The 276277-nt window shown below is 38.0% G+C and overlaps 3 protein-coding genes across 3 annotated transcripts; 1 reads left to right on the forward strand and 2 right to left on the reverse strand.

The window, feature by feature from the left end:
* Nucleotides 1-4298: 4298 nt before the first annotated feature.
* PYGO1 (pygopus family PHD finger 1) lies at nt 4299-37632 on the reverse strand. The gene is made up of 3 exons (XM_079128424.1): nt 37442-37632; nt 7327-7412; nt 4299-6114 (listed from the first exon to the last, which is right to left on the reverse strand). Exons 1-3 carry the CDS (start codon nt 37488-37490, stop codon nt 4990-4992), a joined length of 1260 nt encoding a protein of 419 aa, XP_078984550.1. The 5' UTR covers nt 37491-37632; the 3' UTR covers nt 4299-4989.
* Nucleotides 37633-76974: 39342 nt separating this feature from the next.
* On the reverse strand, nt 76975-213131 carry PRTG (protogenin). Its single transcript, XM_079129883.1, has 20 exons — nt 212906-213131; nt 210448-210750; nt 146673-146817; nt 145282-145415; nt 139327-139464; nt 138911-139069; nt 138111-138270; nt 136988-137235; nt 134518-134682; nt 131039-131344; nt 129914-130102; nt 95009-95104; nt 94215-94401; nt 93207-93334; nt 92007-92177; nt 85393-85575; nt 83838-83958; nt 82002-82167; nt 80226-80330; nt 76975-79637 (listed from the first exon to the last, which is right to left on the reverse strand). The coding sequence occupies exons 1-20, from the start codon at nt 212997-212999 to the stop codon at nt 79233-79235; spliced, it is 3603 nt and encodes a 1200-aa protein (XP_078986009.1). The 5' UTR covers nt 213000-213131; the 3' UTR covers nt 76975-79232.
* Nucleotides 95397-100154, forward strand: LOC306653696 (nibrin-like; the record flags this gene model as incomplete). Its single annotated transcript, XM_079126686.1, is given in 3 exon segments — nt 95397-95409; nt 98318-99358; nt 99360-100154. Coding segments are annotated over 3 exon segments (1623 nt in total). The 3' UTR covers nt 99929-100154.
* Nucleotides 213132-276277: the final 63146 nt, after the last annotated feature.

The following is a 276277-nucleotide window of genomic DNA, read 5'->3' on the forward strand; positions in this document are numbered from 1 at the left end:
TCACATACATCATGGTAAGAAGCAGGACTTTCTTTTATAAAAGATAACATTTTAACTAACAAGCAACATCATCTACATATCTACAGAATAGGAAAGATACCAATATTTAGAGTAAGTTTTAATATAATTGCAAATGGATGTATTATTGATAAAACACCACAAAGATGAAGCTTATCCATTGGATTTCAATTAAAGTTTTTAATAAGCACAGGCAATTTCTGATGTGTTAATGCCTGGCACACACATGGTCATTTTCTTCCCTTCATTTCCCCTTGATCACTTATCTTGGAAGATTTTAGTGTTATCCCTAGCTTCCTCACTTCAGGGATGCCTCCAAACCTCACTCTACCAAGAGTTGGAAAATGCAGTTGTGACTTTTATACTGCTCTACTGGATAAATGAAAAATAAAGTTACTCAAATTTGAAAATGAGTTCAGAATTAGAGGACAGGAAGTTGTGAAAAGTCAAACAATCTAAAGGAAATTAGAAATACTCTTAAGACAATACAGGTTAATTTGCTAAAATAACTTTTAATTTAACTGTTAACTTTTCCTTGATGCCTAAAATATGGTCATACTGATAATATTAAAGATTATTTTGAATTTTTTTTTTTTTCTGAGGTGCTGGGGATCGAACCCAGGGCCTTGTGCTTGCAAGCACTCTACCGACTGAACTACCTCCCTAGCCCAAAGATTTGTGTTTTAAAAAAGTCACTTTCTCCATTATCTTCACTCATCTCTCAGCAGAAAATGCTTTTCTCTTAAATCTACCCAACAGATACCACCAAACAATTTCTGATTAGAGGAAGGACAGGAAAATTTGAGAGACAGAGCATCCAGGAGGGGGAAAGACAAGCCTGTTTATGCAGTGCTATACCAGAGAGTTTAAGATGGTAAAAGAGCCACTGGGAAACAACCCACAGGACAGAATTTAACCTTCCTCAGCACATCAGGAAAAAGGAGAGACCTCTGCTTCTTTCTCTTACATTGACTGGTTTCCTTAAGAAAACAGAGAGCCTGGTATGATAACAGCAGTTAACTACATTATGGTTTAAATAAGTCTTTATGAGCTTCCCTAGGAATCTAATCATTTTATATAGAGTTCCAAGCCACTATTTACAAATGAACTTTGGGAGCCTGGATGTTCTTCAATTTTTTTTAATTAAAAAAAAAAGTCTAAAATAGCACAAATGCTCATGCATATGAAACCTCTGTACATTGCAAAAGAAATCCAAAATACTTTATAACTCCCTTTTAAAAAAATCACTGCTTATATATTTTCTTACTATTAAATACAGTTAGTATGTTGGATAATAAATACTAGCATTCTAATTTGTTCAAGACACAAAAGTTTGAAAGCATGTTAGATGAAGACTCTTGGTACTTATTTTATGTGGATGATTAAAGTCAGCAGATTTCATGGTGACCCATACTAGAGTTTTTTCCTGCCACTAAGCAGAATTGGGAGTCTGGATAGAAGGTTACCAAAAAAACTGAATTTACTTATATTGTGCTTATCTATGAAGACTAAGCACTAGTACAAGAAAATCTTTCATTTCATGTTTATAACCTCCTAGCTTGGGTAATAAGAATCTTAATATTAGTATTCTAAAGCATTTTACTCAAAAGGAAATCACTGATCACAAATCTAATTCTAAGCACTCTATCTGAAGAATAATTAATTTTCTATTATAAATTAAGCTGTTTCAGTATTAGTGTGTCCAGTAATATCTAGAAGCATGTGGACCAGGAATCATTAATGAGTAAACCAAGTCCTAAGAAAGGAACTAATACTTGACAACTTTTCATCAGTAACCTGACCTTGGTGAGGGAGCCTAGATGCTAAGTATTTTTAGCCAATTTGAACTTCAGTAACACTTGAGAATGTAGGAGAAACTCTAATTTCTTACTTGGTTGTGTGTCCCTGTATATATACATGTGCATGTGAGATGAGGTGAAGGAAAGGGATAATACCCCAAAAGGTACAATTCCACCACCTGTATCTATCACTGCATATTTTTAAAGTTGAGAACGGCTCATCACTTTTCCTAAGAAACTATCCATTTGTTTAAGTCTTCTTTGTCATAAGTTGGACACATTTTCGGGTCATTCTCAGAATTCATCATTTTTCCTACCCCACAGTATCTAGCATCTATATGATTTTTGACTTAAGAGTTTTGTAGAGACAAATGTAGAATTAGTAAGAAAATTAATTCGAACACATGAAAATGTTTGTCAGCAATGACTACAGTTTGGCTGATTTGTGCCAGAATATGTCATGGGTTTTCCTTTAGAACCACTGGATTCTTACTTAAGTAAGGTATTTTGAAAACCTTGAATATTTAAATACTTGAATAAAAATTGATTTGTTTAGACGATTTTTAAAAAACCACTTGGAAATAGAAAATGAAAGAAACACCTCATAAATATCTTTAGATTAGCTTGGCAGAGGTTATTTCATTTTCACAAAAACAAGTAACTACGGAAACTGTAAGCAATGAAGGTTCTAAGAAACTGCATACAATTTTAGCAATGAGCATAACTCAAGTACCCTACCACATCAAGTGTTAACTCGTGAGGGCACTGGAAGTTTCCACTAACAATATCTAACTAGTTCTATTCAGTCAAAAAAGTCATGATCTGATGCTAAAGAGTAGTGATATAGCATGCACTGTATCATTTCTTAAAAATTGTTACTCAAGAATATTTCAGAAAAAACAAAACTAGGTCCTTCAACATTTAGAAAATTATATATCTCTAACAAAACTACAAAGTCAGCAAAATGGGATCTTCAAGTATGTACTGAACATAATCAAATGCCAAAGTCAGCCCAAAACAATGCATTTTGACCTGCTTCAACTGGTAAAGTTTTCACACAAAAGAACAGCTAGTATTAGATTTTATATCATTTCATTTCCTAAAATTGTGAAGATATACATTATACAACTATTGAAAATATTTTGTACTCACCTCTAACTAGTTGAGGGTAAAAGGAACAAGCCATCTATTACCTTGTACCATATGAAATTGCTGTTTTGTTGGTCAAAATTAGAACACTATTTTTAAAATAAGTTTTTCTCCATCAAAATATGTATCAGAAGCATTAGCAGTTTTCTCCATTTTTATAGAATTCATCCTTTTCTTAGAATATATAAATTGTTCAAATACTCCAGTTACTGATTCTCAGTTGAGGAATATGTTGTTTCTTAGAAAAAGCTCCAAATGATCAAAAAGATGGTAGTTCATTAAAGGTCCAGGGACTAGGGCTGGGGATATAGCTCAGTTGGTAGCAAGCTTGCCTCGTAAGCACAAGGCCTTGGGTTCAATCCCCAGCATCACAAAAAAAAAAAAAAAAAAAAAAAAGTCCAAGGACTGTGATTGATATGACAAAATTTCATAGCCCAAGTCAATTAACTTTGCTTTAGTGACTTGCAACATGTAAAGTACTGTCATGTAAAAATGAGGGTTCATGTTTGTTAACCAAGGATGTTGGTTAACAAACAAAATTTTCATAAAGAATTCAGATTTCTTGACAACATGCTGCTGCTATCATTGTTTCCCCAGGTTCAAATTGTAGGAAGTATCTCCTTCGCAGATCACCATCGTCTTCCAAACTTTTTTGATTGCAATGATAATTGTGGTGCATTATTATATAGGGAGTTTCATCAATATTCAATCACTGTATAAATTATTATTAATTGTCATACTATATTGTCTAATTTATTTGGGTTGTTTTTTTGTTTTCTGTTTTTTTTTTTGTTTGTTTTTTTTTTGGTCACCAGTTATGATCTGCTCTCAACATGTTTTGCTTTTTTTTTTTTTTTCTTTGTTTTGAATCTTAGTGAGCATACCTGTTCTTTCTCTCTCTCTAGAGTATACTCTCAGATCCATTTTTACACATTTCCCAGTCACAGCAAAAACTCCTTAGCCTACAGCAAGGCCTCAAATTACTGGTTGTTTATAAGTTAGCTTTCACCTAGGTTCTTAATTGGTCTTTGTTTAAATGGATTTTGATCTTCCCTGAGGTACGTTTTGGAAATTCAGATCCCCATAACAAGATTTTTCAAATCACCATTGAGTAGTTATTTCTTTTACCAGCAGAGTCCTCTAAAGTCAAACTGGTGTTTATACCTTCCTATTTGCACTATGTTCCAGTTTAAAGTCATATAAAAGAAAATGTTCACAATTCTTCAGAGGACACTATTATTTATTTCTCTGACAACAATAACAAAACAACTCAATATTCAAAGAAAAATAAGACCAAAATATTATCGTAATTCTAAATAGTACAACTGGAAACACACTTTATGCCAACTTTATTAAGTGCAGTCAATTTTCAATTGATCTAATATTAGCAATTTCATGTGATACAATCCACAAGTTAATAAGCAAATGCTGAGAATCTATATGCTAAAATCTCTCTGTCTCATATCTGTACAGATATACTGGAAAGTCTAATTTTAAAGTATGAAATTCACTAATTTCAAAGACCCTAGAGGAGGAGGAATCTGGTGTCATACTCTGCTTATTTTTTAAAAATCCATTAAAATGTATGCTTTCCCCCATGTTATACCTACACATATTATGTTTGGGAACATTTTAAATGGATCCTCCAAAAACTTTTTAACTAAATGTTTAACAGCCAAAGTCAGCACTGAAATACACATTTTCAATGCTTCTATCTTTTAAAAGTTAAAACTTGCCTACATTTGTTATATTATTTTGAAGCTTCAAGAGGCTTTTATGTTTATGATAAATAACTACTAACATTTGTTTCTAAAGAACCCCACATACATTATTCTCATTTAAGAGAGCAAACAATGACAATACAAAGTTATACTAGTAATGAAGTGAAATATTAATAAAAACTAAAAGGTAAATAATGTTTTTTGTGTGCATTTAAAAAAAATAATGTAAAACATTAAAATCCTGTGTCACCGAACCTCTGTAATACACAGAGGAAAAACTCCACTTTAGTTAATGCCTGTGATTAAGCATCACTGCCCACTGCAGGTGGACCAAAAGTCTCTCTAGTGCGCATTAACTGGACATCTTTATCAGCCATACAGGTATCACAGCCCCATACTGCTGATGCTTCTGCTGTTAGGAGGCCATAAGCTGTTTCAGTCATTCCAGTACAGATCCGATGAAACCATTTCTGACAAGAGGCCTCACACAAGATGGCATCCTGATCATCATTTACTTCATTTGTACAAATTCCACAAGGATACACTGGGTCGGAAGACGAATGGCCATGACGGCTTGGGTGGAGAGAGGATTTATTGCTTTTTTCAGTGGTGCAGGCATCTGTTGCACCTCTAGGTTGTCGTGGCTTGTTCTGTGTCCCATTTGCATGGCTGTTGTTTGTAGCTTCAGTGCTACTTGAACGACTGTTCTCTTGATTTACTGCATTGTTTCGATTAACATTTTTTAATTCAATATTGCTCTGATTCACTGTATCCTCCATATTTAAGTGAGGTGGATGAGCAGATGAATTTTGATTAGTGTTTTTGGTTGCTCCTTGACTAAAGTCTTGTTTTGGAGGTGGTGCTTTTGCTTGACCAAAAGTGTTTGGAGGTGGAATAAAAGAATGATTAGATTCTAATGGAGAAGTAAAACTTGAATTATTTCCAGGGACAAAATTAGTTGCCAAATCAGGATTAGATACTTGGCTAGTATTCTGTGGAGGAATCTGACTGAAGTTTTCAGCAGGATTTTGTCTAAAATGTTGATTAGGCATGTTAATGTTCTGGTTTAGTACATTATTATAAGATGGATTTCCAAAACTTGAATTATCATGTGGCCCAAAGTTAAAAGCATGAGGTCGATTAAAACCCATGCCCAAAGGATTCTGAGGAAATGGGTGTGGCTGATTCCTGAGTGAGTAAGGACCACAATATGGCGAAGACATTCTTGGGGGAACGTGAGGTGGCATTCTGAATGTGCTATAGCCTCCAAAGCCAGGATAACCAGGGCCAATATATGGATTTGATGAAGGTAGTGGTTTATAGGATATAGTATTATAGTTGTCATCAAATGGATTAGCAGCCACTAGATGGTCAGAGTTTGGATTTGGTGGTGGAGCATACTCAGATAATGGAGGAAAAGAAGGTCCCTGAAAAGAAAATGTAAAGTAAAATACATGTTCTTAACTAAAGAAGTCATTACAATGGTCCTGTTATCTTAACACCTATGAATTTAGTTTTGGTCAACTATCTCTTACCCTGTTATAAAAATTTAATTTCTTCACTTGACCTTTCCATTATAATTACTGTTAATATTTAATTATACTTAATGATAAAAATATGCATGTTTCATTGGAAAGGAAATAAGGTATGCTCTTCTTAGCATAAATCCATTGTTATTTCAAATCTCTCATGTATTTTACCTTCAAAAGAAGTTTCATTATCATAATTTTCATTTACTATGTTTTCCTGTAAACTCTTTCACTTGAAACACTAAAGTATTCTAACCCAAAGTACCATTTAGATTCCCCCCAAAATCATAAAATTAAATAACAATAAACAAGATCTATTTTTTTTCCTCTCAGTTTAACTTCAGGCAGATGCAATTAAAGTAATGCCAAAACACTAAGCTCTAGGCTTCACACTGGAAAAATAAACTGCCAGATTTAATCACATTGCAAGTTTAACAGATAGTGGCCAAAATGGAAAGGCAAAATTATTTGTACAGATATCATACTTATTTGTAGTCTTTATTATCAAGAGTGCTTCAAGGGCTGGGGATATAGCTCATTTGGTAGAGTGCTTGCCTTAAAAGCACAAGGCCCTGGATTCAATCCCCAGCATCACCAAAAAAAAAAAAAAAAAAAAAATGCTTCCAACTAGAGAATAAAGCCATAAAAGCCTATATGTATAATCACTGATTACAACTACAAGTTATAACAAAGGATGCCTCCATCATGATTGCTCTGTGATATGCACAAAACACTGAATTACTACAATAACTGAACATAACCTCAGGTTAAATTTGTTTCTACATATTTTTAAATCTTATAATTTGTTTCTACATATTTTTAAATCTTATAATAGAACTGCAGGCACTTATGCCTTTTAAAAATCTTTGAATTAGATTTAAGAATAAGTATTTTAATTTGTCTGCCTATACTTACTTCTTGCACTATTTACAATCAAAGTCTAATCAAAGCCACCGATTGCAGAATAAAAAACAAAACAATCACTGCAGAATTCATTATTAGGTTCTGAATAAAGATAGGAAAAAATACCCATTACCAAATTTGAATTTCCCTTATTAGCCTGAACATACCAACAAGAAAAAACTATTACTAAAGAAAATGTCAATTTACCTGTGTATTTGCCTTGCGCTTTTTCTTGTCTGGGCTTCCTAGTTGCACACCTGGTCCTCCTAACCCATCCAGTCCACTATCACCACCTAAAAAAAAAAAAGAAAATCCTAATAATATTTCTACTTACATGTGAAATAATTTTATCTCTCATAGCAATACCAATTTTATTAACCTGTTAATGTATCTTCTATTTTAATTAGATGATAGCAATATTCAGCCTTTAGTATCTTTGTTCCTTAGAAAGTCTTTTCTATAGTTTCACACAGAGACAATCATCCTTCTCTGCTTCCATATTTGTTATTGGGGTTTATATTTTGTCCTTAGCACCTCATTCTCTCTGTTTCCTGGCTGTCATGAACTAATCAGCTTTTCCTCTGCCATCCTTCTACCATGATGTTCTACCCCACCTCAGGTCCAAAGCAACGGACTGGCTGACCATGGACTGAACTTCTTAAATTGTAAGCCAAAGTAAACTCTTACTTCTCTAAGATAATATACAATAAGTTGTTCTTATCATATGTTAGTTACAGCAATGCAATTAAAACATTGGTTTGTTTCCAAAGATAACTGGTATTTAGATCTAGACTTCAAGGCTTGATCAGATTCAGAGTTCTAGTTTTTGCAAGATTGTTTCACGGATAATGGTTTGTTCTTCCATCAAGGGGCACGATATTTCTGGTTGCTTTTCTTTAGCACCTGTTTTAATTTTCTGTTGCATAAATTATCACACATTTGGGTACTGAAAGGGTACTTAAAACAATGTCCATTTGGGGGTAGGGGTGTAGTTCAGTGGTAGAGTGTATTCTTAGCATGTGAGGCCCTGGATTCAATACCCAAAACAAAGTCCATTTAAACCAAAGTGGAGGGAATACTTCCTATCTCATTCATTCTTTTAGGCCAGTATTACCTTAATACCAAAGACAGTTAAGAAGAGGGTTTTCAAGATGGTGGATTCACTGTTTATCCACAAGCTGGAATCAAAACAACTAGAAAACTACTACTCTTCCAGGTGGGTGACTGGGAAAAAGTTAAAGTTCAATAGTGAACAGAGACTTGGAGAAGTCCATATACTCTGGATAGTGAAGAGTGGATGAGAAAGAGTGCCCCAATACTAATTATTTTGCAGAGGGTGAAGACAGGGGAGAAAAAAGGGAGACCCTCTCTCTATACACAGGCACATAAATTGGCACAATCAGAAGGGTACTGTGAACCCTGAGCAACAGCTGATCTGAGATCTGCATAGCAGGCTGGAGCTGGAGTAGTTCTGTGCATCTAACAACCACAATGTTGGTTTTTATCTTGGGAAGGCTAGCTTACTATTTTGGGAAGCAAAAGTTCTAATTTTTCCTATTACTTAGAACCTGCTGCAAACATTATTACACTGTCTCAGTAAGCATTTTTTTTGGTAGGGCATTTGATTTTTATTAGCATAAGATCTCTGACATTACATTCATAATTGGTGGGGTAGGAAAGAACAAGAAGAACCCAAAAGTCAGGAGGAAAATGAAGAAGAAACAGCCAGAGAAATAAGGGATAAAGAACAATTTGGTGGTTTTATCTTGGAAGTCAAAGTCAGAGAGAATGCTAAACTTTTTTTTTTTTAGTATTAAAATTTATTCTTTTTTTTTTTTTAAGCAAAAGGCTTTTTTTTGTTCTTTTAAGTTATACATGACAGTAGAATGTATTTTGACATATCATACATACATGGAGTATAGCTTTCCATTCTTGCAGTTGTACATGTTGTGGAGTTACACTGGTCATATATTCAGGAATGTTATGTCTGATTCATTCTATCTTTCCCATTCCCATCCCCCATCCCTTTCCCCCATCCCCTGGCCCCCATCCAATTCAGTGAACCTTCACTCCTCCCTCCCCACCAACTATTGTGTTAGTATCTGCATATCAGAAAGAACATTTGGTCTTTGAATTTTTGGGTTTGGCTTATTTCACTTAGCATGATAGCCTCCAGTTCCATCCATTACTGGCAAATGCCATACTTTCATTCTTCTTTATGGCTGAGTAATATTGCATTGTGTATATATACTACTCAGTGGGAATTTAACTTGAGACCAAGTCTGGCCTCAGGGGAAGACTACTGAAATAAACCCTCTGAAAACTCTGCAATGGCAAACAGATCAGTGACATAGAAAGGAGAACACACTTCCCATTTAAGACTAGCAGCTTGGATGGCCAATTGAGGAAGTTCTGGGGACCAAGTGGTATGCATGATTATGTCAGCAAGGTAGATCTTGGAAGATCAGAGTCATGGGTAGTGGACTACATAGAACCCACCATGCCACTATGCCCAATGAAGATAGTTACATTTTCTTCCAAATGGGTTTCACAAAGGGTTTTGGGGACCCATATGTGCTGCCTGACCTTTGCAGTATGATAAGCTAATCTCTCTGAAGAAAATGCCTTTCAAGCTAGCTTATACTGGTGAGCAGGACAGCTGAAAACTCTTTCAACTGGTTCAGGTACCAAACCATTCCTGCTGGTTACCTGGCAAGCAAAGCCAAAGTAAGAAGGAAGGGGTGAATAGCCTTCAGTCTTTTCTCTTTCCAAGGGGCACATAGCCTAAGAAGAATCAGAAAAAAGAGTTCTGATTGGAATAGGTAGCAAACATCCATTACTCTTGCCTGCATGATTGATGACTTCCACAAACGTTTTTTGAAATTTTGATACTGGGGATTGAACCCAGAGCCTCATGCATGCTAAAGAAGTGCTCTATCACTGAGCTACATCTCAGTCCCTTTCATTTTCTTCTGAGACAGAATCTCACTAAGTTATCAAGGCTGACCTCAAACTTGTGATCCTCCTGTCTCAGCTTCCCAAGTAGTTGAAATTATTGGGAGTACCACCTTGCTAGGCTAACACTTTCATTTTTTCGCTATTTGGTTCATGTGCCTGTGTAAAAATATTTTTCATTTCTCTCTCCTTCTCCTTGTTAAGTTGCTGAGGCTGGCTTCAAACTTGTCATCTTCCTGCCTCAGTCTCCCCAGTCACTGGAATTATAGGCATCTGTTACCATGCCTGGCTAAAATTTTTTTCTTCTCTTTTTGGTTTTCTTTCTTTTTTAAGTTATTGCTTTAATTTTATACTTTACTCCTAGTTTTATTTGTATTTTCTAATTTTTCTTTTACTTTTCCCTTTTATCTGCCTTAATTTATCTCTTTTTAACTTTTCAGTTTATTGTATATTATTTTTACTTCCATGATTCCTGTTGTTTACAATATGCATATGGTAATCTTCACTTGGTTTTTACTCTATTTCTGTATTTGCTTTGCTCCTATTTGTTGTTGTTATTGTTGTTTTCTTCTTTCTACATGGTGCCAAGGATCAAGTCTGACACTCTGAGCATGTTGGATAGATTCTCTACTGCTGAGTGATACTTCCAGGCCAGCTAAGAGAAATTGCATTTTACTCCATTCCAAACCCAGCTCCTCTCAAACACTGGTGAATACTTCAGCTTAAAAAATAAGAGAGGCAAAAGCCCCCACTTGATGACCTGGCCCCAGATGGGCATGGCTAGGGGAAACCTTAAGACCCATTCTTGGAATTCAACATCATAGCAACAGAAACAACGCAAAGATTGTAGAATACTGCGCCTATCAAGGACCTTAGCATAGGCTGCTCCCATACCCTTTTAGAACACACGTTGCTAAAAACTGGAGAAGTAACCACAGAATGCATACCCAATATACTCCAGAGCGGCCCCATTTTTTTGAGGCCTATAGAAAAAGCAAAACCCCAAGGCTCTTACACTACGTGTGTCAAACTCCACTAATCACAGACATATTATAAAGTCTGGTCGGAATTAAACTCAACACTTCACAACACTCTGATATCCCAGGACACATTATGAAGAGAAGACTGTTCTCAAAGAAGACCCTCACAGATATCAACATGGGAATAGAAGAAGTGAAAAAACAAAGAAGCATGACTTCTCCAAAAGTTCACAATATTCTAGTAAATGATTCTTGATATTGAAGTGGATGAAATGTCAAAGAATTCAAATAAATGATGTTAAAAATGACCCATGAATTCAAAGAGGATACAAATAAACAGCTGACTGAACGACAACATAGTATATGAAAGCAATTCAATAAAGAGTCTGAAAAATAACCAAACATAAATTTTGTATATAAAAAGCTCAAAAAGCCAAATACAAAACTCAGTTGAAAGCCTCACTAATTGACTAGATCAGACAGAAAAAAGACTATTACAACTTGAAGACAAGGCTGATGAATTATCACATTCAGAAAGCAATAAAAACAAAAATGATCAGAATATTCAATATTTATGGGAATGACATTAAAAGACCAAACATATGCAGGGCACAGTGAAGCATGCCTGTGATCACAGTGATTTGAGAGGCTGAGGCAGGAGAATCACAAATTTGAGGCTAGCCTCAGCAACTTAATAAGACTCTGTCCCACAATAAAAAATAAAAAGGGCTGGGGGCTGTAGCTCAAAGGTTGAGTGCCCCTGAGTTCAATCCCAGTAGTAAACAAACAATAACAACAACAACAACAAAAACCCCATCAAACTTAAAGAATAGTATGAATAGATGAGGGAGTTAAGGTTCAGACTTAAAGGCACTGAAAACCCATTCAGTGAAATAATGGCAGAAATTTCACCAAATATAGGGAAAGATATGGACACTCAAGTACAGGATGCATTTATAACCTTAAGTAGATATAACCAAAACCAACCTCTACGTGACATAGTTAAACCACCCAAAGTACAGACCAAAGATAGATTATTAGAAACTTCAAGAGAGAAGTTCCAAATCATACATTGAAAACAAACCCATTACAATAACAGATTTAACTCTAAAGGTCATGAGGGCACAGAATGATGTAATTCTAAATTACTGTACCCAGCAAAATTATCCTTCAGAATTAAGGAATAAAACCCTTCCAAAATAAGTATAAACTAAAAGAATTCATGACCAATAAACCAGCATTACAGAGGATACTTAAAGGAATTCTACACATATAAAGGGAAGCAAGATAAATAAAATCACAAGAGTACAGGAAAAAATTAATTGCTCTAGAAAAGTGGATATGCAAATGAGAATTAGGAAAAAATCAAACACTAACAAAGTAGGCCATCAAATCTCTAAGATGAATAAGGAAAAAAGAAACAAACATAGGTTATTCAATGTTAGGGCAATACAGTTAGCAGCTGTATCGGGGTGGGGCATCAGGCAGCTCCAGCAAGCCAAAGCACAACCAATCAGATGCAGGCAGATAAACCCTAGTGGTGTCTTGCATCCCCCACCAATTCCAGACTACAAAGCCCCTGGAAGGCCCAGCCCTCCATCCTGGCCTTTCACTCCAGAGGACTGGTGAATCTTACCCGAGGGTCAAACCCCAATAAAACCTTGTTCAGCCACCTGACTCCTTTCTGGTCACCCTCATCTGACCTTACACTCCAAACAACCTGAAGAAAAAATTAACAAAATAGCAGTTGTACATATCTTCCAAAAGCTCAGGAAATAAAAGCAAGATTTGACGAACTGGATTATATCAAATTAAGAAGTTTCTGCACAGCAAAGGATATAATCAACCAGATGAAGAGAAAATCTTTTCCAGATATTCATCTGACAAAGAACTCATATCTAGAATACAAAAGAACTCAAACTTAACAAAAAAGTAAATTAATAAATGGGCAAATGATCTGAACTGAAACTTCTTAAAAGAAGAAATACAAATGGACTGTAAATATATGAAAAAAACTCAATATCTTTAGCTATGAGAGAAATGCAAATCAAAACTTGATTGAGTTTCCATCTCATCATAGTCAGAATGGCCACTATCAAGAAAACAAAAAATAACAAATGCTGGTAAGGATGTGGAGAAAAAAGAACCTTTATACACTACAGGTAGAAATGTAAATTAGTAAGTTACTTTGTTTATTTTTGTTGTTGTTGTAGATGGACACGAAACCTTTATTTATTTATTTTTATGTGGTACTGAGGATCAAACCCAGGGCCTCCACATGCTAGGCAAGCACTCCACCACTAAGCCACAACCCCAGCCCTAGTAAGGCACTTTGGATAACAGTATGAAGCTTCCTCTAAAAACAGATCCACCATACAATCTAGTCATATCATTTATGAGTATATGCCCTAAGGAAATGAAGTAAGCATACAAAGAGATACCTGCAAAACAATTTTTATTTCAACACTATTCACAGTATCCAAGATAAGGAAACAGCCTAGATGCTGTCAACAGATGGATTAAAAAATATGTGTGCATACACATCCCCCACACACAACCAAAGAAGTTTTATTCAACCATAAAGAAGAATGGAATCACATCATTTGTAGGAAAATGGATGGAAATGAAGGCTATCATGTTAGGCAAAATTAGCCAGACACACAAAAGTGTATCATGTTTTCTCTCATTTGTGGAAACTAAAAAAGTAAAATAACAAAGAAAGTAGACAACCTATTAGGGAAAGGTAGAGAGAAGAATAAGAAAAAGGAATAGGGAAGTTGTATATGATCACAGCACAATATATGCATGTATGGAAATGTCACAATGAAATCCAATAATTTGTACAATTAATATAATTTATTTCTTAAAAATCCAAAGACATCAAAGAAAAAAATAACTAAAGAACAACAGCTCTTAGGAATACAGATGTAAAAATTCTCAACAAAATACTAACAAGGGACTGGAGGTGTGGCTCAGTGGTAGAGCACTTGCCTGGCATGTGTGAGGCACTGGGTTCAATTCTCAGTACCACATATAAATAAAATAAAAGATCTACTGACAATTAAAAATTATTTTTTAAAAATATTAACAAACTGAATTCAGCAGCATATCTAAAGAAGAACACACTGAGACTGAATTTTTCCTAGACATGTAAGGTTGATTCAACAAATAAAAAATTAACCATGTATTATTCTATAGTAATAGAACAAAGGGATAAAAACCCACACATAATCATCTCAATAGAAACAGAAAACCATTTCACAAAACTCAACATCTCTACATGACAAAAAAAAAAAATCAACAAATTATGAAGAGAAGGGGACTTCCTCATACTAATAAGGGGTACCCACAAAAAACTCACAGCTAACATCACCCTTGAGGGTAAAAGACTGAAAGCTGTCCCTCTAAGGTTAGGAACAAGACAAGATGCCTGGTATTCAACATTATAATAGAAGTTCTAGCTGGAACAATTAGGTAAGAAAAAGAAATAAAGGTCTTCCAGATTGGAAAGAAAGAAATAAAATTATTCTGTTTGAAATAACATGAGCTTACCTATTTCTATTTCTATAAACAAGCAATGAATAATTCAAAAATGAAATTAAGAAAACAATTCCCTTTATAGTAACATATAAACTAATAAAATGGGAATAAATTTAACCAAGTTGGTCAAAGATTTCTATACTGCAATATAAAACATTGTTGAAAGAAATTAAATACAACCTAACTTCAGAGAAAGATATTCTGTGTTCACAGATTAACTATGTTAAAATGGCAATACTCTTCAAACTCTCTTGATTCATTGCTATATCTATCAAAATTCTGCCTTTTTTTTTGTAGAAATGGGTAAGCTGTTCTGAAAATTCAGAGGGAAAAAGTAAGATACACAGAATAATTAAAACAATCTTGAGGGGGAAAAAAAGGAACAAATGTGAAAGAATAACTTTCCTAATTTGAAATCTTATTATGAAGGTAGAGTAATCAAAACAGCAAGATACTGGCATAAAGAACATCATAGAGATTAATGTATGGATCTGAGCATCAGAAATAAAATTATGGGCAATTGATTTTTACAAAGGAGTCAAGATAATTTCAGGGGAGAGCACAGTCTCTAAAAGAAACACCTGAATATCTGTCACATGCAGAAATTATTTTCTGGCCAACTGCAGTGGTGTGTGCCTGTAGTCACAAATACTAGGGAGGGTGACTTGAGTCAGCAAGTTAAGATCAGTTTGGGCAACATGGCAAGATTCTATCTCAAACACACAAATAAACAATAAGACCCCAAAACAATTCATTTTAAATGGATCAAAGACTTAAACATAAGAGATAAAACTATAAAACAGAGGAATCAAGTTATAAATTTTCATGACCTTAAATCAGGCAACAATTTTTAGTCATGATACCCAAAGCACAGAAACAAAAGAAAAAGTAGATAAAATGAACTTCATCAAAATTAAAAAACTTTTGGTACCAAGAACAGTATCAAGAAAATGAAAAGACAATCCACACAATGGGAGAAAATATTTGTAAATTATATATCTGTTAAGAGTCTAGTATATACATAAAGAATTCTTACAACTCAACGAAACCAAATAACTCAACTAAAATTGGCCAAAGTGTATGTACAGCCATTTTTCCAAAGAATATAAATGAAAAGCAAATAAGCACATGAAAAGATGCTCAGCATCGTGGAAATGCAAATCATACACACTCTACACTTTTGAAATGGCACTTCGAACCCAAGAGGATGGCTGTAATCAAAAAGATAAAAGTGTTAGCAGGGATGTGAAAAAATTTATACTTAAATGTAAAGCTACCATATGATCCAGCAATTCCTCTCCTAGGTATACAACCAAGAGAATTGAAAACCTGTTTGAACAAAACTTTTTTTTATAGAAGTGTTCACAATATTACTCATAATAGCCAAAAATAAAAAAGGAAACAACCCAAATGTCTATCAACGAGTGAATGGATAAACAAAATATGGTGTATCCATACAACAGATTATTCAGTCATAAAAGGGAATGAAAATATTGATATCAAATATCATGCTATAACATGATAAACCTAGAAACTACTACCCTAAATGAAAGAAACCAGACACAAAAGACCACATACTTTATGATTCCATTCATAAGAAATGCTCAGAATAGGAAAATCTACTGAGACAGAAATAGATTAATGGTTGCCAGGCCTTTGGGGAAAAGGCCATTGGGGAAAGGGGGAAATCAGGAGGCACAGCGTTTCTTTTTGAAGCAATAAAATAGTCTGGAATTAGAAAGTAATGAGAGTTGTACAATATTGCAAATATACTAAAAACTACTGAAATGTATACTATAAAATAGTTTGGAAAATTTTACATTATGTGAATTTTATTTCAATTAAAATTTAATCAGTAGAGGAAAGGGGTAGGAGCGGGGAGGGAGGGGGAAATGCTGGGCAGTGATATTGATCAAATTATATTGTTATACTGTGGGTATGGATAAATAAGCAACAACAAATCCCATCAATATGTACCAATAAAAAATGTGTGAAAAAAGAAAAATTTAAAACAATCATTATTATCTCTCAGTCTATAATTCAGAGATCAAAAATCAGGATGGGTTTTCTGGTCAGAATATCAAACCAAAATCAAGATGTCAGTATTGTTGAGTTTTTATCTGGAGGCCCTGAGGGAAAGCTGTTCCCAAGCTCATTCCTGCTTATGATCAAATTCAGTTCTTCTTGGTTATAGGACTAAGATTCTATTCTGCTTGTCTGTCCACTTTTAGTTCCTAGAGACTAGATTTCTTGACTTAAAGTTCTCTCCACTTTCCGGTCAGAAATGGTGTTATCAAAATCTTCATGTGTTTCATGAAGTAGTCTCTGAATACCTCTTCTCCAAACAGCTGTGGGTAATTCTCTACTTACTGAGCTCATGGGAATAGGTCATATCTGCCCAGATAACCAATCTACCTTAAGGTAAACTGTGTCATATGATGTAACCTAATCAAAGGATTAAAATCCATGGAATTTACAGTCCTGGAGCCTCTATACACACTAGCAGGATAGGATAATTTAGCAGACATCTTAACCACTGATAATCAAAGTTCGGCTTTACTGATTCATTAGGGAATGCAAAATGGTGATATTTGCATTCATTCATTCATTCATTCATTCTTCTGGTACTGGGAATTCAACCCAGGGTCACTCTACCATTGCATTAAACCCCCTTTTTATTTTGAGATAGGATGTCTCTAAGTTGCTTGGTTGGACTCAAACTTGCAATTCTGTCTCAGTCTTCCAAGCAGCTGAGATTACAGGCGTGCCACCCCTGCATCCAAATGATATTTGCATGTATTTTAAACTTTCATTTCCCTTATGTGTGTTTAAAAGACATCTGTATTTCCTTTTCTATTTATTATTCTTTTACTGTTTGATTCTTTTTTTAGTAATTTGTAAGAGTTCTTTATACACTAAAAAAGCCTCCATAATGTAAACTATAGTTTTATCAAATTATATCTTGATTTATCATATAGTTTTTAATACATTTAAATTTTTTAGGATAATTTTAGATTCACAGGAGTTTTGAAAATATTGTCCATAAACCCCATACCCAGTTTCTCCTGTTACACTATTCAAAATTTTTAAAAAATAATTTAATGTAATAAAATACATCAATATTTTATTTTTTTAATCCTGGGCTTTGTCTTATATTTAGAAGAACTATTATTTTGAAAGAAAAAATAGTTCTCATGTTTTCTCCTAATGTTTTTATAGCTTCACTTTTTTTTTGTTCTAATTAGTTATACATGACAGTAGAATGCATTTGACCCATCATACATAAATGGAGTATAACTTCTTGTTCTGGTTATTCATTCATGAATAACTTCACTTTTTAATCTTAATTTTTAATTGTGACAAAGCACATTACATAAAATTAGTCTCTTAACCATTTTAACCAGTTCAATAACATTAGCCATTATTCACATTATTGTGCAACAAATCTTGAGAACTTTCATTTTGCAAAAGTGAAATTCTATACCCATTAAGCAACAACTCCCCATATTCCTCCTTCATCCACTGGTAACCACTGTTCTACTTTCAACTTTTACAAATTTGACTATTACAGATATCTCTTAAAATGGAAAAATAACTATTTGTCTTTTGTTACTGGCTTATATCACCTATTTCATTTAGAATAATGTCCCTCTTGGACATGTGGGTCGCCTCCACATTTTGGCTATTATGAATCATGCTGCTATGAATATGAGGGTACAAACATCTCTTCAAGACTCTGCTTTCAATTCTTCTGGCTACATACATAGCAGTGGAATTGCTATATCTTATGGTAATTCTATTTTTAATTTTCCTATTTAATTTTTAATTTTCCATAGTATGGTTTCATTTTTGTTATATCTTTGCTCCACATGGAATTTATTTTGGAGGAAATAAGGTAAAAACAATATTATTTTAAAAAATTTTATACCTTTATTTCTTCAGCTCACCTTTATTTATTTTTATGTGGTGCTGAGGATCAAACCCAGTGCCTCACACATGCTAGGCAAGTGCTCTGCCACTGAGTCACAACTGCAGCCCCAAAACAATATTACTTTGTTCTGGATGGCAAGCTGAATAGAGACTACCTTTTCATTTGTTAAAAGTCTTCCTCTGTGTTCCTCAATAGGGTGTTTTAAAAGATTATATATATATATATATTCAACATGACCACTATCAAAACTCAATGGCATTTCTCTCAGGAAAAAAAATCCCCAAATTCATATGGAACCACAGAAGACCATAAATAGTCAAAACGATCTTGAGAAAGAATAAAGCTGGAGGCATTACATTTCCTGATTTCAAAATATATTACAAAATGAAAGTAATCAAAACAGTATGGTACTAGCATAAAAACAGATATATGGACCAATAAACAGAATTGAGAGGCCAGAAATAAACAAACATATACACATTCAACAAATATTTGACAAGAGCACCAAGAATACATCACAGGGAGAGAACACTATCTTCAACAAATGGTGCTAGAAAAATTGGATATCAATGTGCAAGAGTGAAATCTTATACCATGCACAAAAATTAATTCAAAATGAACTAAGGACTTAAATATAAAATCTGAAACTTTAAAACTCCTAGAAGAAAACACGGAAAAAATTCCCTGTCATTGGTCTTGGAAATAATCTTTTGTATATGACACCCAAAGCATAAAGCAACAAAAGCAAAACTAAACGAGTGGGATTACATCAAACCAAAAAGCTTCTGCACAGCAAAGAAAACAACAAAATGAAAAAGAAATCTATGAAATGGAAGAAAATGTTTGCAAATTATATACCTTACCAGGTAAGGGGTTATTATCCAAAATACATAAGGTACTCATACAACTCCATAGCGAAAAAAAAAATCTTATTATGGGAAATTAAAAATAGAACTATCATAAGATGTATAAGCCAATTTCTGCATAAATATCTGAAAGAAATGAAATCAGTATCTTAAAGAGCTATTTGCATTCCCATGTTTATTTCAGCATTATTTATAAAAACCTAGACATGGAAAAAAACCTATGTGTTCACTGATGGATGAATGGATAAAAAAATTTATATATATATAAATATATATGTAAATATATGTATTTATATGTGTATATACATATATATGAAACAATCATATGTGTATATATAAAATAAAGGTGTATGTATGTGTGTATGTAGCAAATATGTCTCATTTTGTATCTGCCCATGGTATATGACCTTTTCCATAAGTCCTCAATAAATGATGGTTGAGTCCAAGCTATAAGACTGGTACAAAACTGAAGGAGAGAAAATTATATAGGATAATATTAACAATGAATGTTTACTGTGTGTCAGATATTGCAATAAGTATTTTATATACACAAGCTTACTTGATTCCCAAAAAATCCTTAGTTCCTTTCATTTTGTAGATAAGGAAACAGGCTCAGATTTAATTAACTAACTAGCTCAAGATCACATAGTTGTATCTTTCTGACTAAAAAACCTACTCCTGAAATTTTTAATTATGCATGAGTGATTCTCAAATGTTAATGTGCATAAAATTACCAGGAAGTTTGTCAAAACACAATACTAAGCCTCATTCCCTATAATTCTGACTCAGTAATTCTGGGATAAAGTCCATGAATTTGTATTTCTAATAATCCCTCAGGTAATAGAGATGTTGATCCATCAACCACATATTGAATAGCAATGCACAACTTTATTCCTTTTAGACTCCACTACCTTTCTCTTTTAAGTTATATGACAAACACTTTGGTAGGTACTCCTTTAAAAATTACTTTTTTGATTTAGTTTCGTGCATGGTGAGAGATATGGGTTTAGTTTCATTCTGTTGCATATGGATTTCCAATTCTCCCAGCACCATTTGTTGAAGAGGCTATCTTTTCTCCATTGCATATTTTTGGAACCTTTGTCTAGTATGAGAAAATTGTATTTATTTGGGTTTGTGTCCGTGTCCTCTATTCTGTACCATTGATCTACCTTTCTATTTTGGTACCAATACCATGCCGTTTTTGTTACTATTGCTTTGTAGTAGAGTTGAAGACCTGGTATTGCAATACCCCCTGTTTCACTCTTCCTGCTAAGGATTGCTTTAGCTATTCTGGGTTTCTTATTCTTCCAGATGAATTTCATAATTGCTTGCTCTATTTCTGTAAGGTACATCATTGGGATTTTAATTGGAATTGCATTGAATTTGTATAGCACTTTAGGTAGTATGGCCATTTTGACAATATTAATTCTTCCTATCCAAGAACATGGAAGATCTTTCCATCTTCTAAGGTGTTCTTTAATTTCTTTCTTTAGTGTTGTATAGTTCTCATTGTAGAGGTCTTTCACCTCTTTTGTGAGATTGATTCCCAAGTATTTTATTTTTTTCGAGGCTATTGTGAATGGGGTAAAATGGATTAAGGACCTTGGAATCAGACCAGAGACCCTGCAGATTACAGAAGAAAAAGTAGGTCCAAATCTTCACCTTGTTGGTCTAGGATCAGACTTCCTTAACAGGACTCCCATAGCACAAGAAATAAAAGCTAGAATCAACCACTGGGATAGATTCAAACTAAAAAGCTTTCTCTCAGCAAAGGAAACTATCAGCAATGCAAAGAAAGAGCCTACAGAGTGGGAGAATATCTTTGCCAATCATACTTCAGATAGAGCAATAATCTCCAGAATCTATAAAGAACTCAAAAAACTCTACTCCAAGAATTCAAATAATCCAGTCGACAAATGGGCTAAGGAAATGAATAGACACTTCACAGAAGAAGATCTACAAGCAATCAACAAACATATGGAAAAATGTTCAACATCTCTAGTAATAAGAGAAATGCAAATCAAAACCACCCTAAGATTACATCTCACCCCAATTAGAATGGCAATTATCAAGAATACGAGCAACAACAGGTGTTGGCGAGGATGTGGGGAGAAAGGTACACTCATACATTGCTGGTGGGGCTGCAAATTAGTGCAGCCACTCTGGAAAGCAGTGTGGAGATTCCTTAGAAAACTTGGAATGGACCTACCATTTGACCCAGCTATCCCACTCCTTGGCCTATACCCAAAGGACTTAAAATCAGCATACTACAGAGATACAGCCACATCAATGTTCATAGCTGCTCAATTCACCATAGCCAGACTGTGGAACCAACCTAGATGTCCTTCAATTGATGAATGGATAAAGAAACTGTGGTATATATATACAATGGAATATTACTCAGCCATAAAGAATGATAAAATTATGGCATTTGCAGGCAAATGGATGAAATTGGAGAATATCATGCTAAGTGAGATAAGCCAATCTCAAAAAGCCAGAGGACGAATGATATCGCTAATAAGTGGAGGATGACACATAATGGGGGGGAGGGAAGGGTTAGTGTTAGGGTTAGAGTTAGGGTTAGGGAGGGGGGCAAGTATGGAGGAAGGAAGTACTGTATAGAGGGAAAAGAGGGGTGGGAAGGGTGGGGGGAAGGGAAAAAATAACAGAATGAATCAAACAACATTGTTCTATGTAAATTTATGATTACACAAATGGTATGCCTTTACGCCATGTACAGAGAAACAACATGTATCCCATTTGTTTACAATAAAAAAATAAATAAATAATAAATAAAAATTTTAAAAAATGAATTGTAAAAAAAAAAAATTACTTTTTTGTTGGAAATAAACATACTCATTATGAAGAAGTCATAAGCAATGGATGTGAAGAAAAAAATCACCCTGTGCCAATTCAAACATACCATTCTATATAATGCTGGATCCCTGTTAGGTTGTGCCAACAGGGATTGCTAGGAGGAGACAGGAAGACTGAGGGAGAAAAATGAATATGCTCTTTCTGTTCCTCTCAGTGGTACCTGGCCTCATTTCTACTCACCTGCAGTGGTAGTTTGTTCCCAGCACATCAATTTCAGTAGTTAAATACTGTTTGCAGTATTTCCAACACTTGCAGAAAACAGCCTTGCATGCTCCTCAAGAGACACCTCAGTAGGTATCTGGGTCCTAAGCTGGCAGGGTCTCTCCTCCAAGACCAAGACACTAAACTCAGAAATCTGAGTTTAAACTCCATGATGCCCTGCCTCTTGGTTTATGTATTTAAATAATTTCAATATCTTTTCCTTTGTCTCACAGCCTTGGGGATGATAACTGCTTCCCACAATTGCTTCTTCCATGAAAACTTTAGTATTCTATTTTTGCTACTTCAGTTCAATATTTGTTAACAATAATTCATATTCTTTGTTAAAGAATGGTGTGGGGTTTTCCTCCTGACCAGATTCTGACATACATCTCAAGTTCCACCATACATGATCATCATTATTAAGATCATTCCAGACATCTAGCTTGCTATCTACCTATTTTCCCTTTTGTATAGATAGACACACATACAATTTTACAAAAATAGGATACTATTTTTAAATAAAAGCATTAAAATTTTAACTTTATTAGAATTTAATAAAACTAAAATAAACTGAAAAATATGTTAAATGCTTCTTCACCCAGAGAAAATAATCCTCTAAGGTGAAGAAAAGACATCATGAAAAACATTAAGTTGTAAAAATTATATATTTTTTTCATTTTTATTTATGTTTTTAGTGGTGCTGGGGATTGAACTTAGGGCCTCATGCGTGCTAGGCAGTGTACCAATGAGTTATATATGCCAAGCCCTTTTTTCATTTCAGATAGCATTTACTGACTCACTGCTTCAAAAGTTAAAGATAATATAATCTCACATATAATCCTACTCTTTGTCCCTATTTAGAAGGGTATTTTCCATTTCTAGATCCAATTCTTTATTTCAGATATTCTTTTTTCATCTCTTTGATTACTTTTTCTGCTGTATTTGTTGAGAGCTCTACTTCAGGGGGCACTACTTTTCATTATGCTACAAATTTTTGGCTCCATATCTGTTAGCTAGCTATTCTGACTTTACTATGTCTTTTTCATCTGCACTTAGTATGTTTATCTGAATCTTTTCTACCTTGTAACCCTCTCTATTCTGATCCTTATTTCTAATTTATGTATTTACATATTTTATTTGGAGAAATGTCTATCCAAATCCTTTGGCCATTTTCTAGCTGAAAGATTGTTTATTTGGTTTTGTTAAGCTCTAAGAATTCTTTATTCATTCTGAATACAAGACTTTTTTATCTTTTAATTTTTTACAGACTGCATTTGGATTCACTGTATACAAATAGGGTACATCATTTGTACATATGGTTGTACATGATGTAGATTCATACCATTCGTGTAATCGTTTATGTACATAGGGTAATGATGCCTGTCTCAGTCCACCATTTCTTTTTTTTTTGGTACCAGTTAATAAAGGAACCTAAATAACTCACATTAAAACTTAGAGTTAATGCTGGACACAGTGCCACACACACTCCTCCCTCTCATCTCCTTCTACATAATCTAAAGCTCCCCCATTCTTCTCTCCCTCCCCACCCCCAATACTAGACTTTGAACAGAGAAATAATTTGCAAACATGCCTAGCATGCAAGGGGCCCTGGGTTCAATTCCCAGAAATGCAAATAAATAAATAAATAAGTTGTGAATATTTTCTCCCATTTTGTGGGTTGTCTTTTGCACTTTGGTAGTATTCTTTGACACATAATTTTTAAAATTTTGATGAAATCCAATTTACCTATTTCTTCTTTGGCTATTTGAGTAAAACAATATTTATCTACTTCTAAGATAATAGCCTGCCTCCCTAAAATTTTATGCATATACTAAGTCTTCCTTTGCAGACCACAGAAGGCAAAAATGGACACTCATGGTTCAAACTAAAAGAACTCCTATGATTTAATTCTAATTCGATATGGCAATGCCATCTGGGTAGATGGTAAATAAAGGACAGTGAGATCCAATTCATTCCTTGAGGTCATTCATTCAAATCAGAGTTAACCAAATCTAATTCAAGTGTATATACTCAGTAGCCCACATAAAATGAATTGATAATTGCAGGCTAATAATTTGTATGCAGTTCTACATAAAGGACTTATTAAACAGAAATCTGTGTTGTTCTTTAATGTGAATACCTAGATATTCTGATGGGTGTGGTATGGAAGGAGTATTAACAAGTCTTAAGAGGTCAAAGAATAAAGCAGTTATATAAATAAATGTGCCAAACTTCAAAGAACTATCTTGCCTAACATCTGTCATGGGTATTCCATTTTAACAAGTAGAAAAAGGTAATTCTTAAAGATAAAAACAACTATTAATAAATTAGTCTCCAGGATATCTGAATTATCATTCACAGTATTCTTAAGGCTAGTGAATAACTATAATTTTATAATTAAAACACTGTAATTTAATAATGGGCAAAGGTACTTTTGTATATGTGTGCGCTATGGGATTGAATCCAGGGCCTCATGCATTCTGAGCAAACACTATACCACTGAACTACTTCCCCAGCCCAAAATGTACTCTCAATTGAATCTACCATCTGTGCTTAATTTCCAAAAATCAAAGAATTGCTTGTAAATACTGGGTGCAAAACTCTAACATTTGAAATCATTTAAATAAACTCATTATTTTCAAGTAAGCTATAAATAAAACCACCTAAAATTCTCTTTTAAAAATGGAATTTTGACCTGGTGCCATGGTGCATGCCTGTAATCCCAGCAGTTCAGGAGGTTGAGGCAAGAGGACAGCAGCAAGTTCAAAGCCAGCCTCAGCAAAAGCTAGGCACTAAGCAACTCAGTGAGATCTTGTCTCTAAATAAAACACAAAAATTAGGGCTGGTGGTGTGGCTCAGTGCTCGAGTGTCCCTGAGTTCAATCCCCAATAACCCACACCTCAAAAAAATGGAGTTTTGGCTGGCGGTGTGGGTTGGTAGTAGAACACATACTTAGTATGCAGAAGGCCCTTGGTTTGATCCTTAGCATGCAAACACACTGACATACATACACATATACACAACCCACAAAAATTGCATTTTTACCTGGGCAACACAAGACTCCATCTCAACAAATAAATATGTAATTAAAAAAAAAACTGAGTGTTATAGTATTCATTTTTTATATAAGTCTAACATCTTCACCCTCATCCCATAAAGCAAATCTTCAAGGTCCCACTGATCCCTATTCCCCATTTATAGTTCATCTAAAGAGTTAACTGTATAACACTTTCAATGCCTCTGACTCTTGGTCTTACATATGTACTTTCTCCTGCTATCTATAATGCTGATGGCTCTTCTACATGATATAATCAGTAATATTGGATTAGATGCATGGTCATCAGGGTTAATTAAGAATACAAGCTATTAAGAATTTCTATGATCTTCTTTCTTATAAAATGAAGAGAAAGATCAGATTTCAAGGGAAGGGAATGTTATTAACTTGCAGTTTTGTGGGGCTTTTTTGGAGGGGGAGTTACTGGGGATTGAACTCAGGCCCTGGCACTCAACCACTGAGCCACATCCCTAGTTCTAGCTTGTATTTTATTTAGAGACAGGGTCTCACTGAGTTGCTTAGCACCTCACCATTACTGAGGCTGGCTTTGAGCACTTGATCCTCCTGACTCAGCCTCTTGAGCGGCTGGGATTATAGGTGTGTGGCACGGTGCCCAGCATTAACTTGGAAGTTTTAATGTGAGTTATTTAGGTTCCTTTAATAACTTTGGTACCAGAGTTTCTATCTACCTGCTCTATATACCCATTTGCTGCTACTTCTGTAAGAGCTTGGGGCGCACAGCCAAAAGGGACTGCCACATTTCTTATGACACTCTAAACCTTTTGTTAATATTTGAATTTCTTCATTTCATCTCTTTACTCCTAAGTGCTGAGCACCCTCTGAAAGTACAAGAGGAATATAAGAGGGAAAGGATGAAGTCAAAAGTGGAACAAGAAGTCTAAGAAAGAGAAGGAATTTTATCTATCAATTTGATTACACCACATTATGCCTGTCAACCCTAATTAAGCAAAAAATCCTCTTACCTCTTTTCGCCTTTATAAGCTAGAAGTTGAAGTTGCATCTTTCCCTATAGAATTATATGAGATTCCAATCTAGTAAATGAAGAATTTTTTTCCCATCCAAAGATGTTGTAAGTTAAGAATTTCTTTGATATAAATTAAATCTCTTTTTCCTATCTGTAATTTTTACTTATATAAATGAGGAATATTTACTTTAGGTTTTTTATGTATTTTCAATATTCATCTTTTAATCTCACTTATCATACTAACTACTCCGGTAGAATGTTTTTCTAAAAAATTAATATGTTGAAGCTTAATCTCAATGTAATGCTATTAATAGGTGGGACCTTCTGAGAGGTAGTTAGGAGGAGATACACGATGGCAGACTAGAGGGAGGCTGCGTTCCTAGTCATTCCGTAACTCGGGTTCAGGCAGAAGATATCTGTTTCTCTATGAAGCAGTCTTTGCTGCTTATTGATCCCCTGTTGTTTACCCGATTTGTCCACTACGATCACCTGCAATCTGCCAGCATATTGACTACCTTTTGAGTACAGATTGCTCACTGATTGTTGCCTATCATCTGCCATTTGCCCTTTTGCCTGCCTCCTGCCTGCCCATCACCTGCCCTTCACCTTCTCATACCCTGAGGTCCACCTGCCAATAGTCCACTTGTAGCCTGCAGACCTGCAGACAACCACATAATGCCAATGGATTGCCAGTTGCCTGCTGTTGCCTGAAAGTCCACTGTCACAGCAGGTTTGCCTGTTACACCTGTCTGCCACAATTTTGAGACAACAGCCAGAACCTGCAGGACCCCTGTCCGCACTGACCAAGGACTGCCTCCAGGACCCCTCAATCAGACGAACCACACCCCCTTCCACCCCCTGCCCCAACCACACCTCGCTTCCAGGACCCCAGCTGACCACGCCCACACCCCAAGCTGCAGCTTCCCATTTGCCAACACATTTGGAGGCTAGTGAGACCATCTTGGATTATCCTGGAAGCGAAAGCTCCCATCTTTAGGTGGGGCAAATCCCATCCTGAGATGCCTACTGAAGACTGGAAGCTCATTGTCAGGTACCTCTCATGCATCAGGCTACTGAAGACTGTGAGGTTTGAATACTATATGACTGTTACAGTGTAGATTTTTTTTTCTCCTTTTTGAAATTTTTAAAGTTTTTATTTCTTTATTTTTCTTGCTCTATTTTCCTTTTACCTGTTTCCTCAGTCTCTTTCTCCCTTTTCTCATGTTAACAACCAACTTCTTTTGATTATATTTTCACTTTCTATGATCTAGAACTTCTATATACTCTTTTCTTATCATCCCATTAACCGTTACATCCTACACCCCTCCCCATCCTTTGTCCTCCATTAGAAACTGCAGACCTTATTGCATATCTTTTTGTTATCCTGTAGATAATAATTGAACTCATCCTGTTTATTATGACAATATTGTTAACGGCTTCATAGAGGTTATTTGGTTTAGGGCTGCATATTGTCTGTACTGGGTGCTGCTAATATTGATCTCCCCCCTTAAAGAGGAGGTTCTGGAAACCTGTAGGGTCACTATAAGCCTATGGGGGGAAAGTACAAAATCCCAGATCTGCACTGCTAGAGGGGAGGATACAGGAACAATATGAAAAAACAAGGGAATAAAATGTTCCATACAAACCTAGATTCTATATTAATAGAATCTAGTGACAGCATGGTAGAAGAAATGTCAGAAAAGGAGTTCAGAATATACATAATTAAAATGATTAGTGAAGTAAAGGATGAGATAAGACAGCAAATGCAGGCAATGAATGATCACTCCAATAAGCAGTTGAAAGAGCAATTGCAAGAAGCAAAAGATCATTTCAACAAAGACATAGAGATTCTTAAAAAACAACAACAACAAAAAAAAAAAAACCAGAAATCCTTGAAATGAAGGAAACAATAAACCTAATAAAAAAAACTCAATGGCGAGCATCACCAATAGAGTAGATCACTTGGAAGACAGAACCTCAGACAATGAAGACGAAATATTTAATCTTGAAAATAAAGTTAACCAAATGGAGAAGATGGTAAGAAATCATGAATGAAACCTCCAAGAACTATGGAACACCATGAAAAGATTAAATTTAAGAATTATTGGGATTGAGGAAGGTACAGAGATACAAACCAAAGGAATGAACAACCTATTCAATGAAATAATATCAGAAAATTTCCCAAACCTGAAGAATAAAATGGAAAATCAAATACAAGAGACTTACAGAACACCAAATGCACAAAATTACAACAGATCTACACCAACGCACATTATAATAAAAATGCCTAACATACAAAATAAAGAGAGGCAGTTAGGTTTACATTATGCCATTTGGGCTGGGCTCTGATGCTGGAATTAGTGGCCCTATAAGAAGATGAGAGCTTTCTCTCTCTCTCTCTATATATATATAGATATAGATATAGATATAGATATAGATATAGATATACACACACAAGTGTCCCCCTAACCTCCATACACATACAGAGGAAAGGCTATGTGAGAAAACAGCAGTCTATAAATCAAAAAGAGGTCCTTAGGAACTCAATATAATGTCACTTCCCAGGTACCAAAAATAAATATCCATTGTTTTAAGTCACTCAGTCTATGGTAGTTTGTTATAGTAGCTCAAGTTAAGACACTGGCTCATAAGTAATGTAACTACATTATTTTAGAAATACTTAATAAATAATATTTTCTTTTAAGTGGAAAAAAGTCAGCTAAGCTTAGTTATGCACTTTATGTTGATTAAATGACACTAACCATGTAAAGTGCATGGCACACAGTGGACACGCAAACATTGGCCAACATTTTGCTTTCCTTGAGACCAAACTGTACCAGAAGCTCACTCACTATAGTTGCATAGCATTTAAAGTCCTACCAAAATATCTAATATCCAGAAATATAAACATACTTGTTGGATACTCAAATACCAGTTTTTCATTATAGCATACAAGTCTGAAATCTAATGTCAATTTATTCTATCATTTACTATGGGTATGAACATCTTACCTAACAGTTTTATCTTCATCTGAAACATGGACTTTTCTAATATTGATCTCTACTATGGAATGTAAATATCATGAATCAACCTGGGAATACAGTATTATATAAACTTCATTAAGCATTTGGCAAAATGGCCTTATGTAACTGAAATGAAAGTGCCACTATTTTCTTTTAAAATGCATGGTAGTAAAATAAAATAAAATAAAATAGAATGCATGTAGTATCCACTACATGATACCCAGAACCTAGATCAATCTGGGCACGTAATGTTAAATTCAGACTCAACATTAGTGATTAAAGGTTTCAAATACAACTCCTCAACATCAGTGATTAAAGGTTTCAAATACTTACGGTTCCTGTGCTGTTATCCCCAAAGTAATGATCTTTGTATTGCTGAGTAAAATGGAGTTTAAGGTTGCTTACACAGGTAAAGTTTAGAAGGGCAGGTATGTGGTATTCATCTATGAAGCTGACTATGCAATAATACCTTTGATAATAAACTTAAAATCTCATTATATTACAAGATCAGTCAACTTTTTAGACAAAAAGATCTTCATAAATCATGGGGACAAAGCTGTAGTATTCACAAGTATTCAATATTTGTCTTTTCCAGCAAAACTGTGAAATCTAAGGCTATTAAATTTTTTTATTCACTGCTTTCTTCCGGGGGGGGGGGACTTTAATTTCTATTCTCTTCATGCCCACCCTAATCAAAATAAGAATCTATTATAGGTTACTTATACTTATTGACTGATTGATTAAATATATCTGAAAGTATATGTTGATTACATTACTAAAGGTATCTTTTAGACCTTGATTTATAATTTTAATAAAAAACCGAAAACTTACAACGGGCCAGACAATATTCAAAGTACTTGATATATATGAACTCATTCAATCCTTCAAACAGCTCTATGAAATAAGTACAATTGTTCTCATTTTGTAGCTGAGGAAACTGACACAGAGAAGTTAAATAACTTGCCAAGGACCATACATCTAAAAAAGAAAAATTGCAATAACTTTGGTAGTCAGGTTCAGAGTCAAAATACTGCACTATTCCTTGTTATTGCAACTAGCACATCAATAGAGACTGGAACCAAGAAAAAAGACCTGAAATCATTTTTGACCATGCTTTAAGACCAACCTTGATGGTAAAGGTAGTTTAGATCCCTTGTTGCCTGGGATAAGAATGGTAGAAGAGTAAATTTTATCATCATCCCAAGAGGGTAAGTTCTCTCTAGCACTGGAAAAAGTAAAGTTTTTTGTTAACGTCCATCAAATTAGATTTCAGAAATACTTGTTGATCTTCTAAATGTACAAAAGAAATCCTCCCTGTAAGGATCTCATATTCTATAGGAAACAATTTTCCTTTCTCTCCTTGCGTTTTGAAACTCTTAACTTTACTGTGATAAATATTATAAGATGAGCATAGGATATTGAGGGAACACAGGCCTGCCCACCCTGATCTTGAGGAAGAGTTTGGAGAAGACATTTTGGGAGGACTCACCTGAGCTGAAGCTTTGAAAATGAATATCTTATCAAAAGTATGGGAAAAAAAAGAAGGCACACCTAGCAGAAGGAATGCAGAGTTTTAAAGGCAAGACAAACCATGACAACATCTAGAAAGGAAGTATGAATATTCTGGGACTGAAGCACAGGAGCCAAGGGACAGCATTTCATGGAATGTGAAGAATGAAGAACTAAATAGTAGGCCTGGGCCAAATAAAAAAGGGCCAATATGAGAGGTGGATTTTTATCCTCAAATAATGAAGAACCACTGAATAATTTTATAAAAGAGTAAGATGATTGAATTGTGGTTTTTAGAGCACTATGGCAATTGAACACAATAGTTAGGATCTCAGGCCCTAGAGTCAAAGTTCTTTGCCACTTACTAGCTGGGCAAACTTGAATGTTACCAAAGCACATGTTATTTAACCTCTTTGAGGATCAGTTCCTTTAATGTAAAGCTAGAATGATAACAACATCTAATTCATATGGTTACTAAGAGAATTAAGGCAGGTAATCTACTTAAACCACTTAGAAAAGTACTTGGTAAGTACTCAGCAGATGGTAGTTATTTATCATTAGAAGTGACAATGTGGATGGATTAAGATGGACAAAAGGGGAGATCAGGAATCTAAGCTCCTATAAGAATCAAAGAGATAAAAGACACTAAAGATTGTGGAAAGATCAAGAAGGCAGTAGGCTCAAAAAATTAAGGAGACAGATATTATAGGACTTAGGGACAGTGTTGGGGAATGAGTTTAGGCCACTGGACAAATGATGGTCAGGGATACTCGAGAAAGAGTATATTGGTCATCTCAGAGATAGACACCTTTTGTTCAACATGTTAAAAGCAAAATTCAATTATGAAACCCTCATAAATACACTCCCATCTACTTTTCCTTGTATCTGTGACACTATTTTCCTGCAACTTTGCTCCTACCTCTCTGACAACTCCTTCACATTCTGCTTTTCAGGGTCTTCATTTCCCTTCTGTTGGATAGGTGTTTCCAGAGTTTGTGGTTTTGATGCTTTTCTCACTTTTTACTGTCTCTTGGGTGAGCTCATGTGCTCCCAAGACATTAATTAGTATTCACCTGTTTACTGATACTTCCAGATCTCTATTTCTGGCCTCAGTTCCAAACCATGTCAGTATATCCATTGCGTACATTGGAATATCCCAGAGGGATATCAATGCAATGTGTTAAAACCAAATTCATTTTCCTGATAATCTTACCCTTCCCATGGAACAACTTTAAAAGCAAAAACTAAACCTTTCCTTCAGACTTTCTCTCATTAACTTTTCCTCCCTGGATTCTGTGACTACATAGATTATGTTCCATTAAGCTTAATCCAAATCCTCCATAGACTCATCCCATTAAGATAGTCTGTATTTTATAAAGTCTAATTTTAGTACTTTTATAACATTTCTATTAAAATCTCATTCTAAACTACATCCCTATATCTCCTATGTTATTCTAACTCTGATTAAAAGCATTCCCTGTTGGAATGAACCCAACTACTATATAACAATAATGCTCTAATTTAAAAAAAAATAAAAAAATAAAAGCATTCCATATGAGATGAATGCCCTCAAACTTCTTCTGCATCTCTAAATTTCCGTGTTTCTCTATTCTTTTTCTTTAAGACCAATCCTCCATGAGTATCCTTGTTGTCAATTGAACCCTTCTCTAAGCTACAGAGACCCAATTTTTGAAAACAGGACCCCTGTCTGTCTCATCCCAAACTACTAGAATAGTGAGTGCCTAGCACATGATTGACAGGTATTAGAAAACATGTACTGAATGCTTCACTAATTAACGAGTAATCCTGTTACCTTTTCAGTTTTTCCCTCTCCTATATTGGATTCTTCTGTAAATCTACAAACAGTTTTAAAGTTTTTTTTTTTTTTTCCAATGGAGGAAAAAAGGCACTCAAAGAAACTTTCTCTTGATTCTTTTCAAACTATTTGTTACATCTTTCTACTACCACACTTCTTTTTAGCCACATCTTCACCATTTAACTTTTAGCATATTAATCATCAATGCTTTGAAATATGGTTCCCTCCCAAAACTGCCATCTCAAAATCCCCAGGGACCTCCTAGACCCTCTTCTCATTCCTTTTCCTCCTTAATGTTCCTGCTACATCACTTAACACAAAAGAACACAAACCATATCTTAAAAGTTTTCTGTAGGTCTTTCTTGATTGCCTTAAAGATAGGTTATATGTTCCTTTATTTCCTTTAAATAATTACTAACACTCAAAGTTTCTGTTTTTGTCTTTTAACTTTGCTTCAGTGAAAAAAAACCTTAAAACCATTTGTAGATTTACAGAAGAATAAAATGTAGGAGTGCAGAAAACTGAAAAGGTAACAGAAAGGATAACTCATTAATGAAGAATTCAGTATGTTTCCTAATGCAACCATGTGTTGGGCACTTGTTCCACAGTGTCAAGTGTCCGGTACTAAGCTGATAATTTCTTGAGGATAGGTGTCAAGTCTTCTTTTTTATTTTGGTACTGGGGATTGAACCCAGGGGTGCTTTACCACTGAGCTATATCACAACCCCTTTTAAGTTTTTATTTGAAATAGGGTCTTGATAAGTTGCTAAGATTGGCCTTGAACATGTGATCCTTCTGCCTCAGCCTCCCAAGTCACCAGGATTACAGGAATGTGCCATCACACCTGGCTGTGTCATGTCTTAATCAATGTATTCCCACAATCTGGCACTGTGACTGCTTAATAAATATGTGTTGAATAAAGAAAGGAATGTTGCCTACAGATCAACATTTAAGAGTTCCAAGAATACTAGAGAATGGAAATGTTTATTAAAATAAGGATTACAGGTGACATTCTAAGGGAAAAGGGTAAGCTTTGGCAGTATGAGGTGCTATGGACAATTAGAATGCAGCATAAAGATATTATTGAGGGGTTGGGGATATAGCTCAGTTGGTAGAGTGCTTGCCTCGCAAGCACAAGGTCCTGGGTTCAATCCTCAGCACTGCAAAAAAACAACAAAAAAAAATATTACTGAATTAATTAATATATTTATGCCTTTATGAATTTGACATTTTAATGCCAAGGCAACTAAAAAGATAACTAATATATAGTATGTCTTTATGGATTTGTCTTATAATTAAGAGCTGAGAGTTAAAGAGTGGTAAGTACTCAGGAAAAATATGAGTAAAATATTGTGCCACTAAATAGTAATTCTGACTGTAATGCTATAACATCAGGAAAAGTTTGAAAAACCACAAATCAGCTTTTTCTGGCCCACTCTCCTTTGCAATTAAGTCTACAAGCCATAATTTTCAAATTTTTGTATATATAAGGAACAGCTGGGGATCTCATTGAAGATGCAAGAAAATTTTCCTGAAATCTTGATTCTGTGGATCCAGGATTCTATAGTTAAGAAGTACAACAGGTGATTATGATGCTTTTAGTCCATATTATGATAAAGTATATGCATATGTATAAGCAAGAGGTTTCAAGGGTTTTTTTTTTTTTTCTTTTTGGTAATACACATGAAATAAAGAACCATTTAAAAATATCTGTCTGTATACATCTGTGGGTAAAAAACAATTTGAGAAATACTGCTCAAGAGTGTATGCCCTATAAACAACTTGAATGTAGTTGATGATGCAAATAAAAAGTTCCAGGGTAGTGAAGTTCAACAGAACTGTATTTCAGGATATTCTGGTACATTTTGTGGATTATGAAATAACTTTAAAAATGTCTTTTAAAGTGTTAATTATTAGAAAATGACTTATTAAAACCGTCTCCATAAAATAAAAATATTGACTTTTATTAAAAAAGTGTTTTGTCTTTTATTCTGGTACTTAACTCTCAGAAAATTCTTGATCTGACACCTGAGTCAAATCCCAATAGGTAAGGCATCAGACTTAAATGCAGCAGTTGGTATAAAATGAAGATATATGTGTTCTTGACCTACAATAAAATATTCATCCATTTTATTTAGAATTACATTTGGTTAAGACCAATAATTGAATTCAAAGGTATAAACTTGATAGCTCTTTTCCTTAGACTTCAAAGCAATTTATAATAATAGGTAAAATAATACAGCAAAATCTCAGGGGAAAAAATTGTTTATCAGAAAAAGCCCACTTCTTAAGGGCTTTGGCAACTTTTTTCTTATTTTTTTGGTATTGGGGATTGAATCCAAGGGCTCTTAACCACCAAGACCTATCCCCAGCCGTGTTTATTTTGAGAAAGGGTCTCACTAAGTTGCTGAGGCTGGCTTTGAACTTGTGATCCTTCTGCCTCAGCTTCCCCAAGCTGCTGGAGTGACAGGTATGCGACACTGCGCCAGGCTTTGGCAACTCAACCACAAACAGAAGGTTAAAATATTTCACCAAATGAAAGGTTGTGATGTTAAGTGTTCAAAAACAATACTCTAAATTATGCGGGGGGGGGGGGGACTGTTCAATGGCTGAGAAAATCAATTTCAACCTAAAGACTCTTGAGAGGAGATCTTGGAGATCACATTGTCAGTGTGTCACAAACTAGTTCTGTCACCCCTGGCAGAGACTGCAAACGGTACCCCCATAAAAGTAAGCTGGATTAAATCTGCAGTCACACTGTATAAAAACATCAATCAATGACTACAGTTCTTGATCTCTATATTACCAAGTCAAATTAAAATTTACCTTGTTACTTACTTTACTTACCTTATTACTTAAAGATAAATACCCTTTTTTGGATGAAAGGGTTATTTCAGTAGCCTCCTAACTAGTGCTTTAGCACTTGTCCTCTACAATCTAGTCTCTCTATACAGTAGCTAGAGAAGTCCTATTAAAAATGTCAGATCAATCACTCTTCTGCACAAAACTGTCCTGTCCCTATCTCAGAGTAAAAGCCTGTTTTAAATGGCTCACAAGGCCTTCTAATACACAATCATCCCACCGCTTTGCCCATCTTATACTACTCTTCCTTCCCTTGCTAACTCTGTTCCAGTTACAAGAGCTTCTTTGCTCTTTGCTTGAATACACCTACGTGTATTTCAAACCCAGGGTCTTTGCATTTGCTGTTCCTTTTGCTGACAGTGCTTTTCCCACAGGTATCACAAGGGTATATTCTAAAGCTTCCTTAGGTCTTGGATCAAACATCACCTCCCCATATAAACCCTTCCACCCCACGCATACTTTTTTTTAATTTTTATTTCTTGGAGGGGTCAGTATCTGGGATTGAACTCAGGGGTACTCGACCACTGAACCACATCCCCAGCCCTATTTTGTATTTTGTTTAGAGACAGGCTCTCACTGAGGTGCTTAGCATCTCGTTTTTTGCTGAGGCTGGCTTTGAACTTGCCATTCTCCTGCCCCAGCCTTCTGAGCTGCTGGGATTACAGGCTTGTGCCACAGCGACTGGCCCCACCCATACTTTCTATCCCTTTTCCCTGCCCCCCTCCCCCCTTTTCTTGTATGTTTGTTGTTCTGGTTCTGTTTTTGTTTTTTGCCACAGCACTTACCATTTGACATTCTATCCTTTTTGTTTATAAAGTGTTTAACCTACAAGTGTGTGAACACCTTCTGTGTAAAGATCGTCTATTTTCTTTATTCACTGCTGTACCCAGAGCCAAGAAGTGTCTAGCACATAGTAGATGTTCAATAAATATTTGCTTAACGAACAAACATTACTCAGATTTGGAGATTTTCAGTCTGAACTCCATTGAGAGCTGGGCATGAGCTGGAAAGTATCCACAAATTTCCAGATGGTATGTGGCGTTTGTAAACTTGCATGCAGTATCTTTTGTCTAGTACCTGGTTCGGATTTTTCTTAGTAAGAAGGCAGTACAACTCTTAACTAGTTTGCAAGAAAGAGGACAACCTATCATGCATAAAACTGATTAGACAATTTTTCATAAAGCAATGAAGAAAATGCCTTGTGAATTTATATAGTTTCTTCTCTAAATCTTAAGGGAAAAAACTGAATATCTGTTGCCTCGGGAGGGGCGCGGGGGGTTCGTGAAGGGCTGGGAGAGACGCAGAAGCCTGCAGACCTTCAAGAGCGTCAACTCTCCTGCAATCCAACTTACTTTTATGGGGGGGCACCGTTCGAGGTCTCTGCAACGGGTGTCTCTTTCTCACCCTCTGAGGTGCCTATTGTGCTGAGTGTTGGGGATGAGGTGAGGCGGGAGCGGAGAGGGGTATGAAGGGATGCTGAGTGCGGCTCCAACTGCCTCCCAACACAAAGTCGCTAGGGGAGGGCTCCGTGCGGGTGTCTACGGGCGAGCGGGCGCCGGGGCCGCGCGTCCGGGACCGCAGCTCGGCCCCGGGGCGCGGGCGGGACGCGGGCTGCGCGGAGTTAGGCCCGGACCGAGCCCCGTGGCCTCCCGGCGGCCGGGCACGCGGCCCCGCGCACCGCACTCACCCGGGTCCCCCCAGTCCCGCGCCCTTCTCGGTTACCTCGAACTCTCTTCAGCGAAATGGGATCCTTCTCCTGTTCTGCTGACATTACAGACCGCCAAGCATGACTCCCCCCCAGGCCGCGGGAATTCGGTCTCTTTGATGCGGCGGAGGCGGCTCCTCCTCCTCGCGGGGCCGCTGCGGCTGTGAGGCGAGCCTCCGCGCCCAGGCGCAGCCGAGGGCGGCGGGGACGCGGGCCGACTTTGCAAAGTTTGGGAGGAGGACGAGGCCTCGGGGCGGCGGGGCAGCGTGCGGGGGCTCGCCTGGCTCAGCAGCGGCGGCCCGGAGCGCGGCCTGGGGGCGGCCCCCAGCCCAGGGCCGGCATGTGCGAGGACGAAGCCGCCGCCGCCGCCACCACCGCCACCTCCCACTCCTTCTTCTTCGCCGCCGCCGCCGCCTCGGGAGCCGCTGACAGGGGAGGCAGGAGGCGGGCGGCGCGGCCCTGGCGGCGCACTCACAGCGCCCTCTGAGGAGGAGGTCTGCGCTCTCGCCGCTCCCGAGTCGCAGACACAAAAGCCCCCAGCCTGGAGCCGCCTGCAAAACCCGCTCCGGGGCGGGCGAGGGACGTGGCGCGGCCCCGCGGCTTCCCCGCCCTGCGCTCCCAGCCCCGCGCGGGGACGGGCTTCGGGGGGCGGGGGCCGCTGCCTCGTCCCGCGGCGCCTCCCGCCGCCGCCGCCTCGCGCTCCGCCTCGGCCCAGCCCCCACGGCCCGCGCGCGCCTCACTCCGCGCCGGGGCTCGCGGGCCCGCGGCCCTGGCAGCCGGGGCGGGCAGCGCGCGCCAAGGGGCCGCCCCGCCCCGCGCCCGGCGCTCCCTCGCCGGTCGCGGGGCTGGAGGACGCCGGGCGCCGCGGCCCGCGCGCCCGGCCGAGCCTCGGGGAGGAAGTGGCATCTCCCAACTTCATCGGAAGCCACAGCAGGCATCTTGGCCTCGCCGCCACGGATCTGAGAGAGCAACGTACGAGGCGAGAAAACTTTGTAAGCGGGAGCTGGAGAGTTCTCGGCGGGCATGTAGAACCTCATGTTCCCCGACTCCGTGTCCGTGGTCTGGACACCTGTTTCTGCAGTGCCCCAACCTGATGTTTTAAACGACTCGCCTCAAGAAAGAGCGACGTGGGGTGAATACAAAGACGGACCCCGGGGTAGAAGCGGTGCGACGGCTGGACCTCAACGTAGACCTTACATTTTAGGAGAATTCCCGGTGAAAGTGTAGGTTAGATTTGACCACCAGTCCACATTCATCGTTTGGGCTGTGTGACCTGAGATAATTCAGGTAACATCTCTGGATCTCCGTTTTCTGATCTGTGAAAGGCAATGAGGCTTCATCTCGCAGGTCCCTTTTAGCTCTGATATTCTTGATGTACTTTCATGAAACACTTCCCTGTTTCTTTGTTAAGTTGTCTAGTTATCCTACTAAAGAGGATTTGTAGGTGCAGATTCTAGTCTTGACTCTGGTAAAACAAGGCTTATTTTGATTTCAAAATTATTGAAAAGGACTCATTAAGCTTGTGAGGACCTAGAACTAACCAAAGCAGGAGACAGGAGTTTCATCCTTCCGGAGACAAGACTCAACTTATTCAGCTGCCCAAAGTCAAAAAGAATGGATGTAAATGTAGAGCCAGTGTATAGTCCTATAGACTTACCAGCTAGACGACAGACTAGCAGCACAGCATAGGAATCTGCTTTTTAAAACAATACGGTTTGGCCAGGAGGCAAACATTACTGATATCTAATGGAGGGGAGTGGGATTGGAATTTCTAATTAGATAATCACTAGGACAGACAGGATGGGGAAAATATTGGTACAGGAGATACATCCAAGGAGAAGGGTTTCCCCAACTAAAATGTAAGCTCCACGCAGGCAGAAATTTTGTACCTAACTGGTACATGTAAGTGTTCAAAAAGATACTTGTTGAATGAATGAGTGTATGAATAAATAGACTAAAACTGGCCCTATGACAAATGGAATTGTCAGAGCCATGATGTGATAAAGCCAAAGCAAATGGTAAATATGATAAAGCAAATTGGATCTAACTCCCTACCTCAAAGGATTGTTGAAGGCAGATGTGAAAGCTCTTTGGAATAGTCAATATGAAAACATTAATAACCCATAGTGCAAAGAGAACAATTGAGAAAAAAATCATTGCTAAGAGATTTTAAGTTCTTTGTTATAATTTCCTAAGGCTAGAGACTATAAAGTAAGGAAAATAAACTGGCCTCTTTTTAATGGTTGATCAAGAATAAGAAGACTATCTTATTTGGACATCATTTTTTAGATCAATTTAATTTCCAAAACCTGACTTCTGGTTTGCACATATCAGAATTATCTGGAGAGCATTCTAAAACTTCAGATTCCCAAATTCCCCTCCAGATTTACTGAATCAGGATCTCTGGGAATGAGGTCTGGAAATGTGTCTTTAAATGCTCTCTAGGTTGTTCAAAAGCAATAAACAGATTTGGTGACTTGCATTTATGAGTGGTATGAAATGCAGCATTGTTACTCAAAGGTGTATAAAGATTAATGAGACAATAGTTCTCTTTGAAGAGTTCACAGTGCAGGGGAGAAAATTGAGGTTTGAACTAACATTGACAATGCAGAGTGTCTAGTCTATACTAGACTACCATATCAGCACAGGAGAGAAACCCTCTACCCAGTTTGAGAGGCAGAGGACTGGTGACCTTAAAAAGAATGTGTATGAATAGTTACTAGGAGCTGGGGCAAGGATAAATAATGGGGAATTATTGTTTAATGGGTAAGGAGTTTCAGTTTGGAATGATAGATATTTTCTGGAGATGGATAGTGGAGATGGTTGCACAATATCCTAATTAATGCCATTCAATAGTACATTGAAAATAGCTTAAGTAACAAATTTTATATTCATGTATTTTAACCACAAAAAAAGGGGAGGGGGAACTTGTAGAAATTAGCTAAACAGATTTCAAGAGCAAATTAGGGGTCTTATAATTAGTGGGAATCAAATTTCCAAAGGGAAAGAGGGGTGAAAAAGTATGAATCTTTTGGAGATCTTAAGTAGTTAGGAGTGGCTGAAACATAAGATACCTTTTGAGAAGTGGCAGGAGCTGATTTCCAGAAAGTAGACAGGGGCCAGATCTCTGAAAGGCATTGCAAATCATACTAAGAATTTTTTTTTTTTTTTCACGAAAGCGATAGGGAAATACTGAAGAGTTTAACTACGTGAGTGACATATTTAATTCTGCAATTGAGATCATTCTCCCTACAAGGTAAAAGACAGACTGGATCAGCATAAAACATTCCTGTCTGCCAGGCATCGTGGTACACACCTATAGTCCCAGCTATTCAGAACACTGGCAGAAGGATCACTTAAGCCCATAAATTCTGGGCAACATAGCAAAATTCCTGTCTCAAAAATGTGTTTAGCCAGGCACAGTGACGCATGCCTGTAATCCCAGGGGTTCAGGAGGCTGAGGCAGGAGGATCAAGAGTTCAAAGCCAACCTCAACAAAAGTGAGACACTAAGCAACTCAGTGAGACCCCGTCTCTAAATAAAATACAAAATAAGAGTTGGGAATGCGGTTCAGTGGTCGAGTGCCCCTGAATTTAATCCCCAGTACCCAGAAAAACAACAACAACAAAAAAATGAGTTTATATGTGCTGCTATAGCATATAACAAAATACCACAAGCTGGTTTATTTATTAAGAAATTTGTTTTTCTCACAGTTCTGAGAAATAAATTTTCTTGGATAGGTAGCCCAACATCTGGTGCCAGAATCTGGCCAGGGCTGCTCTCCACTTTGAAGATAGCATCTTGAATACTGTATCTAGGGGAGCAGCAGTGCATTCTCATATGGCAGAAAGTGAAAAGGCAAAAAGGGTCTGAACACCCTCCATCAAACCCTTTTATAATGTCACCTAATCCCATTCATGAGGGAGGAGTCCTCATGGTCTAATGACCTCTTAAAGGTCCCACTCCCCAATACTATCACATTGATAGTACCTAAATTGTGAAGGGGATACATTCAAACCATAGCAATTAGGAAATAATACATAAAATGAGGCAAGAGATCAATGAGGGTCTTATACACTAAACTGGAGTAGTGGAGAGGGATTACAGAGAATGGTGGCAAAAACTGACAGCATGGTAATTGTTTGGATGTGGAGGATGAGGGACAAATCAGGAATTTACTCCCAGACTTGTTTTAGCAGACACTGAATACAGGAAGAGAAATGAGGTCAACTCAAGGTCAGACACCTTGAGTCTGAAGTGGGGAAGTCTTGCAGACAGATAAACTAATGCATAATTCCCCAGGCCATGCATATAGCAGTACATGAAATTACATTAGCAGTTATGAGTTAATTCATATCAGTTTCACTTAAACAGTTATAATGCACTTATGCTGTGTAACAAATAACCCCCAAACTTGATGTCTTAAAAAAAACATTTATTTGCTCATAATCCTATGGATAGGCAATTTGTGCTGAGGTAGAGTGTTTTTTCTCAACACCACATAGTAATTGAGGGCGGACTCAGGAATTTGTGGCCAGCTGGTGGCCTTACTTTCATGTCTGGTGGTTGGCTGGTTGTCAGCAGGAGCAATAAAGGTAACTGAACTGTTAGAATCCAGCCAGATAGTCTGGGCTCTTACAAATGGTAGTGGTTATGGGACTTCCAAAGTACCAAGAGGGCAAATCCTAACTTGTGAGTACTTTTCAAGATTTTGCTTATGTCTCATTGGCTAAAGCAATTCATTTGGCCAAACCTAAAGTCATTGTGGAAGTGGATTACCCAAGGATTTGGATACAAGGGAAGCAGAACAAATTGGGATCATTACTGCAACAATCTATCACATATGTCCTTATTCCTGAGGCTCCTGGGGATGAGGATGAGTGGGGTGGAAGAGGGAGACAAGAACACATGGTGCTCTTACACAAATACTTTTACTCCCTCACAACATCTGTCATGTTCTTACACTCTTGTTCATCTTGGAAATGACAGATTCCCATGAAGACCCATCAATGTGCCTCACCACTGATATTGATATCTAATATCCTGGATACAACATGACATGGCCAGATACCAACCTTTAAGCATCAAAGTAAAGCTGAAGTCTCATTGTGTTGAAGTGTGACTCCATTTCATGCAGAAGTGAGACAAAAAACCTCTCTGCCTGACCTAAATAGTCTCCTTATGTCCCCAGTATGACAGAATTCCTACTGAAAATATCCTTCTGCCTTGCTGTTGTCTTATCCATGGGACTTGGTTATGAATTCCAGAGTTTTTCTTTATGGCTTTTATCAAAAAGATGCAGGTAAGTATTCTTGGTGGGCCTACTCAAATGTTTAGAAACCATGTTTGATCATGCATAAAGCTCAATAGAATGTAAAAATGAGGTTAGAGCAAGGGTCAGCAAACTTCTGTGAAGGGCCAAATAATGAAGATCATAGGAATTTTGGGTTATATGTCCTTTATCACAGCTACTCAGCAGTGTAAAAACCAACCATAGATAATATGTAAACAAGTAGGTGTTCCAATAAAACTTTATCAAAACCAGCAATGAGATTGTCTCCTACTTGGCCACTTTCCTGGGCAACACTCACTGCATGATAATCTGGTGCCCCCTTTACAGCTTTCATTGACTTCTACTGTCTCATGACAAACCTGCCCAGCAGCCACAGCACCCATTGCCCTGCTTCTATCAAAACTGACTCAGGACCTGCTATATGATTAGGTCATAATCTTCAATGAGTAAACATATTTCTCAGTTCTGTGGTCACACATTCAGTGGAATTTCTGAAGGGCAGTGGAGATTACTGCCAGACACAGCACGACCTCTGTGCAGACAAGTGAACTACAGAAATTCATAACTACTCCACCAAGAAGCCCCCATAAGAGTGGTTAACCTGGACACAGAAGTGTTGAATTGAAGTCTGCAGAGCATTTTACAGGAGTTCTGACCTGGATGGGGTAAACCTCTGTGCACTTCCGTTCTATTGTCTCATTATGGGTCAAAGAATTGCTACTTCTCGTTAGCAGGTTCATTTCATTTCCCATTCCTCTCAACTTCATACTCAAAGCTTTGAGAATATCAAATGGAATATATTGACATTGATGTCAGTTACTTTGCATCATTTCTGTAATCAATTTAAAAATTCTTTCATAACCCTATTGAGTGTTTGTTTTTTAACTAAATTAACATGGCTCAAATGAACTGTCCTGCTCCTGGTGGAAGTCACATGGAAAAACATGAGATTCCTTGTTATACACAATCCAACCAATGCAATCAAACAAACTTACATAGGAACTAAGAAGTCTGGTGTTGCCATGATAGTAAGTGAAAGTGAAGCAAACTATGATGCTACTCATGTTCTTTTTTTTTTTTTTTTTTTTTTTTTTTAGTTGTAAATGGACACAATATCTTATTTATCTTTATGTGGTGCTGAGGATCAAACTCAGTGCCTCACATGTGCTAGGGACACGCTCTGTCTCTGAGCCTCAATCCCAGCCCTACTCATGTTCTTGATTGGTCTTTTGATGATGAGAGGAATTATTAAATATTTTAAGTAAAATATTGCCTGTGTCTCTTGCAGAACCTGTAGAATATGCTCTTTAATTTAGTGATTACTTTTAAAAAGTAGAGATACTTTGTTATTGTAGCTAAAACAATTCTTTTTTCTTATACCTTTATTTTATTTATTCATATTTAGGTGGTGCTGAGAATTGAACCCAGTGCCTCGCACATGCTAGGCATGCACTCTATCCCTGAGCCACTGCCACATTCCCAGCCCCTAAAACAATTCTTTTTTTAAAAATTTTTTTCTTTTTTGGTTGTAGGTGGCCACAATACCTTTATTTTATACTTATGTGGTGCTGAGGATCGAACCCTGGGCCTCATGCATGCTAGGTGAGCGCTCTACCACTAAGCCACAACCCCAACCCCCTAAAACAATTCTTTAATACCATTTCTGAAATTCTTTTTTTGTGGGGGAGGTACCAGGGATTTAACTCAGGGGCACTCGACCACTGAGTCACATCCCCAGCCCTAACCTTTTTTTTTTTTTTAATAATATTTTTAGTTTTGATGATGGACCTTTATTTTATTTTTATTTGGTGCTGAGAATCGAACTCAGTGTCTCACACATGCCAGGCAAGCACTCTACAACTGAGCCACATCCCCAGTTTCCCCAGCCCTATTCTGTATTTTATTTAGAGACAGGGTCTCACTGAGTTGCTTAGCACCTCACTTTTTGCTGGGGCTGACTTTGAACTCGAGATCCTCCTGCCTCAGCCTCATGAGCTGCTGCACTACCACCACACGCAGCCCACGTTTCTGAAATTCTTGTAAATTTTCCATAATTATCAGAAGTTGTTTACCAACTTATTTTTTGTTGGAAGTGTAATTTTTTTTCCTTTTCTTCTCAACCTCTTGCAAAAAAAAAAAAGTGGATTTCTGCTAATGAATTGAGTAGACATGTAATATTTCATATGCCTTTTAAACTGTGTAACAATATTTGGATACTTGATAAATTTGTTTTATTATGTAATTGATAAAATGGTGATGTGTATTAAAAGCAAAGTTCAACCATGTATTTATACTGTCTGGGAATGTGTGGTTATATTCCTGTGTGAGAAATAATTTGTCAGTGTTTACCAGTTTGTAAAAACAGTGCAAGAGCTTCAATATCTAAATAAACAATGAAATGCATTTATTAAAAAAAAAAAAAAAAACAGGCAATGAGCTGGATTTAGCCAATAGTCTATATAGTTTGCTTACTCCCAGATTAGAGCTTGGGCCACTTAAAGGACCCTGGAGCTCAGGGGACAGACCTAGGCTCTGGACAAATAAAAGATATATTACCTAAGAATGGATAAACTCATCCAGGACCAAGGAAAAATAAGAACCAAGTACAGAATGCAGGGAAACACATTTTAAAGGTTAGACAGAGATAAAACAGCTTGTAAAAAAAATTAAAGATAAAAAAATCAGAAAACAGGAATGTTAGGGCAAGTAAGAAAAGGAAGAAATGATCAACAGTATCATATGCAGCAGAATGAAGTACGCATTTCTACCATCGGTCATCCTTGGCCTGGAATCTACGTCTTTATTTTCCTATACCTATTTTGAAGTGTTGATTTTGTAGTATTTGCTTTAAATACTTTCAAGTCGGAAACATTTTATTGTGTTTGTGTATGGTGACGAGGATCAAACCCAGGGTTTCGAACATGCCAGGCAAATGTTTTACCACTGAGCTATATCCCCAGCCCTACTTTTAATATTTTGCATTTTAAATTTTGCCAATTTGAATTATGGAAGGCAGTATAGTGGAGTGTTTAAACCTCTAAGTAAATTGGTTTAGAGTAACTTGTAGACTTGTTTGGGAGGGACAGGAAAATATTTCTATGAGTCATTTTAAAACACTCAAAATCATAGATTTGTTTAAAATTCAGTAGAAATAAAAGCCAAGCCCAATCTAAGCATTTGGAATTGTGAAACTTTGGTTTGAAATCTTTCATAATATAATAAAAATTGTGGCCAGTTTAGCAATCTTTATACATGGATCAATCATATCTAGGAGCACTTTGTTAGCAAGTATTATAGGCTATCAGCATCTCAAAGATGAGGGGAATCACAACAGGAAACTTTGGGAGATGGTTTGTATGAGTCGGGATTCAACCAGGACACAGAGACCAAACAGCAATTTGAATGGGGATTAACAATAGCAGGCGATCACAGTAAGAGGGAAAATAACTATGGAATAAGACTACGGAATAAGAGGGAAATGTAAATGGTAGGAGAGACAGGTGATTAGACAGTAAGATGTAAAGAGAATGCTAAAGTACATGAAAAAAGCATATGTAAGGAGCGGCCAACACCCTGAAAGCTGAGACAGACCACCCAGAGGAGGGACTCCCTTCTTCCCCAGGCTGAGAGAAAGTATCGCTGTGGCTCACTGAATGTCACAGAGGTTTTTGTGGTGCTAATCTCTGAGGGACATGCCAGAGGAAGATGCCCCTGGTGCTACTGGCATTGCAGGAGTCTGCTGGTAACTGGTAAGTTACCAGCACTGCAAGAGCTGGATGCTTAGAAAACCCAGGTATGCTGCAGGAGCCTACTCAGAGGAGCAACAGGAACAGGAAAGAAAACCCCTTCCTTCTACAGTGTCTCTCCTGACAAAGTGTAACATCACACCAGCTGGCAAAGGCAAAATATTTAGAGTACAACTCCATTTTTACAAAGCAGGCAATGAAAACCTAATTTGGAGTTGAGAGTTAATAAATTGATTATCAATATAATGATAGTGTCTTTTAGACTAGCAAAACTCCCTAAATGACCTCCCATCAATAGCATTTTTGGTTCTAGAATATGCTGTCATAAAATGGTGCTTTCCAATTTTTGCTGTCTTTTCCTATTTACTTTCTATAATATGAAATATTGGGGGAAAAAATCTTGTCAACCTCTTATATCACATTCATCACCATATTCCATGAATTTCACCTCCTAAATATTTCTCATATGTGTCCATTCTTTTCTGCCCTACTGCCACCATCCGAGTCCAGCTATGATCGTTTATTTCTTTTCTGGGCTTATGTAATAGTCACCCAACAGTTTTCCTCACACTGCCTTATTCCGTTCATTTTCCACTTGGTAACTAAGGGCTTTTTTAAAAAAAAAAAAAAAAAAAAAAAAAACTTTTTATTTTGAAATAATTGTAACTTCACAGAAAGTTCCAAAGTATATAAGTCCCATGCATCCGTTCCCTAGGTTTCCCCAATTTTAACATAATATCTACAACTGTAGAACAATATCAAAATCAAGAAACTCACAGGTTGGGCAAGCTGGTGCATACCTGTAATCCCAGCAACTCGGTAAAATCACAAGTTCGAGGCCAGACCTGGAGACTTACCAAGACCCTGTCTCAAAAAAAAAAAAAAAAAAAAAAAAAATTAGAAAGGACTAGGGTGGGGATTGTGGCTCAGTGGCATAGTATCCCAGAGTTCAACTCCCTATACTGCAAAAAAAGAAAAAAAAACCTGACATTAGTACAATCCATAGAGCTTACTCAGATTTCACTGATTATAGATACATGCTTGCGTATGTGCATAATTATGTAGTTTTATCACAAGTTGCCTTGTTACCACCAACACAACTGAGATACTGCACCACCTCCGCATGAACTCTAATCACAAGACCATTACCCTCATCCACCCTCCTAATTCCTAACTCCTGGCAACCACTAATCCATCCTGCATTTTTAAATTTTTTTTAGTTGTAGATGGACTCAATATCTTTATTCAATTTATTTATTCATTATGTGGTGCTGAGGATAGAACCCAGTGCTTCATGCTTTCTAGGCAAGCACTCTCCCACTGAGCCACAACCCCAGCCCTCCTTCCTTCATTTTATAATTACATTATTTCATGAATTTAACACAAATGAAAACAGCAGTATGTATCAATTTGGGATTGATCTTTTTCCCCACACAACCTAATTTCCTTCAGTTTCATCCAAGCTGTTGCATGTGTCAATATTTTGTTCCTTTTACTGCTTAGTAGTATTCCATGCATTGAAATACCACAGTTTGTTTAAACATTTTATCATCGAGGGACATTTAGGTAATTTCTGTTTTTTGGCCATTAGGAATAAAATCGTTATGAACATTCTTGTACAAGTTTTCCCATGAAAATATGTCTTTATTTTTTTGGAGATAAAGACCCAAAACATGAGATTGCTGGTCATACGGTAAGCCCATTTTTATTTTGCAAGGAACTGCCAAGCTATTTTCCAGAGTGCTCTTTTAAATAAATCTTATCATGTCACCCTTTACATAAAACTTCTCAATAGCTTCCCACTGCTTTTATAATTAAGATTAGATTATTTAAAAACATGAACTGCAAGGCATAAATTCCAGGGATTTCTCCAGTCTCCGTCAATACCACTCCCCTTGCTCTCTATGCTCACTGACCTTTACATTTTTCCTCAATTCATCATCATTCTCTATCACAGGGTCTTTGCAAATGCTGTTTCCTCTTTCTGGCATGATCACCTCCTTTTTCTAGTCAAATTAACTCAAATTCTACCTTCATTCTTCATGTACCTCCAGTACATCCACCCTGTAGTCAGGATCCCTTTTTTTAATGATTTTTTTCATTACTTCCTTCAGTTTGAAACTACACATTAATTTCTGTAAATATCAGATTAAATTCTAGATCTACCTACAGATTAAAATCCATTTTCTGGAACATGGTAGGTACTTAATCAATATTTTTGAATGAATGAATGAATTGTATATTGGCAATAAATTCAGTGTCAAAGCCTTTACATTCTACAATTTTATTTATCCACTATTCTCTAAATACATACTAACTACTAATTATGTAAAAATTGGTCTGCAAGCAATAAATTCCTATGGCCAAACTTCAGATTCATACAAAGTTTACATTAAATACATCCTGAAGTATATATTATTTTGGAAAAAAAAAACCACTTTATAAATATTTCTAGTATGTAAATGTTATTGAAAATAAATTATTACTGGGGCATTTAAAATTCTTTAAAAAAATTAAAGCTGGGCGCTGTAGCACACACCTGTAATCCCAGCCACTTGGGAGGCTGAGAAAGGAAGATCATAAGTTCAAGGCCAGCCTCAGCAACTCAGCAAGACACTGTCTTAAAATAATAATAATAATAATAATAAAAGGACTGGGGATGGAGGACTGGGATGTAGCTCAACAGTTAAACACCTCCAGGTTCAATCCCCAGTGCCCACCTCTGCAAAAAATTAAGGAGATTTACAAGTCAATGTCTATGTAGCTCTCCATCTTAATCACTGTTCATCATAAGACTTGACATGACTCTTTAATCAATAACCAAAGACTTGAATTTAATATAACCATCACAAGAAAGGTCCCTGGTATTTCTCCTGGGCAACATGCTTTAAAACATTCATGAACACAGCATCATACTTTAAGTGACATAGCTCTAGGCATCTGTTTGATCTTTTATCCCCAAGGCAGAGTGAGCCACATATTTATGTGACAGATGATGAAACCAATATAGCAAAGTAGCAAAGTAGTGGGAGATTTTTGCCTTGTTTTACTTTTTTTTTTTTTTTTTTTTTTTTTTTTTTTAACAGCAATGGAAAAAGAGGCAGTTTCTCCCCCACCCTACCCCCAGGATATAAATACTGCTAACATAGGCAGACTGCAACACTGGGTGCCTGAGAAATATTTTAAGAACATGTGGGAATGAGCAAGATGTGTGCATATTTGTGAATGAAACACAGCAAGGAGGACTACCTGAGAAACATGGCAAATCTTGGTGTTAAAACAACACGCTGAATAAGGAACAACTGGCATTTACAAAATCTCTTTTAAGAGACAGTAAATGTGCCAATTTGAAATTTTCTGGGTTTGTGTGTTTGGAAGGTAAGAGTAGGAACAGGGAGGCAAGATAATGACAACTTTGTACCATAATATCCTTTGGGGATCTCGTTGCTTCTACATTTACTTTTATTATGGAGATGTAATTACATACCATACAAAATTCACCATTTTCATGATATAATTTAGAATATAGTACACTCAATTTTCAGTTTATTTTAGTTTATTTTAGGTATCGTGTAACTATCATACTAACTCGAAACATCTTCACCACCCCAAAGACAAACCCTACACTAGTCAGCAGTCACTCCTTCCCTAACCCCTGCCCAGTCCCACCAACACAAATCTGTTTTCTGCTTCTATGGACTTGCCTGTTCTGGGCAATTCCTTTCGTGTAAATGAAATCGTAGGGCATATGGCCTTTAGTAGTTGGCTTCTTCCGCTTAGTGTAATGTTCTCAAGATTCATCCATGTTGTATACATAATAATACTTCATTCGTTTCATTTATTTTTATTTATTTATTTTTTATTGTAAACAAATGGGATACATGTTGTTTCTGTTTGTACATGGAATAACAGCATACCATTTGCATATTCATACATTTACATAGAGTAATGATGTTTGATTCATTCCGTTATTTTTTTCCATCCCCCCCACCCCTCCCACCTCTCTTTTCCCTCTATACAGTCCCTCCTTCCTCCATTCTTGCCCCCCTCCCACTCCCCATTAAGTGTCATCATCTGCTTATCAGTGAGATCATTCCTCTTTTGGATTTTTGAGATTGGCTTATCTCACTTAACATGATATTCTCCAATTTCATCCATTTGCCTGCAAATGCCATAATTTTATTATTCTTTATAGCTGAGTAATATTCCATTGTATATATATATACCACAGTTTCTTTATCCATTCATCAATTGAAGGGCATCTAGGTTGGTTCCATAGTTTAGCTATTGTGAATTGAGCAGCTATGAACATTGATGTGGCTGTATCTCTGTAGTATGCTGATTTTAAGTCCTTTGGGTATAGGCCGAGGAGTGGGATCGCTGGGTCAAATGGTAGGTCCATTCCAAGTTTTCTAAGGAATCTCCACACTGCTTTCCAGAGTGGCTGCACTAATTTGCAGTCCCACCAGCAATGTATGAGTATACCTTTTTCCCCACATCCTCTCCAACACCTATTGTTGCTTGTGTTCTTGATAATCACCATTCTAATTGGGGTGAGATGGAATCTTAGTGTAGTTTTGATTTGCATTTCTCTTATTACTAAAGATGGTGAACATTTTTTCATATGTTTGTTGATTGCTTGTATATCTTCTTCTGTGAAGTGTCTGTTCATTTCCTTAGCCCATTTGTTGATTGGGTTATTTGTATTCTGGGTGTAGAGTTTTTTGAGTTCTTTATATATTCTGGAAATTAGCGCTCTATCTGAAGTATGAGTGGCAAAGATATTCTCCCACTCTGTAGGCTCTCTCTTCACATTGCTGATAGTTTTCTTTGCTGAGAGAAAGCTATTTAGTTTGAATCTATCCCAGTTATTGATTCTTGCTTTTATTTCTTGTGCTATGGGAGTCCTGTTAAGGAAGTCTGATCCTAAGCCAACAAGGTGAAGATGTGGACCTACTTTTTCTTCTATAAGATTCAGGGTCTCTGGTCTGATTTCAAGGTCCTTGATCCATTGTGAGTTGAGTTTTGTGCATGGTGAGAGATAGGGGTTTAGTTTCATACGGTTGCATATGGATTTCCAGTTTTCCCAGCACCATTTGTTGAAGAGGCTATCTTTTCTCCATTGCATATTTTTGGCACCTTTGTCTAGTATGAGAAAATTGTATTTATTTGGGTTTGTGTCTGTGTCCTCTATTCTGTACCATTGATCTACCTGTCTATTTTGGTGCCAATACCATGCTGTTTTTGTTACTGTTGCTTTGTAGTATAGTTGAAGTTCTGGTATTTCGATACCCCCCGTTTCATTTTTCCTGCTAAGGATTGCTTTAGCTATTCTGGGTTTCTTCTTCTTCCAGATGAATTTCATGACTGCTTGCTCTATTTCTGTAAGGTACATCATTGGGATTTTAATTGGAATTGCATTGAATCTGTATAGCACTTTTGGTAGTATGGCCATTTTGACAATATTAATTCTGCCTATCCAAGAACATGGGAGATCTTTCCATCTTCTAAGGTCTTCCTTAATTTCTTCTTCAATGTTTTGTAGTTTTCTTTTGTAGTTTTCATCGTAGAGATCTTTTACCTCTTTGGTTAGATGGATGCCCAAGTATTTTATTTTTTTTGAGGCTATTGCAAATGGAGTTGTTTTCCTCATTTCCCTTTCAGCTCTTTTGTCACTTACGTATAAAAATGCTTTAGATTTATGCATGTTGATTTTATAGCCTGCTATTTTGCTAGATTCATTGATGAGGTCTAGAAGTTTTCTGGAGGAGGTTTTTGGATCCCCTAAATATAGAATCATGTCATCTGCAAATAGTGACAGCTTAAGTTCCTCTTTTACTATTCATATCCCTTTAATTTCTTTAGTCTGCCTAATTGCTCTGGCTAGAGTTTTGAGGACAATGTTGAATAGAAGTGGTGAAAGAGGACATCCCTGCCTTGTTCTCGTTTTTAAAGGGAATGGTTTCAGTTTTTCTCCATTAAGAATGATGTTGGCCATGGGCTTAGCATAAATAGCCTTTACAATGATCAGGTATGTTCCTACTATCCCTATTTTTTCTAGTGTTTTGAGCATGAAAGGGTGTTGTATTTTGTAGAACGCTTTTTCTGCATCAATTGAAATAACCATATGATTCTTAATCTTAAGTCTATTGACATGATGGATCACGTTTATTGATTTACGAATGTTGAACCATCCTTGCATTCCAGGGATGAACCCCATTTGATCATGGTGCACAATTTTCTTAATATGTTTTTGGATACAGTTTGCCAATATTTTGTTAAGGATCTTTGCATCATTCATCAAGGATATTGGTCTAAAATTTTCTTTCCTTGATGTGTCTTTTCCTGGTTTGGGTATGAGGGTGATATTAGCTTCATAGAATGAGTTCGGTAGGGTACCCTCCTTTTCTATTTCCTGGAATACTTTGAGAAGTATTGGAATGAGTTCTTCTTTGAAGGTCTTGTAGAACTCGGCTGAGAATCCGTCTGGTCCTGGGCTTTTCTTGGATGGTAGATTTTTAATGGCCTCTTCTATTTCATTGCTTGATATTGATCTGTTTAAATCGTGTATGTCCTCCTGGTTCAGTTTCAGAGAAGCATATGTCTCTAGAAATTTGTCAATGTCTTCGGTACTTTCTATTTTGTTGGAATACAGATTTTCAAAGTAGCTTCTCATTATGTTCTGTATCTCAGTGGTGTCTGTCATGATATTTCCTTTTGCATTATGTATTTTAGTAATTTTTAGTCTCCTCTTTGTTAGTGTGACTAAGGGTTTGTCTATTTTGTTTACTTTCTCAAAGAACCAACTTTTTGTTATGTCAAATTTTTGAACAGTTTCTTTTGTTTCAATTTCATTGATTTCAGCTCTGATTTTAATGATTTCCTGTCTTCTACTACTTTTGCTGTTATTCTGTTCTTCTTTTTCTAGGGCTTTGAGCTGTAATGTTAGGTCATTTAATTGTTGACTTTTCATTCTTTTCGGGAATGCGCTCCATGCAATGAATTTTCCTCTTAGTACCACTTTCATAGTGTCCCAGAGATTTTGATATGTTGTATCATCATTCTCATTGACCTCTAAGAATTTTTTAATCTCCTCCCTGATGTTTTTTGTTATCCATGTTTCATTAAATAGCATATTATTTAGCCTCCAAGTGTTGGAGTAATTTCTGTTTTTTTATTTTGTCATTGATTTCTACTCTCAGTCCATTATGATCTGATAGAACACAAGGCAGTATCTCTATTATTTTGCATTTCCTAAGGGTTGCTTTGTGGCATAACATATGGTCTATTTTCGAGAAGGTTCCATGTGCTGCTGAGAAGAAAGTGAATCTGCTTGTTGATGGATGGAATATTCTACATATGTCTATTAAGTCTAGGTTTATTGATTGTGTTATTGAGTTCTATGGTTTCTTTGGTTGGATTTTGTTTGGAAGATCTATCTAGTGGTGACAGTGGTGCATTAAAGTCGCCCAGAATTATTGTGTTATGGTCTATGTGATTCTTGAAATTGAGAAGGATTTGTTTAATGTACAGGGATGCACCATTGTTTGGTGCATAAATATTTACTATCATTATGTCTTCCTAATTTATGGTTCCCTTAAGCAGTATGAAATATCCTTCTTTATCCCTTCTGACTAATTTTGGCTTGAAGTCCACTTTATCTGATATAAGGATGGAAACCCCCGCTCTTTTACTGGGTCCATGTGCGTGGTAGGTTTTTTCCCATCCTTTCACCTTTAGTCTGTGGATGTCTTTTTCTATGAGATGAGTCTCTTGCAGGCAGCATATTGTTGGGTCTTTCTTTTTAATCCATTCTGCCAGTCTATGTCTTCTGATTGATGAGTTTAAGCCATTAACAGTGTTATTATTGAGAAATGATTTGTATTCCCAGTCATTTGGCTTATTTTTGGTTTTTAAGTTCGCTTGGTTTCTCCTTTGAGTGGTTTTTCTCTAAGGTAGTTCCTCCCTTTGCTGACCTCCATTGTTGTTTTTCATTTTCTCCTCATGGAATATTTTGTTGAGAACATTCTGTAGTGCAGGCTTTCTATTTGTAAATTCTTTTAACTTTTGTTTATCATGGAAGGATTTTATTTCATCTTCAAATCTGAAGGTTAGCTTTGCTGGGTATAGGATTCTTGGTTGGCAACCATGTTCTTTCAGAGCTTGAAATATGTTGGTCCAGGACCTTCTAGCTTTTAAAGTCTGGGTTGAGAAGTAGGCTGCTATCCGTATTGGTCTCCCCCTATATGTAATCTCATGCTTTTCTCTCACGGCCTTCAAAATCCTATCTTTATTTTGAATGTTAGGCATTTTCATTATAATGTGTCTTGGTGTGGATCTGTTGTGATTCTGTGCATTTGGTGTTCTGTAAGCCTCTTGTATTTGATTTTCCATTTCATTCTTCAGGTTTAGGAAATTTTCTGATATTATTTCATTGAATAGGTTGTTCATTCCTTTGGTTTGTATCTCTGTGCCTTACTCAATCCCAATAATTCTTAAATTTGGTCTTTTCATGATGTCCCATAGTTCTTGGAGATTCTGTTCATGATTTCTTACCATCTTCTCTCTTTGGGCAACTTTATTTTCAAGATTAAATATTTTGTCCTCATTGTCTGAGGTTCTGTCTTCCAAGTGGTCTCGTCTGTTGGTGATGCTTTCCATTGAGTTTTTAATTTGGTTTATTGTCTCCTTCATTTCAAGGATTTCCGTTTGGTTTCTTTTGAGAATCTCTATCTCTTTGTTGAAATGATCTTTTGCTTCCTGCAGGTGCTCTTTCAGCTTATTGGTATTATCATTTATTGCCTGCATTTGCTCTCTTATCTCATCCTTTGCTTCGCGAATCATCTTTTTTTTTTTTTTTATTTTTTATTTTTTTTATTGTAAACAAATGGGATACATGTTGTTTCTCTGTTTGTACATGGCGTAAAGGCATACCATTTGTGTAATCATAAATTTACATAGAGCAATGTTGTTTGATTCATTCTGTTATTTTTTTCCCTTCCCCCCACCCCTCCCACCCCTCTTTACCCTCTATACAGTAGTTCCTTCCTCCATATTTGCCCCCCTCCCTAACCCTAACTCTAACCCTTCCCTCCCCCCCATTATGTGTCAACCTCCACTTATTAGCGATATCATTCGTCCTTTGGCTTTTTGAGATTGGCTTATCTCACTTAGCATGATATTCTCCAATTTCATCCATTTGCCTGCAAATGTCATAATTTTATCATTCTTTATGGCTGAGTAATATTCCATAGTATATATATACCACAGTTTCTTTATCCACTCATCAATTGAAGGGCATCTAGGTTGGTTCCACAGTCTGGCTATTGTGAATTGAGCAGCTGTGAACATTGATGTGGCTGTATTTCTGTAGTATGCAGATTTTAAGTCCTTTGGGTATAGGCCAAGGAGTGGGATAGCTGGGTCAAATGGTGGTTCCATTCCACGTTTTCTAAGGAATCTCCACACTGCTTTCCATAGCGGCTGCACTAATTTGCAGCCCCACCAGCAGTGTATGAGTGTACCTTTCTCCCCACATCCTCGCCAACACCTGTTGTTGCTCGTATTCTTGATAATCGCCATTCTAATTGGGGTGAGATGGAACCTTAGGGTGGTTTTGATTTGCATTTCTCTTATTACTAGAGATGTTGAACATTTTTCCATATGTTTGTTGATTGCTTGTAGATCTTCTTCTGTGAAGTGTCTATTCATTTCCTTAGCCCATTTGTTGACTGGACTGTTTGAATTCTTGGAGTAGAGTTTTTTGAGTTCTTTATAGATTCTGGAGATTAGTGCTCTATCTGAAGTATGATTGGCAAAGATATTCTCCCACTCTGTAGGCTCTTTCTTCGCATTGCTGATAGTTTCCTTTGCTGAGAGAAAGCTTTTTAGTTTGAATCTATCCCAGTGGTTGATTCTAGCTTTTATTTCTTGTGCTATGGGAGTCCTGTTAAGGAAGTCTGGTCCTAGACCAACAAGATGAAGATTTGGACCTACTTTTTCTTCTATAATCTGCAGGGTCTCTGGTCTGATTCCGAGGTCCTTAATCCATTTTGAGTTTAGTTTCGTGCATGGTGAGAGATATGGGTTTAGTTTCATTCTGTTGCATATGGATTTCCAATTCTCCCAGCACCATTTGTTGAAGAGGCTATCTTTTCTCCATTGCATATTTTTGGCCCCTTTGTCTAGTATGAGAAAATTGTATTTATTTGGGTTTGTGTCCGTGTCCTCTATTCTGTACCATTGATCTACCTTTCTATTTTGGTACCAATACCATGCCGTTTTTGTTACTATTGCTTTGTAGTAGAGTTGAAGATCTGGTATTGCAATACCCCCTGTTTCACTCTTCCTGCTAAGGATTGCTTTAGCTATTCTGGGTTTCTTATTCTTCCAGATGAATTTCATAATTGCCTGCTCTATTTCTGTAAGGTACGTCATTGGGATTTTAATTGGAATTGCATTGAATTTGTATAGCACTTTAGGTAGTATGGCCATTTTGACAATATTAATTCTTCCTATCCAAGAACATGGAAGATCTTTCCATCTTCTAAGGTGTTCTTTAATTTCTTTCTTTAGTGTTCTATAGTTCTCATTGTAGAGGTCTTTCACCTCTTTTGTGAGATTGATTCCCAAGTATTTTATTTTTTTCGAGGCTATTGTGAATGGGGTAGTTTTCCTAATTTCTCTTTCTGAAGATTCATCACTTATGTATAAAAATGCGTTGGATTTATGGGCATTGATCTTGTAACCTGCTACTTTACTGAAATCACTTATGAGTTCTAAGAGTTTTCTGGTGGAATTTCCAGGTTCCTCTAAATATATAATCATGTCATCAGCGAACAGGGATAGTTTGAGTTCTTCTTTTCCAATTCGTATCCCTTTAATTTCTTTGGTTTGTCTAATTGCTCTGGCCAGAGTCTCAAGAACGATGTTGAATAGAAGTGGTGAAAGAGGGCATCCCTGCCTTGTTCCAGTTTTTAGGGGGAATGCTTTCAGTTTTTCACCATTTAGAATGATATTAGCCATGGGCTTAGCATAAATGGCCTTTACAATATTAAGGAATGTTCCCACTATCCCTATTTTTTCTAGTGTTTTGAGCATGAAGGGGTGCTGTATTTTATCAAATGCTTTTTCTGCATCTATTGAAATAATCATGTGATTCTTGACTTTAAGTCTATTAATATGGTGAATTACGTTTATTGATTTCCTGATGTTGAACCAACCTTGCATCCCTGGGATGAAACCCACTTGATCATGGTGCACTATCTTTTTAATATGTTTTTGTATGCGATTTGCTAAAATTTTGTTGAGAATTTTTGCGTCGATGTTCATTAAGGATATTGGTCTGAAATTTTCTTTCCTTGATGAGTCTCTGTCTGGTTTAGGTATCAGTGTGATATTGGCTTCATAGAATGAGTTTGGGAGGGTTCCCTCCTCTTCTATTTTATGGAATACTTTGAGAAGTATTGGAATGAGCTCTTCCTTAAAGGTTTTGTAGAACTCGGCTGAGAACCCATCTGGTCCCGGACTTTTCTTTGTTGGTAGGCTTTTGATGACTTCTTCTATTTCAGTACTTGAAATTGGTCTATTTAAATTGTTGATGTCCTCCTCATTCAGTTTAGGCAATTCATATGTCTCTAGAAACCTGTTGATGTCTTCGAAATTTTCTATTTTGTTGGAGTATAGATTTTCAAAATAGCTTCTAATTATGTTTTGTATTTCCATCCTGTCTGTAGTGATATTTCCTTGTTCATTCCGAATTTTAGTGATTTGGGTTTTCTCTCGTCTTCTCTTTGTTAGTGTGGCTAAAGGTTTATCAATTTTGTTTATTTTTTCGAAGAACCAACTATTTATTTTGTCAATTTTTTGTATTGTTTCTTTTGTTTCAATTTCATTGATTTCAGCTCTGAGTTTAACAATTTCCTGTCTTCTACTACTTTTGGTGCTGTTCTGTTCTTCTTTTTCTAAGGCTTTGAGCTGTAGTGTTAGGTTGTTTATTTGTTGAGTTTTACTTCTTTTATTAAATGCGCTCCATGAAATAAATTTCCCTCTAAGTACTGCTTTCATAGTGTCCCAGAGATTTTGATATGATGTTTCTTTGTTCTCATTTACCTCTAAGAATTTTTTAATTTCCTTCCTAATATCTTCTGTTATCCATTCATCATATAATAGCATATTGTTTAATCTCCAGATGTTGGAATAGTTTCTGTGTTTTACTCTTTCATTTATTTCTAACTTCAATCCATTATGATCTGATAGAATACATGCTAGTGTCTCTATCTTCTTGTATTTGCTAACATTAGCTTTGTGGCATAATATATGGTCTATTTTAGAGAAGGATCCATGTGCTGCTGAGAAGAAAGTGTATTCGCTCTTGGTTGGATGGAATATTCTATAAATGTCCGTTAAGTCTAAATTATTGATTGTGTTGTTGAGATCTATGGTTTCTTTGCTCAATTTTTGTCTGGAAGATCTGTCCAGTGGTGAGAGCGGCGTGTTAAAATCACCTAGTATTATTGTGTTGTGGTCTATTTGGTTTCTGAAATTGAGAAGGATTTGTTTGACATACATAGATGAGCCACTGTTTGGGGCATAGATGTTTATGATTGTTATATCTTGCTGATTTATGCTTCCCTTAAGCAGTATGAAATGACCTTCTTTATCCCTTCTGACTAACTTTGGCTTGAAGTCCACATTATCGGAAATGAGGATGGATACTCCAGCTTTTTTGCTGAGTCCATGTGCATGGTATGTTTTTCCCCATCCTTTCACCTTTAATCTATGGGTATCTTTTTCTATGAGGTGAGTCTCTTGCAGGCAACATATTGTTGGATCTTTCTTTTTAATCCAGTCTGCCAGTCTATGTCTTTTGATTGATGAATTCAGGCCATTAACGTTCAGGGTTATTATAGAGAAATGATTTGGTTTCCCGGTCATTTGGTTCATTTTTAAAATTTTGTTTATTTATTTGTTTGACACAACTTGTTTCCTCCTTTATTTGACAATTCCTTTAGGATAATTCCTCCCTTTGCTGATTTGCTTCTTTGTTTTTCATCTCTTCCTCATGGAATATTTTGTTGAGAATGTTCTGTAATGCTGGCTTTCTTTTTGTAAATTCTTTTAGCTTTTGTTTATCATGGAAGGATTTTATTTCATCGTCTAATTTGAAGGTAAGTTTTGCTGGGTATAAGATTCTTGGTTGGCATCCATTTTCTTTCAGGGCTTGAAAAATGTTGTTCCAGGACCTTCTAGCTTTTAGGGTCTGGATTGAAAAATCTGCTGATATGCGTATTGGTTTCCCCCTGAATGTCATTTGGTTCTTTTCTCTCACAGCCTTTAAAATTCTGTCTTTATTTTGTATGTTAGGTATTTTCATTATAATGTGCCTTGGTGTGGGTCTGTTGTAATTTTGTGTATTTGGAGTCCTGTAAGCCTCTTGAACTTGATTTTCCATTTCATTCTTCAGATTTGGGAAATTTTCTGATATTATTTCATTGAATAGGTTGTTCATTCCTTTGGCTTGTTTCTCTAGGCCTTCCTCAATCCCAATAATTCTTAAATTTGGCCTTTTCATGATATCCCATAGTTCTTGTAGATTCTGTTCATGATTTCTTACCATCTTCTCTGTTTGTTCAGCTTTGTTTTCAAGGTTAAATATTTTGTCTTCAATGTCTGAGGTTCTGTCTTCCAGGTGTTCTATCCTATTGGATATGCTTTCTATGGAGTTCTTAATTTGGTTTATTGTTTCCTTCATGTCAAGGATTTCTGTTTGGTTTTTTTTCAATATCTCTAACTCTTTATTGAAATGATCTTTTGCTTCCTGTATTTGCTCTTTTAACTGTCGATTGGTGCGATCAATCAATGCTTGCATTTGCTCTTTCATCTCATCATTCAATGCTTGCATTTGCTCTTTCATCTCCTCGTTTGCTTCTCTGATCATTTTAATTATGTACATTCTGAACTCCTTTTCTGTCATTTCTTCTGCCATGCTGTCATTGGGTTTTATTGATGTAACATCTAGATTTGTTTGCAGCATTTTCTTTCCTTGTTTTCTCATGTTGTTCAGATATCAGTGGACCGCTGAGATATTGCAGATTTCCTCTGTTGATTTACAATGACCCTGAAGATTTCTATATATATCCCCTCTTAGCCTTCAGTAGGCTGAAGTCTTGGAGGAGGTTGATAATGCGGTGCTCCACAAGGAAGCTGCCTCTCTAGGAGTGGTGGCCTTCAGGTGGGGTATATTCCCTGCTAGTGGGCAGAGGTGCCTCCACTTGTTGACCAATGGTCATCCAAAGGGGACCTAGGCTGTGGGCTGAGGCAAGGCCTGTTTGGGCCTGAGCCTCTGGTTTTACCGTCCTTGTGGGAAACCTCACCCAGCAGGGAAGACTCACCCGGTGGGGAGGTCTCGCTGGTCAGTTTCCTCCTAGAGGTTCCCCTCAATTTACATCTACTGCCTGGGCTGGGCTGCCTTCCTCTGCAAAGTTTCCAGGGGCCCGGCCCTACCTCCTGGGCCTGGGAGCCTCACCCTTCGCAGATGAATCTCCTTAGGCTGCCCCTCCTCAGAGAATTTGCCCATAGGCCTGGAACCTTCGCTCCGCCCTAAGCCTGTCTCTGTGCGGCTCTTCCACCCAGAAGCCTCCTAGATCCTGGGACCCTGTTCTGCACCTAATCGCCTGGCTGCGTGGCCCCTCCTCTGAGCAGCCACCTGTGGCCCCGAACAATCGCTCTGAGTCCCAGAGACCCGCCACAGGCCTCTTCCTCCAGATAGCTGCCCAGTATGCCGGTGCGGTCACTAGGAGTCCAAGAAACTCACTTCGTGCCTCCCCCCCCACCAACCACCCGTAGCCCGGGGCAATCAATCACTCCGAGTCGAAGTGACCCTGCCCGTTCCTCCTCCTTCTCCAGATAACCCCCCGGGTGTTCAGGAGCAGTCCCTCTGAGTGGCTCTGAATCCACGTGACCCGCTGCACGGGTCCTCTGGGCCACCGCCCGGAGCTCTGGTGTGGTCCCTCAAGACCAAGCGTCCCACCACGCTTCTCCTCCAGGCAGCCCCCCTGTGTTCAGGAGCTGTCACTTTAAGACCAAATAACTCACCACTCGCCTTCTCCTCTGAGCAGCCGCCTGGAGCGCTAATGCAGTCACTGCGAGTCCAAAGGACCCGCCGCGCTCCTTCTCCTCCTTCTCCTACTCCTCCGGGCAGGCCCCGGGGTTCAGAAGTGGTCAGGGTCCAAACAGCTCGCCACGCAGCCCCTTCTCTGGCAACCGCCTGTAGTTCCCGTATAGTCACCCGAATCCAAGCGGCTGCTCCTCTTCCTCCTCGTCCTCAGGGCAGGCCCCGGGGTTCAGAAGCGTCGTTCTGATTCCAAACAGCTCGCCGCGCGGCTTCTCCTCTGGCAACCGCCTGCAGCTCTGGCGCAGTCTCTCTGAATCCAAGTGGCCACGCTCCTCTCCTCCTCCTCAGGGCAGGCCCCGGTGTCCTGAGTCCACACAGTTCTCCCCGCCTCTCCTCCCCCGGGCAGCCGCCGGAGCCCCAGTGGCTGCTCCGAGTCCCAGCGCTGTGCCGACCGGCCTCCTCTATGGCGCTCCAGCGGGGGGAGGGGCGTCTCGCCGGCAGTTCTACTTCACAAAGTTTCCTGCGTTCCGGGACCCCCGTCCCATCCGGGATGCCCCCCCAGGGGGTGAGAGTCACCCGGCTACTTTGAGTTGGTCCCAAGCGTCTCAATATCTCCTCTCTTGAATCCTGAGTTCTGGAGCAACACGTAATGCAGCCACCCTCTAGGCCGCCATCTTGAAAACCCCTTCCGCGAATCATCTTAATCATGTATAATCTGAAGTTCTTTTCTGACATTTCTTCTAACGTACTGTCATTGGATTCTATTACTATAGAATCTAGATTTGTTTTGATCATTTTCTTCCCTCATTTTTTCATGTTGTTCATGTATCTTCCCCTCTAGCACTGCAGATCTGGGGTATTGCAGATTTCCCCCTATAGGCTTATAGTGGCCCTATAGGTTTCCAAAACCCTTTCTTTAAGGGGAGATCAATATTAGCAGTGCCCAAATCAGACATTATGCAATCCTAGACCAAATAGCCCCTATGGGGACAATAACAAAATTGTCATAATAAACAAAGTGAGTTCAAATATTATCTTCGGTAAAACCAACAGGTTTGCAATAAGGTCTGCAGTTTCTAATGGAGTACAAAGAGGATGCCGAGGGATGTAGAATGTGGCTGTTAATGGGATAAGAAAAGAATATACAGAAGTTCTACAAAATAGAAAGGGTGAGAGTGTAATCAGAAGAAATCGGATGTTAGCATGAAAAAAGGGAGAAAGAGACTCTGAGGGAACAGGTAAACAAAAGGAAAAGAGAGCAAGAAAAGTAAAGAAATAAAAACTTAAATTTTTTTAAAAAGGAGAGAAAAGAAAATCTACTGTATAGTAGTCATATACTAATGAAACTTCCCAGTGTTCAGTAGCCTGATGCATGAGAAGTACCTGACAATGAGCTTCAAGCCTCCAGCTGGAGTCTCATGATGGGATTTGCCCCACCCAAAGATCGGAGCTAGGCTTCCAGGATTATCCAAGATGGCTGCTCTGGCTTCGAAATGTGTTGGCAAATGGGGAGCTGCAGCTCAGGGGTGGATGTGGTCACCTGGAGGTCCTGGAGACAGGATGCAATTGGTCTGGCAGGGGTCCTGGAGGTCCTGTGTGTTTGGTGTGGTTGTGGGATCCTGGAAGCCAGGTGCAATCAGTCCGTCTGGGGTCCCGGTGATAGGGCACAGTCAGTTGGTCTGGGGGTCCTGGCAGCAGGGAGCAGTCAGTTGATGTGACGGCCCCAGAGGCAGGGAGTGATCAGTCGGGCTGAGGGATCCTGGAGATGGGGCTCAGTCAGTCTGGCCAGGGGTCCTACGGGGCCTGGCTGTTGTCTCAAAATGGTGGCAGCCACGTGTAATCAAACCTGCAGGTACTATAACAGTGAACTTCCAGGCAGCAGCAGGCAGCTGATTCTCCACTGGCGGTTGGTGATCAGTTTGCTGACTGTTGTCGGACATTTGGGAGGTGAACCTTGAGTGTTGGGTGATGGATAGGAGTAAGGCAGGCAATGACAGGTGAGAGGCAGGCAAATGGAGGATGATAGACGCCTGACAGTGAGCAATCTACTCTCAAAAAAACCATCGATATGCTGGCAGACTGCATCACAGCAGATAAATGGGTAAACACCAGGGGATCGATAAGCAGCAAAAACTGCCTCACCGAGAAACACATATCCTCTGCTTAAATCCGGCATTATGGAGCGAGAAGGAACACAGCCTCCCTCTAGTCCACCATCTTGGATCTGCCCTTTCATTCCCTTTATAACTGAATAATATTCTGCCATATAGCTGTACCAGCACATTCACTATTTAATTTCTTTAAAATTTTGAACTATTTTCAAAATTACAGAAGAGGCACAAGAAAAATTAAAATTCTAATGTATCCTTCACCCACATAAGTTAATGCTTTGCCCCACTTTCTTATTGACTTCTCTTTCTCTGTCTACAGTTCACACATTATTACTATTGCTATTTTCTGAATCATCTTTCCTCTTTACCCTTAATTTCTCAGTGTTTTTTTTATTTTTTAATTTTTAGTTGTCAATGGACCTTTCTTTTATTTATTTCTATGTGGTGCTGAGAAATGAACCCAGTGCCTCATACATGCCAAGCAAGTGTTCTACCACTGAGCCACAACCTTCAGTGTGTATTTCTTAAGAACAACATAGCATTTTATAAAATCAGAGAATAATAATCAAATAAGGACATTCAATACTAGTAAAATAATCTCGTCTAACACAGTAATGTATTACTTAACAGTGGGCATATGATCTGAGAAATACCTCATTAGGAGGTTCCATCATTGTGAGAATCTCATGGAGAGGACTTACACTAAATTGGCTATAATCTCATGGATCACTGTCATATTTGTGGCCTGCCATTGAAAAATCATTATGTGGCCCATGACTATATGTTCACCATATTTAAATTCCACTAATAGTTCCAATAATGCCCTTTATGCCAATTTTGTGACCTTTATGCCTCAATCCCCTGATCAAGGATCCACGTTGTATTTAATTTCTGTGCAGTTCTTCAATCTGGAACAGTCCCTCAGTCTTCCCTTATCTTTCATGATTCTGATGTTTTTGGTATTTAAACAATATTTATTTAGAAAACCTGGTTCTTAATTTTTTTCTTGGATGAGTGCAAATAGATTCTATTATTGAATGGCCTCCTAAGAAGTCTAATATGTGAAGTTGAAAACTGTCGACAACTCCCACAAGTTTCTGCATATGACCATGGAGCAGAGTTCTCAAGTCTACAGCAGGGACTTCCAACCTTTTCATGTCACAGAGAACTTTGCATGTTTTTTTATTTGTTCTTTTTAGATATATAGTAGAATGTATCTTGACACCTCGTACATACATGGAGTATGACCTAATTAGAATCCCATTCTGTGGTTGTACTTCATGTGGAGTTACACTGGACATGTATTCATATATGAGCATAGGAAAGTTATGTCTGATTCATTTACTGTCTTTCCTATTCTCACCCGCCCTCCCTTCCCTTCATTACTCTTTGTCTAATCCGTTGAACTTCTGTTCTCCCTGCACATCCCATACCCCCACTTATTGTGAGATAACATATGCATATCAGAAAGAACATTTGGCCTTTAGCTTTTTAGGATTGGCTTATTTCACTTAGCATGATAGTCTCAAGTTCCATCCATTACTAGCAAATACCATAATTTCATTCTTCCTTATGACTGAGTGATATTCCATTGTGTATATATACCACAATTTCTTTATATATTCATCTTTTGAAGGACATCCAGGTTGGTTCCATAGCTTAGCAATTGTGAATTGAGCTGCTATAAACATTGATGTGGCTGTGTCACTATAATATGCTGATTTTAAGTCCTTTGGGCATACACCAAAGAGTGAGATAACTGGGTCAAATGGGGGTTCCATTCCAAGTCTTCTGAGGAATCTCCATACTGCTTTCCATAGTGGTTGCACAAATTTGTGTTCCACCAGAAGTGTATGAGTGTACCTTTTCCCACACATCCTTGACAACATTTATTGTTGTTCTTGAAAATTGCCATTCTGACTGGAGTGAGATGAAATTTCAATGTAGTTTTAATTTGCATTTTTTTAATTGCTAGAGATAGTGATCATTTTTTCATATATTTGTTGACTGTATTTCTTCTTCTGTGAAATGCCAATTCAGCTCCTTTGTGGGTTTATTTTATTGGTGTTAAGTTTTTTTGAGTTTTTTGTATATCCTGTAGATTAAAGCTCTATCTGAGGTGCAGGTGGCAAAGATATTCTCTCATTCTCTAGGCTCTTTCTCCGCGTTCTTGATGTTTCCTTTGTTGTGAAGAAGATTTTTAGTTTGATAACATTCCATTTATTGATTCTTTGTTTTACTTCTTGTGCTTTAGGAGTCTTGCTGAGGAAGTCAGTTCCTAAGCTGACATGGTGGAATGTTGGGCCTACATTTTCTTTAAGTAGGCACAGGGTCTCTGGTCTAATGCCTGGGTCCTTGAACCACTTCAAGTTTTGTGCAGGGTGAGATATAGGGGTTCAATTTCATTTTGCTACATATGGATTTCCAGTTTTCCCAGCACCATTTGTTGAAGAGCTGTCTTTTCTCTAATGTATGTTTATGACAACTTTGTCTAGTTATGAGACAATTGTATTTATGTGGGTTTGTCTCTGTGTCTTCTATTCTGTTCCATTGGTCTTCCTGTCTGTTTTGGTGCCAATACCATGCCATTTTTATTACTATAGCTCTGTAGTATAATTGATGGTCTGGTATTGTGATGCCTCCTTGCTTTACTTTTTTCCCTAAGGATGGCTTTGGCTATTCTGGGCCTCTTATTTTTCCAAATGAATTTCATGACTTTTTCTATTTCTATGAGAAACATCACTGGAATTTTAATAGGCATTGCATTAAATCTGTACAGTGCTCTTAGGTAGTATGGCCATTTTGACAATATTAATTCTGCTTATCCAAGAGCATGGGAGATCTTTCCATCTTCTAAGTCTTCTTCAATTTCTTTCTTTAGTGTTCTGTAGTTTTCATTGCAGAGGTCTTTCACCTGTTTTATGAGATTGATTCCCAAGTTTTGTTTTGTTTTGTTTTGCTGCTGAGGCTATTGTGAATGGGAATGTTTTCCTAATTTCTCCTTCATTGATTCATTATTGGTGTATAGGACCACAATGGATTTATGGGTGTTAATTTTATATCCTGTTACTTTGCTGAATTCGTTTATGAATTCTGGAAGTTTTTTGGGTCTTCTAAATATAGAATAATGTCATTGGCAAATAGGGATAGATTGAGCTCTTCTTTTCCTTTTCATATCCCTTTCATTTCTTTCTTTTACCTAATTGCTCTGGTTAGTTTCAAGGATTATTTGAACAGAAGTGATGAAAGAGGGCATCCTTGTCTTGTTCTAGTTTTTAGAGGAAATACTTTCAACTTTTTTTTCATTTGGAATGATGTTGGCCTTGGGTTTAGCATATATAGCTTTTACAATGTTGAGGTATGTTCCTACTACCCCTAGTTTTTCTCATATTTTGAAAATGAATGGATGCTGTATTTTGTCAAATGCTTTTTCTGCATCTATGGGATAATCATGTGATTCTTGTCTTTAAGTCTATTGATGTGATGAATTACATTTATTGATTTCTGTATGTTGAACCAACCTTGAATTCCAGGGATGAACCCCACTTTATCATGGTGCACTATCTTTTTAGTATGTTTTTGTTTGCAGTTTTCTAGAATTTTATTAAGAATTTTTGCATCTATGTTCATCAGGGATATTGGTGTGAAGTTTTCTTTCCATGATGTGTCTTTCTCTGGTTTTGGTATCAGAGTGATACTAGCGTCATAGAATGAGTTTGGAAAGGGTTTCCTCCTTTTCTATTTTATGGAATAATTTGAGGAGGATTGATGTTAGTTCTTCTTTGAAGGTCCGGTAGAACTTGGCTGAGAATCTGTCTGGTCCTAGGCTTTTTTCTTGGTTGGTAGGCTTTTTTCGAGCAATTTCATTGCTTGAAATTGAGCTGTTTAAATTTTCTATGTCCTCCTGATTCAATTTGAATAGATCATACATTGTCGCCGCCAGGGGCAACAATCTCGCGGTAATTTGTTGCCACCTGCGGCAACAATTGCGCGGGTAATTGCTGGAAACTGAGCTACTTCTATTATCTTTCTCTTTAGTGCGCTGCTGTCTTGCTTGTTTACTTGTTCCCTAGCTTATAGAGGAAGAAAGGCTTTGAGAGGAGAGAGAGAGGCTTTGCATAAGAGAGACTTTGCTTAAGAGAGAGAGACTACACTTTCAGAGATCTATATCTTCTTAAAGTCCTGCATCCTGCAAACTAAAGGTGCGTGCTATCAGAGGTGCTTCTTCTGTAATCTGCCATCTGCCTTCTGCGATCTATCAGAGGTACTGCTTATACAATGGTGCTTTCTATAGGTGTGTCTTATATACCTAAGGCAGCCAATCAGCTTAGGATTAAGTAGCATGGTTGGAGCATGCGCTATGGTACTAATTAAGAATGAGGAACATCTGTTGACCACTAGCACAAAGGAGACATTAACTAATTAGGCAAAAGTAGATCACGCCATGTTAACACCATGCGCCACCTCTTGGCTCAATGCCAGCCACCATCTTAGGGTTACCCAAACATGTCTTCTGCAATATGTCTGCAGAAATTTGTCAATATTTTCTATTTTATTAGAGTATAAATTTTCAAAAATAGTTTATCTGTATTTCAGTAGAATCCATCATGATATTTCCTTTTTCATCTCAAATTTTAGTAATTTGAGTTTTCTTTTTCTCTTTGTTAGCTTGGCTAAAGTTTTACTAATTTAATTTTTTCAAAGAACCAAATTTTTGTTTTGTTGATTTTTTGGATTTTTGTTTCAGTTTCATTGATTTCACTCTGATTTTAATTATTTCCTGTCTTGTAGTGCTTTTGCTGTTGGTTTCATTTGTCCTTCTTTTTCTAGGGCTTTGAGATGTAATGTTAGGTTTTTATTTGGTGACTTTCTATCCTTGTATTGAAAGAGCTCATTGCAATGAAATTTCCTCTTAACAACTGCCTTCATAGTGTCCCAGAAATATGTTGTGTTGCTATTCTCATATATCTCTAAGTATTTTTTTACTTCATCCCTGATTTCTTCTGCTATCCATTGGCCATTCGACGACATATTATTTAGTATTTAGGTGTTAGAGTAGCTTCTATTTTTAATTTTATCATTGATTTCATTCAATTCTGAACATTCTTGCATTAACTAACACACAAGTTTTTCAGGTGTAACCTCATATTTAAACCATATCCAATTCACGTTTATAGTAAAAAGGTACTTTGGAACTCAGAGGTGCTTAACCACTGAGCACATTAACAGCCCTTTTTAAAATTTTGTATTTTGCAACAGTCTTTTCAAGTGGCTTAGGGCTTTGCTAAGTTGCTGAGGCTGGCTTTGAACTTGTGATCCTCTTGCCTGTGCCTCCGTGCTTCATTCCTTTTTATTACTACATAATATTCCATTAAGGGATATACTACATTTCATTGTTTCATTCACCAGTCAGTGGACATTTGGGTTTCCACCTCTAAGGTATTATGAATAAGACTGCTATACACGTTTACAAGTTTTATGTGAATGTTTTCTCATTTTCATGGGCATATACATGAGAGTGTGACTGCTGGGTCAAATGGTAACTTTATGTTTCGTTTTGAGAAACTGCTTAACTTTCACAATAGCAGCACCATTTTACAAATCCCTCCATAATTTTGACAGTACTTATTACCATCTGTCTTTGTAATATAGCTTAAGTTGATATGGAGAAGAATCTTTTTTGTTTCTTGCTCATCTTTGCTTCTTGCTTCTCATACCTTCCGTGTAGATCCTGTTTTCTTTCCAATGAACATTTTATTCCTAATTATTGATTTTTACAGAGTATATGAGTAGTAAATTCAATCTTTGCCTAAGAATTGTATTTACTGAGCCCTGACATTTTTTTTTTGAACACTGACAATTAAACCATGGTTTATGTTGGTATATCTCTATGTCGTACTTGCCCTTGTTCTGATTATTCACCATCTTCTTTGTTCTTTTTATTGCCAATGAGAAAATTTCTTAGCACCATCTTTTTGGTTTTCTCTAGCTGTCTTTCAGTTCTTTTTTGTCATTCTGTGATTCCTCTAGAATGTGTCTTGCTGTGGGGATTTATTTTTGTATTTCCAGATTGAGGTTTGCGTTTCCCAAATCTGATGACTTATGGCTTTTATCTTTTATTTTTTCTCTTTGAATATTGCTTATCCTTCAACCTCTTTAGCCTTTCATTTTTAGAGTAGTGGTCAGATGTATATTAAATGTTCTCATTTACCTGTTTATATTCTCTGTTTATCTGTGCTATGCTCTGGCTAGTATCCTTATATATCTCCTTGTTTTAGCACATTCTTTCACTGTGTTTGATATATTATTTAACAGATTTAAAAAATTCAGTAACTTTCTGGGAATTATTATTCATTTCTATTTCTAATTTACTTGTATTTTTTTAAACATAGTTTGTTGTTATGCTTTAATTTCTTCTTTCATATTCTCCAGTCAGCACAATACCATTTCAAAAAGTTACTGCTGTTTTTTAGTTCCCATTCATTTCCAAACCTAGTGTTTGTATTTTCCCCTATATTTTTTATTGGGGCATTATAGTTATACATACTGAATGGGATTTGTAGTTACATATTTGTATGTGCACACAATACATAACAATATAATTTGGCCAATATCACTCCCCAGCACTTCCCCTTCCTTTCCCCCTCCTTCCTTTTCCTCTACTCATCTCCCTTTGATTTTCATGAGACCCACCACCACCTTAATTTCTTTTCCCTCTCTAGCTTCCACATATGAGAAAACATGACCTTTAACTTTTGCCATTTTGCTTAACATAATGGTCACTGGTTCCATCCATTTTCCTGCAAATGATATAATTTCATTTTTCTTTATGACTGAATACAACTCCACTGTGTATCCATTTTATCCACTCATCCATTGATGGACACCTAGGCTGGTTCCACAGTTTGGCTATTGTGAACTGTCCTGCTATAAACATGGGTATACAGGTATCACTGTCGTATGATAACTTTAGTTCTTCAGGATAAATACCCAGGAGAGGTATATAGCTGGGTCATATGTTGGTTCCATGCCTAGTCTTTTGAGGAACTTTCATAGTAGAGTTTTTTTTTAATAAGAATTTATGTCTTTACAACTTGTTTTAGTAATTATTTCATATTTTGTCAGTTACTTCCAGATATTTTTAGTGGAAGGGACTTTAGGGTTCTTTTTACCATCTTTATTTTTATTTTCATAGTAAAGAAATCCCTTTAACCTAAATTAGAACTGTGTCTATCCGTGTAAATCCACAGCCTTTCTGCTATCTACTACTATTAAGTTCCTGAGTAATCAGCCATCTATTGGAATGGGAAAATTATTATTTCCTTGCTGCTATTCAGCAAATGCCATATGAAAACAATTCTTAAATGCCTTAAGTAGGCTTGTTCCTAGTGCTTGGAGTACACTCTATAATCATCCCATCCCAGGGTATGAAAGTCACCATTTTATAAAATGAAAAGTTTTCATTCTCCATTCCCCAAAAGTAAACTGAAGAGTAAAAGAAAACAGGGACTTTTCTTTTTTAACTAAGGAAAACTTTTATTTAAACTGTGCAATCGGTCAGTATTTAGACAGCAGTTTCATAAACATTTTGGCATTTAAACTTTTATTAATTTTTGGCATGAACTGTAGGGTAGAATATAAACTACCCTGGGAGAGGGAAAAAAATACTAAGAAATATTTACTATGATGCTAGAAAAAGAAAACAAACCCACATTATCAAACAAAATGTTTTAAGAAGACATTTTAAAAGTACATTCAAAATCAAGGCAAACATTCGCTTTCTTCGTGCAATGGAGTTTACAGAGCTGATCCCCTGAGTCAAGTATAAAATTAATATAGCTCAGCTCCACAGTCCATTAGCAAGTCTACAAATGCTGCCCTTACAAGAAAATGATATACGGAGTAGTAGGATCCAGAACACCCATAATATAAAATAATTTAACTGGCTCCCACACTTTCATTAAATTCACATCTTTGAAGAAAATACAAAAAAAAATCCTACACATATAGACATAAAATTCTGTCAACAACAGCAACAAATTTCTTAACACATGTCCTCTACTCTGATAGGCTAAAGCAATGTGTGTGTGTGTTCAGGTTTTCTAATTTCCTAGAACAGGCTCAAGTTGCCAATCATTAGTAATAATTTTCATTTGCAAACAAAATAGATATCCAGAATATGGTAATGAAAAGCAGTATAATTTAAGGGAAATTTTGTCGATACGCTTGTTTTTAAAGATAGTTCTGTAGAAAAATAAATTTCTGTAACAAATTCCAAAATACAAAGTTTATAAGCCAAGACTTGTATCTATGTATCATATAAACTTGTGTAAATGTGTAAAACTTTTCAGAATATTATGTATTACACTAAGAGAGATACTGAATGGTACAATAAAAAGTGAAGAAAAATATTTCCTTTCTCTAAAAAAAAATCATAAATTTTTTCCAATGGGCCTTCAATATAGATATGAATACATCTGATTAAGGTATGTGTTACCCTATACAAAATTCATTCATTCTATATAGTATGCAAATATGCCAAAAAGGCTCCATAGTCTTGAAAAAGTAGATCTGTTAGAGAAGAATTCTAAATTTGCACTCTTCTCAACTTTCCTCTTTAACTCTTTAAAAGCCAAGGTATCAAAATGTATACCTCAATTGGGTAAGATGATTTCAAAATTAGTTCCCAGAAAAGTATAATCAATTCCTATCTGCTCTTGTGAATTTACTTACTTTACAGATGAGTGTTTAAATCCCAGGCTATAAATCTTACTAATCATTTTTTTCCCTACCATGTGTGCGTGTGTGTGTACACGTGTGGCAGGAGTGCTCCTGTACAAAATATGCAAATGTATTACTGGAAAGGTTGATCTGTAAAAAAAAAAAATCCAAAAGATATGTTTCATGGCCTCTTAAATGACATCCAGATTATAATTATTTACACTTGAATTTTCTTTAAAGTATCATTGTTTCATTCTGTATAACAAATCATCCTCATTTTATGATACAGAAGGAAGAGAAATAGAAGAGCTTTCTACTAAACGATTCCGGATCAGATTAGCACTTAAGGGCTAGGGTGTCGCTCAGAAGCAGAACACTCATCTAGCATGCACCAGGTCCTACAGTTTGATCCCCAGCATAGTAAAATGACAAAAACAATAAAAAATAACAAAAAAAACCTAGAACTAAGGTTTCAAACCTCAAGCTTATTCTATGATACAACTCTCTCTCAATTTTGTTCTCTCCTAAATTAATGTGAATAATTCATTACTTTGTATTCACATAAAAACTATTTTTGCCTCCTTAGATCTAGCAAAGAAAAAATAGATATGGGGCTATAGAAAATTTCAAAAGATAAAATCCAATTCTGAAAACCTAATCTAACAAGGAAATTTTTGATTAGAGGACTTGAGAAATTGTGTCTACTTTGTTTCCAAAGCAAATCTAGGCACAAGAGTCAGTCTTCAGGCACAAAGTGAAGGCTCTGAAAAAGGAGAGAGGGTAGGAGAGGACAAGGGATGTAGTTACAGTTCAGTACGTCCTCAATTCCTCCTCTGAATAAATAGACATAACCATGACTCCTCTCGGTTGGTTGGTTATTACTTTGTGGACAGCTTACATTGTCATAATCTGGTCTTCACAGACACAAAGATCAAAAGTTATATCTGATCCTACTGGGGAGAGCACTTTGAGTCTAGGTAATTAAATATCATTTTCTTAGATGAAACAGTGGAACTCCTATAAACTTTGGAGTTGGCCCAACTTGGGTTTGTTTCTTGGTTAATCCATTTACTGGCTGTGACCTTCAGCAAGATGAACCTCAGCTTTCTGATCCCTAAAATGCAGATAATACTTTCTTTGAGAGTGCAGCAGTTTGCAGAGATGAAGCGTGTGCCTGACACACTGCAGACTGCTCAGTAAAAGGAAGAATTCCATCGCAGAGAACCGAGGAAAGAGAAGCTGTTAAATGACCAGCTTGCTCATCTTTACTCGGAATATGATCCTGGTCTTCACTCCATGATGGAGACAGTTTTATCTCTTCAGTTGAAGAAATGCTAAAAATTAGGGCGGAATTAGAAATTGTCCTTCAAAAATAAAAGAGGGGTACACGTGAAATGATTTAGAAATTAGAATAAACTAGAGCTTTGGGATCTAAAGCTTCCCAGGGAAAGGATGACTGAAGTCAATGAGGAAGAATGATAAAAATGAGGAAATGTCCTAGGAGACATAGATGCTAGGAGGCAAGCAGGGGCTTCCCTCACTGAGGACTGGGAATGTGGGAGTTTCCAGAACTGGAAACCAAACACTCAGTGGCTGTCCACGCTGGAGAGAGAAACCAGGCTTCAAGTCAGAAAGGCTATATGTTAGGAATGCATTTTTAAAAGAAAGCCAAGAATGAACTTGAGCACGGTCCCATTCATCTACTCTGAGTCCCTATTTTTTGAGGACTTTCCCCAAAACTCTCCCTGCAACATTATCCTCAAGTAATGGGTAGAAAAGCTTTCAAAAAATTTCTGATGAAATTCATAAAGTTAGAGGCAAATATTTAGGAAACTTTCCCTTAAACCACAGACCTCAGGTATTATTTTAGGAAACACATGTTCAAAAAGTTTAAAGCTGAATTTTGCAAGTGTCTTAGAAAGTTTAAAGTATACTTTTGATAAGCTACAGGGTCACAAAGTTTTTATGTCTTTGAAATTTTAAAGACCTCCAAGAGGCACAAAACCTCAGATTTGTAATCTCTGGGATTTGTAATCTCTAGACTTGTTAAGGGACCAGAATTCCATAGACATGATGTACCTGTGTGGGAAGCAATGTAATAACCACTCATGGAAGTCCATGCTCAAATCCCTGGACCTGTGAATATGGTACCATACGTGGCAAAAGTAACTCTGCAAATGTGAATATACTGATGAACTTCAGTGGGGGCATTGTCAAGGTAGGCCCAATCTAATCCCATGAATCCTTAAAATTGGAGACTCTCTGTTGGAGTCAGAGAAAGAGATGATAATGGAAGCAGCATCAGAGAGATACTGCATTGCTAATTTTGAACATAGAGGAAGGAGTTCACAGCCTTTAAAACCTAGAAAAATAAATTCTCTGGTAAAAATGAAAGACTGTCATGTTAATCTTAAACCCCTTTCAAAGGCTTAAAAAGGAAAATTGAGAAGCCTGTAGCCTGAAAACACACACATTGTATTAGCCTGTGATCTTATGTCCTGAGTACAGATCAATTTAACAGGTAATTCTATGGTTATGCTTTTCTAAATATTAATAAAATTGACAATTAGACAACTGGTTGTGGATGGTAGTCTCCAGAACCCAATACTCTGTGCTCACAGATTACAAAAGTTATTTTGACTATTAAACCAAACTAGTTTTATCAGAGACCCAGGCAGCAAATTCTCAGGAACAGTCTGTAAAATATACACTTAGTCTTAGATCATGACTTTCAATATAGTTGAAAACTTTTTTTTACATTCACTTTTCAAAACTTACATTCAATGAAAAAAAAATGTATATTGGGGAATCACTATAGCCACTGCTGCAGCAGGACCATATCTAGGTATTCTTGCACTTAAAATAAAAATGATACTTTTAATTCCACATTCTTGTGACACACTGAATTATTTCCAAAGGTATCAATGTATGAACTTGAACAACGATCCTGAGTTGTCAACTATGCACAAGTTTCTGGCAGGTGTCCTTAACAAAACCAAAACAAACGTGCAAACCACTGTCATTGTTCCCATTGCTGGAATTGCTCCTGTTTGAAGCAAAGGCAAATAAAAGTATAGCATTTCACCAAGGATCTAATTTCCTTGGGATGGCAAAGCTGCTTTTCTGAAGTCACTTACTAGATAAATCTGTGTCTCTACTCTTAGGGTAATCCTATAAAACTCCAGATTTCATAATGTGTTATTTTCCTTTGCCTAAGGTTCCACTTGAGTTTGCAAATCAGGCTCCTTTGATGCAATGAAAACATCTCAATCTAATAAACAAAATTTCAAGTCAACAACTTTAAAGCACAGATCTATGGACACAGCCCACTTAAGCAGTGACATGACTTGTTTGCCAATGAGAATGTCCCCATTGTTCCCCAATGGCTGACTCAAATCATCTGAGTTAATCAGGTGATGCTTTAAGCAGGAAGAGGATTGTACAGGCTAATTCAGGAGTAATCATAATACTCTGCAATGGAAAAGCTTGCTGATATTTCTTTTGACACCTTACACTCAAGGTGCTTAAGAAAGTATCACATCATCTGGCACAAACATCCTGTGGCTGAATCAGCAAAGTCAATGGAAAGTCCCTGTGTATGCTATTTGTACACAGGCTGGGTTCTGTTCTGGAGAGACATGTTTGGTTAACATAAAAACTGGATATAACAGTTTAATGTACAACTAAATTTGCCTACATGTGGAGGTAACCTTAAATATCTTTGGTTTTTTCCTTTTTAATTTGCTGGTATAAAATACTTGAATAAAAACACTGATAAATACCAATATAACTGTATTGCTTTTAATTATGTAAACTTAGCCCTTTGATATCTTTTGCTACTAAAGCTAAATTCCCTATCCACCTCTAAATAAATTTTCAAATCTGCTCATCTTTACTTACTTACAGGATAAACTATATATTTTAATGGTCTTTGGTATGAAAATACTGATGAGCAGTATCTTGTAACATTTAGCATAAAAATGGCATGCATGTATCAGTACTTATAGCAAATAAATCTTTGGAAAGAAAATAGTTACCATTTGCATATTAGCCCCTTTGGAGTTGAAATACCATGAAGTAACACTATGCAACATTTTAGTTATAATTTCATACTTCAGACTTCAAAGAAGCTTGCTTTGGCCACATAAAAAGAAATCTTTGCTGCACACTAAATATTTTATTCAATGAGACCAAAATATTTATTTTTGGTAAAAAGATATCTTTTTCTCTCCAACAAGTAATTTCAACAATTTAAAAATACTTTAATACTGTATAGTTGATTCACTTGCTGAAGAAAAAAATTATACTTGAAGTTCTTTGGAACTATCTGCTGGTAAAGAAAGTATTACAACTTATTTTAAATGCTCTGGTAACAATAAGGTAGTTAACATCACTAGTCTATTTCACTAAACAATCCATATAAACCCTATTGTTCTGGGTTAGTAACTACTTGGATATGTTTCATATCTATAGATGTTTCTAGTTAATTCAATTTGGGGAGAGTTTAAATCAAAATTTCACTTTCTACTGAAAATTCTTTGGTAATAGGATTATTATGAAAGGTAAAAAAATGTACTGGTATATAATTAGCAAACAGTTATACCCTAAAGCTCTATGGTAACTAAGGGCCTATTTATCAGTAACCAAACAAACAGAATACTTTCCTCAAGGACAGCAGTTTCTCCAGTTCCTTCAGATCGTCTCTTTAGGCAATGAAAAGTCAAATTCATACAGTCTTAGACACACCTTCACAACTATGATGATACATTTCATCTTTAGATTTTGTTTGCCTTTTAAGTTTAAAAACAATATGATCTCATTGTACTCCTTGATTTTAGATACTGATAAAAACTGGCCCCACATACTTATACTTATGAATTTAAAAACACCATACCCTGTCAATTTGCCCATGCTTCCATGAGGCAGCTCAAAAGTAACAAAATGTTCCCTGAGTACAGGAAAAAAAAAAAAAATAACACTAGAATAACTTTAAAAGGAGGTAGTATAAAACAGGAGCTATAAAGGCAGGCGCAGCATCTTTCCTTGCCTCAGACTGTTCACCTAAAGCTCTGCATTTCTCATTTTGCCATGAAGCCCATACTTGGATGACTAAAGGGGACTTTGACTTTAGTTCAGAAATGGCTGCTGGCACTTCATGTGGGTCTGCTTTTGAACACATCCACCTTGGCACACAACTATGGATTAATAAAAAAACTCCAATGATGTTTATCATCAGTCATTAGGATGACGACACTGGGACTATTATCCAGCAAAATTCTTTTGATTTTAGACCACAATTTAACATGACCCTGCCCCATTTATAAACAAAAGATTCCAAGGGGAAACCCATTAAGATTCCTTTTAAAATGAGACTCAGAAGTCATTTCCAGAAAATCTGAGAGAGTATTTTTAAAAGGCTATGGATTCCCTCTCTATATCATGTTTAATTTTTATCCCTTCCCACTGCTGCACACCAAGGTAACTGTCTCCTGACTGAGAGAAGGCCTATTCCATGTTGCTAAGTAAACAATTTGCTGATTTCAAACCAGCAAGAGGATTAACTCACTCCAGGAGTTGGCATTCCTAATTCATAGTATTGACACTGAAGGAAGATTAAGAGCGTACCAAATTCTCATAAGAATTAAAGAAAACAAGTTAGGTGGGTAGAGTTCCGAATATTTATCCCTAAACAAAAATGGCACTTAAAAAAAAAAAAAAAAGCTTTGGTAAGATATTATATGTCATATGTCATATAGTTATTGATAAAATGCAAGAAACTCTTAAGGCAACCTTTTGTACTCCTGTCTAAACAACTTTGTGAATATTAAAAAGGTATAAGGCAAAAAGTTTCATAATATATACTGGAAGGCACAGTTACCATGTTAACATCAAGTCCACATTGTCAACTATTAATTTATCTTCATTCTTAATATTTTATGAAATTTCTTCATCCCTTTAAGACAAACTGGGATTTTTTTTTGTTGGGGCGGGGTAAGACTGTAAGAAAACCCATTCTCTTCTGCATGGGATTTTACAACTACTACTGGAAAAGTTGAGGATGCTTTGCAAACTAGACAGTACAGCCTTTGGCCAACTGTCAGGCAAATGGGAAGGTAGAGAAGGCACAGCTAGAGGTGGCTGAAGTGTGGAAGGTAGCTGATAAAGTACTCAGACTTTAATGCCCAAAACATAACAGCCTTTTAAGCAATATTGTCCCCTGTACATGCTGCTGGAACAGTTCTGTTCTCAAAAGAGATGCATTTGCTTTGGTTGTTCATTAAAATAAATAGTCCCACATTTTTAGTGGCTTAATAGTCCTCACAGGCAGAGGTGTTAAATTACCCCAAACATGAAGGTGTCATAATTATTAAAAAATCAGAGCTTCAGATAAACATTCTTACTCATCTACCTGTATGACTCCTTTGATCACATACATTACACATACAGCAAGGAAAACAAAATGCTACTAGGAAGTATCATTGGCTAAATAGCTGAGAGAAACTATAACAAGGGGGTGACAAAGTTGTCTTCAGAATTTGCCACCAGGCAAACTGAGGTAGATATTCAGCAAAGGGGCTTTCAAAAGTCTTCCCTTTGCTCCAGTGATATATTTTATAATCTAGTCAAATATCTTGACTGTCCTTTCACATTACCAACAATAAAACATTCAAAATACGTGAGTTAGAAAAAAAAAAAAAAAACACATTCAAAACAGGCTGAAATACCCAATAAGACATCAAGATTTTCACACAAGGCTTTGGCTCCCTGTTCATTGTCCTTCGAACAGACTTCTTTTAGGTGAGAATACCTGAGCATGGCTGTCTAGATTGGAAACTCGTTTTTATCCAAGTGTAGCACAGCAGATGGTGGCTGCGGAACTGAAGACAAAGTCTGCTCAGCAACTGGTCGCACTGCAGGGTCTTCACGCTTCCTCATGGTGGGAACCTCACCTGAATCACTGCCAGTGAGGGAATCAGAGGTTGGGGGTGTGGTGCTTATAACTGAGGACAGGTGTATTTCATCATTGGACTCGTGGGAGAACCTTCCAGAATCCCCAGTCTCATGGCTGCCCTCACTATTTGCTGAATGCTCAGTGTCAGTTGCAACACCAAAGGGTCTCGGGAAGCTGGCTGTCTGGCCTGGGGAGCTAGGGGAGTCTTCATCACTGATTAACACAGTTGTGCCTGGCTGGTAAAAGCAGACGGCTTGAGTGAATCTTCTTTGAGGCTGGGTGAAAACAGATAAGGTAGCAATGAGATAGCAAACTGTTGCAAAACACAAGCAAAGGTCAGCATCATGTTTAGATCAGTGGTTTCTGACAGAGGGGTGGGAACATATCAGGATTACCACAGCGAGTGAAGCGTTAAAAATTTCAGGGACGTTTTTTTTCTCCTGTACTACTGAACCCAGGGTTGCTTTACTACTGAGATATACCCTCAGTCCTTTGTGTTTTTTATTTTGAAACAGGTTTGCTAAAATTGATGAGGCTGGCCTTGAACTTGTGATCCTCCTGCTTCAGCCTCCCCAGTCACTGCCACCCCACTGGGCATCTTCAGTGATTTTTGATGCCTTCTCCTCCTGTCCCTATCTCTTTTTCCACTGCTCCCACTCCCCAGTGGAAACCACAGCTCTGATTACTATTTCAACTGTCCTTTTAGTTATCATTCACTATGGCTCTCCAAAAGATATGCCCCAGATGAACATAATCATATCCACAAAGAACATAAAAAATAAAATATCATTTATATTTTCCTTCATTTTAAATTATTTCATAGACCATGGATTACTAAAGATGTTTCTCATGTAGGTAGTTACCTGCTCAACTTTTATCTTCTTAGAGTTTTGGAAAAAAAGCCATTTTTTCTTAGAGTTGTTTTTAATTATGGGACCATAGCTATTAATTATCAGGTCAGTTCCTCCCTAAGGACAAAAAAAAAAAAAAAAAAAAAAAAAAGGAAATGTAAATATCTTAGTCTTAGAGATTTCAGTTTACCACAAATAGTACACAAAAATTTTAATTAAAAAAAAATCACAGATATCACTATTTCTTCAGGCAGAATACAACATATTTGGGGCATTTGTTAGTGATCAAAAAGATATATAACAAGTTTATTCTTAAAACATACATATTCTTAAAACATACTTTCTGCAAACACCTGACAAAAATTAGTATGTACACACACACACACACACACACACACACACACACACACAAAGCAGAAGTGTTTGGGGTGAAGTATAATGATTCCAAAACTTATTTTCAAATGACACAGCAAACAAAAAGCAGTTCGTTTTCTAAACTTGTTTCTCTCCTTCACTTCAGGTCTCCACTATTTTGCTTCTTTGATTTTTGATTCTTCCTTTCTCTCTCCATATCCTCCTCTCCACTTTCTTACTCTTTCATATCTACTTTCAAATTCACAACAGAAGAACAGTATGTTTTACCATTATTTATAGTTATTTTAAAATGTTCAATTCTAATGCTTTAGATTAATCTGAAATAAGCTGAATGACTTGATTTAATGTGTATTAGAATGTAAAAGCTAGGGGCTGTGGTTATATAGTTCAATGGTGGCGAAAGCTTCCCTACCAAGTATGAGACCCCGGGTTCCTTTCCCAGGACTGCAAAAAAAAGAAGTAGCAAAAATCAATTCAGTATTATTTCTTCATAACATATTATATATGGTTGCATTGTGCTAGACAGAAATAAAGTGAATCTGGTAAGTATAATTGTATAAAATTTAATATGAAAATTGGCTGAAATGTTAACATATTTTTGTTAGTTTCAACTTTAGGAAAGCGTTGGGGAAGAACTTCTTCTCTAGAGTCAAAGAGTAAATATTTTAGATTCCCCCCCAAAAAAATGACCCTTTAAAAATATTAAAAACGATCTTGGTTCAGGACATTTCTACACAAAAATATGCTGGCCTATTGTTTGCTGACACCTGATTTATAGCACATTGGTTATGGGAGCTGTTGTAGTGATGTACAATATCTAATGTTGCAATGTGGTGTCTACAATGCTGACCACTGTACTATTATTATATATACTGGCAAAGATATTAAGTAATGTCTTCCAACAACATTTCTTTACTGCATCCAACTATCTTGGGCCACGAAGGGAAGGTTCTTCAGGCTTCTATTTAGGTGCTCCATATTTTCAAAAATATTCTTCAGACCTGGGGTGTTCTGATGATCAATTCAGTTTAACAATCAACCAGACTAAGTGTAAAATGGATTAATAATAAACTGTCCACCCAGTAAATACAGGACACTTCAAATTATAGTAAATAGAGACTAATGACCAGAATACCTGTATTTAAGAGATCTCATCTCCATACGATCCCATCTAATTGGATCTGTGCTACCTTTGCACTTTTTTCTATATCATTCTTTATTCTTTTATCTAGTCCCATCTTCTTCTCCAAGACATTTTATGTAAGAAAGGATCTGGGTGAATTTTTAAATGTTTAATTAAGAAGAATATGCATATAATACATTCAACATGTAATTTTTTATAAGTTAATTTTACCACATAAAGGGAAGACTCAAGGGAAGCATATACAACAAATCATTCTCTCAGCTCAGTACCTTTGCATCAATGAAGTTGTTTGGCATGATCATTGGCATTAAAGATTCTTCATTTTCTACAGCTCTTTCCAGATTCTTTCCTACTTCATTTCCACTAGCTAAGGAGGCAGTGGTTCGAGATAACTGTTGAGTTCCATTCTGTGCTGTCTTGGAAGCAGATGATTTCCTAAAGTATTGGTAAGAAAAGAAAATCTTCTATCTTCACAGAAGATGGAGGCAAATGAATCAAATTTGGCCCATAATCACAATTTTACCAACAATGGAGTTCTTTAATACCCATTTCTCAAATATCTTTAGAAACCAAAGATTCTATTTATTGGTACTGAGGATTTAACCAAGGGGCACTTAACCACTGAGCTACATTCCCAGCCCTTTTATTTTTTATTTTGAGACAGAGCCTCAGTGAGTTGCTTAGGGTCTTGCTAAATTGCTAAGGCTGGCTTTGAACTTGTGATCCTCCTGTCTCAGACTTCTGGACCACCAGAATTACAGGTGTGCACCACAGCGCCCAGCCCAAAGATTTGATTTTACCTCCAAGTCATTGCTGCAAACTCCTTGCTGCAAACTTTTATGATTTGAAGAAACCTTTTTACTTCTTGTATTAGCATCTGCTTATATAAAATTATTTTCTACAAACAATAAAAATCTTAATATTTACAAAATGTCATTATTAATTATTGTGGTTTATCATTTATGCAGAATCATAATTTTATCACTTTATATTTTTCTCCTTCAAGTCTACGGACTATTACACTAACCTAGCAATTTTATTGCCAACTAATGATGGTAAATTTACAGCAGCACTTCTGCAAGACTTATACATCCCTGAAACAATATGCATAAAGATTTTACATAAAGTTCTGAAAGTAAGAAATTTGGACAAAAGAACTAAGCCAGTTTATTGTGCAAGCATCTCTACTATGTACAAGTACTGAAAAAACTATGCCAATTGAGGAAGATTAGTAATGGGGATCACTGAAAAAAAAAAAAAAGACTGATTTTTTGTTTGTTTAAGAAAGAACCTTGCTGGGTGCTCCCACCAACTTGGGGGGCTGAGGCAGAAGGTTTGCAAGTTCAAAGTTACCTTCAGCAATTTAGCCCTGTCTCTAAATAAAATATTAAAAGGGGGCTGAGGATGTGGCTCGGTGATTAAGTGTTCCTGGGTTCAATTCCTGGTACCAAAAACAAACAAACAAACAATAACAACAAAAACCTTAAGAAAATCAATGAAAGCAAATGTCAAAATTTTTATAAAAAGTTAAAAATAGTCAAAGTTCATGAAAGGCAAGTTACTAGTGAAAATTTAGCCATAGTCAAACCACAGATGGGATTGCCTACCAGAGTTAATAAACCCCAGTTCTTATTCCTTATGTATTTGTCTTAATCCTTGTCTGGATATTCCCAATCATATGTCCTCTGCTGTTCTTAGTGACTCAAGAGAATTCTGGTACTGTTATATAAATATGAAATATTCCAGACAGTAAGGAAATCTCTTCAAGAAGCAGATATACAAGATTAAGGTTCCATTAAAACAAAAAACAAAAAACAATCTCAAAGATTTACTTTGTGTTTCTTAAAATACTAAAGAAATGAGGAAACTGGATCCTCATTTAAGAATATTTTATTAGCACAGAAATTTTTTTTCAAATGGCAAGAAAATAATCACCCTACAAAATGAGCATATGCCAAGATATAAGAACTCAGTAACACTGCATTTATTTTAAAGTGGAAAAATCCCAATTATTCCACAGGGTACTTGATTTCAATTTGTTTCCTATGGGTACTGCAATTTAAATGTTTCTCACCACCGCAGAATCTCCGGCAAGGGAAACGTACCTGGCTTTACTTCGGTATATCAAGATGAGAACACAGATGAGGATGCAGGTCAAGGCTATGCCAACACCCACGGCAATGCCCGTCATTGATTTCTGGTCCAGATGGTAATAGCCTGAATAAACTAGAGGGGAGCACATTTACTCAGATCAGTTAGGAAAAAAGATTCCATTGATTCTAATTCTTTCTTTAAAAATATTTTTAAATTGTAGACGGACACAATGTCTTATTTTATTTACTTATTTTTATGTGGTGCTGAGGATTGAACCCAGTGCCTCACATGTGCTAGGTTAGTGCATTACCACTGAGCAACAAACTCAGCCCCTCGATTTATCCTAATTCTCAGGTAGATATTTGCTTTTCTATAATTTCTCTTCATCTCATAGGAAAAGTATTGATGTTATCCATATCTAAGCAGAAAAGTCACAGATTAATCTTCTATTGGGATTTCAGAAATCAGTCTGTTTCACAATACTGAAGATTCTGGGTTTTAGATATCATATTAGTACTTCTAACATGAACATCTATTCATAATTTCTAATCTAAAAGGCATAAAACAGATGGTCTTTGATGGACAAAGAACAGCTTTCATGTCATGGTTGCCTTAAAAGCAGGTTTGTATGTTAAGAATAGTTTTCATCTACACACATGAGAACAGGGCTTCTTGAACTTTATTGTGCACATGGGTCAGTAAGGGATAAGCTAAAATAAAGATTTTGGTTCACTAAGTCTGGGCTGGGGCCTGTGATTCTGCATGTCTAATGCTTATGTGATACCCATGATGTTGGTTCCTAGACAACTCTGAACAAGGTATCTGTAAAGCATATACGAGCCTTGTTTTCCCCTTCTTCTGATGAGATGGTAGCTATGGTGGCTACCTCCTTCCTCTTCCTAAATCCCACTGCCCTGCCCTCTCTTTCACAGCACTGAATGACTCTTCTGTGGAGCTAAGGGTCCTTAATCCTGTCCCAAGTTTAGTGGGCATTTTCTCCATTTAACGTTGCCCCTGCTTCTCCAAAGAGGAGGAAAGGGAGGGGTCTAGACTTGAGACACACTTCCTTCTGATGGACAGTTGTACTCAGTGGAGTGAGGGTGGCTCTTAAAGTAATTTTTCCAATAGCTTTTCTGGAGAGAACAACTTTCTTTTCACAAAGGCTGTGTTTCTGTGGTGAAAGCTCTTAATGAGAGTCATGTTCTTCTGAGCCTGAATACCACAACCACCTCTGCTGTTTACTTCTGTGGAACCTCCGAGGAAGCTCTGTCCCATCTGTTCACAGGTGGTGCAGCTCCTCTACCCTGGTGGTTGCTCAGCTAAGAAAAGAAATTATTGGGAGCACGTGGTCTGAAAACTGCAGTTAATTGTGAGGTGATTCTGCCCCTGGGAGTACAAAGAAGAGCCATGCAGTCCTGTAACATCAGAACCTCGCCAGCAGTAATGTAACAAACCGAGTGTGGAGTTAGGGATATGGCAATTGTACAAGCTGAAAGGAAGTAGAAGGAACCTAAAACTTCTTTTTTTCCTTAAGAATAATCTCAGTGACTGTGGCAGTATACAGACCTTTGGCATCAGCAGAGTCTAAACGCTTAGGCCTCTGATTTGATTCAGAAGTCTCCTTGGGAAGTACTGCCAGTTCTACAGAATTTGAAAAGGGTCCTTCTCCCACCTCATTGGATGCCGATATCTTGACAATGTAAACATTTCCTGCCACCAGGTTTTCTAGCAATGCCATGGTTATTGCCCCTGTAAATACATGAATTTAAAATTAAGTATACTTTTACAATCATGCAAACATGGTCCTTTATTTTTATAATACTTATATGATTATAAAAATGGAATATTTTCATTATAGTACATTTAGAAAATACAAATAAAAAGTTACAATTTTCCACTGTTAACATTTTAATATATTTCTATGTATGCAAAAACATGTATGTACATATATTTACTGCGTTTTTATATCTTAGAGTTTTCACTTTGTATTTATTTAAAATATAGGTTTACATTATTTATATTATGTGTGCACATCTATGTAAAGTTTTACTTTTTTATATAAATGGTATAAAGAACATTTAATTATGTAACATTTCAAGCACTACAAAGAGACAAAGGTACATGTAATGAACCCCAATCAATAATTACAATTAAAAATCCAGTGAGAATTTTTTTTTTTCTTTTTGGAAGTGTTTACTTTTGGTAATAGCTATGATAGATAATCTTGTTCTTCCTTTTTAAATTAGGAGCAAGGCAATTATTTCTGAAAGCATAAATATATCTTTCACTGGTCTATCATTATCTCAGATTTCTTCAAGGTAAAAAGGAAAGAAAGCGCAAAGTTCCAAAGGAAACTCAACATACTGAAGACCCAGATGTTAGATTATCTATCAAAATGACTGCGAGCAATCTGGCTAAAATCTTCTTTCCAAAAATAACCATCATTTGAATTTGCATATCATATGTGGTTTCTACAGGTATTTTCTCTATTGGCATGACTGCTATCGAGGATTCTTGTCTGGACCCTGATATTTCTTGAGGGATCTTTCTGTTCCTGTTTGGTCACTGCACTGAAGGATATTTCTTACGAGAGACTGCCACCCTAGGAACTACTCCTAATGTTAAGAAACTCAAGCACAAAGTTGCCCCTGCACTGCCTTTGTAGGTGGATGTGCCCAGGGAACTCCAGCTTTCCTGGGGGTTTCATCTCATTTTCTCCTAAGGCGAGGCATCCTGACAATAATTCCAAAGGGCTCACAATAGCTTGTTGCCATCACCCTCTAGGCCAGAGCTGACTGCTCCAGTACACTTGCTGGAGTGAAGTGTGGGGTGATCTTGGAGCTGAGGTCATAACACAGAGGCTACCTCTGCAGGTCACGCAGCAGTGTGGGGCAGCCAAACCCTCATTGGCAATGCCAGGAGCTCAACACCACTTGTTTTCATGTTCTCTGGTTGCAACTTGGCCTCAAAAGAGTGTGAGCTATTTGAGTACACAACTGTTAAATAAACAAACTAACCCATATTTAGAATCAGGAAGAATCTTTCCACTGTTACTATGTTCTTAGGCAGATGCATCAAAAAACAAAGATGTATTTGTGACATGTTACAATTAGCTAGAAGGAAGAACATTTCAATTTCTTCAAAATTGAGATATAAATAAAGTTTCCATTTTATCACAGCATAATTTAATTTTTACAAATGCCTGGCAAAAACCAATCGTACCAGGAACTAAAAGTCTTTTCATTTAATTTAAATTTTATAAATAGATCAGCAGTCACTTCCCTCCAGAAAAAGTGTCATTTAGAAAAAAGGAAAACTATTAACATTCTAGTTCCCCGATGACACACTCACAAAGTATTTCCAAAATATAAAACTGATCTGTCACCATAGTATTTCAGCAGATTATTTCAATCTTGGTGTGATTATTTGTCTACTGACATATGCTGGCAAGTCTTTAGCTAGACTAGGAGTTTCACAGGTAAGACAGTGTGACGGGCCCAGTGCTGGGCCAATGTGGACCAAATCTCGGCATGCTGCCAAGTCATCTGTACTTAACAACTGTACATTCTTCATGGGGAAATCGTTCCCATCTCACGATTATTATAAGGAATAAATGATCCATGGCAGGTGTCTGATATGAGTGTATGTACAATAAAAAAAAAAAAGCTTTCTTTCTCACATGTGATTCTTCCTCTTCCACTTCTGGTGGACAAACAAGTGTTTTTCATATTTGAACACCTAAAGGGGGCTACAGAATACTCTGTGATTTTTAGCCGAATTTACATTAAAGTATAAGCTATTTATGACCAAAGAACTGTTAACTTAAAATATGAAGGCAGGTGCTGTCCAAACTCTCTACTTGGATATCTAAGAGGCATCTCAAATTTAACATGTTTAAAACCAAACCCTTGATTTCCCTACTGATCTGCTTCTTTTTTTCTTGCCAGCAAGTCTGGTAGGCTTTTCTTTCAAATTGTGTTCCAAGAGCTTCTTGTTCACTTCACCATCACCACCCTGTCCATACCCACATCAACTGTCACATGGAGGCCTGCCTATTAAACGGTCCCCTAGCTTCTGCTCTTATCTCCTCATAATCAACTTTTCAGATAGCTTGCCAGAACAATCCTTTTTTAAAATTTAGATCTGATCAGTAGTCTCTAATATCTTCCCTCTTACAATAAAACCCATGTTTCACAAAATCTGGTCTATAAGATTACCTTGGTTACCTCCTCCTCTCACTTCGTATTGCTTGTTTTACCCCTCACTCTAACCTTCCTGGTCTTCTTGTTTTTCCTCAGGTCCTTCTGCCTGAGGCTCTATGCACTTCCCTCAGATACTAAAATGGCTATGCTAGATGTGATTTGTCCCAAGAGAACTTACCTTACTACCCCTACCACTTTGTCTCTTTCCCCTATTTAAACTTTCTTTATAGACTTTCTTTCTTTATAGTTTGTTACCTGGGATACAAGCTTCAATGGGGACAGGGATTTTTTTTCCCCACTGTAGTGGTATGGCAAGTTCTTAGAAGAGTCTGGCTCATGGTAATCATCCAATAAGACTTTAATAAATGAACATGTTCCTACTATGGGTAGTCAAATTCATTTGCAAACACTGAATTAAATGAAGTCCTTTATTACAGGATTTCAAATTTCTCATGTAAATCTAATAGGAAGAACAGTACATGGTGGTTCTCAAACTTATTTACAATTATGGAAGAAATTTTTCTGAAGAAGGAGCATCTTTCTAAACGTAGGAAACGCATAAAGAACAGAGTTAAGGAATTACTGAGATGGAACATAGTTTTCTTCCAATGTCTTTTAGATTTAAAAATAATTGAGTAGTTTGTGCTGATTTATTACATACCAGGAAGGTAAAGCCTATAATTTTTGATCCACTTTAAATTACATACAAGTATAATACTGCACCACATTTCTGCTCAACCATGCTTCCATGTACCATTTTAGCCATAAAGACCATGTACTCACCAGAAATATTTTTCAAATGTTTTGATTCATGAAAAAAGTCTTGTTTCATTTGGTATTAAATATATAAATTAAGTATATAAATATATATAAAGCTAATATGCATATTATTAGATATATGGTAGAAAAATACATTCTTATTTTTCTCCAATGTTTTTCATACTATTACCTTTCTAAAAGTTCCCATATTTAGAAAAAACAATTTTACATTTTATTTTTTCTTCAAATGTTGTGTTGTTTTCTTTTTCATTAAATGTGAGTCAATGCCTTTATATTTTTCTCTCTCAAAAAGGTACAACTGCTTTTTACTTATATTGTTTATTTGTTCTCTATGAAATCACTGGCATTAGCTATGAAAAGGGTTCTCTACATTTAACAAATGATAAAAGCTTTTCACAGAGTTTCTTAAAATTTCACCAAGCAGCACATGAGATTATTTTTTCTTGTCCACAATTATATAGTTAGAAAAGCTTACGTAGATGTGAAAACCCACAATTACAATCCATTTTGCTACTGAGACATCAAATAAAGTAAAATGTTGTTTTCTGATCTCTTTTCAAACATAAAAATGAATGCATTTGAAAAGAGAGAGAACAAAATATTGGGTTTTTTTTTTTTTTTTTTTTTTTTTGGCAAGTACAAAGAACTCAAAGATACCTCATTAAATCAGGTTTGTCGTTTAGTCAAGTACTACATCAATAAGCCATTTTGGACCTGAACAACTGAAACTGAATTATACATTTTTGGAAAATGGTAAGCTGTGGCATTTTAGTGAACTGCCTCAATGAATTATGCCTCCATCTGTTCACACCTTTGGGTAGCCCCATCCACAAAAACTCCGGCCTTGGCCTTGTGACTTGCTCTGTCCAATGGGACATCAGCAACTGATGCAAGCAGAAGTTTGTGAAGGTTTGAACTTGGGACTTCCTTCCTCTCATTCTGATTCTGAAACCCTCCCTTACTGTTTTTAGACTTCTCACACCCTATCCAAACTGGGATGGCTGCATCCTGTTGGGAGGTCAACAGAACTGCCCAGCTGATTCCAGTTAAAATTGCTGATTGAAGAAATTGTAAGAAAATAACACAGTTAAGTTTTAGAGTGGTTTATGAGGTAGCAATAGTAATGAACAAATGTAAAGTTGCACAGCTACCAAGTACTTACTGCTTTCAAATCTCTTCAGTGATCTGGAAACCAGGACTTAGTGAGGCTACTGATATTGAGAACTACAAATATACAATTATCAAAACTCCAGCTAAAGTTAACATTTGCTTGCTTTACATCTGCATGCAAATAAATGTCTTTAAAGTTCACTTTCCTATTTGGGAAAATATTTCCCTTCAAAGGTAAACTGTGTGTGGAAGTGCCTAGCACTGTATCATGTTTACAATATGTGGATGGCCAACAAAATTCCTTTTTGAAATCCTTCTTAAGCTTTTAATTGCTTGGTAATTCTTTCCCTAGCATGTCTGAATTAAAGAAGTGCCAACATAATGAAGTTTTATTATTTATATGATGGTCCATCTAAAAACTGGCTTATATGGAACTTGTCCAAATGAAAGATTAAAGATTTTAAAAAGAAGCCAGGCGCAGTTGTGCACGTCTGTAATCCCAGTGACTCAGAAGGCTGAGGTAGGAGGATTTAGAGTTCAAAGTCAGCCTCAGCAACTTAGGGAAGTGATAAGCAACTCAGTGAGACGCTGTCTCTAAATAAAATGCAAACAAGGGCTGGGGATGTGGATCAGTGGTTTAGTGCCCCTGAGTTCAATCCCTGGTACTAAAAAAAAAAAGGATACAGAGTTTGGAAATTTAGTTTTTCTCAAAAGGAGAGAGGGGAGGGGAGGGAGGTGGGGATGGGAAGGATGGTGGAACGAGATGGACAATATTACTCTACGTGTATGATTATACTACTGGTGTGTGACTCTGCACCATATTCAGCCAGAGGAAGGAAAAGTTGTGCTCCATTTGTGTACAATGTGTCTAAATGCATTCTACTGTCATGTATAGCTAATTAGAACAAATCAAAAAAATAAAAGGAATAAAAATAAACAGCAAGACAAAGATTAAATTTATTATGGAAATCACATTTTCAGATGCATATTTTATTCAAAAGCAGTATGTGAAGAGATAAAAGTGTCCTTGTTATTATTGTGATTATTGATATTATATGGTAAACAAACATGTATTTTCAAATAAACCATTATGGATAGAAGGTTGTTTTTTTAAATGAGCATTCTCTGTTCATAATTGTGGTTAAAATCAAGTATTCCTAAGTTTAAAATGATATTAATTCTATTGATGAACAATAATAATAAGTATTTACTTGTAACCTCCTTAAAGAATCAAAGCTAACAAGCCACAATATTCCTAATCAAACCTTTTTGCAAGCTACAATATTCCTATTGAGTTAAAAAATATATTAAATACACTGCCAGTAAGTCCTAATCAGATTTTCCCTCTACTTAAGTGGACCCAAACATTCATTTGGGTCAATTTATTTGCATATGGACCATTTTTGTAGGAGTACAAATGTCTTTTCCTTAAACCAGGTCTTCTAGGATTGCCTACTCCAGAGCAAGATACGGTCCCATCAGAAACCTCCTAATTACCCATAATTCTCCCTCTCTCAGTTCTCTCTCCCTCCCATCCAAGCTATCAAGTCCTATATCCATTTTACCTCCTTAGTTTCTTTCAACCATCCTTTCTACCTCAATCCTCCCTTCTAGTACAGGCTTAATAGCCCTTTCCAAAACTATTAAGAGTCACCTCCTCACTAGGAATATTATGCATTCCTCTGACACCACTTCTCCCCAGCCCAATCTCTTCTAGTCACAATTATTAAAATGATCATTCTGAAACAGGTCAATGGCTTCCCAATGCTATTTGTATAAAACCAAAATTGTTAATGTTTTGTTGCTTCACACATAAAAATATAAATTCAAAAGAAAACTCAGATCCTTCTTTCCCTTTATTTCCTTATATCACTAATAATCTTACTTTTCATCCTCCTTAAAAATTTATGATTATGGGAAGTTTGAAGCCAGCAACTTAGAGACCCTGTCTCAAAATTTAAAAAAATAAGAAAAGAATGGGGGATATATCTCAGTGGTAGAACACTTGCCTAGCATACCTGAGGCACTTAGCTCAACTCTAGAACTGCAAAATAAAAGGGGAAATAAATAATTTATGACCATATTTACCTTCTCGGTGTAGGACTTGCCACTCTCCTGCAATCCAGGCCTTCCTGGAGGCATACAAGATAGTATAGCGTGTCACAACTGTCTCCGGGCCATCAGGCGGTTTCCAGGAAACCAGGGCAGTGTCATCCTCTATCAATGTTACTTTTACTCCAACTGGTGGGCCTGCAGGTGCTTGTACATATGTAAAACACATTATATTACTAGGATAAAATGGTTCATAAACAACTCAAATGCCTGTTGATAATACTGATTTTGGAAAAGAGTTTGAAAAAATAGAAACTATCATTTTTTAAGCTCACTGGTGATAATGGTAAAGAACATTTTCCCCTTCTTTTTTTGAAAGTTGATTTCATTTTTTGTTTAAAGGATTAAAAAGCATACAGGAGATGACAGCATCCAACATGGGGACTTCTTAAGTCAAAGGGATAGCATTTTTAAGACTCTCAAAATGTTTGTGCTAAATTACTAACTAGGAAGGTTTACAGTTCTATCACGTAGTAAGTCTCATCAGTTACGGCACATGAACTGTGGTTCCTACTAACACGTACAGAACCATGACTTAATCTGATCTAGGAGAACTTTGAAGAAAGTGCTTCTGAGGCCAAAACATTTATTTCCCCAACATGGTATAAACCAGTGAATTTAAAGAAAAGACTGAAGTCTAATAATTTATAACAGTGAAAGTAGTAAGATCTTGGAATTTTAGTTGACTCCAAGTTTAATATGAGCTAAACTTGTGAATAGCTGGTTTGGGGCCCATATTTCCTATGGAATAATACCAAAACCAAATCAACAACAACCAGTGTTCACTGACATACATGTTTCTTGCTCTCTTTTAACATAATTAAAATAGAGCAGAAACACTCCTTCTAGATCATCTAGTAGTTCATCCTCATTCTGGAGAAAAGGAAACCAGACCTAAAATCATGTTATATCTCAGTTAGAGTCATAAATGTTCCTGAGAACTCACACTCAATCAAGTATATTCATTGTGCATAGCTTTGAGCTCCTAGAAACAGATTCCAATGTGGGTTCCTATGAGCATTAACAAATACCATTATTCACTGACTTCCATTTTCAATTATTTGTGTGTAAGTGGCAACCAGAGTACTATCTTTCTCAAAATGATATATGTATTTCTAAAAATTTCCTTAAAATATTTTTTGAAGATAAAACCCAGAATAAAACTGTTTTCTATACCTTCTGGAAGTGTGGAATGATAGACTACAGGGCTCCAGGGACTGGAAAGCTGATCCACATGCAATCGAACAGCAAATTCATATTTGGTGTTTGGTTCTAGACCTTGAACCAACATGTGAGTCTCTGAACTAAAATAAACAGTAATGAAGTTGTTAATGTCAGCAGCCCATTGTTTCTAAAAGACTATCCGTTTTTCTAATTAATAGGTAGATAGAACATACTATCATTACTCATGAGCTCACTTTCTTTAAACATATTTTTAGACCGTAAGAGTGCAACCTAATCTATTAAATACTATATTTAGCATTATTCTATAGAAATAACCCTACAAGTTGCCTCTCTCAGAAGAAACCAGAAAATTAACTTTATAGAAATGTCCCAATTCAAGGGGACTTCCTGGAAATACTGGAGGCCCACTCATTTTTTCAAAGCATCATGATGACACTGAGCATGGTGGTACATGCCCATAACTCCAGCAACTCAGGCGGCAGAAGCAGGAGGATCTAAAGTTATAGGTCAGCCTTAGCAAGTTAGTGAGTTCCTGTCATAAAATAAAAAAAAATAAAAGGGACCAGGGATGTAGTTAGTGGTAAAAGCATCCCTGGGTTCAATCCCCAATACTCCATCCCCTCCAAAAAAATCAAAGCATCATGATGATCACTTTTGTAACTTAACCTACAAAAACAGAATGACAGCCCTATTTTTTGATGCCAATGTTCAAATGTTCCTTTGTTTTTTTTTCTTTAAACGTGCTGAGTTTAGTTACTTGAAAATAATAATCACTTCTTCCTTAATCATGTTGCTGATTTTTTTTTAAATCACACGTAAATCAACTTTAAAAAGTACAGTTTTCAGTACTAAATATGGTAAAAACTGGGAGGTAAAACTCCCAGCTATTTTGGAAGGTACGTGTGCACAGCTGAAGTCCCAGCTGGGCCCAAGACAGTGAAAAGCATGCATGAGGGGAGAGCAAGGCAAAGGAACCCTCCATTAACAGAAGCTACGTACGTTTGCAGGTACAGAACCAAAGAGGCATTCTGCAGGCCGACAGGGTTACAGCGGATGGTGTAGTTAATGATTTGTGCAGTGGTGAACGCAGGCCTCCTCCAGTGCAGAAAGATGGAAGATGAGCTGTTGGCCTTGGCATACAGATGGTGAGGTGGTGGTGGAGGAGGGACCATGCGATCTCGAACAGCTATTGAAAAGATAACATTCATTCACGGCATGACATAAAGTTTAATGTAGAAAGTGGTAAAAATCAGAATATCCCACTGTGTAAGCTGATTTTAGGTCATTTTTCCACCAGAAACTCATGGTCTGGAGGTATATCACCCAAACCTAAACAACTCTTCTATGAGTTAGGTAAGGAGTCAAATACTGTCAATAGGTAACAGACAGGAAAACAAAAGCACAGTGAAGTTGAGTTACTAGCCAAGGACATTAAGAAAATACAGCATCCTTTTTAGTACCAATAAAACAGAATAATAATTGGAGAGCAACCATTAGCCTCAAGCTGAAAGCAGACAAAAGAAAATTCAGTAGGTAGGTTTTCAGTGGTTATTTTTCCCAGTGGTTATTTTTCTGTTACATTTCTAACAGATTTTTCCTTGCAAAATTAACATAGGTACATATAATTTAAAGATCTCACAAATATTTACTGAGCACCTACTTGCTCAAGATACTGTGTGAGGCAGCATGAGGGATATAAAGTAAACCACCAAGGCTTCCAGTTAGTAATGAGAATGAAATTTCAAGAAGGAAGAGAACAAGGAGGGTGAACAACCACCACAACTCTCACGTACACACGCATCCGGGTGTGCTGACAGTCTGGTCAGCCTGGTAGCCATCTTCTATGTTGTTGTAAGCCAGCAGCCTCACGTGATATTTTCTTCTAGGGTCTACAGAGAAACCAACACATAACTGTCAGGACCAGCCCTCTAGATATGAGGAAATGTTCTAGACAGAGCCTTTCTAGCTTTTAGTTTGAAAACCTTCTCAATGCATGAAATTTCTAAGGAAAATGAAATTTTTCTTCTTTTCCCATGGCATGGCATACATGGCATGACTCAGTAATTTACTTAGTATGGCACTGCTACTGTGACTATCTACCTGACACCTCAGACTTTACTGTACTTAATGTAATTTCAAATAATTACATCCTCCCCACTTCCCCTCCATCTTTCTGCTCAAATGACCACAGGAGGTTATATTATAAAGAAGTTATAACTGTGAAGAAGTTTTGTTTTTGGCAGTTATACTTGAGGGTAGTTTACCTAAAAGCACAGAAATCAAAGTGAGATTGTTTTCTCCCTCAGTGTTAACTTAAATTACAAATGACATCTTTAAGTACCTTTGAGAACTTAGGTAGCTAGTGTCTTTCAAGATTTAAGTTTGTCTTAAGTGTAACATTTTAACAAATTACATTTTCAAGTCTAGAGGTAAATTCAAGAACGATAAGTTGGAGCTCCCTCTACTGGTGCCTGTTAACTACTGCAATACTAAAACTGAAATCCAAGTCATGTACCTTAAAACCATTTTTTCATGGCTTTGGGGAGATAACATTTATAATTTTTAACTGAAACGCTTTCTAAAATATTCAAGAAGGTTAATAATATAAATATTCTTAAAGTAATTGTAATAACATTTAACTACAAAGTATTTAATGCAAAATTAAATACTAAATTTATTCTAATTAAATACATACTATGTATGTCTCTTATTGACCAAACGCAAATAAATTCAACATTTTATTTAAAAATTCTTAATAGATATATATTTTCAGTGTAAGAAAATACTTAATAAAAATACTAGAGTGAATTCAAACACTTAAAACTTCAGGAATCCAAGATGGTGGTCTAGAGGGAGGCTGCGTTCCTTGGGAGGGAGGCAACGCCAGATTCAAGCAGAGGATATCTGTTTTTCGGTGAGGCAGTTTTTGCTGCTTATCGATCCCCTGCTCTTTACCCCATTTGTCTGCTGTGATCACCTGCAATCTGCCAACATATCGACGCCTTTTTTGAGAGCAGATTGCTCATTGTCAGGCATCTATCATCTGCCATTTGCCTGCCTCTCGCCTGTCCATCGCCTGCCTTACCCCTATCCATCACCCAACGCTCGAAGTTCACCTCCCAATCGTCTGACAGCTGCCAGCAGACTGACCACAGACCACCAGTGGAGAACCAGCTGCCTGCTGCTGCCTGGAAGTTCACTGTTACAGTACCTGCAGGTTTGATTACACGTGGCAGCCACCATTTTGAGACAACAGCCAGGCCCTGTAGGACCCCTGGCCTGACTGACTGAGTCCCGTCTCCAGGATCCCTCAGCCCGACCGATCACTCCCTGCCTCTGGGGCCCTCACATCAACTGACTGCTCCCTGCCGTCAGGACCCCCAGACCAACTGACTGTGCCCTATCACCTGGAACCCAGACCAACTGATTGCACCCGGCCTCCTGGATCCCACAACCACACCAAACACACCCGACCTCCAGGACCATTGCCGGACCAACTGCATCCTGTCTCCTGGACCTCCAGCTGACCACGTCCACCCCTGAGCTGCAGCTCCCCATTTGCCAACACATTTGGAAGCCAGAGCAGCCATCTTGGATAATCCTGGAAGCTGGAGCTCCAATCTTCTGGTGGGGCAAATCCCATCCTGAGACGCCTGCTGGAGGCTTGAAGCTCATTGTCAGGTACCTCTTATACATCAGGCTACTGAACACTGGGAGGTTTGATTAGTATATGACTATTATACAGTAGATTTTCTTTTTTCTCTTTTTTTAAAAAAAATTTTAAGTTTTTATTTATTTACCTTTCTTGCTTTCTTTTCCTTCTGTTTACTTGTTCCCTCAGAGTCGCTTTCTCCCTTATTTACATGATGTGATTGTCCCCATAGGGGCTATTTGGTCTAGGATTGCACAGTGTCTGATTTGGGCACTGCTAATAATGATCTCCCCTTAAAGAAAGGGTTTTGGAAACCTATAGGGCCACTATAAGCCTATAGGGGGAAATCTGCAATACCCCAGATTTGCAGCGCTAGAGGGGAAGATACATGAACAACATGAAAAAACAAGGGAAGAAAATGATCCAAACAAATCTAGATTCTATAGTAATAGAATCCAATGACAGTATGTTAGAAGAAATGTCAGAAAAGGACTTCAGATTATACATGATTAAGATGATTCATGAAGCAAAGGATGAGATAAGAGAGCAAATGCAGGCAATAAATGATAATACCAATAAGCTGAAAGAGCACCTGCAGGAAGCAAAAGATCATTTCAACAAAGAGATAGAGATTCTCAAAAGAAACCAAACGGAAATCCTTGAAATGAAGGAGACAATAAACCAAATTAAAAACTCAATGGAAAGCATCACCAACAGACGAGACCACTTGGAAGACAGAACCTCAGACAATGAGGACAAAATATTTAATCTTGAAAATAAAGGGGCCCAGAGAAGATGGTAAGAAATCATGAACAGAATCTCTAAGAACTATGGAACATCATGAAAAGACCAAATTTAAGAATTATTGGGATTGAGTAAGGCACAGAGATACAAACCAAAGGTATAAACAACCCATTCAATGAAATAATATCAGAAAATTTCCCAAGCCTGAAGAATGAAATGGAAAATCAAATACAAGAGGCTTACAGAACACCAAATGCACAGAATCACAACAGATCCACACCAAGACACATTATAATGAAAATGCCTAACATTCAAAATAAAGATAGGATTTTGAAGGCCGTGAGAGAAAAGCATGAGATTACATATAGGGGGAGACCAATATGGATAGCAGCCGACTTCTCAACCCAGACTCTAAAAGCTAGAAGGGCCTGCACCAACATATTTCAAGCTCTGAAAGAACATGGTTGCCAACCAAGAATCCTATACCCAGCAAAGCTAACCTTCAGATTTGAAGATGAAATAAAATCCTTCCATGATAAACAAAAGTTAAAAGAATTTACAAATAGAAAGCCTGCACTACAGAATGTTCTCAACAAAATATTCCATGAGGAGGAAATGAAAAACAACAATGGAGGTCAGCAAAGGGAGGAACTACCTTAGAGAAAAACCACTCAAAGGAGAAACCAAGCCAACTTAAAAACCAAAGATAAGCGCACGTCCTCGGGTTCCCGCGCATTGCAGGCGCTGGGACCGCGTGCACGTCGGCTATCCCCTGCGACGCGGCCGGTGGTCCGCCCGGGTCCTGAGGAGCCGGACCCATGTGGAAGCTGGTTCCCGCTGCGGGCCCTGCCCCAGACAATATGTGCACTCATTTGTGGACGGCCAATTGTAAAGCCAGAGTATTTTACTGAATTTCTCAAAGCAGTTCAGTCCAAGAAACAGCCTCCACAAATTGAAAGTTTTTACCCACCTATTGATGAACCAACTATTGGAAGTAAAAATATTGATCTATCAGGACGACAGGAGAGAAAACAAATCTTCAAAGGAAAAACATTTGTATTTTTAAGTGCCAAACAGCATAAGAAATTAAGTTCAGCAGTCATTTTTGGAGGTGGAGAAGCTAGGTTGATAACAGAAGGAAATGAAGAAGAAGATAGTTTCTTTTCAGCTCCTGGAATTTGTGTTGTTGATATAGGAATAACAAATACACAGATCTTAATTCCTGACTCTCAGAAAAAATGGGTCCATTCAATTATGGATATGCTCCAAAGGCAAGGTCTTAGACCTATTCCTGAAGCAGAAATTGGATTGGCAGTTATTTTCATGACTACAGAGAATTACTGTGATCCTCAGGGCCAGCCCAATATAGGATTAAAGACGACAACTCCAGGACCCAGCCTTTCACAAGGTTTATCAGTCAATAAAAAACTAATGCCAAAGGCTTCCATGAATACTACAACATGCGTAGCTGACACAGAATCAGAGCAAGCAGATACATGTATGTTTTTGAGTGAAAATTCAAAAGAAATAAGTATCTCCAGGATGGAACAAAAAGAAACTGTACAGGAACCCTCCAAAACAAGCTTCAGTAATAACAACATAGTATCAAATACTTTGGTTAGGAAAAAAGTTCCAAACTATCAGCTTTCACCAACCAAATTCCCAGGTGTAAATAAAAGTAGAGATCAGTCTTCTCAACAGCAGCAGACAAACTCCATCAAAAACTACTTTCAACCATCTGCCAAAAAAAGAAAACCTTAGATCAATAAAAAGAAAAGAAATAGATGATTTGTCCATAGAAGATGAAATATCAAAAGAGTTACTCAAGAATATGAAACCTGAGTTAGAAATTGAAGTGAAAGTTCAAAAACAAGAGGAAGAGTTCAATATAAGAAAGAAGCCAAGGATGGAAATAGAAACAAATACTAATTCTAATAATGAAACAATACCAGAAAGTAGCAAAATATCTCAAGAAAATGAAATTGGGAAGAAACATGAGCTCAACGAAGAATCACTGTGGTCGACTAAAGAAGAGAACAGTGATGACTTTCAGGACAAAAGTGAGATGCTTCCAAGAAAGGTGTTACTGACTGAATTTAGATCACTGGTGGTTAATAACTCCACTTGCAGAAATCCATGTGTGGTAAATAATGATTATGGTCAAATAAAGAATTTCAAGAAATTCAAAAAGGTCACATTTCCTGGAACAGGAAAGCTTCCACATATCATTGGAGGATCAGATCTGATAGCTCACCATGCTCGAAAGAATACAGAATTAGAAGATTGGCTGAGGCAGGAAATGGAGATACAATCCTAATGTAAAAAGGAGAAGATAACTGAGAATTTTAAAAGGAAGCTGTGGACACACTTTTCCTAACAATCATTTGCGTCCATCCTAACAGAGATATATGAAATAGCATATAGCAGAGATTTCAATCACAAGTACTCCATGTCCTAAATTTATTAAAGTGCCCAGAACTCCATTTGTTGTGTGTGGTAATGAATATTGTTTGTTCTGTTTTCATGCTTTTGCCATCTCATATCTCATGATAAATTTTTTTCTATTTAAAAAAAAAAAAAAAAAAAAAAAAAAAAAAAAAAAAAAACCAAAGATAAGCCAAATGACTGGGAATACAAATCATTTCTCAATAATAACCCTGAACGTTAATGGCTTAAACTCATCAATCAAAAGACATAGACTGGCAGAATGGATTAAAAAGAAAGACCCAACAATATGCTGCCTGCAAGAGACTCATCTCATAGAAAAAGACATCCACAGACTAAAGGTGAAAGGATGGGAAAAAACCTACCACGCACATGGACCCAGTAAAAGAGTGGGGGTTTCCATCCTTATATCAGATAAAGTGGACTTCAAGCCAAAGTTAGTCAGAAGGGATAAAGGAGGACATTTCATACTGCTTACGGGAACCATAAATCAGGAAGACATAACGATAGTAAATATTTATGCCCCAAACAATGGTGCATCCCTGTACATTAAACAAATCCTTCTCAATTTCAAGAATCATATAGACCACAACACAATAATTCTGGGCGACTTTAACGCACCGCTGTCACCACTAGATAGATCTTCCAAACAAAATCCAACCAAAGAAACCATAGAACTCAATAACACAATCAATAAACCTAGACTTAATAGACATATGTAGAATATTCCATCCATCAACAAGCAGATTCACTTTCTTCTCAGCAGCACATGGAACCTTCTCGAAAATAGACCATATGTTATGCCACAAAGCAGCCCTTAGGAAATGCAAAATAATAGAGATACTGCCTTGTGTTCTATCAGATCATAATGGACTGAGAGTAGAAATCAATGACAAAGTAATAAAAGGAAATTACTCGAACACTTGGAGACTAAATAATATGCTATTGAATGAAACATGGATAACAAAAAACATCAGGGAGGAGATTAAAAAATTCTTAGAGGTCAATGAGAATGATGATACAACATATCAAAATCTCTGGGACACTATGAAAGTGGTACTAAGAGGAAAATTCATTGCATGGAGCGCATTCCCGAAAAGAATGAAAAGTCAACAATTAAATGACCTAACATTACAGCTCAAAGCCCTAGAAAAAGAAGAACAGAATAACAGCAAAAGTAGTAGAAGACAGGAAATCATTAAAATCAGAGCTGAAATCAATGAAATTGAAACAAAAGAAACTATTCAAAAATTTGACATAACAAAAAGTTGGTTCTTTGAGAAAGTAAACAAAATAGATAAACCCTTAGCCACACTAACAAAGAGAAGGAGAGAGAAGACTCAAATTACTAAAATACATGATGCAAAAGGAAATATCACAACAGACACCACTGAGATACAGAACGTAATGAAAAGCCACTTTGAAAATTTGTATTCCAACAAAATAGAAAGTACCGAAGACATTGACAAATTTCTAGAGACATATGCTCCTCCCACACTGAACCAGGAGGACATACACGATTTAAACAGATCAATATCAAGCAATGAAATAGAAGAAGCCATTAAAAATCTACCATCCAAGAAAAGCCCAGGACCAGACGGATTCTCAGCCGAGTTCTACAAGACCTTCAAAGAAGAACTCATTCCAATACTTCTCAAAGTATTCCAGGAAATAGAAAAGGAGGGTACCCTACCGAACTCATTCTATGAAGCTAATATCACCCTCATACCCAAACCAGGAAAAGACACATCAAGGAAAGAAAATTTTAGACCAATATCCTTGATGAATGATGCAAAGATCCTTAACAAAATATTGGCAAACCTCATCCAAAAACATATTAAGAAAATTGTGCATCACGATCAAGTGGGGTTCATCCCTGGAATGCAAGGATGGTTTAACATCCGTAAATCAATAAACGTAATCCATCATGTCAACAGACTTAAGGATAAGAATCATATGGTTATTTCAAATGACGCAGAAAAAGCATTTGACAATATACAACACCCCTTCATGCTGAAAACACTAGAAAAAATAGGGATAGTAGGAACACACCTGAACATTGTAAAGGCTATTTATGCTAAGCCCATGGCCAACATCATTCTTAATGGAGAAAAACTGAAACCATTCCCTTTAAAAACAGGAACAAGGCAGGGATGTCCTCTTTCACCACTTCTATTCAACATTGTCCTCAAAACTCTAGCCAGCGCAATTAGGCAGACTAAAGAAATTAAAGGGATACAAATAGGAAAAGAGGAACTTAAGCTGTCACTATTTGCAGATGACATGATTCTATATTTAGAGGATCCAAAAACCTCCTCCAGAAAACTTCTAGACCTCATCAATGAATTCAGCAAAACAGCAGGCTATAAAATCAACACGCATAAATCTACAGCATTTTTATATGCAAGCGATGAAACAGCTAAAAGGGAAATGAGGAAAACAACTCTATTTGCAATAGCCTCAAAAAAAAAAAAAAAAACTTGGGTATCAATCTAACCAAAGAGGTAAAAGATCTCTACAATGAAAACTACAAAACACTGAAGAAAGAAATTAAGGAAGACCTTAGAAGATGGAAAGATCTCCCATGTTCTTGGATAGGCAGAATTAATATTGTCAAAATGGCCATACTTCCAAAAGTGCTATACAGATTCAATGCAATTCCAATTAAAATCTCAATGACATACCTCACAGAAATAGAGCAAGCAATCATGAAATTCATCTGGAAGAAGAAGAAACCCAGAATAGCTAAAGCAATCCTTAGCAGGAAAAATGAAACGGGGGGTATCGAAATACCAGAACTTCAACTATACTACAAAGCAATAGTAACAAAAACAGCATGGTATTGGCACCAAAATAGACAGGTAGATCAATGGTACAGAATAGAGGACATGGACACAAACCCAAATAAATACAATTTTCTCATACTAGACAAAGGTGCCAAAAATATGCAATGGAGAAAAGATAGCCTCTTCAACAAATGGTGCTGGGAAAACTGGAAATCCATATGCAACAGAATGAAACTAAACCCCTATCTCTCACCCTGTACAAAACTCAACTCACAATGGATCAAGGACCTTGAAATCAGACCAGAGACCCTGAATCTTATAGAAGAAAAAGTAGGTCCAAATCTTCACCTTGTTGGCTTAGGATCAGACTTCCTTAACAGGACTCCCATAGCACAAGAAATAAAAGCAAGAATCAATAACTGGGATAGATTCAAACTAAATAGCTTTCTCTCAGCAAAGGAAACTATCAGCAATGTGAAGAGAGAGCCTACAGAGTGGGAGAATATCTTTGCCTCTCATACTTCAGATAGAGCCCTAATTTCCAGAATATATAAAGAACTCAAAAAACTCTACACCCAGAATACAAATAATCCAATCAACAAATGGGCTAAGGAAATGAACAGACACTTCACAGAAGATGTACAAGCAATCAACAGATATATGAAAAAATGTTCAACATCTTTAGTAATAAGATAAATGGAAATCAAAACTACACTAAGATTCCATCTCACCCCAATTAGAATGGCGATTATCAAGAACACAAGCAACAATAGGTGTTGGAGAGGATGTGGGGAAAAAGGTACACTCATACATTGCTGGTGGGACTGCAAATTAGTGCAGCCACTCTGGAAAGCAGTGTGGAGATTCCTTAGAAAACTTGGAATGGACCTACCATTTGACCCAGCTATCCCACTCCTCAGCCTACACCCAAAGGACTTAAAATCAGCACACTACAGAGATACAGCCACATCAATGTTCATAGCTGCTCAATTCACAATAGCCAGACTATGGAACCAACCTAGATGCCCTTCAATTGATGAATGGATAAAGAAACTGTGGTGTATATATATATATATATATATACACACACACACACAATGGAATATTACTCAGCTATAAAGAATAATAAAATTATGGTATTTGCAGGCAAATGGATGAAATTGGAGAATATCATGTTAAGTGAGATAAGCCAATCTCAAAAATCCAAAAGAGGAATGATCTCACTGATAAGTGGATGATGACACTTAATGGGGAGTGGGAGTGGGACAAGAATGGAGGAAGGAGGGACTGTATAGAGGGAAAAGAGAGGTGGGGGGGTGGGGGGGAAGGAAAAAATAATGGAATGAATCAAACATCATTACTCTATGTAAATTTATGAATATGCAAATGGATGCTGTTATTCCATGTACAAATAGAAACAACATGTATCCCATTTGTTTACAATAAAAATAAATTAAGAAAAATAAATAAAACTTCAAAAGTAAAATGTAAGTTTTATAAAGCTTTTCAAAGTAATTTAAGAATGTGAATAAACATTTTAGAAGCTGATAAAAGTATTATAATATTTAGTATTAAAAGACCTTAAAATAATGTCCTAAAATAGCTGGGTGTGGTGGCACATGACTAATCCCAGTGGCGTGGGAGTCTAAGGCAGTAAGCAAATCAGTGAGACTGTCTCTAAAAAAATACGAAACAGGGCTGGGGATGTGTCTCAGTGGTTGAGTGCCCCTGAGTTTAATCCCTGGTAAAAATCCTAAAATACAACATTTTCGTTTCTACTTGTTTTGATAAAATTAAAATCACAAGAAGAAAAATTTCTACAACTTAGAAGATTTCAGTACTAGATAGAATGCAGGAAAACTAATAACATTTGACTATCTTACAGGAGAAAAAATCCTTTAAATATAATGTCTTATTTGATGTTCACAAAACTCCAAAGTGTGTGCTGTCCTGTTTTATAAACTATGGTACATTGGTGTTAAGGATAATGTCTATGGTCATCGAAGCTGAGCCAAGAACTTGTGGGTATTTCTATGACAAAGTACAGGCATTTGAGTTTACACAAGCACATATGTCTTTATCACAAGGAAGTTTGTCTTCTAACAAATTTCAAAACAAGATATGTTTGAACATCTTATAATTATCAGAAAACATGTTCACATTTGGATTTCATGAATGAAATTGTATCTAAGTAAGCACTAAAATTTTTTTAAATTCTAAAGGTTTTGGTATAGATTGATAACTACATAATTTGGATCTGATTTCTTCTTTCTTTACTCCTAACATTTTGCTGTGCATTCCAGGCAACTGGATCCTGGGTTCAATATCACACATGCTCCCTCTGAACTGGTACAAATGGGATTCAATTAGCTCTTTGCATCTTAGTTCTTTATTCACAGTACAACTCTGAAAAACATTTCTCTAGCGTGTTTTTAAAGTAAAAAGTATCCTGCCAGGCATGTAGCAGGTACAGCCAAGGAAAGAAGGCAGAGTCTCCCTTGAAGCAGCTCACATTCTCTGTAGAGAGCCAAACATGGATAGCTGATTGTGATAGAGTGTGAATATTGGTGGAGAAATCATTCATTTTTTCACTTTTCGAACAACCTCAGTCAACACTGCATGAATACTTCTGGAATGGTTAGTGTGTATTAGTCCTAAAATGGTGTCTTCAAGCTTTCCCTTCATCCTCTTTAAAATATAAACTGCATACACTAAACTTTAAAAACATTTTTTGTTGATCAGACAGAAGCAATTTATGTGTCTGAAAGATGAAAGAACTGAGTTGCTCCTTTAATGCCCTGGCACCTGCCTGCTGCCCACTTAGGCCAGACTCATACGAGCACCACACAAGGAGAGCAGCACTTCTGAGGCCAGGTGGAAACCATCCATGTACCCCGGAGACTCCAGTGCCAGGCTCTTTCCCATGCTGGTTTACCTGAGGTCAGGAAAAGACAAACCACCAAGGAGGAAAATCAACTACATAAACCAGAATAAGTCTAGAAAAAAAAAAATTACAGGATATACCACATAGAAAAAATAAAAGAGAAGGAAAATCCATTTGCATTTGTTCATGTGTGAGTTACTCATTATGCCATAAAAACAATCTCAAGTTAAATAATTCAAAATGGTTAAAGGCAAAACAGTAATGGGTCACATGGGTCTGCCATGCAGAGTAGCCACATCTTTCTCTTCAGCCTTAAACAACCCTGATTGTAAACACTATATTATTTTGGTTTGTTAATCCAGAGACCCTGCAACAACCTGGCTCATTCTTGTTTTTCAATTTGTTAGAAATATGACTTTATATACTATTTGTAAATTTAACAGAAGAACCAGGGACCATCATACTTAAGTTATGATGAGCATTATCAGGCAATGAGAGTTACCAGTTTAGAAAGAAAAAGAGAAGACTTACATGATTAATAGAATTAAGAATACAGAGTAAGAAACGGAAACTTTTAGAACCCACATATTATGTATAAGTAAATGCACAAAGAATGAACCTAAGTAGCACAAGTTTTAAACCGTACAGTTCTGCAGATTCTCTGCACATAAGAGACAAAGCAGAGACCAGGATCAACACATGAAATACCCCAGGGAACCTGTTCTGAAGGCCTGCGATAGCCCTTCTTGAGTTAATTAAGCACTGCCACGTAGGTAGTGCTGGGTTACATGAGACTCAGCAGACTTAGGCTATGTGGTTTGGTGGAAAATAGCAGAGTCAGGAAAGCAGCCACAAAGAATAATGCAGGCTTCCTCAAAACCCAGCAAAGGAAGGAGGAGAAAGACAGAGGTCGGGCAGAGTTGGTCCCAGTTCCTTAAAAACTCAACACAAGGGGCATAAAAATCGATCGATTTTTACTGTTCCTAGGGGTGATGGCTCATACAAATGGTATTTGGATTTAGGGTAAAACCTGCTTAAACAAAACACACATATGATCCTAAATGTTTTGATTCATATCAGTCCAGCTCTGGAGTGCTGGCTTACATAAAAGTGACTGTGGTCTCTAGTCCAATGTACTTGCCTCTTCTTTATTAAGGAGTCACACTTTGGCCTAAAGCTTGCCTCACCTTCCTTCTTTCCTGATTCCTTCTCACCACCAGCTATTCCAACTTGGAGCATTAGTCATGGAAAGAAGCAGCAGATTCAGGAGTCTGACTGAACAAGAAAGAGTTCACAGGTACCAAATAAACACTGATCAAATGTCTACAAAAAGTCTTGTATTGCATGGAGGACCCATGGATTAGGACACAACTTTTGCATTGGATTTCCATCTACTAAAGGATACTGATAAATGAATATTTCACTGATAAATGAATATTTCTAGTAAATGCATTATTTACTAGACTTGAGCAAGTTTCTTGCTCTTCTAAACTTCATTTATTTTTATCTAGAAGACGGAGATATAACAGGACCTCCCTTATAGAGATTTTCAAGAGTATTAAATGAAATCATGCCTATTGAATAGTTTGTGCAGTTCCTATAATTAGTAAACACATAAAACTATTATTACATGAATAAAGTTGCCCAGCAGAACAAAAAAATAGACCAAAAATATCATGCACTTAACAAACTTGAGAATCATCTTGCTAAGTCTTGTGAATATCAAAGATATTTATTCACACAAACAAGGCCTAGAGTCCAGAATATCAGCAAATTAGCAAACACTGAAGCTGAGCTCTATTCTCTATCCTCATTAATATTCCATGGTGCATAGGGCAGGTAAAGGTTCCCAAAGTGTGTCTGACTTACATAAAACAATTGAAAGGGCTGTGTTTTGTGTTTATGACCAATAAGAATGTTTGATGTTTTGGCAAACATATTACATGTGGCAAATCCACCTTCACCCACATCTTCTGTATTCATCTAATAATCTCCCATCTGCTAACAAAGAAACAGCCTTGATGATGATAAATGCTTTGGAAAACAACTTAATGAATTTCTTCCCTAATGGAAGAACAGTAAATTGTTTCATTAAAGTGAAATATGGAAGAGTTTGAGGGCTAGTATTAAAAAACAGTAAGCAGATGGACACAAAAATTAATCCAATCTGTTAATTACATCCCATTTTTACAACCAGGTGTTTATTGCTCTTAGTAACTATAACTCAGAACAAGAAAGATAAAAGCCAATAAAATGAGATTCTCAGTAAATGCCGAAATTTTTAAAAGCTATATTCACCAAAATCTGCTTAGTTCCATTCTAACTGAATGAAATTAACAACAGTGCACCAGCTGTATATGGACACCTCTTTAGTTACCTACTAAAATTTCTGATATAATGTGGCCATTTCATTGCAATGTATCCTTGAAGACCACGTAACAAACTCCTGGTCTCCTTCTTCCAGTATTTTACTTGAAAAACTTGCATTTCTTCTCTCCACCACAAGATGGCATCTGTGTGTCTAAAGACAGTAATGACCACACTCCACTATTAAGAAGGCAGATACCCAGATATACCAGCTGAAACTGCTGGATAATCAAACCAAAACAGGTATGCATGGAATAGAGCTGCTGCTTAAGTTTTACCAAATGAAACTCTGATAAAATGCAAAGTAGTAAGAAGGAAGAAAGGCTGACTTGGATCTGTGTCATACATATAAATATTTCATATGAGTTTCAAAAAACCATAAGGTAAGCATTGTTTCTGCCACCTGTCCTTTCCTAAAGACTCAGCACTACTAAAAAGCTAAGAGACAGCCTAGCACAGTGATGAAGGACTGAGATGTTAAACCAGGCTTGAATGGATTCCAATTCAAGAGTGGTCACAACTGGGTAATAAGGGGAAGTTATTTTTCTTTCTCTGTGACTTGGTTATAAAAATCTATAAAATAGCCATGATGATAATACTGGCATCTACCTCATGAATGTTGGAAGGAGAAAACAATTTACTCACATAAAGTATTTAATAAATGTGTAGTGGTATAATAACATCATCATCATCAAATGATAATAATAAACTGAAAAAATATCAATACAGATAGAGCATCCTTAAACCCCAAATCCAAATTCTAAAATACTCTGGGTTCTAAGCATTTTGGATAAGGTCCAAATACCCACTATCAGCTTCCCATACATCTAGCCCTGGTGCCCTCTCATGAAGAATAGCAGGATGGTATAGGAATTAAAGGATCAGACTACGTGAATTTGAATCATGTTCCCTTATTTAAAAAAGAATTAAATGACTTTATAAAATGTTTAGAAAAATATCTGGTACCTGGTATATGCTCATTTAGTGCTAAATAAATAAATGTAGGAAAGACAGCTGGCTTGGGGATTGGGATTTTAATCTTGGATTAACTAGTTGTGTAGCTGTGAAAGTCAGTTTCCTGGAACTTAGTCTCTTTGTCTGTTAGATTAGAAAGCTGACATAGTTTCAGTTGGTCTCAAATTTGTTTAGATAACAGTATATTAGGGAGCCAAGACAAAAGTAAAAATAAGCATAATGCTTCAAGATAGAAATAACTGCTGCAAAGAGATTTGTTACAACTCTAAAAGCATTCAGAAGTAGGAATGATTCCTGGAGTGAGGAGAGCTTAAAGAAGTGGCATTCGAGAATTTGAACCTGTAGGAAGACTGTAGGAAGAAGAGGTCAAAGACAAGGGAAGAAGACAAGCAATGGCTCAGAGACAGTAACCCAGATGGGAAAAAGTAACAGAAGAGTACAGATTTGCTGCTGGGTCCAGGAGTGAGGGCCACACAGAAAAGCCAAGCTGGGAACAAATTGCAGCGAGCTCTGGGGGCCCGGGGAGATGTTGTGGATTTTATTACATACACACAGCACAGCTGACTAAATGGAATTGTTGAGAGAACAGATAATAAAGAGTAATAAAGTGCCAAACATTTCAAATCACAATGTACTGCTTTAAATTATTTACTTAAAATATTGCAATAGAAAAGTTTTGGTTAAATTAAGCAGTGAAGTGTCATTAAGGGAGTTTCAAAGCATCAAAAATAGTCAAATTGATATATATATATATATATATATATATATAGAGAGAGAGAGAGAGAGAGAGAGAGATAGGTGTGTGTATATATATATAGGTATATATATGTATGTGTGTATGTGTGTATATATGTGTGTTCACACATATATGTGAAGTATATACAAATCTGAAAATTTGCTTATATAAGATCAGCACATACTGAAGGTGTTCAAATAGGAAATAATCAGAAAAGTTAGGTGAAATTCTGCAAAATTTAATGCAGCCAAATGTCCATTTTTAATTTAATCTTTTGTCTTGCTAGGTTTTGTGCAAGTCTTTTCAGGTCCATTGTTCCCTTGCAGTCAGACTAGAGAGCTTCTTGGCCTGGCTAGCCAGGGTGACGGCACTGCCCCCAAGCCTGTCCCTTCAAAACAATACCCCATATAATTATTCAGAGAAGAGGCCAGCAGTACGAACTGCTGTGACACCTGGGTCATGGCCTCTGACACAGAATCTGGGGCCAGACCAAGTCTGGTCCAGCAGCAGAAGAGCAGGAAAAATGCTAAGGGGGATGGGTGGGAAAGGAAAGCAGAGTGAAATACTATGCTTTAAAATGCTATGTTTAAACACAGTAACGAAAACACAAATCACATTTAACAGTGTGATTTGCCTTCAAGTTTTCCAAATGTTTTAAGACTACAGCATTTTTCCACTCTCAACCACACTGAGATGAGGGGAGCAGGTCTCTTTCAGAGGAAATTCTTATCTTTTATCATCACACTTCATGGAAAAAGTTAGTTAATTCATGATGGTTTAAATAATGTCTTAAATGAATATGCAAGTATGCTGAATTAAAGACAGGTTTTTAGCTAAAAGAACAAACATTTTACTTTAAGTCTAGATTAAAAATCCATTCTCCTTTTGTTTATAAACTGAATTTCTGTAAAAGACTGTTAAACATTTTTCACTCCGCATTATAAATTTTCAGGGGTTATCTTTAATGATGACTTTGTCGGTGTTATAAATCTGTTCTGTGATAATGCAGAATATTCACTTAAGTGTAAAACAGAAGGGCAGATGGAGGGGGTAACTCACCATGCCCCAGCCTTCCCTGTGTGCTCTGAACATAGCTCTGTGAAGCTGACGGTGTGTGCTCTGAACATAGCTCTGTGAAGCTGACGGTATTGTCTGAGCCTGTAATGACTCAGTCCCTCCTCCACCCTCCTGGAGGGCCTCAAGATAAGTAACAACTTGAACACCCAGCAAAAACATCCCCTCTCCTACTGAGTCTATGATAATTTAGAAGAAAGTTCTTTGTATGTGACTTTTATGAATCAAGTTTCCTATCAAAATAAATATATCCTATTAACAGTCTCTATATTTTAAAACCACCACAAAATGACTGGGATTGTGAAATCCAGAGGCATAAGGCTTTCCCAATTATATTGTATTCGCTGATTTTTTTTTTAGTTGTAGATGAACGTAATACCTTTGTTTTTTTACGTGGTGCTTAGAATTGAACCCAATGCCTCACTCGTGCTAGGTGAGTGCTCTACCACTGCACCACTACTCCAGCCTCTTCACTGACATTTTGATGGTGCTTTCTTTTTGATCTTGTAACCTCACTTTTACACATCTATTAGGCTTTCAAGACTTCTTTTTAAAAAATATTTATTATTTTTGACAAATGTATTACTTCATGCTGTCTGGTTAAGAAAAATTTAGAGTCAAAGATTTCTACTTGAACATTGCTATTAAGTGAATCTGATTCACATCCATACACTGAAAAACTAATCTGAAAGTGATACTGCAGGCCTCCATCCACAGGGTTTTTGATCTGTGTTCTTCTCTAATGGGAGACCTTTTCCTTTGTGAATCTTGTAGAAGAAAAGCACTTCACTGGTCCAATTTTGTAAGGTGAGTCTCTCCCACTATACCATCCCTCTACAGAAATGAGCTAAGGGTTGATATTTCCTTTGCATGGTGAGGAGAAAGAGTAAAGAGCAGTGGCTTACCTGTCCCAAAGTTTATGAGTCGTATATGAACCATATTAATAAGGCTCTGTCCACATAAGAAATTCCTGATTAATTTAAAAATGAATACAATGAATGACTGCTGATTACAAGAATTTCTAAATTCAAAAAAGTATGGTTAGTGTATGTAGTGTGTATGTAGTCTCCTATGACAATTAAGAGGGTTTCAAATTTACAAACTAAGTCTATTTAAAATTGTTACTTAGAAAATGTGATAAATTCCTTTGATTATGTTGATATTTCTGTCAGGAGCAATGCTTACCCTAAAAGCACCCGCAGTAGAATACTCAAGTGGCCAGTAGCACACTGTACTTGCCTAGCATTTGTTTAAGTAGCTGCTCTGCCAACATGCACACACAGTCTGTCTCACATACATCAATGCCTTACAAACAATATTTTTACAGACTGACAGAGAGAGCCTATTCATGATAGCCAAACTTCCCCTGAAGCTATGAAATAAATTTCCTCCCAGGACTAACATTTCTCCATTTCACTGTCACGGGCTCGCCATGCCATTTTGACCCTTTTGTGAGGCGGCATGAAAATACCATCTATCATCTCCCGAACCACAGCAACTTGGTCAGAGGTGCACGGTTTCATTGCAAAAACATCTGCAGTTTGATAACCATCCCTCCAGATCTCAACCCTCAGCAGTTAAAAGCAGGATGGAAAAGGTGCAGGTAGACAGCTTGAAGAGTGAAATCACTCTTAAATCTCTTCTCAAGTGGGAAATGCAAGCTGGGGAAACATCGGCTTCATCAATCACAGGGATAAAGTCATGATTGTTTATTTGCACCTCCTTTAAACCCACAAGAAGTACTAATGTAGGATTCACTTAAACTTTGCTGAAAGCATCACTCTGAAATCAACTGTAATGCCAGCAGACAAGAGGGAGTTCTTTGATATAAGCAGGTGCAGTTCATTAACATGTTAATTGGCTATAAACAGTCTACTCAAATGCTATAAAAACCTTAAATCTTTCAGATATTAGAAAACACTGAACACTTCTGGAGTAGTGGAATATATACTAAAATATATCCTAAAATGGTTTTCAACATAATAGAAAATTTCAAAAAATTTGAGCACATAGCTTGTTAAACCAAAAGGATTTTCTGATAAGATATTCTGCAGATCTAAGTTTCTTATATTCAACCTGAACTATATTATTATAAACATCAGTTTATAAACATTTCATGGATAAAAAAGATATTTAGTTGTATAGCAAAATAATTTCAATTCAGAGTGTTTCTGTCTTATCTACCCAGCTGGTTTTTAGTTCCTCAAGTAGGCTTTAAGTTAGAAGGGCCACTCGACAGTGCGAATGAGAAATTGATTTTCTGTGTCCTAGTTTCTTAATAGATAAATTCATATGACAGTGGACACCAATTCATAGAACTTAAAAATATCTCTGCATTCCTACATTGTTTTTTTTTTTTTATAAATAGTTACTTTAGAAATGCTTTTGTTTTAACCATATGCATGGTCTTTCAAATCCATTCTTTAACTTGGGAGGTAAAAATTAAAGATTGAAAACACAGTAAAGGAAGTTTTTAATCTTTTAAAATTGCTTTGAATTGCTTTGTGAACATTTTGATGTGTCTCTGTTGTCTGGTGTTCTCTGTGTGTGCACTGAGTACACATGCACACTTTCTCTTTTGTTGAATCATCACATACTCCACCATCACACCTAAACACTTCAACAAATTTCCTGAGAACAGAGATTTCTTCTACACAACCACAATATCATTATTATAAACAACAAATTTAACAATGACACCACTTTATATATTGTGTGTCTAAATTTCCAAAACTGTCACATTAATGGTCTTTATAATGTTTTTCCCTAGCTAGAATTGAACTAAGGATAGAACTCCACATCATGTCTCCTTTATCTAGGATTGTCTTGCTCCTTTTCTGTATTCCTTGAGGATGGCAGTTTTGAAGCCTCCAGTCTAGCTGTTTTGCAAATATCTCACAATCTAGATTTCTCTGTTTCCTCATTTTCAGATTCCGGATATACATTTTTGGCAAGGATACTACAAAGGTTAAATTATGACTTTAGGGTATTTTTATGAAAGGAAATAAACCTTATATCCATGTTTTGTTCTGAGTGTGAATTTGTTAGGTTGCTTGTTGAAGAGGAATACTTATGGTTTCAGAAGCTTTCCTAACTTCAAAAGAGCCCAATATTCTTAGTGGCCATACCTATCTGAAAAATTTTCTTTATCTATGCACATGAATGTTTTGTGTTGATCACTGGCTTAATATTAAGGACAAGAAGAGAACAACATTAATAATGTTTTTAGACTTCTCGTAAGATTCCTAGAAATATACAGGACTTTTTATATCAGATGCAAATGCAGAGTTTTTTCATTGTCTTCATTTCCAACAAGTTACCCTGGAATAAAAATTTCTAAAATGTACACAAAATGGGAATGGAGTATACCAAGAATCAAGGTCATACAAGTTTGCAACTGAATCAACATAGGTCAGAGAAAACTATGATTAAATCAATAAACTGCAATTTCTCAGACTAGAGATGTGCATAAAAAAAAAATGGGTCTTTTAAGAGTTCCTCCTTCCTTCTTGAAGTTTTCAGAGGCTTTAAATGTAGTTTCTATAGTTCTGTGGGGTTGGAATTAAGGCCCATCTGCCATGATTTTATTTCTGAGTCAAAAGGTCATTTTCTGAAAAGAGTGGGAATGTAACTACTCAAGAGGGGAACACACTACACATCACACTTGGCCATGCAGATGGAGACAGGTGAAAGTTCAAAAAAATTATTTTAATTGTTTCCTCCACTAATATCTCTAAGTCATCCAAAACCTTAAAACGTGTTAAGTGATCTTAGAAACTACAAGAATCTTCTTTCCTTATTATCTTAAGTCACTGTCAAGCATAAGTTAAAATGATTTTCAATACAAAGATTTATAAAGAATCTCAACACTAAGTTGTCTAGAGGTACTGCATCTCAGGAATTCAATCAGTATATTACGACCTCCTTCTATCTAGTCATTTTAATATCCTGTGTCCCACAGCTAACAGGGTTTGTAGTTTGCTTTGGCTTCAAGGAAGTGCATAGCTAAATTTCTAGGCCATTTCTAGCAACTTTACAGATCTTATGGCAAGCAATAGAGAAGTCATAATCCTAGTTTCATTAATTTTCCAACTTTAATTTACCCTCATTTCTTCATCAAGGTTTATGTAACTAAAAATATTTTAAGGGGCTGTAAGTATAGCTCAATGTAGAGCACTTGCCTAGCATGCATGAGGCCCTGGGTTCAATCCCTAGCACCTTCCCCTCAAAATTACTATTTTTTAATTATGATTAAATACATATGTTATGAAAATTTTATAAAATTCAGATAAGCAAAAAGAAATAAAAATAAAATGTCCTCCATACTAGCAACCAGAGTTAAGCACTATAAATATTAGTTTGACGTTATTTAATTCTCTTTATTATCTAAATGCACAAATATTCTATTTTTAAAAATTTTATAATCTGCTTTTTAAACTTATTCAGGTCATTAAATATTTTTCCAAAACAATTCTTTCAATGTTCACACTATTTTGAATTGTATGATGTACCATAGTTTATTTTTTTTAATCTATGCTACTAAATATTTAGGTTTTCTCCAGCTTTTCATGATTATAAATGATCCTATATAGTGCAGTAATTATTGTTGTGGTTGAATGTTTATGTTTGTTATTATTTTCTTATGAGGTATTACTATTAATGGGCTCTGAGTAAAAGAGTATGCATTTTCTAAATCCTCTCTTTTCTGATACTGCCCAATTTATCCCTAGAAAGGTTGTGTATCAATTTGTACTACCACCTTGAGTGACAGTGTACTTAACACTAAACTCTTACCAACACTGGGCCTAATCTCATCTGTTTGCCTTTTATTTTGTTGACTTTTGTGTTTCTCTAGTGAATCATTTCTAATTTTTCTTAGAAGGGAGCACTGAGAGATATAAATTTGAAATAAAGGCTCCAGCTAGATATATTTATGCAACCTACCAAGGAAGACGTATAACCTGTGATAAGCAAAATGTGCTAATTTCTGTTTGCCCAGGTTTTTAAAGGTATTGCTACTCTGGTGGGCTGAGAAAGCGAAGATGCCACTGAAACATTCAGCTGAGACAACTGCTCCAGTTTCTATGATAAACCATGCAAGTATCCCTAGGGTCAGCTATCTTGGCTGATTCAAGAGGCCTTCACTTATGACAGCCCACATTTTCTCTGATGTTAAGCAAAGTCTTTCAAGATTTTAAGCATCTTAAAATGAAATAGAAAAACATAAACAATTTCAATAAACTATGTCAGAATAATAGTAGAGAACTCTTGAGGGATCACACAAACTTTTCCAAATCAACTGGATAAATCAGGTTGTTTAGACAACAAGATGGTACCATTGTTAAGCCTGTTTTAATGATCATTCAGAGTATTGATTACATGACATCTTTAATTCTTTAATTATTCTATCAGGGTCTTTCATCCTTCAATTCAATATCACCTTCTCAGAGAAACTGACTCTGACTTCAACACAAACTATACAGTGTCCACTATCACAGACTCTCTTAACTCCCAATACTTTTCCATTACAACATTTACTAAAGTTTGTAATTATAAACTATATAATGATTTAATTAATGTCTATTTCCTTCTCTAGACTGTAAAGCTTCATAAGTGGAGAGTCATAAATACCTGAGTCAATATTTTAGAATAATAATCCCCCCAATTTTTAATTTTACCCTCCATTAATAATTTTAAAATGTTTTTTTCTTTTGCGGTGCTGAGGATGGAGCCCAGGGCCCCACATGTTGAGCAAGTACTCTACCACTAAGCTATATTCACAGTTCCCAAAATTTTTTTTAGCAGGCATGCTCATTATATATTTATATTATCTTTTATAACATACACATGTGTGACTGTCCTAATATATTATGTATGCAATAAAATAAAACTACTTTTAAAGGTTAAGATAAAAAAATTATTTTCCATCATTAATGGGCTATCTTGTAGCTCCCTCTGTTTTATGAAGTGTATAATTAGGACAAAGCTTAAAATTTCATTTGTATTAAGTTTTTTTAAGAACAAAGTTTAAAACGAAAACAAAACCCACAAGAGTAATTACTGCTATACAACAAATTTTTTTTTTTATCCTATCCACCCAGAAGTTTCTTTCATGTGCTAATGGTGCCATTTAAAAAAACCTCCTCTCATTTAACTTACTTAGATCTTTAAGGACCTCACACATCTAAAGATTCTTTACATTCACCAGAAACTTCAGAGTGGTCTGAGGGCTGACACGCTGTATGATTAATGGACGGTATTGATTTAATTTCCTACAAGAGTTCTTCCTTCTCTAAGGAGATGTTGTTTGCAATGCATGTCAAGCATTTTACCATGCTTTACAGACTTCAAAATAGGAGAATGCAAACTTTACCAAAGTCTTCCCTACATTCTCCAAAACAACTGGAAGTTGTGGCCTATGAAACAACCAAAAGCCCATCAATAACTATAAGCATCTTTCTAAGACCAAGGAAACTTTTATTTGAGGTTTTATTAGCACACACAGAAAGGAAGCAGAAAGTAAAACAGTAAAATCAGTTTAATAAATAAGCTTCTAAGAACTTATATCTTCTTTGTAGAAGATATTGGAAAATTTTATAAAAGATATATATGGATATAAATACATACAAGTTAAAGAACCAGCATAAAGTTATTAGTTAAATAATCATTAAACAGATGTGAGCATCATTAGATAGTAAGTTATACAAGTTTCTTCTGTCATTTGGAACCAAGTATAAAAAAATTTTTTTTTCAGGGGACAAATAGCTTGTCTTGTGTGTATTTGTGTTTTGCATCTGAAGAAAACCTTAATTTCTCAACATATAAAGAGATAAGCAATGCCGATTCCCACTCTCCCTTATCTTTCACTCAACCCATTTCTCTGAAGTTTTCTGTTTTGTTTTCCCTTAAAAAAAAAAAAAGCAGGACTGAGGGTACAGAGTACCTGTCCAGCATGGGTAAAGTCCAGGAATCTGAATCCCAGCAGCAAAAAACAAACAAACAAAAAACTATTCAGATATTTCAAATGGGAATTTAATCTGATAGAGTCAGCAAAATGGGATATTTGCTGAGAGAAAGAGAAGACACTATGATCAGGATTATCTCTGACTTTAACTGATATCAGACCCCAAGTTTAACTGACTGAGACTACAAAACTAGAAATACACAATTGGTATTTTACTTTACAGACTGTAAAAAACAAAACATAGCCACTTAAAATAATGGAACTTCCTCATCCTGCTTTTTCCCCATATCCACAGGGGCCTTATGTTATTTAGGGTTCTTTTCAGCTTGGCATGTGAAGTAAGGCTCCGTAAGAGCTGTAAATCTTTACCTAGCACCAAAGGTCAAAGGGTTATCTGTGCTATGTAGTTTTAGGGTAGAATCTTCTTTACTCTTTTTCTTTTCTTTTTCTTAAGAAGACAAAACATATGCTTATGAATCACAGCAAGCTAATTTAGGTACTAAAAAAGTTCCTCTGCTACAGATAAACTGCTTTCTCAAGAAAACCACTGAATATCAACTTTTCAATCATTCCACAAAGAGAAACCAGATGCAACTGAGCCCCATCCCCACCACTATTGTCTACCAGAAAACTTGCCACACAGCTGCTAAAACAGTGAAACTTCAAACCCACAAAAGTGATGGCCATTTAGGCAAATACATCAATTTTGTTGGGGGGGGGGGGGGGCCTTCGGTTTTTTTGTTTACAAAAAAAAAAAAAGAAGAGTTTTGTATCAGTTTTTTCACTATTACACCTCACTTAATAACAAGACAGATGTTTTTCACAGCATTCCATGTTTTACAGCATTTCAAAAGAGATCACTATTCAAGACTAAGGTTTAAAAGTCCAGGGGAAAAAAACATCAAAATTCTTTTTTCAATTATTTTTTTGGTTTTTTTTTTTTTTTGCTTTTTTTTAAGTCGAACCTCATTTTTCAAAGCTAGTAGAAACAAAAAGTCTACGAAATACAGGCATATGTTGATGTCTTTTTTCTCTCTGAAAATTTTTTAAGTATGAAACAAAGTTATGTATAACATCCCATGGTCATTAATGCAAACCTGACAGTACAAAGGTGAAGGGCACACTCCTCTCAGGGAACTCTGGCCACTTTCATGTTGTTTGCAATCCTCTGAATTTAAGCCATAGAGATATAAGTTACAACAGTTGTGCTACCGCATTTAACTGGATTATTCAAAAAATTACAAAAAGAAAGAATGTGAAAACAACTTGTGTGATTTTCTAGGACATTCCATTTGGAATGCCATCTATATTTTCCCCATACTATGGCAGAGCCTGATCCCCTTTGCTTCCTTCTTATTTAAAATTTCTTCTATCTTTTGTGGCAAGAAAGATTGATAAATGTTTAAGAATTATATCAAACAGAACAAATCTATATGGAAAGAATCAGCTTCCAGAGGTCTTAGAATTAAAAAAAAAAAAAGACAGCAATGAAGTTATAGCCCCCAAAATAATAATGTTCAAAGTTACACATATCTCATTTAAGAGATTTCAATGAGATTTGTCGGATATGCCCCTCTTTTCCCCAAATGATTAACTGTTGTATAAGTATGCTGACTGGTTTCTTCTGTTCAAGTCTCTGTCAGTTTCTTTCAAGTAGCTAAGGCAAACATGCCAGGTCCTTCAGAATACTGTGCAGCCTTAATTTCCAACTGTATAAAAGTCTAAATCCATGTAGTTTAAGCTGCTCTAAACATCTCCATTGTAAGCCAACATGATCAAAACCAAACTCAACATCTCCCACTTCACCAAACCTGGTCTTACTCCTAAAAACCCTATTGCAATTAGAGTATCATTCACTAAGAGCTCTTAAGCATCATTCTAATTTCTTCCTCTTTTTATTCATATTTACGAACAGCTAATAGTTACTGAGTGCTTACAAGGTACCAATACACTGTGCTGAGGGCTCTACACTTGAAGAATTCTCAACATCCTAGATGCACGAAGGGACCTGAAGTTCACAGAAGTGAAGAAACTAGACCAAATCAATTTCGAGGAGGTTGGAGAGCTAGGGTTCAAACCCTGATCATCTGATCTGAAAACCCTCAGTCTTCTAATTTAATTTCTAAATTTACATATATCACAACTGACTTTCTTTTAATTGCCTGGTGCTCTTCATACACAGATTTGTGTAACTACCACCACAATCAGGATACAGAACAATTCCACCATATCCAGAAGCTCCCAGGCATTCCCTTTGTAGTTAAGTCCTGCCCCTAACCCTAATTGATGGCAATCACTGATTTGTGTTTTCCATCTGCATAGATATGCCTTTCTGAGAATGTCATATGAATGGAATCATACAGAATATAATCTTTTGAGACCAGCCTCTTTCAGTCTAATGTCATTGAGATTCATCCACAAATTTTTGCAAACAGTAATATAGTTCTTTGCTTTTCACTGCTGAGGAGTTTTCCACTTGTATGGACATGCTGCCGTTTGTTTATCCATTGAGTTTAAGTTTATTACAGTTTGGAAATTATGACTAGAGGTATACATTTATATACAAGTTTTTGTGTGAATCTAAACTTTTCTAGGGTAAAAACTTAGGATGGGATTGCTGTGTCATCTGGAATTGACATGTTTAACTCCATAAGAAAGCACTAAACTCTTCTCCAGAGTGGTCATACCACCTTAAATAACACATTAAAGTTTCAGATGTTCTATATCCATGCCAGCACTTGTTATTGGAAGTTTTGGTGTTTTAAAAAAATTTAGTATATTTTAATAGGTATGTCGTGGTATCTTGTAGTTTAAATGATCAACTCTCCACTTCCCCAATGACTAGTGATATTGAGTATCTTTCAATACACTCCTCAGTCACAATCCCTAGATCCCAAGGCTCCAAGTGTGTTTAGTTTAGTCCTACTTATTCATTCGCCTTCTTCCCCAGGAGCTATACAATCTTAGTTTACACTCTCATCCTCTGAGGTCATTTCAATAACCATCTTACTGATTTCTTGTCTTCAGCATCCTTTTCCCTGGTCGACTACAGTATCCTTTCTAAATCTACCCACTAAAATATCTTTAGCAGTTATCTTTCTAAAACAAACATGACACTGCCTCACTTGAAAACTTCTATGACTTGGCACTTTTTATACTGCAGCACAAAGACCAAATCATTAACAGAATAGACAGGTCCTTAAAACACAGGTCCCATTTTACTCTGGGGCTTCAGACTCTCCAACTTCTACCTGTACAATCCATCTTTCCTTTTCTTTTTTAAAAAATTTAAAAATTTTATTTGTTCTAATTAGTTGTACATGACAGTAGAATGTATTTATACATTTTGATAGATCATACATAAACAGAGTGTAATCTCTCATTTTTCTGATTATATATATTGCAGGACTTAATATTTATTTTTTGGTACTGAGATGAAACCTAGGGTTGCTTTACCACTGAGTACATCCCCAGTCCTTTTTATTTTTTAGGTGTAGATGGATACAATACTTTTATTTTATTTATTTATTTATTTTTATGTGGTGCTGAGGATCAAACTCAGTGCCTCAAACATGGTAGGCAAACCCTCTACCACTGAGCTATAACCCCAGCCTGCCTTTTTATTTTTATTTAAAGACAAGGGTCTCACTAAGTTACTAAGCCTGGCCTCAGTCTCGGGTGTCACAGGGATTTTAGGAATGTGACACTATCCCCAGCTTTTCTTTTTTTTGGTAATAATTTTAAAAATGTTTATTTTATTGTACTGGGGATTGAAGTTGGGGCCTTGCACATGTTAGGCTGAAGCACTCTACCACTGAGACATATCCCCAGTCCTTAATCCACTTTTTGGTCATAGCAAATCAATAAGGGAATATCTTCAATATTTTTATTTTTGTACAATTTAAGCTCCTCTAACAAGAATGATTATCCCTCCATTTCTTTACCAGGCAAATTAGTCTTCATGATGCAATAAAATTACTCACAATCTCTGTGCTTCCAGAAAACATTCAGTCTATCCCTCAATTTTGCCTATTAGCACTTTTTCCTATGAAGACCAATAGGTCTTTCATGCTAAACTTAAATATTTTGGAGGCAGGCATTCCATCTTATGTTTGTACTCCTTGCCAATAAAGTGTACATTCAATAAAATTTTAAAATCTAAAAATATTGCAAGTAAGTTAAAATCCATCATCAGGATGGATTAACTTATGAAACAAAATGTGACAATAAAATTGGTATAGACAACTATCTTATATATTAAACCTTATATGTGTAAGGTTATTTATACAGATCTAAAGTTCTAAGAAGAATATGTTGTATATACCCTAAAATTATAAAGTTTGCTTTTCTAAGTGTCTCTATCTCTTTGCAATGTCTTCATAAGGAGTTAAGCAAAGACCCAGAGAAGTCAAACTTGCATGTTAATTTTGAGATTAATTTATAATGGTAACTGCAGTCCATCATCAGAAATTTCTGAATTCAGTTCATCTTACGATCTGCGAGGTCAAGAAACTTGTGTCATAAGCCTTCTAGCAGGGGCCCAACAGAATCCCGAGAGGGCATGGAAGCCTCTTTATCCCAGAGCTATTGAGTTCCATAAAACACTGCACTCACTGTATTCACACAGAGCTGTGGAGGGCTTTGAAGACAGTGTTGTAGCATGAAAAGCCCATCGTAAAGCTTGATGGTGGCAGCTGAGTGGGCTAAAAAAACATTCGCTTTTTGAAAGACTACTAAAGGCTCCTAGTTTCACCCTGTGAATTTAAAATACATTTTATGTTATGGATTAATGAAATTCATGGCTATACTTCCTTTATTTTCTTGTTCATTCCGTAACACACAATCTAGTTAATCTGACAGTACCCTAGTTGCCTAAAATGAGATGCACCAAATCAAGAATAATCAGGCTTTCTCAGGAGACGGAATATGCTGTTAGACTTGTGACTGAGAGCCAACTCGAGCAGAGGGAACGGTGACTGAGAGCACCGACACAGTCACAGAACCAGCTTAGGAAGGAGGCGTAAACCACCAGGTCTAAATCCCTACACCACAGGCAGAGGAGAAGCTGAAGTTGAGCAATGAAATATATGTCCAGATTATGCTGCTGATCTTGGGTCTACACTTTGAGAAGTGAGAACTATACAGTTTATATCTAAAACTGACAAATCACAGTTTTATGGCCAGATGCCTTTGGTACAGCTTGTGAGCTAAAACTGGTTCTTATGTATTTAGGTGGTTGGAGAAAAAAAAATTTAAAGAATACTATTTTGTGATACTGGAAAATCATATGAAATTCATAATTCAGTGTCACAAACAGAGCTGCATTGGAACTACTACTGGATTTGCATATTTCCTTAGGCTGCTTCTGTACTGCAGCAGTAAGCTGAGCACTTGTGACAGAGACCGTATGGCCCATGACATTAGTCTGCTCTGGCAGCTGTAACTACCACTGACTGGGTGGTTTAAACAACAGAAACTTCTCTCACAGTTCCAGAATCCAGACATCTACAATCAAGATCTGAAGGTGTTCAGTTTCTGGCGAGGGCCCTCCTCTGGCCTGCAGATGGTCACCACTGGGGTAGGCCCTCATGTGGTAGAGAGAGCACTCTAGTGTCTTCTAAGAGCACCAACCTTACTGGAGTAGGATCTCACCCTTATGACCTTATTTAATCTATATCATCTCCTCACAGGCCCTATCTCTAAATACTGTCACAATGGGGGTTAGGGCTTCAACTCATGAATTTTGGAAAGACATAAACATTCAGTTCATAATACAAAGCAAGTCTAAAATATTTACCATTTGACCCCTAATAGAAAAGTTGCCTACCCTTTGTCTAGATCCTTGCTTCTCAAAGTGGGCAAAAATTTCAGACCTCATATGACCTACTGAATTAGAATCTATGTTTTAATAAGATCTATAGTTAACTTGTATAGACATTAAAACTCAAGAAGCATTAGTTTCCAAATCCAGTGATCATGATAAAAATCACTGGGAAAAAAAAATTTTTTTTAAATATAAATAGATTTTTATTAAAAAAAAAAAAAAAAATACAGGTTCTACCCTGGGAGAACAGTTTCAAAAAAACAACCAGCACCACTGACATTTGTTGAGGCTGTGCTAACTTTTTATGTGCATTATTTCATTTAGTCCTCCTAAAACATTTTAAAATAGCTATTATTATTATTATCCCTAGTTAAAAACATTAGGCAAATTGCCAGAATTTTATATGTTAATAAATTGTGAAATTTGAAGTCAAGACCAGGCAGCAGAAATGAAACTCAATTTAACTGCTATTTTTCCTTAACCATCAATGCCATGTGATTCCTATAATAGTCTTGTAGATGTACCAGGGACATAACTGATACCATTTGGACTCACAAGATTCCCAGAAAAGTTGGGAATTAAAAGCTGGGCAAGATTTTCCAATTTGAAAGAAGAGATAGAGATATACCACTAATTTCATCTACAGACTACCAAAAAATATTTCAGAATGGCAGGTGATCTTTCATCCAAGATAAAGAATTTAAGAAAAAATAACTAGATGATGCTTTGTAATTTCTGTATAGGTCTTAAAATTTCATCCATCTGCAAATATTTTGTCTAAAGACAAAATTGAAATAACTGCAGTTGGCAAATGAAAACTCCTTTTTTTTTATTAACAGGGATTTTTTTTGTTTTGTTTCTTTTAAATAACAAGATTTTTTTAGAAGGAAATGCTCCATGTCTTTTGAAATATTGGTTTCTAAAGTTTTCAAGTATTAAGTTCTAAAATTTGAGTTGAATTATCAATCATATGTAGCATTTTCAGATACTGCAGAAAATGAAATATTAATTTTTTTTCTCTGTTGGCATTAAAAAAAAAAAAAGGTTGAATAATCCCTAAAGTTCACATTGAAGTTTCAATGTGTTCCGGCTTGATGAGAGACAAACTGCAACCTTGGAAAGGGAAATTTAAAAGATTTAATAATGAGGAAAGCAAAATACAATGCTTTAAAAATATTCCCTTTATTCTGTCATAATTTATACTCAAACTGTCAAACATTGCAGATAGTTCCCAATATTAATCTACTAAGGCGACTGACTTCAGTTAAATGAATTTATTTTACAACCTTTTGAAAGGAAAAAATGAAAGGGTGTAGTCAAATACTGTTCAGAAGAACTATTTCTACAAAAAGCAGAAGTTAGCACAGGAATAACTGAAGAGACAAAAATAAATTTGAGGTATGTCCCCAAAGGTCCTGCCTGTAATAAATAAATGCAATGTTGTTAATGGAATTTTAAAATCTGTCTTAAGAATGGTCTGTTTAGATATAAAAGAAAAATGATCTGATGGAAACAAGTGTTCCTTTACAAAGTCAAAGTTAATCAGGACAAAATGTTGAATGAAACATCAACATATATTTACATAGTTATATATAACAATATATACTTATAATGTTATATGTTCCTTTAGAAGAATCCTAGTTATCTATAATGATATCTTAGCTGGTAGTTAATATTAAGTCACCAGATTATTTACGATGAATTTATAGGCTAAAAATCAGTATGGAAAAATGTACTATTCATGATTAGGAGGATTTTGTCTTAAAATATAGTGCATCTTGGCATCTTGATCTCCATCTTAAGAGGTATGGAGAGTCAAAGAACAACTGTTATCATAAGAATTTTTACCTGTAGAATATTTCCAAAGATTTTCTGAGCATTATCTGGGGCTTCCCTGTGGGAAAAGGATGAGGGAACACAGACTCTGAAAGACTTTGACTTTTATAATTGATAAACTGAGTGATTCTAATTCTCTCCAAAAGGAAACTGCTATTATACTAACGTTTACAATGTATTTACTCCAAGTCGTCTCTTTCATATCACAAGAATCTTCTGCCTCAAATAAAGAAGGGTTACAGGTTCCTCCGGGTATACCAATTTGGCTCACCAGTGGTAACTCTCCATCTTTTTTCTTGAGATATTTAACTACACGACCAAATCTTATTCTATTATGGCAAAATATAAGATCCAGAAATCTGACTTAAGTCTAGCATGCTGCCTTACAAATTGGCTAAAGGAGAGCTGGTGGTATAGCTCAGGGTGGAATGCTCGTTGAGCATCTCCGGGTCCTGGGTTTGAGCCCCAACAGTGCAACACAAAACAAACAACAACAAAGTGCACAGAAACTGGCAAGAGACTCTAAAATTACATTAACAACTCAGAATATTTCCTTTGACTCCTATTCCCAAGCAGTAACTGGAAGTTCCAAATCTGGATTTCTAAATGAATTCTAAGTTTGAAGGTATGCAAGTGACCCACACACATTATTTATTTTAAATATTTGGTGCTAATCCTCACGCTCACCAATCATGCTTGCTGTGAAGTTAAATAAAACAGCATGAGTTCTTTGGCAAAATGAAAGCTAAAAATGATCTAATATCAGTGTCCTAAATGTTTTAAACTAACAACAGTACCATTTAATTAATTCTCTGCTTTTCATTGTACTTTATAAAGACTCAAATGATTCAGAACAGTTTCAGAGTCAGTTTATGAAAACAGTCCCTTTGCAGTTAGAAACTCGAATTTCAGAATTTGAAGTCAATTTCTGAAATGAACAAAAAAGGATGAGCCAATTTTTCAACCTATTATCAGGGAACAGAAGTGTGTTATTAATTTTGCTTCATTTTACCATGTGATAAATATAACAAACACTTAGCTTATAACTAAGCTAAAAATTGGAAGTGCCAAGAAAAAAATATCTAAGTGAAAATAATTATTACAAAACTGCAAAATCCTAAAGCAAACCTCAAATCACAACTTAGAACAAATCACACTAACATCTTGAATCACAAGCTTAATGATTTTTTCCCAACCCCAAAGGAGAATCAGTTCTTAAAATCAAACTACATTGTAAAGTTAAACTTTAACAAACTAGCAACATGAAAATTTTTTCATTGCTGTGAAAATATTCGTATCATTTCATAAAGACAAAATAATCTTTTTAACAACTTTAAAAACTAAAACACTCCATACATCTCAGGGAACTGAGCTTTGAGGTTTCAGAGTAATATGTTCTAAAATACTATCATTACTAAGTATGATTAAATGTAATCAAATTTTTTGGAAAATTGGACATGTCAGTTAATTAAATATCTTTTGGTTTAATCCTGGTTGTAAGCAGGGGTTACGTCTGTCACATTTATGTCATACTATGATGCCTTACTTTAGAAATGTATTTTTAAGTACTTTTTAAATGAATTGAAAGATAGAAATTCATTTGTCTTCTTCTTTGAGAAACAAAGAATTGTGTGTATTTCCAAGAATGTCAGCTTGACTAGATCCCAATAACACTTTTTAATTGAAAACATAATTATCAGAAGTGGAAACAAAAGAATGTGTATAAGGGTATGAGAAAGGGTATTAGTATGAAAATGAAATTTTGTTACTCAAATTGACATTGAATCAGCAAACAGAAACATTTAAATTTCATTTCCAAGCCCACTTAGTAAATCTAGTTCCAGTCAGAGCATCTTTAATGTGCAAAAAGCTCAGTGAAAGCAAGTATTCACCATGCAAGTCACAGCTAGGATTCCCTTAACCTACTGCCCTCTACACACATCACTCTCTGTTAAACAGGCAGCCAACGCCAGATGCTCCCACTAAAAATGGTCACAGATGGTCAGTTGTCCAGTTAACAGGAACACGTTGCCCTCCCAACATCCAAAAGGAAGGAGGAAAGAAGCCAGAGCTGTTAGCACTTGCCTGCTTGGTGGGTTAAACACATTCACCTGCTCTAAGATTGGCCAGGCCCCAACACACATTCTAGAAAAGGAAGGCTAGACCCTAGGGCTCTCAGGATTAAAAGGCACCTTAATGTGATCTAGTCAACAGCTGTACAATGCTTGAACCCACACAACTGCATCCCTGCCAACCAGGCTGTGACCTGGCAGCTCCAGGGGTGCAGAACCTGCTGCCTAACAGGAGAGCCCTACAGCTGCACAGGGGCCTCCAATGCTTTGAAATGCAAGTCGTCCAAACACCTAATTCCACAGTCAGAAACATGGAGCTATTTAACAGATGTGGTATACTCACTATAACAAAATAATTTCCTAGTCTATACCTTAAAAAGGTGATTTTAAAAGCAGTACCACGAATGGCATATGCAATGGACATAACAACATAAAAACAAAGGTAGCAATGTATGCAATTTATTTTTAAAACATAGGAAGAAATAATAGTTTTGAAAGCTATTATTCAGAGATTATTAAAAAGTTCAACAAAAATCAATGGGTCTCCCTCCCCACCATATGTAATCTGTATAGATGTATACATACATTTATGTATACATACATTTATCTATCTATATGCATCTATAGAAAATCTAAAAATTTTAAAGAACTTTTAATTGCCAAGTTTTAATAAAATGTTTCTCTAAGTTTTTTACAAGAACAGCCCTGTTTAGTTTTTTTCCTAACAAATTATTCATCTCTTTAGAATAAACTACCCATAATGTATGTGCAATAAAAGCACTCTTAGAAAAGTATTTTGTATATCTTTAACATTTATATCTTCCTTATAGTGAGGAAGGTGGAAGTACTGAGTTTGAGCTATGATTTTTCACCAATAATTGCCCCAAATCCATTTTGCTTTGAAAAATTCTGACAAATACGGAGTAAAATGTTTCTGAATCAACGATATACACATGTAAAAGGACAACACACTGGGAAGCCATGGCAGAAATAAACACTGCTGATTTTAGGAACAGGAGGTTGGGCTCATGTCATCTTGGTATCCATGGATTAAGAAAGGTCAACCCAGAACATATGTAACTTCTCCTCATCGTTCATAAAGCTGTGTGACAGAGATCGATAGTGAAACTTATTTAATTTAATGCAGATTAAATTAAAAACCAACATAACAAGATTATAAGCAAAATACCATCTGGAAAACCATGGTGAGGAACTGCAGGATGGAGTTCTGCATCTATGCATCTGGAAACAGGTTCCTACCAGTCAGTCTACCCTGCAGAGACTCAAGTGCTGCTCTCATAGCCTGTGTAACGAGGCCAGGGAAGGAAACGGTGGAGCTCACCATGGGACAACTGTGCCTCTTACCTCCCTTCACCTCCACAGGGCATTCTGAAGGCAAAGGCCAGAGTGCTCTGCAAAATTCTGAAAAATACAGAACATCCTACAACCATTCAGCAGCATTTGGGTGACAATCATAATTCAAGTGAGCACCTGGAACTGTAGGGTAAAACTCTATTCACAAACAACAAATAGCTAAGTGTGCATTTACACCATGATGAGTAGGTGTCTATTTATATTCATGAATTCGTTTTGATACAAAATTTCTTTACTTTCTATTAATCATTTTTACATGATGAAATTCTTTATACCCTGCAAAGACAGGAAGAATAGGGAGAAAAATATTATCAACAATACTGATGACTCCAAACACAGAGGTGATTTTTTCCCTCCTGTGTTCTGGGTTAGAGCTACATGAAATAAATATTTATTGTTACATGTTTTTCTCCCCAGTATTGGGGATCAAACTTAGGGCCTCATGCATGCTAGGCAAGTGCTCTTCCACTAAGCTATGTCCCCAACCCCCATTTTTAAAAATGTTTTTCTTTGAGACAGGGTCTTGCTAAATTGCCCAGGCTAGTTTTAAACTTGCAATCCTCCTGTGTCAGCCTTCTAAGTGAAAAGGCATTATTTTATATGTAATTTATATAAATTATTTCATACCTACATAGCACTCTCAAACTCTAAATTAAACTTAATTATTAAGTATTATTAATTAACTTGGTGAAATTCCTATTCTACATTCCAACAGTTGATCAGGATCTCTTCTACCAGAACTGAACTCTAGAAAGAAAAGCAGATTCCCAAAGCTGGAGAAAAGAAAGGCAGCACAGCTACCTGACCTCTGAAGTTTGAGCAGTAAGATATACATAGTGACAAACTAAAACCTATTATTTACTTCTCAGCATCAAGTTAATTCTCTGGCTGTACAGCTAATAACTTTTTATCCAACTGGCCAGAGAGAAAGGATAAAAGGAAAAGCAGAGTTCAGACTCACTTACCCAAGCCACTGAGAGTGTACAGAAGATCACTGGTATCTAAGAAAATGGGCCCATTCTCCTGCTGCCCTTCCTCTTTGTAGAACAGCTTGTAGCCCTGAATGGCTGCTGGGTCTTCAGCATCTTGCTGCCACTTCACAGAAATGGTGGTACAGTTCAGAGGCTCCAAATGTAACTCGGGAGACTTAGGGGCTAGAAAAATTCACCAGAAAATTATGTATAGACAGCCCATAGTTCCCATGAAGACTGTAAATCTCACAACTTTACACCAATAGTTACAAAAGGTTCAATTTCAACAACTATACTTTAACTTTCCAAATTTTACAATATTAAACCTTGAGCTAGTTTAAAATACATATTATCTTTAAAAAGACTAAAATATACAAGTAATACCTATGCAGGTATTTGTATATTTAATTTTTTTTCCAAGAGGCAATAAATACTTTATAATTTTCACCATCTAATACTCTGTGATAAAGAGAAGAGGCATTATTATCAAATAAGAAAATCAGTCATAGTATATTCCACCTAAGTAAAAAGAAGGGCCTAGAATCTTTCAGTCTTAAGGTCTTTTTTTTGGACTGATGATTTTTTTTTTAAATGGCAATAATATTAATTAGGTCTCTATTGATAAAAACTTTTGGTAATTGATTTGGAATGTTCTAGCCATGAAGGTTTTGCTAAGCAAACCAATACGATAACTAAAAATTTTACACAGTAATGAGTTCTATTCAAAAAGGACTACTAAATCAAAAGCTTAATTTTGTTTCAACTAAGTCTGTGATCTATGGAATATTTTTATTAGTAAAATGAAAATTTTAAATATGAACACAATAGCCAGGTGCAGTGGTGCACACCTGTAGTCCCAAAGGCTCAGGAGGCTGAGGTGGGAGGATCAAGAGTTCAAAGCCAGCCTCAGCAAAAGCGAGGTGCTAATAAGCAACTCGGTGAGACCCTGTCTCAAAATAAAATATGAAATAGGGCAGGGGATGTGGCTCAGTGATCAAGTGCCCCTGAGTTCAATCCCTGGTACCCCAAAACAAAACAAAACAAAACTAAGAGAGGAACAATCTGATTCAAAGGTATAAATACTATACTATTATTCCTCAACAGTCCTGAGAAGGGTACCTTTCACACTTGTAGCTTTGGGTGTCCTATGTGAAGTCCACACTGATGACTCTCCTAGCCCCACACGGGTGGCAGCAGTAATTCGGACCAGATAGACACTATCAGGTTTCAGGCCTTCCAAAAGATACTCATGCATGGTCCCTGGAAGCTCGAGAACTTGGATGGAATTCTCAGTACTTAAGCGGAAGGACAGGCGATATAGCACCACTTGGCCCCGACGATATTTGGCTGGGATTGGCAGCCAGGAGATGAGAATGTCAGTGGGACTTCGACTTGTCAAACTAATTTCAGGAGGCCTCAGGGGAACTGAAAATTACAAAAGAAAACATTATTTTAAAGTAATTAAAATCAAGTTACTACTTAGCATACCAGTATTCATTCATTTTTTTTAACAGCAATATATAACATCATAAAAGAGGCATTTTCAGTTGTAGCAGAGGTATTCAGTAAAGCAGAGTACAAACCAGACAAAAAGAAGAACTAAAGAGAATGGATCAAGTATATGGGATCAAAGAAAGTAAGGTTCTCATCACTGTTGTGACTGTCTTGTTTAGGATGAATATGTGAATACTTGATACTCATATAAAATATGAGACTACTTTTCAAATAACGCTACCCCAGTGCCTTTGAAACAATGGAAAATGCATTGTAGGAGGGTGGGGATGCATAGGATTTATAGGACTATAAACTAGAAAATAATTTTTTCAAGTGTAGGAACTAATGTGAATTTTGTATTCTCAATTATAAAACATGCTATCATATGAAAATCCTTTTCCTCCAATAATTTAAATAAAACTGGCATTCCAGAAAAGTAAGTCCAAAACGGTATATCATACTAAGAGGAAAGATTAGTCTTTCGGTTTGAATCCTCGTTCTGCCAGTTACTACATGGTCTTCGTGTGATTGTGGCCAATCAACTTCTCTTGTGTCTAGGTTTCTTCATACATGAAATGGAAAGAGGACTGGCTTCTTCTGTGGTCTTTCCCATCTCAGTAAATGGCAATCATTTACCCAGCTGCTCACGCCATAAAACATGCTGTCATCCTCTACGCTTCTTACACTCCACTTTCAGTCCTGTGGCTGCAGGACCTCCACTGCCGCCCCTTGGTCCATGCGACACCACCTTTGGCCTGTATTGTTCCAACAGCCTAACAGATTGCCCTGCTTCTGCCCTTGTCCCTGCCATCTACTGTCAACGCACTAGTCTGCTAAAACACAAGTCAGATTACTTCTGCTCAAAACAATTTCATTTCATTCAAAGTAAAAGCCAAAGTTCTCTGGCTTCATACCAAACCCTGTATAACTGCCAATTTCTTGCCTCACCTCCTACTGTTTCGCCCTTGTTCCTCCTCTCCAACCATGATTGTTTGCAGGCCTTTTGCAATTCCACCTCCTCTGCGGGAATACACCTGTCACAGTTATCTGTTTAGCACTCCCTTATTTTCATTTTCTTCAAGTCTTCTTCAAATGTCACCTACTCAGTGAGACCTTCTCTGGAGGTAACTAAAACCTCAAATTCCACAGCATGTTGTGCTCCACTGCCCTGCATCTTTCCCCCCTTTCTCCCATACCTAACCACTGTCCAACAGAGTATATAACTTTTTCTTTATTTTGTTTGTTATTCCTATGCTCCCTCCCCCTCCAGAAATTTCGTTCCATGAGGTCAGGGACAAATTTTCTGCATTTTGTTCATACCAAATATTGAATAACACATAGCAAGCACTCAATAAATATTTGTTGAATGAATAAAAGAATAAGTGGAAATGAAAAAAACAATTTAAGCACTTCTGAGTTCTTTATGTGTATGAACCATTAATACTTGGAGAAACCCAGTGAAGGAAGTACCATGAAGCATTTCTACTTCATAGCTACGAAAAGAAGTACAACAGAATTAATCACTTGCCCAAGGTCCCAAGATAGTAAGGGAAGGAGCAGACCTAGAAAAAGCAGATAGAGCATGTACCCTTGTCCTCCATACTGTACTGCCTCTTATATACTTGTTCCCTACTATAGAGCTATGTGGGGATGAAATGGGAAGATGGGAGACAGGGTTTCTGGAATAGGGTGAGTAGTAAGTGCTCCTTGAGCATTAGCTGTCTCTGCCACACACTGTCACACAACCTAAGTTGAGACCCACATAGTTCAGTTTGTGAACTTGGCTTAGAAGGTGGGACAGGCTAATGCAAACAAATTGAAAAGTAGTGACAAGAAGGTCTGTATGCCATCCACAAAACAAAACAAACCCCATTAAATAAAAAATGTTGCTGAGTAAGGAAAGGTTTACTTTAACTGGAAAGCCAAGCCTTAACAGGTAGCTTGCTATGCTTAGACTCATTTTCTTCTAGAATATGAAGGGGAATATGACTAAAACATACACACACACACACCACAAATCAGCATGTGTTTTACCTTAGGCATATCAGAGGTTGGTAAACGTAATGCGTTAGCTAAAGATGTCATATATACTGTGGCTCACTCTAAAGTGGAGCAGACTCTTGGATAAAAACTAAAATTTGAAATTCAGCATACAGATATTTGAAAATTTTTTCATTCAGTCAAATTCTGAATTTATAAACATCTAAATAAGTAGCATTATAAAGATATAAATAAGAGATCTGGGACCAAATGAACAAAAAAAAGTAGATTTGGGAATTATTTATATACAGATGTTTTGAAAACCAAGAGTAGATTATCCCTAAGGAAGATGACCTGCATGTTAAAGGAGAAAACAGTGAAATCAAACGCTAATTCCCTTTCACACCGCAGGGTACAAACACTGGGCCCTCCAGAATCCTATCTTTTACGACATGGTGTGAAAAGCCCAGAGAGAACCAGTTCTCCAGGAGCATTTTAATGGAAGGAATTCTGGAACACCATCGAGAATATGATGGACTGCCCTCTATCCAGATAACTACACCTCAGTGGTCAAGTAACTAACTGAATAAGTAATAAAGCTCTAGTAATAAACTAAGTGTTATCTGATTATCAAAGAATTTTTTAAACTTATGAGTAACAAAGTTTCATAAACTTCCAGTTTCAGAAGTCCAATGCCTTTGAGCAGCAGACACTGAAAACACTTAATATGTAACATTCATTATATTTATTCATACCTGAAAAAACTTAGGTTTTATTCTATTTTGTAAAACAACTGCAATGTATTTACAATTTAAACAGGAAATACAATGAATGTGTAAGATTATTATTAAAAATCTATATTCTAAATTATAAATAATGTGCTCTATCCTTATCATGTTACTGACAAAAAGCAAGTCAGAATTGAAATGGCAAATTAGTCTGCTGTTTAACATACCTGGTTATTTTTTAACCAAAGAAGATATTTTTCCATTTAAAACATATTTTTTGAAAAGGATTAAACATATGAATGCTCATTCTTTTTTTATTTTTTAAATTTTTACAGATTGCATTTTGATTCATTGTGAATGCTCAATCTTAAAAGATGCAGAATCATGTTTTCTTACCATCCTCTAGGGTATTCTGGGTCACATGGTCAGACATCTGGCTGGCTCCCATTGGCATATACGCCACAATGTAAAAAGTGTAATTGCTGGCAGGTTCCAAGTCATCAATAATATAATGAGTTGTATCATTTCCAAGGACTACCTGATATTCTTCATTATTTAAACCTAGATAAAAGAATCTGTGTTTAAAAACTACAACTATTTAAATAAAGCTAGCAAGACCATTTTCCCTCACTATGAAACACTGGTCCTTGGATTTATTCTCTGTTAATTTTATGACCCTTTATACAAAACACTTTTGGTAACAGAAAGGTCTTTATTTCTAAAAATAAAGTAATTTGTCTTACTACAAATTACTAGTTTTAATTTTTCCTGAATAAATGAAACTGAAAAAAGCTAATCTCTAAACTTCATTCTCTATCTAGTCAAAACCTACAATGGACACAATCTATAGTAGTAACAAAACAGTTTAACAACAGAATACAATAACTTAGAACAGTCTAAAATTTGCTTGCTTGAACTTATGGTTTCTTTATTTCTTTCTTCTTTTTATCCCCCCCTTATAAACATAAATGGAGGCAGTAGGAAATGCAATTCTTTATGAAAACAAAACAAACTAAAAGTTGCCCTGCAAAAGATCTCATTTTGTCCCTAGAGATTCTTTTAAATTTGACTGACACAAGTTGTTCTTTTTATTTATCCTGAAAGCAAAAGAACCGGGAGGCACAGAACGTACTTTAAAATGCTTTATCCCACGGTGAGGTTTTGTTTTGTTTTGTTTTTTAAGAGGAAAAAAATTCTTAGCAATTCTTAATAAAATATTCATGGCAAGGTATAGAAGAGGATTTGTCTTTGTGGGATTTAATTCCTACAGAGCAGACCTGCAAAATGGAACAAGAGCACTGGCAGCTACTATGCTCTGCTCACAATTCACAGTAAATGCATGTCAACTTAATCAAAACTCTCTAAGGACAAGTTCCTTCTCCTCACACTGGATTTATAAACAAAAGAGAAGGCAAATTCCAGTATTAAGTTTTCCCACATTTCTGAATTAACTTGATAGCATTTTAATTAGACAAGATTACAGGCATTTCACAACAGACTGGCTAATGGCTCGTTAATTAGGAACTGCATAGTACGATTTCTGACCTACCAAACAAGGTCCTTGAGTTCGAATTAAAAAGCCTTGTTCATCCCTGAATAGACCACTGAGCTGCATGCAGGGGCTCTAATGAAACAACCATAATAGCGAACAAGAGTGGTCTCCACCAAACCAGCCTTCCTTTTACCTTCCTAAATCACTAAAGAGGGAATTAACATACTCCAACATGCTCAGTTATCAGACTTCCATTCTTCTTGCTTCCATGACCCCTGATTTACATTCAAAATATTCCTTTTCAAAACACTACTTCAAAGTGCAAAAAACAAATGGCAGTAGCAGCAACAAACCACCTGTCTCTATAGACAATTTTAATATATCACCACTCTATGGGTGTTTGGGTTTGTTTTTAATGTACAGTGCATGAAAGCTAGTCTGTTCGTGGAAAGAACGAAAATTTGTACAACTTTGGCATGGTCTCTATGAAAAGTCAATGGAGAAATGTGGGATTCATAAGTAGCTTTTCTTCTATGATTTTGCCAAAGTAAGATATAAGAATTTAAAAACGATATTAAAAAAGGAAACCAATAATTCAAATAGGAATTTTAAGATATATTTGATTGTTACTTTTATGCAGTGAAATATCAGTAGTGTCTTTTCAAAGTATTCCACATGATTTCAGGAAATGTTCAAAATATACATGGAGAATTTGATCATGTTTACCTTCCACCTTAAAAATAACATGCTACAGTGTCTATGGTTCACTATATTATTTTACCAAACAGTTACAACACTGTTCCTACATAACTTAGGTCAAAGTCTCAGTTAAGGAATTTATACCTTGGCTGGACTCAAATTCATAGGTATGCCACTTTGTAATTTTTAGCAGGCAGAGATATCTTACATTAGCTGGTATTTGTTTATAAACAGAAAAACCTTAAATTATACTAACATTCAAAGTGCACAACAACAGAAAATTTAGAGAAAAATACATCCACAGGCAATAGATTATTAAAGAGATAAATGTCATCTGGGCATAGTGGCACATGCCTATAATCCCAGTTACTTGAGAGGTTGAGGCCGAAGGATCTGAAGTTTGACGGTGGCCAGCTTGGGCAACTTAGAGAGACCCTGTCTCAATTTAAAAATAGAGGGTTGGGGATGTGGCTCAGGGGTAGAGTGTTTGCCTACCATAAATGAGACTCTAGGTTCAATTCCCAATGTCACCAAGAGGAAAAAAGAAAAAGGAGAAAGATAAATGCCATAGAATTTCAAAAGTATTTTGTGGTCTGTGTAAGACAGCATTCATTCTAAAAACAAATTCTTGATAGCAAACAGCACTTAAAACTAAACACAATTCAAACTGCTTACCTTCTGCTTTCATGTAGTGTACGGAATAAGCAATGACCTTGTCTGAATTATAAAGTGGCCTCTCCCAAGCTAAAAGGATGGCTGAACTTGACATGGTTTCAGCATGCACGTTATAGGGAGCACTGGGTCTATCTTCAGACATCACTACAGTCAGTCTGGCTCTAGATAAAATAGATCCTTGGCTGTTCTCAGCCATGCACTGATAAATAGCATCATCTTCAGGAATAATCTGATTAATTACCAATTTACTGAGGAAAGGAAAAAAAAATATTTAAGGCCATGAAAAATTCGAAGAATGATACAAAAGTAAAGTTCAGTTAATGCTAAATATACTCATTTAAAATGATAAAAATTAACTGAGAACAAAAAGCCGTATAATCAGCTCTGATTAAAAACATTCTACACTAATTATTTAAAATTAATCTTTTATATTGTCTGAGTCTCTATAAGGTGACAACTTAAACCCTTTCTAAAAACATGCTGACTTTTAATAAGAAAGTATACTCCTCTACAATAGCACTTCAATTCATATAATATTATAGTGAATGCATAACATTAAGGTCAACAAAATTTTTTAAATTTTTGCTCAACATAAAGAACAGTACAAGAATTCATATTGATACTAATAAAAATCCATTCCTAAAATTCTTAAATTTGAACTGTGGAGGAATTCTTAATGAATAAATTATTTCCTTCTAATTTCCTTACTTAATGCAAGAAAGAATTGAGACCCTGAAGAGTTAATATGCATGCTTGTGGTAATGTAGGTAGTGGCCTGCAGGGCTAGGACCTAGGTTTGGAGAACTGTCCAATATTTCATTTCATTTTAATCTACTACTTCCATGATCCAGGTACAAAATACAAAAGGATTTATAAAACTTAAATTATTATTTGTTTTAATTTAGTTTTAACTATCAGGATTATTTAGATATTGGATGATATTAGAACCATTTCACATAAAAATTACCAAAATCATTATTTCTTTCTTTTTTCTGTGGGGGGGGTGCTGGGGATTGAACCCAGGGCCTTGTGCTTACAAGGCAAGCACGCTACCACCTGAGCTACCTTCCCAGCCCCCAAATCATTATTTCTTATAAAATAGTAGTAAAATGACATAACCCACCTGTTGTACATTTTAATTCTACCATTTGAATGTATCTTCCTTCCATTTTTCAACCATGACATTTTAGGTGAGGGGATTCCTTCCGCCTGACAAACAAATCGAGCAGTGCCAGCTCGAGGCCTCGTTAAGCTTTCTGGCCATTCAACAAATGAAGGAGGAGCTATTTTTAAAGAAAAAAGAAAATATTTCTGTGATCCCAATAAGAATGACAGGAACACTCAAGGAAGAGTACAGCAAATTAAATAACCTGCCTTTCTAAAGATGTCTGACATTCTGAGCCTTCTGTCCATATCCCCATACCTACCCAGGTACCTTCTCTCTGCACTGCTCATTAGTGTCCACTTCCTCTGTGCTTCCACTATATAAACACATCAACGGTATGCACGCCCACAGACCTTCGTAACTGAGCCCAACATACGGCCACTTGGGAATACATACAATCAACAGGTTCAAATTTTAGATTGTTGAATGGTATGGATATGTGGTAGATGAAAAAGAGAAGAAAGGTGGCTAGCAGGTGTGAGGCCTAGGGTTTGATGCCCAGCACCACAAGAAAAGGAAAAAAGCTGAAGAAGAAAGGAAAGACTAATAAGAAACATGCAAACAAGAGAGTTTCTTCAGAATGATTCTATAGCTATACTTTAATAAAAGAATTTAATTCTCTTCTAAAATCATTGATGGATTATACTTATCAACTTTCTCATCAATGCTACAAAACTCAAGAGTAAGGTATGAATAAAATAAATTGGTAAATGTTAAAATGTAAGATTCTCCCGATGGCAGAATGAAAGAATACATACCTAATACAGTTAAAGTTGCCATGGCAACCGTAAAGTTGCGAGTGCCAGGGGTAGTAGCCCGACAAACATACACTCCAGCATGTTGCAACTTGACATCAGATATCATGAGATTACCATTTCCAAGCACCCGAGTATTAAAGACATCAATGGACTTGTGATCTATTCCAAAGAGAATATTTTGGTTAAAACAATATAACATATAATCGAAAATTATGCCAAAAGATGACTATCCAATCAATCATGGAAAGTATAAAAATTATCGACAGTAAAACCTCTTATCTACGTGCTAAAATGCCAAAAAGAAGTCATTCAATTGCAACTGCCAAATATTTCATTTATAAAATGAACATTTTAACTTTTTTTTGAATGAACAAGTTTAAGGAAAAGATTCACATACATACTGAGAGAAGACTTACCAAGACGGCTCCAAGAAATGATTGGTTTGGGATTTCCTGTAGCCATGCATTCTAAAACAACAGTTTGATGAAGAGACATTGTTATGTTCTGTGGACCTGCTATAATGGTTGGTGTGTGGAAGGATTTAGACTCCTTTGCTTTGGGGAGGAAAAGACAGAATTCAAAAATAAATTATAAATAAAATATAAGTGAAACATGTTAAAACATTAATTTTTTTAAGCATTATATTTTTATAACTTTATTTTTTTTATTTGGTGCTGAGGATTGAACCCAGTGCCTCTCACATGCTAGGCAACTGCTCTACCACTGAGCTACACCCCACCCCAAAACATCAATTCTTATTCACTTTTTATAAACAGGAAACTTCTTTAATCTTTATTGAGATATAACTCATATGCCATACAATTCACCTACTTGAAGTATGTAATTCAATGGTTTTTAGAATTTTTAGACTATGCAACTATTACTACAGTTAATTTGATGACATTTTCACCACTCCAAAAGATACCTGTAACTATTAGAAGCAACCCTCCAATCCTCTCTCTATGTAGCCTGATACCCAATATCAATTTTCTGTTTCTCGGGACTTGCCTATTTCTAGACATTTTACATAAAAGAAACTTTAAAATATATGATATGTTGTGACTGGCTTATTTCCATTTAACATAATGTTTTAAGGTTCACATATATTTCCATAATGTATCAGTACTTCATTCCTTTTTTTCTGAATAATAACGGACTAATATTCAACTTATGGATAAAACCTATTTTCTTTTTCCATTCATCAGTTGATGGACACTTTAGGTTACTTCCACATCATTCTTTTTTTTTTAATTGAAGATCATTTCTTTTTTTAAGATTTTTTTAGATGTTGATAGATCTTTATTTTATTCATTTATTTATATGTGGTGCTGAGAATCAAGCTCAGTGCCTCGCACTTGCTAGGCAAGTGCTCTATCACCAAGCCACAACTCCAGCCCCATATCACTCATTTTTTTTTTTTGCGGTGCTGGGGATCGAACCCAGGGCCTTGTGCTTGCAAGGCAAGCACTCTACCAACTGAGCTATCTCCCCAGCCCCCCCATATCATTCATTTTTAATTGAGGCTGAAGCATTATTTAATTTGGATGAATCTTGGTAAGAATTTATGTGATAGTGGGAAATTAAGGAAGAAGAATAAGAGTACTTTTGTCTTGATTTTTCATGCCAAAAAGATAACAGACACTAAAATTAAAGCATAGCATAAAATCTATTAACTTCAGTTTCAATGTTTTTCAAAAAAATTTTTAAACCTTAAGAGCTCTTGGAGGAAGTAATGTCTCTTGTAAAAACATTCATGCTGGGCGCAGTGGCACATGCCTGTAATTCCAGCTACTTGGGAGGCTGTGGCAGGAGGATTCAAAGTTCCAGGACAGTCTCACAATCTGGCAAGAACCTGCCTCAACATAAACAGAAAGGACTAGGGATGTAGCTCAGTGATGAGCACACCTGAATTCAATCTGGGGTACCAAGAGGCGGGAGGAGGAGAGAAAGAAAAAGATGATTAATGATTAAAGATGTCTTTAAACTGGGCACAGTGGCACATGCCTAAAATTCCAGCAGTTTGGGAGGATGAAGCAGGAGGATCATGAGTTTATAGTCTCATCGACTTAGTGAGGCCCTAAGCAACTGAGCAAGATCCTGTCTCTAAAAATTAAACAAAAGGGCTGGGGACACACTAACAAAGAGAAGACGAGAGAAAATCCAAATCACTAAAATTCGGAATGAACAAGGAAATATCACAACAGACACAACTGAAATACAAAACATAATTAGAAGCTATTTTGAAAATCTATACTCCAACAAAATAGAAAATTTTGAAGACATCAACAGGTTTCTAGAGACATATGAATTGCCTAAACTGAACGAGGAGGACATACACAATATAAATAGACCAATTTCAAGTAATGAAATAGAAGAGGTCATCAAAAGCCTACCAACAAAGAAAAGTCCGGGACCAGATGGGTTCTCAGCCGAGTTCTACAAAACCTTTACAGAAGAGCTAACTCCAATACTTCTCAAAGTATTCCATAAAATAGAAGAGGAGGGAACCCTCCCAAACTCATTCCATGAAGCCAATATCACCCTGATACCTAAACCAGACAGAGACACATCGAGGAAAGAAAATTTCAGACCAATATCCTTAATGAACATTGACGCAAAAATTCTCAACAAAATTTTAGCAAATCGCATACAAAAACATATTAAAAAGATAGTGCACCATGATCAAGTGGGTTTCATCCCAGGGATGCAAGGTTGGTTCAACATCAGGAAATCAATAAATGTAATTCACCATATCAATAGACTTAAAGTCAAGAATTACATGATTATTTCAATAGATGCAGAAAAAGCATTTGATAAAATACAGCACCCCTTCATGCTCAAAACATTAGAAAAAATAGGGATAGTGGGAACATTCCTTAACATTGTAAAGGCCATTTATGCGAAGCCCATGGCTAATATCATTCTAAATGGTGAAAAACTGAAAGCATTCCCCCTAAAAACTGGAACAAGGGAGGGATGCCCTCTTTCACCACTTTTATTCAATATCGTCCTTGAAACTCTAGCCAGAGCAATTAGACAGACCAAATAAATTAAAGGAATACAAATAGGAGAGAGAGAACTCAAACTATCCCTATTTGCTGATGATATGATTATATACTTAGAGGAACCAGGAAATTCCACCAGAAAACTTTTAGAACTCATAGGTGAATTCAGTAAAGTAGCAGGATATAAGATCAATGCACATAAATCTAATGCATTTTTATACATAAGTGATGAATCTTCAGAAAGAATAATCAGGAAAACTACCCCATTCACAATAGCCTCGAAAAAAATAAAATACTTGGGAATCAATCTCACAAAAGAGGTGAAAGAGCTCTACAATGAGAACTACAGTACACTAAAGAAAGAAATTAAAGAAAACCTTAGAAGATGGAAAGATCTCCCATGTTCTTGGATAGGCAGAATTAATATTGTCAAAATGGCCACACTACCTAAAGTGCTATACAGATTCAATGCAATTCCAATTAAAAATCCCAATGACATACCTCACAGAAATAGAGCAAGCAATCATGAAATTCATCTGGAAGAATAAGAAACCCAGAATAGCTAAAGCAATCCTTAGCAGGAAGAATGAAACAGGGGGTATCGAAATACCAGATCTTCAACTATACTACAAAGCAATAGTAACAAAAACGGCATGGTATTGGTACCAAAATAGAAAGATAGATCAATGGTACAGAATAGAGGACACAGACACAAGGCCAAATAAATACAATTTTCTCATACTAGACAAAGGTGCCAAAAATATGCAATGGAGAAAAGATAGCCTCTTCAACAAATGGTGCTGGGAGAATTGGAAATCCATATGCAACAGAATGAAACTAAACCCCCATCTCTCACCATGCATGAAACTAAACTAAAAATGGATCAAGGACCTTGGAATCAGACCAGAGACCCTGCAAATTATAGAACAAAAAGTAGGTCCAGATCTTCAACATGTCAGCGTAGGACCAGACTTCCTCAACAGGACTCCCATAGCACAAGAAATAAAAGCAAGAATCAATAACTGGGATAGATTCAAACTAAAAAGCTTTCTCTCAGCAAAGGAAACTATCAGCAATGCAAAGAAAGAGCCTACAGAGTGGGAGAAAATCTTTGCCAATCATACTTCAGATAGAGCACTAATCTCCAGAATCTATAAAGAACTCAAAAAACTCTACACCAAGAATGCAAGTAATCCAGTCGACAAATGGGCTAAGGAAATGAATAGACACGTCACAGAAGAAGATCTACAAGCAATCAACAATCATATGGAAAAATGTTCAACATCTCTAGTAATAAGAGAAATGCAAATCAAAACCACCCTAAGATTCCATCTCACCCCAATTAGAATGGCGATTATCAAGAAGACAAACAACAACAGGTGTTGGCAAGGATGTGGGGCTGCAAATTAATGCAGCCACTCTGGAAAGCAGTGTGGAGATTCCTTAGAAAACTTGGAATGGAACCACCATTTGACCCAGCTATTCCACTCCTTGCCTATACCCAAAGGATTTAAAATCAGCATACTACAGAGATACAGCCACATCAATGTTCATAGCTGCTCAATTCACAATAGCCAGATTGTGGAACCAACCTAGATGACCTTCAATTGACGAATGGATAAAGAAATTGTGGTACATATATACAATGGAATATTACTCAGCCATAAAGAATGATAAAATTATGGCATTTGTAGGCAAATGGATGAAATTGGAGAATATCAAGATAAGTGAGATAAGCCAATCTCAAAAAACCAAAGGTCGAATGATATCGCTAATAAGTGGATGAGGACACATAATGGGGGGAGGGAGGGGTTAGTGTTAGGGTTAGAGTTAGGGTTAGGGAGGGGGGCAAGAATGGAGGAAGGAAGGACTGTATAGAGGGAAAAGAGGGGTGGGAGGGGTGGGGGGAAGGGAAAAATAACAGAATGAATCAAACAACATTACCCTATGTAAATTTATGATTACACAAATGGTATGCCTTTATGCCATGTACAAATAGAGAAACAACATGTATCCCATTTGTTTACAATAAAAAAAAAAAAAGGAAAAAAAAAAAAAGGGCTGGGGATATGGCTCAGTGGTTAAGTATCCCTGGTACCAAAAAAAATGTCTTTAGTGCATTTTTCCTTTATATTCAATTACATTTAATTATTTTAAATTAAAAACTAGCATCTCTATGTATAATTCCATTGTAATAAATTATATATTCCTTTCTTCATAGTCATCTCTTTATATAGTTTCCCTTCTACCTATATTCATGTGTGGCCAAATATAAAAAACTATATTCACAATATTAACAATAATAATTTCTGGGCACTAAGATCGAGGATGGTCTTTTTAAACTTTTATTTTTATACTTTTTCCATGGCTTAATAGAAAAATGTTATAAACATTACTTTTTAAAACAAACGCATTATATGTGCAAATGCAAATTATTATTTCTCTTAAAACAACAAAAGCATAATAGACTGTAAACAAATATCTTTATTGACAATAGACAACTCTGATGGAAACAGATGTTATGTTCTTTCTATATACTTTATTTTATGCTTTTAAAAACAAAAGTGAGGCGGCTGGGAAGATAGCTCAGCTGGTAAAGTGCTTGCCTTGCAAGCACAAGGCTCTGAGTTCGATCACCAGTACCACAAAAAAAAAAAAAGAAACTAATAAAGTTGTCTGTTTGGATGACTAAGTAACTTTCAGAGTAAAGACTGTTAGTGGAGATGAGTGTCATCTCATATTGATTAAGTGGTCTTATCAAGAAAACATCATAATCCTTTAAAAACAAAAGTGAAATATTTATAAAACAAATATTCAGTCTTTCTTAAATTTGACGTAACAGGGCTAGGTGTATAGCTCAGTGGTAGAGCACTTGCCTAGCATTTGTGAGGTCCTGGGTTTGATCCCCAGCACCTCAAAAAGAAAAGGAAAACCAGACACCGTGGCACACAACCTATAATCCCAGTGACTCAGGAGACTGAGGCAGGAAGGTACCAAGTTCAAACTCAGCCTCAGCAACTCAGCAAGGACCTAAGCAACTTACTGAGATCCTATCTCAAAATAAAAATATAAAAAGAATTGGGGATATGACTCAGTGATTAAGCATTCCTGGGTTAAATGAATGAATGAAAGAAAAAGAAAGCAAGCAAGAAAGCATGTGCAGGAGCACACACACACAAACAAGGTGACATACACAACGTAAGTAGCCTGGGAAAGCAGAGTTCCTCAGTAGATAATAATGACCGTTTTCCAAACAGATGACAATAATTTAAATGTAATTAAAATACCACTTTATGGAATACAACTAGAGGAGAAAAAGTAATAGAGGGGTCAATAAAGACGTGAAAAGCCACTTCAGTGAGGTACCTGGAATGACTGTCAGAGAGGCCTCCACACTCTTGCGTCTGTGAGCTACAGCAGCAGCAACGCAACGATAATTCCCAGCATCTCTTAGGCCAACATCGTAGATCTGCAATACTCCTGTTGGTAGGGCAGTTATCCTGTTGTGAGAAGAATTAAATAGTTGAACATTCTGTAGTAGATTTTTAATTTTACTTAATACATCCTATGACCGGAATCAATACACTCATTTTTTTACAGTGCTACAAGCAATACTTTAAAGACCTTTTAATTTTGTTTCTTGTAGTACTAGGGACTGCACTCAGGGGTGTTCTACCACTGAACTACATCCCCAGTCCTTTTTATTATTATTTTTTTTAGACAGGATCTTGCTTGGTTGCTGAAGCTGGCCTGGAACCTATAATCCTCATACCTCAGCTTCCCATGTGGCTGGGATTACAGGCAGGCCAGCACACCCAGTGACCCTTTAAAATATTAATTTGGGCTGGATGTAGCTCAGTGAAATAGCCCTTACCTAGCATTCACAAACCCATAGGTTCAATCCCCAGCACCACAAAAACAAAACTGAAAATCAAACATTACCTTGATTCTGTTGTTTTCATTTGGGTCTATAAAACATAAATAATTCTGCACAATATGGTTTGTGAGATCTATCAGTCTAATGTCACATAGAGGGCTCCATTTGACATTCTAGTTTAGATTTAGCTAACTGATGGCCCACAGTTCAGTATGATTTATTTTCAAATACTGATTTTTCACTTATTAATTTCTGTACTCTCTAAGGTATACCCAGGTGTGTTTTTCTTTTTTTCTTGAAGTGATAAAGCACTTCTTTGCATAACTTTTTCCATCTTAGTGCTCTGCCATTTTAACAAACAATTTGTGCCTCTTTAGAAGCGAGAAAGAAATTCTACTCTTATGAGTTGTTACCAAGTTCTTAATCCTTAAACCCCAACTACTCTCACAGCACAAGATATGTGCATGTGCTGTGCACACGTGCGAGTATATGTGCATAGTAGATGGGGAATGGAAGGTGGAAGGCAGACACAGCAGTGGGCAGCTACCAGGGCATATACGGAGACTTCTGTTCCCAGCACTGAAAGTGTAATTTGATTTCCTAAAGCCTTGGGTTGCAATTCAAATCCTCACTCAGGTCCAGTGAGAAGAAATGATCGAGGAAAGCAATAGGATAACCTGTTTGAATTGTATTTACACAAGGAATCTTGCCTCTGTTCCAGAAATTAATGGTGTAATTCTCTGAGTCTGAGTGTCTGGGGAGATCAGTTATTGCCACCCTAAATGAAAATGAGTTGCACAACAGTTCTTTTCCCTCCATCGTCTCACATGAAGTTGCCAAGATTCCTGTGTCACCTTCATAGATTAAAAAATACATTTACCTGTCCATAGTTATAGGTAGAGTTGTCCGATTAAATTCCCATGTTATAATTGCAGGAGGGTTTGAGGAAATCTTACACGCAAATCTAGCAACTCCACCTTCATGAACCTCAGTGGAAATAGGTTGAACTTCAAATGCAGAAATAGCTATAGGATAAAATTCAACAAATTGAGAATGAGCACATGACAACTATACTCAGAAATAACATTATGCTAAATAGTATTTAGATGTGAATTCCTGCTCAGGCAGGAATAAACCTAAACTTAACTAGTACAAAGATAATTTAGTGAATAATTTTGGGAAAAAAAAAAACCACAGGGTAGTTGCCCAACTTAGGGGAGTCTAGTCTTTCCCAGAATTAAATTCTAAACAAGTTCTCAAGAAACCACCCACCTGGAGAGAAAAGATTAACACAACTGAAATGCAAATAATAGTTAATGAAGGTATTCACAAACCAAACTGTAGGACACAAACTTCAAATACTACTGTAAATCAGAGAAAAGAGGAATGAAGCCAAGCTAGTCAGGTTAAAACCATTTAGAGGAATTTTCTGAATTGATTTTTGGAGAATCCACTGGGTTCAGATGAAAGTGCAAAAGCATGACATCCCACATAAGAGGAATACCATGAAGACCAGCCCAGAGGTAAAAACTGCAGCTTGTGTTCATAGGACTGGGAAGAGACAGCCAGGACTATCCATACAGTATTCCAATTAAGAACTCGAGAGAAAGCAGAAGGAAAGTAGAAATAAGATTTGTACCATGGTACAAATTAAAGTATCACTGAAGAGTTCTGAACAAAGGAACATCATGATAATAGCAATGCCTGAAAAAAATTAATCAGGAATGGATTTTAAAAAGGAGTCTCAAGTCTAAAGTCCAACAAGCTGTTAAGGAAGGACCAGACCTGGGTTGGTAGCAGTGGGGATGAAGAGATTCTTGATACCTTAAAAAAAACAAAGTCTTGTTTCTTCGTGGACACAGATATGTTCCTCTGTGCTTGGATTCAGATGAAGTTGGTATTGATGGGCCAAAATGAGAAAGAGGAGAGAAAAATGGTGCATCTATGAATAAAATTTAGAGAAACTAAAGAGACTATTTTTATGTCATGTATTTCCAAAGTGGACATAAATCCAAGTGTTGATATTTTTTTCAGAAGAATGATAATTCTTTACCACTCTAGGCAGGCCCCCAATGTAGGTAATGGTGTAGATTCTCTTCCCTTAGATACAAAGGGCCCGAGCATAGTCTCATAGTCTTACTCCCCTTCCTCAAACCCTAGTTTTTGGTTTGCTTTTTTTTTTTTTTTTTTAAAGCACTTATAGTTTATCAATAAAGAAATGATGAAGAAAAATATAACAGGGGCTAAACTTAAGCTTCATTAGTCTGGAAGGGGTAAAAGGTCATGCCTTGAACATGACTTCATTTTTCTATAGGTAGATTACAGGCCTTAGAGATACAGGACAGGGGCAGTGAAAACACTCTTAGGAGGATCTACTTTTCAAAGGGGTGAAGTGGGATAACAAAATACTTTGTGTACATGACAAAAAATTCTGTTTCTTCAGGAACAGCAGCCCACACATTACTATTGTCAGTGGATCCTCAAAGTCAAAACCATTTGAAAATAGCCATCTTGGGTCTTTTTCATTTTCTTTTCTCAACTGTATAGTGTTTTCCAGAAGCAACAGAATGGGTGATACTGCAACAGACTAAATACAGAAGCAGAAACCTGAGAATTCAGCTGTCTTCTAGTAAGTTAACTAGAGATTTGTACAAATATAAAAAAAAAAAAAAAACCCTCTCAATTTTTTTTGTTTTATGAAATAATTATATTAGTGTGTTATATTAATATGTAGTGGATCAATGTTTTCATTTTAAATAAATTTTTAAAGTTTCTAGTCTTAAATTTTTAATACTAAGATCAACAGATATAAGCTACATAAGTTTCTTGTCTTAAATAAATTTTCAGAGCATAAAGAGTAAGAATGAATGTTTTAGAATCTATTCAAAAACATCAAATTGTAAGAAGAGAAAGGAACACATATACTGTTGGTGGGATTATAAATTAGTACAGCACTATGGAAATCAGTATCTCAAAAACAATGTAAATTTGTCTTTTTATAATTAACTAAATTATATTGAACACATTCATTTTCTCAGGCATGAGGACCTAAATTTCCCTAAGCATAATGCCTACTTTATAAAGTATTAAGTGATCTCACTGGTGCCACATTAACCTTTTCCATACATGAGGGGGTAACCTTTGGTGATAGTCCCTGGTGATCCAGTTTATATTCAATTCAGAGTTATATTCTTTCTCAGCCTTCACCTTCCCAAATTGAAATACCTCATTCAGTTTAGCTTTTCTTCATAAAGCAGAGGCTCTTCCATGCCTCTTTATTTGAACAATTCCTTCTTCCCTTGCCCCAAAAATGGATCAGATGCCCAATTCAATATGCTTTTATCTGCCATATCTGACTTCTTTCCATCCCTAATAATCCTTTTGTTCAATTGTCATATCTGGCCTATAAATCTGGCAGAAGCTGCTTCAATAATATCTCCCTTGCCAGCAAAGTCACCCTCCAGAGTGAGAGTCATAAAATACAAAAGCAATCTGCGTTGCAGGTGATTTAACTGGTTTCTGCAGAACTCGACAGCCTTGTACTCAACTTCTTATAATTATGTTCCACTAACAATGAACTGTTTATAGTCCTCTGAATACAAGGTGATACCTCACACCTCTGAGTTTTTCAAGAGGTGTCCTCCTCTCTGAAATCCCCTAGGTCCCTTTGCCAACCTGATGAAATCCATCATGGCTTAAAGTTCAATCAATGTACTTCTCCCATGTCTTCTGGGAAGTTGTTCCTGACCCTCTTGACTGCAACTGTGTACTGCAGACCTTCACTGCTGCTTTATCATACCATTACAGGTTTAGTATCCCTTATCTGAAATGCTTGGGACCAGAAATATTTTAGATTTTGGGGTTTTTTTAGACTTCTGAAATAACTATATAGGTGTTACCAGTTGAACATCCCTAATCTTAAAATCCAAAATCTCCAACTTTTTGAGAAGTTTTGAATTTAGAAGCATTTTCAGCCTCAGATTTTCAGATTGTATGAAAATGAAAAATTTCAGATTTTCATTTTCAGACATGAATAATTACCTACTCACAAGTCTTTATATAGGGGTTCTATACTATGAATTCATTGAAGGATAGAAATGCATCACAATTTTTGCAGAATCCCTTATGACAAAGAATGGCACAACAGACTTAGCTAAAAAAAAAAAGTTTGCTGAAGGGCTGGGATTATGGCTCAGTGGTACCTAGCACGTGTGAGATACTGGGTTGGATCCTCAGCACCACATAAAAATAAATAAAGGTATTGTGCACTCCTATAACTAATTAAAAAAAATGTTTGCTGAACTGAACTGAAATTTTTGGGACTTTCTCCAATTCTACTAGGTTAAGCACAGTAATAGAATTTTAAGGAGTCTGGTACAAACACCAAGGCATAGGATGACAAGAAACTAATGCTTTTTATTATTTTTTGTTGTCCAAAAGATGCCAAATATTTTAGCTTGCATAATTTTTTTAAAAAATTTAATATTATTTATTTGGTACTAGAGACTAAACCCACTGCACCCCAATCCCTTTTTGAGACAAGTTCTAAGTTACTCAGGGCCTAAGTTGCTGGTGCTGGCTTTGAATTTGTGATTCTCCTGCTTTAGTTTCCTAAGTAGCTAGGATTACTGTGGTGTCCAACAGTTGCATAATTTTTAAAGACAAAATTTGTTCCAACTATATCAAAGGAGTTTTATAAAGATTAAGCCAATAGAGTGAGGGCCCTTTACTAGTATTATAATGCTTTTTTTCTCCTTTTTTGCCATGTTGGGGATTGAACCTGGGTGGTACACATGCTAAGTAAGTACTCTACCAATGAACCACTAACCCATAAGCTTTTCATAAATGCTGTGATTATTAAGAATAAAAATCATTATTCTGTTGTCTTGAGTAATGTTCTTCCAACTACTTAGGCAACTCAATGTTGCTTTTTACTCAGAGTCTCATCTAACCAAACAACATGCCTTAGAAGCACTACCTTTTCTTTAAGCAGTTTCCCTTTTCCCTCAGATTGATAAACCTATGAAATCCTTGAGATATCTGACTACCAAAACTGAACTAGGGGTTAGGGATGTGGCTCAGTGGCGCAGCACCTACCTGTTCAGCATGACAAGGCCACAAGTTTAACCCTCAGCACTAAGGAAAAAAAAAAAAAAAAAAAACCAACTTTATCTTTTAGGTCAAAGGGCTAAAACCTACGAGTCACACAATTCTGTGTTATGATTCAGACATGAAGAATCTCCCAAAGATTCATGCGTTGAGGGTCTGGCCCAATGCAGCGATGTTCAGAGGTGGGCCTCTTGGGAAGTGATTGGGTCATGAGGTCTCTGACCTCATGAACAGATTAATCCACTGATGGATTCATAATCTGATGGTATTACTGAGAAGTGGCAGAACTACAGGAGGTAGCCTAGCTGGAGAGAGTGAGGTTCCTGGGGGGCATGCCTCTGGGGACTGTATCCTGTCCCAAGCCCCTTCTGCTTTCTCTGCTTCCTGGCTGCTCTGAGTGTGAGCTGCATCGCTCTGCCACACCCTCCTGCCATGATGCCCTGCCCCATGACAGGTGCAGAATAAATGCAGCCAGCCGATCATGGACTGAACACCTCTGAAACCATGAGCCAAAATAAATCTCTCCTCTTCTAAAATGTCTTTTCAGGTATTTTGTTCCAGCAATGCTGATTGACACAGAAAGAAAAATGGATATATCTTCTAACCTACTAAGGGTTTCCTGTTCTGGTTTTCAGCAAGGTGGGAAAGCAGTTTTTAGGTATGTTTTTAAGCCTAAAAAACTTTTATATGTCTTTTGGTACCTTTTGAGAAATTAAACTGCTAGGTAAATAATACTACCCAGAAAATATCAAGCCAGACAGTGCTCAGGATCCACCAGTACCTTGGAGACAAAGAATCAATGATGAGTCAGTGATGAGTCAACTATTAGTCAATGATGAAAGTAAGAAAGTCCTCATCCTGTTTATAATTCCTTCATTTGGACACCAGCCCCATCCTCTTCCCTCAACACTCAATTCTTGATGTATCTGTCTTTTCTCTCTCCTGCATATTCGAACTCTTCCCCTTGCTCCTTCCCCTCAACATACCAAAGTATTCAAATCTCTCGAAAACTCCAGAAACTCAAAGGAGACGACTCAAACCTCCTTATATTTCTTCACTTATCTATACAGCAGTTATCTACTCTCTGCACCCCATGGATTGAAACTTCTCTAGTTTACTCTAGCTAGCTCCCTTTCCTCTTCTCTGAATGCACACCTCAAAGAGAATCTGCCTTCTTATGCTATTATTTTATTGAAATAGTGTCCACAACACTACGTACCCTGGTATTCCTTTTATTTCTCTGATCCTTCCTGTCTCCCTTTTCAGAGCCTGGCCTCCTCTTCTGCCCCTCCTCCCAGAGATTCTCTGTTCTTTTCCCTCTCCACATTCTCCTTTGGTGTTCCATCATCCACTGTCAGTTTCAGTCACATCCAGCTGTTGCTGATCACTGCCCCCAAATGTATCTCCAGTTCAAATCACTCATATATTTATACTGATGGTTCCAAATGCCCACTGGACATCTTCACCTGGTATTTATAAGAGGCACCTCAAACTCACACATTCAAAATGAAATAATTTTCCTTCTTTGAAGATGTATCTCTGCCTTAGTTGTGGCACACCACTATCCAGAGTTAACTCACTTGAGCTAGACTGACTCTTTCCACATTTCCTTGGATCATCTGTTCCCAGTGATTTAAAGTACTAAACATATGTCAAATCCATTTCTTTGTATTCCTGTCCCAATATCTCTAACCTGAAACACCAACAGCCTCTTATCTGATCTGTTTTCTTATCCCTTCTTTTCCCCTTTGAAAAACATACTCCTGACATACACCAGTGTTTGACTGACTGTGTCTGCTTCACAAGTGATTTTCGTCTATTAATGTAAAGGCTTCTATAGGTCAGTCCACTACTTTTGAAACCAAAAAAGGAATAATCCCACAAAATTGTGATTCCAATTTAAATGCTATCAGAAAGCATTGTGTCTTAGCAACCCTCCTTTTAAATCTTTAAGCTACTAAGCCTTATTACTAGAAAAAAAAGGAATGCATGTATCCTTGCTACCACAAAAGGAGCAAATATCATTCTATATGGCAAATATGTATTTTTAACTCTTTTTGACTGGGTAGCGTTAGCAGATTTGTTAGCTAGCTTTTGGGGGTGGGGAGTAGTTTGGCATTAATTATTTCAAAATCAAACTGTTTAGATGGCAAGCATATAATAATATTTAAACAATCGATCTTATATAAGAACAATATCTCTGCTACTAAAGATATCTGGTAAAACTGACACCAAGGGGTTAATTTCCATTAATCATATATTACTATTAATCCTACTGTCTTAAAAACCACACCTTTGGCTGGGGTTGTAGCTCAGTGGTAGAGCACCTGCCTAGAACATGTGAGGCACTGGGTTGATCCTCAGCACCACATAAAAATAAGTAAGTAAAATAAAGGTATTGCATCCATCTAAAAACAAAATATAGTTGTAAAAAAAATCACACCATGCATCTACTTTGTAGTTAATCCATGCTGACAGGCTCTGAATGATGCAATTCTTCACAAATAATGGGCTAGACTATCTCCCCAACCTAAAAGATTTTGATTAATTTGCATTAATCCATTCAATAAACACTGAATTCAGTGCGTAGGACATTCTAGGTGCTAAGGATTCAATAATGAGAAAAATAAGAGGCCCTATTCTCAGGAATCTTTGTCTCGTGAAAAACATTTAACTGAATTATTGTGAGTACTGTGATAAATGCTATGAAGGAAAAGTATAAAGCATTAATTATAACAGGTTATAAGCAACTTAATATGACAGAAATAACCATAGCTTAACATTTTATTGCTAGATACTGCATTAATTATATATTCTAGTTTATTTCATCCTCAAAGCTATTATTATCCCAATTTTCGGTTAAGGAAATTGAGGTACACAGGAAATTGTTCAAGGTTTTTCAGCCAGTTAAGTCATGATGCTGCAATCTGAGTCTAAGCAATCAGTTTTCAGAGACCCTATTTGAATTGTCTCATGAGTAATAAAATTTTGAGATGTTTAGTGTTTGTGAAAGATAAAAATCACATGTTCTACTTTCAAGTAATTCTGCTCAGTGTAAGCCTAAATGCACTTGTTTCCTAGCTGGGTAAGAACATGTGTTAAATTCCTAAATTTCCAAAACAGAGTATCTTTAAATTCCTGCTTACTAGAATTTATAAGGCTTTATACCTTTTTTTACAAAGGAAAGCATGTAAACAGAATTAAACTACCTCAGTCTAAAATTTAGAAATCGAATGTTTTCAAGAAACAAATCTATTTTTATAAAACAGTCTACATAATAAGAATAAGAGTTTCTCCTTTATTGTTATTCTCCTAATTCTAAACCCACATATACTTCGATCATCAGTCAGGTACCTAGAGAGAGAGAGTGCTGAAGGTAGGGGAGACAGCTAAGAGGCTATTTAAAACAGAGCAGAGAGATCTGCACTGGGCTTGAGTGATGGCAGCAATAATAGGAAAGTGGGGGCACGTGCAAGAGACACTGTACGATCAGGCGGGGTTTGCTCTCGGGTGCTGAGGACTGAACCTCTGGTTCTGAAGTCTCTGGTCCCTGTAACTAGAAAGTTGGGGGAACGCCATGGTGATCAAAGAGAATGGGAGGACAGACCAGATGGCTAGTGAATAAGCAGCACCAACTCTCATCTGTCAAAGTGAGAAGAAATGGGACTCATTTAGGAGGAAGGTGAAACTATAAAATCGGGTCAGGGATATATAAAATAAACAACACCAAATATCCATTTATCTTGATTTTTTTTTATTAAAAGCTCAGCTGTTAGGCTACCATTAAGATTTTCAGAGACATCCTTGGGTCTTTATCACATCAGCCTATAAAAAGAGCTATGTATAATATGTAAAATGAGCAGAGAAAAGGATTTCCTACTTTGGAGGTTCTGCAAGAATAAGCTTGGAAAGGTGGTGCTTACTGTTTTCCAATTTTAGGGTGTGTGTGTGTGTACATGTGTTAGAAACTGAACCCAGGGCTTAACACTAGTAATTATGCTCATTTTGAGAATAATTACTAGTAATAATAGAAGTAAATAATAGTAATAATAGAAGTAAATAATAGTAATAATAGAAGTAAAAGTAATAGAAAATTGAGGTAAAGGAGTTTTTTGATTTGTTTTGTTTTTTAAAGCTAAGTAAAACCTTGGCCTCTGCTAGTTTAAAGAAAATAAAGAACAAAATCCAGAACATGGCATAATTTAGGAGTATAGAAGGAGGCAATACAATAGCATAGTTTTGCAAGTAGCAATGTAGACACTAAAATCCATAAATCTGGGTTAGAATCACACTTTTGCATTCATGAGCTGTGTGCCCTCAAAAAGTTACTCAACTTCAAAATGGGTAGAAGAGTACTTCCTGGCTGGGTGCTATGGCACATGTCTGTAATTCTAGTGACTCAGGAGGCTGAAGCAAGAGGATCCCAAATGAGAGGCCAGTTTCAGCAATTTAGCAAGCCCTAAGGAACTAAGTGAGACCCTGCCTCAAAATGAAAAATAAAAAGGGTTGGGGATGTGGCTCAGTGGTGAAGTGCCCCTGGATAAATAGTCCCCAGTACTACTATTAGTAATAATACTTTCTAAGCATATTTAAAGAATAATATTAAATTACACATTTTTTGACAGTGCTACTGACTGAATCCAGGACCTCACACAAGCATGCTCTCTAACCTTGAGCTACATCCCCAGTCCTATATATGACATTTGCTATGTGTATACACACACACAGTACAAGAGTGCTGGCACGTATTTGGGTCCTGCTTGGCACCTAATAAACTCCTAGTAGTGGTGCAGGAGGTGGTGATAGTAATAGCATGTCTTGTATGAATGCACTAGTTTTATGTTCAGCACAAAGACTCAAAGTCAAAGGATGCCAGTGACCCTTAAGGAATAAAAATAAACTTTAAATCCTGAACAAAGGCAGAGGTAGTCTAAGATCTAATTTAGCTTTTACATAAAGCTACATAAAATACAGAGAAACAAATCATTTTTCCATTTTGAATGTGCACAGATAAATTATTTGAAGAAGATAAAATCCACTACTTCAATGATGCAATTCTAGAAGATAGATTACAAAGAGGTAATTAAGTTTGGCTCTCTAGAAGTAGGACTCTATCTAGTTGTTTTAATTTTTTTCTTTTCTTACAGATTTCCTAGAAAATGCATAATTAAGAAAAAGCAGAGATATTAAATGTATGCCTCCATGGGGCACGGGATGAAGAGAGTTCACGTACGTTATTCACCGCTACTCCATTTCCTGATGAAATCCCTCATCCATAGTTTTTTTTTTTTTTTTAATCTGCTTTTTTACTCCTTTTCAGTTCTTAACTCTTTGGACAGATGTCACCTGTGACCTATAGATGCTCAATTTACTCCCTAAGCAGTGCCTTAAACCTGGAAATTATAAGGAAAAAAATTCTGAATAAAAGCATTTTCAATTTTAAAATATTATATAAGATGTTTGTATTGAAACTTAGAAACTTTAGAAAAGCATGCAAATATGAAATATTTACTCTATCTATACCATGCTAGTCTTAAACTTTGTTTTCCAGTCGGTATTTTTCTACTTTGTTTTTTGTTTGTTTGGTTTGGTTTGGTTTGATTTCCCTAGCTCTGGGGAATCAAACATAGAGCCTTGAGCACGCTAAGCAAGTATTCTATCTCTGAGCTACCTTCTCAGCCCTGTTCTGATTCATTTTTTTAAGTGCAGCATTAAAGTGAGTAAATGAATATGTCTTTCACAAGGAATGCTTAAACCTTCTAAAATTTTACTTTGCAAACTTTTTTCAGCATTTTCACAATGTTTTGTACTTACTTAAACAACACACCACGCTGTGTCCTTATGCAAATCTCAGCTTACTTCCTATGGCGACTCTGCTTCTGCCAGTTAGGTATGATTTTACAAGTCCACAGCCTCCTTGTGAAATCTGACCTCTTTTTTCCCTCCACAGTCAGTGCTAACATAAACCAAGAGCTCCACAAGAAGTCATTAAAGCTGTGCTGTTAAGAGGCCAGAGCTCTATAAAATAGGCAAGAAACAAGGTCTCAAGAAACATTCGCTATCCTCAAAAACAACCTTGCAAACACAATAAATGTAAGTGCCTATTTTATTTGTGACTTCCTCCTCTTCACCTGTCTACTTAATCGTTTGCCTCTCTGATTTACAGTCAGGAAGAAGAAGAAGAAGAAGAAAAAAAATCCCAAACATATCAAAGTTGCTCAGATGAAAACTTATTTAGTCAGAAAGCAATACATATATGATTCTACATTGGAAATAATAGGACTAAATGAATATGTCAACCCTGGTTTGCACATTATAGAAATTCAATAAATATTAAATGTTATTCATGCTTCTAAAAGATTGCAATGAATAAAATAATACGTGCTGATTTTAAAACCAATAAAAATTGTGGATATATAATTTGTAATGACCTACCATCCAATAATTTAAAACAAATTCACAGATTATTCCTTAATGTAAAAAAAAAATTCCAAATTGCATAAGAATATTCTTTTACTAAATAGATGCAGGGTTTAAATCAGTGGTCCTATCACTCTGTTCAGCTCAAGGCCTCACAGCTGGTGAAGGACTGCCACTGTCACACCCCCTCCCTGGGGAATCCTAAATGGCAGGGGAACATGGCCAGCAGTCACGTTCCAGTGCTTCTGTTCTGTTTCCACCATCTCTTAGACACCAGTCAACAGCTTTGGGGAAATGTGTAAGGAGCTCATCAAGAATACAGGGAGCCGGGAATGGTGGCACAGGCCTGTAATCCCAGACTCAGGAGGCTGAGGCAGGAGGACAGCAAGTTAGAGATTAACCTCAGAAACAAGACCCCCAGTAATTTAACAAGACCATGTCTCAAAAAATAAAAAGGAGATATAGTTCATTGGTAAAGCACTGTCAGGTTCAAGCCCCAGTGCAAAAAACAAAAACAAAAACAAAAAAAACCCAGGAAGATTTCTAATACTGGCTCTCAAATGTCCATAATTTCTGAGTTCATTCTTAAGTTTTTTACATATTAACTTATGGCACTGGTCTTTCCAACCAGCTATGCATTTGTCTACTTCAGACTTTTCTAGTCAAAACAGTTGCAACTTCTTGCCTCATCAGATCTAATCTCATTTTAAGTCTTTGAATTTGAAGACTGACTTGTAATTGAACATGAAGTAAAACTGAGAGATCTGGTCCCATCATTCAGTGAAACCACTGCGGGTATCAGCAGGTGAAAGCCAACCAAGAAATAAGTGTCAAAATGAAATTGAAGGGCTGAGGAGATAGCTCAGTTGGTAGAGTGCTTGCAAGGCCCTGGGTTCAATCCCCAGCACCGCAAAAAAAAAAAAAAAAAAAAAAAAAAAAGATGAAATTGAAAACTTCTTATATCCTTCTTATATCCTTAAGACTAGGCAAGAAGCTACTCATACTTTTGTTATTTAAAAGAAAATCTCACCTGTTTAATAAAAATCACAAAACAAGAAGACAGAGGTCACCACTATATCCTGGGTGTCGGTTCCTTTGTCCAGCTGTACAAAGTGTCTAGTAGTTATTCTATAAGTGGTCTATGAACTGACTTTTAGTGAGTATGTCATCCTGCTTCAATCTGTGGCAATGCTGACAACCAAGAGCTATGACATACATGTTTACTTTTCAAAGGAAATGCTTAGAATAAAATATGTGATCAAATAAATACAAATAAAATGAAGGCTAGAAACTGTACAAAGTTGGGAAGCAGGGACTTTCAGAAATGTCTACATGTAAAGATTTCACAAACTAGATTATTTTCCAGTATATTCTTACTGTATTCAACTTAAAGGGCACCTTAATAACATTAAATTCTTTGCAGCTTTCATATTTCATTAACCTCACTCCACCAAATGTCAGACTTGGCTCAATTTATTTGGTTGGAAAGAGAGTGATACAAAGCTCTTCAAAATTCCCTCTGACAGTTGGGCCACTGACTGCTGTTAGAAATTCTCTTATTAAGCTCTTGTTAATGATTGGTTTTTAATTTTTAAATTTCCAACTTTCCAATTTATTTAGGTCCTCAGTCTCTTCCATCCTATACTGTGAATTCCTTGAGTTCAGAGAAAATACCTTACTTGTCTGTGGTTCTAGGAGCCAGAACAGTGCCCTGAATACAACAGGCATTCAATGAAGGCTTACTGAATGAACTCAAGGACCCACATCACCACCTCTTTCAGACTAATAATAGAAAACCTTGCTTCTTATCTTCCTTGAAAAGAGTGTTAACAGAGTTTGGTTATATTACTTTCTATTGTTATACTCCTAAGCAAATACACGTAAATGTTTTGTTCTACAAAGTATGATTTGGAAAAGGTAATGCCTGTAAAGTACTTAAGATGGTGCCTATAACAGTAAAAGTGCTCAATACATTTTAGCTATTTCTATCATTTTATTAGACACAAATACCATTACTTTCTCCCCTCAGTGCTGGGGATGAAACCCAGGGCCTCACACTTGGGCAAGAGTTTAACACTGAGCTATAACCCCATGACCCCACCATCAATTTTTTTTCTTATCACCTCAATCTCTCCCTCTCTAACTAGCTTTTCTTCCTTCATGCCTGGTTCTCAGGAAGAAGCACTCTACCCTCTCCTGGCATTCTCAGTCCCACCCCTCCGCCTACCTGCTCTAGGCCCTTGTTCCACGTATTATTTCCATTCTTTGCATCACTCTTTACTAGTTTCTTCATCAGTGCCTATGAGTATGTCTTCACTGTCCTAAAATGTGGCATCTACATCTCAGGCCAAGTAAACATTCAAACAATCTCTCTTCTGTCACTTTAGTTCTTCTTGAATTATTCCAACCACCTATTCCTTATTTCTGCTCAGTGAGGCAGGATGGAGACAGGAAGGCAGAAGAGCTGCCAGTGTATTTACATGCAGGATTCAGAAACCTCCTGAGAATAGGTTTCTCCTTAAGAGAAGAAGTAGTGTTCAAAAGTTTGATTCAAAAACAATATGCTGGCTGGGGATATAGCTCAGTTGGTACAGTGCTTGCCTAGCATGAAAAAGGCCCTGGGTTCAATTCCCGGTTTTGGGGGGGAGTCTCTTCAAAAACAATATGCCAATTTGGGTGGGGTATTGTGTTAGAAATTATGGCTGCTTGACTCTCAAATTAGGGCAGTCATCGGGCCTCCTCAATCATTCAATATCAAGGAGGAAGAGCACAAAAGGAGTAGTGGGGGAGATGCATCTGGGGTGTTGACTAAATTAGCTTTGGAAAGTTATAACAAGACCAGTTCCAGTGGGAGAAAACAGGAGCAGACAACGCAGGTGAGTCCACCATTCATGGTTACTAAGGTAAAAGTTCCTGAAGGAAACACAGGAAATGTAGTTCTCTTTCTCTTCCCACCATTGGGCTTGACCAGTTTAAAATCATAAACCAACTGCCAACGCTCTTCTCAGCAATCACTGCCATTCCTTCCAGCTCTGAGGGAGGAAATCCTCTTCCAACTTGATATCATGGGCTATAGAGAGTAAATAAAAGTTACTGCTCTAGTTATAGCTATTGTATCATTACAAAAATGACCCAATAAGGATAATCTCAATCCTCAATGACATATTCCAAACAACGCATAAAAGAGTCAAGTTTTCTTCTTTCTTTCTTTTCTTTCTCTCCCTCCTCCTTCCTCCCCTCCTCCATCTCCCTTCTTCACCGCCCATCCCCGCCCCCACTCTCAGTCAAGCTTTCTAATGCCTGGGCTTAACTGTTAAACAGAGGACTCTGCTGCTGTTTTACCCACCTTTCCACCTCCGGCATCCCTTCCAATGCATACTCAACAAAATAACAAGTGCCATTAACTTGACATCTGTCTCCTAAAATGTTCAGGGCCAAAGAGCATAAAATCAACAGTGATTCCAATAGGTCTAAAAGTCACAGGGCTTTGAGCATAAACTTTCATCATTAAAATTCTACTAAAATGAAATTAACTCACATTCACAATGGCAATGAAATTAGAAGGGAACTAGAAGAGAGAATAAGACAACAAATAGCAGGAAATCAGAAGACAGAATAAGACTATGAATGACTTAAAAATCAGTCCAAATCTTCTTAGATTTCTTCCCACATCATCATTATTTTGTATGTTTAGTTCTAGCACATGAGGAGGCAATGAAATATTTGTTCATACGCAGACATATATACCTCAGAACCACGCTGGAACACCGACAGGAGGTTAGCCAGCAGACACAAAGTCAATGAAATGGGGGTTTAAAGGACACTGGACAAATAGAGCAAGGAACCCCCAGTCCAGGAACCAGTGTGACTACACTAAATATTCAGTAGATGCAATAAGGTTATATGAATAAATATGGGAAAAAAGTGAGAGAAAACTGAAGACAGGCAATTTTGCTCAAGCTAGCCCTGTCTGTGACTGTAGAATGAAAAGTCATGAGCCTGGTGTGGTGAGTGGTGACACCTGTAACCACTGTTACTCAGGAGGCTAAGGCAGGAGGATCACAAAGTGGAAGAACAGGCTGGGCAACTTGGCGAGACCCTGTCTCAAACTAAAAATGTAAAAAGAGCTGGAGATGTATCTCTGTGATAGAGCACTTGTCTAGCATGTGCAAGGCCCTAAAGGTTGAATTCCCGGTGCTGCCAAAAAAGAAAAGCTAAACCCCATTATAACATTTATACAGAAAGGAAAAAGAACTGGAGAACTGGGGGCTGGGATTGTGGCTCAGTGGTAGAGGCACTTGACTAGCATGTGTGAGGCACTGGGTTTGATTCTCAGCACTGCATACAAATAAATAAGTAAAATAAAGGCCCATCAACAACTTAAAAAATATATTAAAAAAAAAAAAGAACTGGAGAACTGGAATTGCCAAAATGAAAACCACAAAGCAAAATTTGGAATACTCACACTATATGATTTCAAGACATGATAATCTCAAGAATGATGATAAAGCTACATTAATCAAGGAAGTAATGGTATTGGCAAAAGGACAGAGATCAATGAAGAAGAGTACAGAAGTAAACCGATACAAATGCTAACCAATTTTTTACAAAGTTGCAAAAACAATTCAACAGAGAATGGACAGACTCTTCTTGACTCCTGCTTGAACAACTGAACATCTATGTATAAAAAAATTAATCTTGATTTGTACATTATGCCTTACACGAAATTTAACTCAAAATGGGTTAAAGACCCAAATGAAATGTAAAACTGTAAAACATTTAGAAGAAACAGAAAAACCTTTGGGTTAAGTAGAAGCAGAAAGTTCTTAAATACGATAGTACAATCCAGGAAAGAAAAAAATTGATTAACTAGATTTCATCAAAATAATAAAACTGCTGCAATTGAAAAAAGCACTGCTAAGAGATGAATATCTGAGGGCTAGGGTTGTGGCTCAGTGGTGGGATGCTTGCCTAGCAAGTGTGAGGCCTTGGGTTCGATCCTAAGCACCACAACTAAAACACAAACACACACACACACACACATAATATATATATTTTAAAAAGAGATGAAAAGATGAGCCATCAAGTGGAGAGAGATTTGCAAGTTGCATATCTGACAAAAGATCTATATTCAGAATATATCAACAATGCTCCAAACTTGATAATTAGAAAATAACCCAATAAAAAGTGAGCAAAGATTTGAACACTCTACCAGAGAAGATGTACAGATGGCAATGAAACACATGAAAACACATTCATCCTCATAAGTCTTAAGGAAATGTAAATTAAAACAATAATGAGGTACCATTCATTATACACCTGCCAGAATGGCTGAAATCAAAAGCAGTAGCAATACCAAGTGGTGGTGAGGATGTGAGTGTGTGGAACTCTATTCAATGCTGTTGAGAATGGAAACTAGTAGTCACCTTGGAAAATAATTTGGCAGTTTTACATAACATACAATCCTGTATTCCTGTAGTGGGAAAACTAAGTTAAGGGCACACGATGGAGTGCTATTTATTTTATTGGACAGCAATAAAAAGAAACAAACTATTGATACACTCTACAGCATAGATATATCCCGAATGCATTACTGAAGGAAAGAAGCAAGACCCAAAAAGCTACGTAATATATAATTTCAATTATATGGCATTCTGAAAATGCAAAATATAGTGGTTGCTAGGTGTCAGGGAATGGAGAAGGCTGACTACAGGGGCATCTTAGGAGAACATTCTGGGGTGATGAAACTCTTCTATATACTGATTGTGGTGATGGTACACAACTATACGTATGTCTAGACTCATAGAACTGCAGCTCATAAAAAGTGACATTGTGTATATAAAGTGCCAGTTTTATTGACAAACTAGTTAAATAAACTTTGAAGTCTGCTTTGAAGCAGTGAGACTGACATCTTTCAACTGCCTTGTGGTAGTAACTGAATGTTTAATCCTACCGGGTCAGGTTAGCTTGAAGGTCCCTCTCTTCAAAGCCTGGATTGCCACTGCTCAAGCAATGGTGAAGCTGGACAGTCTGCTTGCAAAAGCCAACAAGACCAAGATCTTCCATAAGAACCCAAGCAGCCTTTGTTTTAAACATCCTTTTTTTCTAGGTGACACCACTAGCATTAATAAGCAGGACTGGTTGGGAGGTAGCTACACGGTTTTACAGATGCTGTTAGTGAATATTATAAACAACTCATGTTGTAGCTGGTTGAGTCATGTTAGCTCATTGGGAGGTGGTGACAAAGGGGAAAAATCAGCAAAATAAGAGCACAGCTTCTGTTCATTTATAAGACAGCATCTAAGGTAAAAGAATTCTGTGCTGAATTCTATATCACTCCCATCCTCTGATACTCACCTACTCTCTTCTCAAAGAAGTTAAGTTTTCCCCTTCAGCAAAATAGTCTTCATAAAATCAAAGGAATTCTCAACTCTGAAAACCTTTCCAGAGCTCAGTGCCCACACAAGCCTGACTGTCAGAAAAGTCAATGCACTGCTTCATCAAAGTACAATTCATCTCAGTGAGCTTCACAGGCAAAAACTGAGTTTTACTGTATGTAAATTAAAAATACATTTCAAAGTTTCCCTTATAAAACAGAAAGGCTTTTTTTCCTAATCACTCTTAAAGAACAAAGAATTTTAAATTAAGTAAGATGACAGCACACACAGACTTTAAAAGCTGGCCTGGGACACCATCTTCCCCTCCTCTGTGAAGTCCACCCAGATTTTCCCAAGTAGAACCAGAGATGCCCTCATCCTCCCAAGATCTTAGAATACCCTGTTAGCTTTATTAGCTCCACTTTCTATTCCCACCCACATGACAGAGTATCTTTCCAACTTTGTATTTCTAGCCCAGCACCACAGATACAAAAGACACTCAATATGTAATAAATATACAAATAAAACACATCCTAGGGTACATTTTACATTCAGTTCAGTCTCCACCTCCATCATCTGGAAGAAATATACAGTAGAATATATGCATAATAATAATCTGTAAGACTATAAGATACTGAAACTAAGTGTACATAAAACAAAATATATCCTACTAAGAATGGATCTAAGCTCCTGAGGGACAGGAAGAGTAAGAATCTTTAAGCCGTCCACCTGTGGAAATGGAGGAAGAAAGTCACCACTGCAGAGATGCTAGCAGTCAGCAGCCTGTAGGTATTACATGCAACTTGCACACACATGCAGAATGTTCTCACCCTGAAAACTTCCTGAGAAGTCCCAACCAACCTCTCCCTCTCCATACAGCAGCACACAGCAGGACTGCAATTTTGGTACAGGCCTTTTACAAAGTCTGATGACAGAGTATCTGAAAGCCTCGAGTCAGTTCCCAGCCCTCTGGCACCCTAAACCCATTCTGAGGAGTCTCATAATATTCAACTTGACTCAGATTCCAACAGGTCAAGCTTGACATTATTTAGAATTTTCTAGAACCAACTAGTCTGGTCCAAGAATTTCAAGTGAGAAGTGGATTTTCTAGAGTTGCTATAGGCTTCTGGAATTCATGTTTGACTAAAACTACTGACATGAGAGCACTCCTCTTCAGGATTAAACTGTGCAACTAGGCTGGGAATGTGGTAGAACACCTCTGGGTTCAAGCCCCAGTGTTGCCAAACAAACAAAAAAATGGTGCACTGTTTTACACATTCATTTATCCCATTGATATTTTCACCCTTCTAATACAGGAAAAAATTGTTATAGTGAATGGGAGTTCACAATGCTGAAGTTACAGCTACTCCTAACACCCTCGTCTTCAGCTCAAGTATAGTTCTCTGTAAGTACTCCCTGGTTTATATTCTGCTGAACTGAGAGTATTTACCCAGAGGGACTAGCAGTAACCACAGAATAAGAAGCAGTTAGCATGGCTTTTTAGAACCAAATTGAGAACACCAGAGGCAGCCATGGAAATGTGACAGAAGAGGAAAAGTCTGTCTTAGTAGGAATTTAAGGAAGGAGTTAGAAACAGAAAATCACACAAAGAGGAGTAGGTTATCAACAAGAAAAATTCAGGGACATAGACTCCTATAATCATTAAACTGTTATAAAATTACTACCTACATTCCTGTCTTCCTTTCTAGAGCTGATAAAATGAAAACAAATCACTATTCACTTTGCCTTATATCTTTCCAAACGACTTCATAATCTTGAGTTTCATTAAAAAAAAAAAAAAAAATCAGTCTCCATATGGTACTCCTATATTCTAGACAGAATCCAGTTAGTTTGGGAACACAATCTGACTCAACTTTGAAAGACATCCCAAGAGGGATTTTCCTCTTCTCAAATTATCTGTCTTCCCAGCAACAGTGTGTGGTCACAGAAATGTATGGGACATGCTAATGCGTTTATCAAGTGATTGTTCTTAGCCCCGCTGCTGGCAAAAAACAAGCAGGAAACGGTACCAAAAAAAAAAACATGCATAGTAAGCCACATTAACCAGCTTCAAAGCTGTTCAACTTGTGTGGCTCCTATGAATTCAAGAGGAAAAGAAAAAGTGCTGTGGCTTTGTCTTACCAAGACCACTTCCCCCTCATCCATTTGCCAAGTGATTGCCTTATATTGCCTGATCCAAGAGATGCCTTTCTTATGCCTTGTTGTCATTCCATAAAGAATTAGTTCTGCTTAATAGCTCAACTGTGCAAGGAAGAACATTCCATGCAATTTTACACTTTGCATCAGTCACAGAAACAGAAGGATCAAGAAAGCATTAAGAAGAGAGAGGTTTTGTAACAAAATTCACGTCACTTAGCAACATCGTCCGTGTAGAAATTTATAATGAGAAAAAAACCACAAAATCTATCAAAATCACAGCATAAATATTATTTCTACTAGGACTTTAGCTTTTATTTATTTATTTGTTTATTTGTTTATTTATTTATTTGCTGTGCTGGGGCCTGAACCCCAGGCCTTGTGCTTGCAATCTACCAACTGAGCTATATCCCCAGCCCAGAACTTCAGCTTTTAGAAATGGTTCTCTCAAGGACATTTAAGACCAATTCAAGAGCTGCAGTATACTGATTTAATAACAACCTTTACAACATTGTCCTCCAGATTATATAATTGTCCTCTCAGATTATATAACATTGCTTTCTCAGATTACAAAAGGCCTCATTTTCCTTTCTCTTCCACATGATAACCACTCAGTGAATATTTAGTAAATACCTATTATGCAATACAGTTTATTAAAATTTACGCAATGGTAATTTATGATATCAAATACTCTATGTATGACATTCAATTTACCTACCAGGAATCAATCACCATGAAAAGTTTAAATATCTGTTTCACCTTCTAATAGCCATTAAAGACCAAACCAATTTAATTGATAACAAATATACACACATATATCAAATGACCTGTTATGTGAAATCATAAAGTAGACACTTCTGAAGTATCTGTGTATAATATAACAAAGTCTTATAATAATATCAGAGTTCATTTTTTATTAGACTTGACCACAAATCCCTGAAGGAGGGAACAGGGAATTAACCTACTGCAGGTCTTATAAACATCAACCCATTTCATGCTCTCAAAAACATTAACAAGTAAGATGACCTTCACTTACAGTTAGGGAACACATACACAGGGCTTAAGTCATTTTCTCTGGTCACAGAATTTAGTAAAAACCACTGACAGAAGTAAAAAATTCTATGTTTTGCTTTTCTTTTTCTTTTTTGAACCTGTAACCTGCAGCCCTAGAGACAGAATACCTGGATAGTCAAGGAGTCTTCTTGCACTTTACAGCAGCAATGCTAATCTAGTCTTGTCGATCTATCCTCCTGGTAGGAAACATATTCATGCACAAAAGACAGTTTTCTTTTTTTCCAATTTTCTCTTCCAATATATATATATATATATATATATATATATATATATATATATATATATTTCCTTAATCTTCCACTTGATGGAATGTTACATTTCTGCCAAAATCAATAAGGATTTTGGGACCTTTAATGAAAAGTCTGTTTCTTTTCTACCTTTTTTTTTTTTTAACCAACATCAATTAACTGAAAAACTAAGTCTACACTTTTATTCTCCAGTATGTATTTTCTTCTATAGCCCAAGAAAATCTACTTGCCATTCTTTAAAACACACTCGGAATCAAAGAATATTACACTGTAGGCCCTTCTACAGGCTACTATAAAGCCTCCAGTCACCAAACCAAGACTGAGAATCAGGGAAGTCTTCACAGAAGAGGTGACATGTATAGTTAAGGGCTGAAGGACTAGTAAACAACAAGAGATATCAACAGTGATCTAAGCTCAGCACAGTGGCGCACACCTGAAATTCCAGCAATTCAGGAGGCTGAGGCAGGAGGTTTGCAATTTGAGACCAGTTCCAACAACTTAGTGAGACCATGTCTCAATATAAAAAACAAAAAGGTCTGGGGATGTAGCTCAGTGACACAGTACCTCTGGGTTCAATCCCCAGCACCAAACAAACAAATGAACAAAAAAACCCAGAGGGTAGAGCACCAGCAAAGTCATGAAACAATGACAGTGCATGACACATTCAGATAACAGAAATTTCATGAGATGGGAATTAGGATGTGGACTAAAGTCCAAGGGTGAAGAAGGGTGGAGGTGTGGAGAGAAAGGGAGGTAAAGGATTCTATCACAGGGCAGAGATGTGAAAGCACCATACCTATTTCTATTCTAATGGTTTGCTACTCTTAAGTGTGGTCCTTGGACCATCTTAGAATTTGACTGAAATGTAGAATTCACTACAGACTTACCGAATGCCAATCAGCATTTTTAAAACCTGCCCAGGTGATGTATAAGTACTTTAGAATTTGAGAAGCACTACTCAAAGCATTTGGGCAGAATTTTGAGGGCCATGGGAACCAATGAATATTTTAAACAAAGAATATACATGGTCAGACTGAAGAGCAAACTACAATATTGATTAAAAGCAGGTACAAATGCAAGTGTGGTCTTTGTTTTGTTGTTGCTTGCTGAATTTTAGGGGGTGGTATTGGGGATTGAACACAGAGGCACTCTACCACCAAGCTACATCTCCAGCTTTTGTTACTTTTTTTTTTTTTTTTTTTTTTTTTGAGAAAGGGTCTTACCAAGTTGACCAGGTTGGCCTTGAACTTGCCATTTTCCTGCCTGAGCCTCCTAGGTAGATGAAATTATAGGCATAAGACACCACACACAAATGTGGGATTTCTGTTGTTGTTTGTTTGTTTGTTTATTGTTATAATGGTTCCCTTACTCTTGGATTCTTTCATTGGAGACTAGTTGTGTTTCGTAAAAGTACTTCCTGCCTACACAGAAGCTACTAATGAATGAGAAACTTTTAAGGTTATCTCACATATCAAGAATGCACCTTATTCAGGGGGAAAAAAAAAGCATCTAAGCTATATCCAATTAGTAATTTAATAAATTTCTGCAATCATGTTCTGTAAAACGTTTTATCAACCCAAAGCTGCTGCTTAACGTCTTATTCTTACACTGTCTGTTAAATACCTTTCACCTACTTGGGCAGGGGGGAAAAAGCTATATTGGCATCTCACAACTATTTGTTAAATGAGAAAAGCACACATCCTTTTAGAATTTCTTTGCTAAAATTATATGCAACGTTTATCTCAGAAAAATAAAAGTGCAGAATTCTGGACCACAGCCATATAGAAATCCTCCATAATGTGTTCAATAAGCCAAATCAAAACAAAGCATAGTTTATAGGAGTAGGGCAAAAGAAACTTGTAGCTCATATTTCATCTGCTGCCTAGTGTCACATTCACTCAAGCAGAGGAAGGTTAACTGATGGAATCTGCTTTTTAATGGTGTTATTGGCAGTGGAAAGAATAAAAAAAAAAAAAGTGACTTTTTCTTTGATGGCTTTTAATGAATGTCATACAAAAGATTTTGTACTTAAATATGGCCTGCTTGGGGCTAAGGTTGTAGCTCAATGGTAGAGTGCTTGCCTCACATGTGTGAGGCACTGGGTTCAATCCTCAGCACCACAAAAAAATAAAGGTATTGTGTCTATCTACAACTAAAAAAATAATAAAAATAAATAAATAAGACCTGTTGAAAAAGACTATAAAACTGAGTCCTTAAGAACAACAGCAAAAATGTAGTTATGCTGAATTTGGATACGTAATGCATCTTTGATAGTGACCCAGAAATTATGATACTGCTACCCAAGTCCTGTCCTTACAGCCATGTGACCTAAGATGGATATGCCTAAAAAGTTATGATTGTGACATGAATAAGACTATACTCAGGCCCAATTGTAAAGGTGGATTCCCCAACTTTGTGCAGAGTGCTATTTGTAGACTTCTGCAAATTTTCTTAATAGAGATCCTGAGTTTCTTTTTTGGAGGAGGCAGGTAGCCAGGAATTGAACCCAGGGGTGCTTAACCACTGAGCCACATTCCGAGTTCTTTCTATTTTTTGAGACAGGGTCTTGCAAAATTGCTTAGGGCATTACTAAATTGCTGAGGCTGGCTTTGAACTTGCAAACCTCCTGCCACAGCCTGGGAATATAGGTATATACTACCATGATGCCCAGTTTCTGAGTTTCTTTTCTTTTCTTTTTTTTCCCCCTAACATTTCTTCCTTTTTTTTTTTTTAAGAATATTTTAATGTTGTTATAATTTTTATACCTTTTTTTTTTAATGTGGTGATGAAGATTGAACCCAGTGCCTCACATGTGCTAAGCAAGTGCTCTACCACTGAGCCACAACCCTAACCCTAAACCCCTGAGTTTCTTTCTTTCTTTTTTTTTTCTTTTTTTTTTTTTTTTTTTGCGATGCTGGGGATTGAACCTAGGGCCTCGAGCTCTATCAACTGAGCTATACCCTTGACCCCCTGAGTTTCTTTTCAGGAAAAGATCTCACAGTGGAATCTTGTAATTTGAAAGATTTCTCGAAATACACTAATACTCAAAGGCCATGAAGGCAGTGTTTTTTCAACTCTCCATTCTAGGATGGTACTCCATGAGAAGGCTGGGAGGTGTCATTTCACACTCACATACACTTGCTGAGTACAGGGTCAGGGTGCTTGCTTGTGGAAAGGTGGAGTGAGCTGGTGAAGAAAAGAGAGGCAGAAGAATTAGAGGGAAGGGAAAGAACAGAATGGAAAAAATAAAGGGAAACGTAGGAAGTGAGACGAGCAAAAAATAAGGAACAGATCAGGAAGGAATGGTGCAAATAAAGGGAAAACAAACTGACAACGGAATGAATCGCGGCTCCACTAAGGAACAGCTAACTAATCAAAACAGCTAGCTTCTATTACATTTTAATCTGGTGACAGAGTACTAAAGCTAACAATACTAGTGAACATATTCAGACAGAATTATCTCAAAGTGTATCTTCATGGGACTGTGATAGCATGTGTGCGTGCGTGCGTGCATGAGTGTGAGAGCGTGCGTGCATGAGTGTGAGAGAGAGTGTGTGTGTGTGTGTGTGTGTGTGTTTTAATCTCTGGTTATCTGAGAAAATCAGTAATTAAGTACAGATTTTTTAAGCCCCCAAGGGACCATACAGATAGTTTAGTTAAATATCTTTATGGTTGTAGTTATGGATGAAAGAATATGAAAAACAGTACCAAGGAAGCTAATAACAAAGAATGTTGATTTATTAGCAAAAACAAAAAACTCACCGAGTTTTAGACAATATGTATATATAGAAATATGTACAGAACAATATGTATATATAGAAAGTGTGACCCATTTAATGGGTTCACAATTACTTTGGAAAACAACTTGATAGTTTCTTAAAAAGTTAAATGTATACCTACTCTACAATTCACAGATTTCATTCCTAGGTATTGACCCAAAAGACAGGAGCTCATAGTTCAAACAAAGATTTATGAATATTCCTAACAGTTTTGTCTGTAACAGTCCCAAACTGTTGGGAAACAAGATCTGTTAACAAGTTAATTGATAAACAAAACTGGTTTATCTACTCACATGAAATACAACTCAACAACATAATATGTACCACTGATACACATACGTAAATGAATCTCAAAATATTTATGCTGAATCAGAGAATCCACGAAGAAGAAAGTACATATTATATGATACTATTTTGCTTTTTTCAAGGTAGTGAAAATTGAACCCAGGGCCTCACAGATCTTAGGTGGGCACTCTGCCACTGAGTCACAATCCCTTCCCTATGAGATACTGTTTCCCTAACCCTGTGACAGAAAGCAGATAAGTGGTTACACCAAGGAGCAGGGAAGAGGGATGGGCTATAAAAAACACAGAAGAAACTTTTGAGAGTGATGAGTATGCTCACTATATCACTATGGTGATGATTTCCCTGGTATTCAACATGTCAAACCATCAAACTACACGCTTTAAACACGTGCAGTTTACTGTGCATTAGTCATAACTCAATATAGATCTTGTTTTGTTTTTTTCAGTGCTGTGATTGAACCCAGGCTCTGTGAATGCTGGGCAAATGCTCTACCACTGGGTTATGTCCCCAGCCCCAATAAAGATTTTAAAAACTGAACAGAAAAAAAAGTGTATATTTGTATATACATGTTTGTAAATACACAGAAAACAGCCCAAGAAAGAACATGTGCAGCAATTAACACTGACTACCCACAGGAACTAAGAGCTTAGTATTTTCTCTAATATTTCAGTATTTACAGTAAGCATGTATTACATCTGTAATTTCAAACTAAAAGTTAAAATCAGTTATTATCCTCAATAACCTTTACAACTTCCAGAAAGTCCTATTCGCTATCACAAATATTTCCATCCATTTCTTTATCCTCAAATATTAAACTCTTTCTTATTATTTTTAATATTAATATACTTAATTACACTGATTATGACAATGTTATTCTATGTTTTTCCCTGTAGAGGTACAATTTTATTAGCTAATACATGAATTAAATAGGTCTATGTGCAAACTAATTGTTATATGTAGCACTTTTTCCCCCCATGGAAAAGTGTTCTTTTTAACCTCAAACTTCTGTATTACATTTAGTTTGTGGCTTTATTTTATACTCAAATGCCAGAAAGATGAGGATGTAGAGTTTTGTCTTTAGAAGACTCACTTCTTGAAATTTTATGCTGTGATATTATAATATCCCAAAATTCAGTGTTTACTAGAAGAATGTTTAAATATTTTTAATTTGTCTTTAAGTCATTACATTTTAATAGATCTAGAGGACTTCTCCATAAGCTAAAGAATTACACTTTTTTTAATGTATTCACTAGATTCCTGATCAACTTAGATTCTCCAATCAAAATTACCAATCAAAACTATACTAACTAAATCCCAAATTTTACCTAAGGTGGGAGACAAAAGGTAAAGTAAAATTGTGTACCTGCCTTCAAGAGGATTTGCTTCTTTCCTTCTAAATGACCTTATAGCAGATATTTGAAAAATAAAATAAAATTTAAAAAGAAAGAAAATTTGCATTTGGGGCTCAAGAAGAAAGTGAATTTAGCTGGGTGCGGTGGCACACGCCTGTAATCCCAGTGACTCAGGAGGCTGAGACAGGAGGATCACAGGTTCAAAGCCACCTCAGCAAAAGCAAGATGCTAAGCAACTCAGTGAGACCCTATCTCTAAATAAAATACAAAACAGGACTGGGGATATGGCTCAGTGGTCAAGTGCCTCTGAGTTCAATCCAATACCCACCGCCCGGAAAAATAAAATAGTGATTTTGGATCTACCAATTATTAGCTGTATGACTTTTAAAGTTTCTTAACATCTCTATCTTAGTTTCTTCATAAAAGTTTTTATATTCCACATAAAGGATTTAATTCTCCCCTCTCCGTTCCTCTGTAATTCACTATCATCTCTGTCTTCCAACTCCTCCTCATCACCAGACATCATGGCTTACAAATGTACTCATGTCTTCCCCCTCCTACACAGCTGGCTCCTTGAGCTTGCTTCTGTCTCAAGCTGCTGACGCCTTTGCCTCTTTTCCTCTCTCCTCCGTAGCTACCTTTCCCACTCATTTATCAAGCTATCATGGCTATCACTGACCTCATCTCAATCCCCTGCTGGCTTGAACTCTCTGTGGCATCCCCTTGAGTGGAATCCCCTCCCCTTGAGAGATCCTCCTCTTCTGATAACTGTGTCACTACTTTCTTTCACTAATTCTTCCACCCACTTTGATGACTCCTCTTCTTCCATCCACTCCTTAGACATAAGGCTGATTGTGTCTTCAGCCCTTGTACCTTTGTAAATTATACTTTCCTTAGAAACCCCATCAACTTCTGATACCTAATATATTGCTGAGTGCTAAGTCTGTACATTTATAGACTTCAACTTTGCTTTTGAAAAATCTCCAATCCTACCAACAATATCATTAGATGCCTCCATGTAGATCAATTCTAAAGCTCCTCAGGTTTGGTTTGATACAAACTCAGTCTCCTTCTCAGTCATATTCTTTGCTATTTTTCCCCTATCAACATCTCCACACTCCCCTAACATTTCCCTTATGCCTGCTTATTCCCATATTTCTTTCCAATCTGATGTAATATCACTGCCACCCCAAAACATAAGCCATAAACTGAGTGTGGTGGTACACATCTGTAATCCCAGTGGCACGGGCGGCTGAGGTAGGAGGACTGAGTTCAAAGCCAGCCTCAGCAATTTAGTGAGGCCCTAAGCAACTCAGCAAGACCCTATATCCAAATACAATATAAAAATGGGCTGAAGATGTGGCTCAGTGGTTAGGCACTCCTGGGTTCAATCTCTAGTATAAACAACAACAACAACAACAAAAAAAACGTAAGCCATAAATCTTCAAGTTATCTTTGAGGGTAGAAATCCCCAAATATTTACTCCCACAAATTCTCTTATGTCCTTTCCATCTGTAGTGTACTGACTGCAAATGTGTCTACAATTCTTCAGTCTTCGACATACATGTTCTTTCCAGTATAATTAATATTCTTGAATCTGGGCTGAGGGCTTAGCTGGCAGAATGGGATAGAAGATCATGTTAATTCTATGCCACTTGAGAGGCCTTATGGTTCTACTCTCTCTTTTGGAACCTGCTTCAGGCATGTGAACAAACTCAGGAAGCCTGCTGGATGATAAGAGACACGTGGTCCAATCTCATGAACCCAACCGACAGCCATCCTAGATCAGCCGACAGCCTTCCTCCCACAAACCGGCCAGATAACTATGGACAACTAAGGGAGCCCTGCTGTGATCAGCCAGTCCTCGTTCTTATGAGCAGAACCACCCACCTGACCATGAACTTAACAGACAATTATATATGCTTACAATTCAAACTGCTATGTTCAGTAGTTCCTTATGCTGTGACTGCTAATACTTTCTTTTCTGTTCTCATGGTTATAGCCCCAGTTCAGAAAAATTTGCAGATAAATGTGGACAAATAAGAAGAAATAAGTTCAACCAGCAGTGACAACTCTCAGGTGAATGCTACACAGAGTGAGTTCTAGAGAAAAAAGAGATAATGGTAAACTGAAAAGACTAAGAAACAGTCCTCTTATTTTGTATAAATGACTTGAATCACATCAAATAAAATGGAGCAATGAAGCCACTCCCAGGCCTTGAAGTAACCTCTTCAATCACACAACTACATCCTAGTTTTTAAATAAAATTAATAAGCTCACATAAAATCTTTTTATCCACACTGGTATGTCTTTGACATTAGAAATATGAACTCTAGAAGGTTAATGAATCAATCATTAGCAATCCACAGTAAGATCAAGATAGTGAAATGAAATGTCTGGTCAGAGTTTACTGACCACTGGTCAAAGACAGACAAAGATCCCTGTCTCAAATAATAGCTTTAGTCTGTGGAGAAAAGCGCTTGTTTTCTGTGCCAGCAAAGGTTTTCCAGAATGCTGCTTTGACTATGTGTTTCAATCAAACCCACAAATCTCAGGTGAATTTGCTTTCTTCATAGATAGAATAGGTCACTGAAAAAGAGTCTGTTCAAACCCTAATTGTTCATCCAATTTGATCATTAAATCAACCAAAATAATGGTACATGATCTAGTTATTATAATTGTGCGAATTCCCAAAGTGAATCAACCATGTGGCAATCTGATTTATAACAAAATGGCGAGGCTGAATCAATTTAGAATAATTTGGTATCAAGCACAGATACAAGATACATACAGCTTTTACAACATATATACCAGGGGAAAAGTTATTTCAGATTTTTAGTATCTTTTTCATCATAAACTTCATGTAAATTTGAATTACTTTCAACACTTGGAAGAAAAATATTAAGAAGACAAAGTAGAATTTCAGAATAAACTGACAAATAATTCAAGCAAACATTTACAGTTACATGAGGGACTTTAATTTCAGAAAGGATCTTATCATCTGACAAAATAGGAAAATGTATTTTTAACCACTCACCTAAAAAGTATTCACACCACTGTGAATACAACAATCACTTATATACATTCCAACCTGTCTTTATCAAACAATAACACATTGTCATTATTTGTTTCAGATTTTTTAAGTATATAAAACATTACAGATGGTTTGAAATCCGCTGTACACCTCTCTGATATCATCTTCTTTCCCTCCCCCGAGCTATCATTACCCTAAACTTAGTGCTCATTATGAATATTTTATACTATTACTACATATCTATTCATAAACATGTAATATTCTGCATACTCTCAATCTACATAGATGGCATCAGGCTCTATTCTGTACTTTACTTTTATGCTTAACATTTTTTGTCATTTGTCCACACATGTAACTGTAATCACTTTAATTAGTTCACTTAACTATATGTATACAGGACCCTACAACTTATTAGCTCTTCTCTTACTGATGGACCTTGGAGGTTCAACCAACTTTCCATTATTACAAAGCATCCTTATGTGTATCTTCTTGTGTACACAGTAAAAGTTTTTCTCTGATCTATGCCTAGAAATGAACATGAAGAGCCAAAGGATAAATGCATTTTCTATTTTTCTAGGTACTACCAAATTGTCCTCTAAAATAGTTATACCAACTTAAATTTCAATTAGCTTTCTTTGTCAACCTAGTGGATATAAAATAGTATTTTTTAAAAACTTCATATCCCTAATACAAGTGAGGTAAACATAAGTTAGTATATTTATTAGCTCTTTAGGTTTTCTCTTCTGTGAACTGCCTCCTATTCATATTGTTCCACTAGGATACTTGCCCCCTTTTATCAATTGATAGGAGCTATTTTATATTCAGAAACCATCCTTTGTCAATTAGATTCTTTGCATGTGTCTTATTTAAGCTTGCATTTGTCATTTCATTCTTGGTTTACACTTTCTTTTTCAGTATCAGATGTTTAAATTTTTGTTTAATAACACATTTTTCTTCATGGTTTAGGCTTTTTGTAAATTACTTTAAAATCCTTTCCCACCCATATGTAAGACTTCAGGCCACTTAACCCTCTGATCCTCATGTTTTTTTCTCCTGTTTTCAAGCTAGGCTACATGTCTTTTAGTTTTCTATTTTTATGGTTCACTTTTCATTGCTATGTATTTGGAACAGGGAGAATACACCAAAGCATGAACTCAGTCTTGAAAAGTCACTTTTTGAAAAAGTGGAGAAAAGGCTTTGAATAAGGCTAAATTTCTAAGTGGAGACTATTTACTATGATGAGGCAACCGATAAACTAAAATATTGTTAATTTTTTCAGGTATCATAATAAGTCCAGCACCAGCATCCTGAGCTAACTTGAGATCTTGAGGGTATTTAAAGTATTTGTAAAAGTGACCTCAGGGTAACACCAAGCCCTAACAGAAACTTCAGACTACTCAAGTCTTTTAACCACTTACATTTAAAAACTAAACATACGCAGGTAACCACAAGGAATTATGCACATTATTCTTTTCTATCTAAAAATGCTATTTCTGCCTCAAAATTCAGTAGCTTCTTAAAGAAACAAACACCATCTTTTGAGGTTGCTAAAGTTAAAATTTGAGTACAATCTTTAAAAATTTCTGTGTTTAATGAGGTCAAATGGTAATGAAGTCAAAATGACTCTTTAGAGAGTTCTATAATTTGTTAAGAGCAGGACTATTGTACACAGATAAGATACTCTAATAATAATTCTAAATACGATCAGTAAATATAATTTATTTCTTAAATGTTTTCATATTTTCTAAAACAAACATTTAATAAAACATCAGCTGTTTCAATATATTATCTTTCGATATATCCATATTATCTTAAAAGGCACTTTAGGTAACAGTAATAGGTGATGAATGTATCTTTTAAGGCTAAAGGACAGGCTACACATTGAAACAAAAAATCATTCAGAGAAAACAGAAATTTAATTAGTGTCCACCACATCCATGGCAAACCCTAAGAAAGTCAATCTGAATTTTTCAGGTTTATTGGGATACTTTCTACTTCACTTCACAGATAAGAACACTTTACTTTAGATAATCCCAACTATATTTTTAATTTGATTAACTGATTCTATAAACAGAAATTAGACTATTGGGAATTTTCTTAGTGGAGACTAACCTTTATCCCTAAAAAAAAGAGCACCAGCATCCTGAGGTAACTTGGGACCTTGAGGGTATTTAAAATATTTGTAAAAGTGACCTCAGAGCAACACCAAGCCCTAACAGAAACTTCAGTGTTTGCAAAAGCAGCAGGAAGTTTCTAATCCCTTTTTCCTTAAAGAAGAGATAAACGTCTTTGATTACGGATCACAACACCCAGGGTCCACTGAAATTATCATGTCCAAAAATCCCACAGGTATTGAAGTTCCAGACGAGAGGTCTGTAGGTAAAACGAGCAGTTCTAACATCCAAAAGAGCTAATAAGCTTCAAGCCACAAAGGCAGTGAAAGAAACTCAGAGGGGAATATAGCTACTACTCTTGGTTTGTCTGCTGACTAACACAAATTTCAAGTGAAAGAAATCTAACAGGGCACATTTATGATAGAACATTTAGGTGGTCAAGTCATTTCCTTCCTTCTGGCACCAGTTGGAGAAGGTGGCACTGTTCTACAACAAGAAAAATCAAATTTAAAATTCCCAATTATCTGTTCACATTAACTCGTTTTTTCAGATACCATCCAAAACTATCTTGCAATCAAAGAGTAGAGCTTTTCAAGATGGCGGCCTAGAGGGTGGCTGTATTACGTGTTGCTCCAGAACTCAGGATTCAAGAGAGGCGATATTGAGACGCTTGGGACCAACTCAAAGTAGCCGGGTGACTCTCACCCCCTGGGGGGGCATCCCGGATGGGACGGGGGTCCCGGAACACAGGAAACTTTGTGAAGTAGAACTGCCGGCGAGACGCCCCTCCCCCCGCTGGAGCGCCATAGAGGAGGCCGCTCGGCACAGCGCTGGGACTCGGAGCAGCCACTGGGGCTCCGGCGGCTGCCCGGGGGAGGAGTGGCGGGGAGAACTGTGTGGACTCAGGACACCGGGGCCTGCCCTGAGGAGGAGGAGAGGAGCGTGGCCACTTGGATTGGGAGAGACTGCGCCAGAGCTGCAGGCGGTTGCCAGAGGAGAAGCCGCGCGGCGAGCTGTTTGGAATCAGAACGACGCTTCTGAACACCGGGGCCTGCCCTGAGGACAAGGAGGAAGAGGAGCGGCCGCTTGGATTCGGGTGACTACACGGGAACTACAGGCGGTTGCCAGAGAAGGGGCTGCGTGGCGAGCTGTTTGGACTCTGACCACTTCTGAACCCCGGGGTCTGCCCGGAGGAGTAGGAGAAGGAGGAGAAGGAGCGCGGCGGGTCCTTTGGACTCGCAGTGACTGCATTAGCGCTCCAGGCGGCTGCTCAGAGGAGAAGGCGAGTGGTGAGTTGTTTGGTCTTAAAGTGACAGCTCCTGAACACAGGGGGGCTGCCTGGAGGAGAAGCGTGGTGGGACGCTTGGTTTTGAGGGGCCACACCAGAGCTCCGGGCGGTGCCCAGAGGACCCGTGCAGCGGGTCACATGGATTCAGAGCCACTCAGAGGGACTGCTCCTGAACACCCGGGGGGTTATCTGGAGAAGGAGGAGGAACGGGGAGGGTCACGTCGACTTGGAGTGATTGATTGCCCAGGGCTACGGGTGGTTGGTGGGAGGAGGAGGCACGAAGTGAGTTTCTTGGACTCCTAGTGACCGCACCGGCATACTGGGCGGCTGTCTGGAGGAAGAGGCCTGTGGCGGGTCTCTGGGACTCAGAGCGATTGTTCGGGGCCACAGGTGGCTGCTCAGAGGAGGGGCCACGCAGCCAGGCGATTAGGTGCAGAACAGGGTCCCAGGATCTAGGAGGCTTCTGGGTGGAAGAGCCGCACAGAGACAGGCTTAGGGCGGAGCGAAGGTTCCAGGCCTATGGGCAAATTCTCTGAGGAGGGGCAGCCTAAGGAGATTCATCTGCGAAGGGTGAGGCTCCCAGGCCCAGGAGGTAGGGCCGGGCCCCTGGAAACTTTGCAGAGGAAGGCAGCCCAGCCCAGGCAGTAGCTGTAAATTGAGGGGAACCTCTAGGAGGAAACTGACCAGCGAGACCTCCCCACTGGGTGAGTTTTCCCTGCCGGGTGAGGTTTCCCCACAAGGACGGTAAAACCAGAGACACAGGCCCAAACAGGCCTTGCCTCAGCCCACAGCCTAGGTCCCCTTTGGATGACCATTGGTCAACAAGTGGAGGCACCTCTGCCCACTAGCAGGGAATATACCCCACCTGAAGGCCACCACTCCTAGAGAGGCAGCTTCCTTGGGGAGCACCGCATTATCAACCTCCTCCAAGACTTCAGCCTACTGAAGGCTAAGAGGGGATATATATAGAAATCTTCAGGGTCATTGTAAATCAACAGAGGAAATCTGCAATATCTCAGCGGTCCACTGATATCTGAACAACATGAGAAAACAAGGAAAGAAAATGCTGCAAACAAATCTAGATGTTACATCAATAAAACCCAATGGCAGCATGGCAGAAGAAATGACAGAAAAGGAGTTCAGAATGTACATAATTAAAATGATCAGAGAAGCAAACGAGGAGATGAAAGAGCAAATGCAAGCATTGAATGATGAGATGAAAGAGCAAATGCAAGCATTGATTGATCGCACCAATCGACAGTTAAAAGAGCAAATACAGGAAGCAAAAGATCATTTCAATAAAGAGTTAGAGATATTGAAAAAAAACCAAACAGAAATCCTTGACATGAAGGAAACAATAAACCAAATTAAGAACTCCATAGAAAGCATATCCAATAGGATAGAACACCTGGAAGACAGAACCTCAGACATTGAAGACAAAATATTTAACCTTGAAAACAAAGCTGAACAAACAGAGAAGATGGTAAGAAATCATGAACAGAATCTACAAGAACTATGGGATATCATGAAAAGGCCAAATTTAAGAATTATTGGGATTGAGGAAGGCCTAGAGAAACAAGCCAAAGGAATGAACAACCTATTCAATGAAATAATATCAGAAAATTTCCCAAATCTGAAGAATGAAATGGAAAATCAAGTTCAAGAGGCTTACAGGACTCCAAATACACAAAATTACAACAGACCCACACCAAGGCACATTATAATGAAAATACCTAACATACAAAATAAAGACAGAATTTAAAGGCTGTGAGAGAAAAGAACCAAATTACATTCAGGGGGAAACCAATACGGATATCAGCAGATTTTTCAATCCAGACCCTAAAAGCTAGAAGGGCCTGGAACAACATTTTTCAAGCCCTGAAAGAAAATGGATGCCAACCAAGAATCTTATACCCAGCAAAACTTACCTTCAAATTTGATGATGAAATAAAATCCTTCCATGATAAACAAAAGCTAAAAGAATTTACAAAAAGAAAGCCAGCATTACAGAACATTCTCAACAAAATATTCCATGAGGAAGAGATGAAAAACAAAGAAGCAAATCAGCAAAGGGAGGAATTATCCTAAAGGAATTGTCAAATAAAGGAGGAAACAAGTTGTGTCAAACAAATAAATAAACAAAATTTTAAAAATGAACCAAATGACCGGGAAACCAAATCATTTCTCTATAATAACCCTGAATGTTAATGGCCTGAATTCATCAATCAAAAGACATAGACTGGCAGACTGGATTAAAAAGAAAGATCCAACAATATGTTGCCTGCAAGAGACTCACCTCATAGAAAAAGATACCCATAGATTAAAGGTGAAAGGATGGGGAAAAACATACCATGCACATGGACTCAGCAAAAAAGCTGGGGTATCCATCCTCATTTCCGATAATGTGGACTTCAAGCCAAAGTTAGTCAGAAGGGATAAAGAAGGTCATTTCATACTGCTTAAGGGAAGCATAAATCAGCAAGATATAACAATCATAAACATCTATGCCCCAAACAGTGGCTCATCTATGTATGTCAAACAAATCCTTCTCAATTTCAGAAACCAAATAGACCACAACACAATAATACTAGGTGATTTTAACACGCCGCTCTCACCACTGGACAGATCTTCCAGACAAAAATTGAGCAAAGAAACCATAGATCTCAACAACACAATCAATAATTTAGACTTAACGGACATTTATAGAATATTCCATCCAACCAAGAGTGAATACACTTTCTTCTCAGCAGCACATGGATCCTTCTCTAAAATAGACCATATATTATGCCACAAAGCTAATGTTAGCAAATACAAGAAGATAGAGACACTACCATGTATTCTATCAGATCATAATGGATTGAAGTTAGAAATAAATGAAAGAGTAAAACACAGAAACTATTCCAACATCTGGAGATTAAACAATATGCTATTATGATGAATGGATAACAGAAGATATTAGGAAGGAAATTAAAAAATTCTTAGAGGTAAATGAGAACAAAGAAACATCATATCAAAATCTCTGGGACACTATGAAAGCAGTACTTAGAGGGAAATTTATTTCATGGAGCGCATTTAATAAAAGAAGTAAAACTCAACAAATAAACAACCTAACACTACAGCTCAAAGCCTTAGAAAAAGAAGAACAGAACAGCACCAAAAGTAGTAGAAGACAGGAAATAGTTAAACTCAGAGCTGAAATCAATGAAATTGAAACAAAAGAAACAATACAAAAAATTGACAAAATAAATAGTTGGTTCTTTGAAAAAATAAACAAAATTGATAAACCTTTAGCCACACTAACAAAGAGAAGACGAGAGAAAACCCAAATCACTAAAATTCGGAATGAACAAGGAAATATCACAACAGACAGGATGGAAATACAAAACATAATTAGAAGCTATTTTGAAAATCTATACTCCAACAAAATAGAAAATTTCGAAGACATCAACAGGTTTCTAGAGACATATGAATTGCCTAAACTGAATGAGGAGGACATAAACAATTTAAATAGACCAATTTCAAGTACTGAAATAGAAGAAGTCATCAAAAGCCTACCAACAAAGAAAAGTCCGGGACCAGATGGGTTCTCAGCCGAGTTCTACAAAACCTTTAAGGAAGAGCTCATTCCAATACTTCTCAAAGTATTCCATAAAATAGAAGAGGAGGGAACCCTCCCAAACTCATTCTATGAAGCCAATATCACACTGATACCTAAACCAGACAGAGACTCATCAAGGAAAGAAAATTTCAGACCAATATCCTTAATGAACATCGACGCAAAAATTCTCAACAAAATTTTAGCAAATCGCATACAAAAACATATTAAAAAGATAGTGCACCATGATCAAGTGGCTTTCATCCCAGGGATGCAAGGTTGGTTCAACATCAGGAAATCAATAAACGTAATTCACCATATTAATAGACTTAAAGTCAAGAATCACATGATTATTTCAATAGATGCAGAAAAAGCATTTGATAAAATACAGCACCCCTTCATGCTCAAAACACTAGAAAAAATAGGCATAGTGGGAACAGTCCTTAACATTGTAAAGGCCATTTATGCTAAGCCCATGGCTAATATCATTCTAAATGGTGAAAAACTGAAAGCATTCCCCCTAAAAACTGGAACAAGGCAGGGATGCCCTCTTTCACCACTTCTATTCAACATCGTTCTTGAGACTCTGGCCAGAGCAATTAGACAAACCAAAGAAATTAAAGGGATACGAATTGGAAAAGAAGAACTCAAACTATCCCTGTTCGCTGATGACATGATTATATATTTAGAGGAACCTGGAAATTCCACCAGAAAACTCTTAGAACTCATAAGTGATTTCAGTAAAGTAGCAGGTTACAAGATCAATGCCCATAAATCCAACGCATTTTTATACATAAGTGATGAATCTTCAGAAAGAGAAATTAGGAAAACTACCCCATTCACAATAGCCTCGAAAAAAATAAAATACTTGGGAATCAATCTCACAAAAGAGGTGAAAGACCTCTACAATGAGAACTATACAACACTAAAGAAAGAAATTAAAGAACACCTTAGAAGATGGAAAGATCTTCCATGTTCTTGGATAGGAAGAATTAATATTGTCAAAATGGCCATACTACCTAAAGTGCTACACAAATTCAATGCAATTCCAATTAAAATCCCAATGACGTACCTTACAGAAATAGAGCAGGCAATTATGAAATTCATCTGGAAGAATAAGAAACCCAGAATAGCTAAAGCAATCCTTAGCAGGAAGAGTGAAACAGGGGGTATTGCAATACCAGATCTTCAACTCTACTACAAAGCAATAGTAACAAAAACGGCATGGTATTGGTACCAAAATAGAAAGGTAGATCAATGGTACAGAATAGAGGACACGGACACAAACCCAAATAAATACAATTTTCTCATACTAGACAAAGGGGCCAAAAATATGCAATGGAGAAAAGATAGCCTCTTCAACAAATGGTGCTGGGAGAATTGGAAATCCATATGCAACAGAATGAAACTAAACCCGTATCTCTCACCATGCACGAAACTAAACTCAAAATGGATTAAGGACCTCGGAATCAGACCAGAGACCCTGCAGATTACAGAAGAAAAAGTAGGTCCAAATCTTCACCTTGTTGGTCTAGGACCAGACTTCCTTAACAGGACTCCCATAGCACAAGAAATAAAAGCTAGAATCAACCACTGGGATAGATTCAAACTAAAAAGCTTTCTCTCAGCAAAGGAAACTATCAGCAATGCGAAGAAAGAGCCTACAGAGTGGGAGAATATCTTTGCCAATCATACTTCAGATAGAGCACTAATCTCCAGAATCTATAAAGAACTCAAAAAACTCTACTCCAAGAATTCAAACAGTCCAGTCAACAAATGGGCTAAGGAAATGAATAGACACTTCACAGAAGAAGATCTACAAGCAATCAACAAACATATGGAAAAATGTTCAACATCTCTAGTAATAAGAGAAATGCAAATCAAAACCACCCTAAGATTCCATCTCACCCCAATTAGAATGGCGATTATCAAGAATACGAGCAACAACAGGTGTTGGCGAGGATGTGGGGAGAAAGGTACACTCATACACTGCTGGTGGGGCTGCAAATTAGTGCAGCCACTATGGAAAGCAGTGTGGAGATTCCTTAGAAAACTTGGAATGGAACCACCATTTGACCCAGCTATCCCACTCCTTGGCCTATACCCAAAGGACTTAAAATCTGCATACTACAGAAATACAGCCACATCAATGTTCATAGCTGCTCAATTCACAATAGCCAGACTGTGGAACCTACCTAGATGCCCTTCAATTGATGAGTGGATAAAGAAACTGTGGTATATATATATATACTATGGAATATTACTCAGCCATAAAGAATGATAAAATTATGACATTTGCAGGCAAATGGATGAAATTGGAGAATATCATGCTAAGTGAGATAAGCCAATCTCAAAGAGCCAAAGGACGAATGATATCGCTAATAAGTGGAGGATGACACATAATGGGGGGGAGGGAAGGGTTAGTGTTAGGGTTAGAGTTAGGGTTAGGGAGGGGGGCAAGTATGGAGGAAGGAACTACTGTATAGAGGGTAAAGAGGGGTGGGAGGGGTGGGGGGAAGGGAAAAAATAACAGAATGAATCAAACAACATTACTCTATGTAAATTTATGATTACACAAATGGTATGCCTTTACGCCATGTACAAACAGAGAAACAACATGTATCCCATTTGTTTACAATAAAAAATAAATAAATAAATAAATAAATAAATAAATAAATAAATAAATAAATAAATAAATAAATAAATAAAAAGAAAAAGTGACTCACCGGATGGCCCTCTCTCTTGAACACTTCGGGAGATTGAAAAATTACTTCTGTAATCACAAGCACTATGCTAAACTGGGATTCAGAAAGATGAGAAGAGATTGCTCATATCCTTGTGCTAAGACCTTAGTCTTAATTATTATCACTGCCATTTCATAGATAGAAAGATTGAGACCCAGATATTGTTGCTCCTAATGGTAGTCACTGACGAGTCTGTTACCCCAATGCCATCATTTTGTCTGGGCTCGACAATGATAATATGCTGTAGACAAATCAAACTCAGTTATTTCAGTAAGAAAAAAATTATCATAGGTGACATTATGTGTGAGGGTTCGCCTTGACCATATCCTTGGTGACAGAACAATTGGTTCTGATCGTCTTGTAACTGCATTATCACAAGTTGACCTCAGGGATAATGGAATCTGTAGCCAACCTGTAGAGCACAAAATGCTTTTACTGTATTCACAGGTAAAAATATTTATTTTTCCAACACTACATCATGGTATGGTTATGAGGTATAGGGTGGGCCTGCCGTTATCAACATGTTTGGCTTTCAAGTATATGAAAACTTCTTCAGATAGAACACAGATCTTTACAGAATCTTTATTTCTATCTTCTTTAAGTTTGTGCTATTTGTGTTAGTGAGGGATTAAAAGCTATGAATAAATCCAGCCAGGACATTGGGTTTATTTTTATTTGTGGCCACGGTGAGATTTGATATTGATGTTATAAAACTGCCCTGCTCAATTGGACAGCCAGCAGCCACATGTGGCTATTGAGCACTGTAACATGGTTTCTACAGATAGAAATATGCTCTACCTATGAGATGCACACTGTATTTGAAGACTTTATATGTAAACAAGTTTGCAAAGCATCTCATTATTTTTATACTGATTACAGGTTGAAATGATAATATTGTAGAAATGCTGGGTTAAATACAATATATTATTAAAATTAAAAAAAAAAAAAAAAAGAGTAGAGCACTCCCTATGAAAAATTGTTTGCCACCAATTTCTAAATTTGGATTGACAATCAATTGATTCTCCAAATAAAATTTTATGTCAATCACAATATCCCAGTTTGTTGGTAGCCAAAACTAAGCTTTTGTTCACAATATATACAATCTGGGGTTGGAGTTGTGGTTCAGTGGTAGAGCGCTTGCCTGGCAAGTGTGAGGCCCTGGGTTCCATCCTCAGCACCACGTATAATATAAATAAATAAAATAAAAGAACCACTGACAACTAAGAAAGATTTAAAATATATTCCATTATATATATTTGTATAAATATATATATCACACACACGCACACACAATCTGTGAGTTGAAGAACAGGAGGGCAGTTCCTTTGCCAACTCTAGAACCCTTTCCATACCTCCCTAATTCATGTGACAGAATCTGAAGTTAGCTTTTAGTTGTATGGGAATCAAGGAGTCACTGGAGAGGTTCAGGAATATCAAGAGGATTTCAATAGGATGTTGCAATATCTCCATAATACAGAAACTATCTTAAAGTCAAGTGCTGAGAGGATGCAACCTCTGAGAATACAATATAATCAGATTTAATTTCTTTTTCTCTAAATGACCAGATCACTGGGGGTGGGAAGGATCACTTTGCCTTTTTATAATCACGTTTAAAGATATGAAGAAATCTTAAGATTATAATTGCTCATCTCAAAGTAGAAAAAACAACTTTACAGAAATATACACATAACAAAAATATTTATTTCATAAGGATGTGTAAGGGTGACACAGAGTCACAGAACTGGATACTACCTGAAACTCAAGATGCCATTACAAAAGTAATAGAGGTGTTCATTTTGCAATAAAATTCATATCAACTAACATCAGGTGCAAAGGCAGCTACAGTAAAACCTGTGGCTTTAGCTTCTTAATATCAAGACATTTGAAAAGTGGAAAATTCAGCCATTGATGCAAAAGCTTCAGTTCCATGGAAGAGCTGAATGTTGGAAACATTTAAACCCTCTACCCTTTACTCTTCCTGATGTTACATAGAGACTTTTATAGGAATAGAAAAAAAATTCTATATTTAACATGGTGAAATATTTTAACTTATTTTGAACAAACTGCTTTAGCTAAAAATATATTTCACATAAAACAGACATGGGAAGGCATTTAAAAATGACCATTCCTATGAAAAATTTTCAAAATCTGGGTAAAGCACAATATTAATTATCCTATAGTGGAATCCTGCTAGACATCAACAATTCTAAGAAGCCTTAGGAGGAAAAGACTCTTGTATGTGGTACTTATACACCATGGAATATTACTCAGCCATAAAGAAGAATAAAATTATGGCATTTGCAGGTAAACGGATAGAACTGGAGGCTATCATGCTAAGTGAAATAAGCCAGTCCCCACAAAAATCAAAGGCTGAATGATCTCTCTGATATGAGGATGCTGACTCACAATAGGTTGGGGGGTGAAGTGTAGGTTCACTGGGTTGGAAGGTAGGAGTAGGGGGGAACAACAACAATGGGACTGGGAAAGACAGTAGAATGAATTGGACGTAATTTTCTTATGTTCATATATGAATATACGACCAGTGTAACTCCACATCATGTACAACCACATGAATGGGAAGTTATATTCCATGTATGTATGATACATCAAAATACATTCTACTGTTATGTATAACTAAAAAGAATAAAAAAAAGAAAAATAAAAAAAATTGATCTCACCAATGAGATAAACATCATGTACATCCAGATGTGATACCTTAGGAAAGGTATACTATCAATTTGGTTTTCTGGCAAAGAATGCTTAATCCAAATTTAATCAGGAGAAAGCAAGATAAACAAAAGTGGAAAATGTTCTATAATAATAAGCAAAGCCAGGGGGGTTGGTTGGGGGATATTTTCCAAAAAGAGCAATGTTATGGAAGTTAAAAAAAAAAAAAAAAAACCTGTGGAAATATTCCAGATTAATGGAAGCTAAAGCAACTTAAGAACTACAGACAATACCTGACCCTAGACTAGATCCTGTCCTGGAGGGAAAAATGATTCTATGAAGGACATAATTGAGGTCAACTACCAAAGATGGAATACAAAAGACAGTTAAATTTCAATGTTAAACATACTATGGTTGCAAGCTGAACTCTGGTTATATAAGATAATATCTCTGACAGGGGCAAAAGGCCATGATGTCTATGTATGTAACTTACCCTTAAAAGTTTCAGAAAAAAATTACACAGATAATGAGCAGGAGATACAGAGTAAATGCTAAGACAAATGGGGTAATTAACAATAGGTGAATCTGTATAATGGGCATAAAGGTATTACTTTTGTAACTTTTCTGTAGATCTAAAAGTATTTCTAAAGTTAAAAAAAAAAATTCTCCTACTAATTTATGAGTTCTTGTTTTTTTTCAAAGATGACTCCAGTAATTCTGGGCGAGAGAAAAAGGAAAAGCCCACAGTGCTGCTTTCTAGGATTTTCCATCTGAAAGTTTTTTTTCTTCCAAAGAAAGAAAGTTGTGACCTTTGACATTGTGCTATGGTACCAGAGAAACTGCTCATAAATGTTTATAAGTAATGAAGCAGAGATCAATAATTTCATTTAATCTAGTAGAGTATTATGTAGTAGGATACAACATGTTTGAAGAGTCAAATGTCCTATTACTTAGACATGCTGGTATTTTGTTAATATAAAAGTTTTGTTCTGTTTTATATTTTTTAAAAATCATCATAATTTCACTATCACACATGAAGTCTTCAGCAATGTAAGTTAACATTAACCCCAGTTTTTCTTTCTTAAAAGAAACACCTTATAAAATATTTGGCAAGTTTTTAATACAGTAATTTCATTTGACTCAAATACTATGGATATATCTTATTTATAATAGGCCTCTTTAGACTCAAATTGGTTTTTATAAAGAATTTCGCTAACATATATAATTGGTTTTATAAATATATACTTTTAACCACTATCTTTTTGTGTGTGTGTATTTGTTTTTTGTGGTTCTAGGGATTGAACCTAAGGCCTCATGCATGCTAAGCAAGCATTCTACCACAGGGTTACAATCTACTCCCTTAAACAGCTATCTCAGTTTGGTTGCTTATTAACATGGAATAACTGAATTGTTTAGGAAAGCTATAACACCCAAAATAAGAGTTGAGAAATTGATTATTTTCAATGTCCTCTTTTATTTTACTAAAATATTTCGAATATTTACACGTTAATGAGAAATTGTTATATTTGGCATACAACATAAACACACCTGCAAGACTAGTATTAGTTAAAGTACAAAGAGTGAGTTTATTTTCATTCAAGTTTTCCTTCTCCAGAGGATGACCTGATAGTCTAAAGTTCTAGAATTTTATATATTGTACAATTTGTATACTTGGAAAACAGTTTAACAGATGACACAAGAAACTTCAATGAATAAATGATGAATGACTTTTAACGGATTTACATACTCAATGAATGTTATTGTTACCCAAGGCAGAATTGTATGTTTTAATAGTTATTTTGCATAAAATACAACTGCAATTTAACACTTTCTACTACATTAACTAAATTTTCTGATAATAATCATGACACTGAAAAGTTTCAGGAGAATACAAAAAGGTATTTTATTAAATCACGGCATAGTAAAATACAATTTCTAAATGAAAAATAACAACAATGGGAAATATTAAAACAATGAGAAATTATTCCACTGGTAAATTTTACTCAAAATTTGGTATCCTTAAAAATTGTGCCTGTTTTCCTCTAAGGAAACTGCTCTAAGACTCCAGTAATCTGGTTCAAAGGGTATTTTTTCACATCTTATCTTTCTGGAATTCTATTATATCTAATGTTTCATTCTCTGTTTGAAACTTTGCCCTTGGCTTCAGTGACTGTTGTACTTCCCTGGTTTTTCATTTACTTTCTTGACAACGGGGCTGTTGGTTGCCCCGGGTATAGATTCTCAGCCCCTCCCTCCAAGACTAGTGCTCTGCATGCTCATCCTGCTTGAAATCACCAGGTGATGCTCAGTTCAATCTTTAGGACACACCTCTCCTGACTCCCAGCTCTTTTCTTGAACCACCTGCTAGATGGCTCCACCTGACACCCTACGGACACCTAAAACTAACGTTTTCTACATCAAACTCATTACCTTGTTCTCTGTATTAGCTCTTTCTCCTGAATCTGTATGTCGGCTGGTGGCAACACTATTCACCATGTCTCCCAAACTAGAAATACAAGCATTATCCTGAACTTCTCCTCCCTTATTACCCACATCGCATGAGTACTCCCAATTTCAAATCCTAGTTATAACCCCAAATCTATTCTTTACTCAACCCCTTACCAGATTCTGATTAGCTCTTACCGCACTGCTACCCCAGCCTCCCGCACTGTTCATCTGACTTCTCTCCTCCCAGACTCCAGTGGGATCAACCTAAAACAAGTCTGACTAATACAACTTGCAACTCCTCATTACCCACAGGTTAAATTCCAAGTTCTTTAACATGCATATGGTATACAATGACTCTTTGTCTTGAGTAGATACTGCCTACATGTTCAACTGTATTGTAGCCACCATTTCCTTAAAATGTTCTTTCCAGAAACATCAAACATCTTATTACTCCACCCTAACACTTTGTTACTTACTACTATTCCTTACTGGACTACCAAACTCCTTCATCTAACTAAAATCTAATTTTCCTTCAGAATTTACTTAGGCATCACCTCTATCAGGATCTTTCCTTATCTCCCCAGACTTGGAGATAAATGGAGAAGTATTTAGCAGGGCAGTGTCACGATGTCTACAAGTTACTTTTTTGAAGAAAAGGAGAGGGATGAAGTCATTGTGGCAAAATATTAATTAACAGCTAGAAATCTAGGTTAAAAGCAGTCAGTGCTTATTATACCATTCCTTCACTTTTCTGCAGATGTGAAGACTTCTGAAATAAAAAGTTGGAAGAAATAATCTCACCTAACGAACTCTACCAAAGGTACACTCTACTATGGTACAACTATACTCCCCCACACACACTTGGGGATTTATTTTATTTATTTTATTTTTTTACCTTTACAGACCGCATTTTGATTCATTATACAAAAATGGGATACAACTTTTCATTTCTATGGTTGTATACAACTGTACTGTTTTAATACTTATTTATCTATGCACTCCTTTCTTCCACTAACCTATCACTGAGGTCAGGGACTATTTTATTTTTATCATTGTTGGGGTTTGGGGATTTTTGGGTTTTTTGTTTGTTTGTTTTTTAGTTTTTAATTGCAGGTGGACCCAATACCTTTATTTTATTTTTATGTGGTCATGAGGATCAAATCCAGGGCCTCAAGTGTGTTAGGTGAGCACTCTTACCACTGAGCCACAACCCTGGTCCCTGTTTCCTTTTTAATCATGTCATCCTCAAGAACTAGCCAAGAAGACTTTCAATAAATGTTTTTTTTGAAAAATGAATGACTACACTAAGTGAAAAATAAACCTAAGCACAGAATTCTCAATTAGCTAGTATTTTAGATCCTACAATTCACCCATCATTTCCTTGGGTGCTCTGGCAGTAAAGGTAGTATCAGCCAAAGGCCCTTAAAAATACCGTGACTGGAACAGCACGGAGACAAGGAAAAAATGAAAGGTAGTTGGGAAGATGCTGATAACTAAAGTGAAGAAAGCCAGGGATATATAGAGAAGTGAAGCTGGGAAAGCCCTCAGAGTTTAGGCATGCAGATTCCAGGGTAGAAGAGATTCTTAAAGACGGAACCTTTATTCTAATTCCTGTAAAATTACAGACTGAATAAACACAGATGATCTTTCCCACTAAAAACACACTGAAAGGCTACACAGAGCTTATTAAAAACACACTACCAGGCTGGGGTTGTGGCTTAGTGGTAGAGTGCTTGCCTAGCACATGTGAGGCACATAAATAAATGAATATATAAATAGGTTGTTTTTGTTCGTTTCTTTTAAAAACAACACAACACACTACCATCACCACTAACAAATTTAAAGACAAGGTCAGAGTAGCACACTTCTGGCCGAAAGCCATGGTGATTCATAAATGGATATAAGAACTGGAGGCCTCTTAGCTGAAGAATGATTTTGTTCCTTCACAACACAGATAAAAGACCTGCAGCTGAGGTTGTGGAAATACTTGGGAGACTACATGAGTAGAAAACCTCAGACCACCAAAAAAAATTAATAGGAGGATTTATTATAGATGAGAAAAAAACAAATATTTCCCATGACAAACAAAAAACCCAGGCCTATACCACACACTTGTATGCATGCTAGATTATTATAACCAATTTAGTACTGCCAAAAATTAATCATAAAGCAGCACATGCCTGTAATTCCTGTGGCCCAGAAGGTTAAGGAGTTCAAAGTCAGCCTCAGCACCTTAGTGAGGACCTGAGCTACTTACCAAGATCCTGTCTCAGAATGTTAAAAAAGGGGACGAGGGATGTGGCTCAGTGGTTAAGCACTCTTGGGTACCAAAAAAAAAAGAAAAAAAATTTAACTCAAGTATTGGTTCATGACTAATGAAATCCTGGAGTACACCAAAATCAGCAAAAATTTCCACGATATTGGATATAGTAATTCTTACGAAAAAGGAGCTCATAATAAATGAAAACTACATACAAAATAAAAACTACAGATTACATAAATAACCTGCAACAGGAAAAATTACCAGACATATAGAAAAGGAAGGGTAGTACCTCAAGAACTTAAGATAATAGTACAGGAAAGGATATTGTAAAGTAATAATTTTAAATATCTTAAAACATGAAAGAAGGGATGAGGATGTAATCAGTGATAGACTTTGCCTAGCATGTGTGAGGCCCTGGGTTCAATTCCTAGTCCTACTAAATAAACAAATAAATATGAAAGAAAAGAAAAAATAGAAGCCATAAGGTAAACATAATAGGGGCAGGGTGAACAGATTTTAAGGGACATATAAGGTACAATCAAGCAAACCAACATATACTTTGTAAGAGTTCCAGAAAGAGAAGAGAAAAAGGGAAGAAATATTTGAATATTTAATGGCTGTAAACTTTTTAAATTTGATGAAAGAAACGAAATCTATACAACCAGAAACTCAATGAACTCCAAATAGATAACTGAAAGAGACTGACAGAAATAATTCATAATCAAATCACTCAAAAGACAAAGACTTTCATAAACAGGAAAAGAGAAGCGCTTGGCCCATACTTAATATTTCTCAATTCCTTAAGAGCTAAGCTGGGTGTAGTGGCACACACCTGTAATCCCAGCAACTAGGGAGGCTGAGGCAGGAGTATCACAAATTTGAGACCAGCCTCAGCAACTTAGCACATCCCTCTCCCTCTCCCTCCTCCTCCCCCTCCTTTTCCCCCATCTCCCCCACCCCACACACAGAAAAGATGGAACACTATAAACCAACTAAAGCAAACAGATGTATAAAGACACTCCACCCAATAGGAGAATAAACATTCTCCTTAGATGCACATAGAAAATTAATCAGAAACTATCCTGTTAGACCACAAGTCTCAATACATTTTTAAATGATTAATATCATAAAAAGTTTTTCTCCAATTATGAAAACACTAAAAAAAAAAATACCAGGAAAATTAGAAAATTCACACATGTATAGAAATCAAATAAAAAAAGCACACTCAACCAATGGGTCAAGGAAGAAAACATAAAGAAAATTAGAAAATATCTTGAGACAAAAATGAAAATACAAACTATCAAAACATACAGGAAGCAGTAGGAATACTCAGAATTTATACCTATAAATGCCAACATTTAAAAAGAAATAAGCACGATCTCAAATCAAAAGCTAAATTTAGAGCTGGTGTTGTAGCTCAGTGGTAGAGCACTTGAATAGGATGTCTGAGGCACTGGGTTTGATCCTCAGCACCACATATAAATAAATAAATAAAATAAAGGTATTGTGTCCATCTAAAACTAAAAACAAATTGAAAAAAAAAATTAAATTTAGCCAGGCACAGTGACATGCACCTGTAATCCCAGCAGCTTGTGAGAATGAGGCATGAGGATCACGAGTTCAAAGCCAGCCTCAGCAAAATCGAGGTGCTAAGCAACTCAGTGAGACCCTGTCTATAAATAAAATATAAAATAGGGCTGGGGATATGGCTCAATGATCAAGTGCCCCTCAGCTCAATCCCTGGTACCCACACCCCATAAAAAGCTAAATTTATACCTCAAGTTCAATCACTGGTACCCATACCTCCCAAAAAGTTAAATTTGTACTGTGAGGAAGTAGAGAAAATAGTAAAAACTAAATCCGAAGCTAGCAAAGGGAAGGAAATAATAAAGATTAGAGTGAAGATAAATGAAATAGAGAATAGAAAAACCAAAGAGAAAATCAACAAAACCAAAAGTTGGTTCTTTGAAAAATATAAACAAAAATTGGCAGAACTTTAGGTAGAATGACAAAAAGAAGAAAACATAAATAAGTAAAATCAAAAATAAAAGTGGGGAATTTACTATCAACCTTAGAGGATTTTAAAAAATGATAACAGAATAAGTGAGACGGAAATATTTCAAGAAAGAAACAAAACTACCTGAAATGACTCAAGAAGAAATAGAAAATAAAAGCAAACCTAAAAAAGAAAAAGAGGGCTGGGGTTGTAACTCTGTGGTAGAGCACTTACCTAGCATGTGTGAGGCACTGGGTTCAATTCTCCACACCACATATGAATAAATAAATGAATAAAATAAAGGCCTATCAACATCTAAAAAAATTAAAAAGAAGAAGTATTAAATCAGTAACCAAAAACCTTCCAACAAAGAAAAAAGTCTAAGACCAGATGACTTCATAGGTACATTCCAGAAGAATTAAATAAAAATACCTATCCTCTCAAACTCCTCAAAACAATAGAATGGGAGGGGCAACTCCTAACATTCTACCAGGTCAACTCTAATATCAAAACAAGACAAACATCACAAAAAGAAAATTACAGACCAATATCCTGTATGACTATGGATGCAAAATTTCAACAAACTGCCAGTAAACCAAATCCAAAAATATATTAAAAAGATTACACTAACTGTATTAGTCTTATCTTCATCTTTGTGACAATATACCTGAATAAAACAGCTTAAAAGAAGGAAAGATTTATTTTAATTCAGGGTTTCAGAGGCTTCAGTCCATGGTCACTTGACCCCATCATTGTGGACCTATAACATGGTCAAACATCATGGTGGGAAGCATGTGTTAAAGCAAAGCTGTTTACCTCACGGTGCCATAAAGCAAAGACTGAGAGGAAGAGTGTACCCTTCAAGGGCACACTACTAATGACCTACTTCTTCCAATTAGGTCCCATCTCCTAAAGTTTCCACCACCTCCCAATAGTCCTAGTCATGAATCCATAACTGAGATCAGAGCCCTGATGATCCAATCACTTCCCTAAAACCCCATCTCTTATCACTGCCTTCAAAACGTAAGATTTTGGGGGACATTTAAGATTCTAACTATAATATTTTGTCCCTGGCCCCCAAAAGCTCATATTCATCCCACTAAGCAAAATTTATTTGGCCCATCACCAGAGTTCTCATAGCCTTAACAGTTGTAGCATTGTTCGAAAGTCTGAGTTCAGTTTCCTTGAAACTCAGGCAACTGTTTAGCTGTGAATCCCTGTAAAAAATCAAAAAACAACTACATATTTACTAGATGCAATGGCACAAAACATTCCCATTACAAAACAGAGGAACAAGAAAACAGCAAGGAGGAATCAAACCAAAGCAAGACCAGAACCCAACAGAGCAAACATTAAATCCTGTACCTCCATGTTTGGTACCTGTGTCACACAATGGCATCATGTGAGTTTCAGGGACTTGGGCAGTCCTGCCCCTTATGGCCTTGCTGACTGCAGTACACATGGCCTCTCTCTTGTGTTGGCTCTAGTCACTGCCTGTGACTTCCCTTAGCAGGCATTCCACATTCCTGGCATCTCTACATCCTGAGGTCCCCTCTGTAGCTTCAGCTTCACCCTCACAGATCTAACTTCCAAACCATAACACTAATGAAGTAGAATTTATCCCAGGAATGCAACAGTGATTCAACTTTTAAAAATTAATCACCAGGCATGCTGGCACACTCCTGTAATCTCAGCTACTCAGGAGGCTGAGGCAGGAGGATCACAAGTGTAAGGCCAACCTCAGCAATTTAAGAGATTCTGTCTCAAAGTTAAAAAAAGAAAAAAAAGGGGGGGGGGGAGTTGGGGATGTAACCCTGGGTTCAATTCTCAGAATAAAAATAATAATAATGATTAATAAAATAAAATAATGTACAGAACAAAGTGGCAGGAGTACATCTTGATACAAAAAAGGCATCTGAAAAAATTCATGATAAAAACTCTCAATAAACAGTAAAAAAATGAAAGCTTTTCCCCTGTGATTAGGAACAAGACATACATGCCTGTTTTTACCTCTGTTGAATAGCAGAGGACTAAAAATTCTAGCCAGAGCAATTAGACAAGAAAAAAGAATAAAAGGCATCCAAATGGGAGAGAAAGGAATAAAACTTTATCATTCATTAGTGATCTGATCCTTTAAAAAAAATCTACAAGAAAGCTACTAGAATTAATAAATTAGTTCAGGGTATAAAATCAACACATAGTAAGCAATTGTATTTATATAATAGTAAAAAACAACTTGCAAAGGACATTTAGAAAAACAATCCTATTAACAATAACAGCTAAAAGAATAAAATGCACAGCAATAAATTTCACCAAGTTTATTCACTGAAAACTATAAAACACTGTTGCAACAGTCAGCTTTACATGGCTGTGACCAAAATACCTGACAAGACCAACTTAGAGATAATAAAGTTCATTTTGGGCTCCCAGTGACAAAGGTTCAGTCCATGGTCAGCCAATTCCATCACTTTGGGCCCAAGGTGAGGCAGAGAACTATAGTAGAAGGGAAGCAGTGGAGAAAAGCTGCTCAGTTCCTGGCAGCCAGGGAGCAGAAAGAGAGGAAGAAGCCAGGGAATTAAGATATAAACCTCAAGTGCTCATCCCCAGTGACTTTACTCCTCCAGCCATGCCCCACATGCCGACAGTTACCACCTAGTTAATCCATTCAAATTAGGATGGACTGATTAGATAACAGCTCTAATAATCTAATCATTTCACCTCTGAATATTCAAGCTTTTATACAGGAACTTTTGGACTACATCTCATATCCAAACCACAACAACTAGTAAAAGACATTAAAGTTCTAAATAAATGGAAAGGCGTCATGCTATTCATGGATCAAAAAACTGAGTATTATTAAGATGTCAATATTACCCAAAAGTCATATATAGATTTTATTCACTATCTGAAGTACAAATATCATTTTATCCTTTTATGCAGAAATATCATCTGCAGGAGGACTTGAATAGCCAGAGTTTCTTTGAGGGGGGGGTAACTGGGGATTGAACCCGGGGGATGCTTTATCAGAGCCATATCCTTCAGTCCTTTTTATTATTTATTTTGAGACAGGGTCTCACTAAGTTGCTGAGGCTAGCCTCAAACTTGCAATCCCCCTGCTTCAGACTCCCAAGTCTCTGGGATTACAGGTGTGCACCATTGCACCAGACAGCCAAAACATTTTAAGACAGAAGAGTAAAGTTAGAAAACTCACATTTTCTGATTTATAAACTTACTAAAAAGCTACAAAAATCAAAATCAAATTAATGTCATACTGGAATAAACATATAGATCTGTGAGATAGAACTATAAGTGTAGAAGTAAGCTTCACACACAGATATGGTCAATTTATTTCAACAAGAGTACCAAGTCCATTCAGTAGATAAATGGTGCAGAAATAACTGGATTTCCATATATAAAAACATGAAGCTACACCCCATCACTGGATTTGGCAATAGATTCCTATATATGACACCAAAAACACAAGCAACAAAAGAATAAATAAATTAGACTTCATCGAAATTGAATTTTTTTGCATCAAAGAACATTATCAAGAAAGTAAAAAGACAATAATAAATGGAAGAAAATATTTGCAAATCACACATATGACAGGGGTTTAAATCTGAAATACATGAAAAACTCCCATAACTCAACAAGAAGATCAAAACCCAATTCAAAAAAGGGCGAAGGAGTTGAGCTGACATTTCTCCAAAGAAGACATACTACTATACTATTGGCAAAAAGTACACAAAAGGAAACCAACATCATTAGTTGTTAGGGAAATGAAAAGCCAAAATCACAATGAGGTACCACTTCACATCTACTAGGTTAAAACAAATATACACTCACTCTCTCCCTCTATACACACGCGCGCACACACACAAAAACACACAATCTAGTGTATGTTCGTCTGTTTTAATATGTATATTTTTTCTTTTGTACTGGGAATTGAACTACTGGTACTCCCAGCCCATTTTTATTTTTATTGTGAGACAGGATCTCCTTAAGTTGCCCAGGCTGGCCTAGAATTTGTGATCCTCCCGACTCAGCCTCCCAAGTCACTGAGATTACAGGCTGTGCCACCATACCCAGGTATGATTTATTTAAAAGGCAAATAACAAGCATTGATGAGGATATGAAAATGCTGCAAAAACACTCTGGCATTACTGGTGGGAACATATAATACCAGATGCACTGTGGAAAATAGTTGGGTAGCTCCTCAAAAAGTTAAATGCAGAACTGCCATATGACCCAATAATTCAACTCTTAGGTGAATATCTAAAAGAAATGAAAATAGGGACCCAAACAGATACTTGCATGCCAATGTTCACTGCTTTTCAGATGAAACAATCCAAGTGTTCATCAACAGATGAATGAATAAACAAAATCTGGTATATCCATACAATGAAATCTTATTCCGCCATAAAAATGTGTGAAGTAGGGCTGGGGTTGGGGCTCAGTGGTAGAGTCCTTGCCTGGCACTTGTGAGGCACTGGGCTCGAGTCTCAGCACCACATATGAATAAATGAATAAAATAAAGGTCTATCAACATCTAAAAAAATTTTTTTAATGTGTGAAGTAGTAATACATGTCACAACATGGATAAACCTTGAAACATGCAAAGTGAAAGAAGACACTCACAAAGACCACATATGTATGATTTCATTTATATAAAATATCCAGAATAATGGACACCAGGTTTCTTTAGGAGTTGATGAAATTGTTCTGAAATTACACAGTGGTAATAGATGCATAAAACCCACTGAACTATATATTTTCAAAGGGTGAACTTTATGGTATGTGAATTCTATCTCAATAAAAGTTACTTTTAAAAATTTCCAAGTTGCACATTAGCTGTCACTATGACGTCTTTCCATGCAATAATGATATGTGCTCAGCCATTTATTTAAATCTCAGCCTTATGACTACAAAAACTATACCAGAGGTTCTTTTAGAAGACTGAAAACCACTGCTTTAGAACCAGGGATGTAGTTCAGTGGTAGAGCACTTGCCTAGTATGTATAAGGACCTGGGTTTGATCCCCGGCCCTGCAGCAAAAAAAAAAAAAAAAAAAAGACTGCTTTAGATAAAATTCCCACTGGGATAGCTAAATCAACAAATGCAAAATGTCTAAATGGTCTGGAGCTCAATCGCCCTGCATAAGGATATATACAAGAAAATAAATTCTATGAAGTGTTACAGGAAACATAAAAATAAGGACACATTAGTGACTTATTTAATAATCACCTATTTACTACATCAATAACAAATAACCTTATACAAACATAGTAGTAAAGGAGTTACATAAAATGGTTATATTTATTAAATATAAATTAAGAAGTATCTTCAATTTCAATGTCAGTTGTGTACCATTCTCTTTTCTGTAATTTGGATGAGATGATAAAATATTTGAATATGGAAAGACACATTTCCGCACAACATACAGAGGAAAAGCTTTAAGCACTGCACATTCATGACTAGAATCCAAACACCTAAGCTCTACTCACATTTAGAAGCTGTACCTGAGAAAGGCCCTTTCCCCTTCCTGCTTCACATTTGTAATATGCAAAATAGAAAAAGACTGTAAAAGTTGAGATCTTTATTCAGTGTAAAAGAAGAAAGAATGATGCTGCAGGTCGAATTAGGCCTCAAGGACTCTATAGATTACAGGAGAAGTATTAGCGAATTTTAAGGTTCTCCCTTCAAAATGTTCACTGCCAGTATCTTAACAAGATTAAATGCTTGGAGGTCAGTGGAAATTTTAATTTTTTTTTTTCGGTCTCTTTTCTCTCCCTTCCCACACCCTGTGTCCCTTTCTGCAAGTTGACAGGAGATAACTTTTTTCTATTCTGATTAAAAATAGTAGTCAATTCTAGTAGGTAGTAGACTGTCAATATATAAATAGTACTAATCCAAATTATCATTACTGGTTTTAGACCTTCCTTCTATAGAAGTCCTTAAAAGGCAAGTTAAACAGCAGTCAAGTTATTTTCATCTTTTCTTATATTTAAAAAAAAAATTTTTGTAATTATAGATGGACAGCATGCTTTTATTTTGTTTTATTTTTATGCGGTGCTAAGGATCGAACCCAGTGCCTCACATTTGCTAGGCAAAAATTGGTCACATCCCTATTGACCAACTGCATTCACATACAATTTCCCATTGTACAGAGTTTGTTAAGCATTAAAATTTTATCTCTAAATATCGGAGCATTCAAGTCCACATCTTGGTGGACTTTAAATCAATGAAAATTAAGTTTAAGCCAGGTCTACACTTGTAATCCCAGAGACTCTAGAGGCTGAGGCAGAAGATCACAAGCTTGAGGCCACTCTAGGCAACTTTGTGAGAATCTGTCCCCAAATTTTTTTAAAGGCATGGGTGTGGGCAGGGCCCTGGAGATGTAGTTCAGTAGTACAGTGCCTCTGGGCTTAATTCCCAGGACCCCACCCCACAAAAAAAGAAAATTAAATTTCACAAAGCTGCTTCTGTCTATATACTTCCTTTCATGTTTACCACAAGTTTCTAAAAATGTGCTAATCATCTGGGTTGGGATATTTGCAGGCTTTGAGGAAATCATATTCCATCCCTGGGATCTCTTTTAATAATCCTTTGGATAATCTTACAGCTTTACCAAAGTCGGTCCCTCAATTAAAATTATGTTAAAGGCATTATAAGTTAGGGCATGAATGTGGCTTCTTTGAACATATAAAAGTTAATTCTTTTTGTTGAGAAAACAATAAGCACCTTTAACTGGTAAAATTATTTAAGAAAAGCTGTGATCTCTTGCTTTTAAAAAATGGTAATGCCAACATCAAAGCATTTTTTCTATTTTAAATCCTCTCTGAGGTCAATATTTTAATCTGAGTTACTTTAAATCCAATCAGAGGGTCTAATACAGTTTGAAAGCTCAGGGAATATTAAACCATATCATTCTTAATAGGAATTGGTGGGGGTGGGGAGCCAGTATAATCTGTTTCTATTAAAACACAAATATACTTGCGTGGCATGCACAAGGCCCTAGGTTCAACTCCCAGCACTGCAAAAAACACCAACAATAATTTTAAAACAAAAACATTAGCAAAACTCTTGAGATTAAGTTACAACTATATTTTTAAAACTATTAAGTCAAAATAAAATACTAAGTCCATAAACATCACCATAAACTATTAATTAATAGCAGAACCAGACACATACCTGCAAAGTTATATCTCTCACTCACTATGCATTCCTTCAAAGCAGCATAATTATTCTGAACTGTCCCATCTCAGACAAAGTAACCTATTTTTCTAGGCTCTTAAAAATAGTACTAATCCAAATTATCATTACTGGTTTTAGACCTTCCCTCTATAGAAATCCTTAAAGGGCAAGTTAAACAGCAGTCAAGTTATTTTCATCTTATTTTTAAAAAATTTTTTTTGTAATTATAGATGGACAGCATACTTTTATTTTGTTTTATTTTTATGTAGTGCTAAGGATTGAACCCAGTGCCTCACATTTGCTAGGCAAGTGCTCTGCCACTGAGCTAGAGCCCCAGCCCCTCATTTTTTTCTTAGTGATTTAAATGGCTCTCTGGTAATGTAATTGGACCCAATCATATTTATTGAATTACAATAACAATTATAAAAATAAGGGTAACCAACATTCACTCCCCTTTTCCCTCAGTTATCCATTTTTTCCAATATGACAACTAAGCAGAAGAATAAGTGATTTGTCAAATCATGTAGGACATTAGCAGTGGAGAAAGGACTACAGCTGCCTCTTTGTCACTTTTCCCATTTTTCTATTACCGCTTCCAGCAACTTAAAAAATATAGCAGCATTGTATTTACCAGAAATTGAAACCTGTCAACTTGCATGAAGATATTATGTCCAAAACACTATATATCTTCCTCGACACAAATATTATTATTGGTTGCAGAATTTAAATACATTCAAAAGTTTTCCATTTTGAACTTATGACTTCTTGTATTCCAAGTATTCTTTTGAATAGAAAGCAAATGGTGCTAAATGTTTAGCCAGCCTTGCTCAGCTCTAGAGCCACTCAGTAGAAGACCATTTCCTCCTCCATCATCTATTTCTACTTGTCTCCTGGGCCACCAGTGGTCAGTGGTCACTGGCCTCTACAGCAACCAACTGCACGTAGCAACAGTCATAAATTTTCCTACCATGAACAGCTAACCAACACTATAGTACACACAAAAAGGGATGTCTTGAGAAAGATACAGACTGAAATCCCTGCCCACCACTAAGCAATCTAAAACGAGTACTTCAGAATTAACCACCTGAACTTTTTACCTGCAACTTGCTGTGTACTGGTTAGTGGACTATAATGTCTAACTCTGGTTGCTTCATCCATGCTTGATTCCCTCTCAATATGCTACCATTTCTACATCATCATCTGCAGGAAGTTAACTGCTTCTGCCCACAACAAGAGTTGAGGGTACTGCTGAATTAGCTGAAAAGATTTGTTAATCATTCAGCTACCCATCACCTACTATAAGCAAATGCTATGCTGTAAGCTGTTGAGATCAGTTTCCTTTCCTCCACAAATAACTCTACTTACCATTTACAACACAAGGAGATTGTTCCTATCTTTCCAACTACAACATCCATCACTCACATTAAAAAAATAAAAGGTGCAAAACAAAACAAAAACTTTGGGGGTATATTTCAGTGGTAGGGTGCTTGCTACTTAGCATGTGCAAGCAGGTCCTGGGGTTTGATCCCCAGTAAAGAAACAACGGTGCTGAGCAAACAAGGTTAAATAAAATTTTTATTTACTCTCTGACTGGATATCAAATAAAATTTAAAATACTGAAATAAAAGTGAACAGGCCTACAGAAGAATGAAACCTGAACAGTACTGTGTGTGAAAAAGGGAAAGAGAAACTTAGGTAATGACTTGAATCTATTTTTTTAAAGTAAGCTTCCTTCATAATACTTAAAGAAGAGTTTCCATTTGCATTCGTAAAGCTCTGGGTTCAATCCTCAGTTCCAAAAAAGATGAGACCAAAAAAAAAAAAAAAAAGAACTCCATCAAAAATAAATAAATAAGTGAATAAATAAGAAAAAAAAATTTAGCATTGCTATTACATACCAAAGGGTGGGGGGAGAAAACTATCACAGGTCAGATACCAATGACAAGACAGAAACAACTAGTTAAAGTACTAACAGTCCTAGCCAGCATCACTCAGTTTCCTACTACCTTCAGAAATATCAGTGGTTCCCAGCCAGGGGTGTCTTTGCCTCCCAGTAGGGATTTTTTGGTTGTCAAAACTGGGAGGGATAGTGAGTGGACAGAAGCCAGGGATGCTGCTACATATCATACAGCACATGGGACCCAAAATGCCAAGCATGCCAAGGCTGAGAAACCCTTAGAAATGCAGTCCACAGCCCAAACACCTCTATTATTTTACTGGTGGGTACATATTGGGAAAGTAAAAGATAAGCCCCCGAGAACTACCTCGTTCTAAGCAGTACTAAAGGTTAAAAACCAATAAAAGGGCTATTTTTGAGGATTATTCCAAAAGAATGATCTATTTAAAGTCATTTGTATAAAGCAGCATAAAGGAGCACCATGAAATAAAAAATAACTGTTACACCATTCTAGGTAGACAGGGATTTACTAAAGTTGCATAAAGCTTTAAAAAGAAAATTTCCCTTCAATAAGTCCTAAGGACTAAACCCAGTGAAGATACATATCTGAAACCAGAACCTGAACAATGACTGCATTCTCCAACAGTCTCTTGATTAACCTAGCTACTACAAATGCAAAAGCTATCCAAAATATATATCCAAACACAAGGGAAGGGCAAACCTTTTAGAAACTAAAAAAACAAACATTTTTAATTCATGCCTTCTGCTCAGTCTATAAGAATTTGGCTTTTAAAGACTCATCAAATGCAGTTTCTAAGAACCAGAGGCTTTACAAAAAAAAAAAATGCAAAAGTCAGGAAAGAATTTGTCAGATTAGTGTCAGAGACTTTTGTAAAGATGATGCCTTCATCCTCTGCACACATATCCCTACAGAAGTTCACTTGGCTTCACAATTACAGCTGCTGAAAAGTAATTTGGTACATTTCTACCTATTTTGTACATCACCATTGCCGACTACCTTCTATAGGTTCACTCTATGTAAAGCACCATGTCAGGGAGCAACTGCAAGTGCTGCTTCAGTGATTATAACTTCCTCTTCCTTTCTTATATACCAAAATTTCAGTGATGAGTTTAAAAGTGCACAGTATAAACTTTTAAAAGTATTAAAACAGACTTGACTGACAATGAAAACTTAGTTTGGGGTAGTTTTTAGGATTTCTCAATAATCAAAGTTGTTTCTAAAATTCAAGTAGGATCTTCAACAAAACACTTGACTCAACCTCAGTTTTCATATAATCATTATCAGTTTAAAAGCTGGAGGTAATTAACAAACTAAGCAAACTTGTTTATGAGATAAAGATCACCTCTCAAAAATGGAGTATTAAAAAAATCATGGTTTTCAAAAAAGTAACCTCAAATGCATTTTATTAACTGAAATACTCCTTTAACCTAAAGCCCTGCTTAAAAGATTTGTTTTTTGCTATTCTTTTAAATTGCTCTGGACTTCATCAATAGGACCAGCTGTTAAATATGGGAGCAATGACAACAAATCCCTGTGCAAACAGCTCCTAAGAGTGAGACCCTTTCTTTAGAATCATCAGATAGTAGACAGAAGGGGTATACCAAGTACCTTTCAAAATTCCATTAAAAATCAGAACAACAAAAATAAATAAATTACATACTCAGAGAAAAATGTGATTCCATCCCTTACTGGATCCTGCTTTGAATAAATATACACACATACATACATGTGCTTATATATTATAATATATATGTATTATTCATATGTATTTGTTCAATATATAAATAGATATTTAGATAATTTTATAGGTTTCTGAAAATGAGAAATAATCCTCACAAATCAAGGAAAAAGTGGGAAAAACTGGTTCCATTATCCAGAGATAATCAGGCATCTGACAGATTTTAAATAGACTTTTAAAATCAAGTGTCATAGTAAACTCTGTAGAATTAAGCTCAATTTTAATTCCCTGATTTCACTTATGCAAGGTGGTCATTTTTAAGTTAAAACATGCTTTTGAACCATGTCGTCTCTTTTTAAGGTGATTTTTCTTTAATCCCAGAAGGCATCAACAGAACTTTATATATAGTGTTGGCAGATTGATCGTTCTGAATATCTGAATTCTGTCTTATTTTTCCAAAATCCAGCAACTTTAGCTTATGCATTAGCACTGTTCAATTAGGGCAGGTAACTGTTAACAGCTTGACTTGGAGAAGCATGCACACAGGTAAGAGACTATCCTTACAGCATCTATAAATGTCAATAAAATAGTGACAGTATAGCAAAATTTTGCTTTTTGGGTCCAAGATCATTAGTAAAACCCAGGCTATCATCTCAGACTTCCTAAGACTCCCTTTTCAATATACCATTCCATAATATACCATACCATATACCATACCTTTTCAATATACCATTCCATAATATACCATACCATATACCATACCTTTTCAATATACCATACCATAAAAACTATGTTTTCATATATTTCAACTTCACTTTAAAAAAATTTTTTTAGATGTTGATGGACATTTATTTTATTTATTTATTTATATGCAGTGCTGAGAATCGAACCCAGTGCCTCACACACGCTAGGGAAGGGTTCTACCAGTGAGCCACAACTTCAGCCCCTTAACTTCACTTTAAAAATCGACTTTGTACTACTTTTTTTTTTTTCCACTAGTGTTGATAGAACCCAAGGCCTCACACATCATAGGCAAGAGCTCTACCACTAAGCCACATCTACCCTGGACTATAATTAATGAATGACTTTTTAAGATAGACAACCAAAGGGCTGGGGTTGTGGCTCAGTTGTAGAGTACTTGCCTAGCACTAAAGTGAGGCACTGGGTTCAATTCTCAGCACCACATGTAAATAAATAAAATAAAGGTCCATTGATAACTAAAAAAAATTTTTTTTAAAGATAGAAAACCATATCCACAGGACAGTTGTTCACTAATCCCACAAAAACACCTTAAATTTCATCTTAATTTAAGCTGATATGATATTTTACTCCTGAAAAACAATCTATACCCTAAGGAAATGACATTTGCTACTTAAAGTTATTGCAATGTACTCTTAAATAACTTTACTGATGCCAGAATTAATCTCAAAATTTTGAACGAAAAAAAAAGTTATAATGATTTCTATGCTTTCAAGCTATAAATGCTCACATCAAACATTATTTTATGCCCAAGTGAACAGTCATGAAAAACCTAAGAGATATAGGCCAGCTTTATGTTCTCTTTCTCTCTAGGACTTCAATTTCCACCTTTTATGGAAAGGAAATAAACAACAAGCTTCCTGTTCTATCACTAGCTTACAGCCAGTCTTTTACACATCACAGAACACAACCCGCCTCCTCCTTTACTTCTCTCAAATCTCTTATCTTAATTTAAACTTGTTGAAATGTGAGACTCTTTTACCACACTAACGCTTTTCTATGAAATTTATCTTATTTCAACATTAAAGAATTGAAGAAACATTAATTCCCTTGTTTTTTAATTCCTAAAATACTTATATAATGAAGACAGTATACACAAAGTTAAAATTTAATGCTAAATTTAAAAATTAAAATCTATAGAAATGGTTTAATTTTCTGTTCTTACTATTGTATACAACTAGAAATCTGTCACTCCTTTCTAATTACATGAAAAACAGCTAAAATGGATATCAATAAAAGATTACCTTTATTTTTAAAAAAAGCTAAATATTACTTTAACCCTATATTTTCCTTTAAGAATGGGATGTCTTGGCAAAGCTAAGTTAGATGAATTCTTTTGTGCTTGGATGAACAACAGGAAAGCAAAGCCTCCAGGCCTTTGGGGAAGAACCTTGTCCCTGCAGCCCTGCTCTGATGTGCTTGGGAGATAAGGCTCCATAGAGACACTTAAGGAAAGGCCTGTTCACATTTGAATTTCTGCATTCCTCAAGAACAATTCATGGCAATAACTAACTTTGCAGAAGAGCTACATGAAAGCTTTGGCCAATGAATGAGGGTCATCTGCTCTTTATCACAAGGGTAAACCTCATCCTGGCCAGTTTCTAACCTTTTAACCCTGTGAATTCCTAATTTACACATGAATAATGGAATTCTTGCCTAGAGTGCAACTTTCAGCTTCTAGTTCCTAAGTTTAGAAACTAAGATTTGATTGCCTATGTGTTAAAATCTAAAACTTGCACAAATTAAAGCTTTAGATTTCAGGTACTATACTACTATATTTCTGAACCAAAAGATATGTTTGCTTACAAAATCTCTAAGCAAATAAAAAGAATATATTTGTACCCTGCTGTTATAATAACTGGGAGAACTAGCTCAAAAATCAAAAACAAAATCAGAATGTTCACTTAATGTCTATTCTCTGTCTGGCTACTCCAGATAACATCTTTAGAAATCAGAACTAATTTTTTAAAGTATGTTTTATGGTTGTCAATAGACCTTTGTTTTTATTTATTTATTTATATGCAGTACTGAGAATCGAACCCAGTGCCTCACACATGCTAGGCAAGTGCTCTACCACTGAGCTACAACCCCAGCCCAGAACTAACTTTGATAATTCAGGCTAAGAAATTTAACATTTCTAAAGAAAAATCTAAATCCACTCTACCTTTTAAATTCACCATACTGACTGGATTTTCCTAGCAAAACATGTTTTCAAGGTTAAATAAAATATGTGCATCTGAAGAATACAGTCCCTAACTGATTACAGTTGGATAAAATAGCAGAGCAAATAATTTAACAGTTTCAATGGAAAAGTTTTTGGTACTTACAATATGAAATGTACTTTACTGTAACACCCTTTGAAATGATTTGCATCTAATTATTATTAGGGATAATTTTATAAAGACAGAAATCTAAAGATATTTAAGAAGCTAGTACTAATTCTTTTTTTTTTTTTTTTTTAATGCTGGGTATTGAACTCAGGGCCTCCTGCATGCTAAGTACATGCACTACCAGACAGATACATCTCCAGCCCCTAGTACTAACATTTATTTTTTACACTCGTTATATACCTTTCAGACTTTATTTATGAAATCAGAAAGCTGTGTGCTTTCAAAGGTGTATCTGGGAGCCCTGGGATTCTGTCAAGCTTCTCAGATGGTCCTGGAAAGGTGCAATAGTGACAAATGCTTCATCTTTTACAGATATAGCCACCTCCCCAACTCCAACCTCTATCCCTCATAGGTAATACAAGTTATAGTTCCAGAGTATGAACACCCAAGATTCCATAAACCTGCAAAGGTGGAAAAACCAGAATTCTATAGAACAATTTTACATTAGACAAAATTTAAATGAACTGAACATAAAAGCACTATCTTGTAAATAGTACTGTACAGAAAAACCATTACCCAATGAAAATGATTATTAACCAATGATTACAGCAACAACAACAACAAAAAGTTTACCAGAAATTCTCTCAGGTTTTCACTCTTCTTTGGCAGGAGTGGGGTGAGGTCAGATTTAGAAACTTTTAATTTTCTGCCATTTTTCAACATAAAAATCATTTTTTGTAATGTATTTTCTACAATCATTCATTATTACACAAATGAAATGTTACTAATTACTAATAAGAGGGTAGTGTAATTATAGTCATGTGTTGCTACAACAATTAAATCCACCTGGGAAAGTCCTGCCACTAGCCTGTTTCAATTATGTAGAAACTATTGCCAAAAAATCGCACCTTTATCTCAAGAATTCCCTCTTCCTGTTCATTTTGTAAACCCTTTATAGGTACAGTAAAAAAATCCATCTTTTGTTGATTAACAAAATCACATAACTAGAATACCTGTAAAACTATTTTTAAGATAGAGTTTTATTTTCCAATATTGAAATCATGTTTGATCACCTGACGAGGTAGTAACCTCAGTGGAAGCAGAGTTCTCTACCTGTCCTGGGCCCATCATTACACTCAAGTTACTAGGTCAACCACCAAGCAATGGATCATTTGAACAAATGGTTGCTCTGATGGAGTTAATACAAAGGAAATCATTAGACAGCAAACTTTATGACAACTGGGGGGAAAAAATAAGCAGATCTGGTTTAAGTCCATTAGGCATAATATGGAAATGACCTTAATCTCTTTCCCTCCCAGCAGGAAAACAGGAATACTTCAAAGGCTTGAGAGTTACTGACCAATGCCCTGCCTTACAATTAAAAAGCAACATGGGTGATCTAAAAGCAGTCAGAGAAATGGAAGATTGGGCTACAAGCAAGATTTAGCACTCAAGGGCCATCTACAAAGCAGGTATACTTGTGATTGTTTTTATTTAATTACTAATTTCTAAAAGATGAAATTTTAGAACAACTTTTGTTGTGTTGGCCAAACTTACACATCCAACTTTTCTTATAGTGTGAATAATTGAAATTTACATAAAGTCACCTCTATCAGGTTTTATATCACTTGTGTTCTAAAGCTAACATGACTTCTGTTTCCAAGTTTATGTATTTTTTGCACATTTCCCCACATGCCTTTATTTCCAAAATTCTTCATGTATGACTTTTAGCATGAGTATATTCATAAAGCAAGAAATCAAAATGTAATAACAAAAAAAGTCAACCAAGAACTTAAACACTTACTTGATAAGGTAAGATGAGCTTTTTGACTAAGAATGGCTCCATATTTGTTCATTGCCAAACACTGATAAAATCCTTCATCAGACTGCTCTCCTCTCCTGCCTTCCACCTCACTGATGTATAAAGAGCCGTTAGAAAGAACCTGGATCCGTTTATTTTCAGACACTTTTGCTCCATTTTTCAACCATGTGACCTTAATAGGAACTTCTCCGTGAGCCTGGCAATCTAAAATGACTGGGTCCTTTCTTGTGACAGTTACATCCTGTGGTTCTTTTATAAAAAACAGTTCGCTAATGCACCACACTCCTATAAGGAAAAAGGGAGAGAGGCATATCCAGAATTATAGGTATAAAATCATTTAACACACAATTGTAAAACACATACTCAGGGTATAATACAAAGTTCAACTGATTATATTAGTTAACTTACAAGCACTTTAATAAACCAACCTAAATTTTAGCAAATCTTTTCAACAAGTCTGAGAAATCACCTTGCAACATTTACACTAAAAGTATAGGGAAGATTTCAATAATTTCTATGCCTTTTAAGAATTCTGTTCTCAAGTTCCTTACTAGAGTTTCAAAATCATCAGGAAAACTCATGAGCACAAGCTGTTTGCTACTTTTACAAGCTTGTCAAAAAGATCTTGAACAGAGTAAGTCGTAAAAGTCTAATTTTACAAGAAATCATTAGCAAAACTCCAACTCTGTGAACAAGCAAGTTTATTTCCTTGTCCCTTGAAGTGTTTTTGGAACCCTTGGCACCTACCCCTTTGGGAGGAACGTTTATCTTTTGTGACAAATTACAAGTTTGCATTTTTCTATCTGCCCTTTTACAGCAGGGATTGTCTCCTCTTCTTGAAAGAAATCCATTTACTTAATTTCTGCAGAGCCAGCTAGGTATTTAAAGGACAAACAATAGACTTTGAAAAGTTGGTAACTCTTGCTGCTTGTACTCAGTGGGTGATCGGATTAGGAAACTTTTATTTCACTTTTTTAGAACTACCAACTGTTGGAAAAAAATGCGTGACTAATTGGTCCTTACTGTCTAATAGGGATAGGAGATTGCTTAATCAACCAATACACATTTTTATCAGAGCAGAGGAAATGCTTTATCCTAAGCATACACATCGCCCCTGGCCCCAGCTAGGATAAAGCATCGGATGACCACTAATACTTTGTTACCTCCTGCTTTCAGAGCAAAGAGCAGGCTGAAGTCTTGCATATTGATTGGGGATAATAGCGAGTTAGGGGCTGGGGGTGGGGTGTGCGTTTCATCTTTCTCCTGGTCATTTTGAAACCATGATTACAAATCCTCGGGTATGATTTCCCTGTTTCTGATCAAGGCAGATCCTCAGAAACCCCATGCTCCCGTGCTCCCGACTTCCCCTATAATGTACGCCCAGGGCGACCCGAGACACCCTTACAGCCTCGCGCTACGCTGACCACTCCGGAAGGGGCCCATTGTGTTTCTGAGCCACATCTGACTTTGATCCTTTTCTCATGCGAACTGAAACTAACTTCTTTAGAAAAAACTAAAATCCAGCGTTTATAAATAAATAAATAAAAACCCATTCCCCTTAAAACCTCTCTCCTACACTCCGCGTCCTTCTCCATCCACTACACTTTTTAATCTCCCTGAGAAAACCATCACCGAAGCAAAAGAGAAAAAGGAGTTCATCCAAGTTTGTGCAAGACTAATCCGGAGCTTGGGGGAACCCTCAAATCCGTACACACCTCCGGGCCCTGCCCCAAATACCTAACTTCAGGAAATAAACCCTATTTAGACACTTTCCTTTCCAGCTTCGGGTACATTTCTCTATGCCCCTCCGGGGCCATGCAACTTTCAACCCTTTTCTCTTTCCAATTCCGGCCTCCCATCTCCTCGCTGGACTCGCACCAGAAAAACTGGGGGCATTAGGACTGCTAAACTGGGCGCTGAGTCCCCTTATTCCCTTTAACAGCACTGGAACACGGGGGAACCCCCACTGCAAACACTGGAAGCCGCGCGGAACCGCGGCGCCCCCTGCGCAGCGAGGCTGCCACTAAGGAAACAATATAAATAAAGCCACGTGCGGCCGCGGCGGCCCCGGCGGGCGGGCGGCGCGGAGTCCAGGCTGCCCGAGAAGGCGGGGACGCGGCCGGAGCCGGGACAATGGCGCGAGAAGGGACGAGAGTGGACAGCGGCCGCTAAGGCCCTGCAGCCTGTAGCCGAGGGAGCTCGGCCGCGGAGGACGTGCGCGGGGAAAGGCTCCCACAGTTCTCCCCGCGCCCCGCGGAGCCTGCGGAAACCCGCGCCCCTGGACAAGCCCCGGAGAGAAGGCAGGGGCCGGTGGTCAGCGCCACCACGGAGGACTCCGCCACCCTCCCCAACGCCCCCCGTGTCCTCTTTCCCCATTCCACTCGCGCCTGTTCCCTCCCCATAGTCCGGGGGGGGGGACTGCAGAAGAAAGCGCGCCCACCTGGAATGGGGCCGAGAAGCAGCAGGAACAGGAGCGCGCCGACCGGCATCCCCGGCGGCCACGGCCGGGCGAGGGGTCGTACTGAAGACGCCATTCAGCAGGGCTGCACGGGCATGCTCCCCGGCTGCCCCACAGCCGCTGTCCTCCTGCCGCCCCCGCCTCCGGGCGCTCCCCGCGCCGCGGGTGCACGCACACAGCTTCCCGCTCCCGCACCCGCGTGGCGTGGCGCGGCGCGGCTGGGCTCTGTGGTGGCGACGCTGGCGCACGGACACCCGCTTGCGCGAGGCGGGGGGCCTGAGAGTCCGGCCTGGGGGCGGAGTGAGGCGGCGGCTGCAGAGGGCGGGGGCGGCGGAGTGGACAGCGCCGCGACTGCCGGCCTGGGGACTACTTTCTACATCTGGCCCCTGGTCCGGGGACCGGGAGGTCGGCGCGGCCGGCGGAGGGAGACGCCGGGACGGGGCCGGGGCGGTCGGGTCGCGGCCCCGGGGAGAGGGGGCGGGCCCCGCCGGACAATGCACCTGGGGGTCAAGCCCCAGCTGAGGGTCCCGGCCCGCGCCCCCGCCCCCTCTGCGCCACCGTCGACGACAGAGCCACAAAGGCCACAAGCCTCCAGCCCAGCCAGCCCCCGGGGCCCCTCTCCCGCCGGCTAGCTTAGGATTCGGGGCCAGAGGAGGCGGGGGTTGGGGGGATGGTGTTGAGAGACGTGGAAAGGCCGGAGACTTCTCCCCTGATGGCCCCTGCCCATCCCCCTCCTCCCTCACCCGCGGAGGCCCAGTGGAGGGAAATCTATTTCCCACTTCGGAGATTTGTCAGCTCAACTGGAGGCATCTCCGGGCGATAAGCCCCCACATTCTAGGATCGTTCTTATCCTCCCTGACCCTATCAGATGCAGCGCTAGCTTAAAAACCCCTCTGAAGTGTGCCCTGAAATGAACAATTACCCTTAGGAGAGACGTTTTATTATCTCTTTCTCAAGTTAGTCAAGTTCTTTAATTTGTGAGAAGTATGCGCACAAAAGGCCTGTCCTGAGAGTTGAGGTGCGATCAGGGGATTTCCAGATTCTCTAAGATTGCTGTGGGAGACCAGGCTTTGATAGATTACCTGGTCAGAAATTAGGCTGACTAGGAAAGACACAAGTGATGGAAATTTGTTCACAGCTCCTAAAATTAATTAAGGATAACAAGAGGAGTTGAAACATTCACTTGAAAGAGTGTAATCAGATTGCTTAATGTGTGTGGATCATAGAGAGCGTTTACATGTGGATTAGCATTTGCTAATCCAAAACTAAATCTGTGGCACATGATGAGGGCACAGGCTAAAAGCTAGCTTTAATGAGAGCTGCTGACAGAAATCTAGCTTTTGTCACTAAGGCATGCACACGCTAACTGCCTTTAGCATGTTCCGCAGATCTCCCTGATGAAGAAAGGGGAAAATTAACAGTTTTTAAACATCTGCCGGGATGGCAGCACTACCTTCCCCCGAAGTTGTTACAACAAGAATCTATTTAGCATTTCCAGTTTCAAGGCTTGTAAATCAGCAAAACTCTTGGCTGTATTGCTCCCAAACCTTTCTTATAATTTAGATGAGCTTGAACTATTTTTAAGCATCAGAGCAAAAGTTCATGGAACAGGAAAACGTTTGGGGAAAGAACATGAAACAGTTGCAAAGATGTTTTAAATATCTGATAATTCAAATTTGCATAAAATGATACCTTTAACTATTTGTCGATTTGTTGTTAAAGTAGTTTTTTAAAATTGTATGACATTCTTCCCTCTCTCCCTCTCTCCCTCTCTCCCTCTCCCCTTCTCCCTCTCTCCCTCTCCCTCCTCCCTCTCTCCCTCCCTCCCTCTCTCTCCCTCTCTCCCTCTACCTTTTCCCCCCCTCGTCTCGGCTCCTCCTTCTCTTAGGTCTCTTTCAATTGACCCTAAGTGCTCATATTTCCTGGAAAAGAATTGCTAATACGATGCTTTTATGCTGTCTTTCTTGAATAAATCAAAAGAATAAAGTCTGGGGGAAGGGAGAGATACCCTGACGCAGGGGAAGAACTTTTTTTTAAACTGTCACTTTGTCTTTTCTTTAACATTTTAATTAATCATAATTAATCGATTCTTATAAGATGGCTTGGACCATGAGTTACACTAGGGAAGAATATTTGCATTACATCAAAATGAAGTGAGCTTATATAATGAGATTAAACAAGTTTTCTGGTATATATTTACTGTCCCATGGCGGGCAGCAATTGACTTACTCTGGTGATAATTACCGTACTGTATAAATTCACTGCGTACCCAGAGTTTTCACTATATACTCATTCGTTTGATTCTCACAATGACCCAGTGAGGTAAGTAGAGATATTGTTATTTAAATCTCCATTTTAAGCTGAAGAAATTGAGACTTACCCAAGGTTACCCTTGGGTACAGAAAACCAGAATTCTGCCTTTAACTTAAGTCACCCCCCAACATACTGGGAATTGAACCCAGAGGGGGCTCTACCACTGAATTACACCTCCCATTCCTTTTTATTCTTTATTTTGAGACAGGATCTCCCTAAGCTACTGAGGCTGGACTTGAACTTGTGATTCTCCTACTCCAGCCTTTCACGTTATTGGGTTTACACTTGTGCACCACTTTGCCCTGCTCTATATTTTTCTTAAACATCTGTTCCTGTTGGCTTCAGAACTTATAGTACACTTCTTTGAATAACAGTATTTATCTTCTCAGACACTTAGATTTTCTTTCATGTATTATACTTGCCTTATATCAAATACTAGGTGATACAGCTGTTTAAGAACTTGGTACCTAGTTCTTGTGAATGACCCATAATTTCTTTCCAGCACAGTTCCTTGCACATAGGAGGTAACACTGCAGTGGTTAAAAGCTTGGTTTTGGGTTTCTAGCACACTGGAGTTCAAATTTCAGTGTTGCATAAACATGTTACTCATGCTCTCAAATCTAATCTATTTAATGGAAATAAGTATAATACCAATAGGCTGTGGTGATGTAATTTGATGCATGGAAAATACCTGGTGCGTAGCTCTATAAATAATTGCCATTATTATTTAGTAAGTAAATATTCCCAGTCATGACAAATCTTTGTCCTTTCAGGGTGGGGTTGATTTTGAAAATTTCAGGTTTTTAAGAGTCAAATCTGACAAATTTTGTGATTATGCTGAGGGTGATTCTAATGACTTCTTTCAAGAGTTCCTAAACTGGTTCTGAAGGAGATTAAAAGTGCCTAGGTATCTAACCTCCCAAAACTACACCCTTAGAAGATAAATCTCATTGAGATAAACAACTCCCTGTGCCCTGTTTTGCTTTAATATGCTAATAGGACAATTGGTTTCAAACTGGAAAGACTTGAGTCTATATAGTGAAAAAAGAAATAAAATCTAAGGGGAGGTTGAAAGGGAAAACAAATCAAGTTTCTTTAATAAATTTAGGTCCTCTGGCCCAACTTCAGGGGGAAAAAAGAATTGCATACTTTACCATCAAATTATGAAGCTATACTAAATAGACTTCGAGGCCTCTCACCTTTAAATGTTAACTGGTTTTATGGATTCATGGAACCATTTGTAAAAGATTTTGAATCATTGGAGAATGGCAAAAAGCAATACAAATCTTTCTTTTAAAATGAATATTTACTGAGCTTTTCTCATGTAGGTTAGAAGACCAGACCCAATGAGGTTTCCATGACATGATATTTACAAATCCTAAAATTACTCACTGATGAGTTTAATATTTGTCATCAGAAACATTCTGAAATGAGTTATTTTAAAAGCAGGTTGTAATTTTTGGGATTGTGAAATGGTACAACTTCTAAGAGAAACAGTATGAAGGTTCCTCAGAAAATTAAAAATAGCCTGGCACCATGGTGTACACCTGTGGTATCAGTAACTTGGGAGGCTGAGGTGAGAAGATTGCCAAGTTGCCAGACTTGGCAAGTTAGCAAGACCCTATCTCAAAAAGGAAGAAAGAAGGGAGGGAAGGATGGAGGGAGGGAAAGAAGTCAGTTTGAGGGTGTAACTTGGTGGTTCAATCCTGAATATAGGGGTCAGGGGATTAAGAATATCAAGTTGCAGTGGCACACACCTGTAATCCCAGCTATTTGGGAGGTTCAGGCCAGCCTGAGCAATTTATCGAGATCCTGTACCCAAAATAAAATGTCTGGGGTTATAGTTCAGTGGTAGAACATTTGCCTAGCATATGCCAGGCCTTGAGTTTAATCCCCAATATCACAAAAAAAAAAACAACAACAAAAACTAAAAACAGCTTTACCATGTGATCCAGGAATCCAGAGCAAAAAGTCAATACAATTGAAAGCAGTCACTTTAAGAGATATTTGCATACCCACGTCTACTGCACCACTATTTACAATACACAAGATATGAAAGTAATCTAAATGTTTGTCAAGGAATTGATGGACATTAAAGAATATTCTTTAACCTTAAAGAACAATAGGGAATACTAAATGTGAAAATATTTTATTTTAGAATGTTATTAATCTTTAAAAATGATGAAAGTTATTTGCCACCATGGGTGAACCTTGAGGACAAAACCCACAGTGCAACTGAGACCTTTCCAAATCTTTTTTTTTTTTTTTTTTTCTTTTGCTATTGGAGATGGAACCTAGGGGCCCTTTACCATGGAACTGCATCCCCAGGCCTTTTTTATTTTTTTATTTTAAGATAAGCTAGTCATAAGAAAGGACAAATACTGCACAATTCTGCTTATATGAGATATTTAAAGTAATCAAACTCATAGAAATAAAATAGAATGTTGGTTACCAAGGACTTGAGGGCTGGGGAAAAACAGAAAGTTGTTCAATAGGTATGGAATTTCAGTAAGGCAAGATGAAAAAGCTTATAGGGATCTGTAGTACCACAATGGGACATATAGATAATAATATTGTAGTGCAAACTTAAAAATATTAAGAGTAAATTTATATATGTGACTTATAAATGTTTAGGAAAGGCAGTGATAATGAAGAGACCAAAACCCATGTTGGCTATAAATATTTAGATCATGTAGGTCTAGGAAAATAGAAAAACAAACTTACCTTGATTTCAACAAGACATCTGATCACCCACGTCTTAGGATAGTCTTGTGGATTAGACAGAGATGTTGGTTGGATGTGAAAGGGATTATGCAAGATACCATTTGGTTGAAGCTTCCATTCACTCTCACTTTAGGGCTCCCACCTCCCACTGCCAAGTTTTTCTCTGAAGTTCCTTTAAAAAAAAAAAAAAAAAGGTTCTTATCCAGTTTCTACTTCCACTGCCTCTCATCTGAGCCATTGCTTTAAAAAGGAATCTCAACAGACTTTTCCAAAACCTTCCAATCTTTTCATATTCCAATTCATTTTTATTGTTAGTACCCGGTTAACTCTTCTGTAATCAAGTTTTTCTTCTGATCAAAAAACTTTCATTATCTTCTCATTGCCAATAAAATGTCCTCATTGCCCGTAAAATGCCAAAGTGCTCGTTACAAACTCCTTAATTTTGACAGTCTCCTGATATGTCCCCAACCTTCCATTACAACTTAATGGTCAATTTTTTCTTGTATATGTTCAACGTTCAGGCCAGAGTGAATGCTCTTTTGTTTTCCCCAAAGCACCTGAATTATCAACTTTGAGCCTTTGCAGGAACTTTTCCCTAAGCCTAGTACTTCCTTACCCTTCACACCCATGTTGTAATTGAGACCTTTACAGATCTTTTTGTTTGCTTATACAGGGGATCTGAACCCAGGGGTACACCACCACTGAGCTGCAACCCCAGTCCTTTATTTGTATTTTTTTTTATTTTGAGACAGAGTCTTACTAAGTTGCTTATGTCCTCACTAAGTTTTTAGAATGGCCTGGAACTTTCAATCCTCCTGCTTCAGCCTTCAGAGTCTCTGGGATTATAGGCCCCAATTTTTTTTCTAATTTACTCTAATTGTTTACACAGGACAGTAGAATGCATTTTGACACATCATTCGTAAATGAAATTTAACTTCTCATTCATCTGGTTGTACATGATGTACAGTTACACAGGTCACGTAATCAGATATGTACATAGGGTCATAATGTTCAGTTCATTCTACTATCATTCCTACCCACATTCCTCCTACCTTCCCTTCACTCCCCTCTGTCTAGGCCAAAGTACCTCTATCCCTTCCCCTTTATTGTGAATTAGCATCCACATATCAGAGAAAACTTTCAGCCTTTGGTTCTTTGAGATTTGCTTATTTTGCTTAGCATAATATTCTCCAATTCCATCCGTTTATCAGCAAATGCCATAATTTCATACTTCTTTAAGGCTAAGTAACATTCCATTGTGTATATATACCACAGTTTCTTTATTCATATGTTGAAGGGCATCTAGTTTGGTTCCATAGTTTAGCTACTGTAAATTGAGCTGCTATAAACATTGACATGACTGTGTCACTGTAGTATGCTTATTTTAAGTCCTTTGGGTATAAACTTATGAGTGGGATGACTAGGTCAAATGATGGTTCCATTCCAAGTTTTCTTAGGAATCTCCATTATGCTTTCCATAGTGGTTACACTAATTTGCAGTCCCACCAGCAATGTATGAGTAAACCTTTTTCCCCACATCCTTTCCAGCATTTATTGTTACTTGTATTCTTGATGATTGCCATTCTGACTGGAGTGAGATGGAATCTCAGTGTAGTTTTGATGTGCATTTCTCTAATTGCTGGAGATGTTGCACATTTTTTCATTTATTTGTTGATCAATTGTATTTCTTCTTCTGTGAAGTGTCTGTTCAGTTCCTTTACCCTTTTATTGATTGTGTTGTTCGTTTTTTTGGTGTTGAGTTTTTTGAGTTCTTTACATATCCTGGAGATTAATGCTCTATCTGAGGTACATGTGGTAAAGATTTTTTTCCCATTCTGTAGGCTCTCTCATCACATTATTGATTGTTTCCTTTGCTGTGAAGATTTTTAGTTTGATACCATCCAATTTATTGATTTTTTTAAAAATTATTTATTTATTTATCTTTTTGGTACTGGGGATTTAACCCAGAGACGCTTAACCACTGAGCCACATCCCCAGCCCTTTTTAATATTTTATTTATAGGCAGGATCTCACCGAGTTGCTTAGGGCCTTGCTAGGTTGCTGAGACTGGCTTTGAACTCGTGATCCTCCTGCCTCATCCTCCCGAGCCCCTGGGATTACAGGTGTGCTTCACTGTACCTGGCCCCATTTATGGATGCTTGATTTTAATTATGTGCTTTAGGAGTCTTGTTAAGGAAGTCAGTTCCTAAGCCAACATGGTGGAGATTTGGATCAAGACCCAAATCTTAAATATGCATTCAGGGTCAGGACAGAGGTTATTTTGTCCAAAATATCACAGTATTTTCATGGCACATAACTTGTGTATATTTTCTCTCTAGCCAGTAAGCATCTTGAGGGCATAAATCATCATCTTGATTTGCCCTTGTGCTTCACAAAGTGTGAAGAACACTGACTTGCAACTAAGAAAAACTGAATAGATACTTGTCAACTGAAGGAATCATGAAATACTAACCAAAATGCTGGTCATACAGAGAGCAATTGGGAGAAAGGTCTCTGGAAGATTACAAAGGCTAAGAGCACTAGGCGTCCTCTTGGACATACACCAGCAATGGTAAGAGTCAGAGGAGTGTGAGGCCACACTCATTCATTCAACCAGTACTAAACATAAAATGTTTTCCAGAGGTTGACAGACATCGAAGATGGTTTTAAGAAAATCTATGTGAATACTGAATATTGTGATAAAGTCAGAAATGTAGATAATATGAGAATAGAGTTAAAGAAGCAGTTAATACTCCTATGATAGAATGAAATGGGAAAGAAGAGAACAGGCTAGCAAGAAGTGTGAAGAGTCTCAGATTTTATCTTGCTTGTAAGCTAACAGGTTAGGCTGCCACTGTTTCATGGAGAATGGTAGAAGACATGAGACTCCTGTGTCAGAGATAAAGGACATTTTATTGCTCGTGACAATAGCAGTAGCAAGAGTATCACCAACTTTGCATCAAGTTCCCCAAACCCCAAATCCCACAGAGGAACACAAAGGGGGCCAAATGTCACCTGTATATGCAGTGGATAGTATTAGAGAGGAACCTGAATCTTAGGGAACCAAAATGTTTTATAATAGGTAGTGAGCATACTGAACTTTTGCTCTGAAGAAAGACACTATCTCTGTCTTTTAAGGCTGTTTGCTATACAAATATCTTTGGTGAGCTGGGAGCAATGGTGCATGCCTGTAGTCACAGCAACTCAGAAGGCTAAGACAGGAGGATCACAAGTTCAAGACCAGCCTCACTCAGCAACTTAAAGAAGCCTTAAGCAACTTAGTGAGACCCTGTCTCAAATTAAAAAATAAAAGGAGCTCGGGGTGTAGCTCAGTGGTTAAGTGCCTCTGGGTTCATTCCCCAGTACCAAAAGCAAGCAAACAAACAACAACAAAAACCTAAACTGTGGAACCAACCTAGATGCCTTCAATGGCTGGATAAAGAAACTGTGGTATATATACACAATGGAATATTAGTCTTAAAGAAGAATGAAATTATGGCATTTGCTGGCAAATGGATGGAGTTGGAGAATATCATGCTAAGCAAAGTAAGATGAACCCCCAAAACCAAAAGCCAAATGTTTTCTCTGATAAGTGAATGCTGATCCATAATGGTGGTGGTAAGGGAAGCAAGGGAAGAATGGAGAAACTTTGCATTGGGAAGAGGAGAGTGAGGAGAGGGGAAGGAGTATAGGGGTGAGAAAGATGGTGGAATGAGACAGATGTTATTACCTTATGTACAGGTACGAATGCAGGAGTGGTGTGACTGCATTATGTACAACCAGAAAAATGAAAAATTGTGCTCCATTTGTGTAAAATGAGTCAGAATGCATTCTGCCATCATGTATAACTAATTAGAACAAATTTAAAAAAAAAACAACACCACCATATTTGGTGAGGTAGTGCAAGTGTGTAGAAATGCAAGAGACCTGTGAAAAGTATCTCCCAAAATGTCCTTCATATAGGACCTGAGAATTGTGGTGAAACAAGAGGGTGAGTTGTAGTTTTCTAGTTGTTGGATTAGCTTTCCAAAGAGAATGATATGAATAAAGCATTGTAGTATGAACCATCAAAGTGTGTTCAGGAAATTACAGGTGGTTTAGTATAGCTAGAGTGCAGGCCACATTGGAGAGTGGAGGAAAAAGAGCAGGACCATGTCAGAAGAGGTGACAGGCCAACCTTGTACTCTGCCGTGTTCTCTATGCCAGGCCTTCAGCAATTTTATCTCACTCCATCCTTACAACTGGATAAGCAAAATATGACTATCCTCATTTTCCTGATGAACAGAAACTCAGAGAAGTTAAATTACTTAATCTAGCTCACAACACAGAAAAATGACAAAAACTTGGTTCTTCTCCAAGTTTACCTGGGTCACAGTCCTTGTCCCTCAAATTCTAAGTGTCCCGTGAAAAGTAAAAGATGGAGCAATGAAAGCTGGAGGTAGACAGAACTACTGTCTCACAATTCTTCTCACAAAATAATTTTTTCCCCTGCAGTGTGGGGGATTGAACCTAGGACCTCACACATGCTGGGCAAGCACTCTACTACTGAGCTACATTCCCAGATGTTCACTTCATTTCATTTCATAGACAGTTGCCCAAGCTGGCCTTGAATTGAAATCCTTCTACCTCAGCCCACAAGTAGCTGGGAATATACAGGCATGTGCCACCATGCTCAGCTAACAAGATAATTTTTTAATTAGTTGAGTTGTTTCTGTTTCTTATGTTCCAAGATGACACTTCTTGCTGGAACTCTCTCCATTCTCCTATCACAGTCTGAGGATGCCACCCTTTAACTGCTTTGCATAGACAAGTAAACCTTAGACAACTGGCAGAGCTAAGAAGAGTGGTAGGAGGAGAAAGAAACATTGATTCCCACTTTTTGGTTAATTCGGCTGCACTTGATGGATGGGAGTCAAATTGGAGCATGGGTTAACCTGATTTTTTTTTTTTTTTTCAGTTGGTAAGAAAAATGCCTTCAGGTATTGATTGCAACTAAGCCAACAATGTGTGTGATCATTGCTTCAAACCTGTTCTAGGTCTAGCATCCCTGAATTCCACATTTTAAGAGGTAAAGACAGCCAGGCCCATGGCGCATACCTGCAATCCCAGTGGCTCTGGAGGCTGAGGCAGAAGGATCATGAGTTCAAAGCCAGCCTCAGCAACTTAGCTAGATCTTCAGCAACTCAGCAAGACCCTATCTCTAAATAAAATATTTTAAAAGGGCTGGATGTAGGCTGGGGATGTGACTTTGTGGTAGAGTGTTTGCCTAGCATGCATGAGAGCCTAGATTGAATCCCCTCACCAAAAAAATTTTTTAAAAAAGGGGGTGAGAGGAGGACTGGATGTGACTCAGTGGTTAAGCAACCCTGGATTCAGTTCCCGGTACCAAAAAAAAAAAAAAAAAAAAAAGCAAGAATGGTCTAGATTATAGGCAGAGAATAACTAAGAGGTTAAAATATTTGGAGATCAAAATAATACTAACATCAAAAAAAGCAATTAGCAGCCAGGTGCTGTGGCACATAACTATAATCCCAGCAGCTGGGACACTGAGGCAAGAATATCAAGAGTTCATAACCAGCTTCAGCAAGGCCCTGAGCCACTCAGCAAGACCCTGTTTCTAAATAAAATATTTAAAAGGGCTGTGGATGTGGCTCAGTGGTTAAGCACACCTGAGTTCAATCCCAGTATCCAAAACAAAACAAATCAGCAATAGCTAATCCATCCTAATGGGGGGCGGTGGGGACATGGGCTTGGAGAAGGCAAGAAAGTTTTCAAGGTCATACAACCAGTAAGTGATAAGGAGTGATGAGGCAGAATTCAAATGAGACTTGCCTGATCCATGCTTTATTGCTTCACGTGTATTTGTTTCTTTAACCACACTGATAGTGGCTCTACCATCAGGCCCCTACTGTTGGTAATAAACATAGGTCTATACAAGACAGGATTTTTTATCAATTAAACTTTTATTTCAGGGTTTCTAGAAATTAAATGCAAAGCTAAGTGCAGTGGCATATGACTGTAATCCCAGTGACTTGGGAGGCTGAGGCAGGAGGATGGCAAGTTTGAGGCCAGCCTCAGCAATTTAGTAAGACCCTGTTTTAAAATAAAGATTAAAAAGGTCTGGGGAAGTAGCTCAGTGGTAAAATGCCCCTGGGTTTAATCCTCAGTAACAACCCCCCAAAATTAAAAATAACATACAGAATATATACATGTATGAAAATATGGCAATGGGATGCCTAAATATAACTTCTGAGATCTGAAAGTTGTTCCTCTGTTGCCATGGCCTGTCTTTCTGTTGTCTTTTCACAACTGCAAAGTGGCTGTGAGTTTTAGAAAGTCTCTATCTTTCCACACATCCTATTGCAGAGCTCCTGACCACTGAAGATACTCGTACTTGTTTTCTGGCTGGTGGTGAGGGGAGGGAACACCGTGTACTAAGATATTGGGCCCAACACCTTCATGCTTCGCTTCATTAGAGGCACTCCAGGGGGCAGAGGGACTTCAACACTCCATTTCTAGACACACCCATGCTAAGCTTTTATTTAGTACTTTCATAAATCTTTTATGACTGTCTTCAAATAGTGCACCATGCCTCAACACCTTTACCTAGCACCTAACAAAGTGCTTGGCACACAGTAGACCAGGGGGGTCCCCAAATTTTCAAGAGGAAGAATAAAGTGCTTTTCGCTTTGTTCTTGATGAGTAGGGTGGTGCTGGTGGTCTGTAGCTGAGGCTTAGTAAGTGTGTGCAGTGGGGTGATGTGGAGGTAGGAAAGGAAAGGTCACAATTAGAAACTTTTAAACTGTGTTTCCACACACAGCCAAACTCACCTGGCCAGCATTTAAAGCCCCAAGCTTCAAAGAACACCGGGCCTTCTCTTCTCCTTGCCACCAGAAAGGTTGATGCACGTGGAGAGAGACTGCTGCAGCTTTAAGCCATGAACACTGAAGTTTCATGAACTCCTTACTTTCCTGGTCAGCTCCTCAAAGACTTCTACAAATTGGTAAGCATTTAATGTCTCATTGAATATGTATTTTATACCAATGTGAAATATTAAGCTTGTCACAATATATTGGTTTGCTGTTTCTCTATTTACCATGAGTCCATGAGTAATAATAGATATTGAGCTGTTGCTCTTTCCTACCTGCTGGTGGCTATATCCACATGGTTCACCATCTCTATTTAGGAGTTCATAAACTCATACGTTCCGGACACTAAGTACATATACTTCAAGCTAATACACTAGTGTGCGTGTGTATGTGCGTGCGTACGTGTGTGTGTGTGTGTGTATGTGTGGAGAGAGAGAGAGAGAGAGAGAGAGAGAGGGAGAGAGATGATAGATATCATTGGCAAGGGATAGTATATGGAGGGGGCTTGGGGGAAATAATTTTGATAATTATAAATAAAGCTATAGAATTGTATTAGATTTTTCAAAGATTGTTAGATCACTGTGAGATATTTTCTAGATCTTTTAGATATAAGATTTACAGAAAAAAGGTAATGAATGCAGGGACATTCAGAATCACACAAATAGATTGTTTCATTGCTTCAACTAGAGTTTTTCAAAAAAATTGATCTGCAATTGCCCTATATTTATTTTAGAATACCATCTACCAATAAATATTCATTTTATAACATGAAGAACTTTCTTATATAGCATTTTTCATAATAACATAAGAATGATGAATAAGGACTAAGTAGTTCTATATGCTTTCATTTTTCAAAGATGAAATGTATGATTACATATTTGGAGGGTAGGTAAGACTGATTCATCACAGGTGCCGACAAAAATGAATTCTCCTTGATTACATACATTTCAAGAATTAGAGATTTTAATTTTAAAGTGAAGTTCTTAAAGTTTCCTTTAGATTTGGTGTTAACTAATTACATTCCCATTTATACCAATCAAATCCCATTTATCACTAAATGGCAGCTAACATGAAATGGTACCCTGGGTACTTGTTTTCAGTTTAAAGCCCTGTGTGGGTGAAGAAGTCACTTCAAAGCCTTCACAAGACTTTTCTCAAAAATAAAAACAAAAATAAAGCTTTAAAAATAAAGCTGCCTTGGGCTGGGGATGTGGCTAAGTGGTAGAGCACTTGCCTGGCATGTGTGAGGCACTGGGTTCAATTCTCAGCACCACATAAAAATAAATAAATAAAGGTATTTATTTATTTAAAAAAAACCTATTTAAAAAAAAAAAAGCTGCCTATTCTCAGCCTTCAAGAGCACAAAGAATCATCTCTAAGTCTCACAGAAGCCCTTCTGCCCTATCACCTTAAACACAGGGGAGGAGGGGGGAGCTGCCCTCTCTTCTTTTTCTTCTTCCCCCTTTTCATGAGGGATCTTACTTATTGTGTCTTGACTCAAGTCTGGCTGTGTGTTTTCTAAGGTTGCCTGTTCCCTAACAGAGGTAGAGGGAAGCAGAGGAAAATCAGGGGCAAATGAAGGTGAGTGAAACCTTCCTTGGCCACATTCAGATAGCTCCCCATTCCACTCCATGGACATTCTGTTTCCCTACCCTGTTTTATTCCACCCCCCAGCCTAGCATCTTTGCACATGTATATTTAGGATCTACTTACTTCCTATCTCTCCCACTATAGGACTTAATTTGGAATGCTGCAAACACAAGTTTCTGGCACAGAGTGAACATTCAATATTTGTTGAATAAATTAATGTATTTTATTGAAATAATCATGTAATTTGTTGATAGTTTAATATTGTCAAATGAATATTCCTGAAATATTCTTTGTTTGAATTGGGATTTTCTTCTGATTTAAAATTCTATTGAATAAATATAAAATGCTCTTTTTGAGGAATTTCTTTCACGTGGCTATCCTGATCAGTATTTAGTTTGACTTGGCTAACACACCCTGTCCACTTAGGCACTCTGCTGAGAAACTCAAGATGAAATGACACAGTTCAACCCTCATAAAACTCTCATCGTAACTGTAGGGACAGACTTATAAACAGATGCTGATAAAGCCCTCCAATACATACTGTAAAAACAGTATGCACACAGTGTTGGGGGAACTCGATTAGGTAGGAATGCATTTAAGTGGTGGAAAGGACAATTCAAGACAGAATATGATTTTAAATATTAATATGTGTTATTGAAGTAACTCAGTACATAGAATAAAAATCAGGACAAGAACGAGACGTTCTGGACACTCCCCACCTCTTCATCAAAGGCCTCCTTCTCCCTACTCCAGCCTAGGCTAGTGGCTCTGTGAGCCTGCTGTGGCTGCTGTCCAGATACTTCCCTTTCCAGTCCTCAGAGTTGGGGCCATGGTTCCTGGATCCCCTATCCTCTTGCTTGTTTATTTCTTTATTTTGCTAAAGCATATCCTGTTGTGGATCTCTAGGAAAGGGTGCCTACAATGTATTATTTGAGTCTTTGAATATCTGAAAATATTTTTTTCCACTCTCGCGTTTGATTGATAGTACGGCATGATATAGAATTCTCAACTGAAAACACTCATCTTGCATACCTAGCAAGTATTCTCTCACTAGGCTTTCCCCCAGCCCTTTAAATTTTTAGAGAGTAACCATTTCACTTTTATCAGTTCCTTCACTTCCCACAGTTCCTTGCAAGCTTCTGTGCTCAGGACTTAGTAAAATTGGAGAGAAATTTTTATTTTGTGGTACTGGGACTTAAACCCAGGGCCTCACACATGCTAGGCAAACCCTCTACCACGGAGTTATACCTCCAGTCCTTTTTATTTTTTTATTCTGAGATCAAGTCTTGCTAAATTGCCTAAGTTGAACTTGAACTTTTTGTCCTCCCTCCTCAGCCTCCAGAGTTGCTGTATTACAGGCATGTACTGTACCATGCTTGACTATATTTTTGTATTTTGGTAGTTATTTTCAGTTGTTTGCTTAATTTATTCCTCTGTGTGTGTGTGTGTGTGTGTGTGTGTGTGTGTGTGGTGCTGGGGATTTGAACCCAGGGCCTTGTGCATGTGAGGCAAGCACTCTACCAACTGAGCTATATCCCCAGCCCCAATTTATTCCAATTTTAAATGTTGGTAGTATGAAAGAAATTTCAGTTTTTTCCATAAAATAAAACAAGTACCATAAAATAATGCCTTCCATTTATATACTTTTTGTAATCTGTTTTCTCAAACTTGATCTTATATCTTACCAGCTATTTTATATTTTTCAAAAGACAAAACACAGAAACCCATAAATTAATAAAAAGTCAACGTTTTTTATTTCTGAAAAAAAGGTAGATATATTTTGTCATTCTCTATCAGGAATTAGTTCTGCAGTCTTTCCTCTGGATAAATGAAAAGAAGAACAGGGAAATGAGAAAGGGCTGTCTGGTGAAGAATGTGAAAAGTGAAATGGGTAAATTGGAGATGGAAATGGAAAATCTAAAGAGAAAGGGGCAAAAAGCCCAAAACACAAAGAACCAGAATCTCTGAGAGAAAATAAGCTAATGTTTTAGAGGACATAGAAATTAAAATAAAACAAACTGGACATGGCAGTAGGCGTGCCTATGATCCCAGCTACTAGTGAGGCTGATGCAGGAGGATCACAAGTTCAAGGACAGCCTGGGGGAAAAAAAAGGAGACCCTCTCTCAAAATAGGTTATACTTTATAGTGTTTGCCTGGAATGAGGCCTGGGATTCAATCCTCACCACTGGGGGAAAAAAAAGTCAGGAAAACACCATATCTGATGCATCTTTTCTTCTGTGGAATTATTGTAATCAATGTACAGGTATCCAATTCCATGTCTGCAATGACCAAGAAACTTCTAATTAACTGAATGAAACTTCAAACCCTAATGGGGTTTACCCAAAGGGTGGAAGACCATGCAGGAGGTTTTTAATGGGCCTGTTCTGGAACTGCAGTATACCATTTCTGCCCATTTTCTATTGACTAGAACTCAAGCACATAACCAAATCTTACTGCCTGGGGCTGGGAGGTGTAGTCTAGATGGGTTTCAGGAGTAAAGTGAATGGGTTATAGTGTCTATCATAAACTTGTTCAGAAAGAAATCCAACAATTAGTCTTAGAAGCTGTGAGAATGTGAAGTCAACAAGGTTTCATGATCTAGTCAGAGAAAGGGTTTTGAGTTTCACTATCTATGGTCAAAGTGACACAGGGAGAATGACTTTCAGGAGCAGTATGCCTCCCAGCTGAGTCACATGGATGTCCCTCAACCTTTTAGAAGCTTAGCTGTGTTTCTTAGTGAAATGGGGATAATAATGGCATTTCTTAGTGTTTTAGGGATTAAATCTCTCTCTCTCTCTCTCTCTCTCTCTCTCTCTCTCTCTCTCTCTCTCTCTCTCTCTCTCTCTCTCTCTCTCTCTCTCACACACACACACACACACATACACATTCCCAAGAACATATTAAACATTTAACAAATGTGATTATTATTTTCAAGTCCTGGGGTGGTGGAATGCTACCTAGCTGAGACATACTTGTGTTTTCTTTTATTTGCTCCTTTTGTAACTAGTTTCCTAGTGCCATTCATCCTCTTACCCTATTTCTTAGCTAAATAAGAATTACTTTGTGTCTATAGGTCTTATTTCCTTAAAAAGAATTCTTTCTTTCTTTTCTTTTCTTTTTTTTTTTTTTTTTAATTTGAGTCAGGGGCCTCACTATATTGTCCAAGCTGACCTAAAAGAGAGTCTCCTGCCTCGGTCTCCTGAGTAGCTCAGGTATACACCATTGTTCCTGGTTTAGTTTAATTTTTTAATTTATTAGCAGTATGAGCCAAGAAAGCAAGGCAAAAGTGACAGTGATCTAGCTAAAGAAGTTACACACATTACTTCTGCCATATTTTACTTGTCATGTAGTCCAACCCTGATACACTAACATGGTACTACACAAAGATAAGAACACAAGGAACCAAGTGTCCCTGGGAGATCACCTAGGAAGCTGGCTACCTAAGTTCTGCCTTCTGGCCCTCTATGTTTCATGGCGAAACACGCAAAAGACATTCATCCCTCCTGAGCACCCCAAAGAAACCCACTTTTTAAGACCAAAAAGTCCTCTGATGTGCTGCCTTGAATCCTTATGAGATCCTAACAAAGGATTCTACAGTGAGCTTTGTTTTTTATATATACTGTGTTCTCTTGTGAGTACGTTGATTTTTACCTTTGCCCAGAAGCGTTTCTTAGTTTTAGCATTATCTGACATCTGGAGAAGCTGATAATTTTCAAGCAAAATAATTCCTGAGACTTTATGTTTAACAGTTCTTGTACTTCTCTCTCTCCTCCCACATTTCACTCTAAGGAGAAAGGAGAAACTGAGTGGCAACTTTAATACTCAGCCTGGAATCTCTTTAGGTAGATCACTTAGTTCATTAGATACATTCACTACTTTTCTATTTCACAGGCAACAGTGTTGCTTAAAATTTCTGCCCAAACATAACAAGGATAACCTTTCCTCTAGTTTTCTATAACATAGTCCTAATTTTTAAAAAGATCTGTCAGCTTCCTCACAGACTATTAGGTTCAACAATCAGTGTTTTTAGAGTCCTTTAGGCTTTTTACTAATACTTTCCTTTAAAAATTTTTCTAGTTTTCTCCCATTTTTTTTTTTTTGTCCAAATTTATCTTATAGATTATTTTGGCAATAGCCCAATTCCAGGCATCAAATTCTGTATTGGGTTATCTGCCGATGTCCCCCAATAGTGTCCTAAAAGAATCATAAACATTTTTTATTCTGAAAGCTACTGTGGCTGTATTAGTTTTCTATGGCTGCTGTAACAAACCACCATAAACATAGTGGCTTAAAACAACACAGATTTATCATTCTACAGCACCGTTGTTCAGTAGTCAGACATGGGTCTCACTAGACTAAAATCAAAGTGTCAGGGCTGCATTCCTTCCTGGATGCTCTAGGGAGAATTTGTTTTCTTTTCCTTTCCAGTTTTGAGAGGTTGCTGAAGTCCTTCTGTGTTGCCCCTCTCTCCATCTTCAAAGCCAGAAAGTTCTCATATTGCTTTATTCTGTTCCCCCTCTCCATCTTGCCAGCCCTGGTACTGGGGATTGAACTCAGGCCTCACATTTGCTAGGTAAGCACTCGGTCATTGATGTGCATACATCTCTAGTCCTCTTCCCCCACACTCTCTCCCCTTTATTCTTAAGGTTTGAGACAGGGTCCTGCTAAATTGGCCAGGCTGACCTCAAATTTGTAATCCTGCCAGACACAATGGCACATACCTGTAGTCCCAGTGATTTGGGAGGCTGAGGCAGGAGGATTGCAAGTTCAAGACCAGCCTCAGCAACTTAGTGAGACTCTGTCTCAAAATAAAAAATAAAAAGGGCTGGGGATGTGGCTAGATAAAGTCACTCTGGGTTCAGTCCTGGGGAGGGGGGCAGAAAAAATTGTAATCCTCCTGCCTCAGCCTCCAAGTATCATTTTGCTTTATTCTAACTTCCTCTTCTGCCTGCATTCAGGAGTGTCTTGACTCGTGGTTTCTCATGAGGATGCAATGAAGATTCAGCCATCTGCATGTCATCTGCAGCATTAACTAAGCCTGGAGGATACACTTCCCAGGTGACTCTTTCAGTTGTTTGTGGTAGATTCAGTTCCTTCCCCTATGGGGCTCTCTTCTGCTGCTTGCATGTCTTCAGGAGATGGCTATGGGCTTCCCTTAGCACAGTGATCCAAGAGAGCAAAGCAGAAGCAGCAGTGTCTTTTCTGATCTAGCCTCAGAAGTCACACACCATTTCCACCATAGTGTACAGGTCATGAAGACTAACTATGACACAATGCTGGGGGACTGTAAGAGGTGTGAATTCCAAGAGGTGGGGCTAATTGGGGCCATATTGGAGGCAAGCCCCACTGACATACCTTCATGCAAATTCTTTCCTAACCATTTCCCTGACCCTGCCACACTCCTGTGTGCTTTGTCTCTGTCCTCTTCTGACTCACACTGTCCTTCATTCCACTCATTCATTGACAGGACAGTTTCCCATTGCAGTTAGGGGTTATGCTTTATTTAGCTCTGATTTCCTATCATCCAGCACAGTGTGGTTGAGCTGAGTTGAATTAAGGAATGAAGCCTGAGGATCAGCACTTGGAAACAAACCACAATCTTATAAGGATGGTTCTTTATTTGAATTTGAAGACCAGCTGAGAGAGTCTTGATCTGTTAAATCCTGTGAGAAATAAGATACCTTCACAGTAACCATAAGGAATCTGAGGGCTGGGGACTGTGTATAATACTTCTTTTGATTGCTTTCTTGCTTTGGATAAAATTGAAACTTTGATATCATGAACACCTGCTGCCTTTTTGATTGTCTGTTTGTCCCTGGAGACCCTAAATAATGCACTCTTGATCTTCCAATATTTGACTGCCTGGTGACAAATTATCAGTGAGGACAATATTTGCCTTATTTAGACTCCCTTCTCTTTCTCTTTAAGCATCTTTCCATACCCTAGAGAAACTGTTGACAATTTCTCCAAAGACAGAATTTATTTGGGTCCCTTAAATTTAAATTTCTAGCTCTTTCCTCTTTCCTCTTTGGATAGCAGTGTGAAATATTGGAGAGGTATATATGTGTTTGATCTGAGCATTCATATGAAATGTACTCAGTTTCCCAAACTGGGTAGTTACACAGATGCTCTGGAAAACTTCACACTAGTGAAAATTATTGCAGCCAGATGTGGTGGAGCATATCCATAATCCCAGTAACTTGGGAGACTGAGGTAGGAGGATCACAAGTTTGAGGCCAGCCTTAGCAACTTAGTGAGAATTTGTCTCAAAATAAAAATAAAAAGGACTGAGGATATAGCTCAGTGGTACAGCATCCCTGTGTTCAATATCCCCAGTACTGCAAAAACAAAACAAAACAAAACAAAACAAAACAAAAAGGTAGCACTTTGTGTTAGTGAAAATGGTTTCAAATTAATTAATAGAAACCACAGAGACTTTTGGGTAATATGTATTGAAAAGAAAGAATCTGCCAGTTTCTGGCCCAAAGGTAACCCTTTTAAAGGCATATTTGTTAGTTGTGAGTGACAGAGATTTCAGAGCCTGCCAGGACCATTTCTAAAGTGTTAAGCTGACCTTAGGTAACAAGGTCATGAGGTCAGTAGAGGTCAGGATTGGTGGAGGAGAACTCTTTGCCTTTTGTGGAGAGTTTTTAAAAGGCTTCAACTTTCCGACCTCCTTCTCTTCTTTCTGGTCTTACCCTGCCTGGCTGTTTTCAAAACCCACCATGATTTGAAATCTGACTCATGGGCTGACCTTCCCAGCCTAAGGGCACATGGTTGACCAGATGCTGTGGTTTGAACTGCTTCCCGTTTGGCAGGATGGCAGAATGGAGTCAGGAAGACGAGAGAGGAAGACTCTCCTTATCCTTGCAATCTGTAAGAATTGTTTAATGAAGATATGACCTTCGGGTCTTGATATTGTTTCTTTCTCTTTGGCTCCTCTGTGTTTATGAATGTCAGAATCAGTATCTTTGATGACTTTAAGCAAGTCATTCAAACTTTTTGGGACCAATTTTTTTTTTTTTTTTTTTTTTGTGGTGCTGGGGATTGAACCCAGGGCCTTGTGCTTATAAGGCAAGCACTCTACCAGCTGAGCTATATCCCCAGCCCTTGGGACCAACTTTTTTCCCATTATGAAAATGAGAAATTTGAACTACATATTAGTGCTTCTTATTAAATTGGATAATTAAATAATATCTATGCTTTTGTTGTTATTTCTGACTAATTAAAAACTATAAACAACCTAAATTCTGTTTCCTATGATATCTGTATCTCTTTAGGAATAGAGGCTCTATATTACTCTTGTTTCTCCATGTGTAATTACTGGCACTGCACAAAGTGGAAAATACATTTGAGGCACCTACTCCAGCTATTGACTCTTTGCTTTTAGCCTCAAACTACTTAAGAAATTCATAACAATCCCTTGCTCATAGTGCATGCTCAGCACATGGTTGTATTTGGTTTCTTTGGCATGTAACTTCCATATTACTGTATATTACACAAGCTTCACCACTTTACAACAGTACTTTGCACAATGATTACTTATTAAAGCTTTTGTCTTCTCCCCTTCTGAACATTTAAACTGACACATTTAGACTGACATCTTTTAAACAGAGTAATTCAGTGACTTGCTCAGATGTACCTTAATTGACTCAGGGACATTTCCTCCTTATTAACCTCTCTCCATCAATTTGAAAAGGAAATCAGCAAGACCTCACCATGAATCCTTTCTGCTCTGTATTTCCTCTCTTTGGAAAATGTGATAGAATCTGGGTCTTGACTGGAATGTTTTCCAGGCTTCCAGCTACAGTGAACTCGGCTCCCTGAAACCACAGTTGTCTGCAGCTTCAGGGTGCCCCACAGCAGGCTGCCAATGGCTTGTGGTCCAGAGCCTCCTCCCACCCCTCGCCATGCTCTCCATGGTGTGACCTGTTGAGGACTCTGCAGTACATGGGCAGTTCTGGCTGCCAGATGCTCATCTAGTTCCTTCCGTCTCTGATTTAGGAGAAAATAACCAGGGAAAGAAGAGGAAATGATTGTGTTAATGATCACAGCCCCACAAAAATCTAGTATATATGGTGAAGGAACAGAATGTAGGAAGGGAGGACCCTGAGAACCTGATTGAAAAATTCAGATTTGTCTCCTTCTGACTCAATCCATCAAATATTTGCATGTGCAAAATTCTGTCATGTGAGGAATAGAGATGCATAAGACACAAGAGATATGAGAGTTAGGTCCAGCATCAGTGGGAGAGGAAGGAAAGAAAGAAAAAAATATATAGAACTTAAACCCAACTTTATAAAAGATATAAAAGGAGTGCTTTGTGGGAATTAGGAAGAAGGGAGTTATTCCAATGGGAAGACTCTCAGCAAGCTTCCTGAAGGAGGTAGCATTTTAACTCGGTCTTGAAGAATGGGTATGATTTAGTGAACAGATCTTGCTAAGGGACAGAGGTGGGGTCGGGCAGTACAGGGCAGGGTGGACAGTCTACCAGAAAGAGAGGAGAGAAAACAGCTTGAATAAAATCCTAGAGAAGGCCACAAATGGTTAAAATGCAGACAGGTAGGAAGGAGTGAGTGAGTTCTTATACAATTAAATTTTAGTTTGAAAATCAAGCTGAGGAAGAAAGAGAGGTAAAATAATAGCTAGATAGCAGGGAAAAAAACACTAAAGGCAAGATCATTTTGCAGGCTTATTTTAAAAATTTGTTGTTAAGAAAATGATACGAAAATATGGCATTAGGCACTTGGATGATACACAAAATCTTGAAAAATCTCTGTGTATGTATGTTTGTGTGTGTGCATGTGTGTGTGTGTGTGTGTGTGTGTGTGTGTGTGTGTGTTTGTTACTGGGGATTAAACCCAGAGTCACTGCACCACTGAGCTACATCCCCAGCCCTTTTTTCTTTTTTTTAAAACTTTTTATTTTATTTTATTTTTAGATACCGGGGATTGAATTCAGGGGCATTCGACCACTGAGTCACACCCCCAGCCCTATTTTGTATTTTATTTAGAGACAGAGTCTCACTGAGTTGCTCAGAGCCTTGAATTTGCTTAGGCTGATTTTGAACTCATAGTTCTCCTGCCTCAGCCTCCTGAGCTGCTGGGATTCCAGGTATATACCATTATGCTTGGCTTATTTCTTTTATTTTGAGACAAGATCTCATTCACTAAGTTGATGAGGCTGACCTCAAACTTGCAATCCTTCCTCTTCAACCTCCCAAATCACAGGGATTATACTGGCATAAGCCATCATGTACAGGTTGAATAATCTTTTTTTTTTTTTTTTTGGTGCTGGGGATCGAACCCAGGGCCTTATCCTTACAAGGCAAGCAATCTACCGACTGAGCTATCTCCCCAGCCCTCTTTTTTTTAATGTATATTTTTTTAGTTGTCCATGGACCTTTATTTATTTATATGCAGTGCTGAGTATTGAACCCAGTGCCTCATGTGTGCTCGACAAGCACTCTACCACTGAGCCACAACCTCAGCCATGAACAATCTTAATAATAATTTAATAATTATCAGGATTAGGTAAAGGTTGGAAAAGGAAAGAAAACTCTTATACAGGTAATCATTTTTTTTAGGATTATTATAAAGATAAAGAAGATAATTTAGGTGAAAGCTTAGTACTATGGCAGCTCCTTAAATGACAGCTGCTTTTTCATTTTTAAATGTTATTTATTGCTATTTTAGAGTTATATGAAATCTAGATCCATAAAAGCAAGAGTTGAAGAATGTTTCACTATGAAAATGGGGAGGTAGAAACCACTTAAACATGACCCTAAAGATTTGGAGAATGGAGGTCCCAGGGTCTAGCGTGAGACTGGGCCATGGTACACTGACCCTTCCTTTCAGCCTTGTGCTCCAAGCTCAGCCAACTTCCTCAATAGCCAAAAAGCACTTCTGTTTCCCTAGCAATTTCCTACCCAATGCCAAATGCCACCCACTTCCTAAAGGTTTTTCCCACCTGTAATCAGTATGCTCAAATGTTTCCTGGGTGTGCTCAGAGCATGTGGCTTGTACTCTGACCATGCACATATTTGTGTGTCTGACTCCCCACTGGACCCACACTGGATACCTTGTGCTTAGTGAGTGCCCAAAAAATACTTATTAGAAAATAATATGGCATATGCTGAGTTTAAAATTCACTACATCTAAAATTTTTTATGTAGGTGTTAATGGTAACCCCAAGCCACAGATGTATAAAAAATAATTTACTTTTTTTTTTTTTTTTTTCTTTTTGGTACCAGGGATTGAACCCAGGAGAGCTCAACCATTGAGACACAATGGTTTTAATTTTTTTATTTTTTTATTTTGAGGCTGGATCTAAGTTGTTGAAGGCCTTGCTAAGTTGCTGAGGCTACTCTTGAACTTCCGATCCTTCTGCTTCAGTCTCCTGAGTCACTGGGATTACAGATGGGCACCATCACGCCCAGCTATAAATTTACTTTTCTATAAGTTCTATTCTCTTGGGTTGAAAGAATATTAATAGTAGTTAGTTAAGGGTCTCTCTTGCTTTCCCCTATGTCTATACAAAAGTTCTAGAGGGCCCATGTAGTCTTCAATCTTCACAGCTCAAGCCTGATCTATTCCTTTTTCTTTGATACTTCCCTGGGCATCTCAGTTCAAGGGAGCTCTTCCTCCTGCCCTGGTGCTGGGTGGACACTGACACAGTCACCTCTGCTCTGGGCCATGCTGCCTCTGGGGTGTCCCGGAGGGCACACATGTTTTCCGCTCTCAGTTCCCCAGGTCCCTCTGTTGTTCTGTTGTCATTTCCTACGCACAGCCCCAGGCCTGTCAGATAAGACAGACCTCACAGGCCTCCTTTCTCAGCAAGTTATCTGATAATGATTTTTATCACTGTGTTCTTCCCCAGCCTGGACTTTCCTCCTCCTTCCAAAGCAGAAAACCTTCATCTTGGTCCAAAAATGGGAAACTTGTTCTGATTCCTGCACTGAGGTTTATGTGTGTGTGTGTGTGTGTGTGTGTGTGTGTGTGTGTGTGTGTGTGTGTTTCCTGTGTCCTGAAGGCCCCTCCAAAGCTTGGACTTACGTTAAAAGACTTCCCCCGACTTTGAAGGCACCAAGTGTCCTCTGGTCTAGCTGAAGTAAGAGTGGAGAGAGAAGAAATTCTGGGGTGGGGGAATCTTTAGTATTTCAGCTACATGGGCATTTGGTGATATGGGGCTAGTGGAAGAGAATAGAGAACTAGAAAAGTAGACTTGGCAATCAAAAACATGTTGACAACCAAAGCTGAGAGTGAATCCAGTTTCTCCATGCATGTTAAAGGGGAGAAATAAATCAATCGATTTTTTTTTTTTTTAATTAACCACTGTGCTAATGACCGGTAGGGGACAGACAGGAAGCTTGTGATTTAGTTCTAAGAACCGTGTGCATTCTGCCCCAGGCTCCCTCTGTAGCCTCTTTTCCCACCACTGCCTTCCTTTGCTATACCCTTCTCTGCTCTATGCCTTTGCCAGGCTGCTTCTTGAGGTCACAGGCCTGAGATTCTCCCCCTTCTCTTCGCAAGCCGGCAAACTCATCCTTAAAGAAGATCAGATGTCTGATGTCTTCTCTTGAAAGCTTTCCAGTTGCCTGCAGCCTGTGGTAGCTCTTTCTCCAGGCTCACTTTATGCAGGTGACCACTGACCTGTGAAGAATCTGAGAGCAGGGCTGAATCCATCCCCAGCACACACTTAGCTCAGTGCCTGGTGCACAGTAGAGAGTAAATATGGACTGAATGAAGGAAGAGATATACATTCAAAGTTAGAAGTGACAAAATGACAATGGTATCTGAGCAGCCAACAATAGGAATGAACACCTGTTGGATGTTCCAGATATTGTTCCAAGAACTTTGCCTTTATTTAATCCTGGCCACAAATCCTATGAAATAAGCACAATTTTAACTTCCATTTACAGATGAAGACACAGGCTGGAGATTGAGTTACTTGCTTGGGGCTACTTGCCTGTGTTAGTGACAACTAAAGAACAGTTGCTTGGCCTTTGACAGCTTTCTTAATTCCTTCAGTCTCTATTTTCCTCATTTCTGAAGCAAGGGCCTGGACTCTGATCCAAGATCACTTTCACTTTGGAAAATCTCTGACTCAGTAGGGACGTGACCAACATGCAACATATGCACGTAGGGTAACAGAACAGGGTTTGGAGTGGGGAGAAAGGTGTATGCTGAAAGCAGGGGCTGAAGAAAAAGGCTTAACTAAAGCCCACGCCCTTTCCTAGAGTCAACCCACGCCATTCCCTTCTTACAGAGCAAGAGGCCAGGCTGCCCACTTCTCCCCTTCCACATGTGTTTTAGTCAGTTTTTTCACTGCTGTGACAGAAAGACCTGACAAAAACAATTTCAAAGGAAGAAAAGTTTATCTGGGGCTCACGGTTTCAGAGGTCTCCATCCATAGACGGCCCTAGATGAGCACAACATCACATTAGAAGAGTGTAGAGGAGAAAAGCAGCTCAGGAGATGGCATCCAGCAAGCAAAGAGAGAGCTCTGCTCACCAGGGACAAAATATAAACTCCAAAGGCCCACCACCTTGACCTGCCTCCTCCAGCCACAACCTCCCTGCTTACAGTTACCTCCGTTAATCCCCTTTCAGTGGATTAATACACTGAGTAGGTTAAGGCTCTCACAACCCAATTGTTTCACCTCTGAAAATTCTTGCATTGTCTTACACATGAGCTTTTGGGGGACCCCTCATATCTAAATCATAGCAACATGATTCCAGAAGTTTCTAAGCAGTTTCTTTTCTTCTTTCCTTCCTTCCTCCCTCCTTCCCTCCCTTCCTTCCCTCCTTCCTACCTTCCTTCCTTCCTTCCTTCCTTCCTTCCTTCCTCCCTTCCTTCCTTCCTTCCTCCCTTTCTCTCTTTCTTTCTTTTTGAGGGGGTTACTAGAGACTGAACTCAGGGGGACTAAACCACTGAGCCACATCCCCAGCCCTATTTTGTATTTTATTTAGAGACAGGGTCTCACTGAGTTGCTCAGTGCCTCATTTTTGCTGAGGTTGGCTTTCTACTTGCAATCCTCTTGCCTCAGCCTCCAGAATCACTGGGATTGCAGGTATGCACCACTGTGCCTGGCTTCTTTCTTTCTTTTTAAGGCTGTGCAGTATGCTTGATGCTCACTTGCACCACCTCTCCTTGTGGAAGGATGCTGGGGAGGCATGTGGCACAGTGTCATGTGCCCAGGATGCTTTCCTTAAGATGATCTGGGGACCCATGTCTTCCTGCGCACAGACCATCCAGTCACAGAGACTCAGAGAAGTGTGGGTGTCAGGATGGAGAAGGGTCGCTCTGAGATGGCAAAGGGCAGCAGATGACCAGGCCCAAGCAGGAGGTGAGGGCAAAGAAGAGGACCACTGGAGGTACCACACCTTCTGCCTCCTTTTGTCTTCCTGTTCACACACATCTCGGTAATGAACACACACCGCCCGCCTACCTCTCAGAGAGCTTGCGCTCCTCTCCCCTCTTTACCACAGCCTCTCTCTACTTTGAGTTTTTAGTAATTCTTTGGTTTGCTGCACTGACTTTCCTAACAAGTCTTTTTTCTTTCCATTTCTATTTTATGCAAGTAACCAGATGGATTTTAATCCAATCTATAATCCCATGATGCCAAGGCCACAAACCTTCATTCTCTTCTCTCCTTCCTTCCTTCCTTCCTTCCTTCCTTCCTTCCTTCCTTCCTTCCTTCCTTCCTTCCTTCCTTCCTTCCTTCCTTCTTTTCTTTCTTTCTTTCTTTCTTTCTTTCTTTCTTTCTTTCTTTCTTTCTTTCTTTCTTTCTTTCTTTCTTCCTTTCTTTCTGCCTTTCTTTTTTCTTTTTATCTATTTATTTATTTATTTTGTGGTACTGAGGATCGAACCCAGGGTGCTCTACTGCTGAGCTACACCCCCAGCCCTTCCCATATTTTATTTGTGACAGGTTCTCACTGAATTGCCCAGGCTGGCCTCAAACTTGTCATGGTCCTGCCTCAGCTTTCTGAGTACTCTTCATCTGTTATGGTTTGGATGTGAGGTGTCGCCCAAAAGCTTCATGGGTGAGACAATGCAAGAAGGTTTAGAGGACAGATGATTGGGTGGTGAGAGACTTAACACAATCAGTGACTTAATCCTCTACTGGGATTAACTGAGTGGTAACTGAAGGCAGGTCAAGTATGGTAGGAGGAGGTGGGCGTTGGGGGTGTGCCTTTGGGGTATATATTTTGTATCTGGCGAGTGGCGTCTCCCTCTCTCTCTGCTTCCTGATCATCATGTGAGCTGCTTCCCTCCACCACACTTTTCCACCATGATGTTCTGCCTCACCTGGAGCCCTGGGGAATGGAGCCAGTTGTCTATGTACTGAGACCTCTGAAACCATGAACTCTCAAATAAACTTTTCCTCCTCTACAATTGTTCTGGTTGGTCTTTAAGTCGCAGCAGCAAAAAAGCTGACTAACCCATCACGTTCTGGCCCCCAGTTCTTTGTACAGGGAAGTGAATGAGTGGCAGCTCTTCCAACAGGCCCTTTCCTTCCACTCTTGGGCTCATGCTTCTGTTTCCTGGCTAAGGATAAACTTCTTCCATTCCCATCTATATCTGCTGAAGTCCTCTTAGAAACATTTCGAATGTCATGATTTTATAAAGCTTTTCCAAACTTAACTTCCCAAAGCAGAAGACCACAATCAAACTCATATTTAGAGTTATTTTTATAAATCTGTTTCCATAAGGTTGCAAGCCCCAGGAAAGCACTAATTCTCTTTTCATATTTCTGAGAGGTTAGCATAAAACCTTTCATTTAGTAGGCATCAATAGTTACTGAACATGTGAAAGGATATATAAATGAACAGGGTGTGTTCATTAGGGTTGAGCAAAATGCAAATCTATTTTGTTGGAAGTTGGGTATGATGTACTGGGTAAAAGGAACATGCAATTGGTTCCCATGGAATTTGCTGCTCCTGGGCTGCTAATCTAGGGAGTTGTGCTTCTCTGTATCCTCTTGCCCAGCTCTTCAATTTTGGGGGCAGTAGTTTATACCCTGAGTCCTCAGTTCTCTCATGGCTCTAAGAAGAGTTATTGACTTTCCTTTGTTCAGCATTTTTTTCTCGTGTGAGTGAGAGGGAAGACTTCTAATTCAGAAGGTAGAAGTCTCGTTAGGATCTATTTTGGAATAAGAAAGAACCAAATGACCTAGATTAGGAAAGGAAAAGACTGGGGCAGTTCTGGATCCCTGTGCAGTGAGAGAGACCTTCTCTCTGGAGTCCCTTCCTTGATGTGACAGTAATGACATGGGCCAACCTCCCCTTCTCTCTACTCCATACCTCACATTCTCAGGAGGGGCCTGAGGGTGGATTATTCACCCTTAGATCAATCAGTAATGGCCAAGGTCACAGGGTCACATAGTATGGCTATAGCCTTTGGGGCTCACCCCTCTGGGTTGGGGCCACTCTATGGAGAAAGGATGGTTGTGAGGTGTACAGAACCAATAGTATCTACCTCCCCATCAGATGTTCCTGTTTGCAAAGTTTGGCAGCAGAAGAGAGAAGAGGGCAGGGAGAAGAATAAATTAACTTCTAGAAAGGGCAAATGTTGGAAGGCTAGGGATATAGCTCAGTTGGTAGAGTGCTTGCCTTGCAAGCACAAGGCCCTGGGTTCAATTCCCAGTGCTGCAAAAAAAAAAAAAAAAAAAAAAAAAAAAAAAAAGAGAAAGAAAGAAAGGGCAAACCTTGGGCTAAGGTGGTGACTCAGTGGTGGAGCGCTTACCTCACCATGTGAGAGGCACTAGGTTTGATTCTCAGCACTGCATATAAATAGATTAAGAAAATAAAGATCCATCAACAACTAAAAAGAAATATTTTTTTAAAAAAGAAAAGGCAAATGTTGGGTAAGAAAGAACTATTACTGTCTATTCTTAAAAAGATGGAGAATGAAAACAAAAACAAAAATCCTTTAAATTGCAGTGCTGGGATTGAACGCAGGGCCTTGTACATGCTAGGCAAATGCTCTTCCACTGAGCCACTGAGCTACACCCACAGCCCCACAAATCTGTGTGTGTGTGTGTGTGTGTGTGTGTGTGTGTGTTTAAACTTATTGTTGTCCTTAGTGTTTTAAAGACTAGAAAGGTAGCAACTGGAGGAGACAATAGATATATAACAAAGAAAATAATCTTAAGCTCACTGTCGATTTGGGTTATACACTTGAAGAATCAAATGTTAATGGAGAGAGGAAATAGGGTGAAGGATGAAAGGAGTTCCAGGGATTGCCCTCTGTTCATGGTGATAGACACCTGGTGACTGAGGTTGAGGAGCAGGGAGAGCATGTGCCCCTGGGAGCTTGGGCCATGGCTCTGGCATCCAAGGTACCTGCTGAATTTTGAGGAGTAAAGAAGAGATCAGGGACTGGGTGGGGTGGTGCATGCCTGTAATCTCAGTGACATGAGAGGCTGAAGCAGGAGGATAGCAAGTTTGAGGTCAGCCTCAGCAACTCAGCAACTTAGTGAAAGCCTGTCTCAAAAAAAATAAATAAATAAAAGGAAAAGAAAGAAAAGCAAACAAACAATCAAATAACAAAAGAAAACAAAAGGGCTGGGGGAGTAACTCATTTGTAGAACACCCCGGGGTTCAATCCCCAGTATGGAATAGGAATCGGGAAAAGAAGGGATCAGGATGGAGCTTGGGGCAAGGTGGGGAGAAGATCAGGGCCAACACTAAAGGTTTTGCTCTTATATTAGTTTCATAATGACAAAGTACCACAAGCTGGGTGGTTTAAACAACAGAAGTTCATCGCCTTGGTTCCACAGGCTAGAAGTCTTAGAACAAGGTGTCACCTGGGTTGTCCCTTCTGAGGGTTCTTAGGGAGAATCTGCTCCGTGGCTCTCTCTAGCTTCTAGGCACTGACAAGCCTTGGCATTCCGTGGCCTGTGGATGCCTCCCTCTAGTCTCTGCCCCTGTCTTTGCATGGTGGTCTGCTTGTCTTCACATGGTTTTCTTATGCAGACAAGAGTTGTATTGCACTGGGGGCCCACTCGCCTCTAGTAGTCACTCAGCTAATTACACCTGTGACCAACCATCCCATTTCCAAATAAGGTCACATTCTGAGTTACTGGGTTTTAGGACTTCAATATGTAATTTTTTTTTTTTTTTTTTTTGGGTGGGGAGACACGAATCAATAAATAACTGTCCTCATTTTATAAATGAGCAGGCTGAGGCTTGAGAGAGGTTTAATGAATTGCCCAAAGTAATCCAGCTAATGAGGACCCCAAGCCAGGATCTGAACCTAAGTCTCTATCTTTGAGACTGAAACACTCTTATCTTGGTGAACTAAGGCTGGGTAAAGAGCAATTGGAAGGTTGAAGAGTGAGAAGGTTATCAGCAACATGGGCATTGAGCTTGAGAAGTAGCAGAACTCTTTGGCAGGAGGCCAGGCTCAAAGTTTTTGAGGTCTGCTCAATTAGATGTATATTGATTCATTTTCATGAGAACTCAAAATATTTCTGCACCTTTGGATGGGAATGGCACTGTTGGGATTTGGGGAGTCATGCTCCAAATATTGTGAAAAGCTGGTGAGAACTATTTTTAGAGCAGAAGTTCAGAAAATAACATAATGGTGAGTGGGTGGAGTGGTCTCCTGCTCCATTGAGGAAAGGGGGCTACTGGGTGGAGTTGGTGTACGGTCTCTGTCCAGACAGACTTCACCATGACCAAGGTTTCCCTTAAGATCATGCTGACATTGGACCTGCAGCTCCCAAACAAAGCTCTCATGTTCCTGAAAGTGCACCTTTCAAAGCAGTCTTCAAATTTGTGACAGAAAAAATTAAATTTCCTGTAGCAATAAGTGCATTTAGACTGTTGGAAATGTTCTTCTAAGGCATGGTTCAGAGCTGTGAATTATTCCTACAGATCATGTGTGCTGGAAGTTGTTAATGTCTGCTACTTGGAACATATGATTACCTCTAAGAATAAATATTGGGATCTCTGGTTGTAAGGAAATTAAATGAATAATGGTAATAGCAATAACTGATACTTTTACAGCACTTGGTGGTTTCTATAGGATGTTCACATCTATTATCTAAGGTGAGAGTCCTGTGAACCCTGTGTAGGAGCTATTGCCCTCCTTAATTTACTGACCAGGAAAGTGAGACTCAGAAAAGTCAAGGACTTACCTAGGACCTTCCAGCTGGGTTAGGGAGGGATGGTCAGAGTTTGAATTCCATTCTCTTTCCTCTGAACCCCTCTTAGATGTCTTCTTCTCAGAGATGATAGTTGAAGCAGCAAAAAATAGGAGACATCATTACAAGAAAGCACAACATAGAGAAAGAAGAGGGGCAAAGCCTGGTCCTCAGAGGCCATATTTTGAAGAGTCATGGTAGAGACAACTGATGGAGCCTGTGGACCCACCCCAGGCAGAGTCAGAATGGAGAGATTGAGACAGTGACAGGCAGCATCAAATGCTTGGAAAGGTCAAGAGAATGAAGATGGAGAAAATGTCACTGGATTTGGGAATGAGTAGCTCACTGGTGACCTCTTCAAGGTTCCAGGAGAGCAGGGGGAGGAAAGGAGATCAGGGGGTGGGGTTGAGGAAATGGGATGATGAGTGGCTCCATTTTTCATTCAGAAAGTTTGGCAGGGAAAAGGAAGAGAGAACAGGATCGTAGCTGGAGGGCACAGCAGGATCCAGCAAAGGTTTTTCCAAGGGGGAGGCAGGGGACCTGTGCGCGTCTGGAATACATCTGATTTCAAGGCCAGCCTCTGTTCCAGATGTGCAGTAGTCAGTGATGAATACAATAACATCTCCATCTGTCAGCCAAGCTGGAGTCCTTCTCTCACAAAGACTTCCATGTTTACTACATGTGTTATTAATTCTGCTTGCATTGTCGTGGATAGTATTGCCTAATACTTGTTGGAGAAATCCATACACTAGATTTATACCCATATTACCAGGTACCAACATTTACTGCTCAGGGTTTGAAGTCAGAAAGAGTTGGTGTGAATATCAGCTTGAGCAGCCAATGCAGCCTTAGACCAGTTAACATCCCTTACACTCAGTTTCCTCACCTGGAAATCAGGGTCTTCTCTATCACAGAGTGTTGTCCGGAGGATGAACTAAATCATGACCAGTGATTAACTCAATGCCACAACACTTAGTATGTGGCAACTATTAGTAGTCATGGTCTTGGTGACACAGCGAAAGCAATGACACTACTGTCTTGTTCCTAAAAACTAAAGTGGGGCATTGTTCTTATTTTTTGTGTCCCCATACTATGTAGTGAGAGTTAAGTTCCTTTTACCAGATTTTCTTTAGAGCAGAGACTAAGGGTGCTGCATTGGTTACACTGCACATCAGAGCAGACCCCTCCCCCACTCATTCCTCTCCTATCAGGTCAGTCTGTGTGTGGGAAAAAAGATCTGAGCCCTTTTCAAACAGATCTGGGCTGGGGGCTGGGGAGGAAGAGCAGGGAAGGATGAACACCAAATGAAACTCTTTGATCTAAAATAAATCCCCCCCTCAACACACACACACACACACACACACACACACACACACACACACACACACATACACAAACACACACATTTGTTTTTTCTCTATCCAGTCTGTATCCATGATGCTTCCTTATGGAGGCCTCAGAGACAAAAAGATAAGAACATTGTTGAAGAATTTCTACCGTCATAAATATTAAATATTACAAAATCTGACTGAATTATGCCAACTCTTTCTCAGTCCATAAAATCATGAATGGATTAGGTCCTTGGAAGTATTACAAAATTATAAGAAAAAATATTTAAGAGACACCATCCACTTGGGGAGAATAGATGGGCGGTGGGGAGGTGGGGTGAAGAAAGGGCAGAGCTGCAGAATTGCCAGACTACCCCAGAAACCCAGACAAATATAAACAAATATCCATGCCCACTGAGATTTTCTTTCAAGTTTTCTCAGCTCTTCACAAATACCACTTCTCCTTTGATCAGAGTTTCTTCTGAAGACTGAGGGGGGGAAAGATGGAACAGGCTTCCTGCTGCTCTCTCCCCATTTTATCTCACTGAGACCCACTGCTGATTAGGAGAAGGCCACTTGGCTGAGGAGCCCACATATCTCTGCTCCAGGAATGTGCTCCGCTACAGTACTCTGCTGTCACAGGAAGAGCGATGGCCTCTCTGGAGTGTGAAGATAAACAGATTTCTCAGTCTGTAAAGCTTGTTCCCAGCACCACCCACCCACCCCTGCTCTGGAAGGACCCTTCTGGCCAACCCATGCTTTTAAAACAACCCCTAAAATGACAGCCCCGCACTCAGACTCTTTCTACAGTCAGACCCAGATGACTGTCATCTCAGGACCCCTGGAGAGCAGAGTGGTCACCACCACTCAGCTCTTCAAAGGTAATTCCCAGGCAAACTGGTTGGACAGTAGGTGAGCAAACAGGGAACCTGGAGAGAGAAGCATTAACACACACTGGTTCTCTGGTGTTAGAATTGCCACAGTTGTCTGGGGACTTCTACGGATCTTGCTAGAGTCTCCCTGGGAACACCTGTTCCCATCCTCTTGCAACTGGCTGGCCATCTCCTCCTCCCCCACCAGCAGGGGGGCATCTCTGGAGCACCAGTGAATCTTCTTGGTTTACTTGTTCTCTGTGACAGTGGCAGGCTCAGGTGGGCGTGGAGAGCGATTACCTGAAAGCTCAAATTGTCAGGCAACTGTGTTGTTGGAATAGTCCAGTGAAAATGTGACCCATGACTATTTCCATCAGTGAGCAATTGTGGGACGGGGAGTGGGCCCAGCGATTTGGTTACAAGAAGCCATGTTCCTGCTCTCAAAATTCTTCCTTTTCAGAGCAAAAGCATTCGGCTTTGTTGTTAGGACAATGACAGTTTCCTATTGGTGTGATCTGTAGCTGGATTTAGCTTTTCAAAGTGACGGACCCACATAAATCGAAGGAATAAACTCAGTCCCCTAATGGAGTCACACGTGCAAATCTCACGTCTGCTGTAAGGTTGATGCACAGAAAAGCACAGCCCCCGGGGCCAGGTAGGAATTTTAACCCGATAACCTCCTCAAAATAGCCAATTGGGTCAATAATCCCCCGCAGCAGGTAACAAAAGGCTGCTTGATGCCTTGCAGACAGGGCTGCCTGCGGGGCCCCTAATGCTCAGAGTGCATTCCCTAGTGTCTTCGTGCTTTTGTCCTAGAAAAACCTCTCCAGGCTCCGTGGGTTCCCTTCTGGCGCCAGCTCCCCAGGCTGGTGAAGGGAGGAAGGAGGGAGGGTGAGGCAGCAGCAAATCGATGTGCAGGGAGGAGGGGGGAGAGGCAGGGAAAGGTGGGCCCCTGCCGGCCTCTCCAGGCTGGGAACAAACTGATGAGCCAAAGAAGGCAGAGAAGTGTCAGTACCCTTGGCTCACCAGCGGAGGCAGGACAGTGGGTCTGGGGTGCTTGGGACTTCTCCTCCTCAGGCCCTGGGGAAAGGGAACGTTTTCAGTCTGAGATCAGGCAAGAGAGGAAAGGTGCAGGTCGCATGCCTGGGCTAAAGGTGGAGGTGTGAAAGTGGGAGTGGCACCCATTTTTGAGTCTCATCTCCTTCCTTCCAACCCACTAGCACTCCTGATTATGCTCTTCAGGTCTCCGCTTGAATTCACTCCCTTTCTGAGGTGCCCCATTTCCATGCCCCATTTTCTTCTCTGGTCCCTTGTCTCCTCTAATTCCAGCCCCACCTGTGATTTGTTTGTGTACTTGTATCCCTCTAGACCTTAGAGCCCTTGAGGTAGAGATCTAGCTGGATGGCCGGGTGGTACATAGCAGTGTCTCTCTCAGTGAATGCTGAATTAATGCAGGTGTGAAGAAATGGATCACTCCCTGGACGACTCTCCCAAGCTCCTTCATTGTTCCAAGATGCTTCATCCTCTTCAGTGTACCCTGGAAGGGTCTCTCAAATCTCTGGCATTAGGGGAAGACAAGAGAATGAGGGCTGACACACACAGTCTTTACATTTCCTTGCCCTGATCTCGCAGCTCTGTGCTTTAAAAAAATTTTTTTAATATAGGGAACTGAACCCAGGGACACTCGACTACTGAGCCACATATTTTATTTAGAGACAGGGTCTTGCTAAGTTGCTAGGTTCTCGCTAAGTTGCTGAGGCTGGCTTTGAACTCACAATCCTCCTGCCTCAGCCTCCCAAGTCACTGGGATTACAGGCGTGCACCATTGCACCTGGCTGTGCATTATTCTTATGATCCCCATTTTAGAGATAAGGAAATGGGTTTTACACTGCTTGCCTGAAATCACACTGCAGGAAAGCAGCGGGACTGCATCCCGGTTATCTGACTACCGATAACTGATATCCGACTTCAGCGGTAAGTATGTAAAAGGTTGTGTTCTGAGGCCATGGAGGGTCTCTAGTGGATGCCTTGCAAGACCATCAAGGAAATGTTAGGCAAAAATGAATATATTCACTTGCTTAGAATAATTGGTTCCCACCTCCAACTAGTAGGCTGATGTAAGTCAGAATGGTAAGGAACTTGAGTAGTTCCCTTCCAAATCCTTTTTCCCTCCAACTTTAATATTGAGAGAAAAACAAAGTTTGTGATGAGTCACATTACGGTTATTATAAAAGGCAAGTAGCTTAATTTGTCCTTCTAACTTTTGGAAAGGAGCTTGTTGATGCAAAATGACCTCGGAAGAATTCCAGCAGGTTGTGGAATCTCTTGCTGGGATCAGAGGCAGTTGCTTGGGGCTGCAGTAAGGAGGCCTGGAGACTCTGTCCTCAGTTATGGGAGAACGGGAGAGTGGGAGTGGGAGCTGCAATCACAAAGGGACCCAGTCCTCAGACTCCCTCCTTTCAAAGAGGATTCCCTAGCAGGATCTGACCTTTATACCTTCTGCAAAGCATTCACCTTTATTATTCTTTGCCATCCTAAACAACAACACTGTAATTGGACAAATACACATATGTATATGTAAAAAGGATAAAAGCGTGTTTTCCTTTGGGAAAATCGTACCAACAGATGGACAACTGTAGATATGATTTACACTCACCCTGGGATACTGATGGGGGTGGTCATTACATTGCTGGGCAGCAGTGAGAAGGAAGGCTAGATAGAGAGGTGACTATTTTATGGGGAGGTGGGTCTCAACAGTTAGAGAAGTTTAAGTGATCTGTGGAAACTCAGGCAATCTTCAAAAGTTTCAAACTATGGAATGTTCATTCGTTTATCCATTCCATTTAACAACAGTGTAGCCTAAGGTGTTACCATGGTGATTAAGCCCATTCAGGCCCCAAGTGGTCTCTAGTAGAAGAGACGGGTATCTAAGCAAGTACCCACAACCAGCTGGACAGTGCAACAACAGAGGAATGTCCTATAAGCTGAACAGCACAGGGCAGGGCGGGGGCTCAATGGGAGAGGAGCACAGGGCTCCAGGAAGGCTTCCCAGAGCAAGACACCAAGCAAGCCCTCAGAGGAGAGCAGGTGTTCACTAGGTGTGACTGAATTAAAAATGTGGGAGATGGAGGTGGGGGTATTATAAATGGTGCTTGGCTTAGACAAAGTTAGCCCCCACCACCACTTCCTCAGTTTTTTAGAGTCTTAAATATTTCCAGAGGTTTTGTTGTAGAGGATTAAAGCGTTTTTCTAAGATGCAACACACACACACACACACACACACACACACACTTTTTTTTTTTTTTTTTTTTTCTGTTCTGGGGATTGAACATGGACATACTACCACTGAGCCACATCCCCACCCCTTTTTGTTTTGAGGCAGGATCTCTAAAAATTGCCCAGCCTGAGTTGAAATTTGTAATCTTCTTGCCTCAGCTTCCCCAGTCACTGGGATTACAGGCATGCTCCACTCTACCTGACTTCAACCAATGTTGAGCACAGAATTAGCCAGTTTTCCTGAGAAACAGAATATGGGGCGGGGGAGTGTTGGTTTTAAGAAATTGGCTTATGTGATTGTGGGGGCTAGGAAGTTTGAACTTTATAAGGCTGATCAGCAGGCTGGAGATTCTGGCAGGTGTTAATGATGCAATCTTGAGTCTGAAGGCAGAATTCCTTCCTCTTCTGGGGACCTTAGTTTTTTCTCTTAAGGCCTTCAACTGATTGGATGAGGTCCACTTACATCCAAATGGACAATAATCTATTTGCTCAAAGTCTACTGTTTCAAATGTTAATCTATCTAAAATCAACCAAACCTTCATAGCAATATCCAGCATGAGTAAGTAAAATCTAGTTTGAGTAAGTAACTGTGCACCATCTCCCAGTGATGGTGTCATAAAAAATTAGCCATCCCAGATACCCAAGAGGCACCAATACGACACTGGATGCTGTATGATACTGCAGTAAACTAAATGGATGAAGTCTCTGCTCCTGTGGGGCTGATTTTTAATTTTTTTTTCTTTTCAGTTATAGGTGGACACCTTTATTTTTATGTGGTGCTAAGGATTGAACCCAGGGCCTCACACATGCTAGGCGAGTGTGCTACCACTGAGCCCGGGGTTGACATGCTCACAGATGACTCTGAACATGATGTCTAGGTTAAGTTTTGGGTGGGAGATGCAGGTAAAGGGGGCACAGGAGAAGTTGGAGTCTAGGAGGCCAAGAAGAAGCTCCTGTGTAAGCATGAAAGACACTAGGTAGCGATGTCAAGATCAGAGAGGGCAGTGAGTCTGGGTGAAGGGGCTGATTTTGGAGAAATTGTTCTTAATTAAAGCCATACCTCTCTTCATTTTAGAGAGAAGAAAATTCAACTTCTGAGAGGTGATATGACAAGTTCAAGCTTTCATGACATGTAGTAACATTCTTGATATGAGGCACCCCTCAGCACGTTTGCACTGACTCCTGGGATGTCCTGACTCACAACTGTGGGCCAGATTTTAATGGATATGAATTTTGTTACATGTACAGTCCCCCATGTGCTTGTCATGATGGTTCTACTTTATTATTTTTATCTTCAGGGTGGTGCAAAAGTTATGTGCATTCAACAGAAACTATTCTTCAGAGTTTTTTGAATTTTCATCTTTTCTTAGGCTAATGATAACACTGCTTGTTTCTGTCTTGCAATGCACTGCAGCTCTGTCAGCCACCAGAGTAAACAGTGGTACTTTACAGTGTACTGTGTTGCTAAGCTCTGATGCCCAGAAGGTTAGGTATAGTGAATGCAATGGGTTTGTCAGGATGTGACCCTATCATACATCGAGGAGCATCTGTATGGCCAAGGATGTTCTCTATCTAAGTACACTTTGCTGCTATCACAACATACCACAGATGGGTAATTTATGAAGAACAGAAGTTTTTTTAAGCACAGTTCTGGAATCTTGGAAGTCCAAGATTAACATCCCATGCCAGTGACGGCCTGTTTCCCTGCTTCTGAGAAGTCGCCTTGTTGCTGTGTCCTTACTTGGCAGAGGCAGAAGGGCAAAAGAGCTAAGTGTCCTGTCCTCACACAGCAGAAGAGATGGGAGGGGAAAGAACTCAGTCCTTCAAACCCATGTCTAAGGACCTTAATCCCAACTAGAAGTATGCCACCCTTATGATTTAATCATCTCCTAAAAACCCCACCCTTAATATGATCATATTGACATGAAGCTACAACGAACGTATCAATTTGTGGAATACATTTGGACCACAGCACCCTCTTTGGCTAGAACTGAGCATACCCTATTGTAAAAAATCAGACCAACATTTGAGCTGAATGGGCCAAGTGGCGGAGTGTCGAATGGAGGTCCCTTATCTTGAAAATGGGGGCATGAAAGATCTGGTCACCTAGTCGATGAAATGTGTGAGGTTTGCCTCAGACAGGCTGGAGCAGACCCCAGACAAATCAGATGACAAAAGAGTATGACAATCCTGGTTTGCTTCTCGATCTCTGAGATCTCTGATCACCGGGGCCCACCGCAGGAAGCAGAGGGAGTGGGTAGAGGGGAAGAGCAGTATAGACGATGGAGCCAGCAGAGCCAGGAGCCAGCGGGTGTTTCAAATCAGCCTGAGCAGCAGGAGGTGGCAGGTGTGCAGGGCACAGTGCCTCCGCCTGAGCCCAGCTGCAGGGTCACACTGCTCAGGAGGCTTTCACTTAATTACATTTGGCATTTGTTCTGATTACATTTTGGAAGTATTTTTCTGTGGTAAAGCAGCACCATGACATTTAGACATTTAGAAAAAAGCAGAAAGCGGATGGAATTCGTTTTACTCCAGGACTGCAGCTGCCAAATCAGACAGACCATGTGTGCGTGGGCCGCTGGCCAGCCAGACGCTGCTGGGTGACCCTCATCACTCTCCCAAAGCCTGGCGTGGGGTCAGCCACTATGGCTGTTGGGTGCACGTCCAGGCCAAGTTGGGTCTGAAGTTTGAGTTTATTTAGAAAGGAGTTCCAGCGTCCCATTCGGTCTGGGCCAGCTGGGACCTGGCTCTCTTCCTGGCCTCCCCCAGGCAATGCTGAGGAGACCAGCCTCCCTCCACCCTTATGCAGGCTCCCGTTCCTCAGGAGCTCCCATTCCGCACCACACGCTCCATCAAGCTGAGAGGCAATAAAATCATACAGCAGCTTGTGATTCGGCATCTACCAAGGGTCCAGAGAAAAGCTGCCTGACCACAGGGAAGGCTGAGTGACTGTGCAGTAGGGCAGGGAGGACTCCCCAATAGGTGGAACATACATTAGTGAGAACGCAGCCTCTTTGGACACAGAATAACCACGATGTGGCTCATGGAGTCACCACTGTGCCCAGCACTATGCCTAGCAGTGGGCGCAGGCCTGGTTCTTCATGTTTCACCAGGGAAGTTAACACGGCAGTGTCCCTAACATCCAGAACAGGTTCTCACATACAGGTGTTCTTGGCATCATAACTCAGAGATAGGCATGATCATTCCTCTTTCACAGCCCTAGAATTGAGGTTTGGAGGGATCTGGCATAGCCAGACATACAGTGAGGACTCAAGCCCAGGTCTTGCTGAACTGAGTTCTCATCTTAATCTGCCTACTATTCTGGAACTATCTGGCTTTAAAGAAGGCAGTGTTCAACACCTGCAGTCTGCAGACTTTAACTAATGCTGTTAAAAAGTTAAAAAGAATAATCAAAAGTTCAGCATAATTCCTATCTCCTTCTTGAAGTCATCCTCATCAATACAACCTCAGGGATTTTCCTCTTAGTCCGTCTCTGCTATAGAACTCAGCTGGCAATAGTTGTTACTTAATGAATATTGTTTAAGAAATTTTTTTTTTAGTTGTTGATAGACACAATACCCTTATTTTATTTATTTATTTTTATGTAGTGCTAAGGATTGAATCTAGTGCCTCACACATGCCAGGCAAATGCTCTGCCACTTGAGCCACATCCCCAGCCCAGTGAATATTATTTGAATAGGTATTTTTCCTAACATGTTGTTCCTAGTATATTTCTTGAATTTTTTGATTATTTTCTTGTATTTTTTTTTTTTTTTTTTGGAGTGCTGGGGATTAAACCCAGGACCTTGTGCTTATAAGGCAAGCACTCTACCGACTGAGCTATCTCCCCAGCCCCCTTGTATTTTTGAATTGCTATTTAACTTGTTTTTTGCATGTGTATATGGTTATCCCAAACAAAATGGAAGTGAAGTCTCTGCTTGCAAGGTTATATTCACTGTTCTGACCTCCCTCCTAGATCCAGGCCAGGGCTAGCACATTGCAGGGCTTGACCAAGCCTACCATGAGTGAAAGAGCCTGCTCTAAGACTCTTCATGGGCAGGTCGCCATAGTTACCCTTCTTTCTATTATTAGTTATTATGGTTGGCCCATTCGTATGGCCCTGTGCTAGAAGCTGAGCTAGGATGGGAGAAAAGTCTGCTTCCTGCCCTCAGAGGGCATATACATGGTTGGTGACATGAACAGGATTATAAATAACCATAAATCAGGAAGAAATCATTCCATTAGAGAATCGGAGATAAGACTTAGTAAACATGTCAGAGGAGGGAGAGATTGTTTCCAGCTGCTGCCATCAGGGAAGGTGCCTCCCAGGATGTTCATTGTCTTATGCCACTCACCCCCATCAAGGAAAGGTGACCTCCAAAGACTTCAAAGGATACTGCAAACTAAGCAACTGGAGAACCTAGCCTTGCCTGCAGTCCCTGGGGTACTTTTGTATCTCCACTGGAAAGTGTAACCCTGCTTTAAAGAACTGCATTGACTAGCTGGAGCTCTGAGAAGAAGGTGGAGAGTCAGCCTGTCCTGGAAGAATGAAAGTTTGGAAAGTAAAATGAGGAACTAGAGATGTTGACTCACTTATTCAGCAAATGTTTAGGTGCCACCTGTAGGCCAGGCATGAGGCTAGACCTTGGGGATTCAGGGATACAAAACAGACATGGTCCCTGCTGTTTGAGACCTGGTAGCCTCTGTGCGTCCCTTTGGAGGTGGCCATGAGGGGCGGGAACTAGGAGAGCTGCTCCACGAATAGGCTGAGGGAACGTTTTTTGTTGGTTTTTAATAAAAGACAATGGAGTCCTGCCATGATTTCAGGCCAGAGTTTGGAAAAGGCAAGACAACGAAGAAGGAAAATTCCTAGTGGAGAAATGTGTAGAACACTACGTGGTGCCAGCATTGTGCGAAGCACTTCTTGTACGCCATCTCTTTCCAGCCTTACAAAAGTCCCGTAAGGCAGTTATGATTAGAGATGAGAAAACCGAGGTGCAAGGTCACATAGTAAGTTGGTGGAAACAGATGTGAGGCCGTCCATCCGCAAAAGCCTTGCTCTTGAGAACTCCACAGCATGGTGGGACCGTGGCCAAGAAGATATCCAGCTGAGGAAAGAGCTAATTCCAGTGGGGCCACAGCAGTCTTCTTGATTAATGTTTGTCTGAACTTTTAACAAAGTTTTCAGCAGTGTCAGGTGGGGGATGGGGGCTCATCTCCTTCTACATCTTCTACATCTGAGTCCAGCCCTGGCATCAAAGCTTCCCACGCCCTCCTCACCTCAGGCCCCACGTGAAATTGTCCTTGAGTGTCACTGTTGCCTCTTCCAATCCATTCCTCTAGGCAGCACCCCAGTTCAGGACTTCCTACTTAACACAGTGCCTACTTCAAACACTGTAGCAAGGATTCAGGGAGACAGCCAAAGTCACATGTTAAATGTCTGTTTCATAGTAGTTCCCAATAAGTGCCTGTTTCTTCCCCACTCAGATGCATTTCAGTAAAGAACTACCCCTCACGGGAGCCTGTGGTCTGGCTCCTGATCCTTACCCAACTCTGTGTGGAAGCCTCAAAGGAGGCAACAGGACCTAAAGCCCTCCCAGTGTCTCAGAAATCTAACCAGGTTTGTTCTCAAAATAAGAGAAATGTCTATCTTTCGCAGGCCATCACAAAGGGCACTTGCACACCGAAGGGTGACTTAAAAAGGAGCAAGAAAAGGAACCATCCTGGGTAAGGACTAGGTATGGCACAGATGGAATATTTGAAAGGCAAGGCAGAGGCCCTAATAGAGTCATTTGGTGGTGACCTCACAAGATGCCTGACTGACTTGAGAGCAGGAATCATCCATTAGACTGGGAGAGAGCCCACCCTAGCAGGGAAGTCCTTCTTCCACTAGCAAAAAAGACCAAACCAGGATTACGCTCTTACTTACAAACTGCCCACTCCTATTCTGCAGATAAGGTAGGGGCAGGGGCAGAGGGCATGTTCTGGGCTGTGGAAACCCGCCTTCCCTTCCCAGTGAGAAAGCAACCTCCAGAGAGCCTGCAGAATCAGCACACTGACTTGCTTTGGTCCCCGTCCACCTCTCCCACCCTGAGAGGTTACAAAGAGCAGATTTTTACATGTGAATTTCAAAGCCATTAAAGCACTTGGTTAGTTGGTAAATGATGATTTTACTTAATGAGATCTACACCTAGTTATCAGGTTAGCTCTAGTGGAAGGCGCCAGAGAGGAAACTACTCTTCCCTGCTCTGTTTCCTTCACCATAAACAAGGACTCATTGTGGTTTTTTCAGACGTTTTTGGACCATAAAAACAAAACAACAAAAAAATTCACATGGAGTCTGAAAGTAATTTTTTCCTCTCCAAAATGGATATATCTTAAACATTTTGCTGAGACTGGTACCAGAGAAGAAAGTTTTGACAACCTAACTTCCAAAGGGCCTAAATCAGTACAAAGGATAATTTAACATCTTAATTTTCCAGTCTGACAACCAATACTTATTTAGTGTTTACATGTGTAAAGGAGTAAGGGCAAGCTAGACACATAGACCAAATAATACATTTATATTTTCTACTTAAATCTTAAAATTACTCACTTTTTAAGAGACAAAAGACAGAATAATGTATTTGAATCTTAACTATTTCATAATCTACTTTTTCCCCTCTCTCTTTCCTCTTCCTTCTTTCTCCCACCTTTCTCCTTTTCTCTCTACCCTCCTTTCTTCTCTTTTATCTTCTTCCCTTCCTCTTCTCTCTCTTCCCTCCCTCCCTCCCTCCCTCCCTCTTCTGTTTCTTTAACTCTTTAGAAAAGTCAAAGAGTAGGATAGAGTTAGGGAATTTTCATTTCAAATTCACTTTACGTATCCAGGACTGACTGTGGGTAAAATTAACAATTTGGCCCTATAAGCCTTAAGCTCTTTGCCTATCCTATCACTCCACAATGCCGATCCTGCTCACAGAAACCCGAGAGGACTAGAAAACCACATTTTCTGGGCCTCTTAGCCTAGTTGCTGCCAGAGATCTGAGGCTGCAAAACTGTATCTGTGATCCCTCTGTGGCAATTAGGCAATTGCCAGCCTAAGTGGCCATTTGTGCCTTCTGAATAGCATGCAAATGGCTGATTGCGGCTGCAATTCAGCAGCACATGCTCTTTGGTATCTGCAGTTTTGCTTCTGAGCAAGGGGAGAAACTGTAGTGGGGAGGTTGCTGATGCTCCCCGCCCCATCCCTTTTTTCTCTCTATCTCTTCCTAGAATACTGATGACTGTCCAAAGGAAGACAATTTTGATGTGCTTGGAGCAAGCAAAAAGAATGGAAAATCCAGTCACACTCAGAAAACATCAGCATCATGATTTTTTAAGTCAATTTCAGTGGCAGCTGTGAAGCGGGTGAGTTTTCAAAGCTGAGTGGAGATTAACAAATGGTCTGTCCACAGCCCTGCAGGAAACATGAATCAGTGGTGCCACCTCCTGACAGAAACGACTCCGGGAGAGGCTGGGAAAGCATGGCAGACATTTTGTTTGGGGCAGCAGAAGGTTCAGAGCTGTGAGAAATCTCAGGACTTGGTCTGGTCTAACCTCTCATTTCACAGCAAAGGAAACTTAGACCCGGAAAAAGTGATGTGACAAAATCAGGGGTAGATCTGAGACCGAGGAACTAACTGAACCAACATCTGCTGAATCCTTATTAAGGGCTGAGCACCATAAAACACAATGACAAGCTCACAACAACTATAAGGGAACACACATTTCTCCCATATTCCAGATTTGATAAGTGAGGGTCATAGAGGTACAAGAGATGACTTAATAGGTGAGAGAGCTTCCACTATCTTTCTGTACTTACCAGCAGACTTTCATACACACGCATCTCATATGCCGCAGATATCAAATCTAGGCTCCAGTGTGTCTGGGAAAAATGCCACCATATTGTTCTGCTCCCTGCTCCAAAGCACCTGAATGGAAGCAGACCCCACTCTGTGGAGAGCGGAGTGGGGAGGAGTCCGCAGGAGGGAGTGAAATGGAATCCCCAAGAAGGCAAGTGTTTCCTGAGAAGTCGATCAGTAAAAAACCTGCATCAGACACCTTGTTCTCTCCATTTGTGTTTTCACAAGTGCCAGATCAGTGTCTTATCTGGAAAATATAGACTCCATTATGTGGAACACAGGAGAAACTCAACAGACATTTGATAAATAGATTGTTGCAAAAGAAAATTTGAAGATCATCTTTCCATTAGATAGCAAAACTCTGTTTCTTCTCTCTCTCTCTCTCTCACACACACACACACACACACACACACACACACACACACACACACACACACACAATTCCTTTTCAATTCTTTACCCAGCTTGATTATCTCCAAGAAACTCACTAATTTCAAAGATGGTCTATTTTCAGCATGTGCCTATGATTAAAATTCTTGCTGTGTTCTCTCAGTTTGTCACCTAACAATCGTACTTCCTGGTCCTCATGGTGACTTCTCAAGCAACATTGGACCAGGCTGTCTTCTCTATAGCAGTGGTCAAGTTTCCACTGCGCTCCTCTCCTCTAAGTTAAACCTCCTTGATTTCCCCACTAAGTCCTCCAGGAGGTTTCACTTCTCTCCATGCAGCCCCCATCTCTGATCACGCTGTGGCCCCAGAACCTGCTACTGTGCTGACTACTTTACTAACACTAGGTCCGGGAATTAAGAAATTTTGTATTAATGGTCCCCAACTTCAGGATTTCATCTGTAAAAGGAGGAATCTGGACCTTATTACCTCTGTGGTCCTTCCAGGTCTCTGATGTAAGCCTTCTTGACATCACTGATGTAGTCCTGAGCGCCTACACTGGACTCTAAAAAGAGCAGTGGTATTTTTCTTCAATGATTTACAGTCACAACTGCACTTAATTTGCATTGTAATGTTTTCCTTCCTGGAAATTGTTTTCCTAATTGCTACAGGTTATTTTGGGGAAGAGAGAGGGAGAGATTTTTGCAGAATCTATTCCAGCTGAGGTGGAGAATTCTTAATATTCTGAATCCTCTCACCTGCCCCTCTCCCCACCTGCATCATCCATTCCTCAGGCTAGTCAGTGCAGGACCAAGTGCCCCAGACATCAGCTCCCAACACTCAGCTGGGAGGCAGACTATCCTTCACTGTCCGTCAGGCCAGGGGAGGGGAGGGGCCTCACCGAGTGTGTTGTCTGATGGGCAGATACAGCCTGGGCTAGTAACTACCGTCAGGGCTTCTCTAAGCCTCTGTGTGGTCATCTGTACCATGGTACTGATGGCACCTGCCTGGCCTGCCTTGTGAGACTGCACTGATGAGCTCACCAGGATTTTTGAACACAGTGAAGTGGCTGTACGCATCAGAATAAATTTCAAGATTATGATAGCTATTGTTTCCATATAATGATTTTTTACGATCAAGATTATCATTATTATTATCTGCTCTAATTCAGAGCTCGTAGATGTGGAACACTGTCTAAATGTCCCATACATGTGGTTAGGACATACATTTCTGTGTGCAAGCACCATGTTTGTCACGATGGAAGATGCACAAAATTTAGAGCATATACTTATTCTGGCACAAGAAGCACTTACTATCTTTCTAAAGGGGAAAAGATTCCATTAAAGTAAGTGACAGTTGCCTGGCTATGGTTCTTCAGACCCTAGTATTTCTGCCTTGTATTTCGAAGTCTGAAAAACAAGGGAAGGAATTCTAGCCCAGCTTCAGGGCTTGGAGCTGCTGCTGAGAGGCCTGGTTCCCCTGTGGGTGATGGAAGGCAGCAAGTGCTCCTGGTGGCCCTGCATGGGAATAATCATCAAAAGAGAGAAGAGACAGAAATATTTTAATTGCCTTGTAACCGCTCCTTAGCTGTGAAACAAGGTGGCCTTCACAGCTGCCCCCAGAGAGACCAAACACTAGCCAGGACTGTTTTGAATAGAAAGCCATAAAATGCAAGTATTTTAAAGGAGTGCTACTCTGTAATCACCACTGCTATTTATAGAGCTCACCAGCTCCACGGTCTCAGGCTGCCCAGAGAACACCTCCCAGCTCCCCGCCTCTGAGTGTCAGAATGCCACCCAGGTCCCAGAGGGAACTTCAGTTGGAGGAAATGTGGGCCCTGTGATACTGTGGTCACTCGTGCAGGTGTCCCAGAAGGGGCCCAGGGTGTGAGTCCAGGCTAGAGCCTACCGAATTGGGCTGTGCAGGGAGGGAGGTGGACAGAACCACCTCTTCCCCCCTCTCTCCCCCGCTCTCAGAAACCACAATCTGTTCCCTTGGAAAAATAAAATAAAATACTTTAAACATTTTATTTTTTAATTTGAAGTTCTGTCTAAATGAAATTGAGCAGTTCTAGAATTGTCTGGATTTTAGCATTTAGGGACTACGCAGAGTATAACTGGGTTCCTGCTCAGTCACCTGCTCCCCAGCAAATTTCCAAATTCTTTTTTCTTTTTTTTTTTTTTTGCTATGCCAGGGATTGAACCCAGGGCCTCAAACATTTGAGGCAAGTGTTCTACTTCTGAGCTATACCTTCAGCCCAGCCCTTTTAAAATTTTTTATTTCAAGACAGAGTATTGCTTAGTTGCTGAGGCTGGCCTCAAACTTGCAATCCTCCTGCCTAAGCCTTTTGAATAGTTGAGATTACAGGTATGTGCCACTGTGCCTGGCTAAATCCCTCATTCTTAAACATGAATGAAAATTCAAGCAACACCAGACAGTTGGCCAAAATGAATGAAAGAGTCAAACAAATAGAAAAAGTAATTCTGGAAGAAACAAAGGTAGTTCAAGGAAGAAGAGAATTTAAAAACAAAAACACCAACCTGTAAATAGTATCTTCAGATGGTATCCTGTCCATAAAACAAGAACAGGATACAATTTTTTAAAAAAAGAGAAACGAGAAAGAAGAGGTAGAAATTAAAATAAGATTACTCAAACAGAAATTCAATAGAGAAACTGGAAGATAAAAGAAATCTCCCAGGAAGTGAAATGAAAACACATGAAATGGAAGAGTACAGAAGACTAATCTGGGAGGTCCAAATTCAGTCTCCCAAGTTTCAGAAAGAAAGAACCTGAAACACAGAGGAGAGCAAATTACGAAAGAGAGAATATAAGAAAACAATTTTAGTTGAATGGGATTATAATCTTTAGGAGTAACATTGTAATGAAAATGATCCACTTGGGTTGAGGGTGTTGCCCGGTGGCACAGTACTTGCCCAGCTCTGTGAAGCCTTCGGTTCAGTTCCCAATACCACACACATGTCCACATCCACTGAGTGCCTAGAACAATAAATTAAGAGATTCAAACCTACACAGAGCATGAAAGTTCACAATACTGAAAATGAAGAATATTAAGTGCTTCAAGGGAGAATAAAATTCTTGTCTACATAGAGATAAGAATTAGAATGACCACAGCAACCATAAAAGAAGGTAGTGGGACAAAGGCCTCAAAGTTCTGAATGTAAAAGAGTATCAATTAGAAATCTATACCCCCCAAAAAAACGATCATCTGAACATGAGGGTAAAGCCAAGGTACTTTCAGTCATATGAGGACTCAAACTATTTCAAGCAAACACTTTTTTAGGAATTTACAAGAAATTCCAGGAAAACCAGAAAGCCCCACAAAAGGTGGAACTTCAAAAAATTTAATTATAATCCATACACTATTTGAGTCAGTAGTGGATAATATTTATCTGGTCATAAATAAGTGCTGCTTACTGATTTTTTTACTTACTTAGCCCATAACCAATATATAGAAGACTAAGACCAAAATGTAATCCTTATGAATCTTCAAAACAGAAGTAGAATTTACATGAACAGAGTCAGGGAAAGGAAGGGGGAAAAGAGCTAGAGAAGAAAAGAGAAGTGCTTACAGGAAATCAAGAAATATCATCCCAGTCAGGCATGGTGGCACACACCTGTATTCCCAGTGATTCAGGGAGTTGAGGCAGGAGGATCGAGAGTTCAAAGCCAGCCTTAGCAAACGTGAGGTACTAAGTGAGACCCTGTCTGTAAATAAAATAAGAAATAGGGCTGGGGATGTGGCTCAGTGGTCGAGTGCCTCTGAGTTCAATCCCTGGTACTCTCCCCACAAAAAGAAAGAAATATCCCAGCAGATGGGAGAAGAGATAAAGGCATTGTTTCTAAAGTGCTAAAAATGACCAACAGAGAAATTAAAAGTTAGAATATAACATTATTGGGAGCTTATGATGGTAAAAGGTAGAATAAATAGGCTAATCTATTATAGCAGGAAACAAATTATATACAAAATTGACAAATCAAGGAGTAGAAGTGAGAAACATTGTTTATAGGTATGAAGAAGGGAAATAACAAAAACTGGGGGTAGAACTGGGATATAATAGGTTCATTGATAATATTGTTAATCTACATGATTTTTTCATATTTTGAAGAAAATTTGCAAAAATAGTGCAAAGACTTCCCATGTACTGCTCATCCAGCTTTCCTTAACACTATCATTGTATGTAGCTCAATGACTGAAATCAAGACATTAACATCAATACACTACTATTAACTCCATCTGAATTTCACCAGTTTTTCTTCTATGGCATTTTTTCTGTTCTAGGATCCAATCCAGGATCCCATAATTGATTTAATAGTATTGCATCCCTAGTCTCCACCAACCTGTGACAGTTCGTCAGTCTTTCCTGGTCTTCCATGATTGACACTTTTTTTTTTTTTTTGGTGGTACTGGGGATCCAACCCAAGGGCACTGTACCACTGAGCCACACTCCAGTCCTTTTTTATTTTATTTTGAGGGTCTTGCTAAATTGTTGGGGCCGGTCCTGAACTTGTGGTCCTCTTACCTCAGTCTCCTGAGTCGCTGGGATTACAGGCATGCATCACTATGTCCAGTTGATTTGGACACTTTTGAAGAGCACTGCTCAGTTACTTTGTAGACTGAATCTCAGTTTGGTTTTGTCTGATGTTTTCTCATATTAGATTGAAGTTATATGATTTGGGCAAGAACACTGTGTCCTACCTCAGTGCCTTTTATGGAGTGCATGATTTAAAAATGTTTTATTACTGGCAAAATTAGCCTTGATCACATGGTGTCTAGAGGGTCTCTACTTACTACTTTTCCCTTGAGAGTGAGTTTTTTGGGAAAGATACTTTGAGGATAGGCTAATATCCTTTTTCTTTTCCAAAGTTTGCTCTCTTTGGCTTTGTGACTCTTTTTTTTCCCCCTTCCTGTGCTGCCGATTGAACCCAGGGCCTTATGTTTGCGAGGCAGGCACTCTACCAACTGAACCATATCCCCAGCCCGGCTTCGTGACTTTTACCAGCATGACTATTACTGTGGTGTTGGCCTAATCACAATCATTGCATTCTCTTATTCTTCTCCATTTAGTAGCCAAAATTCTTCCAAAAGGAAGAGTAATCGTTCTCCCCATGTACAGATGGTCCCCAATATGTGACGGTTTAACTTGTGATATTTTGACTTCACCATGGTATGAAAGTAATATACATTTAGTAGAGCTGTACTTCTTTTGATTTTGCCCTTTTCCCAGGTATTGGTTTGTGGTAACACATTCTCTTGTGTTGCTGGGCAGCTCCATTAGTCCTGACACTCTACAGTATACTGTGTTACTGAGCAATGGGGTTCAGTAGGTTAGATGTATTAAATGCATTATCAGTTCACTTTGGATTTTTCAGGACATAACCCTATAAGTTGAGGGACATCTGTATTTATTCAGTTTTTTATATTATGAATTTATGGATATTTGTTTTATATTCATGGACTCATGACTACTTATTTTATCCCTTGGGTTATAATTCAGTTTGTAAGGTTGTAATCCCAGTAGCTCTGGTGGCCAAGTCAGGAGGATTGCAAATTCGAAGCTGGCTCGGACAATTTTAGCAAGGCCCTAAGCGACTTAGTGAGACCCTTCCTTAAAATAAAAAAAATAAAAAGAACTGGGGAGGTAGGTAAATTCAATTTGTTCCAGCTTTCATTATTAGGAGTTTCTTTAGTTTGGTGCCTGTGTTCTTTTGTTATATATTTTTTTAAATCATTTTTGAGTTCTTTCTTACTTTCTGTAACTACACAATATTACAGTATCATCTTTTATTTTCTCTGCCACAGTTCTGGATTTGACCATTTTCCCAAGAAAATGGGAAATTTTCTTGAAGAATGGTTCATTTTATTGAAGAATGGTGAATCTATCAATCCATAATTTATAAATATATATTTACATGTTATGAACCATGAGTTCATCAAATTCCTCCAAGTCTAATCCAATAGAGTTCCTTCTACCTGCCCCCTCTTTCTTATCAGTAACTTCCTTCTCCAACCTTGAAAAATCTGGCTTTCATTGTCTACAATATACTTACTTATTCATTCAGTCCTGGTATACACTTGTAGTACATTGCTTACCCATACCACTGCAGGAAACATAGTTAATAATAAACATATAATTTATTAACTATAACACAGTGTTTATCTCCCGTTTGCCTTTGGCCTTATGTTATTTCACTAAACTACTGTCTTGCAAGTTATTTAGGTTATTTCTTTTTTTCCTCACCCCCTTCCATGAAGTTACACTATTCTTTTTATCTTTCTTTTTTTTTTTTTTTTTTTTGCGGTACTGGAGATTGAACCAAGGGCCTTATGCTTGCAAGGCAAGTGCTCTACAAACTGAGATATAACCCCAGCCCCTGACGTTACATTATTTATTTGCAATTCAGTCAGGATACTTTTTTATTGTTTTATGTCACCAGGGGTTCCTCCCATATCCAGGTTGATTTTTAATGTTTATTTGGTCTGGAATATATGAAACATTAGTATTGTTCTAAGTCATAGATTTACAGAAAGGTGTGTTCAAGTACTGCTCCCTCCTCATCCATATTAATCCACTTCTTCCTTCCTATGTGACCCCTTTCCCACCCACTTCCTGTAGGTAACTATTTCTTCCCATTGTCATACAAAATGCCACAAACTGGGTGGTTTAAAATGACACAAATTAGAACTGGGGATGTAGCTCAGTGATAGAGCATTTGCCTAGCATGTGTGAGACCCCGGGTTTGATCCTGAGCAGCGCAGGTGCACACACACACACACACACACACACACACACACACACACAAACAGGTATTTATCATCCAGAGTTCTATTGGATTAGTAGTCCACTCTTCTCTAATATGACCTCATCTTCACATCAGCAATAACCCCATTTCCAAATAAGGTCACATTTGGAAGTACTGGGAGTTAAGATTTCAACATATCTTCTTGGGAGGGACTCAATTCAACCAAAAACAATCTTTTGTTTATTTATTACTTCCTTTCTTTTTAAAAAAATTTTAGTTGTGGATGGACACAATACTTTTATTTTATTTATTTATTTTTATGTGATGCTGAGGATTGAACCCAGTGCCTCACACATATTAGGTGAGCATTCTACTGCTGAGCCACAACCCCAGCCCCCCTTTATTTCTTTTGTACAAAGGAACACATATATGTTTTTCTTGTCTCCCTTTCTTCTTACATGTAGGATCCGCACTATAGTCACTCTTTGAATGTTAGTTTTTTCACTTAACAGTATATCATGGGCTGGGCTTGGTAGTACATACCTGTAATCCCAGTGGCTTGGGAGGCTGAGGCAGGAGGATGGCAAGTTCAAAGCAGCCTCAGCAACTTAGCAAGACCCTGACTCAAAATGAAAAATAAAAAGGAATGGGGATGTGGCTCAGTGGTAAAGTGCCCCTGGGTTCAATCCCTGGTACCAAAAGAATAAAACAAAACAAAACAAAACAAAAACAGTATATCCTGGAAATCACTTCATATCAGTTTACAGAGATTGTCCTCATTCTTTTTATAGAGCTGCTTAGTACTCATTTTGCAGGGAAGAGTAGTTTATTCAATCCATCTCACATGATCAGTCATTAGATTTGTAATTATCAGAAAAGTGATAATGAATAACCTGTGCATGTGTATTGTTAAAAGTATACCTTTGAAGATAGATCAATCCCTCAAAATATAGTGCTGGGACAAATTGCATAAGTAGTTTCATTAGGTATTTCAAATTCCATTTGCAGTTTACATTCCCAAGAGCAGTGTATGAGAATATCTCTTTTCCCTACAGACCATAAAATATATCATACTTTTTTTGGCATATATGGGAGAAATGATTTCTCAGTATTTTCTGCATTTTTTAAATTATGAGTGAATCTGAACATCTTTTCACATATTTAAAAATATCTTCCTTATTTTTCTACTTGGTGTTTGGTAATCTGTCCTTTACTTCTTTTAAAATATCTTTAGACTGAGAGGGTGGGTGTGGTGCTGCACACCTGTAATCCCAGCTACTTGGGAGGCTGAAGAAGAAGGAGTGCAAGTTTGAGGCCAGCCTGGGTAATTAAGCGAGGCCTTGTCTCAAAGGTTAAAAAAAAAAAAAGACTTGGAATGCAGCTCAGGGGTACAGTGACCCTGGGTTCAACCTCCAGTACTGCCAAAAAGCAAAACAAAAACAAAGACAAACTAAACAAAACAAAAAAATGCTTTAGACTGAGATATAATCCATACAACATAAACTCCCTCTCTTTTAAGACTACTATTCAGTGGTTTTAGTATATGCAACCATCAAACACAATCTAAATTTAAAACAATTTCATTACCCCCCAAAGAAACTCTGTGTCCACTCTCTCTTCCCCATGGCTGTGGCCATTCACCAAACACCTTTCTGTCTCATGGATTTACGAATTCTGGACATCTCATGTAAATGAAGTCATATAGCAAGTGGTATTTTATGACTGGTTTCTCTCACTTACCATACTGTAAGTTTCATCTATGTTGTAGAATGTATTATCATGTCATTCTTTTTTATTTTTTAATATTTTTTGGTTGTTGATGGAACTTTAATTTATTTATATGTGGTGCTGAGAATTGAACCCAGTGCCCCACACATGCTAGGCAAGTGCTCCAACACTGAGCCACAACCCCAGTCCCCTGTCATTCTTTTTATTGCTCAATAATAGTCCATTGTATAAATATACCACATTTTGCTTATTCACTCTTTAGGCAATGGACATTTGGGTTGCTTCCACTGTTTTGGCTATTGTCAATGGCACCATTTTTTTTTTTTTTTCTTTTTCCTTTTTCTTTTGCAATACTGTGGATGAAATCTAGGGCCTCGCACATGCTAAGCATCCCTGAGCTACACCCCCAGTCCAGTAGCACCATTTCTTAGAAGGTCCAGCTTGGCTCTATGATTTGAGATGCTAGCCTTAGCATCTATTAGATTTTCTTCATGTACTAAGTTCTGTTTCCAAGCTTTCTATTCCTTTTACTGTTTGATCTATTTGTCTATTTGTATTGTACCACCACACTTTATTACAGAGAATTTATAGCATATCTTTTTTAAACATATTTTTTAAGTTGTCAATGGACCTTTGTTTATATGTGGTGCTGAAATAAAACCAGTGCCTCACACATGCTAGGCAAGTGCTCTGCCACTGAGCCACGACCGGGGCTCCCTTTATTGCATATCTTAATGTCTGAGAGGGCTAGCCTCTCTCAGTTTTCATTCAGTGTTTTACTGGCTATTCTTGAATTTCCGTTTTTCCATGTAACCTTTATTTAATTGTATTTATTTATGTATTTTTTGGTGCTGGAGATTGAACCCAGGGGCACTTATTCACCGAGTCCCATTCTCTGCCTTTTTTATTTTTTATTTTGAGACAGGCTGAGCTGCTTTGGGCTTGCAATCCTCCCATTTAAGTCTTCCAAGTTGCTGGGATTACAGGCACCATTCCTGGCCCATGTGAACTTTAATATCAATTTGTCTTAAAAAGCTTGGGTATCACATTAGGTGTTTGTTTGTTTATTTATTTATTTATTTTTGCAGTACTGAGGATTGAACTCAGGGCCTTGGGCTTGTTAGGTAAGCACTCTACAAACTGAGCTATATCCCCAGCCCTCACACTAGATTTTAAAATTAAGTAGGGAGAATGATGTATTTGTAACGTTGCATCATCCTGTGCAGGAATAGGCTGAGGATTGTTCAAGGCTGAGGCAGGAGTGAACTTAGTGAGACCCTGTCTCAAAATATAAAGTAAAAAGGGCTGGGGATGTGGCTCAGTGATTAAGCGCCCCTTAGTTCAATCCCTAGTACAAAGAGAGAGAGAGAGAGAGAGAGAGAGAGAGAGAGAGAGAGAGAGAGAGAGAGAGAGAGAGAGAGAGAGAGAGAAAGAGAAAGAGAGAGAGAGACTACATTTGTGCTTTTCAAGAATGTTAGATTGCATTTTTTAAAATGAAATTGTTAAGCTGGGGTTGTGGCCTAGCACGTGTGAGGCCCTGGGTTCAATCCTCAGCACCACATTAAAAAATTAATAAATAATATAAAGGTATTGTGTCCATCTACAACAACAAAAAAATGAAATTGTTTTTCAACTAATTTAGAGACTGTTGACTTTTTCAGAAGGTGATAACAATGTGATCACAATGTATGCACATTCTCTACAGAAAAAAAAGGTCAACGTTTTAAATGTGAATCTACCTCACCCTCTTGACCAGCAAGTGAATATGTTTTGAAAGCCTGTAGTGGGGTTGACCAATGCCTTTGATGAACTTTTTATCAATGTCAGCTGTAGAGGGATGCTTTGGGCTGCCAGGAAATGCCAGGGATACAGGATTATTTTCTTTTTTGGACCTGCCTCTCAGTGCTCTGCAGGAAGCCAGCTCTTTCCCACCTAAACCATAAAATTTCTTGAGAAAGATAAACAGCTTCTCTCTTCTTAAGGCGAGGGAAAGGGAGGCTGATATAGCCAATGGAGTCAGTGATCTGAGACAAAATCCTTTCAGGACAAAGTAGAGAAGAAAAAGAAAGTGAACACGAAAGGGTTTGTAGCTAGGACAGAAAATCACTTGTAATGCAACAGTCAGGTGTTTGTGACATAGCAGACACACACCCTTACTGCCCTCAAACGCATACACACAGAAGTTGGAAGTTGGCAGGAAAAAAATTAATCAGGACACAGAGATCAAAGAACTGAAAGGCACACAAAAAATTTCCTGTCAGCTACCCTCTCTAGAGAACCTTCACCAAACCTTCTCCGTAAATCCAGTCTGGTGGTCTAAGACCAAACACCTTGATACATTAAATTTCAAATTATAGTGTTTACTCAGAAAATGTAAACCATTGCTGGCATTTAAGTCCTAGTTTTAGAACCTAATAAAGTGCTATAAAAAATGCATATCTGGGGTCTGGGGTTGTGGCTCAGTGTTAGAGCACTTGCCTAGCTTGTGTGAGGCATTGGGTTTGATTCTCAGCACCACATATAAATAAATGAATAAAATAAGGGTCCATCAACATCTAAAAAGAAATTTATAAAATGTGTATCTGGGTAGGTCTTGCTGTCCATAGCCCCTGCTTCAGGGATGGACAGCCCACATTTAGTTTATTTACACCCTTTCCATCTGGAAGAGCGGACGGGACTATAAGCCTGATATTCCAAATAGAGGTGTTGCTCCAAACCTTACCTGCAGGTCAGGCATAGTGAGATGCAATTGAGCACCTAGTTTTCTTTGTTCTTTCTCTCTCTCCCTCGCTTTTTCTTTTTTCTTTTGTACTAGGAATGGAACCCAGGGGGACTCTACCACTAAACTCTTTTCATTTTTTATTTTGAGACAGGGTCTCACTAAGTTGTTGAACTAATCTCAAACTTGTGATCTCCTGTCTCAGCCTCCCGAGTAGCTGGTATCATAGGTGTACACCATTGTGCCTGGCTTCAGGTGAGCGCTCAGGCTGGACAAATATGAAGCTGTTTAATGCCAGGGTCGGGAAACCACCCACAGAGGCTGACCTCACTTCTAGATGGCTTCTCATTTACTGTGTAGCTGTTTTGTTTTACCTTTCTGAGAACAGTGCTGTGTACCCTTCCTATTTTTCTGGCATTTAATAAAAGGAGACAGTGTATGGAAAAATAGAGTAAAGAGAATAAAAAATGATATCTAAATGTAAGAGTGATTCAGGGAATTCTATGTTCTAGTATTCTTGAATGTCCTAATTAGGAAGAAAGGGAACAATTAGCTTTCAAGCGTATTTGTCATGGATTTTAAAAATCTCCACTCTGGCTGAGTCACTCTTCTAACCACGTTTCTATGTGTGTTAGATCATTTTAAAAGGGTTGGGAAACCTGTGTTCCACCAGCTGAAAAGACTTCTAATCCCCCATAACTTGGCAAACAGGCTTGGGAATGAGGCCGTCCCCACATTGCTGGCAGGGAAGGCTGAGGTTGAGTCAAAGGAAAAAAGTTATTGTCACTCTGGAAAAGATTCTGTAGGCTCAGAGAAACAGTGTCTGTTATATTTAACTAGGGAACCAATATAATTTAAAAAAACCTCACATTTATGTCTGTCCATTTTGTTGTAAGCACATTTGTTCTCGGTGTTCATACCCATGAATAGTAAGCATCTTTTGAGTAATTCAATACGTGGAAGTATTTTGTGGCATAGATTTGTGAAATACTTCTCCTACACAAAACCCCAAGTGAAATCTCATGCAGATGAAATAATTCAGTGGTCTGTACTGCAACCAAGAACACCACTATTCACACTGAGACCCCTGTCCCGGCTGTTTCTCTCATTCTAAGATTAGCTAAGCAGAGCCCAGGATAAAATGGCAAGATTGGAAGACTGGTCTTCTGAGTCTTTGGGGCTTTTCCAACCTAGGGGAAGGGTCCCTTCTCCTAAACCCCACCAACGCTAGAACAGGTCTTACCTTTTACTATGAGTACCTTTGGGACCAGGAAATCTTTTTGTAATTTTAGTTTTTTTGTGTGTGGAAGTGAAAGGCCTCATTCGTTGTTAAGATCAGGCATCAGCAAACAGGTTGGAGTATAGTCCACTGCTCTGGAATCTCACTGTTCCTGCTAGGGGTGCCAGCCCTGAGTGTGAACTACATTTAGTCGATTAGGGTACTTCAGAGGCATTTAGTCATTTGGGGTATGGGGGCAGAAAGGAGGGACTTTCTTCCCTCCCTCCAGCGTTTGCCATCTGACCTGCTCTCTTCTGGAGCTGCCAGAGACTTACTCCTGGTAGGTGTTGGGAGACCTAAAGGCCTCTGGTCCCGTCTCTTGCTGAGCAGCCTTCTCCTCTGTCCCTTTGTGCTTGCCCAGGCTCCCTGATTATCTCCAAACTTTACTTCCTCTTCCCCAAGACCTCCCCAGGGGTCTCAGAGCTCACTCTCATTGTGCTTCTCTCCCCTGGGACCACCTGGACTGCTGCACTTTCTCCACCCACCCAAGCTTCCTGAGGGAGGTAATAGGGCTGCTTCCCAGCAGTGAATTTACCCACAGGTGCAGGGGCTGGAGTTGCCACAGCTTTCAGCCTTCTAGCACCTAGATGCTAATCAAAGAGCAGCAGAGAGCTCCTTCACAGCGAGGCACAGGTGGCCTCTGGGATGGCACTAGCAGAGAGCAATCTGGCCAGGCACAGGGGACATCAGGAACAGGAGCCCAGCTATCAGTGGGCACCAGGTAATGGGTATTCACACGTGTGTGTGGGTCGGGGGTTGTGGGGGAAGGTGGACCTGAGTGGAGCAGGGCTCCACAGAAAACTGTTGGCAGTAGTTACAGATCCTGGGATACCCAGTGAAGAGCAAGAAAACTCTAAAAGCTTGTTTTTTGATAGAATCGATTTTTCTAGCCCTGCCATTGACATTGTTTATAATCTTTCCCCAGTCACCACTTATTTTAAAGTAAAATAAAATGTAAAATACTTAGAAGTGATGTGACATTTGGCAATTTGACCAGGTTTCTTAGTTTGTGGCACACCTACTGTGGTTTCCTCGACAGCTCGCGATGGTTTGCTGATAACCCCTGAATCTCAACCCACCTCTGGATTCACTGTTCCCTGCCAGAAGCCTCCCCTCTGATGCCACCACGTTCAAGGTAGACCATTCTCTTTCTGTTTCAGTGACAGCGCCAGCACGCTTCAGTTTGCCCTGTCAGAAACTTAGGTGTCAGCCTGAACTCCTGTCTTTGTCCTTGTCCCTCCTGTCCAACGACAAGGTCCAATTCAGCCATCCCACTTCTCCCCATGCCTGTTTCTCAACACTGACCTTGGACCACTGCCATGTCATGGGAATACTCTCTAAACTAGTACCTGTGCTCAGTCCTCCTGTCCCTAAATGTGTAGAAAGAGCTTTCTAATGTACAAATAAGCTATACCACCACTTGGCTTGTCCATTTTGAATAGTTTTCCTATTGTCAACAGGATACAGATCAGATTCCTTTCACCATTTATTTCTATTTTCCCAACCCCATATAATCTCTGCTATTTCACCCATCAGGAGTAACTCATAATTATCTCTGAGGAGTCCCTTGTTTTATTTCACTCTAACTTTCTTTTTCACAGGCCACACGCACTGCTGAAAATTAGAGGGCTGGTTCCAGTTCAAAGCCTTTAGCTGGACTGAGCTCCCAGCCAGAAGTCCTCCATCTGTAGTCTATTAGCCCTCCTGATCGCATTTTGTTATTCTCCTTGCACCAGAAAAAACAAACAGATGCCTCTCCCACAGTCTTTGCCTTCCCCTCAGTGTCAGAGGTTTGCTCCCAGGTGACCCCCTGCAACCCCATGGAGCTCCTTTCTCGTCTGTGGCCTCCCCTCCCAGCTGTCCTGTCTCATCACCACCCTCGGTTTCTGGCTGTTTCTGATGAACTACCCCAGTCCCGTCTACCTCCTGGCTGTTCTGACAATGGTCTTCTGAAGTCTTAGGTTTAGTGCTTTGGACACTGGATACTGGTTCCCAGTGATCCCTGCTTGCTTCTGCCAACACCTTCCGTGACTATCAGGAGGGGACACCTTCAGTATTAATGTTAGGGACAACCTCAGCACTAGAGAGCAGCTCTAGGCAAAATTTCTGCTCCTCTCTAGTAGCCACTGTGGCAGACTCAGATGTGAATTGGGGATTTGTTGCACTTCCCATAATCTGCATCAGCCTCTCACCCTGGCTGCCCCTGCCCCTAGTGAACATAAGCTAAGTGAAAACAGTGTGCTTCTAGTAGATCAACACAGCTCCCCTTCCAGCCCACCATCTTTGAACTTCTAGATGTAAATTATGGAATTGCCAGAATACTGACCATTCTGATTAACATGTTGCTTGGTTTTCAACATTGGGCACTCCTGGGGGAACTTCTTCTGAATCTCTGAGACTGCAAGCTAATTCAGCACACCACCAGGTGAATGGCTTCTAGCTGCTTCTCACTTCCCTTCTGTATTTCAAAGCTTAGCCTCATGCCCACTGATTTCAGTGCTGGCCAATATGGCAGCACCAACCACATGTGGCTGTTTGAAAAGTGGTCAGGCTGAACTGAAATGGTGTTGTAAGTGTGTAAGATACACACTGCATTTTGAAGACTTAGTAGCAAAAGATGAAAAATAGCTCATTCATAACTTTATGTGGATTACAAGTTGAAATGATATGTTGCATACTTGGAGTTAAATAAGATGAATTACAATTAGCTTCATTTATTGTTTCACTTTTTCAAATGTGGCTACTGGAAAATTTTAAATTATATTTGTTGCCTGCATTATGTATTATCGGATAGTGCTGGACTAAATTGTGTCTTGGGATGAGGTCTCAAACATGTCTTCATACATCTTCTAAAGCCTGGCAGTGTGTGCCATTCATTTCTCCCTTTACCTCCCTCCCCACTTTGTCAATGCCTAAATTAGTAATTAGAGGTCTTGAAAATAAGTCCCAAATTCCTTTTCACATTGTCCCCAGATGGTAATAGGGAAAATGTGTAAATTGAGCCCCTGGGGCAATGGCAGATATTCCAGAGTCCTAGGAGTGACTGAATTGAGCTTTCCTTTCTCACAATTTTTCTGAAGATGTAGACAAGGATAAAACATCACTGAATTTCTCCTAGCTTCAAACCACACACCAGTGACATCGATTCACAAGCATCGCACCATTACAACAAACAGCAATACTAGAAAAGCAAACCCAGTTGGCGGCTAGCCATTCATCACTGAGAACTTGGTTATCCCTTTGGAAGCTAAACATAAGATATTTCACTGTCATCAAGTCTGGAAGAGTATTTATGCTGTACTTGGACTAATGCCCAGTGACTGAGTATCAACAAAGTCATTAATCTGGATCATGTTTTCAAGTCTAGCATCAGTGAAAATCCTGTTTGTTTAAACAGAGATGATCTCTAGTTCACTGTGCTCATTACCTTTTATTAGTTTGAGAATATACTTGATTTTTTCATTTACAAAATGTACCCATTGAAGGAAAACTACTCTCAGGAAAGCATAGGATTTGTTTTGATAACTGATTACTTTCCACAAGAGAACTCAAATCAGGACCTGAATAATGGACTGAATGTTACTCATGAACTTACAGTTATGGATTTAATCTCTGGTTAACTTCACAAGGAGAAAAATCTCTGCTCCAGAGGCATGTGATTGCAGAAGAATTTCCAGTTACTCAGGCATTGGAGCCCTCTCTGCCTTTCTCCCTGGAGATTTAAAGCAGGTGTAAACACATCTACGATAAATGATGAGCAGCTCTGGGCTATGAACTGCTTTCTTTCTTTCTTGGCTGTAATTTTACATGCCTCATAATCCTGAACATGATTCCACTGGAAAGAACACCAACCTTTTAACAAAAAGAGCAACTATGGTCTTTTATTTCTCTACATAATGAGGAAACTCATAAAGATGAGTTAAGTATAATTTCAGACCAATTCAATCTGGATGCTATTGAGAAAAATGTAAGCAGGGGCCTGCTTGGGAGCAGTAGCTCATGAATTTACAACTGCTCTAGTTGAATTCACCAACTGACGTGAACATTAGTCTATCTGTCCTGCTGACAAGGAATGGAAAACAATTCTGCACATATAATCAGACATCTCAGTGGTTTTCAATAGAATCGTCACAATCCTGACTTTCTTATCCTTTGTATGAGGCAGAATTTTCTAGAAACCATCTAGGTAAGATCCATGCCACCTAATCCCTGCAGTTTGCCAATGTGATTAGATCTTATTGTGTTCTGCAAGATGTCACAGCTGACTGCAAAAAAATAGGTTATCCAGTTGGGCCACACCTACTCACCTGTCTCACAAAGTGGAGAACATTCTCCACCTGGTGGCAGAAGGGAAAACCAGAGAGATTTGAAGCATGAAAAGGATTGTTGGCTTGAAAGATGGACAGGGACAAATGTTGAGGAATGATAATGACACCCAGACTACAAGAGGGCCCCCAACAGACATCTAGCTAGAAAACAAGGACTTCGCACCTGCACTCATGAGAAACTAGACTGGTGCCAATCTGAAGGGTCTTGAGAGAAAGCCCTGCTGACGACACCTTGATTTCAGTCTTTTGAGACCCTCAACAGAAAACCCAGCTGAGCCGGTATGAATTCTGAACTACAGCACTGTGAGATAATGAATGGATAGTATTTTTAGCTGCTAAGTTTGTGGCAATTTGTTGTTGCATCAAAAGAAAACTTATACACCTGGAGAATTTGTTGAATTCCATAGGTTTTTTTTTTTTTTTTTTTTTTTTTTTTTTGCTGTGCTTCATAATCCACTGATTTTATAGGCTGTGTGGCCTCAGGTGAATTACTTGTCCTTGAGCCTATAAAACCTGCCTCACTGAGTTTTTATGAAGATTAAATGAGATCCACAGTGTTTACTGCAGAATCTGATGTACAGCAGGCTTTCAACCAAGCTCTCTCAGAGGTTTTTCGTAGTACAGCAACCTGATCACACTTGCAATTAAAAAGGATGGAGAACTGCATAGAATGGATTGCAGGGGAAGGAAAAAGCACAAAAACCTACTGAGACTCTATTAATATCAAGGTCCTGAGATTTGAACATCTTAGTGTGCTATCATTTATAAAACAATGCCCAACAGTAGAGCAGAGACTTCCTGTACAGGTGAGGCATGGTATGGGCTAGCAACCTTCCAGTCTGGTTAGAATGGGAAGGATGGAAGCAGAGAAAGCAGTGCCTGGGTCCCCAGAATTAAAAACTATGGTCTGGAGTGGGGCAGAATTATGGGACCAGACTAGCACCTTCTCAGGACTGGTATAAAGGGGTTGAGTGGAGGTGTAAGTGAATTCCTTTCTTATTGAGAACCTTCTTGGTGCCTAAGTGGAAGGAGGAAATGATGCTTGGCTCTAAATAAACGGACAGAATGCCTTTTCTCATAGAAACAATGTTATAAATAGTGACTTAACATTGCTACAAAGAGGTTAAGGCTGGCCTCTTCCATGAGCA

Source organism: Sciurus vulgaris (genome assembly GCF_902686455.1).
Source record: "Sciurus vulgaris genome assembly, chromosome: 2".
Lineage (NCBI taxonomy): Eukaryota > Metazoa > Chordata > Mammalia > Rodentia > Sciuridae > Sciurus > Sciurus vulgaris.

Coding starts and splice junctions, on each gene's coding strand:
- PYGO1 (XM_079128424.1), bottom strand. CDS start 37,490: ATGTCAGCAGAACAGGAGAAGGATCCCATTTCGCTGAAGAGAGTTCGA. Junction 7,413..37,441: donor TTCGCTGAAGAGAGTTCGAG/GTAACCGAGAAG, acceptor TTTTTTTTTTAG/GTGGTGATAGTGGACTGGAT. Junction 6,115..7,326: donor AGCGCAAGGCAAATACACAG/GTAAATTGACAT, acceptor TTTTCTTTTCAG/GGACCTTCTTTTCCTCCATT.
- PRTG (XM_079129883.1), bottom strand. CDS start 212,999: ATGGCGTCTTCAGTACGACCCCTCGCCCGGCCGTGGCCGCCGGGGATG. Junction 139,070..139,326: donor CATTTCTTGGAGCCGTCTTG/GTAAGTCTTCTC, acceptor TCTTTGGAATAG/ATCACAAGTCCATTGATGTC. Junction 79,638..80,225: donor AGAAGATAAAAGTTGAGCAG/GTAACTACCTAC, acceptor GTTTTCACCCAG/CCTCAAAGAAGATTCACTCA.